We start from the raw sequence: 288358 nt of genomic DNA on the forward strand, positions 1-288358 counted from the left end.
ATGCTATGCGTGCATTTGTATTAGCTTTCAATGCATCCATATCTGCTTTCCAAGCATCCCTTTCCATGTTCAAGTTATCTATTATATCCATTTGCAAGTGAGCCTTGATTTCTTTATATTTTGCATCATCCCAACTATTAGAGCATGATTTCCCATTTGTTTCTATAGCAGCACTTATTTCTTTCCTGAATGTCTCTTGCAATTTTTCATACATATCTTTTTGCTTTGTATCCATGTCATTCATGACTTTTTGTTGCATGTTGTGACACACCCTCATGCATGCTTTTAGGTTTGCATTCATTTTAGCATTTAATTCCTTTCCCCATGTTTCGTGCATTGCATTCATGTCACTTGATACCTTGTCAATCATTGGCATACACATTGCTACAATCTCAGCTCTTATGAGGGCTTTCATGTCATCCAAACCATTTGTTGCAATCAGCCTTTGCATCTTTGTCCATCATTGGTGCTTGTGGGAGTGGAATTTTCATGGGTTTTCCTTCTGTTTTGTCTGTAGTAGAACTTTTTGTCCTTAGTGGGTGTCTTCTACTGCCTTTCTGATGCAGTGCCTCCTGTGGTTAGCCCAATTGGTTGTGTGTCAAGTTCGGTCTCATGTCCATTGGTTTCTTTATCATTAGTCTCTACCATCTCACAATCCAAGGCATCTACTCAGTGTTCTTGCATTTGTACCCTACACGTCCCCACGTTGACCCTACAGAGACACCTAAATGACTACTAATACATGTACAGCTTCCAGGATAGTATTTGTCTCCTTGTGTAGGGACTTGACCCTACAGGCACAACGACTATCCCTCTATGCACACACACACACACACACACACACACACACACACACACACACACACACACACACACACACACACACACACACACACACACACACACACACACACACACACACACATACACACACACACACACACACACACACACACATACATAAATACATATCCACCTGAAAGTGAGTTGATATATCATAATCATATCCACATGAAACTGAACATGAATACCTGGAATAGGATCATGTCCTCATTGCCAAATGACGTGTTACTTTTTTTTTTTTGCTTATATTGATGTGTTACTTTTTTTTGTTTTTGAAAATAGGCCGTCTACATATGTGGCTTCTTCCAAGAACTGTTTGTTGATCGCTTTGAGGACTATCTTATGGGTGAGAGACATCCCCAAAGAGTAGATAGTAGAGGATTGTGCACATTCTGAGTGCCTCCTCGCCATGGACCTAGAGGTGACGATAGTTCACCTCCAACAAATTTTGAGCCCAGTTTGCCTTGATGAGGGCTCTTCTCTCGAGAACCACATGCAAGACGAGGTGTAGGAGGAGAAAACACGTGTCGATCACCTCGTACATAGGGAATAAAGTGTTTTATATTTTATATAATAAGTTTAAGAGCCAAATTCTAACTTGTTTATGCTACTAGGACTCCCCTTCCAGACACTACATGGACTCTCCTTCCAGACACTACCTAGCCACTAGGTGATGGGGTTGTGACATAACAAGAGATTGAGACACAATTAGATAACTTGCCCCTCTGTTTTAGGTTAGCGTGTGGTCCTATGAACGTATGACTAATTGTCTTGTGTTGTTTCTTACTTGTAGCTAGCCACCACGATGATGACACTAGACTTTTGCCACCACATCTACGTTTTCAATGGCACCTTCTAGGGAGCACTCGGGCTCTCAAGTGTGTGCTACCCTGCCAGAGAGCCCTCCAGCACATCAGCCACCATTCACGACCTGCAGTGGAGAGTTAGAAGTCACTTGCAACATCAATGCCGAGGGATAGGTCGTACCCGTTGAAAGCGGACGTCTTTTCCATCGACTCATCGCATCGCTACTAGAGACCTACATGCCTAGAGTGCATGTTCTATGGGTGCATGTATCTTTGACTTGCTTTAATGATTTGCTTATATTAAGAGATTGGATGACAATCCAACAAGCAGTTTACTGTAAAAGCATTTAGGGTGTTGTTCGATCAACCAACAAAAACAATGGTATTCTTTTCCAAACATTACAAGAATAGTCATGATAACCTTTCCATTGCATATTTGCTCTCCCCCTTGGGATCAAAGAGCGATACTATGAAAAATTTTAACTTGACTTTATCTTCCTTTCCCCTAAGGAAAATAATGCAAGATGAATTTGTAACGATGCAAGACTATCTTCCAATGTAAAATAATTCTCAAACTATTGTGCAACTTGTAATCACTTCATGGTTTGGCAGCACAAGGAAAACTCTTTAACTGTTATTTAATGCGAAATCTTCATAGGATGGATGCAAGACTCTTAATGCAAAATCATTTCATGTACCATTGATGTATGTTTCACATAATCTTTCCCATGCATGTACCGTCTATGTGCATAATCCTTAAGGTAATCTTATATGCTTTCCATGCTATGTATGATTTTGTCATGTAGCACTAGGATGCAATGATTGTATTTGGTTACAAGGATTTGTGTGAACCTCAATGCGCCATATGCATAAATCTATGCAAGGTCATTTATGGTTATGGAGAACCTGATGCAGTAAGAACTATCCTATGATCCCCTATGAGTTCATTAACTATTGAGAAAATAAATTCAAGCTACTTGTTAAAAAAATTAATGCGCATGCCAAAGCGATATAACCTTTGTCTCAATGAATAGTGGAGATGGCAATTAATACATGGGTATTCAGAGATGAATTATCTGTGCCCAACATTTGTTAGATATGATCAATGCCCCACCCTCATTAGGTGCTACCAATGATCCATGGTGCTCAAAGTTGTAAGACCCCCATTATGAGGAGAAGCCAAATGTGAGCCCGGACATTGGTTGAGTCCTGACTTGTATATCAGATGAGGTTTATGTGACCGGATGACAAAAAGGTGACCGTTGTGGGTCTAATATTTGGGTTAGATGGAGTGGTTAAGTTGGTAGCAACTTGAGGCACATTGCATCGAGTTGCGGGGTAAGGGAGTTAAAAGGGGCCCGATGGTAAAGGGAATATTCCCTGGAATATTTCGTGGCTAACTAGTGGAGGCTCATATGGTAGGTCGGTCAGGCCAACCTAACACCCTTTGCATGCTATAAAAGCTAAACCCCTTCACAGCCATCTATGATTCATCTTTCACCCAGTCAAAGTTGTTGTTCCAGCTAGCCTGAAGCTCTTCACCTATCTTCTGTCTAGATCGCCATCTAAGCTTCACACAGTGGAAGCGCATGGGTGGACAGAGCCATCTTTGTATCAGTTGTTTGGAGTTAAAGAATTTACTGATTCTCCTCTTATCTATTGTGTACTCTCTATCTCTTTCTCAGATTCTGTTCGCTACACCATGTAATTTTTACATGGTATCAGAGCCCAGGGGGCTCTAGAGATTGGAGAGTGTGCAAGAGGCAAAGGCTTCAACAGCAAAGAGAAACTATGTCGACTTCTGGAAGCAGTCCTGGCGCATCTGGAAGCGGTGCAGAAGGTGGTGCTGCTGTACCGGCTATTCAAACACTGAGGATTCGTCCACCAACCTTCAGCGAAGGCAAGTTAGATGATACAAACTACACCTTGTGGAAATTCAAAATTTCAACTATCCTTGATTCTTATGAGCTTTTGGAGACTGTGTTGGGGACTGACGCAAAACCACAGCCTACCCCCGACCCATCAAATCCTAGTGTGATGATTCCTTCGAATGCAGATCTTCTACGAGCTTGGAAACGAAGGAATGCAAATGCATTGTGTGCCTTAGTTACAAGCTGTTTTGATAGTGTTCTGACTTTGATTCATCATACAACCAAAGTGTCAGAGGGTTGGAATGTACTAAGGAGTCAGTACGAAACATGAAACCAAACAAGGATTCAAAACTTGGAGAATCAACTAGCAATGGAGAAGTTTGCTGAAGGAGAGACGGTTGAAGCATTCATCACTCGGATTAAGAATCTGCACGACCAGATGGCTGGCGCTGGGATACAAAAGACTAGTGAAGAGCTAGCTCGGAGGTGTCTTCGGATTTGTCCACAAAAGTTTGATGGAGTAGTAACTGCCCTTAATACTCAGGTGAGACCTCAAGCTTTGACTTTTGAGGAGTTTTGTGCATTATTGATGGAGGAGGAGTTGAGGCTGAAAGCCCGAGAAGGAAGCAACAATGGAGATGTTGCATTCTCTGCCAATGCAAAAGGCAAAGGTGGTTCCTCCACCAAAAATGATGGTGACAAAAAGAAGAAGGGCGGCAAGAAGAAGTTTCAAGGAGAGTGCTTCTACTGCAAGAAGAAAGGACATGCAATTGCAGATTGTCGTGTCAAGAAGGCAGATGAGAAGAATGGTACCCTTAAAAGTAAAGGAAAAGAGACAGCCAATATGGTTGAAGCAGAGTTGGAATTATTCATGGCGACCATTGAGGAAGTGTGCTCCTCGGCGCAAGAAGAATCTACCACTGACTCATGGGTGTTGGATAGTGGCGCCTCCCGTCACATGACCAACAAGCAAGGTCTATACAGTTCTATGCAGCCTCTACAAGAATCCATCACTGTGACGGTTGGAAATGATGCTAAATGCCCTGCTGTGGGCACAGGTACTATTTCTTTTGTTGCTGCAAATGGTGAAGTCAAAAAGCTTTCAAATGTGTTGTATGTTCTCGAAATCAGGAGAAATCTGTTATCAATTGCTGCCATAACTGATCTTGGTCATGAAGTGAGGTTCAAGAAGACAGGTGCAGAAATTCTTGATAGTGCTGGCACAATTGTTGGCAAAGGAGAAAGAAGGAACAACCTGTATGAGCTAAGTGCTCTTATAGCCACCGCTGGAGTGGGCACAAGTAAGCTTTGGCATGAAAGGTTTGGACACATCGGATTTGCAGTGTTGAAGGAGATGCAAAAGCAAGGTATGGTTGCTCACCTACCTACAATAACTGAATTGAAGGAACCATGTGAAGCTTGTATGATGGGCATGCAACAGAGAAAGGCATTTCCACAAGAAAGCAAGAATAGAGCACAGGCTCCTCTAGAGTTGGTGCATGCTGACTTGTGTGGTAATATGCCTACACAGGCCTTGGGGGGATCTTCTTATTTTATTACAGTAGGAAGATGTGGGTGTACTTCCTTCGTGATAAGGGTCAAGCTTTTGGTAAATTTAAAGAATGGCTAAAACTTGTTGAGAATGAAACAGGGAAAAGTGTGAAGAAATTTAGAACAGATGGTGGTGGTGAGTTCAATTCAAAGGAGTTTGAAGGCTTTTGCAAGAGCAAAGGGATCAAGCGTCAATTGACAACACCTCACACACCTCAGTAGAATGGTGTTGTGGAACATAGGAATCGCACCATTGTGGAGATGGCAAGATGCATGCTAAAGGACAAGGGATTGCCTAACAATTTTTGGGCTGAAGCTGTTAATACTATAGTCTACATTCTAAATCGGAGCTACACAAAGGCTCTCAAGGGAAAAACACCTCATGAGGCTTACACTGGTAAGAAACCATTTGTCTCACATTTCAGAATTTTTGGATGTGAATGTTATGCACATGTTCTAGATGAGAAGAGAAACAAGTTAAAACCAAAAAGCAGAAAATGTATCTTCTTGGGTTATAGTGATGAGCAGAAGGCTTACAAATTATATGACCAAAAGGCAAAGAAGATCATCGCGAGCCGTGATTTGGTGTTCAAGGAGGAGCTGCATACAGTGGAGGAGGAGAAGGCAAGTTCTTCCACTTTATCATCAAGCAAAGAAGTAGCCCACTATGAACCTGTCCTGAGAGCTGTCCCTATCCTTAAGGAGGAGGAAGCATCATCTTCAGATGATGAGGAAAAAGTTCATCAACCTAACATCACCCCACCAGAAAAGCCATTGCCACGCTGGGTGAACTAGCTCTATGACCACAATAATTCTATGCTTGCATCTGTTGAGGAGAAGGCAGACGGACCAAGGAGGTCTCAGAGAATAGAGGAGCAAAGGAGGGCTTCTGCTCACATAGTCAATATGGCCTTGATGGTTGAGATTATGAGAGAAGTAAAGGAGCCAACTGACTTAGAAGAAGCACTTGCAGATCCATTATGGAAGGCTGCTATGCAAGCATAGTATGACAGCATAATGAAGAATGACATTTGGGAGCTAGTGGATCGACCAACAAAGTGGAAGGTTATTGGCACCAAGTGGATCTGGAAGGTAAAGTACAAGGCTGATGGTACCTTAGAAAAGTACAAAGCTAGACTGGTTGCCCAAGGATTTTCACAAGTTGAAGGGTTTGATTTTCAAGAGTCATTTGCCCCAACTGCCAGAATGACCACTATTCGCACGGTACTTGCAGTGGCTACCCATAAGAAGTAGCCAGTGTATCAAATGGATGTTAAGTCAGCGTTCTTAAATGGTGAGCTCAAGGAGGAGGTGTACGTGGCTCAGCCACCAGGGTTTGAGGCCCCCCATTCTGAGAACAAAGTGTGTAAGCTAAAGAAGGCATTGTATGGGCTGAAACAAGCCCCCAGAGCATGGTATCAGAGGATAGATAAGTTCTTTTTAAACCTAAACTTCAAAAGATGTGCCTCAGATGCTAACTTGTATGTTTACAGGGATGGTAAAAAGTCTGTAGTGATTGTCCTATATGTGGACAACCTTCTTATTACAGGTAACTATGAAGATATGATCAACCAAACTCAAAAGGCTTTGAGTTCTGAGTTTGAAATGACAGACTTGGGCTTACTGCACTATTGTTTGGGGATTGAAGTCTGCAAGAGCCAGGAAAGATCTTCATCTCTCAGAAGAAGTATGCATGGGAGATCTTGAAGGCATTTGGCATGACCGAGTGCAAGGAGATAGCTACACCTATGGAGGTGAATGCAAAGTTATTTGTCGAGGATACATCAGCACTAGTAGACATTGGGAGGTATAGGAGGTTGGTCGACAGTCTGATCTACTTGTGTAACACCAGACCAGATATTAGTTTTGCTGTTGGTGTTTTGAGCAGGTTCTCAAACAAAACTCATGAGAGTCATTGGAAGGCTGGGATGGAGGTGCTCAGATACTTGAAGGAAACTCTTGACTATGGTATCACATACAGTTTCGAAACTTCTCTTGTGGGAAACTATGACTTAGATTGGGCAGGAGACAGTGATTCCAGGAAGTTAGTTTTTGGTTATTGTTTCTCTTTGGGTTCAGGAATTTTCTCTTGGATTAGTAAGAAGCAGCCAACAGTGGCATTGTCTTCTACCGAAGCAGAGTACAAGGCAGCTTGTTTTGCTGCATGTGAAGCAGTATGGTTGAGAAGGATTCTATGGCATATGGGAGTGCAAGATGAAGAACCAACTGTACTGAGATGTGACAATCAAAGTTGCATTGCCATTGCCAAAAATCCAATGTTTCATGCACGCACCAAACATATAGAGATCCAGTATCACTATGTGCGTGATTTGATGGAGGATGGGATAGTGGAACTGGTCTACTGTCCAACAGAGGAGAATGGAGCAGATATCTTCACCAAAGCACTTACGAAGGATCTGCTTCAAGTTCATCTTCAGAGACTCGGCATTGGGCCGAGGAGATAGTTCACCTATGGGTGGACATTGAGGGGGGGTGTTAGATATGATCAATGCCCCACCCTCATTAGGTGCTACGAATGATCCATGGTGCTCAAAGTTGTAAGGCCCCCATTATGAGAAGAAGCCAAATGTGAGCCCGGACATTGGTTGAGTCCTGACTTGTATATCAGATGAGGTCTATGTGATCGGATGGCAAAAAGGTGACCGTTGTGGGTCTAATCTTTGGATTAGATAGAGTGGTTAAGTTGGTAGCAACTCGAGGCACATTGCATCGAGTTGCGGGGTAAGGGAGTTAAAAGGGGCCGACTAGTGGAGGCTCATATGGTAGGTTGGTCAGGCCGACCTAACAGCCTTCGCAGGCTATAAAAGCTAACACCCTTCACAGCCATCTATGATTCATCTTTCACCCAGTCAGAGTTGTTGTTCCAGCTAGCCTTAAGCTCTTCACCTATCTTCTGTCTAGATCGCCATCTAAGCTTCACACAGTGGAAGCGCACGGGTGGACAGAGCCATCTTTGTATCAGTTGTTTGCAGTTAAAGAATTTACTGATTCTCCTCCTGTCTGTTGTGTACTCTCTATCTCTTTCTCAGATTCTGTTCGCTGCACCGTGTGATTTTTACAACATTGTATTTGCATTAACGGTAACGCCCTGACCAGTGGCTCAATTGTTGCACGTGAGATTACCATTGGTGTGTGTCACCCTTCATTTTGGGGCCATACTTTTAGCTTATAAGTCTCTCTGTCTGTCTCTCTCTCTCTCATCGAAAAGATAGCATGCCATGGCGACTCTCTTCTATCACAATGGAGAGGGGGGTATAACTTCACGGAGAAGAGGGAAAGGGTACTTGCATGTGGTCACCCTCTAAGGAGGGGAAGAGAAGGAGAGCCCTCCAGAAGGTTCTCTCTCTCTCTCTCTCTCTCTCTCTCTCCCTCCTTGCAGCATGCTAGGGCATCAAGGCCTCTCCCTTCTCTTAGCCAACAGCAAGGAGAGGGGAGAAAGGAAGTAGCATATCCTCCCTTTCTTTACAGGGGGCGGGGGGGGGGGGGAGAGGGTTTATAGGCATAAGGATGGTATCATTGGTGGGGGCGTGATAGGGCCCCAATCATCCATCTAGGTAGACAAAGTTGGGCCATCGCCATGTAGTTTTCAGGGGGGGAAAGAGGTGGCACACGTGTGCCCCTCCCCCCATCAATTTCATCGTCATCTTGTGCTTCATCTCCCCCTTCCTCTGCAAACTAGCGGCGTTGCTAGGGGAGGAGTTAAAAAATTTCAACTAATTTTGATTATTAAAGGGTAGGGGTCCTATGGCTACGGGAATATTACATCCTCTCCCCCTTAGAGAACTCGAGATGTTCTCATCTCAGAAAAAACTAGGGAAGACAAGCATTAATGGGGCTTAAGGCATGTGAGTTAGGACCCACCATGTGTCCAATCCTCTTCTGTGATCACCATCTAATTATAGCCTGCAAAATAGTCCATGAATAAATATATCTCCCTACCCACCAATTGATCCAAAATCTGGTCAATAGAAGGTAGTGGGTAGTAATCCTTAATAGTTTGCTGGTTCAACTCTCGAAAGTCCACACACAGCCAGATTTGATTATTTTTCTTATTCCTAATCACAACTGGTGAACCATTCAATGTGCTGCATAGGGAAGATCAAACCCGCTTTCCATAAATTTTGCAACTCCTCGAATAGCCCATCCCGAAACTCAAATGGCATACAGGACGGCTTCTTTCCTTCAATGGAATTGTATGGATAGCGAGGTTAGGAGGAATACCCTTAAGTTCATCGTAACTCCAAGCGAAAATATCGCGGAACTCCTGGATCAAAGTGACATAATCCTCGCATTCCTCTGCACTAAGCATGGATCCTAGCTTTATTGGCTACTCATTGTCTGGCGTACCAAGGTCTAGCTCGATAACATCTGCATCCCTTATTCTATCTTGAGCTTCTAATGGCTCGTTTAGCATTACTTGATAGACGTCTTTTATGGTCGATCCCTCTTTAGATTCGTCATTTGACAACGTCTCACTTGCAGGCACATCTTCCATTGTCTCTAACTCTATAGAAGACAAGGGAGCTCACTCACTTTGAGATGATTCAGGATATGCATCGACTACCACACGTCTAGCACCTCTACCAAATATCAATCTACCAACGGGTATATCTACTTGACAGTCTGCTTGCAAAATCCAAGGTCAACCAAGCAATACTTGATAACTCGCACGCCTCGCATCGGATTACCCTAAAGTCCAACATGCATTCTACGTTGGCAACAATTGTCACATGGACTTTAGTAGTGCAGCCCTCCCGCTGTCTCAGACTATCGTCAGCCATTCTAAGGATTGTGGAGGCATCTTTTTGGAAAGCAAGACCCAACCTCTCCATCAATTGAGAACCCATAATATTAACTGAGGATCCTATGTCGACGATAGAATTATTCACTAGAATCCCATCAACATAGGTTGCAACCCTTGGGCAATGCTTTTCGGCATGTTCAAACCAGTTATCCCCTACCCGCGCTATTTCCAAGGGTTCTACAATATAGCCCATACACAAGATCTTTTTAAATTCTTTGCGTACTCCTGGCAATAGCTTGATTAGCTGCAAGAGATTCACGTCTGGTTTAACATTGCAAAGGGAGCTAGCTAAATCAAATTCATGATAATTCACTAAAGCTCGCTTCTCGTGCCAAACCATCCGCTCTTTAGGATGTTGCACTGGCTTTATTACCTCTTTTTTAACTCTCACTTTCTTTCTCGATATCTCTTTATCTCACTTGGCGTCAGCCTTACCCTGGGACCTCTGCAGGCTTACCCTGGGACCCCACTGCCGCCTGGTAGTTCCTTGACAGTAGCCTTACCCCTTTGGAGTATTTGTTTCGGCCCATCATCCTGCTGAAAATTATTTCCTTGCGCACAATGATTAACAGGCCCTACTTGCCGACTACCTTGCTAGAGGAAACTGATCTTGCTCCAACAGGTGGCTACTAAATGGCTAGACTTCTCGCAAATGTCGCACTTGACATTTGGGCAATTATGTAGATAATGTTGCCCACCACACCATTTGCAGCTCAATCTAGATGGTACACCCTCTTCGCGGCGTTGACTCCCTATCAAATTTTGTTGTTTCTTTAAGAAATTAACATCAACAGCTATTTGCCGATATTGTTCAAAGATCATATCCATATAGTTCTTCATCATGTCCTTGACTTTGCTACATTTGATGCACTCGACTCATAGCCTTGATCGTCTACCTGTCGGTCCCTTGGCTACACAATTTGATTAGGCATTGGTTGCATTGGTTGCTGACCCACAGGAACGACGTTAGGGTTCGCTGCTTGGCCTCCCAGATTTGGAGGCATCTAACTAGCGATAGGCATAGTCACACTAGGCAGAGCTTGCAATAAAGGCACATTCGGCACCATGTTCCCTCTCCCGTTAGGGATGGCCATCCCTATCCCTTGGCTTCCACTACCATTGATCAGTTGTGAATTATTTCCCAACGCTAGACCCATATTGGGATTGATTCAAGAAGCATAGACCGCTTGCAAACGGGATTCTATTTCTTGCGTTCATCTAATGGCAATGTCTATATCCACCAAGGTGACACTAATTAGCTGCATCTAGATGTTAAAATCAAGACCATGCAAAAAGTATTGCAACTCGGCAACATGTGGGATAGGGATAGAGGCATCCAATTTACGGAAAACCTCTTTGATCTTCTTGGCATATGCTCATATATCTTCATGCGGTTCTTGGTGTGTCAAATTCAACACGCACAGCCAATATTGGCCACCCCTCTCATCAAGGGCGAACTCCCTTCAGAAGGCTTCATAAAATAAGTACATGGTGGTTATGGTTCTGCCCTCAAGGCCATGATACCATATAGTTGCCCTTTCCTTCACGGTCATGTTGAAGAACATCATTAGAAGCCCTTCCTCTTGGATGCGGCAGTTAAACATCAGCTTTTGGAACTCCCTTATATGAAGCTCTGCATCCTCTTCCACTAACCCATTAAAAATGGGTAAGGGAAAACCTAAGGCTGGCAAATTCTTCATTCCCGCAGGAATTGCGATAGGTTGCGCCATGGCAATAATCGGATTTGCTAATGGAATCGGGATAGGAAAAGTTGCCACACCACTCGAAGTGGGTAGATTAATCGGGATGGAGGAAGTACTAGAAATTCCACATCTTCCTAATGGACTTTGATTCAGGCTAAGGTTAGTAAGACCCCACCCTTGAATAGGTTCAGGACTACTCCTTTTAGGAGAATAACGTCTATTACTTTCGGCCCTTCGTCTAGCCCTCTTGGCTCTCTCGTATTTTGGAGTTTAGCTTGACGGATCTCTTCAAAGGACATCAAATAACAAGTAGGTCCCAAAAGACCCTAGATTCGGAAACCACCACTTTGAGGCGACTCCCAGTAGATGTACCACTGATGGGACCAAAACTGGGCCGTCAGTGGCTATAGCACTAGTCGGAGCTCATGCACATGACAAGCAACCCCATCATCACACGGCCTCGCAGACCAAGAGCGTCTGTAATAACTAAATCCACACTAGATACATCTGATATTGCATTTGTAGCTCGATAAGAGTACAATGAAACCTTTCCCAAACTCCCTAAAAGGGGTTATCTCACACATATTGGCAATAAGTGCCACGTATCATGGACACATGAGGCACCCCATTGATTGATTGCTGTGGTCCCACTACAACTCTCCTACATCTTGGGGATTGGCCCCTAGATGCACTGCTTTTACATATAAACACATTCGCACAAGACTCCTCTCTTTGTAAGCGAGATCCAAGAGATACCATGTTTCCTCACTAATAACTTCCCCCAAGAAATGAACGAGTAACCTACGGCAAGGGGAATCTCACCCTCTTAAGCGTGGATCAACTATAATTCAAATAATTACTATACATTTCTAGGAGTTGATACCACATGTATGATCAATGCAATAGTGGATGTCTCATTGTGCACAAACAGTTATGTTTCGAAATCAGCCTATGTGCTAGTATGCCAATAGTCTTTCCGTGAATTCCAACTAATTCGTAAATGCTTCGTTGGAAGAATCTAGCATCAAGGCGAACCTTGTGCTACTAGATCCCTTATTTCCAAATAGGGCATTTCCTAAATGCTATGCATTAAAAAAAACCAATAGAAATTTGTATTATTTCAGCCCTCAAATCCTACTCCCCCTCACCATTTAAGTTTTGCTTCATTGCATAGGTGTATTGAGGTTGTTTTGTCATGGTTTAATATATAAAGAGAAAATAAATCACACATTGTGATAAAAAATAGAAAAAATTAAGGCCAAACCTCATGCTTTGCCCTACCATACATCCACATCCACTTATTATATTTTTTCATATTTTTCTAAGACATATTCCTAAATTTTCTCTTATTTTTTTCCATTTTTCTCTATTTTCCTCTATTTTTTCAATAAAATATTGATATATTTTCAGAGCTGTGGCTCTTGATTATTAGAACATCAGAAATATATATTTTATTGATATTTTATCCCATGTGTATTGGTTTATCCCACCCGAAAACACCAAGAACCCCATTTTTCTCATAAAAACTGTATTTTACGAGTTTCTAAAAATTATTTCCAGCATTTTGACTTTATGTTATCTTATTTTTTTCATCATGCAAGTATAGAACAAATAGTAAACAACATGTCTACCAACTTTCACTCCATAAGAATGACATTGGCTCAATCAAATGTAAAAAACAATCAATTTTCCTTTGTAAAATAGAATTACCGATTTTTTCCTTCTTTGCGGGTTTTAAAATCTGATGCGGGACTATAGATCAGCCCTCATTCAAGGCTCATCCCACCTCTAAATAGCCAAATATAGCCCTCCATTGATCCGGGAGTGATCCAGTGCCATGCTGAACAAACATCCTTTAACCAGTTCTCTTCTTGATTCTTCCCACATGAATTGCCTCTTGGAAGAGAGAGAGGGAGGTGAGAAAAAGACTGATTTTTGAACTTAGCAACCGGGGAGCCATTTCAGAGGCCGAAGGCGATGATAAAAAGTGTAGACAAGATCATTAGATAGGGCATCTAATCAGTTGGGGGGGTGTTTGCAACCACCATGCCCCCCCCCCCCCCCCCCCAATCCCTCAAAAATCAGCATGAAGAAGGTGCCATTCCTGATCAACGCCGCCAAAAACAACGCCCCCCCTCCCCCTCCCCACAAAAATTAAGAATTTAGGAGAGCCCCCAAAAGGCATACCCTTTGGACTTTCTAAAGTCCATTTCCACTTGGCCACTTTGACCCTTGGCCTCCCGTCCGGCCTATCTCCTGCGTTCGACATCCAACTCGACCTCCAAAAATTCATGGGCATCCGTCTCAAAGTCCCCACTGCTAGGCATCTTTAGAATCCCATCCAAGAGGCCAAAAATTTATGAAAATTCCCCAACCGCCGCTCAATGGGTCTTTAAAGCACTTTTAGGCATTGCCGCTTAAAATCGTACTGATTGCAGCTGCCGCCTTCGACGAAGTCTATTTTTCCCCCGAAATTAAATTTTTTTGGCTATTTTTAAGCACTTCTTAGCGTCAAAAATCATCTACGAGAATTCTAGTAAGTCTCATGTTGTGCTTGTGGAGGCAGTAACATTACACTTGTGGGGGTGAATAGTCGCTTTGTGGCTTTTAAGTGGCGATGATGATGACATCTATCTATATGATGGTGATGTGCTCGAGGATGATGATGGTGGCTTGATTGTTGACGGTAGCACAATTTATTTCATTTCTCATTTTTTCAAACCTTAAAATCCAATCCCCCCCCCAACACTAGCTCATGCAAAGGGGGGAAAGAACATTATATCCTCTTCTCCTTAGAGGAATCGAGATTTTCTCATCTCAAAGGAACTTAGAATTGTTGATTCTAACAAATGTGGAATCATAGCGCTTGTGACCACAACTAGGGGGGTCCACTATAGATGTTGTATGGTATCATGTGAGTTTAAGGGAGGGGGATTTTTGGAAGGGGACATGTAAGTGTATACATTAGAGGTAGACCCCTCTTAATTTCCTATATTGAAATTAAATTTAAGGAGGAGATAGAGGAAAAAAAGAAGGGGGGTGCATTTGATCACCTCTCTCCATAGATTGGTTTCACCATGGCATACAAGAGACCTTGACAAGTAAGGTTAAAACCCTAAACCCGCACATAGTAGGGTTATTGAATTAATCATAGTGTGAGAGCAGGGGCCGAGTTGGCACTCTCCCATGGTTTTGGTAGAGAGATTCAACTCCCTGTAATGAAGGAGATCTAACTATCCTAACTAAGGGGAAAGAGAGAGAGAAGGACTGCAGAAGAAGAGGGAGAGGAGAGAGAAAGGCAAGAAGAAGAGAGAGAAAGAGGGAGAGAGGAAGAAGAAGAGGAAGCCATGGGAGCTTGAGAAGGTGAAAAGAGAGTTTCTTGATAATTTCTGTGATGCCTCAAAATACCCTCTTACACCTTATATACCGTCAGTGTGACTGGTATATTCCCATGCCATATTCCCATGATCCCTGTTCATTACAAACCATCCCGTCTCATAAAGTTTTTGTCCTAAAAAACAAGGGATGTAGTCATGGACTGTAAGAGTGTGCTGTAGGAAATTAGCCATAACTTTGTGTGGGAAACTCCGAATGCGACAATTGAGGTGTCGTTACGGAGCCCATGCAATGTACTTTCAGCCATGTGGGTGAGACGGGCCTGCAATCAGGTCAGGACCAAAATTGGTACAAAATAAAGGGCTGTCCAAGAATTTCTAGTGTGCAGTCCCAGATGGTATGGTTGGAGAAAAATAGCCATAACTTCCACTAGGGAACTCCAATCGAGGCAAATAAGGTGTCAGCACGGAGCCCTCGAGGTATACTTTCAGCCCATGTATGGAGAATGGGGCTGAGAATGGACCAGGACCAAATCTGGTACAAAACAGGTGGCTGTCCAGATGCAGACTGCAGCCCAAAACACGGGTCATGGTGAAGTGCCAGCCAACTCAGCCTCCTTGAGGTATGGAAATTCATCCAATATAGATGCTGGGTGCCAAGAGGCTTCCTCTATTGGTAGGCCTTGCCATTTGATCAGGTATTCATGTATGGAACGGGTGTGGAGTTGCTTTTCACATTGCCCAATGACCGCTTCCGGAATGTACTGAATAGGGCCCTCCTCATCTATGGGTGGGAGCTCCTCCACATGATCTTTGGGAGTGCCAATGAAAGGTTTCAATTGGCTCACGTGGAAGACATCATGGATCTTAGTGGTGGGAGGGAGTTGGAGGCGGTAAGCCAAGTCCTCGACCTTCTTAATGATCTTGTAGGGCCCATAGTAACGGTGTGCCAACTTGTTGCAAGAGCCATCCTTTAGCGTGGCATAACGGGACTTGGGGACCTTGAAGAGTACCATTTCACCCTCTTGAAAGTCAAGGGGTCTTCTTATTGCATCAGCATGGAGCTTCATGTGCTCTTGAGCCCTTTTGAGGTTTACCTTGCATTGTTGAAGTAGAGCTTGCATGCGGTCCCAGCTCTTCTTTGCCCAAGGGGTTGAGCTTTTTATTGAAGATCACGGTAGGAAGGGGCACTCAATAACCATACAATGCTTCGAAGGGAGAGACTCCAATGCTTGAATGAGTGGAGTTGTTGTAAGAAAATTCAGCCAAGTGCAGCCATACGTCCCAAGAATTATGCACATCATGACAAAAATGTCGCAAATAAGTTTCAAGCCACTTATTGACTCTCTCGGTCTGCCCATCCATTTGGGGATGATAGGCTATAGACTGAGCCAATTTGGTCCCCATGGAGCTGAAAATGGTCTGCCAAAACTGACTCATAAATTTGGTGTCCCGGTCATGTACTATGACTTGGGGCAAGCCATGCAACTTAAAAACATGCTCCATAAACTGAGTGGCAACTTGGGATGCTGTAAACTGGGATTTTGTAGGGATGAAATGGGCTGCTTTAGTGAGTCGGTCAACTACCACGTAAATGCTATCCCAACCCTTCTTGGTTATAGGTAAACTAGTGATGAAATCCATGGTAATGTGGGTCCATTTTCCTTTGGGAATAGGTAAAGGCTGCAACAAGCCACCCGGTTTAAGAGAGCTATCTTTATTTTGTTGGCAAGGCACACATCTAGACACAAAGTCTTTTACATCCCGCCATAGGCCTTTCCAATGGAAGCTTTTTGAAACTTGATCATATGTTTTTAAGACCCCTAAGTGGCCAGCAATTGGTGAAGAATGCATCTCTTCAAGGATCCTTTGGGTGAAGGGAGAGGCATGGGGAATCACAATACGGCCATGGATCCAAATGAGGCCATTATGGAGCTAATATTGGGAATTGTCATCCATGACACCTTGCTGTAATCTCTGGAAAAGAGGGCTGAATTCAGCATCAAGCAAGTATGCCTCTTGGAGCTCTTCAATCCAATCATGGTGGAGTTCAGTGATGGATGAAACCTTGCATGACCACATGTGAGAGAGTGCATCAGCCACTACATTGTCCTTGCCACGGGTGTGGGTAATCTCAAAGTCATAGTTTTGTAGTGTCGCCACCCATCTATGTTGTTTGGGAGTGAGGTTGGGCTGAGTCAAGAAATATATGAGCACACAGTGGTCACTTTTCACCTTAAATCTATTGCCATACAAGTAGTGATGCCACTTTTTGATAGCATGAATGACTGCCAACAACTCCTGATCATAGACATGCGACTCTCTCTCTTTATCATTCAATTTTCGGCTCTCAAATGCTATTACCCCGTGTTCCTGCAGCAAAACTGCACCAATACCCTGTCCACTAGCATCACACTGGATGGTAAAATCCTTTGAAAAATCGAGGCATACGAGGATGGGGGCTGAAGTGAGCAAGTCTTTCAGCTGCTGCTAAAAACTGCGGGCAGCCAATTCATTCCATAGGAAAGCCTCTTTTTTCAGCTTGTCTGTTAATGGGGCTGCAATTGTGGCATAATGGCGAATAAATCTCCTATAAAAAGGAGGAGAGACCAAGAAAACCACGCAAGGAGGTAGTGCTAGTGGGGGTGCGCCACTCCCGGACACATTGCACTTTTTTAGGATCAGCTTGGATGCCTTTTTCACTAACGATGTATCCTTAGTACTCAACCTCTGTTTGCATAAAGACACACTTGCTTTCTTTGGCAAAGAGGCGGTGCTCTCTCAGTACATAAAAAATCTGCCTAACATGCTTCAAGTGCTCATGCATTGACTTGCTGTAAATGAGTATATCATCAAAGAATACCAACACAAACTGGAAAAGCCATGGCTGCAATATCTTGTTCATTAAGCTCTGAAATGTGGCGGGTGCATTTGTGAGCCCAAATGGCATGACAAGGAAATGGTACAAGCCACGATCAGTCCGAAAGGCTGTTTTGACTTCATCACCCACCCTCATTCTGATTTGGTGGTAATCGGATTGCAAATCAATCTTAGTGAAGTAGCGTGCACCCTTGAGTTCATCAAGCAAGTCATCAATTCGAGGGATGGGGTATCTATTTTTGACGGTGATCTTATTGAGATCACAGTAGTCAATGCACAACCGGAAAGATCCGTCCTTTTTCTTAACCAATAGGACCGAGGAGGCATAAGGGGAAGAGCTAGGCTCTATGAATCCCATCTCAGTGAGCTCCTTGACTTGCTTTGCTACTTCCTGTCTCTCACATTTAGAGAGTCTATATGGGGGTTTATTGATGGGCTTGGCATGGGGCTCCATGTCAATCGGGTGATCCACCAATCTTTGAGGGGAAAGGGTAGTGGGAGGCTGAAATAGGTCCTCATATTCAGCCAAAAGTGCTTTTAGTGCTGCATTTTGCTTCCCCAAGGTGTGTTGGTCATCATTATCCTTATGCAAATGCAAGACAAAGATTTGGGAGCGTTTCTTGAATTCATTTTTGAGTTGTCTTGCTGTTATAAGCTGAAAATCTTCATTTTCTTTGATTCCCTCCAAGTGTGCAAGCTGCCCATGCATTACAAACTCCATAGACAGCTAAGAGAAGTCCATAGAGAGTTTTCCCAACTGCTGAAGCCAATCACATCCCAATACAACATCCACGGGGCCCATATCAAGGGTAATCAAGTCCACCTTTGCTGTGAAATTTTCAACCAGCATAAGAGACACTTGTGTGCATACATGGGAGCTCACTTCCTCATTTCCATTGGCTACTTGAACCCGAAGGGGTTGCTGTAATTCAGTGGGAACACATGTCAAACGGCTAAGAGTTGATTTATTTACAAAGCTGTGTGTGCTGCCACTATCTATGAGGATGTATACGCTCTTGCCATCAATGTTACCATGCACCCGTAAGGTGTTCGGACTCCTAGAGCCGGTCCATGCATCCATGGAGATTGAGCAAGCTGATATAGCGGTGAATGAGGGGTGCCAAGGGTCATTCCCAAGGATGTCATCAATGGGGCAGCCACCAGGGTCAAAAGGGAACTCGTCCGGTGAGTCATAAAACTGATCAGGATCAATATCCTCCTCATATTTAGCATTTTCAGCAAGTGTCATTATTTGAGAGCTGTCATGCATGTCCTCTTGCAGCTTGTCACTATCTTCCAGCACATACATGCTATTAAACTTGACAGTAGCGTTCTTAAAGGGGCATTTGGATGCATGATCAGTCGTGTACTTATCCCCGCATTTGAAACACAAGCCTTTGGCTTTTCTATCCTTGACAACTTCAGGAGGAATGAATTTTTGAGCATTGGGACCGAAGCCATTCCTGGCCTTATTTTCAGCATACTTTGGGTCACTTTTGGAGGGTGGTGCTGTCCCAAAACTACCATATTTCCTTTCAGCATTAAAAGTGGGGTAAGTAGGAATTCCAGGGCTACCATTCTCTGCATTGTTGCTGCGATAATTATTAACATATGGGGGTTCTCTAATAGGGTATCTTGGTTGTCCTGCAATGGGCTGTGTGCTCTCATTGCGGCGGTACTTTCGACCATAGCGTTCGGCCAATTCTATGGCTGCAAACAGGGTGGTTGGCTTTTGAGCCATTACATCAGCTGAGAGATGCGCATCTAGCCCATAAATGTATTTATGCAATTTGGCCTCATCACTAGCTGCCTCAACATACATAGATAGAATCATAAACTAATTTGGTGTACTCCCTCACGGTGAGATTTCGCTGATCAAACTGATACCATTGCCTAGCCAAGCGTTCCTTTTCCACCGAGGAGACAAAAACTTGGATCATATGCATCTTGAACTCTTCCCAATCACGAAACTGCTAGTTTTCCCATTGAACAAATCTCCACCATGTGTGGGAAAAACCTTCTAAGTGAAGGGAGGCAAAAATAATCTTTGCTTCACCGGTACCGGGGTAGATGAGAAAATAGGCTTCCAATTTAGAGGTCCATTCCTCTAGTTCAGCTAGGGATGAGGATTGCCCATTGAATTTTGTAAACACAATCTTGTCACGTAGCTCATTTGGGCCTGGTTGCCCATGAATGCCATGTGCTACATGCTGCCAATACATGCCTTGATGTCCAAAATTCCCATGGGGGCCATGCTACCCGTGCATTACATGAGGAAAAAATTGCCCATTAGGACCTTGTTGTCCAAAATGTCCATGCTGCCCATTACCATATACATGCTGTCCATTGCCATACGCATGCTGCCCATTGCCATATGCATGCTACCCACTACCATGTGCATGATGCCCATTGCCATATGCATGCTGCCCATTGCCATATGCATGCTGCCCATGCACTCCGTGCATTCCATGCTACCCAAGATTTGCATTGGAGCCATTCCCTTGAGTGTGCAAGTAGCTGCCGTTACGGGGGAGTTGGGGTGCCAATGATGGGCTAGAAGGATTCGTAACGGGGGAGGGAAGGAGGGGCTCATCATGGCAAGTGGAGGGCTCACCCGTCTCATAAGTGCTATGGGGAATGCCATGGGTACCACCAAGACCTTGTGGGCTACACCTAGTCTCCAAGGGGGGAGGGCGGTTAGCCTCACGGGGAGGGACATACTCCTTGGGTCGATTCGAGGGGGGGGCAAGGGTGGGGATGAGGGCGCCTATGCACTCTATGAGTAAGTCCATCTTGGCCATCATCTCGGAATGATGATGATCTTGGCGGGTTTCCATCTCCCTGTGGCGTTGCTCCATCTCTTGATGTCACTCAACATGACGGGTCTCATGTTGGCATAGGGTTTGGTTGAGCAGAGACAAGCGATCTATCTCGGGGGGACCTTCTTCAAACAAGTCTTCATGATCCTCCTCCTAGGCTGAGCTAGGATCATTTATTGAGGCACGGGAGTCCCTTATTTCACGCTGAAATTCCTCCTGGGCCTTTGCTTTACCCTTGTGGCCTGCCATCCCAAGTGCAGTCTACCAGACCCCTTGTTACAGAAATGATGATAACTTGAGCTAGGGAACTTCGGTTGCCAAAATTTCTGATTTAAATGAAATCCCTTGATCCCCTCTACGAGGCTATGTAAAAATATCTCTGACAATAAATGATCAGGGCTTTGCTATAATCACTTTTTGTGGGCTGACTATGTAGGATTGCTACCTGTCCCACAGTACCTCTGAGCACAAAACTCAGTGTATCTCCCAAACCGTAGGGTGGAATGGGGAGGTTTTTAGCTTAGATCGAAGGGGAAGATGCCCTCTTCGAATCAAGCTATAGAGCTCACGCTCAACCACACAAGAAGGCTTTGCTGTAATCAATTCTTACGGGTTGACTGTGTAGGACTGGCTGTCTGCAATATCCTACAAAGGCTCCCTCAAGGAGCATACTTTATCCCAATGATGAGGGTCTTATCCCAGACATCTAGGCCTCAATGGTGGCTCTCAATGCCCCATAAAGCCATACATTCTTTGCATCCATAGCTCATTGCTGAGACCAATTCCACACTGCATACCCTGCCCTTCTTGCATTGCATCCACCATACATTACCAAGAGGTTCATGACATTACCAATGCATGTAGGGGTTTCTAGGCTCAAGTGATCAGGGTTCGGGCTATTCCATCAGATGTACCTACACCTACAATAATTCTTTGTGCTCCGGATCACCGGGAGGTGGGCAAAGTTCCCCCGGGCCGAGTTGTGCACCCCTTCAGGGTCTTTGATGGCAAGGGGGGGTCACCCCTCTTTTGTCTTGCCACCTCGCCTGGCATTGGGTTTTTCCTCACCCAGAATATACATGGCAGACATTTTTTAATTAAACAACCAGCATGAGATGCATTTCAGAAATCAAAATTTTGGGCTTTTCATGAAGTGCATGGAATTGGAATGGGGAGTAGGGATAGGGAGCTTACCAGTAGTGACTCACTGCCTACTCACCCTTATACAATGGATTTTTTTATTGCTTCTTGGCTCAGCCAATTCACAAGAAGCTAAACGGGTTATGGGTAAGCAAAATATAATCACAATGAAGCTTCAGCATGAGTAAAATCCATTTCAGTACTATAAGATCAAAGGGAAATGACTGGGACTAATAATCAACATGCATTCAAGGTCTGGGCCTCCTATTATCTACTTGGACTCATACATTCTCTCAAACAAATGGATGGGATTCAACAAGAGGCTTAAACGGAGAGAATGAGAGCCAAGAATCGGTTACCTTGAGTCTTTTGGAGAAGAAGGCAGCCACTAATGCCACCTCAGTCCGTCATGAGAGCTCCATTTGATCCTGAATGCTCCATGGCTCCAAAATGGGTGTGCTCTATCAAGAAAGGGTGAAGTCAAGCTTGGGGCAAGATGGTTCAGGACCTTCCCATGGAGAGTTCTTGCTGAAATTGAGGTCCTACTCCATAGCCATGGCTACCCACAAGTGCATGCCTTCAAATCTTGCTTGTAATATTCTTCCCGTTCTTCTTGATGGCTGAAATATTGAGCTATATTGAAGAGGGACTCCCGGGGACCAAGGAGAGACCAAAATATTCAAGATTTTTGAGCTTGATGCCAAGGTTCCATGGCTGCCATGGACTACACCAGACCAGGGTTTCTTGTGTGCAAAAGGGGAGTCCAAGGGCTAAGGAAGATGTCTCTGATGCTGCCCAAGAAAGTTGCCAAGGGCCAGGAGTGAAGCCAGGAAGGAGGGGAGGGCTGCCTTGCAGGCCAAGAAGCAGCTCGTTTTTTGCACCGCAAATTTCGGGCTACTCCTGGGGGGCCACAAGTAGGGGAAAGGCAAGGTTGCTGCTGCTCAATGTGCTGCTCCAACTGAGAGGAAGACCTTGGGACAAGCCAATCTTGCCAAGGAAGAGGAGGGGGAGCAAGATTTCTGAGTTTCTTGGGCTGGAGCTTCCATGGCAGCTTGGGGAAAAGAGGAGAGAGAAGGTCTTCTTGAAAAGTAACTGAGTTTTTGGCCTTCTCTAACTATGCTACCCTCCTTTTTGCCCGAAACCCTAAAAAACTTGCATGAAAATTAGTGGCGACCTGTCAAATTTGTCTGCCCGCCTCCAGATTTGTCCATGGTTCTTGGGAAATCTCCAAGAAAGGCTGCCACAGTCTTCAAGAGGGATGACAACCTGCCTGAGTACTCCTGTGTACCTGTGAAAGAGATATAACTGGAGCTTTCTAACTGTGGGAAACTATGAGAGCCCTAAATCTATGGGGAAAGAGAAGAATCAAGGACAAAGCTCTGATACCACTTGTAATGAAGGAGATCTAACTGTCCTAACTAAGGGGAAAGAGAGAGAGAAGGACTACAGAAGAAGAGGGAGAGAAGAGAGAAAGGCAAGAAGAAGAGAGAGAAAGAGGGAGAGAGGAAGAAGAAGAGGAAGCCATGGGAGCTTGAGAAGGTGAAAAGAGATTTTCTTGATAATTTCTGTGATGCCTCAAAATACCCTCTTACACCTTATATAGCATCAATGTGACTGGTATGTTCTCATGCCATATTCCCGTGATCCCCGTTCATTACACTCCCCTTCTTCCAAAGAGAGCTTGGTGTCTGCTTGGTGTAGACACTTTAAGTATAAAGGGGTTCGATTCCCCTACTCTCTCTCCTCATGTGGTGAGGGGGCATGGGCACTCAAAAACATTGCGACACATACTTCGATGGTATCCAAGTGCCACTACATAAATCACTTTGTGATATGACCATTTTGATACTTTTAATTGCTTAGGATAATTCCAACTTTTAAAAAGAAAGTTAGTATATGTTCTATGAAGACTTACATTTAAGAAAGGGGATACATAAAAAGGCACACATGTATATATCTTATAAGCTTAAATAGGGGGATATATTAGTCTTACAAGCTTCATAAATAGGGGTTTCTTTAGAAGTCCTTGCACGCAGATGACATGTCTTCTTTACTATGAGTGAACCCCCCATGGACCACAATGACTAGGATTGAGTTGTATCCTCCTTGAACACAGGGTAACCAACTACAAAATCCATGCTAATAAATTTCCACTTCATTTACGGGATGTCAAGAAATTGGAGCTTTTGTGGCATCTTGACGCATTCAACCTTTACCCATTGATAGCTCAAGCATTCAGTGACATATTTAAGAACACATCTCCTTTGAGCTTTTCCCATGAAAGCTTCTTCTTACAATGTTGAGAGTCTTTGCATAGCTCAGATGTCCTAAGAAAGGAGAATCATGGGCTTTCCAAAGTATCTTCTTCTTGAGGTCTTGGTGTCTTGGGATGCACAACCTCGTCTTGAAGTAGACAAGTCCTCCTTTTGTAGAGAAGTTCAAATACTTGAGCTTGGACTAAGGGTGCCTCCTTGGAAAGGACTTCTTTTATCATTTGATGGTACCTTGGGTCCTTAACTACTTCCTCCTTAGCTATTTCTATGATTGGATCACTAGGCATTGACCCCATTTCTATTAGAGATCTTGTAAAAATCCCTTCTTTTGAACCCATGTGATACACTCACATGTTTGTGACTGACCCCCCAAGACTTCAAGCTTTTACCCTTGTGGGTCAAGCCAAGTGTTTCTCTTATGAGATAGACCCAAAAGAAACCAAACTAGCTAAGTTCATGAATTCCATAGGATCCAGGTGGTGCCACATAAGATAAGCAATTGGGAAACTACTGAACGTTCCCTCTCTAGCCCCACTAGGATAGGGATGTTTTAAGATCAATGAACCTACACTCCACAGTGAGATGGTTGAGCATGTGAGGGGGTTTGGTGAGTGATTTTCAAGAAACCAATAGCTCTTGCATTCTCCATTCACAAACCATTGGGCCAAGAGTTTCTATCCTTTTCTTCCTAACTAAAGAGACCATTAATTTTTTGGTTGATTGAGGGTGGTTTGACTTTTACATGTGCAAATGTTTGGTCTAGTTTTATATACTCTCTATCCATTTGTAATATCCATGCCCCTTGCATAGGAACCCCCCCTATAATTTTTAAAATTAGTTGAACTTTTTTTAATCTCCCTCCCCTTGTTGTCGTCGAATAGGTGGCGGGGGGCAGAAGAAGTCGTTGATGACGAGGAAGATGCAGAAGATGACGATGAAGAAGACAAAGTTGGAGACGATGATGTTGATGGAGGGGGGAGGCCACATGGCCTACCACCCCCTCACTCTCGACTAGTCTGCTACCGCCATGCAGATGGCAACATGTGGCAGACACCACCACCACCACCACTCCACTTGTCCCCACCTCCTGCCATTATAAACCCCTCAAGGACTGCAATTTAGCACTTCCTTCTTCCCCCCCCCCCCCCATTGCAAGGGAACGACACGCTTTGGCACGGTAGAGAGAGAGAGAGAGAGAGAGAGAGAGAGAGAGAGAGAGAGAGAGAGAGAGAGAGAGAGAGAGAGAGAGAGAGAGAGAAACTTCTAGAAGGATCCTCGCTTTTTCCCTCCTTAGAGGGTGGCCACACACATTTACCCTTTCCCTCTTATCCGCAAGCTTACCCCCCCTCCCCCTTCACAATAGAAGAGAGTCACCCTGTCATGCTATCTCTCCTTTGACAAGTGACAGAGAGAGATATTCATAAGCTAGAAGCATGGCTCCAAAAACAAAGGGTGACATGCACCAATGGTAATCCTGCATCCAACAATGGAACTATCGGTCAGGGCATTACCGTTAATACGAATACAATATTGGGTATAGATAATTCATCTTGGAATGCCCAGGTACTAATTGCCACCTCCTCTATTCATAAGGCCTAGATGATATCATTTTCGCATGCGCATGAATTCATTTAAATGAGTAGCTTGAATTTATCCTATTGTTATGATTTGGCATTTGATTGTTCCTTTCAACCCAGCTTATTTGTTGATAGAGCAATTACAAGGAAGAATAACTCAAGGGTTATAAATGGCATAATTGTTAAAAGAATGACATTAAGAATTGTGCATACAAGTGCTAGGTTAAAGCATAGTCAAGGGTTACCGATAGCATAGTTTCTAAAAGAATATGACATTAAGAATCATAAATACAAGTCTGAGGCTAAAGCATAGATATATGCACTTAAAAGCATAGTTACTTCAGAGTGTTTAGAGTCCAAATACAATTGCTAAAAGAATCACATCAAGAATCAAGGGTAGAAAGTCCTAGTTTCAAGTTTAGATACTTCAAAAGTACTTAGCCTAAGAGCCCAAATAAGAAAAACTAGATTTTAGCTCAATGCAAGGCTTGTTGGAGTCTAGTTACATGAGATCACCTCACACTTACCTTATCAAGTATTTATAAAATATGCCTATAACATGTTTGATATATGAGAATAATTTCATGATTGCTTCATGGCTTTGACTAAGAGTTAGTACAAGAAATTAATCATAAGGATTAAAACTAAGATGACTTGCCATCTGATAACTATGACTTTCATCAATCCAATTCAAGGTTGGGCTAGATACAAACAACTCCAGGCCTCAAAGACAAGTAGAGAGCTCAAGGGATTAGGAAACCCTAAGACAAAGTAAACACCACTACTTTCATACTTGTTGGGAAGAAGGTTGGATTATCGATCAATGTAAGTAATCTATAGAACTTACGTCTTGTACAGTGTTTGAAACCTTAACCTATGCCCTAGCCAAAGGAAGGGAGTGTTAAGTAAAATTTTCCATAGTATCGCTCTTAGATCCCAAGGGGGAGAGCGAATATGCAGATGGAAATGTTATTGGGTCTATTCTTGCATTGTTTGGAAAAATACAATTGGTTTTGTTGGTTGATCAAACAACATCCTAAATGCTTTTACATTCAACTGGTTGTTGGAATGTCATTTAGATGATTATTCCAAGTGCTTGTGATTCATGGTAAATTTATAGCAGGGGTCTGTGATGACAAATTGCCATGTGGATAAAAGAATGTTTTATTGGAAAATGATATTAGGGCTGATAGGCTTGACTGTGCTTGATTCCTAAATGTTTTAATTAAGAAAAGGTTCTTTGCACAAGTGGATAACCTTCAAGATCGCACCTCTCAACTCAAAAAGGGCATTGCTCGATTCATGGGTTGAAGATCGAGTGGCGAAAAGGCTAACCATGGGAATAATGTTTCACTCCTAGGCAGCATGCAGGTCAGGTGGAGCTTTGAACACCCCTTGCCAAGTCCGAAATGGAGTTTAAGCCCTATCTCACCCCAACGTCTATGATGTTGGAAGATCCTATTCTAGATAAAGGATGGAAATTGTGGTGCCATGTGATTTGGACCGGTTACTTCTACGGGGAAGAAGAGACATATAATGTCTCATGTACAGGCAAGAGACAAAGATTAACTTGAAGATAAGTTAAGGAACTTGTTTGTCAAAAGGACTGCTTGCTTTGTTTTCAGGTCGGTGCTATCAATTACACGAACAAACCCTATTCCCTAAAAGGCTTAATTAATGAAGTTGGATTTAAATGTCGCACATAATTGTGATAGGACCTAATTAAATAACTAAAGAATTCCCATTGAGGGAAGCGGGTGGGCGAAACCTCTATTGGTTCTACCTTACGACAGAGTAGTCCCAAAGAACTAGAAGGCTTCTCACAAGGTTTTAGCAACATCCTACCCACAGAAATTGTTAAGTTAGAATCCCGATTCATGCCGTTTTAGGGGACCAGAATGGGACTATGCCCTATGGGGAAAAAGGTTGAGGTTGACATCCCTCTTGTTTCCCATTCTCTTTGAACTAATTGCGGCATGGATTTGCTTTGGATAGGGTAAGTAGGATGTCTAGGAACTAACGCTAGAATGCTATCAAGAGACCCTGACCATTAGGGACCCAGATTTTAGGTTGATCCCAGTAGGTTCGGTCACGAACGTTCCGTTGCGAGGCGGACTCGAGAAACCCTAGGTGAAAAACCCCATAACATTCCATGGGAGTGTCAGGTAGCATAGCTTAGAATTATCTCTCGATGGACTGCTAAAAATATGCCTAGACAGCCGATAAGCGAGCACGTTATAGTTGGTATCAGAGCAAAACTTCGTAATGATATGTGATTACTTAATGTATGGTTTGTAGACATATCCTAAATAGAATAACCTAAGCGGTATGGCTTGATTGTCATGAACCTTTTGCACCCACGAATACTGACATGCAAGAGAAGAAATTCCTTCTCTAGTAGATTAAGGCACCTAAGTTTGGTGGAAAAGGGATAGACATCGCAACAGAGGCGGAAATATGGATTGAGTCGATGAATGATTATTTCTCTGCTTCATGAACTGCTTCTACCAATCAAGCAATGATAGCCAAGTTGGCCAGGCTCGGATATGGTGGAAGTAATGGTGCAAAGATCAAGGTATTTTTGAAGCCATTGTCACTTGGGTTCAGCTGAAAGACATTGTACATGTGGACGATACATTCCGCCAACCTACTAGACTTTGAGGATGAATGAATTCTTTAAGTTAGAGTAGTTAGAATTAACCCTGGAAGCTTACTACTCAAATTTTCTAACCCTACCAAAATATGCACCACCTATGGATATGGTGGAGCAAGTATCCTAGTTTTGTCATGGCTTGAACAATCCTCTAAACCATCATCTTGAAGCAATGCGTCCAACAGACTTTGAAGATGCATTACTTTGAGCAAAGTCAATCATCCAAGAACTTAAATTGGGCAGTTGTGACAAAGATGATTCCGGAGATCAAGACAAGAGATGCCACACATGTGGAGAGATAGGGAACATCCATAGGAGATGTCCTAACCGTTGATGCTTCCATTGCAATGAGCTAGGATACGTCCAAGTAGACTGCCCTAACTTAAGTCCAAATGATATTGAGCCTCTTAGTAAACAAAGCTACACAAGTGCAATCTTTGGATACATAAAGGAATCAGATGAAGACGAAGACCTAGAACCCACTACACCTCTTCAAGATTATTAGAAATCCTAGAAATTTTATCGACATGTAATACAACTTGTATTGGAATAAACCTTACTCTTATAACTACAGTTAACCCAAGTAATATGATTTGCATCAAGTTTGAGCCTAGAACTTACAAGTGATCAAAGATACTTTAGCAAGGAATGATAGTTATAACTTGCAATGAATTTCTCTTAAGTTGTTTCTTGTCAACTAATATAGATTAGGTCTTACCAGAATGTCAAAGCTTGGGAGTATTCTTTAGTATTACAAGCAAAGCCAATTGTCCATGGATCTCAGTCCAAATCTAAAAAGAGGACAATTTGGAAACAGAGTTTCCGGGATAAATGACCACTTTGGTTCACTAAAAGGATCCTAGGGCAGTTTGGTCTAAAGAATAAAAGCTTGCTAAGGACAACCAAGAATCTTGTGCCCCAAGTGAAAAAGCTCCGCACTGTTTCGATTGCAAGGAGTTAGGTCATTTCAAAAGGGAATGTACAAAGCACCCTAAAAACCATTGCTCCTAGTGCCACAACGTTGGACATATAAATGCTAATTGTCCCAACAAGACTCAAAGAAAAATTGAACGTACAAAGAATGAAGTTGAACAAGCTTCAAAGATCCAGAATCTACTAGGAAATAATCAGATACTTAGGAAAAACCTAGAAGATATTCATGAGATGTAACTACAATAAACTTTTTTCTTGTAGTCCAGACTGGGATATATCAAATACAATAAGTTGTTTCAAAAGACCGCATGCTTATGAGTGGTTAGAGTGTTGCAACAAATATGTGATGGGTCCTACCCCATAGGTTCCTGAATGAAATCCCCAGTTCTTCTGAGATGAGGACATCTCGAGTTCCCTAAAGGGGAGATGATGTACTATCCCCACCCCTCGCATTGGAAACCCCCCCTATAATTTTTAAAATTAGTTGAATTTTTTTTGAATCTCCCTCCCCCCCGTCGTCATTGAATAGGTTAGCTACCACTTTGTCCCAAGAAAAGACAAATGAATCCAAGCATGAGTCTTGGCGGCCTCCACCCAATGGAGGCACTACATGGTCCACGCATTCTTGGATCCAAGGATATTCCCTCTTCTACCTAATGAAGTCAAGGAACCCTCTCATGCTCATGACAAGCCTATGTTGAGATCCCCCACCCACCATCACCCATGTAGCCAACCCTCTAGTGAGGCCCTCACCCACCAGGGGTAGAAGCTCCCCTTGTCAAGATTGTGGGAGAGAAGGAAGGAGTCTCGCTTGAAGCTTTCTTGCTTGCACAATGGGGGAAGACACACAAGGGTGGAGGCTGAAAAACAGTTTTCCTCTTCTTAGTTGTGTAAGCCAAAAGAACTCAAGTACAAAGAAATAGAAGAACCCTCTATATGGGTCTCAAAACCAAACTCAACTAACTAGGTGGCATACTAACTGAGCCACGAACTAGAGTAGATAATGATAGCTATCATGTAGCTATTATTCATGGGCGGTGTACCAACCGCGTCTGCAACTGACAAGTCGGTGACATAAATACACAACGGTCACCCTGGCGTATCACGAGTGGAGCTCGATATCTCAACACTCCCCCTCGAGCTCAATCCCAATTCCTGCACACCAAGCAGGTCTCTGAACTTGCGCAGCTTCTCTGTGCCCAATGCCTTCGTGAATATGTCAGCTACCTGATCCTCTGTGCTGACATAAACTAGATCAATAAGACCTAGTAAAACCCTCTCTCGCACATAGTGATAATGCACCTCAATGTGCTTTGTTCTAGCATGATAGACTGGGTTATTTGCCAAGTGTATACTACTCATGTTGTCACAATAAATGACAACTGGCCCATCTGTAGACTGATGCATATCATAAAGTAGCTTATGCAACCAAGCTACCTCACATGCAGCCATTGCTGCACCCCTGTACTTAGCCTCTGTGCTCGACAAGGCAACTGTAGGCTGTTTCTTGCTGCTCCAAGTGACTGCAGCACTCCCAAAAGAGAACACATATCCACTGGTAGATCGTCTATCAGAAATGCTACCAGCCCAATCAGCATCAGTGTATCCATGCAACTGTATCTGAACCCCAGTCTCATAAAATAGTCCATACTGCAATGTGGACTTCACATACCTGAGTATGCGTCTAGCCGCATCCAAAGGTGGTTTCCTTGGAGCCTGCATAAACTGACTTACCAATCCAACAGCATAGCTCAAATCTGGCCTGGTAATAGTCATATAAATCAAACTTCCTACTATGCGTCTGTACATAGTAGGGTCTTCTAGAAGCTCACCTGCATCTGTGCTCAGCTTCACATTTTGCTCCAAAGGAACTGAAATAGGCTTACAGCCTGTCATCCCATATTTGGATAGCATGTCCAATCCATACTGCCTCTGCAAGAGCTGTATCCCACTTGGTGATCTAATCACCTCAATGCCCAAGAAATAACGCAGCTCTCCCAAATCCTTCATCTCAAACTTCTGCTTCAATAGCATTTTCACATGAAGGATATCTTCATCACTGTCACCTGTCATAATCAAATCATCAACATAAATGACAAGTAGCATAATACCTTTCTCTGTTTTTCTCACATAAAGTGAGAAATCTGCCTTGGAAATCTGAAAGCCAATAGTGACAAGATACTGTCCTATCTTGTCAGACCATGCTCTAGGTACTTACTTCAAGCCATACAAGGCTTTCTTCAACCTGCAAACAAACTCAGGATGAACAGCATGCACATAACCTGGTGGCTGCTCCATATAGAGCTCTTCTTGCAAATCACCATGCAAGAAGGCATTCTTTACATCCATCTGATGTAAAGACCATCCCTTTGATGCAGCCATAGCAATGACTGCTCTTACAGTTGCCATCCTTGCAACTGGATTGAATGTTTCTTCATAGTCAATGCCATATGTTTGTGCATACCCCTTGACTACTAATCTTGCCTTGTATCTGTTCACAGAACCATCTGCATCGTGCTTCACCTTATAAACCCACTTACAGCCAATTGCATTCTTACCTTTAGGCAAAGGTACTAACTCCCATGTAGCATTTTCTTCCAAGGCATCCATTTCTTCATCCATGGCTTTCTCCCATTTTTCTTTTCCCATGGCTTGCTCAAAAGATGTGGGTTCTGGTTCCTGTATCACTTTGACCATATATGCATAGTGAATGGCTGTAAATCCATCATATTTCAGCCTATCCACAGGATACCTAGCTCTCGTAGACCTGCGCAAAGTAGGTTCACTCCCAGGTGCTCTCAAAACATCCCTGGTCTTCCTTACTCCAGGTGTAACAATAGAAGGAATACCCAACTCATCATCAATGCTCTGTTCTGAGCCACTGGATTCACCATCCACATAAGAGTGACCTGCATTCACATCAAACATGGGCTAATCAACATTCTCTTTTCCTTTTCGTGATACCTGCATACCACTATCTGCATTGCTTTGAGAAGATTCTCCTGATCTCAATCTGCCTGTCCATGGCGAAGAATGTGAACCACTGCTAGAGGACGCTTCAGGTCCACTAATATTTTGTGACTGTTGCTGTGAATTCTGTGCGGCATTACCATTTTGTGCATCTTCATCATCAATCACATTTACTGGTTTATACCAGCTACTCATCTCATCAAAAACAACATCTCTGCTCACTGTAAACTTACGAGTAGAAGGGTTATAGCATCTATACCCTTTTTGCTGCAGAGAGTAACCAATAAAGATGCACTTCTCAGCTTTTGGATCCAACTTGGATCTCAGCTCATCTGGTACATGTACATAGGCAATGCAACAAAAAATTTTCAAATGAGAAATATCTGGTTTCCTACCAGTATACCTCTCCTCTGGAGTCATTCCATGTATTGCTGCAGTGGGAGTCCTGTTCATTATGTAGACTGCTGTAGCAACTGCTTCAGCACAATAAAAATCTGGCAAGTCTTTTTCATTGAGCATGGCACGAGATACCTCTCCAATATGCCTGTTTTTCCTTTCTGCAATTCCATTTTGTTGTGGGGTATAACTGCATGAATATTGCTGCTTTATGCCATGCTCCTGCAAGAACTTTGCAAACTCATTTGAGAGGTACTCTCCCCCTCCATCTGACCTTAGGCATTTTATTTGCAGACCTGTTTCTTTTTCAGCCATAGCTTTAAGAGTTTTGAAATGCCCAAAAACTTCACTTTTCTTTTTCATAAAATACACCCAAACTTTTCTGCTATAGTCATCAATAAAAGTGACAAAATAATGACAGCCTCCAAGAGATGCAGCTTTAGTAGTCCACACATCAGAGTGGATTAATTCCAATGGCTTCTCACTCTCTTGAACATGTCTAGGAAATGGTTTCCTTGCCTGTTTTCCAAACTGACAGGCTTCACATACCTTATGCATTTCTGCAACCTTGAATTTCGGCAAACCTGCAACAATATTTTGGGCCTGCATTGATTTAAGTCGCTGTACATTAACATGACCAATGCGTTTATGCCAGATATCAATATCTGCAACTACACCGGTCCCATGTGCAAACATTGCTGCACTCAATTCAGACATGTCTGCATCCAACGTAAACATTCTGCCCTTCTTCTTTCCTTTTGCTATCAAGCGACCTTTATTTTTCATATCCTCAACAAAGCATCCATGAGGATTAAATCTGACCTGCAAGCCCTGTTCAACCATTTGACCAACAGAAACCAGATTCTTGGTGATATTCGGGACATGAAATACATCGGACAGGTATTTCTTTTTCCCATCCTGCATAGACAAGGGAATTTTTCCAATCTGCACAATAGGATGTGCAGTATCATCACCAGTCTCCACAAATCCTGGTTTTTCCATTTTCCTTGCATCCTCCATCCATTCTGCATGACCTGTCATGTAGTTTGATGCACCTGAGTCAACATACCATACATCATTGCTTTCTTCTGCACTTGTCACAGAATTGTTCATGTGCTGCACCATGAACAAATGCTCATTTCTGTCATCACCCTGTCTACTAGAAGATGCATAATTCCCTTGTTGCAGTTTTCCATTCATGATGTCATTCTACTTTTTATAGCAGTCTTTAGCCATATGACCCATTTTACCACAGTAGTAGCATTCAACATTACTGTTTGCATTTTGACCTCTTTGCCATCCACCACGACCTCTTTGGCTCCCCTTGCCTCTAGAGTTACCACGTCCTCCTCCATAGGACTGGTTTTCTTGAGTTTGCTGCATATTCTGATTTCTACCACGGCCTCCAAATCGGCCTCCTCTACCTCTGCCTCTACCTCTTCCAGCATTTGAGTAGAAGATATCTTCTTTTGAAGTTCCTCCTGAAGAAGATGCACCACCATTTCTCTGCTCCTCAGAAATTAGAAGAGCAATCAACTCCTCAAAATCAGGAAATCTTTCACGAACTGAAATGGATGTTCGAAACTGTGCATAATCCTTTCCTAGACCATTCAAGGTCACGGAAACTAAATCATCATCTTCCACTGGCGACCCAATGGAAGCAAGTGCATCTGCAATCTTCTTCACCTTCATGTGGTAGTCGTTGATGCTTATATTTTCTCTTTGCACATTGTGCAACTCTTGCTTGAGCTGCATTTTCCTGGCTTGCGTATTTGTGCTATACATTTTTGACAAAGTATCCCATGCCTCCTTTGGCGTACTTGCATCCTGAATATGCACAATCATAGAGTCTGAAATGCTGATAGACAGCCAGTACATAACTTTCCTGGCTCTCTCATGCCATGTTTTAAATGCCTGCATTTGCTGTTGATTGGGAACATCAGGAAGAACTGGTTCTTCTTCATTTCCTGCAACAAATTCCCAATATCCTTTTCCCATAAGGAAATTCGTCATTCTAAACTTCCATGCCTGGAAGTTGTTCTTGTCAAGCTTTTCAGTGACAATCTGTGAAAGAGAATCAGACGCCATTACAGAATACTGCAAGAAATTCTGTCACTGCAAAAAACACAGCTTCACCCTCACAAGGGCAAATCTGCAAAACTGGCGAAAGTGGTATTTGACCACACAGTCACTTCCTAGTGACGATTTTGCATAAACAGGAACCAAGGATGATTCTGAAACTCCCAATGTCTCTGCGCACAAGCATACGATACAATTTCTACAGTAACTTTTCACCGACCTGTAGAACAGTGGCTGCACAGCATAAAACTGAGCCTTTTCCTGAGTGCGTGCAAAAAACTTCCGCCTCCAAAACAGGCCCCGAAATGGCCTCAAATCAAAATAATAGGGTCGCCAAGAGCTAAAGCTTTTTCCCGCAGCATATATTGCCCTCTTGCTTCACCGCGAAGGGCGTCTCAACCTGAGACAATGCACTCCTGCAATTTTCGGCTGTGCTACCTGCAAAGATCTGCTCCCAAAACAGAAAATGAAAGCAACACTGCTCCTCTTACCAGAACACCGCGAGCTTGGCTTGCTTTCTTGAGCTCCTTACCACGAACAAGGCTCTGATACCATGTCAAGATTGTGGGAGAGAAGGAAGGAGTCTCGCTTGAAGCTTTCTTGCTTGCACAATGGGGGAAGACACACAAGGGTGGAGGCTGAAAAACAATTTTCCTCTTCTTAGTTGTGTAAGCCAAAAGAACTCAAGTACAAAGAAATAGAAGAACCCTCTATATGGGTCTCAAAACCAAACTCAACTAACTACGGTGGCATACTAACTGAGCCACGAACTAGAGTAGATAAGGATAGCTATCATGTAGCTATTATTCATGGGCGGTGTACCAACCGCGTCTGCAACTGACAAGTCGGTGACATAAATACACAACGGTCACCCTGGCGTATCACGAGTGGAGCTCGATATCTCAACACCCCTTCTCTCCCTCGAAGCCCCAATGGAGGTTATATAGCTCAACCCGATCATGGACAGTAAAAAGAAATGGGAAGCAAGGTCTCCCTCCCTCTCTTTATCTTGCTCTTTCCCTCCATCTCTCTTTCCCTCTCCCTCCCTTTGTCTCTCATTATTTTTCTTTTTTCTCTCCATCTCTCTTTATCTATCTCCTTTCATTTCTGTATAACTCTCCGGCTCTCTCTCGCTCTCTCTTTTTCTCTTTTCCTCCATCTCTCTATTTGTTTCTCCGTCCCTCTTCCTTCCTTTCTCTCCCCCTTCATTCTCATTCTCTTTCTTTCCCTCTCACTTCCTTTCCCTCTCTTTCCCTCTCTTTGTTTATCTCTCCTCCCACTCTTTCCCTCATTGTTTCTTTCCCTCACCCTCCCTCTCTCCTCTCACTTTCTCCCTCCCTCTATTTCCCACTTCCTCTTTCCTCCCTTCATTTTTATGTCTCCTCCCTCTCTACTCTCTCCCTCCATCTCTCTATTTCTTTCTCCCTCTCTGTCTCTCAATTTTTATGAAGCTCTCGTTCTCTCCCTTCCTTCTCTATTTTTATCTCTCCTTCCTCTCTACTCTCTTCCTCTGTCTCTTTGTTTCTCTCCCTTCCTTTTCTCTCCCCTTCTCTATTTTGATCTCCCCTCTCTCTCTACTCCCTTTCTCTATATCTCTATTTTTCTTCCTTCATTTTATCTCCCTATCTCTATTTTTATCTCTTCTCCATCTCTTTTCTCTTCCCATCCCTCTTTATCTCTCTCTTTCCATTTCTTTGTTTCTCTCCCTTTATCTCTGATTGTTTCTCTCTCTCCCTCCATCTCACTATTTCTCTCTTTCCATCCATCTCTCTCCATTTGTCCATTTTTTATGAAGCCTCTCTCTCCCCATTAAAAAGAAAATTAAAAAGAGAAAATAAGAAACTTAAAAAACAAAGAAATGGAAAGCAATACCTCCCTTCCTCTCTTTATCTCTCTCTTCCCCCTCCCCCTCTATTTTTCTATCTTTCCCCTCTCTCTAATTCTCTCATTGTTTCCCTATCTCTCTCTCTTTCTCTCTCTCTCTCTCTCTCTCTCTCTCTCTCTCTCTATTTTTATTTTCCCTTCCATCTCTCTTCTTCTCTTTGTTTCCATCTCTCTATATCTCTCTCTTTTTTCTCTCTCCATGTCTTTTTTGGTCTCTCCCTCTCCCTCTCTCTTCTTTTCACTCTCCTCCCTCTCTTTACCTTGCCCTTCTTTTCTACCTCCTCCCTCTCTCCTTCTTCCTTCTCTCTCCCCCTCTCTAGTTTTATCTCTCCTCTCTCTCTATTTATCCCTTCCCTCTCTCTCCATTCCTTATCTCTTTATTTCTCTCTTCCCTCTCTCTCCTTTCCTTTTCTCTCCCCCTCTATTTCTATCTCTCCTCCCTTTCTATTTCTCTCCCTCCCTCTCTATTTCTCTCCCCACCTCTCTTTCTCTCTCTCTTTCCCTTTCTTTGTTTCCTCTCTCTTTTTTTCTCCCTCTCCCCCTCTCTCCCTCAATGTTTCTCTCACTCACCCTCCTCTTTCCCTCCCTTCATATCTCTATTGCTCTCTTCCTCTCCCTCTTTGTTTCTTTTCTCCCCTTTATCTCCCTCTCTCTCTCTTCCTCTCCTTTCCTTCTTCTCCCTCTCTTCCTTCCTCCCTCCCTCTCTCTCAATGCATCTCAGCAAAAAAAACAAAACAAAGAAAGAAAAGAAGAAAACAAAACAATGCAAGAAGAGGCAATGTACCTACCTCAAAGGCTCGAAGATGAAATCGTATGCACCTTCCTTTCACGGCTTCCCTCCCTTCTCCTTTGCACCCTTCTCCTTCTTCTTCATGTACAACAGTGGCAGTGATAAGCTCTCCTTTGTCTATCTCCCTCCCCCTCTCAAAGCTTTGACCTCTCTCGCTCTCTATTTTATTTCCTTTTGCAAATGCTTTCTGTAAATGCCATGCTCGGGTTTTGGACACTTTTTTTTCTCAGAGTGATATCACTATTAGCATCGCTAATATTGTGATCGTAAATGATCAAACATTTATTATCACAAAAAATAATTGGTCAAATGACACTTCAAATGCACAACCAACTAATGACAGACCTCGCTGATGCATAGAGGAGATTTCTCTAGCTAATAAATACCTCACATGGACCAATGAGTATGCCTCACAGAGGCTGATAAATGTACCTCAAGAGGACTAATAAATATGTCTCACATAGGATGATAAATATGTCTCATGCAAGCCAATATGCATACCTCAAATAGGCTTAATATGCCTTATGGAAACATGAGCTAAATAAATTCCTCTTGGCAACAATTCGTCTATTAAATTTATCTCGAAGGTTTTATCTACTACACCAACATCACTTAATCCATCCCAAAGTATCTCATATTGCCTATTTTAATATTTTTCTCTCCATCATTTATTTATTTACTCTATATTATTCTAAAACCACACCAATTTATGGGACCTAAAATGGGCTGGCACTCGCTATGGCACTAGCTAGACCTCATGCACACAACAGACAACCCCACCACATGGGCTCCTGGGCCAGGAGCGTGTGTAATACACTGATGTACACTAGATAGACTTAATTATGCATTTGTAGCTGATATGTAGTTCAACGTTCATCATCCCTTCTCCTCAGAGGGAGATCCCATAACATATAGGCATAGTGCCTCGTAAGACCAACATAAGGAAGCACCTCTTGGCTGATTGCCGCAGCTCCACTGCGACTCTTCTACACCTCAGGGATTGGCTCCAAGATGCGTCACTTCAACAAAAAGTACACATGATACAAACTCCACTCTTTCATTTTAAACGTATTCTAGGAGATACCATGTGTCCTCACCAAATAATTCCCTTAGAAAACAAACGGCTAACCTATAGCTTAGGTTCCTTTCCACTCTTAAGCGTAAGTCATCATAACGAAAAACAGGTGCTATGCATCCAGTTCTTCATATTTCGATACCATGGTTGATATGCACATGCAAAAGTGGATGATCCTAATGTGCTCAAACATAATTTTCAATCAGAAACATGTCATGCAAAACCAAGCTTTCTAATGCTCATTCACTAAACCATTGTGGCGATGTATAGACACTAGCACCGATTTCTCATGCTACTAGCCCCTTCAACTGAAATATCGCAATTCTAAATGCAATGCACAATCAAATATTTCAAAGATTCAAATCCTCTCTGCCCTCTTAATCTCTTAAAATCACCCTTTCCCTCTAACGTTTAGGTTATGCTGCGTTGCATAAGTGCAGGGTTTTATTTTATATATATTTTTCACATAAAATGGAAAATCTATGAACTATAGCACATTAAAAAATCCAAACTAAAGCTAAACTTCATGCCTCAGCTTTGTTATACAGCCACAACCACAAATCATAGTTTTTTAGATTTTTATAATGAAAAAATATTATTTTTTCATTTTTAGCTATTTTTCTCTATTTATTGTACATAAAAATATATATTTTTTGATTTATGATTAGTGACTGATTATGACAGCTGAAATATATTTTGTCTCAGAATTTTATCCCATACACATCTCTTTTCCCCACCCGAAACCAATAAAACCTTCATTTTTACACTAAAAATGCACTTTTCGGGTTATAATTTAATTGTTGTGACTATTTATCATTACAGGTCTGCATTTCTTTTATGCATAGCCCTCAATCATAATGCAAACAAGCTTGAAATAAATTTTTGTTCCATATAAATTCCATTTCAACCATCAAACATAAAAAAAAAGAAAATTTCTTTGCAAAAATGACGCATACCGCTTACTTGCGTGTTGCGGGTTTTTTGATTATTTTTTCGGGTTTCCAATAGACCAACCAGTAGCAAATCTTCAATGCTTAGCATCTCCCCTCATCTTCCTCTTGATCTTGGAGCAATCTAGTTCATGTCGGACAAGCATTCTTCAATCGGTCTTCATTCTTCTTCATGTGCATGAACTACCCCCTTAAGGGGAGAGAGAAAGGCTGAAACTGTATCTCCTCATTTGAGCAGTCATTTTTGAAGTTGAGAGTGGCGATGGGGAGTGAAAACATCAAGAATCAGGCTGGTAAGATCGGTTAGTATGGGTATATTGAGGTGGGAGATGGCCTATGCCTCCCCTCCTCTCCATTTCACATTGTTTGCAAGGAGGGCGCCTTCTTTCTTCTTCATGTGGCTGCAAAATGGCACCCCCCCCCACGAAATCAAAATTTTAAGGGGTGGCCCCAAAGGTCACCCCCTTTCACTTCTCTTTTAGGCCCCTTCTCACCAAGTTTGGCCAATTGCCCCAATTGCTTGCCGTCCGGCATCATCCAATTCGAGGTCCAAAAAATCATGCACATCCATCTCGAAGTGCCCCACTCCCGAGCATCTTCCAGAGTCTCATAGGATAGTCGAAAAAATTATGAAATTTCCCAACCGTCCCTCGGTGGGTCTTTAAAGCAATTTTGGGCCTTGCCGCTTAAAATCATACTGATTGCAACTATCGCCTTCGCCGAAGTCTATTTTTCCCTTGAAATTCAGATTTTTTGGCTATTTTTAAGCACTTCTCGGCATCAAAAATCATCTCCCATTGGCGACTACGAGATAGGGTGACTCAGCCTAATGAATCCCATGAATAGATCTGCACATAAATACAACCACAAAGAGCATCAAGGTGATACAAAATAGTTACACAACAAAACACATCAGAGCTCTCACCCTACCCTCTGACAAAACCAAGGCATGAAATCCATGAGGAGTAGGCCTAGCACAATCTGACAGAAAGCCCAAAGCTAGTCACTAATCGATTTATCTAACACAACCAAGCCAAAAAGAACTATCAATGATGTCATCCTAAGTGGTGGTCCGAACTACCTACCTAACTAAGGACAACTCAACTAGGAGCTCCTAATAGGTGAGGACTCCTATAGCCTGATCAAGAAATATTCACTTTTAGTATATTTTTCCTTTTAGGCCTTTATTTTCCATATTCGAGCATGTAAAAAGGAGGAAGCTGAGCGTAGTGACCCAAGGAGAACAAGGCATCAGCTTGAGGTCCTATCTCAGTACCCAAGAACCTACCAAGCCCTCGTGAGGCGACACTTAATTCTTTTCTACCGCTCACTTTTATTTTCGCTCCAACTGTCATTTATTTTCTTTGCTTTTCAGCTAGTTGCCACCCCTAGGAAGACAAGGCATCCACCCTCGGGTCCTGTCTCGTCCCCAGGAACCTATTAGCCTTCGCAAGGCAATAAACAACTACTCAAAGATTTTTCCTTTCTTTTCTATTGATATAGGGATTAGAACCCCTTTTATGCACCTCTATATATTCATAGATTTTCTTTCAGATATTTAGGGTTTTTTCCTTTTGGCTATTTTTAGTAGGCTTTTCTAACTGCCCCACACTAGCAGGACCTCCTAGAACAACCTCCTAGCACGTTAACAGAACAGGGTCACTAGAACTCCCATCCAAAATAGGTCTTTCAGTGCCTGACAATGCCGGTACAGGAGGCAATGACTACTTAGACCTCCCCCATACATACACAACCTAAACCTGGGACTTCATGCCTTGATTGCAGATTCCCAACAAACAAAAAGAAAGTACCCCCTTACATACACATATATCATTAATTGCTTAAGGGAAAAAGACTCGAAAAGGGGATGAAACCACTCAAAATGGCCACAAGAAGCTCCTTCGTAGCCAAGGCTCCCTCTAGCGACTTCATCAACCTATATGATGCAATCACCAAAACAGTAAACTATTAAACGTACCTGCACCAAACAGACATAGGGACCTCTTGGCCTAAAGAGATAGCACATTTCACTACAAACTACCTGGCCCTCTTAGCCTAAGGGCAAGACACACTCCTCCCCATAAAACTAATTTGAATGGGGTGTGGCGAATGGCTCGTTTGAACGTCATGTTATATGCCCATACGGCCACATATAATTTTGTATCCCAGTCCCCGGAGACTATCTTGGATAGGATACCCACAAGCTGCTTATTGGTACTTTCAACTTGTCCATTGGCTTGCGAATTATAGGGTTTTATCTTATTGTGCTTGATTTTCTAAGTTTCAGTCAGACTTTTAATCACCTTGTTCAAAAAATGGGTTCCATGGTTCGATACTATTTCCTTTGGCGGATGGAAATGGCAGATGATCTGCTAAAGTAGGAAACTAGTAGTCTCATCACCCATGCTTCTCACCACTTTGTAAAGTTATTAGTGGCTACTATAATGCATCTCTTCTAAGTATTAGACGATGGGGTAATAGGACCCACAAAATCAATGCCCCACTTCTCAAATGGAAGGATAGCCATGATAGGTGTAAGTGGGCATTTCCTATTCTCTCAATTGTCATGTCTTTGACATGTACCACATCTCTTAACATACTCAAATGAATCCTGGAAGATGGAAAACCACCGATATCCAACTCTTAAAGCCATTTGTGCTGTCAATCGCCCAACAAAGTGCCCTCCACAAGGGGAGTCATGGCACTCTTCTAAGATAAAGGGAACCTCGTCACGCATCACACATCAACGATAAATATCATCAACACCCTGCCGATATAGTGACGATCAGCGCAAATTTTAAAGCCTGCTGTTTCATTTTCCTCTTCTAATAGAGTAGCTCCAGTCTCTCCCGTAGATAAATAGTGCGTTATAGCAGTGTACCAAGAGGAAATAGATGTCGTATCAATCTTAAACAATGCTTCCATGTCAGTTCCTTCAGCCAAGACCTCTTTTGGCTCTTTGAAATCCACAAGACACTCTACAATGCCTGAAGCTTTGGTGGCTTGCTCTTAATCTATTAATCAAACTCCTGTAAAGTGATTAACCACTTTGCTAAACGATCAGGCGGCTGTAACTTGTTCAGCAACAATCAAAGCCCTTCCACCTTCGTATAAAACACCACATTCTCATAAAGAATATAGTGCCTGAAATTTTGGGTTGCAAATACCATCGCAAGGCACAACATCTCCATATAGGTGTAGTTAATTTTTGATATGCCCAACTTCTGACTAGAAAAGGCTATCAGATGGTACCACTTTTCCTCCCAAAAAATTTGGGAGAAGCAGCAACTAATACTATACATAGTGGCTACTGAAAATATATAGAAAATTTTGCCACTTTTAGGTGCCTTTTAAATAGGTGCTTTGGCAAGCTCCTGCTTCACATCGTCAAATGATACTTTGCAAGTATCACTCTATGCAAACTAATAGTTAAAGGACAATAGGCTTGTCAGTGGCAACGTTCTTTCTACCAGGGCATTTATAAACCTCTGATAATACCCTACCAATGACAAAAAGCTATGCACTTCCTTTGGAGTACGCGGCAAACTCATGGCGACTATGACCTTGATCTTTTTAGGGTCAGTCGTGATCCCTACTGTACTCATCACATGACCTAACAAGAGCCCATAAGGCACTCCAAAGATGCACTTTCGTGGGTTGAGAGCTATGCAAAATTGCATGCAACGGTCAAAACACTTTATCAATTGTGTATCCCTTACGATGGCTGCCCCGAGGTCATCAATGAATACTTTTAACTCCTCTGGGGAGATGTCACCAAAGGTCTTATGAGTTGTTCTTTGCCACAAACTAGATGCATTACATAAACCAAATTCCATCACATGGTACTCAAAGGTACCAAAGACAGTAATAAATATCGTTTTTAGCTTGTCTTGCTTAGCAATCGCCATTTAGTTATACCTTGCAAAGCAATCCATAAACGAATAGATTTCCCTACTCGCTAGTTGATCTAGAATTTGGTCAATAAATGGCAATGGGTAGTAGTCTTTAACAGTTTGCTTATTCAACTCTCTAATGTCTACATGCTTATTCAACTCTCTAATGTCTACACAAAGACAAATTTGATTATTTTTCTTCTTTCTGATCACACCTAGTGAACACCATTCTGTATGTTGAACAAGGAAGATCAAACCCGCTTTTTGCAACTTCTGTAGCTCTTCAAACAACATGTCCCTTAATTCAAAAGGCATGCGCCTTACTTTCTAATGTACATGATGGGGTACCTCCTTTATAGGAATGGTATGCACAGCCAGGCTAGGGGGGAATACCCCTAAGTTCATCATAGCTCCAAGCAAAGATGTCGCAAAACTCTCGAATTAAGGACACATAGTCCTTTCTTTCTTCCGAACTGAGCATGGAACCTAATTTGATTGGCCGTGAATCATTAGGCATACGAAGGTCCAACTCAATAATGTCTACATCTCTTATTCGATCATGAGGCTCTATCGGCTCATTCAAAGTTATCTGATAAATATCCTCTGTAGTGGACCCTTCTTTAGATCCATCGCTCTATGATGTCTCACTACCAGATGGATCATCTACTGTTTCTAGTTCACTAGAGGATAAAGGAGCTCTCTCACTTTGAGGAGACTCAAGGTAAGCATCCACTATCACACAATTGGTACCTCTACCTAGAATCACTCGACCAATGGGTATATCAACTTGACAGTCTATCCATAAAATCCATGGCCTACCTAGCAAAACTCGATAGCTAGGACGTCTTGCAAACCTTATCACCCTAAAGTCAAGATAACATTCCACACTTGCAATTGTAACGTGGACTTTAGTGATGCAACCTTTTGGTTGTCTTAGACTGTCATCCGCCATCCTAAGAAGTGTGGAGTCATCTTTTTGAATTTTGAGACCTAGCCTCTCCATTAAGTCTGAACTCATGATATTGATGGAGGATCCATTATGAAAATTCCCCAACGGTCGCTCGATGGGTCTTTAAAGCACTTTTGGGCCTTACAGCTTAAAATCATACTAATTGCAGCTACCGCCTTTGACAAAGTCTATTTTTCCCTTGAAATTTGGATTTTTTGGCTATTTTTAAGCACTTCTCAGCATCAAAAATCATCTCTCACCAATCATCATAAATATATTATACTCATATCTCAACTCATGAGACTTTATAATGGATATGATTTATGTCTACATAAAAATATCACTAGCATCAAATATCTTATGACTATGTCAAATCCCTCATCTCTCTACTTTACCTCTATCACAGTGAAGAATACAAAAGTGTTTTTGAATATGCTCTATCGGACCATGCTCTTCAAGACACAAACCTAGTAATCCTACAAGTATGACAACAACAACTACATATTTCACTTCATGGAAACTTCTCTAGGTTTAGTTATTCAAGAATATTGGTCATAAAGTTATGTATGCTTGAGAAGATATATGCATTTCTCAAGTTGCCAAGCATTCCTCAAGTTGCCAAGCATGCAAATGTAGTATGTCAACCCTAAGATGACTATTATGATATCTCATTAATGCAACCCATTGACACATATAATGTATAAAATTTCTTTGATCATTATGGATTCCCTTTTACAAGGATCCTGTTATAGATTATGATAAGGATTTAGATAAGGATATAAAGATGTTTTCTAGAGAAAAGAGATGGTTGATCAACAATATTTGTATCTATTAGTGCTTCACTACTACAACTACACTCCATCATGTCTCCTTCTATATACATACATTTGTATCAATGCAATACAATCAAGAAAGTTCATTGTATTATTTCTCTTGCTCTCTTATACTCTCTATCACATATTCACAAGTTGTGTGTGTGTATGTGTGTGTATGCATGCATGTCCATGTGTGTGGCCCTTCCTCTATTGTGTGTCTATCTACAAGAGCATGCTATAAGTGATGCTAAGAATCTCTAAAAGAGCAACCATATTGGCCTTGTTCTCACATCAATCTATTAGATAGAATACAATGTATGCTTTCCTATTAGTTGGTAAGCCATCTCTAGCTTCAAGCCATGAGTGTCTCGTGTTGACACGATTGTACATCGAATGCAATCAAATAAATAAAATGCAACAATTAGAAATGTTATGTGTTTGATATTCACAAGACTATATTGTGGCTTCTATAAATGATCCATTAATCACGATATTTGTGCACTTCAACTCTAGGGTGTTGGTACTTTTTATTCATACAAATAAGGCCCATCAAACTTGAATAGCTCAAATATAGTCTTTCTATTTGAGGTATTTAAGCAAGCATTAACCACTTCTAAATATAAAACTATTACGGTTGGCTTGGACCCATTAATTGACAAAAATGTGCTTCTAATTATCAAAATAGTTGTGTCTTAAACCCTTTAATGATGAGTGATTCACAAACAACCTCTTAAAGTATAGACAATCCATCTTATGTAGTTATGATAATGAATCTTTAACTCTCCTCTAAGAATAGACAATCTACTCAAAATGTTGCTTGAGCCAAAATCATGCATGCTAGAGACCTTTATGAAGGTAACCCATAACATATTTTTTCAAAGAGAGACGTGAGAGGTGAGAGAGAGAAGATCAAAGGAGAGAGAAAGATTAGAAAGTTAGGAAAGAAGAGAGAGAAGCCATAGAAGCCGTGAATTAGAAGGTGAGATAAGAGACAGTAAACGTATTAATGTTCCAAAAGATGTGAAAATTTACATCTCACCCCTTTTATACCTATATCATTGTGACGAGGTATTATCAATAATTCCACACTAAAATATATCTTCTTTCTAGCTTCTTACAATCCATTCCTTCCCAAAGGTTTTTGCCCATACAAATAAACTTACAATGGTTGAAAATGATGGATGAAGTAGAGTACTACTCTGATTTTAATTATACAAAGGATGAAAATGAATGAAATATTAAAGATATATTGACTGAAATGAAGACATAAAGGTAAGCCTCAGCTATATACATGATATCGATGTCTTCAAAAGAGGTTGGAGCCTATAAGTCTTCAAACATGAGAAGATAGCTTGCCGTAAAAAATAGACCTTGCTGAATAAAATCTGCTATAACTTTTGTTAGAAGTATTCAAATGAAGCATGCCACATGTCAAAACCTAGCTGTTGAAGAGTACTTTGATCTTATGTAGGTGGCATATTTCTGAAAATTTGGTAGAATAAAAACTATTCTAAAAGAGACTATTGTCACTAGGATCCTATCTGCTCCATAACTAGCTTCACTATAGTTATGCTTTAGCTGCTGCCAATACATAACCCTTTTCTATTCAATCTATAAATAAACTCTTTATATTACACCCTTTTTCATGTAAAAAATGTATAGAAATGGTATTTTAAAAATACACTATTTTAAACCCACGTGTTGCACACATATATTCATGAGTAACTTACTAGAGCAAATGGGATTGAGTGTAATGCTGAAAACTCAAGCAAGGGCTTCTAATTCACTGTTTGAATCAAGTAAGCAATGTATGAGAATTTAGGTATTCGCACCTAGTGTAGTCTCTTTGTATGGAGAAATTGGGCTAAGGATATGCAGGTTTATTGAATCCCATAAGCACAGTGGTGGAAAGTGCTAGCTACCCAAAAGACTATAAAGCATTATACTTGCCTATCATTTGAATAAAATGTCATTGTACTTTGTCCTTTTAATCTCAGTGTCATTATCTATACACACAAGATTGTGTTTATGAGTCCAAGCTTCCATCTTGGAATCTAATTCACTTATGTGACAGTCATTGTCTCGAAGTCTATGTCACATAAGTCTTGTCTTCTCTTTCATCCTCCATATCCATGCTCTAGATCCATGCTTCTCAACACAATGCACTTCATGAATGGGCTGATTTAACCAATGATGGGTTGATATTTGATGGAAAGTTTTCAATTCTTTAATCTCTCAATCAAATGGATGAAGGTTAGCAATTGGATAAATGAGAGAGATTAAGAATTGAAGAGAAATACCTCTTGCATAGCTTGATGAAGGCTTGAATGATCCCCAAAAGCTTAAGGAAGTCTCTAGTTGCTCAATGTTACTGAAATAACCTTGAGTCCTTATTCATTGGATACTTGGAAGAAATCTTAAAATCTCAAAAGCTTAATATTGAAGCATTGGACCCATTTCCACCAAATCTTGACTCCATGGAAGCTCTTAACATTGAATATTCGGCAATCTTGCTCAATTCTTGCAATTTCTTCAAGAAATCTCTATTAGAATGAGTCCTAGGGTCAAAATGATGAAGAATATTGAATAAATTTGAGATAAGTTAAAGCTTGGACTAAAGCTTTCATGGTTGTCCATGGACTACACAGTTAGGGTTTCAAGAGAGCATGAGGATGAAGAATGGAGCACAAATCTTGTTGATTTTTGAGAGACTTTACTTACTTATGACCAATTGAAGCACCATGGCGGCCTATGAGCATCAAAAGCAAGGAGCAGTCAGCTGAAATCAGCCCAAAAAATGTGTCGCATTTTTTGGGCCTATTGTGAGGTGTCAACCAGGCTCAATCCAAGGCGCAACTTTTTGTAGTCCATCAGTGGGTTTTCCAAATGATGCCGCCTGGCACTCCCTTGCAGTATCATGGGGTTTGTCACTTAGGCCACCCTACTAAGTCTACATCGCTACAGAAAGAGTTCCAGCCAAACCTACTAGGATCAATGTGAAATTTTGGGTTCTAAAATCAAATAGGTCTCCTAATAGCCAGCTAGTGTTAATAATTTCGAGTTTTCACTTCCTATAGGATTACTCGAACTAAAGAGGACTTGCCATTGGAATTGGTCCAAAGAGAATGAGAGACAAAGGGGAGTGTGGTATGTCAACAATCCTGTCCATAAGGCAAAGTCACATTTCGGCCCCCTAAAACAATGCAAGTTGGTTCTACCTAGTGACTATCGTCTTCCTATTTCTATCACCAATTTAGAAAAGCTCCTAGCTAACTGGGACCACCCTACTATTGGACGAACCCATCAAGGGTCACGCCCACCCGCTTTCCTTTGATGACGGTATCATCTTTAGTTTTTTAATTACTTACAATACATTTATTGAGACATATACAACGAGCTTCCTTAATTAGTCTGTTAAATCACAAGTTCCTCACATAATTCATCTCATGGACATGCATATAATTCAAACAGCGTATGAATAAAAGCAAATTCCTTTACTATATTGGAAGTTTATTACAATTTCTATCTTTTTAATCATGCGAAAGATATACACAATTCCACAAGGGTATTCTTCCCACCAAGATTCCTTCCTTGTAACTAGTATTAGGGTTCCAGGATCCCATCCTAGACCATAAAGGGGTTCGTCAAATTCTAGGAGTAATGGGAGATTTATGACAAGAGTCCCCCCTCCCCCCCCTAGCATCCACATTTTCTACTACTCAAGTCTATCCCTATGGATAGACCTTTCTGCTTACGGAGCTAGTCTCAGCCTCTCGAAGAAATAACCATGACCCCCTTGGAGTAGGGTCTCGTAGCTAGCTTAGGGGTAGCTTAGTGTAATCTTTCCTTTTATCCTGTTTGTCAATGTTTTAAAATCAGAGATCTAGATTCTAGCAAATACAAACAATCCTTTCAAACATATAATGATTCAATGACAATCACACCATCATGTAGCTCACAGCTTCACATAGCCAAGGTAGATCCTTAACCTAAGGCAACCTTACAATCTAATGCATATCGTCCTCCCCATAAAGAAGTGATGAGTGCAATTGTTTCAACTTTGTTAAGCACGACATGAATTTCCCATTTAGGGCTAACTTACCCAACATAAGTGAATTTCCTTTAGTTGGTACTTAGAAAAATATTGCAACAATAACTTAATGAGATGATCTACAAGAACTTTAAATAGACTTTCACTTTTTAAGCGTTAATAAACTCTTAACCATTATCACATTTGATAATAAATGTATCGAGTTATTTTACTAATCTCAAGGGCACATAAAGTCATTTACTCATTTTGTGCAATAATCTATTGCAACTATTTCCATCATGATTCTACGAATTATAATCTCAATTAATCTAAGTACAAATCTTAGGTAGCTGTTAATCATTTATAAATGTATTAATACGCTCTCTAGAGATGAAACTATCATTTCGTGTAAGTGTAAATATATAAGCTAATATTTTATATACTTAATTTTTATATGGATGTTATCCATGTACTCCAACAAGTAGTTCTTGTACCATTTAATGAAAAAGCTAACATTTTATGTAAAATTTTGGCAAAAACCTTATTATTTTATGTGGCGATATAAAAATAATAGCCCATTTTTGAGTCGTGAATAACATGGTTTGGCACGACGACATTGGGAATTTTGTCTTTGCTTGCACTTGCATTCTCCATATCGATGTTTCGTTGGTAGTGGCAACTCCGTCAACCTTGAGTACTCCCGTATCTCTGGCAATATCTATTCTTTGACCGGTTGTCGTGGTTCTCATGGTCTTCGTGCCCCATTGCTTTGGAGCCATCGTTTGCAAGTGGGTTCGAGAGATAGAGAGAAGGTGGAATGAATTCGAGATGGGAGAGCATGAGAGAAGATTTTCGAGTTGAAGACTGAGACATGGGGAGGTCAAGTTAATTCTTTTTCTCTCTAACCCTGTCTCTAATTCCCTCTCTTGTAGCCTCTTGGGATCATCTTTCCTCTCTAATTTATATATATATATATATATATATATATATATCTCTCTCTCTCTCTCTCTCTCTCTCTTTCTCTCTAGCTCCCTCTCATAGCCACTCGGAGGGGGGTATCCTTCTACCTCTCTCTCTCTCTCTACCTGCCTCTCGCAGCCTCTCCGGATCTCCTTGCGCATCTCTCCAAACTAAGTAGAGGGCATGCCTTTATAAAGGTAGAAGGGAGTGCATGTTGCCTCTCCCTTCCCCTCTCTTTCTACTCTCTTTGTGTAAAGGCAACTCCTCCACTCAGAGTGGGGAGCTTTTTTTTTTCTTTAATTAAATTTTTAAAAAGGAGGGGTCATGAAGCTTTCGACACCATTTTTAGGTATAAAAAATATAATTATGGTAAAGAAGATGATTATGATGATGGTGATGATGATGTTGATAATGACGATGCTCATGATGACGACGAAGATAATGATGTTGAGGATGATGATGATGATGATGACAATGATGATAACAATGCTGAGGATGTAAATGATGATGATGACGACGATGATGAGGTGGCCTTTATACGGTGGTGATTAGTCGAGTCGTCTCTTTCTTTTTATAAATGTCAGTTATTTTTTAAAATGTTAGTTATTATTTATTAACCTTACTAATTATTAACTTACTACCTATTTGACCTTACTAACTAATGTACTAACTAACTAACTTATGAACTAACTCACTAACTTATATTTATGCAGGAATATTGCATCCTTCTCCCCTTAGAGGAATCAAGATATCCTCATCTCAAGAGAAATCGTGGGTATTGTTGATAAAGAACATTCTCATCTTTCTATATAGCATCTTCTTCATGATAATCCTTCCACTAGACAAGGTATTCTATAAGGGTTCTATTCCTCAATTTTTTCTCTCTTACATCAATTACTATGTCAGGTTGTGGCACAAGGACTCCTTGGCTAGGTATTACAACTTCTTGATCATCAAGGATATGGTTAGGGTTAGCCACGTATGCTTTCAATAAGCTAACATGAAATACATTGTGGATTTTTAATTTCTCAGGGAGTTGTATCTTGTAAGCGCTTGGTCCTAAGAACTTGAGAACCTTGTAGGGTCCATGATATCTTAGACTTAGCTTCTTAAATTTTCCTAAAGACAAGGAACTCTTCTTTGGATGGACATGGATGAAGACCATGTCTCCGTCTTTGAAGATTTATTATTGCCTTTTCAGATCAATACATACCTTTTGTCGGTCCTTGGCTACTTGAATATATTGTCTAATAATCTTGATTCGATCATCCATTTCTTCTAACATTTTTCTCAAAGCTTCTACCCTTAGAGTAGGATCGAAAAAATTAAGTGGCATACAGCAATCTTGATCATATAATGCCTAAAATGGAGTCATCAGAATACTTAAATGATAGGAGGCATTATAAGCAAATTCCACTAAGGATAGATACTGAATCCACCTTTTAGGTTCCTTGCTGTAATATGCACGCAAAATATCCTCAATTATCTAGTTAACTCATTCTGTCTGCCCATTAGTTTGTGGATGGTAAGCAGTGCTGATGAAATAAAGTTGGGTTCCAATGGCTTCAATAAAATTTTCTAGAAATGTGATGTGAAAAGAATCATGGTCACTGATGATCCTTTTAGGCAATCATGTAACCTAAAAATCTATTTTACAAAAATTCTTGCAATATCTAAAGCTTTGTAGTTTGTTTTTGTTGGAATAAGATTATCGATCTTTGTTAGCATGTCTACTATCACCATCATTGAGTTATATTCTCCTTGCATAGAAGGTAACCCAACTACAAAGTCCACGCTAATAAACTCCCATTTCATTTGGGGAATGTCAAGTGGCTAGAGTTTTCCCAGTAACTTGACATGTTCAGATTTTACCCTTTGGCAAGTTAGACATTCAATGATATACTTAAGTACATCACCCTTCAGTCTTTGCCAGAAATAACTTTTTTTGATATCATTAAGAGTTTTTGTATACCTTGGGTATCCTGAAAAAGGAAAGTCATGTGCTTCCCAAAGTATTCTTCTCTTGAGAGTTTGACTTGAAGGAATACATAGTCTCATTCTATGAAATAAACAAGTCCTTCGTCTTTATTTGCAGAGAATTCTTGATATTTAGTTTTGAATTTGGGATCTTCTTCCTTATTTTGAACTTCCCAAAATAATTGTTGATAATTTGGATCCTTATTTTCTTCATTCTTAGTCAACTTGATGATAGGATTAGTTGGCATTGATACCATTATAGCCATAGTTTCTGCCCTAGATGGTTCTTTGGTGATAAGAGCATTAAGGCTTTACAACTAAGGGCATCTACTACTACATTTTTTTAAACCAAGTTTGAACTTAATTTCAAAGTCATACTCCTGCAAAATTTTGATCCACCGTCATTGCCTCATATTAAGATCAGGCTAAGTAAAAATCCACTTAAAACTTTTATGATCTGTGACTAAGAAAAACTTATTTCCAACCAAGTAATATCTCTATAATTTGAGATCGTGAATCATAGCTACCAACTCCAGGTCGTGAGTAGGATATCTCTTTTCATGGGCTTTCAACTTTCTCGAAGTGTAAGCTACAAGATGACCTTCCTGCATTAGTACACATCCCAATGCGAGAGAGCTGGCATCTGTGTCAACTTCAAATTCCTTTCTTAAGTTAGGTAGCCTTAAGATAGGAACATTTATCAAAATATGCTTTAGTTGCTCAAAGCTCGATTGTTCAATTAGTGTCCAAATAATAGCAACTTGCTTTTTGAGTAGGTCTGTAAGAGGTACTGCAATTTGGGCATAGTTTCTGATGAATATTCTATATCATCCAATGGTTGGGGGTGGCCAATCTTGAACATCTTCGACCTTGGCAGGATCTACTAATATGCCTTCAGTAAACACTATTAATCTCAAGTATTCAATCTTCCTTTTGAAGTAGGCACACTTCTTCTTCTTGGAATACAACTTGTGTGTTCTCATCGTCTCTCAAACAATGTGAAGATGTGGTTCATGATCTTCTTTCTCCTTAGAATAAGTTAGGATGTCATCAAAGAATACAAGAACAAAATCATTGAGATGAGGTATGAAAATGTCTTGCATTAGCCTATTAAAGGTGGCTTGAGCATTTGTCAACCAAAATTACATCACAATGAAATTGAAATGACCGTATCTTGTGTTGAAGGTGGTTTTAGAAATATCTTCATTCTTGATTTTGATATGAAAATATATTGACCAAAGATCCATCTTAGAAAAGATCCTTGCTCCTTGTAGACGATCAAGAAGCTCGTCTATCCTCGGAATCAAGTACTTATTCTTCATTGTTACTTGGTTTAGCCCTCGGTAGTCGATACAAAGACGGAGAGTTCCATCTTTCTTCTTTTGGAATAATATTGGGGCTCCCCATGGTAAACTACTTGGCCAAATATACCCTTGTTCTAGTAGTTCTTTGAGTTGCTCTTTTAGTTTGATGGCTTCATGAATAGGGTCTTTTTGCAACTGGAGTGGCTCCTGGAACAAGTTTGATCTTATGATTGACTTCTCTTTTTGGAGTAACTCAGTTAGCTCTTCAAGAAATACGTCGGCATATTCTTTTAACCAATATGGTTCTTTTTCTGTTTGACCATCTTGATTTACCTTGTTAAGCTTGATTAGGTAAATAGGTAATCATTTCTTCAGGTCTTACACAATTTGAGAAGCTTTTGCTAATTGAACCTTAGGTTTCCCTGTTTCACCTTATGTAGTTGCTATTTCACCATTAAAATCCTAAAATGTGACTTGACCTTTTCCATAATGGATATGAGAATCATTGGGAATCAGCCAATCTATTCCTAGTAAACATTCATAAGCTCCTAAGTTTATTACTCTAAATCTCATACTTGAAAGGTTTCATCCTAGGTTAAACTCTACCTTAATAGTTTGCTATGTAGAAAGTACTTCCTTTCCATTTGCTAATTCCACAAGTAGTTTTGATGCATTTATTGTATCTATTCCTAACTTATTAGCACACTTGGGTGAAAAAAATGAGTGTGTACTTCCATAGACAATCAAAACTTTAAATGATTTACCTCGGTGACTAGCTAGTGTTTGTATTATCGAATATTGACAATTTGGACCCTTCTTGTGGAATGCAACATGAATAGTTGCTTTTTCAATATCTTCTTCCATAGTAGGGTCTTCCTCCTTATTAATATCTTTAAGGGTAATATTTGACATTATTCCTTTTTTCATAGCTATTTGACCATGGCCTTGGGCAGCTCTGCCTTGACCTTGATTGGCCTTAGCAATGGTTTCCACTAAGCTTCGGACATTCTCTCCTAAAATGTCCTGGCTCATTACAGTGAAAGCACCTAAGACCATCCTTGTTTCCCTAAGTAGGAACAAAATTTCCAATTGCATTGGATTTTTCCTTTTTCTTCTAACCTTGCTAAAATTGACTTTGGGTTCTTTTTGCTTGACCTTTGAATCCTCCTTTGTTCTGCTTATTGTAGCTCCATAACTTATTATTTTTAGGCTTTGATTGTACTTCCCGCACTATAGGAGCAGCTCAAATCAAAGCATCTTAGAGGTCTATTGGGCACATTGATTCCAAACGAGTGTTCAAAGGAGAATTTAGCCCATTACAGAACCTGGATACTTGTTGAGTAGTATCCATGGAGGGTGCATATTTAAGAAGTGAAACAAACTTGGAGTAATATGCCTCCATGGTTAGTTCCATTTACTTCAAATTAAAGAACTCATTCATTTTTTAGGTGCGATAAGATGGAGGTAAATATATTCATCTTACAACTTCTTTCAGCAAATTCCACAAGTAATAGTATTTTCAGGGACATCTTGATCTCGGCACCACTTCTTCCACCAGAGTCGAGCTTCACCAATTAATTTTAGCTTAGCTATAATGGCTTGGATGGTTAGGACAATTCCAATAGCAGTAAAATAATCTTCCATGGATTTGATCCAAATTTTTGCCTCAGCTTCCACATTCTCGCCTCTCTCGTCAAATTCTGGAGGTTTGACTTGCTTCAAAAGATTCCTTTTCCCTTGGGCTTTGTTGGAAATTATTGTGGGTGCAAGATTCTGGAAAAATCTTCCACAATTTCCAAGTTAAACTTTACAAAATTTATATATTATTAATATTAGAGTTGGATAATCAAATTATTTCTCGCTTAATTTATTGAAACAATTTAAAAAAAAAACACTTTTCCCATTGCTAAAGTTAAATTGCAATTTCAAAGATTTCAAGAAAAAATAAGGTTACATTATTTCTATGATTGATAAAGTATCAATCAATCTTTATTACAACAAATGCACAAGGTAATGTATGTTAATCACATCCAAGTAAACATGTATAGGTCTCATTTTCTCCAAAGTAATGAGGTTTACTTTTTCTTCATAGTTTTTAGCCAACTATAAGGAAAATTGTGGGGATACTTAAGTGTCGATTTTTTCCTCACCATTTGCTACTTGAACTCTTATGGGCTATTGTAAATTAGTGGAAATACAATTTAATTTGTCTACAACTAAATTATTCACAAAACTATATATACTACCACTATCTATCAGGATAAACACATCCTTTCAATAAATGGTACCCTTCATACAAAGTATATTAGGGCTCTTAGAACGTATTTAAGCATCCATAGAGATGGAACAATTAGTGGCAGCATGTGGTTCATCAAGAATTCCTCTTAGATCAAAAGGAATACTACCACTTGGATCAAAAGAAAAAGTGTCAGCATGATCATAAAGCTATTCTTACCCAAATTTCTCTTCAACATCCTCATTTTCAGTGGTAGTCACAAATGCATTTGCCTCATCATTATCATCCTCTGACTCTTCAAAGACTAGCATACTATGGACCTTGGCTTTTTCATTCTTCTATGTACACTTTGTTGCATGATTAGCCGTATACTTCTCTCTGCATTTAAAACATAATCCTTTTTCTTTCCTTTCTTTGTAGAGGTCCATAGGAATAGAATTTGGATTAACATTGGCCGAAGTAGATCTAAACTTGTTGTCCCTTTGCTTTAAATCCACTCTTGGACTATTTTCTATCGTGAAATTACCTTGAGGCCTTGAAGCATTGAATGATGGATAAGTTGACACTCTAAAGTTCCCACTTGGTGATGCTTATTGCCATAAACATTGCCAACTTGTTCTTCTTTTAAAATAGTCCTTGGCTATCCATATCTAGGCTGAAATGAGGACTCTCTTCTATACTTCCTTCCATAATGTTTCATAAGCTCAATGGCTTTGAAAAGAGTTGTGGGATTTTACACCATAACATTGACTATTTATAAAGAAGGTTCTAAAACATACATATATTTGTGGAGTTTAGCTTCATCACTTATACTCTCTACATATATGGTGGAGTTGAGAAATTGGTTTGTATAATCATGTACACTTAGGGCTCTTTGCTCTAATCCATACTATTTTCATGCCAATTTCTCTTTTTCAAGAGGAGAGACAAAGAACTTAGCCATACATGTCTCAATGTATCCCAACTCTCTACTAGTTTGTTCTCTTTCTTAATACATCTCCACCAATACATGTAAATCCTTCCAACTATAATGAGGCAAAATGAATATTCATATCAGTAGTTCTAGGAAATATATCAAAATAGGACTCCAATTTTGAAATCCATTTCTCCAAGTCAGATGATGAAGATGACTACCCATTGTACTTTGCTAAAATAATTTTTTCTTTTAATTCCCTTTCATGAAAATTTTATTGTCCCAAAATAGGATGATTCATGATTAATAGGCATCGAACCTCCAAATTGAGATGGTACTCTTCCAAAAGGTGGCTAAGAGTTAGTGTTGAACTTTCTCAATGGTAGAGGGCCTCTAGAAACCTAAGAATTCAAACTATAAGCTTTTATGTTACCCAAATAGTAATCATGCCTTTGTGAAGTCTCTCCTACTTCATATTGACTATTGGGAATGCCCCTTCATCCAATAATTCATTGAATTTGACCATTATTGATGGGTCACTATTTGATTGTGCTTTCTCCCTAGCATCTTTGGTTCCCATTTACATTTTCATCTATTGAGAGAATTGATCCATGATTTGTGCATTAGATTCTACTAATTTTTCAATTAAAGCCTTCATTTGGGTAGTGGAATCTATCAACTTCTCAATACAAGACTTTGTTTGATGACTAGATAACACCATTTGTTCAACTCTCGATAATAGCTCTGGATAGTAGCTCCATATTCCTTTGAGCATCTCTATTCTCATGTTCACACATGGTATAATTAAGAGTACGAAGTTCTCTTTGTCTTTGGGGCTCTTCAAGGCTCTCTTGAGGTGTATTTTCTAGCAAGGTATAGTGGTACTTGTGTGAGGGATCATATGGCAAGATCGGCTCTCTATATAGGCTCCAAATTATTGGAAGGTGGGAAAAGTTCACCTCGAGTCAGTTGGTTGCACACCTATGGGATCTTTAATAGTGGGGGAGGGTCACCTCTCTATTATCCCACTATCGTGCATCACTAAAATTTCCATTCATCTCATTCCATGAGATGCAATAGGATTGAAATTGACAAAATGAATAGGGCTTTAGAGGATCTTACCATGCATTGACTTACTATTGACTTATCCTTTACAATGCATTATGATATATTTTTGCATAAAATAAACAATCATCAGTAAATCATTGAATACTATATTAGGGAATTTGAAAAGTCTCATATAATTTGAGAATTTTTTATATAGTTAATATTTTGCCATATGATTGAATCTTGTTCCTTTGAAAGTGGAGTCTACCCTTATTACTATATAGGTTGTCTTTCCAAGTCCCACTTTGAAGCATGGGTTAAGATTTAGCCACATGACCAAATATTTACCCCTTATTTGAAAGTGGGACTTGGGAGGTTCCCAAATTCTCTAATGTGGTGTTATTGGATTAGAGTAATCAATTTAATCAATCAATTGGGATTTTAAAAATGGGATTGAATGTAATGCTGAAAACTCAAGCAAGGGCTTATAAATCCCTTACAGGTGAAAAGAGGGTATTTATAGGTTGAAACAAGGTGCATGCCTAGACAGTTCAGACACTCAGAGATTGAATTGCATAATTTTCTTTCCTAAATCTATTATGATATGCTATAACTCATCTTAAAGAGGGCATCATTGGCTGAAATTTGAATTAAAAAAAGTGGGAATCAAAGCTTCTAAGCTCAAGTTATAGCCAATTTTCTAACAAGGGATACTACAGGACTGCACTACTATGGCAGGCATAAAGGCAAGAATAAGGCCCAACATGAGTATGCACAGCAAGAATCAGAGATTCCATGCTGGATAATATACCTCAAGAGGGTCCTAAAGAGCCTCAAGTGCATGGAGAAATCAATGCACTCAACAATACCATGTGTGAACATGAGAATAGGCATGCTCAACATCATATGGAGCTATTATCAAGAGTGGAGCAGATGATATTGTCTACTAGTCAAACGAAGTCTTCCATTGAGAAGTTAATGGATTCCAATACCCAAACAAAGGCTTCAACTGACAAGTTAGTAGAATCTAATGCTCCAATAATGGCTCAATTCTCCCAATGGATGCAAATGCAAATGGGATCCAAAGAAGCTAAGGAGAAAGCTCATTCAAACAATGAATGCTTAGTCCCACTTCAGCCACCTTACCAAAAATGGTCAAGGTTATGGAATCATTGGATGAAGGGGTATTCCAAATAGCCAATATAAAGTAGCTCAGACTTCACAAAGACATAATGACTATTTGGAAAAATTGAATAGTGCCGATTCCCATGCTTTTGGGCTGAATATCCAACTTCCTAGAGGTCCTCTATCAATAGGAAGGTTTCATACTAGTTCTCAGCCACCTATTGGGATAGTTATATCTTCTTTGGGGGATTCCATGTCTAATACTCATGACCAACCAATTTTGGGTCACAAGCCTTTCAGGAAAGAGAGCTGAATGATAAGATCATATTGGCAAAGTAAAATGGTCAATCATCTTCAACATTTGATCTAGAGGAATGGATTTCCAAATTGGAATCTTACTTTGATATATTCCCTAGAATTGATGACATGAAGATTCATTTTTCCTCCTTGCATTTGGAGGGATTTGCACATACTTGGTGGAGATACATTAAGAAGGAGAATATACTTGTAGAGAATTGGGATGCATTCAAGACGCTTATGGCTGAGGTCTTCGTCTCTCCTCTTGAAAAAGAGAAATTAGCATAGAGGTGGTATGGATTAGAGCAAAGCGGCCTAAGTTTATGAGATTATACCAACCAATTTCTCAATTTTACCATGTATATAGAGAGCATTAGTGATGAAGATAAACTCCATAAGTACATGTATGGCTAAAAGCCATCCTTATTAGCTAATGTTATGGCACAAAACCCTACCACTCTTTTCAAAGATATTGAGCTTGCAGAGTGCTATGGAAGGAAATATAGAAGGAAGTCATCATTTCAACCTAGTTATGGATAGTCAAGGACTATTTTTAGACAGGGATAAGTTGGCAATGTTTATGGTAGTAATCATGCGCCAAATGGAAGCTTAAGAGTGTCGACTTATCCATCATTCAATGCTTCAATATCTCAAAGCAGTTTCAGGATAACAAATAGTCCAAGAGCAGATTTCAAATAAGGGGACATCAAGCCTAAATTTATTTCAGCCAATATGAATCCAAATTCTATTCTTATGGACCTCTACAAAGAAAGAAAGAAAAATGGCTTATGCTTCAAATGTGGAAAAATTATACATCTAATCATGCCACAAATTGTGTATACAAAAATGCAAAAGCCAAGGTTCATAATATGTTAGTTTTTAAGGATTTTGAAGACAACATTGATGAGGCCAATGTAATTTTACCTACTATTGAAAATGATGATCTTGAGGAAGAATTTGGGCAAGAATATTTTTATGATCTAGTTGACTCTTTTCCTTTTGATCCAGGTGGGAGTCTTTCTTTTGACCTAGGAGGGATTTATGATGAGCCACTTGTTGCCACTAGTTGTTCCATTTCCATGGATGCTTAGATAGGTTCTAAGAGCCCTAATGCACTTCGTATAAAGAGTAATATTCATGGGAAGGACGTGTTCATCCTAATAGATAGTGGCAACACACACAATTTTGTGAATAAGTCCATTATGGACAAGTTGAATTGTCTTCCCACTAACTTACAGCAACCCATAAGAGTTTAGGTGGCCAATGGTGAAGAAGAAATCAACACTCAAATATGCCCATATGTTTCTTTAGCTAGTTGAAAATTATGAAGAAAAAGTAAACATAATAACCTAACACTATATTAGGGAGTTTGGGAATTTTCATTTACTTTGGGAATTTATAGGATGGTCAATATTTGGTCACATGGTCAAATTGTTATCCCCTTCTTTGAGGATGAAACTTTTTCTACATACTACATAGATGATTGTACTAAGTCCCATCTTCAAAAAAGGGATTAAGATTTAGCCGCATGGTCAAATCTTTATCTCTAATTTGAGAGTGAAACTTGCAAAATTTTCAAATTCTCCAATATAGTGTTACCTTGGAAATGGGACCCATAAATATTGTACTCGATTGTGATTAGTTGATGACATTAGGCAAAATCACTATGGATTTCTCACAGTTGTATATAGAGTTTATCTTTGATGTGGACATCTCATCCATTTATACGGAATTCCTAGTAAATCATATTTTTAGCTTATCACCATTCAACAACTCAAAAAGGAGTACAAGAGGTGCTCACAAATATTTGTTTTACCCTTGAATAAAAAGGTTGAAGATTAGTCCACAAATTCAGCAAGTCATCTAGCCTTGAAAGCTTTTCTTTAGGAGTATAGGGATTTGTTTGAGGTGCCTACTTCATTGCCTCCCAAGAGAGTAGTAGATCATCCCATCGGTTTGGATCCCAACTGAAAGCCAACCAATAAGACACCCTACAGATTGTCCAAGTGTGAGTGGGAAGAAGTAGCCAAGCAAATCAAGGAGCTTCTTTAAATGGGATTCATTGAACTTAGTTCTTCACTCTATACATTACTAGTCTTATTAGTTAAAAAGAAAGATGGATCTTTCAGGATGTGCATTGATTACACGGATCTTAACAAAATCAAAGTAAAGAACAGATACCCCATTCCTAAAATTGATGATTTTCTTGATGAGCTCAAGGGGCTAGATTCTTTATGAAGATTGACTTGAGGTCAGGGTATCATTAGATCCATATGCGAGAGGGTGATGAAATCAAGACTGCTTTTAGGACTAACCGAGGGGCTCTATCATTTCTTAGTGATGCCATTTGGGCTTACAAATGCTCCAACTACATTCTAGAGTTAGATGAACAAGATTTTGCAGCCTTTCCTTTTTTAGTTTGTCTTGGTCTTCTTTGATGATAAGACCCTTCATGATAACCTATCACACATGAGGAAGGTTTTGAATGTATTGAGACATCAAAAACTGTTTGCTAAGGAGAAGAGATATTGGTAGGCGGTGTTCACATCCATGGACACTAAATTGGCTCCCTCTACGGTCTATCATCCATAAACTAAAGGATAGACAGAAAAGGTAAATAAGTGGTTAGAGACTTATCTTTGCCATTTCTGTTATGATATCCAGAATTCATGGGATTCTTGGTTACACTTGGCTAAGTTTGCCTACAATAACTCCACTCATGCTAGTATTGGAGTTTCACCCTTTGAGGCTATGTATGGTTATAAGGTGCCCTTATTTTCAGTCATCTTTAATGAAAGAATCAATCCTCATGGGAAAGAAGAGTTGGAAAGAATGCAGACCCTTCTTTAGTGGTGTAAGATGAATCTTAGGAAAGCGTAAGACCAAATGAAGATGTATGTGTTGAGATATCGAGCTCCACTCGTGATACGCCAGGGTGACTGTTGTGTATTTATGTCACCGACTTGTCAGTTGCAGACACGGTTGGTACACCGCCCATGAATAATAGCTACATGATAGCTATCCTTATCTACTCTAGTTCGTGGCTCAGTTAGTATGCCACCTTAGTTATTTGAGTTTGGTTTGAGACCCATATATAGGGTTCTTCTATTTCTTTGTAAGAGAGTTCTTTTGGCTTACACAACTAAGAAGAGGAAAACTGTTTTCAGCCTCCACCCTTGTGTGTCTTCCCCCATTGTGCAAGCAAGAAAGCTTCAAACGAGACTCCTTCCTTCTCTCCCACAATCTTGACATGGTATCAGAGCCTTGTTCGTGGTAAGGAGCTCAAGAAAGCAAGCCAAGCTCGCGGTGGTCTGGTAAGAGGAGCAGTGTTGCTTTCATTTTCTATTTTGGGAGCAGATCTCTGCAGGTAGCACAGCCGGAAATTGCAGGAGTGCATTGTCTCAGGTTGAGACCTTGTTTTTTTGATTTGAGGCCATTTCGGGGCCTGTTTTGCAGACGGAAGTTTTCTGCACGCACTCAGGAAAAGGCTCAGTTTTATGCTGTGCAGCCACTGTTCTACAGGTCGGTGAAAAGTTACTGTAGAAATTGCATCGTATGCTTGTGCGCAGAGACATTGGGAGTTTCAGAATCATCCTTGGTTCCTGTTTATGCAAAATCGTCACTAGGAAGTGACTGTGTGGTCAAATACCACTTTCGCCAGTTTTGCAGATTTGCCCTTGTGAGGGTGAAGCTGTGTTTTTTGCAGTGACAGAATTTCTTGCAGTATTCTGTAATGGCGTCTGATTCTCTTTCACAGATTGTCACTGAAAAGCTTGACAAGAATAACTTCCAGGCATGGAAGTTTAGAATGACGAATTTCCTTATGGGAAAAGGATATTGGGAATTTGTTGCAGGAAATGAAGAAGAACCAGTTCTTCCTGATGTTCCCAATCAACAGCAAATGCAGGCATTCAAAGCATGGCATGAGAGAGCCAGGAAAGTTATGTACTGGTTGTCTATCAGCATTTCAGACTCTATGATTGTGCATATTCAGGATGCAAGTACGCCAAAGGAGGCATGGGATACTCTATCAAAAATGTATAGCACAAATACACAAGCCAGGAAAATGCAGCTCAAGCAAGAGTTGCATAATGTGCAAAGAGAAAATATGAGCATCAATGACTACCACATGAAGGTGAAGAAGATTGCAGATGCACTTGCTTCCATTGGGTCGCCAGTGGAAGATGATGATTTAGTTTCCGTGACCTTGAATGGTCTAGGAAAGGATTATGCACAGTTTTGAACATCCATTTCCGTTCGTGAAAGATTTCCTGACTTTGAGGAGTTGATTGCTCTTCTAATTTCTGAGGAGCAGAGAAATGGTGGTGCATCTTCTTCAGGAGGAACTTCAAAAGAAGCTGTCTTCTACTCAAATGCTGGAAGAGGTAGAGGCAGAGGTAAAGGAGGCCGATTTGGAGGCCGTGGTAGAAATCAGAATATGCAGCAAACTCAAGAAAATCAGTCCTATGGAGGAGGACGTGGTAACTCTAGAGGTAGGGGGAGCCAAAGAGGTCGTGGTGGATGGCAAAGAGGCCAAAATGCAAACAGTAATGTTGAATGCTACTACTGTGGTAAAATGGGTCATATGGCTAAAGACTGCTATAAAAAGCAGAATGACATCATGAATGGAAAACTGCAACAAGGGAATTATGCATCTTCTAGTAGACAGAGTGATGACAGAAATGAGCATTTGTTTATGGTGCAGCACATGAACAATTCTGTGACAAGTGTAGAAGAAAGCAATGATGTATGGTATGTTGACTCAGGTGCATCAAACCACATGACAGGTCATGCAGAATGGATGGAGGATGCAAGGAAAATGGAAAAACCAGGATTTGTGGAGACTGGTGATGATACTGCATATCCTATTGTGCAGATTGGAAAAATTCCTTTGTCTATGCAGGATGGGAAAAAGAAATACCTGTCCGATGTATTTCATGTCCCGAATATCACCAAGAATCTGGTTTCTGTTGGTCAAATGGTTGAACAGGGCTTGCAGGTCAGATTTAATCCTCATGGATGCTTTGTTGAGGATATGAAAAATAAAGGTCGCTTGATAGCAAAAGGAAAGAAGAAGGGCAGAATGTTTACGTTGGATGCAGACATGTCTGAATTGAGTGCAGCAATGTTTGCACATGGGACCGGTGTAGTTGCAGATATTGATATCTGGCATAAACGCATTGGTCATGTTAATGTACAGCGACTTAAATCAATGCAGGCCCAAAATATTGTTGCAGGATTGCCCAAATTCAAGGTTGCAGAAATGCATAAGGTATGTGAAGCCTGTCAGTTTGGAAAACAGGCAAGGAAACCATTTCCTAGACATGTTCAAGAGAGTGAGAAGCCATTGGAATTAATCCACTCTGATGTGTGGACTACTAAAGCTGCATCTCTTGGAGGCTGTCATTATTTTGTCAGTTTTATTGATGACTATAGCAGAAAAGTTTGGGTGTATTTTATGAAAAAGAAAAGTGAAGTTTTTGGGCATTTCAAAACTCTTAAAGCGATGGTTGAAAAAGAAACAAGCCTGCAGATAAAATGCCTAAGGTCAGATGGAGGGGGAGAGTACCTCTCAAATGAGTTTGCAAGGTTCCTGCAGGAGCATGGCATAAAGCAACAATATTCATGCAGTCATACCCCACAACAAAATGGAATTGCAGAAAGAAAAAACAGGCATATTGGAGAGGTATCTCGTCCCATACTCAATGAGAAAGACTTGCCAGATTTTTATTGGGCTGAAGCAGTTGCTACAGCAGTCTACATAATGAACAGGACTCCTACTGCAGCAATACATGGAATGACTCCAGAGGAGAGGTATACTGGTAGGAAACCAGATATTTCTCATTTGAAAATTTTTTGTTACATTGCCTATGTACATGTGCCAGATGAGTTGAGATCCAAGTTGGATCCAAAAGCTGAGAAGTGCATCTTTATTGGTTATTCTCTGCAGCAAAAAGGGTATAGATGCTATAACCCTTCTACTCGTAAGTTTACAGTGAGCAGAGATGTTGTTTTTGATGAGATGAGTAGCTGGTATAAACCAGTAAATATGATTGATGATGTAGATGCACAAAATGGTAATGCTGCACAAAATTCACAGCAGCAGTCACAAAATATTAGTGGACCTAGAGCGTCCTCTAATAGTGGTTCACATTCTTCGCCATGGACAGGCAGATTGAGATCAGGAGAATCTTCTCAAAGTAATGCAGATAGTGGTATGCAGGTATCACGAAAAGGAAAAGAGAAGGTTGATCAGCCCATGTTTGATGTGAATGCAGGTCACTCTTATGTGGATGGTGAATCCAGTGGCTCAGAACAGAGCATTGATGATGAGTTGGGTATTCCTTCTATTGTAACACCTGGAGTAAGGAAGACCAGGGATGTTTTGAGAGCACCTGGGAGTGAACCTACTTTGCGCAGGTCTACGAGAGCTAGGTATCCTGTGGATAGGCTGAAATATGATGGATTTACAGCCATTCACTATGCATATATGGTTAAAGTGATACAGGAACGAGAACCCACATCTTTTGAGCAAGCCATGGGAAAAGAAAAATGGGAGAAAGCCATGGATGAAGAAATGGATGCCTTGGAAGCAAATGCTACATGGGAGTTAGTACCTTTGCCTAAAGGTAAGAATGCAATTGGCTGTAAGTGGGTTTATAAGGTGAAGCACAATGTAGATGGTTCTGTGAACAGATACAAGGCAAGATTAGTAGTCAAGGGGTATGCACAAACATATGGCATTGACTATGAAGAAACATTCAGTCCAGTTGCAAGGATGGCAACTGTAAGAGCAGTCATTGCTATGGCTGCATCAAAGGGATGGTCTTTATATCAGATGGATGTAAAGAATGCCTTCTTGCATGGTGATTTGCAAGAAGAGGTCTATATGGAGCAGCCACCAGGTTATGTGCATGCTGTTCATCCTGAGTTTGTTTGCAGGTTGAAGAAAGCCTTGTATGGCTTGAAGCAAGCACCTAGAGCATGGTCTGACAAGATAGGACAGTATCTTGTCACTATTGGCTTTCAGATTTCCAAGGCAGATTTCTCACTTTATGTGAGAAAAACAGAGAAAGGTATTATGCTACTTGTCATTTATGTTGATGATTTGATTATGACAGGTGACAGTGATGAAGATATCCTTCATGTGAAAATGCTATTGAAGCAGAAGTTTGAGATGAAGGATTTGGGAGAGCTGCGTTATTTCTTGGGCATTGAGGTGATTAGATCACCAAGTGGGATACAGCTCTTGCAGAGGCAGTATGGATTGGACATGCTGTCCAAATATGGAATGACAGGCTGTAAGCCTATTTCAGTTCCTTTGGAGCAGAATGTGAAGCTGAGCACAGATGCAGGTGAGCTTCTAGAAGACCCTACTATGTACAGACGCATAGTAGGAAGTTTGATTTATATGACTATTACCAGGCCAGATTTGAGCTATGCTGTTGGATTGGTAAGTCAGTTTATGCAGGCTCCAAGGAAACCACATTTGGATGCGGCTAGACGCATACTCAGGTATGTGAAGTCCACATTGCAATATGGATTATTTTATGAGACTGGGATTCAGATACAGTTGCATGGATACACTGATGCTGATTGGGCTGGTAGTATTTTTGATAGACGATCTACCAGTGGATATGTATTCTCTTTTGGGAGTGCTGCAGTCACTTGGAGGAGCAAGAAACAGCCTACAGTTGCCTTATCCAGCACAGAGGCTGAGTACAGGGGCGCAGCAATGGCTGCATGTGAGGTAGCTTGGTTGCATAAGCTACTTTATGATATGCATCAGTCTACAGATGGGCCAGTTTTCATTTATTGTGACAACATGAGTAGTATACACTTGGCAAATAACCCAGTCTATCATGCTAGAACAAAGCACATTGAGGTGCATTATCACTATGTGCGAGAGAGGGTTTTACTAGGTCTTATTGATCTAGTTTATGTCAGCACAGAGGATCAGGTAGCTGACATATTCACGAAGGCATTGGGCGCAGAGAAGCTGCGCAAGTTCAGAGACCTGCTTGGTGTGCAGGAATTGGGATTGAGCTCGAGGGGGAGTGTTGAGATATCGAGCTCCACTCGTGATACGCCAGGGTGACTGTTGTGTATTTATGTCACCGACTTGTCAGTTGCAGACGCGGTTGGTACACCGCCCATGAATAATAGCTACATGATAGCTATCCTTATCTACTCTAGTTCGTGGCTCAGTTAGTATGCCACCTTAGTTATTTGAGTTTGGTTTGAGACCCATATATAGGGTTCTTCTATTTCTTTGTAAGAGAGTTCTTTTGGCTTACACAACTAAGAAGATGAAAACTGTTTTCAGCCTCCACCCTTGTGTGTCTTCCCCCATTGTGCAAGCAAGAAAGCTTCAAACGAGACTCCTTCCTTCTCTCCCACAATCTTGACAGTATGAAGATGAGAAGAGGCGACCTTTAGAGTTCCAAGAAGGAGAATTGGTTTTGTTGAAGGTGCCCCAAGTCTTGGTATTCTACTTTGAAAGATGGATCCAATAACAAGCTTGCTCACAGATTTTATGGCCCCTACCAGATCCTGAAGCACATTAAAGACTTTACATATAGATTGGAGCTACCCTCTTCCACTAAGATTTATAATGTATTCCATGTTAGTTAGCTCAAGCCTTTCTATGGTGATCCAATTGATATAGTTGATGGGTTGCCACCTATTGATGAAAGAAGGTCTTATTCAATGCATCCCAGAGGCTATCATAGGTTAGCATGAGAAGAAGCTTTAATCTCATTCTATCATTGAATATTTGATCAAATGGAGAGGTTTACCACCTGAGGAAGCTTGTTGGAGGCCTGATTCTATATTAGATGAGTTGCCTTACCTACAGGACACATTGATGGCTAAAGCTTATTGACTATGGAGCTAGTTATGGTGCAGATAGGGACCTGATAACAGACTATTTTAGAACCATTTTTATTCTACCTAATTTTTAGAATTATGCCACCTATATAAGGTCAAATTACTCTTCAAGAGCTAAATTTTGACATGTGGCACACTTTGTTTGAATACTTTTACCAGAAGTTATGGAAGATTTATAAAAAACTTAGCTTCATAGCCCTCAAGCTCCAAAGAACACCATATTAGAGATTTTTGAAATTTTTGAAGTCCCACTTTTAATGAATGTCTTACTTTTATAAATGAAAGAGAGCACTATATTTATGTTTATTTTTAAAGGGCACTTTATATGTTACAAATATGAGATCACACATCTTGAGAGCTTAAGTGATGAAGTGTAAGCTATGTGGCTATTAGGAGATTTGGATTTCACCTCTATCTTTTCTAGCATACTAACAAAATGTGACGTTGTATGGTGGTGGAAACATCAATGAGGCTTAGCTACGATATACTTAAGAAATTTCCAAGTTTAATGCCTAAATTTCTTTGTCACAAAGATCATTCCAAGGCACAAATTCTCCATGTATGTATGATTAACTTCATATATCCCCAATTTCCTACTAGCAAAGGCAATTTGATGATACCATTTCTCCTTCCAAATTTGAGCTAAACAATAGCTAATACTATGAATTGTGGCTTCTAAAAATATATAGAAAACTTCACCTCTTTTGGGTATGTGCATTCGATCGTCTATGTGACATGTATGTATATATATACTTCATCATCCACCCAATGGAAAACCTCTCTAACGTGGTAGGTACTGGAAACTCCTCATGCAAAGATGCCACTATATAGTCCTTTCTACCCTCCGGTATATTCTTCAAATGGTCCAAAACATTGTGTCTAAATACTTGTTGGCACAACTCTCTCATGCAAGCCATCACCCTCCTCCCCTCATCATTCATGATCACATCACATGTCTTGTCATTCCTACAGGTATCCATACCCTGCTGGGGTATGTTTAAGGTGTGTCCTCTTTCACCTGCAACCATGCTCCTAGGCATAACTAGGATACCCTTGTATATCTGGCGTATCCACAGGGGTAGTATCTCTTGGAGTAGCATACATAGGAATGCCACCTACAGATGACTGAGTGAAACCTAGAGTCACTGGAGTAGATGTTCCTAAAGGTGTGACAAATCCTTAAGGTGACAAGTATCTAGTAGATCGACGAGACGAAGACACTACATATCGGTGTCTCCACAACTCGGGGGTTCACTATATATATATTCTCTATATCACATGCATTCATGGCCTATTTATAAATATCCTAATCTCTGAATTTTTGTGGAATAAAAAACAATTATTTTATATTCAATCTGTAAGTGACCCCTTTATATGGCACCCTTCTATATGTAGAAAATGTATAAAAAGGGTGTTTTAAAAACACCTTATTTTGAACTCACGTTATATATACATATATTCATGAGTTACCCCCCCGAGCTCCACAACACCCACCTAAGCCACCCTCTCTGGAACCTATAGTATGAGAGCAAGGAGTGGCACCCCTCTCTAGAACCAATCACGAGCTCACAACATCCACATCTCTACAACACCCTCCAAAATCACTCTCTCCATCTGTAGCCAGTCTAGAGTGTCAACCTCATCTACTAGAAACCGAAGCATCAAAGTGTGCCAAAGTAGATCTCACAGAATGGCCAATGATGTCCGAGACAAGTCCTAGTTTGCTATATCTCTAAATTGGGTCATTTGATCTGGAGACATACGTGTGAATATCTCCTACAACTCCTCATCACTCATCCCTTGACTCATCTTGATCTCCAAGTATCATCAAAGGTAACGTGCACATATAGAAAATGATGTTAATATAATCAATGTAAAGATTTGGATAAAGCATGATAATATAACTTTGAAAAAAATTATGCTAATTAAAATGCATATTCTAAAGTACCCTTAAAAATGAATCATCAATGAATTGAGCAAGCAGATGCAAATATGACTCAGCCTATGATCCCATGTCAATCTCTTGACACAACTCCGCGTACACTGAAAGGTCTATAGATAGGTCACCATAGAGGGAGTCCACTTCATTCTCAAAAACTTTTTGGCCTCTTATCTCTTCATCTATGTTACCCATGTATGCATCCTATACACCATAATCCATTGTGGAGTGCATTTTGTCGATGCACTGAACATGAAAATATCGTTGGCGCAATGACATCACACTGTAAATTTTGTACTATATAGTGAAACACTTAGATTAGTTATTGCATATAAAATCTAGATACAATAGCTTATAAAACATGCGGTCACCTTTTGACTACATCCCCTTGAGAATTCCCACTCCTTAGTAGAGACCTCTACCCCTTCATGAGAAGCTCCGATCAAAGCTCCATGTAACCATCGCATAGACATAAATCGTGGCATCTCCTCCATGCCCTCAGGATATTGAATCAGTTGATGGCATGTACTGCATCAAAATTCTGATTGTGCTTCTTCCCAATCTTTTCTCACCTGCTCATATCTAGCGAGCCACTTCTCCATGGATGCATGATGCAACATACAAAAACGATTCACTTTCTTCTTCATTGCAACATCCATCATTTTTTCTACTCCATTTTCAACCACCACATCTTTGGTCATTCTATCATTGTCCTTTAGAAACCATAGCATATTGTTGTTTGAATCTAGCATTGGTAGCCACTCTAAAATATGCAATGCCTCTGACACCAGACAACCTTCAAACATGCTACCTTTTGGCCGAGCGCATTATCGCACAAAGCCCTTTAGGGTTTTCATGAAGCACTCCAAGAAGAACATCCATTACGTATGGATGGGTCCCGCAATCTCCACTTCATCTACGAGATGCACCAGAAAGGTGTGTTTTTATCGTGAGCATGCTGGTGGGTAGGTACTTCTCAAAGAGACAGACCATTTTCATTGCTCCCCACCTTGTGGATTCAATAGAGGTTGTCTTGATCTCCTTCTATGAGATTCATTGCACTAAATTCAAAAATCTATAAATCACCTCGTATATTTCTAGAGTGAGACATCCCGTGATCGCGATCAGTAGTACAAATTGCTACAAATGAAGAAGCATTACGAACACCAAGTAGATACTAAATACCAAAATACATAGGCTACTTGCAACGAAGGTCAAGACAAACCTGACATATCTTATGCAAATCATGATATTTCAGCCTTGATAGCTAGTCAACTTTAGAGAAAGCATACCTGAGGGAATATATCATACCCGTTGGGGGCAAATAGAGCTGATAATTTGCTTCACAATGCACTCTTCTTTAGTGGACAGGACCCAAGAAGTGTGAGGTAGTTGCGAACAACCATTAGTGTGATTGTGGCCAAAGCATCTCCATCTTGCCTATCTCCTTCAAATCCATTCGTGCCCCTACAATGTCTCTCTTTCTTATGATTTTGTCTCATGATAAGATGCCCACATTCTTGAAAATGTGCATGGGATCCAACAAATGGTTGATCTGTAAGTGGATCCAATATACGAAAACACGTAGAAAATTGAGAACCATCACATTCTATTTGGATATAACTCATTCTGGACCATTTTCAACTTGTACGAAATTTGGGCATTCATTTGTGCAGGAGGTCGTCCAAGAAAACCTTCCCTCAGTTCATGACCCTCTGGCAAGAAAGCAACGTGCCCTATACCATCGTCTTCATGGTTTGTGACCTTCGGGAGTCTAATTATGGCCCACACAATGGACATACATGATAACCTAAGGTAACTAAACCTATCACAACACCCCTATTTAGTCAACACAAACTTGAACAAGCTATGTTAGATATCACCAATGAGAACAGAAGCCCACTTACCTGAGCACTCCCTGAATCCCAAAAAGTCATGCATGGTCCACATGAGAATGGCTCCTATATTGGCATACAATTGACCATCATGCTTGATCATGTCTTCCACAGTAACCCCCTCCTCCCATAAAATCTTGAGCTCATCAACTAATGGGAAGAGGTAGACATTCATGTTCTTGACTTTGTAGCACCCAAAAATGAGCAAGCTAAGGATTAGGTATCCTTTCTTCATAGAAAGCCATGGCAGGATGTAGTTAACAAAGGACTACAAGACACATATTGTAAGCAGTTGAGTAGAGACCAAACAAATTCATGCCATCCATAGCAAGACTGGGTCAAAGATTCCTTGGCTCTCGTGCAAAGCCTAGAAAGGTGGTCAATGTGGCTCCATGTGCATGAATCTATTGATATTCGTTGGACTCCATTTGTGGATCTATTTTTTGCATGCCACATTGTCAAGCTTGCCATGCTCGACATTTTTGCTTTAGTGCCAAAATTGTATTTAGCTATGCATTATAGAAACAATGTCTTCAAATAGTGAAATGGGATCAAGCAAGGATGATGCCTCTCAATCTGAAAATTCACAAAGTGTTGGGGAAAATGCAATGTGTGATCTTGGACAAGGCACAGAGCATGGACAACAAGTTGAGAATGAGGAAATTTGAAAATAGGTGAGTCCTTCTAGGTCTCTTGAAGCTGATGAACAACAAGAGGAAGAGGAATTTGATGACCAGTTTAAAGAGTAGTTGAGGACAACAGTCTCCCAAACCTCCCTTACAAGTTCTTTCACTACTTTATAGCCTAAAATATTCCTAATTTTTCATAACATACCCTTTCATTATTTCACAATCCCAGGTCTATATTTCTTAACATCTCCTTCCACTATTTCACAACCTAGGCCCATCCAATTCTATCTTTCTTAATGTGTCCTTTCACTCTTTCACAAACTAGACCCATCCTACATGAACTTAGTGAGACTTGCACATCCCAACAACTATAGTTTAGAATAACCAATCTTTCATTAACCAAGTAGCTAGAGAATGCCAAGCACATACCTAACTATCATAATTGTGCCATGGTATTACTTGTACACTCCCTATATTGTAAATTCATCTTTAAAATTGCAAGCAACTAATTTTTTAGCACAAGAATACCAAACCTAACCAATTCATTGCAAGGAACACTGGATTTACCTCTAGTTCAACTTTTCTCTTGGATGATAAGTTAACTTTGTTTCCTACAAGGGCCATCACAAGATTCACAATCTTTGCACTCAATTATAGCCGTTTGTTGGCACAATTCATTGTTGTTCACCAAAAATCACGGAACTAGGAACATTAAAAGACTCAAGACATGTAAATAATCATCTATTGGATGTTACAAAACCTTAAATGAAGATTGTCCAAACATCTACCTTGCCTTTGTAGCTCTTGGACCCATTTTTTTGCACATATGAATGAATCATGTAACAAAAACAATGTTTGGCTCAAGATGGCATAGATACTTCTCTTTTAATATATCCATATCATGCATTGTGGTATCTTTCTTGTCTTGGTGTATTCCATATTTGAAATTTTATTTTAGCCTCATTGACATCCAATATCTCAGAAGAAAAGGCTGCCCCAAATTGTGGATTCTTAGAACACAACACAAATGGTATTGATATTAGAAGCACTAGCTTTCTATCACGGCTAACTTAATTATGTGATATGATTATATTTTTTGCATGAAAGCTTTGTGTAACACTTGCATTTGCTTCTTACCTAATAATCATAAAACTGTCCTTTGGCAAATCACAAGACCAAGCTTGATTTTCTATCTGCCATGTCACCTAGAATCATGTGATCAACCCACATATCAATAATACAACAAGCTCTTGAATATCTTAGCCTTCTCTTCTAATAACTTGTTAGAAGGTGAATCTGTGGCATTTTTATCCCCCATTTGAATGTGCACTACATCTCTAAGCTTAGAGAGATTTTGACCATCAATAATACAATAAGGTCTCACATATCTTAGCCTTCCATTCTATTCTCTTCTTTTCTCAAGGGTCAATTTGTTTTGTGTAAATGAACTGGAATCTTCAAGATGCGGCATTTTAGATGGAACTCTTATGGTGGTTGATCATTTAATCTATAGGAACTTAATGGTGAATCTCATCCAAGATGACAACATAGTCCTTCCAGGTTTGGTGAATTGCATTTAGACACATCCTACATTTGATATAGGATACCATGATAGTCAATGGAGTCACTATCCTTCTCTCAAATAATACTATCTGTTATCATACCTAGCTGCTATTATTAACAATGTGGATCACTGCACTATCCTTCTCTCAAATAATACTATTTGTTATCATACCTAGCTGCTATTATTAACAATGTGGATCATGCTTATTGTTGATGCACTATGTAAAGAAAACCCTTGTGGAGAATGATTTTTCTTAGAAAATCAAATCTTCAACAAAAACATATTAGTTTGCCTACATGTTAGTATTGCCTATGGTTTCCATTGGCCGATTTGGGTTATATAGAGGCATAGAGAGACACTACGAGTAGGCAGGCAAGAAGGCACACAAAGAGAGAGAGAGAGAGAGGGAGAGAGAGAGAGAGGTCAAATATATAATAGCAAAGGTAAGCTTTCATCAAAAGGAAAAGCAATCTTGAGTTTCTTTTTTTTCCCCTTAGCTTATGCTCATGAGGAATAGAGAAAAAGCTTATGATATCGTTGTACTTCATAATGTGTGAATTATAGCAGGAATTTGTCTAAAACATCTAATAAATATGGAAAATAAAGTATTTTCTCATATTTTCTCCTTACCCCACTAAACATCCTAGATTCAAAGATTTAATAGGGTTACCATAGAAATAGCACTCCTCAACCAATAGGATCAAACAAAAGCATGAAACCTTCTCCCAAATTTTCATTATATTGTAATGTCCCCATTACTTAGTTTATTTTAATGCACATATACATTCCAAAGAAAATTGATTTATGTTGCACATTTTAAAAAAAAACTAGCTCTTATTATGAAACTGACTCTCATTATGAAGATAATTATTATTATTAATGATGTATTATATGCCAGTTGATCATGGAAGAAAGACTTGGGAGACCCTCCCAATACTAGCTTATTAAAACTATGTTTGTAGTATAGAACAATAAAAAGAAGTAGCCTACTAGATAGTCACTTGGCAATTAAGTGCACTTGGATAATGACACTACTGGGATGGGTGACCTCTCGGGAAGATTTTCCTAAGCCTTTGTAGTCTATTTCCAAGTATGCCAAAGGCAAAGATGCCAAGGTCTATGCCTTGGTCGTAAGCCTTGGGAGTGACGGCCACCCGATGATGCACCACACGGTGCTCACCCATATATTCGTAAATTTTTATCTTTACACTAAAAACCTGGAGCTCCCTCTCTGACGTCATCAATGATGTCATCGAAAAACGCTAAAAAGCAAGTGTCATTTCTTTTACCCCCTTACAAAAACTATAAATTGAGGGCTTGGGGATGACCGTGAAGGGGGAACAAGAGCAATCTTGATGAGGATGAGACGTTGATCGAGAAGAAGGAGACTCTATTCCGTGAGACAAAGAGACATCATTCCATTCAACCCAAGAAAGGAGATACCCTGAAGGTCTCTCATCCTCTTCTAATCTAATCCGAGAAGAGAAGACACTGAAGAACTCTATCATATTCTATCAATTGGGTTAGAAGTCATACCTTTACTCTTGTCCCTATTTTGTCTACTAGAGAGAGAGAATTATTGCTCTCCACGAGGCAAGAAGAACCATCCGCGAGGCTTACATCATTGAATCTCGGACAATAACCATCATCATCATCATTGAGAGTCTTACACCTTTGCCAACCGGTATTACTTCTGTATTCTTCTTCTTCTACAAATCATATTTCCGTCATGGCCCCGAAGAAAAAGAATTCAAAAGCAGAAATCGCAAATGACCCTACCAATGTGGAAGCAAAAATTGGAGTTGCGAGCACGTGACTAACAAAGTCACGGGTATGGATAACAACCCTTTACCAATCATGATACCACATGTTTTTTCTAAAATTTTCTATCCCAATTCAATAGAAATAAGATAAGTCTCTTAAGAAATACTGGGATCTTAGAGTATTTACTTGGTAAATTATTATAATATCTTATAGGCTAGAAACTATTAGGGAAACTACGAAATTCTAGAACTCAAGAGAAATCATGAGGAATTTTCCAAGATGGATTTATTAAGAACGAACCTCAAAGAAATTAGTCAATGATATAGTTTAATCTAGAAGCTTTGATAGAAGGTTTTAAGATCAGAAATATCTCTAAGTTGAAGATACCAACTTAAGGCCAAGAAACTTGGTTACAAGAATGTCATTATAAACCTTAAACTGAGAGGTTAGATACCCCAAAATCTAGATACCCTAGGGGAAGAGCTCATTGAATGAATTTCAAAGGTCGATTGCTACGAGATTAATCATCACTTGAAAGTTGCATGAGTGTTTGAAGTCATAATTGCTTGAAAACATCAATCTTGTTTGTGATTTTTTAGATTAGACCTTGATTGAATTAAGTATTAGAACAGATATAAATTGAGGAGCCCTATACCTCCCCCAAGGATAGATGTTGAATCCCCATACCAAGTGGGGATGTTTTCACTGCTATGGAAGCATGGACCGACTGCAATGGCGAGAGGTCTCCCAGTAGGGATTGTATTAAGTAGGAGGTGGTTAAGGTGCCAGGGGGGCTCTGGCTAATAAATCGTTTACGCACCTAGGAACTACTTGGTCCCCTATATGGCCCAAGTTCTACTTGGGATACCTAAAAATGCTAGCTATAGGTGGATTTGATCTTGGTAACGTGCAAATGCGTTGGATGAGGCAGCACGTAAAATTGTAATTTTTCTCTTGTATGGGAGGGAGAACACACATTATGGAACATAATCAATGAATTTATTTTATTCTGATTGTATATCCGTGAGTAAATTACACAAATGAACAACTGTGCATAAAAGGATTCTTTTAATCAATGAAGCTATTTTTATACGTTTAACGTAATGTGGTAGGTAATTAGATAACTAAGAACTTCCATAGAGGAAAGCAGGTGGATAGATTCCCGACGAATCTAGTCCTATGGTAGGGTGGTCTCGGTTAGCCGAGAAGTTTCTCCAAAAACAAACATTAGGAAGAAACTCTAGGAAGGGCCGATTCGCTGACTTATCTAGGGTTTGGTCTCAAAACCCGAACTGTAAATTATCTTAGGGGAAAGGTACAACGGCTATGCTAGAGCACTGTGAGAGATTTCATAAATCCTTAGTCTGCTACTAGAAAAAAGCACATGAACCAAAGGTGAACCAAGGGTAATGGTAGTCTATCCTTCTAGACAAGAAGCCTCTCAAAGGACACCTCCAGATGTGATTTAGTTATTGATAGATAATTGTCAGGTCAATTAGAAACCTTCAAGTCAGTCCTCCCTAGGTAACGACAGGACGCTTTCCTTGCGGGGTAGACTTAGAATTATGGATCCGGATAAAATTCGATCATTCTAGTTAGAGTACGGATGGCGACTGCTAGAAGATAAACTCTGGGTGACTACTAAAATGTTACTCGTCACGTAATAAAGGCAGGTACGTTACATATATCTTTGTATATCCCCCAACTTTACACAAATCCTCCTTTTCAATTTTGCTAGGCCTTTACTTTAGTCCTTATAGGGATCTAACAACTTTGGTTATTGGGCTATAGACATGAGTTTTTTAGCATGCCTCTAGTGCTACTTGTTCTCTTTTGCATGAATCCCATTAACATCTCCAAATAGCCAAATTGGCTTATGAGACCAAAATGTTGAAAGGTGAGAAGGATCGAAGAGATCATGGAGGTGAGAGCTATGGTGGATGGATCAAGAGAGCAAGAAAGAGAGAGACTCCAAATGTGGGAACTCCAATAGTCACACTGTGTGACTGGCCTTCCCTTTATTCAAATGTCACTAAAAGAATAAAGAATGAAGTGACATTGGTGGTGGGCGCCCACCTTCTGTAGTGTGCACGTGCAGGTATTGTCAATGTAGTAATACATAGGCAGCTAGGAAGAGGCGCCTTTACCCCCAACAACCTCCCACTTAAAGGCAACCACTTAAAGGAAAATCTGCCTTAGTGTGAGGAGTGAGAAGAAAAAGGAAAAAATACAATACAACATGTACATAGATACAAGAGGATGAGAAAACACGTCATCTCATCCAACACCCATCAACTTCCTAAGGAAGGCAAAGTGCTTTGTAGAGAGGCTATTCATGAGCAAGTCTGCACAATTTTGGTCATTTGAGATCATGACAAGGTCAATAGACTTTTCCTCAACGACCCCATGAATGAAGTGGTACCTCACATCAATGTTTTTTGTCTTTGTATGGAAGACCGGATTCTTAGCTGACTAGATAGCACTCATGGAATCAGAATGTAGTGTAGGGATAACATCTCCAATACCAAGGTTAGGAACAACCAAACGACCCAACCAAATGGCCTCCTTGCAAGCCTCAGTGGCTACAACAACATACTCGGCCTCTGAAGTAGAAAGGGCCATGTATTCCTACACCCTTGATATCCATGAACCAACACCTCAAGCAAAAGTGAACACATAGCCAGAGGTAGACTTCCAACTATCTGCATGTCCTGCATAGTTAGATTCAGTGTATCCCACGACACCTGTATTCTGGCTACCATAATATAAACACATATAAGCAGTGCCCTTTAGGTACCGCATGATAGCCTTCACGTCATCCCAATGCTGTTTGCTAGGTATAGCCATATAACGTGCCACAACACCAACTGCAAAATCAATATCTTGGAGGGTGGCTATCATGGCATACATAAGACTACCCACTGTGGATGCATAGAGAATCTTGGCCATCTCGGCCCTCTTCTCATCTGTCTATGGACAATTGGCATGTGATACCTTCACATGAGAAGGCAATGGATAGCCCAATAGGTTTTACATCCTATATACGGAAGTACTACTCTCTCTATGATAGATAGAGTAGTCCTTGATGCCTATTACACGTAATGTGCATACCAAGAATATAAGATGCCTGTCCCAGATCTTTCATCTCAAAGCTCTTCTTGAGCTGAGTCTTAAGAGCATCTAGCTCATCATGAGCTTTCCCTACCAAAAGCATGTCATCCACATAGAGTACCAAAATCAATAAAGGTTTATCACATACTTTCTTTGTGTACAAGAACGGATCCATAGCACTACGATTGTATCCTTGTGACTACATAAATGCATTGAACTTATGATACTATTCCCTAGGTTCTTACTTCAAGCCATAAAGACTTTTTCTCAATGTGCACATTAGGTGTTCCATGCCAGGCTCTGTAAATCTGTAAAGCCCATGGGCTACTCCATGTAAATCTCATCATGCAAGTCCCCATGTAAGAAATTCGTTGTAATATCTAATTGATACAAGTCCAAGTCAAGCTATGTAGCCAAAGCCAAGACTAAGCATAGGGTGGCCATCTGAACCATAATAGAGAAGACCTCATCAAAGTCAACACCATGCTCTTGCTTAAGATCCTTTTCTACCAATTTGGCCTTATATGACGGCCTGGGATGTCCAGGGATAATTTTCAACTTATACATCCACTTGCAAGGCAAAGCCCTCTTGAAACTAGGCAAGGAAACCAAATCCCACATACGATTCTTATGCAATGAGTAGATCTCAGACTGAATAGCCCTCTCGCAGGAGTGACTCTCACCCCTGCGCATAGCCTCATCATATGTGAGAGGCTCTCCTACATCTCTAACCAAGACATAATTTATGGAGGGCTCATAGCGGCCAGAAGGTCCTCTATCTCTAGTAGAATGCCTCAATGCAGGCTGTGCTACATGTCCAATATCCTGTCTAACATCTTGTCTAACATCCTGGCCATGATGATCAACTACTGGTGCAGGCTGTCTAGCTAGCTATGTGGGAGCAGGGGGCTCCTCTTGAAAGATAACCATGCGTATCTCAACAATTTTCTCAGGCTGCATATGCATTTTGTCCTCATGGAATACAACATCATGGTTATGGATCACTTTTTGTGCCTGCGGATCCCAAAGATGATATCCCATCTCACCTACATCTCCATAGCCAAGGAAAATGCATTTCACACTTTTAGGATCCAGCTTATTATGTTTATCCTTGGGCACATGGCAAAAGGTCTCATATCCAAAGACATGTGAATGAGCACATGAGGGAGGCTTTCTTGTCCATACCTCATCTACAAACTGGAAGTAAATACCATTGCAAGTGACCTGTTAATGAGATGCATGGTAGTAGAGACTACCTCAGCCCAAAAATGATGTGGTAAGCCTGCTTGGCTAAGCATATTGCGGACCCTCTCCTAGACAGTCCTATTCATATGCTCAGCCATACCATTCTAGGGAGGAGTATAAGGGGCAATCAACTGATGATTAATACCCCACTCATCACAAAACTAATCAAAGGCATGCGAGATGTACTCACACTCATTATTGATCCTTAGGCATTTTAGGCTATGCCCAGACTGATTCTCTACTAAGCAAGCCAACGCTGAAAGATGGCCAAGGCATAAAATTTATGCATTATGGGATAAGCCCAAACCTTACATGAATAATCGTCAATAAATGTGACAAAGTACTTCGCACCCGCTAATGACTGAGAGGGTATGGGTCCACATACATCTGAATGCACAAGAGCCAAAGGCTCATCCATGCGTGGAATAATAGACTTTTTATGAAAATTTCTAGTATGCCTACCATATAAACAATGATCACGCAACTCAAAATGCGAGTAGTCAAAAGGCGGAAGATACTACAAAGCACTAAGCATTTTCATTTCCTTAAGTGACATATACTCAATATGAGCATGCTAGAGAGATACATGTGGGATAGAACTCACTGACAAAACATGGTCAATAGTACTAGATACAACCAAGGGGTAGAGGCTACCAGACTTGGCACCTCTTGCAAGAACAAGCCTGCCACGAGTTATCTTCCATACAAAATCACCAAAGCATATATGATAACCTACATCATCAAGGTGCCCATTAGACATAAGGCTTTTAGTCAGTGTGGGTACATGATGTAGATTATGCAAAATAAAAGTATACAGTGACATCACCAATGCCAACAATAGCAAGAGACTGATCATCACCTAAGTGCACAGTACCAGATACACTACAATAGGTATAAAACCTCTCATGGTAGGGGATCACATGAAAAGATGCACCCGAATCCAAGATCCAACACAGTGCATGAATATATTGAGCCTTGGTCATCTGAGAGGCATCACATGAAGAGGCTGCTAAGATGTAGTCACCATCAGATGCCTTAGGCTACATGACATTTATCTCCTCAATCTTTACACTAAAATTTGTAGGTATAATGCTGCAATTATTGGATTTCTCCTACTTTTTTTCTTTCCCTTTTTCTTTGCACTTGTTATCGCACATCTTATGGCACTACGGCCATATGTGTCCTGCTTTTCCACAATAATGGCATGTAACATCAAACTTACGTCCATGGGACTTGCTGCATCCACGTGCCAACTTAGACCGGGACTTCTGAGAGTCCTTTCCATGATGATCATTATCTTTCTTGCCACTTCTGCCACCTCTAATGGATAAAGCATGTGAACTGCTAGAAGCATACTTGTTTTTCTTGTTAATTTCTTTAGTCAAAAGAGCACACTCTAGATCTTGCAATTTCAGCCCATCAAGTTTGTTGGTAGAGATCGCAGTGTGAAATACATCCCAAGACTCAGGTAGAGTGCCAAGCAAAAATAAAGGATGCAGATTATCTTGAAACTCAATACCCAGTTGAAGTAGATTCTTCATGACAAAATGAAACCGGTTAAAGTGAGCAGACAATGGGGTCCCCTCCTTCATGCAGAGATCCATCAACTGTTTAAGCCAATACATCTGTGAAGTAGGGCTCTACTTTGTATAAAGTTCTCAAATCTTTTCCCATAGATTCCATGCACTCTAATCTTCATCTTCAACAACATTATTATGGACCTCTTCATCAGAGTGATAAAATGAGAGTGGACTTGCATAGCGCATCTAAATTAGCCCAGTCATCATCATCCATATTCTCAAGTTTAATGCCTTTCTTTTTTAGTAGCTTAATTTGAAATTTATGTACCAAAACCTACCATATTTGAGATTTCTAGTAGCCATAGTTAGTGCCATACAACTTGGAAATATTAAACGAAGTCGTATTCTTTGAGATGACCAACCATAATGAGTCAAATAGAGGCAGACTATGTAGAAAACAACTTGTTGTAATTAATAGTAAATAGGCCAAAATCACTGCCAAAATAAGCTGAAAATAAGAGAAACTGCTAGAATGACCAGCTGTTCACTAAATAGTACCAAAATTACATCAAAAGGACATGATTAAGCTCAGTAAATACATCACAGTCCGCATAAAACAACTTGATGTAATAAATGACAGCAGTGAGTAAATGAGAGCAAACAATGAGCTAATAGAGATCCAATGACAACAGTGACTACCAAGTCCAATCCTTGCATCAAGCGGGCATAATAGAGGCACTATGACAGCCAATGAACATGAGCCAAACACCCAAATGTGTCAAGAGAGTCCATCAGTACAACTGATACATCCCCTAAGTAATAAGCAAGATGTACACCACTAGCAAGACTTGACAAAGGTTGGTGTTGCTCAATGAAGACCGATCAAATCAGCTCATAAGCATCCAAGAGCATACATGGAATCATCTACAAAGAAAATATCATACTCAAGGATATGTAAGACATCCCTGTCTCAAATCTCAAGTAAGAGCTCAAATGCATAACTTGCAAGCTCTAGGTAAATCCAAGACCATAAGCATAAAGCTCCCAGTGGCACAAATGTCGATGGCAAATGAGCAACCAAGTTCAAAGATAGCATGTAAATGTATAAGACATCTCATAGCCAAGACCATACATCATAAGAGCACCAAGAGCATGTAAGCAGTCAATCATCTGATTGTAACATGTCCACCTGTTCACTCATGGGACACATCTTCGCAGCCCATCGGGAAGAGAGTCCAGAAAGCGCTGCCTGACACTCCCACGGAATGTCACGGGATTTGTGATCTAGGTCTTCCCGAGTCTAAAGCATTCTGGCCGTTTCCACTTAGGATCGACCTGAATCAGGGTATTCCTAGTGGTCAAATTCCTAGAACAACAGAGCGTCGAACCCCAAGTGAACTACTTTACGCAAAAACGTTAGGGTTGAAGCGGATTCATGCTGCACTTGGTTCAAGGAGAATGGAAAATGAGAGGGATACAAAGCTCGACCTTTCTGCCCATAAGGCGTAGTCCCATTTCGTTCCCCTAAAATAGCATAAATCAGGACTCTAATATCCTAAATTCTAGGTCATCGTTCATTGCTGTCAATTTCCTTCAAGAAAAGTTCCTGGCCAACCGGGACCACTCATCCGTAGGACATACCCATGGCCACATCCATTGCACTTTCCTCAGGGTTGTTTTAGTTGTCTAATTACCTACCACATTTAGTTTGACATGCAAAAATAGCTTCCTTAATTAGCCAATTATTCACCAGTTCCTTCATGTAATCTTAGCACTGACATGGAAAAGCAATGTCAAACAAGTTCCTTTTCAATAATTGATCTTATTTATCAGTCTTTGGAATACATCATATAATCCAGCCCAAAGGCTAAATCCATAATCCGTTCGAAGGCAATTCCATAATCCGTCCGAAGGTAATCCAGCAATCCTCATGGATTACTAATCCAAGTTTTCGTCCGTAGACTAGTATGCGGGCCTCGAGATCCAATCCCAAGTCACGTCGGCCTCTTATGCAAGACCCGGAGGCAAGGGATTTACAACCAGAGCCCCCTGACACCCAAGCGTCCTCCTGCTTCAAGTAGCACCCACAGAGAGACCTCTCGCGACGGGTCCGGTCCACATATCCAAGGCGGCTAACAACCCCCTTGGATAGGGTCAAGCAGACAGTCAGGGGTAACTGATGTTGCCTCTCCCTCTAGGCCTTCAACGTAAAGCATTAATTATTTTTCCATCTTTAGTTCCTTGAGCAAAGCAATATAAACAGTGCTCCTAACTATATAAACACAATCAATCCAGTGGTCGTTTGTTTGGCCAACTGCTAAGGTGTGAATTCTTCTCTCCGAATGCGTCCAGCATTCGATCCGGGATCAATTGCGACTCGGCAAGATCCCAAGGGTTTTGTTGCTTGATTACCCTTTTATCCTTGGGTTAGGGTTTACACACTATTAACCCAAAATAACCAACACCTTAGGTTCTTCAAATTAAGACAGTAAATCCTGGGCAACCTCGTCGCCCTAACTTGATTGGTCAATTGCTCATTACCCTAACTTGGCAACTCAGTAGTAGGATGACTACTCATCCTCTTGCAAATTAAGCTTGTACTTGGAACCTGCCAACCTTGTTCCAAGGAGCGGCAAATCTATCTTGTGATTTAAACACAAAGCCATGCGACATTGCAACTTGTTGCACAAGTGTCACACCTAACTTGTGGGATCATTTCTCTCATCAAACGGCGTTTTTTGGTCAAGAAATACGCTTGATCAAGATGTATGGTTTGGGAGTCCTCTTGACCCAACCCAACCCTAACCTTACAAGGCCGACAATGTTTGGCCTTAGGTTTCTAAACTCAATTGGACGTTTAGTCTTTGGCTAATTGATCCTTAGGGTAAAAACCCTAGATCGTTATTGTATGGGCGTCCAATTAACCCTAACATTTCGTTAATGTGGTAGGATCTTGGGATCGAAAGTCTTGGCTTGGCATCCCAAGTGCAATACTAGGTAGAATTTTTAACGTAGCTAAACCCTACCTAGCACTTTAAGGTGTTCGTCGTACCAACTAGTTATGCTTTTACGAATCCCTTGTGGGTTATGTCATTACAAGTGATTTAGCTAAATTGGTCTACTTTTCTTGTGACAAGAAACGATCTTTTCTTAGAGATGTTAATATTTGTCCTAAAAGGTGTAAATAGTTTGCAAGACATCACATTACGTGCAAATATGTGATTCATTGAATTTTTCCTTCTATGCAACTATAAAACGTAAAATGACCATCTCTTTTCCTTGCCTAATCTATAATGATAGACAATTCATGGCTAACTCATATAAAAGCCTACGTTGAAAACAGAACGAGTCAGCCAAGTCATTGAAGATATGCTTAGGGCACACTGTTGTCGCAAACCCAAAAAGTGGATTCAATATTTGCCACTGGTTGAGTTTGCCTACAATGCTTCTTACCAACAAAGCATTCAGATGACCCCTTTTTAAGCATTGTATGGGCACAATTGTCATAGTCCTTTAAGCTTTTCAGATCCAACCTTGAGGGTTGAAGCTTCAAAGCAAATGCTAGAAGACATGGATAACCAAATCAAGTCAATAAGACAAGACATCCAAGCCGCCAAGGACAGACAGAAGGCTTACGCAGACCTGAAACGGTAAGACAGATCCTTCGCTAAAGGTGATATGGTCTTCATTCACGTATGCCCAAAGAAGAGTTCCCTATCCTTGGGTGAATGCAAAAAGCTAAGTCCAAGGTATTATGGTCCCTACAAGATTCTCAAGTGCCTAGGGCCTAATGCTTACAAAATACAACTCCCTGAAAACCTAAAAGTTCATAATGTATTCCATATCAGCCTACTGAAAAAGTATGTGCCTAACCCTAGTCACGTGCTTGATGATCAACAAGTTGTAATGCCTAGCCAAGGAGTCCTTGAGCTATGACCTGACAGGATCTTAGATGTTAGGGAGAGGCATTTGAGATCTAGGACCTTGAGGGAATACCTCATCCAGTGGAAAGATTATCCCGAAGAGGATGCCACCTGGATGGATGAAAGTACTCTCAACCAACAATACCCCCAGTTCTTCTCGAGATGAGGACATATTGATTCCTCTAAGGGGGAGAGAATGTAATATTTCCGCTACGAAATATTCAAGACCCAAAATCTCACGCAAAAGAGGTTTAAAGTTATCTCCCGCAACAATAAAAATTTTAGGCTAAGTACTCCCTCCGCGTGCACTAGCAAACTCCACCCCGCATCATGTGTAGAAAGCCGTGGCTTGAAACCGCAAGCCCACATGGGAACATCCTTCACGGGAAAAGCAAAAGGATAATGGATAATTTAGTGCAAAATTTTTTTAAACCCCCTCCCCTTTAGTCATTGCATGGTGGGGAGAGGGAGTATGAGAAGGAGTTGAGTGAGGAGGAGCATGGGGGAGGGAAGCATGCAAATCGCCATGTGTGTGGCTACCCTCCACCCCTTAGACCTATAAGACCACCCCCTCCCCAAGCTTGAGGGAGGGGAGAGAGACAAGGGAGTCGTGCTATCCGCCCTGCTGCTATGAGGAGCCGCCACGCTGCCATCACGCCGCCGCCTGGCCGGTGCCATTGTCCTCACCACCATCATCATCATAATCATCATCATCGTCAACATCGTCATCATCATCTTCACCTCCCTCATCATCATTCTCTCCAATCATTCTCTCTCCATGTCATCTGGAATAGAAGCTTGGAAGCTTCTTTTGGAAGCTTCCATTAAAGGCCTCCATAAGCCTTGTTTACATGTGCCTTCCCCGATTTTTTAAACCGTGTCTAGCAAGGCTAGTGTCCTGTGCGGAGGAGGAAATATCGGACAGAAGTAGCTTCGCAACGCGTAAGAGAGCCAAGCGGAAGATTTGCTGAGTCGTGATCTATGTCATCGATGGCTCCTAAGCAAAAGTTGCGAGGCGCACACGCAGGAGCTTCCACCCCGAGTACACGTGTAGACAATGCTCCGATCCTTAATGTCCAGGTTCTAAAAAAATTAATTCTACATGAAGGGATGCATTAAGCATGTTGGTTTTTAGGGAAATTTAAATGCATTTACTCATTCGATTTATAAAGCTTAGTGGCATGTCGAGCACTTGTATTTTGCTTGCACCTACGTGGTCAAGAGTAGCTGCAAATTTCAACACATGATGCATAAGTTATATGACGGAATTGTGCAAAGGTGTCCTTGTGGCATTTCGCAAGGATAGGACATATAACTCATAACGCATTTATGTAATTAAATTCTTTGTTGTGTCTTGCGATTAAGGTAATCATAGATGGGCATTAAATGATGTCCAAATAGTTGCAATGCATGAAAACGATTTATGTACCTTGCATATTGCATGCGATGATAATGGTCTCATGGCATTCGCTCATGCATGGAGTTCTTTTATCTTGTATTTAGGAAAGGATGCATCTTCATATTAACGCTTGAATTCAATGCATTAAATGTAGGGTTTATAAGCATAGTTCTGAATGTAAATCAATGTCACATAGGGTAAGGAAAAGAAAAGTTCGCTAAAGATCCTTTAGTTGCAAAAAGGTCTACGGACTTGAATTTGCATACTCGCATGGAATGATGCATCCCACTTCTCTTGTAGTTACTTACATCTTTTAGGGGGAAAGTACTTGCAAATTTAGGAGAAAGTATTTGCATTTTTAAAGTGGAGATTATTTTTACTCGCGGGTTAGTTAGATTAACTAAGTAATTCGAGTATAGTTGAATAGCTTACATGGGAATCATAAAGGTATGATTAGTCAGTGTATGACGATCACCTCAATGCGCTAGGTAGGATTAAGCCATGATAAAATTTTGCCTAATATCGCACTCTGGTTGTTGCTGACCTAATATTTCCGATCCCAAAGATCCTACCCACATTCACGAAATGTTAGGGTTAGCTAAATGCTCGTGTAAGATTGATCTAGGGTTCTTATCCTAATGATCGGATGACCCAATGCTAGATTTCTGCAAGGAAGTTAGGAACCCTAGGGCCAAACCATTATCGGCCTAGTAGGGTTAAGGTTGGATTGGGTCAATAGGACTCCCAAACCCTATATCTTGGTCAAAGGTATTCTTGGCCAAGGAATATCGTATGATGGGAGAAATAATCCCACAAGTTACATGCGATACCTATCTCGTGCAACAAGTTGCAATGTCGCATGGTTTTGTGCCTAAATCACAAAAATAGTATTGCCACTCCGTAGAACAAGTTTGGCAAGTTCTAAATACAAGTTTAATTTTCTAGAGGATGAGTAGTCATCCTACTACATCACCCTTTCTTAGGGCTAATTTGCAAAGTTAGGGTATTTATAAATTGCCTAGCAAGCAATTGACCAATCAAGTGAGGACAACAGGGTTGTCTAGGATTTATTGACCATAATATATGGAAGCCTAAAGTATTGACAATTTGGGTTAACAGGCACTACAAGGTATAGGCCTTATACCGACGTTTAAAGCGACGAAAATACAAACAACAAAATTTTCCCACGTCGTCGCAAAAAGCGTCGTTATTAACGACGCCATAGAAACGTCAGTATTGGCATCGCTATTAGCGTCGCTATTGGTGTCGCTATTAGCGTCGCAAATGTGATGCTAATAGTGACGCAAATAGCGACACTAATACCGACGACTTGTGATATGCATAGCGATGCCAATAGCAATGCGAGCAGTAAAATTTGCGACACTAATAGCGACGGTAACACGGATGAAAAAAATTTTGTGGCAGGGCAGATATAGCACTGTGTGCTTCATGAGAGCCATACAAAATAGTTTCTGCACTACTGTGTACAAAGCGCTTGCAAACAAAAAGAATGTATACTAAAATCATAAAATTGATACATGAAATAAATACATGATCTCATAAAAAGTGATTGTTACAGTCATGACAAGATATCACTAATACATAGTACATGTCTATATAGATCAGGCGACTCAAAAATAAAGGTGTTTGAGCTCCAGGGATCCAAGGGCAAGCTACGCATCCTCGTCCCCAGAAAGCTCGTCCCGCCACAAAGGAGCATCGAACGGACTCTGCAGAAAAAGAAACAACACATCAATCCACCATACAATAATGCATTCAAATATCTCATGGTAACTACGAACAAGAAAGATGAGCGACTTACAAGCCGCCACATCTATACAATCGGTCGATCAATGCATTGAGACCATGCCTCTCTACATATCGAGTCTTAAGGCCGGTCGGATCGCGATTTGTAATGGAGTGCTGCAAAGAAAACAAAATGCCAACTGCTAGAAACATAATTGTCAGTACAAAGAATATTTCAAAAAAACAAACAAGCAAAACAAAAGAAAAACTTACAAAGTCCTCCAAATATGTCCTGTGGCCGCCACTCCCAAGATGATGGACCACTCCGGCCTCGAGTCGTGCCCTTGCCGCCTCACGCTGCTGACTCCAATGTCCTAGAGAATCTATAGCCTCCTCCCTCAGTCAGCGCCAGTCATCTGCATCTAACCACTCGGGCTTTGCAGCCCCACTCTTGATTGCCTTGTGTGCGTCAAATCGTCTATGTGACATGTGTGCACGCATGCAATCCATCATCCAGCCCGTAGAGAATCTATCTACTGCGGCTGGCATCAGAAACTCCTCGTGCAAGGGTGCTACTATGTAGTCCTTGCTCCCCTCCAATATTTTTTTCCAATGATCCAAGATGTTGTGCCGAAAAACTTGTTGGCACAACTCTCTCATGCGAGCCATCACCCTCCTCCCCTCATTATTCATGATGATGGCTCCTAACCTACTATCGATCAGATATCCATAACCCCTAGGATTTTGCCTAAGATGGATCCTCTCCCATCTGCGTCCATGCTCCTGGGCATATCCAGGAGACCCCTCTACATCCGGTGTACTGACGGGGGTAATCTCTCTCGGAGTGGCACCCAAAGGGGTGCCACCTACTGTGACGGTTGCGCAAAAGTCGGAATAATTGGAGTAGACGTCCCCACAGGTGTGACAAATCCTGGAGGTGACGCAGCTCGAGCTGGAAGATAAGACGGCGAAACCACATCCGTGTCTCCACAGCAGCATCCCCCTGATCCCAATGCACTCCCTCCCTCTGGCCCAAGTCGTGAGCATCGAGACCGTCTGCTCGAAGCTGAAGCATCGAATCACGATGAAGCAGATCTAGTAGAGCTCCCTGATGAAGAACGAGACAGCTCCTGGTCTGCCATCTCTCTGAATCTGGCAAGCTAGTCTAGAGACATGTATGTGAAGATGTCTTGTAACTCCTCATCGCTCATCCCTCGACTCATCCTGAAAATGTCACCTGCACAGACAAAAAACGATGTTATAATAATCAATTTAAATCATACAAAGCACAGTAATATAAATCATTTTAAAAAAATCTCACTTAAAATGTATATCTTATGTACCTTTATAAGAGATTGGTTAACGAATTGAGTAAGTGGATGCTCCAAGTATGAAGTATCCTATGGTCCCATGTTAATCTCCTGACACAACTCTGCATACACTGGAAGGTCGATAGACATGTCACCACAAAAGAATGAGTCTGCCTCATTCTCAAAAAAAATTTGGACTCCTGTATTTCCATCATTATTAGCCGATGTTGGCTCCAAGCTTTCGAGGCCTCCACCCCTTGCAATATCGACCCCTCTATTTGCATATTATCTTCATATATGCTCGGAACATCGCTTTGATCATATACTCTCGCACTTCAGGGAGTTGAAGATATAACATACCACCATCGAGGTTGTCGAGGATTTGGATAGAAGATTACATGTTCACAAACATGTACAAGAGAGTTCAAACCATTCTGACATAAACCATGTCGTAATACAATTAGTAAGCAAATGACTCCATGCACCTGTTCACAATGGGCCGGCAACACAAAGGTGTCACGCAAATCCGTCCATTTTTTTTCAGAATCTATTTTGAGAAATCCAGATGGACCTCGTCGAACTGTTGCTCCAGCTCCTCCAAGTACCACTTTGAACCACTGCACATCGAATAGTATCATGGAGAAGCTACGGTAATCCATCGTAATAATACTTTGCAAGTTTCCAAAATACTCCATCTCATCCACAACCATATTTGGATCCGTTGCTCGTCGCTGACTCTCTTGCTCAAACCTTGCCATGACACCATAGTCCATTGTGGAGCGCATTTTGTCAATACGCTCCACGCGAAAATATCATCTGCATGACTAGGTTGCACTATATATTTTGTATTGTACATTGAAACACTCAAATTAGATGTCACATATGAAATTTAGATACGACAAATTCTAAACCCCTCATCACCTTTGGACTACATCCCCTCGAGAATTCCCACTCCTCCATTGAGACCTCTGTCCCTTCGTGAGATGCTGCGGTCAAGGCTCCACCTCCATGCCTTCGGGATATCGAATCGGTCGATGATGCGTACTACGTTAGAATTCAGCTCGTGCTTCCTCTCGATCTTGCCTTGCAATCTGGTACTTAGCGAGCCACGTCTCCATGGAGGCATGGTGCAATATACAAAAGCGATTCACCTTCTCTTCCATTGAGCCATCCATTCTTTTTTCTACCCCATTTCCAACCACCACATCTCCAGTCAGTCTATCATCATCCTTCAGCGCGACCATAGCATTTCATTGTCTGGTTCCACTGTCGGTAGCCATTGTGAAATATGCACTAGCGCCTCAGACACCAACCAACCTTCGGCCATGCTACCTTTTGGCCGAGCTCATTGTTGCACAAAGCCTTTCATGGTTTTCATGAAGCGCTCCAAGAAGAACATCCATCGCGTATAGACAGGTCTAGCAATCTCTACTTCGTCCACAAGATGCACAAGAATGTAGATTTGTATCGTGAGCATGCTAATGGGCAGGTATTTCTCAAAGAGACAGACCGTCTCCACTGCTCCCTGCCTCACGGATTCAATAGGGGACGTCTTAATCTCTTTCTGTGAGATCCATTGCACCAAAGTTGACAACTTGTAAATGGCCTCACGAATTTCTGGAGTAAGGCATCCTACGATCGCGATCGGTAGTACAAACTGCCACAAATGAGAAAGCATTATGAATAATGGCCACATTCTAAATAGCAAAATGCCCATGCTAATTACAATCCATTCGTAGCACAAACCTGACATATCTTATGCCAATCATGGGATTTTAGCCCCAATAATTGGTCGTCTTTAGAAAATGCGGACCTGAGAGAATACATCATACCCGTCGGAGTGCGGATAGACTTGATTACTTGCTTCACAATGCACTCTTCTTTAGTGGACAAAACCCAAGGAGCGCGAGGAAGCTGCACGCGACCATCAGCACTAGAATGTGGCCAAAGCGCCTCCATCTTATCTACCTCCTTCAAATCCATTCATGCCCCTATAGTGTCTCTCTTTCCTGTGATGTGGTCCCATATCAAGCTGCCCACATTCTTGAAAATATGCATGGGATCCAACAAGTGGTTGACCTGTAAGTGGGTCCAATATGGCAACTCGTAGAAAACTGAGAACTGCCGCATTCCATTTGGATGTGATTCCATGTGGACCATTTTCAACTCATACCAGCTTGCTTCATTCATATGTGTTGGAGGTCGTCCAAGGAAACCTTCCCTGAGTTCATGATCCTCCGGCAAGAAAGCAATGTGTCCTTGATATATCATCTTCTTCATGGTTCGTGACCTTCGGGAGTCTAACTGTGGCCCGCACAATGGATATGCATGATAACCTGAGGTAACCAGACCTGTTCCAACACCACGACCTAGTGAATACTTGATTGAATGAGATAAAATATAGATATTACCAGCGAGAACGGAGGCCTGCTCACCTGAGCACTCTCCCAATCCTGAAAAGTCATGCATCGTCCACATGAGAATGGCTCGAATATTGGCTGACCCCGCCGACCATCGCGCCTGCTCATATCTTGCACAGTGACCCCCTCCTCCCACAAAATCTTAAGCTCATCGACTAATGGACGAAGATACATGTCCATATTTTTTACTTTGTAGCGGCCTGGGACGAGCAAGCTAAGGATGAGATGTCCTTTCTTCGTAGAAAGCCATGGAGGGATGTTGTAGTTGACAAGGACTATAGGCCACACACTGTAAGAAATTGAGCGCAGACCGAATGGGTTCATGCCATCCATTGCGAGACCGAGCCGAAGATTCCTTGGCTCTCGCATAAAGCCTAGGAAGGTAGATTCAATGTGGCTCCATGTGCGCGAATCCGCTAATATTCGTTGAACTCCATCCGTGGACCTATTCTGCGCATGCCACATTGTCAAGCTCGCCATGCCGGATGTACGAAATATGTGGTTTATGCAGGGGATGAGCGGAAAGTGTCTGAGAATGTTTTGAGGGATGGCTTGCCCTTGCAAGTCCTGTCGATACCTGTGAGCACCACACTTTGGACATGTCTCCATAGTCTCATATTCTTCTCGAAACAGTATGCAATCGTTGATACATGCATGGATGTTATTGTAGTCCATGCCAAGCTTCTGTAAAACATGACGTGCATCATCACGAGACTCAGGCATGGTATTTGCAAGTGGTAATATATGATATTTCAATAACCTGAAAAAAATCATAAAACACCTTGAAAAAGCACAAATGTTTGTAATAATAGTGTCAAAAAAAAAATCAATGAAGCATATGTACAAGGTACCTGAACAACTCGATCACACTCGTATCGCTCCACCCGTATTTTGCTTGCACACTTAAGAGTGCAAGCAGTGTCTTCAACCGAGATACTCCGCACCCATCATATAATGGTATGGATGCTTTCTCTCTAAGCGGATCAGAAGTCTTGATGTCCATGGGAATCAATGCATCGATCATTGCCTCCATCTTAGGCTCCAGGATTGTAGGTAGGTCTGGAAGGTTGTGTGTCTCCTCTGGCATTGATGGTATAGATTGGCCTTGCAAGTGGTGGATTGGCTCCTGCACTCCATCCATCACACACCCACAAACTCTTCTAATTGGCTGCAGAGGGTGCACTCCCCCTTGGGATGAGACATCACCTCCCTGGATAGAAAATTTGCCAGCAAGACCCAATCTTATTGTATATGGTATTCAATTAGCTTGCGAGTACAATGCATGATTGATATTAACTTCAAATTACCGTTTGCTGAAAATTTGCAATCGCCTGATCAATGATCTCAAATTGAAACTCGCCAAATCATCGTACGTGTTCTATAGACAATCGGTGTTTTCGTCTAATTATCAACTTGCATTGAGAGCAAGGACATGGGACACGCTGATTAAGATACACCTCGCGATCTCGAACAACAAGACCTTCTTCGTTTTCCATCTTGTCTACGTTACAATAGACAATTTAATGACTTGTAATACAATTTGGGAAAATGAGGCTCAAATGGATAGCTTTATGGAGATGTATGTCAAGTTGCAAGTTGACCATAAGCTCTTGCTTGAGAGGTTTTAGCCTCTGCAAGAGGTTGAGAAGCAAATTTTGAAAAACATTGAGGTTGATATTGATGCATCCATGGTGTTAAAATCTAAACTTCAAGATATAAGAAATGCTTTACTAATTGATGTAAAAAATGCATGGGACATAGTAGTTGAGAGATTTATTGATGTTATATCTTGGCCATATACCATGCTCAAGGATTTGTTTGTCCCGGTAGATAATTATTCATTATTGTAGAAAAAAAAGGCATTGGTTCATAAGGTTCATGAGTTGAAGACTAAATGTTTGGACTTGACTAAAAGATTGGATAATGCCTTAGATGCTAAAAGGAAAAGTGATGAATATGTTACTTCATCATTGCAACAAAAACATTGGTGACAAGGATGCTATGATTAATGAAGTTCTTCATGAGGTGAATATAGAGTTGAAGGGGATGGAACACGATTCTTCTTTGGGATTTAGTGGTGATCAGTCAATTATTGAGGTGTCTTCTTGTATGGCCATTATACATTATATACCTAGCTACGGTCTCTAGGTTATGTACTTTGAGTATCTTAGAGGGGCTCTACTAGGATTACTTATACAACTTCACTAGAGGGCTTTGAGTATAAGTAATCCTAGTCAACAAAATTTATGAGTATCATTGAGGATCTCTTAGTCTAATAATAAATCAATCTCAACAAAAAGCATCTTAGTAATGTGGTTTTTTGTCCTAGATCCATGTATAAAAATTAATGCCATATATGAAATTTATCAACTTTTATTGTAATGATTGGAAGACATCAAATGCAACAATGTAATACAAGGTTACCATGTCAAAGACAATATCAAATAGTAAAAATGTTTGTGTCTGTGTGGGGGGGTGTGTGTGTACCATAGTTATAAAATTTGTTCCAATCAATTATACTCATAGTCATAACCTTTGAAGAAAATATCCTATGCTCAATTTAAGGGATTCTTCTTCTATGGCAATACTTTTGGGTTCATTTTGATGAAGTACCATAATGACCATTATCTAGGGGATCATTTTCTTTTAGTCCTTCCATTGACTAGTTGGCATGATTACTAAGTTGTTATGCCTATAAAGTTAATACAAAAACAAGGAATTATGCATATCACAATTAGATCCCCTACTTGGACATTATGAAGGATATGACCAATTTTAAGCCATCTTAAAGAGTCACCAATGTACGTGGCCCATGGTAAAGCACATTGTATACCATTATCGATAAGTCTATTATCGTGCATCTTAAATCTCCTAATTAGACTTTATAAAGCGTATGACCAATTTTTAGTCCTCTTAAGGAATCGATGTAATGGTACCCATAAAAAAGGCAAAGTGCATACCATTACCATAATCATGGATATGTTATCGTTCCAATATATACACACACACGTGGACTACATCTTGAGTAGACAAAAGCTATCCATTTGAGTATATATCTCTTTCTCTTTCTCTCCCTCTCTCATTTCCTCCCCCTCTCTCTCCCTCTCCCTCTCTTTCTCTCTCATTTCCTCTCCCTCTCACAATATATCCTAACACTCTCCAAAAGCAAAAGGGAGAGGCAGAGAGAGAATGCACTCTCCCTCCCTCTCCCTCTCCCTCTCTTTCTCTTTCTCTCCCTCTCTCATTTCCTCCCCCTCCCTCTCCCTCTCCCTCTCTTTCTCTTTCTCTTTATCTTTCTCTCCCCCTCTCTCTCTCTTTCTCTCCCTCCCTCTCCCTCTCCCTCTCTTTCTCTCTCATTTTCTCTCCCTCTCACAATATATCCTAACACTCTCCAAAAGCAAAAGGGAAAGGGAGAGAGAATGCACTCCCTCTCCTTCTCCCTCTCCCTCTCCCTCTCCTTCTCCTTCTCTTTCTCTCCCTCTCTCATTTCTTCCCCCTCCCTCTCCCTCTCCCTCTCTCATTTCTTCCCCCTCCCTCTCCCTCTCCCTCTCTTTCTCTTTCTCTTTCTCTTTCTCTTTCTCTTTCTCTCCCTCTCTCTCTCTCTCTCTCTTTCTCTCCCTCCCTCTCCCTCTCCCTCTCTTTCTCTCTCATTTCCTCTCCTAAACAAGCAAAAGAGAAAGTGATTTAAACCTTAAACAAGCAAAAGAAGGAGAGAGGGAGACTCACTGATGAGATATGGTGACTATGGGGCGGCTCCTCTTCGCGATGAAGGCTCCTCCTCTCCTTCGTGAACAACGGCGGCGGCAGCGGTGATGGCAAGTCTTCTTCCTCTCCTTCTCTCACGACGGTTGCTCTCTCTCTCGCTCTCTCTCTCAAAACACAAAACGCGAAAATGCGAAATAAAGTCGCGCTCGATTTCGACCTGTTTTTCTTCCATGTGGAGTGTCACTATTTGCGTCACACGATGCATATAGCGACGCAAACAGTGACGCCGCTACCCGTGTCGCTACCCGCCGTCGCTATAAGCTTAAATCCTTGTAGTGAGGATATAAACCCTAACCCAAGGATAAAGGGTAAACAAACAACTTAGTTTACGAAACCCTTGGGATCTTGCCAAGTTGCAATTGATCCCGGATCCAATGCTGGATGTATTCGGAGAGAAGGATTCACACCTTAGCAGTTGGCCTTATAAACTACCACTGAAGTGCTTGTGTTTGTACACTTAGGAGCACTGTTTGTTCTTCTTTGCTCAAGGAACTAATGCTGGAAAATAACTAATGCTTCAGGTTGAAAGCCTGGAGAGAGAGATAGCATCAGTTACCCCTGACTATCTGCATGACCCTATCCAAGGGGGTTGTTAGGCGCACCGGGTACGTGGACCGAACTCGCCGCGAGAGGTCTCTCGGTGGGTGCTACTTGGAGCAAGAGGACGCTTGGGTGCCAGGGGGCTCTGGCCATAAATCCCTTGCCTCTGAGTCCTGCACAAGGGACCGACGTGACTCGAGATTGGATCTCGAGGCCCGCATACTAGTCAATGGGTGGAAACTTGGAATAGCGATCCCTAAGGATTGCTAGAATTACCTTCAGGCGGATTATGGAATTTCCTTCGGGCGGATTATGGAATAGCCTTTGGGCGGATTATATGATGTATTCCAAAGACTGATAAATAAATGTCGAAAAGGAACTTGTTTGATATTATTTTTCTATGTCAGTGCCTAAGTTACCTGAAGGAACTAGTGATTAATTGGTTAATTAAAAAAGTTGTCTTTGCTTATCAAACTAAATGTGGTAGGTAATTAGATAACTAAAGCAACCTGAGGAAAGTGCGGTGGATGTGACCCTAGGTCCGTCCTATGGAAGGGTGGTCTCGGTTGGCCGAGAACTTTTCTCAAAGGAATTGACAGCAAAGTAACAATGACTTAGAATCTAGAAGGCTAGAGTCCCAATTTATATTGTTTTAGGGGAACGAAACGGGACTATGCCTTAGAGGCAAAGAGGTCGAGCTTCACATCCCTCTCGTTTCCCATTCTCCTTGAACCAAGTGTAGTATAAATCCGCTTCGACCCTGACATTTCTACACAAGTAGTTCGTCTGGGGCTTGATGCTAGTTACTTTCTAGGAACTTGACCATTAGGAAAACCCTGATTCAGGATAGTCCTAAGTGGGAACAGCCAGAATGCTTCGACTTCGTGGCAGACTCGGGAAGACCTAGATTGAAAACCCCGTGACATTCCATGGGAGTGCCGGGCGGCGCCTTCTAGACTCTCTTCCCGATGGGCTGCTAAGACATGTCCTACAAGTAGACAGGGGGACACGTTACACAAACATTGCAAGAATAGCCGTGATAGCCTTTCCATTGTATATTTGCTCTCCTCCTTGGGATCAAAGAGCAATACTATGCAAAATTTTAACTTGACATTATCTTCCTTTCCCCTAAGGCAAAGAATGCAAGACAAATTTGTAACGCTGCAAGACTATCTTCCAATGTAAAATAATTATTGTGCAACTTCTAATCACTTCATGGTTTGGCAGCACAAGGCAAACTCTTTAACTCTTATTTAATGCGAAATCTTCATATGATGGATGCAAGACTCTTAATGCAAAATCATTTCATGTACCATTGATGTATGTTTCACATAATCTTTCCCATGCATGTACCGTCTATGTGCATAATCCTCAAGGTAACCTTATATGCTTTCCATGCTACGTATGATTTTGTCATGTAGCACCGGGTGCAATGATTGCATTTGGTTACAAGGATTTGTGCGAACCTCAATGCACCATATGCATAAATCTATGCAAGGTCATATATGGTTATGGAGAACCTGATGCGGTAAGAACTATCCTATGATCCCCTATGAGTTCATTAACTATTGAGAAAATAAATTCAAGCTACTTGTTAAAAAAATTAATGCGCATGCCAAAGCGATATAACCTGTGTCTCAATGAATAGCGGAGATGGCAATTAATACATGGGTATTCAGAGATGAATTATATGTACCCAACATTGTATTTGCATTAATGGTAACGCCCTGACTGGTGGCTCCATTGTTGGATGTGAGATTACCATTGGTGTGTGTCACCCTTCATTTTTGGGCCATACTTTTAGCTTATAATCTCTCTCTCTCTCTCTCTCTCTCTCTCTCTCTCTCTCTCTCTCTCATATCGAAAAGATAGCATGCCATGGCGACTCTCTTCTATCACAATGGGGAGGGGGGGAATAATTTCACGAAGAAGAGGGAAAGGGTACTTGCATGTGGTCACCCTCTAAGGAGGGGAAGAGAAGGAGAGCCTTCTAGAAGGTTCTCTCTCTCTCTCTCTCTCTCTCTCTCTCTCTCTCTCTCTCTCTCTCTCTCTCTCTCTCTCTCTCTCTCTCTCTCTCCCCCTGCAGCATGCTAGGGCATTAAGGCCTCTCCCTTCTCTTAGCCGACAACAAGGGGAGGGGAGAAAGGAAGTAGTATATCCTCCCTTTCTTTACGAGGGGGAGAGGGTTTATAGGCATGAGGATGGTATTATTGATGGGGGCGTGATAGGGCCCCAATCATCCATCTAGGTAGCCAAATTTGGGCCGTCGCCATGTAGTTTTCGTGGGGGGGGGGGGGAGAGGTGGCACACGTGTGCCCTCCCCCCATCAATTTCATTGTCATCTTTGTCTTGATCGTCATTCACAATGCCATCTACATCAGCAGCTCCACTGTCCTCATCTCGTGCTTCATCTCGCCCTCCCTCTACCAACTAGTGGCGTCGATAGGGGAGGAGTAAAAAAATTTCGACTAATTTTGATTATTAAAGGATAGGGGTCCTATGGGCTACGGGAATGATACATCCTCTCCCCCTTAGAGAACTCGATACGTTCTCATCTCAGAAAAAATTGGGGAAGACAAGCATTAATGGGGCTTAAGGCATGTGGGTTAGGACCCACCATGTGTCCAATCCTCTTGTGCAATCACCATCTGGTTATAGCCTGCAAATAGTCCATGAATAAATATATCTCCCTACCTGCCAATTGATCCAAAATCTGGTCAATAAAAGGCAGTGGGTGGTAATCCTTAACAGTTTGCTTGTTCAACTCTCGAAAGTCCACACACAGCCAGATTTGATTATTTTTCTTATTCCTAATCACAACTAGTGAACACCATTCAGTGTGCTACACAGGGAAGATCAAACCCACTTTCCATCATTTTTGTAACTCCTCGAATAGCCCATCCTACAACTCAAATGGCATATGCCTAACTTTCTGTCGCATAGGATGGCTTCTCTCCTTCAATGGAATTGTGTGGATAGCAAGGCTAGGAGGAATGCCCTTAAGTTCATCGTAACTCCATGCGAAAATATTGCGGAACTCCTGGATCAAAGTGACATAATCCTTGCATTCCTCCACACTGAGCATGGATCCTAGATTTATTGGCTACTCATCGTCTGGTGTACCAAGGTCTAGCTCGATAACATATGCATCCCTTATTCTATCTTGAGCTTCTAATGGCTCCTTTAGCATTACTTGATAGACGTCTTCTGTGGTCGATCCCTCTTTAGATTCGTCAGTCGACAATGTCTCACTTGCAGGCACATCTTCCATTGTCTCTAACTCTATAGAAGACAAGGGAGCTCGCTCACTTTGAGATGATTCAAGATATACATCGACTACCACACGTCTAGCACCTCTACCAAATATCAATCTACCAACGGGTATATCTACTTGACAGTCTACTTGCAAAATCCAAGGTCGACCAAGCAATACTTGGTAACTTGCACGCCCTACATCGGATTACCCTAAAGTCCAATAGGCATTCTATGTTGGCAACAACTGTCACATGGACTTTAGTAGTGCATCCCTCCGGCTGTCTCAGACTATCGTCAGCCATTCTAAGGATTGTGGAGGCATCTTTTTGAATCACAAGACCCAACCTCTCTATCAATTCAGAACCCATAATATTAACTGAGGATCCTATGTTAACAATAGCATTATCCACTAGAATCCCATCAACATAGGATGCAACCCTTGGGCAATTCTTTTCGGCATGTTCAAACCAGTTATCCCCTACCCGCGCTATTCCCAAAGGTTTTATGATATAGCCCATACACAAGATCTTTTTAAATTCTTTGCGTACTCCTGGCAATAGCTTGATTAGCTGCAAGAGATTCACGTCTGGATTAACATTGCAAAGGAAGCTAGCTAAATCAAATTCATGATAATTCGTTAAAGCTCGCTTCTCGTGCCAAACCATCTGCTCTTTAGGATGCTGCATTGGCTTTATTACCTCTTTTTTAACTCTCACCTTCTTTCTCGATATCTCTTTATCTCTCTTGGCATCAGCCTTACCCTGGGACCTCTGCGGGCTTCACAGACCCCCCTTCCTTGTCAGGATCTAGAACTTGTGTTCCTTTATCATTCTGCCTAGGGTTTTCGTCGACACGTTTTACATTATCTTTGTCGCCTTCTCCATGTTTCTGGCCTCTTATTATGGCACATAGGCTAGAAGCTTCAGTGCCATTAACCTGCATAGCCTCGATGAGGCTTACCCCACTGCCACCTAGTAGTTCCTTGACAGTAGCCTTACCCCTTTGGAGTATTTGTTTCGGCCCATCATCCTGCTGAAAATTATTTCCTTACACATGATGATTAATAGGCCTTGGTTGCCAACTGCCTTACTGGAAGGAACTGATATTGCTCCAATAGGTGGCTGCTAAATGGCTAGACTTCTCACAAATGTCGCACTTGACACTTGGGCAATTACATGGATAATGTTTTCCACCACACCATTTGCAGCTCAATCTAGAGGGTACACCCTCTTGGTGGCATTGACTCCCTATCAAATTCTATTGTTTCTTTAAGAAATTATTGTCAATGGCTATTTGCCGATATTGTTCAAAGATCATATCCATATAGTGCTTCATCATGTCCTTGACTTTGCTACATTTGACGCACTTGACTCATAGCCTTGATCGTCTACCCGTCAATCCCTTGGCCGCACAATTTGATTAGGCATTGGTTGCATTGGTTACTGACCCATAGGAACGACATTAGGGTTCGCTGCTTGGCCTCCCAGATTTGGAGGCATCTGACTAGCCATAGGCATAGTCACACTAAGCAGAGCTTGTAATAAAGACACATTTGGCACCATGTTCCCTCTCTCGTTAGGGTTGGCCATCCCTATCTCTTGGCTTCCACTGCCATTGATCAATTGCGAATTATTTCCCAACGCTAGACCCATATTGGGATTGATTTGAGAAGCATAGACCGCTTGCAAACGGGATTCTATTTATTGCGTTCGTCTAATGGCAGTGTCTATATCCACCAAGGTGACTCTATTCAGCTGCACCTGGATGTTAAAATCAAGACCATGCAAAAATTATTACAACTCGGGAACATGTGGGATAGGGATAGAGGCATCCAATTTATGGAAAACCTCTTTGATCTTCTTGGCATATGCTCATATATCTTCATGCGGTTCTTGGTGTGTCAAATTCAACACGCGCAGCCAATATTGGCCACCCCTCTCAGGGGTGAACTCCCTTCGAAAGGCTTCGTAAAATAAGTACATGGTGGTTATGGTTCTGACCTCAAGGCCGTGATACCATATAGCTGCCCTTTCCTTCAGGGTCATGTTGAAGAACATCATTAGATGCCCTTCCTCTTGGATGCGACAATTAAACATCAGCTTTTGGAACTCCCTTATATGAAGCTCCGCATCCTCTTCCACTAACCCATTAAAAATGGGTATGGGGAAACCTAAGGATGGTAAATCCATCTTTCTCGTAGGAATTACCATAGGTTGCGCCATGGCAATAATCAGATTTGCTAATGGAATCGGGATAGGCAAAGTTGTCACACCACTCGAAGTGGGCAGATTAATCAGGAGAGGGAAAGTACTAGAAATTCCACCTCTTCCTGATGGACTTTGATTCAGGCTAAGGTTAGTAAGACCCCGCCCTTGAATAAGTTTAGGACTACTCCTTTTAGGAGAATAACGTCTATTAATTTCGGTCCTTCGTCTAGCCCTCTCGGCTCTCTCATGTTTTTGGAGTTCAGCTTGACGGATCTCTTCAAAGGAAATCAAATAACAAGTAGGTCCCAAAAGACCCTAGATTCAAAAACTACCACTTTGAGATGACTCCCGGTAGATGTACCACTGATGGGATCCAAAACCGGGCCGTCACTGGCTATAGCACTAGCTGGACCTCATGCACACGACAGACAACTCCACCATCACATGGCCTCGCAGACCAAGAGCATCAATGGGAATAATGTTTCACTCCTAGGTAGCATCCTAGGCAGCATGTGGGTCAGGCAGAGCTCTGGACACCCCTTGCCAAGTCTCAAACGGAGTTGAAGCTATGGGAGCTTTTGCTCAACCGCCAAGACCCACGGAGTGCTTATTGTTTCAAGCATTCCAAGCCAAGAACTAATGGCTACCTCTCACATAGTCGACATGCCATCCATATCTACGGGTGTAGTGAGCTTACCTCCATGCCGATCGAGTTGCCTCCTCTCCCACACACTTCAGTAGCTCCACGACCCAACTGCAAGCTTCAAGCAAGCTCCATCCTCAAGCTCCACGCTCCAAGCTCCATTGTTGTGAGCAAGAGAAGAGAAGAGAAGAGAAGAGAAGAGAAGAGAAGAGAAGAAGAGAGAAAAAGATGGAGAGCTTCTCCTCCTCGGTCTCTCACCCTCACACACTCACTCCCTCACACTCTCACATTCCCTCTCTCAAGCACAAGCTCAAGCAAGCAAGAACAAGAAGAAGAAGAAGAAGAAGAGGAGAACCACTTTTAGCCACACACAAGAATGAGCTTCTCATTCACTTTTCAACTTTATATACAAAACCCTAAATCCCTTTTGGGTAGTCATCCCCCTATCCCCTTTTTTACATGACCGGCAGTGGCCTAGGCCCTTTTTCCCATTGTCCTTCTATCTTTCTAGCTTCCTTCCTACTGCCCATCTACCTTTATGAATTGCATGGGTGGGAGCATTGCGCTCTTTAAATTAAACCATGACACACTTGTGCTTTTTCTTGTGTACATTTTTCCTTTATTTAGGACTTTTCTACACTTCTTGTGCTTCAATATTTTTCTTGGCGCGCCTTTATCTTCTGTTTCACTTTTGCCTTGGCCTTTGTCTTCTGCTTTAGATTTTCCAAATTTTCCACCTTGTTCGTCTAACGGTTAACATTACCCCCCTCCTAGATGAGTGCCAGTCCCATGGCACTCACCATCATGGGTAGTAGGCTTTGGCATGCACTGAAGACGTGGGTGGAAGGGACATGGGTGGTTGCCGTGGAGGAGTGTTGGTGGTGGTGTGGAGAAAGGTTGTTGGGGGCATGTTGGTGGCCTAGGTGGCTGGTGGTAGGGTTGTTGGAGTTGGTGGTAGGGTTGTTCTTTGTTGGGGATTGCACTGATGGCCAGCACAAGTGTTGGTTTGTTGGGGATTTTGCACATGACGATTCTTGGCAGGCTTGCAGGATGATAAAGTATAAGAATTTAGAGTTGAGTGTCGATGAAGAGTGTACAACACTTTTATTGAAGTCTTGAATACCTACAATTGAAAACCTCCCATATGTGGTCTCTCCCTAGGCATAGCGCTACTCTTCTTTATCGTGGACAAGATGTAGTTTCATTAGTTTGGGAGACAGGCCAAACTCTAAGCAAGCTGAGAGTATTGTCCTACACTTGAGGACCCAAACTGTGTATATATTTTGGTGCAGATATTATGTGAGTGCTCGTGCATACTTAGATATTATGTAGTTAGAAGACCACGGGCTGGTTTCTTGTAACAACATGTCGATGAAGCAAAGTTGTCCATGTTGAGAAGAAATACATGTGAAGGTGTATGAGACATCCTTTGCGTTGTGACTGCATGACATAGCATAATTGAACACAGGGACACCGCACTTTCGGTATAGCTGGTAGCTATTGGACTTGCGTGATGAGGATGGTGTACTTTTCATGGCCACTCGTATGGTGCTTACCATGATTGATTGCAATGGTATTAAGGCAGAGTGCAAGAGGAAATCGTGCGAATGGGTCAGGGTGACAAGTCTAACCTTAGGCGAGACAAGCTCCCTAGGTATGTCCTGCCCTTGATGTACCCTAAACAATTATGGGTGATGTAAAAGGGTGAGGGAACTAGGGATGGAGCTAGCCGACCAAAGTCACTGGACATACCTAATTTGAGGACCCTTAGGTGATGTGCTGTGATCGTGGGTGCTTCTTATCTTGTCGTTTATTTTCTTTCCTTTTCTTTTCTTTTCTTTTCTTTTCTTTTTTTCCTTTGTCTTTTTCTTTTCTTTTCTTGTTCTTTTTTTCTTTGGGACTTGTCTGAGTACAACCATTACAATATGTTGAGGTTGTCAGCCTTTCAATGGGTTGGGAAATGTAGAGCTTCAAAGGCTTAGGAAATGGATATTACAGCGATGATTGCGCCCTAGTCTCGTTGTTAGAGAAGCAGTTGTTGAGATGGAGAGATACACTTGAGATTTTGCAACCCTCTTTCAAATGTGCGATATTGGTACAATTGAGATAACAGCTGCCGTGAGTGCCCAGTGTAGAGTGTAACCCAGAAAGAGAAAGTGGTTATATGATCATGCTTTGGGCCATGCAATGTGGGCAATCAGCAAGGGTGATTTTCACTTTTGGCAACGCAACTCTGTGGTGGCTCTTTGTGAGGTTGGTGGTCTCACGGTGACTTGGGCATTGAACACTTTTGCACAAAGACATGTGTCGTCCTGTATCCACTTGCCACTTCATGAGAGTATATGCAAGTTGCATGCATCAAGTACTACGAACAGATGCAATCATGTCAAGATATTACTTTATCAAAATCCTATGATGCTGACTGCGATGCATATTCTAGTGCTTGTTAAAGACGTAGCATATATTAGCAGTAGGTAAGGAAAGTGTATACATGAGGGGAGCTTGTCCCTTTAACCATTTAAAGACAAAAAGTTATGGCAGGATGGCCTTTGTTAAGCACCTTATATATCATAGGGGCTACTCTATTTCTATGAGACAGGGTGAGTCTGGGTGGTTGGGCGACTGGGGTTGTGCCGGTGAGGGGCTCCTATGAGGCTGGCAGGGAAGATATCAGCCGAGGCCTGAATGGTGTAGTCGCTGGCTGCAACTATTTCCAGAATGCTTTTGAACAATGCATCAAATTTCTGCTTGTCTAGAGCTTCCCTCTCCTCTTTCGAGCACTTGGTGCCCGAGCATCTGGTGGGGGCCTGCATGGCCGGTGTTGCTACGTCCTGTGTGCTCCCTTGAGCCCTTGTCCTCTTGGCTTGGGGAGTTTTCAGCTTGTATCCTGGGCAGTGTCGTTTGGGGTCTCTTTTCGGCACATACCTCTTAAGGTAGGCACGTAGCGTTCTAGTGGGGGCGCTAGTGCCTTATGCTCCCTCCAACAGCAGAGAGCTTCCTTGTAAGCCAGCTGCACTATATGGTCCATGATTGCTACTATAGGGGAACCTGCAAAATGCGAACCAAGGGTTGGGCCTTGAGGCACGATAAAACTATTCGCATGGGAGGGATTACACAGTGGGTTATTAAGCACATATGATGAGGAGGGGAGAGGTGAGGCATGCAATGTTTGTTGTAGAGGGACGGCCCTCATGATGATGTTGATTTTGTCTCCATCCATCAGCAAATCTTGGCTTATGCTAAGTTGCATGGACTGGTTGTCATGGAGTGGGGCATGGCTCATCCCTAGAAGGCTAGAAGGATAGACTGGAAAGGGGAAAGGTGTATAGAAAGAGACGATGCCCCATCTACACCATCAGAGATGTTGGTCAAGGCTTCCTATGGTGGTAATGAGGGTTCCATGCCCTCCACCTGGAGGTGAGAATGGTCACATGACTTCTAAATGTGCAGTGAGAGGAGGACCTAAGGAGCTCAGACTGTCAAACCCAACTCTTCTCCCTGCGCTTGACTATCTTTGCTTGTGTGTGTTGATATTATCTATACAGGTCACAAAATTCATTGTTTATTTATGTACGTATTTATGAATCCATGTCACTTCACGAGGATAAAAACCAATTGTAGAACTCCGAGAGTGTGGCATATGCATCCAGTACTCGTGGTAGCTTACTCAATAACAATAGATATTTTGTACCATCGAGTAGCATGGCACCTTGTTCGAGTCTACTGGCAACATGTAACTCCTCCTTAGTGAGAACCTTATCAGCCAGAGAGTTCTCTTGGCTAGTTCCAGTTAAGTCCGTACCTCGAATGGCAGTCAACACTCGAAAGGAAGTTGGTGCCACATAGTTTGGGTCTCTTTGAGACTACCATTTGGCCAATCACTCCTCTGAGACTGTCATAATTTGGGCTCCTAGTTCAGCCATTGCAACATGATTTTCAAACCAACGTTTTCCAATTTGACTTTGACCCTCTAATTGTCACTTTAGTTGCTCTATCCTTTGGTTGGCAAAGCACATTATTGAATGTTACAGTTAAGCGTAGTTCATCGGCTTCCTCGTCAGAGGTGAGTCACATGCGTTCATGCAAGAGCCTGTCATAGTGCTCGTCAAGATGTTCTTTCTCTTCCCAAGATAGGGGAAATGGCAAGTATTCTTCAAGCTGCTCCTTAGGGAATGTGCCCATGTTTGCAAGGACATAGACATGTGTGAACACTTTGAGCTTAGCATCCAACTCAGTTAAGAATTCGGTGACACTTCTATGTTCAACGAGGGCTTGCTCAGTTGCTATCTCATGCAAAATTCTAGGAGTTTCCCTAAGCTTTAGCATAGCTGGGGGCTCAGGCCTAGATGAGTAGGATTGGTCAACGCTAGGATTGCTTATGCTTTCACGGTTTCCATGTTTCTCTTGAGGATTTGTTATTGCATCATGGTTCTCCTTGGATTTTTCACCCTATTGTGACAGTGTTGTATCCACTCTTGATTGGTCAATGCAAGTTTTGTTGTCAGTGGATTGAGTGTTGCCAGCAACCGTTGATGGTAACGGCTGCTTTGATTTTTCAGAACACATGGATGTGTCTGAGATTTCACCACTATTAGGAGGGACATCAATGGGTCCATTGGTGGATGGACTCGATGCTTTATTCCTCAACTCTTCCGCACTCTTGGTCTCAATCTTCTTGGGGTCTACAACCCCTTGCAACTACCGTTGTTGTTTTCATTCTTTTCTCTTCTTTTTCTTAGGAAATTGAGGTGTATCCCTTGAAGACTTGGGACCTTGAACTAGGTCAATTGTTGATGTGCTTGGCTGGGCCTCAGCATTCTCTTTCTCTAGTATGTCCTCATGGGACACAACTACAGCTTGCTAAACCGCTTCGCTAGGTTGTGAGGGTGCAATTGCCTCTCTTTTTGGAGAGTCTAGATCTTCAACTAATTTCCCTCTGTTTAGCTCCTCAAGCCTAGGCCTTAGGTGCTTTGGAGGTGCTAGGGTTGTCAAGGATGTTGATTGCGACACCTCCTTCATAGGTGAATAGCTAAGGACACTTTCTGCAAGGGGCATTGTTACGACCGAGGGCTGTGACTACTGTGATCCCTAATTGGGAGTAGTAGCAGCTAGTTCAGTGGACTGGCTACTATTGGTGGATTGTGGTGTCAAGTCCTTAGGCTGATCGGAAGTGGTCGTGTCTTTTGTTGCCTTTTGAGCATTCACTTGTGTAGATCGAGCATCAATTGATCTAGTCACCTTAGGTTGCACAGACACATTCTTGGGCCGAGAGCTGTGGGGGGTGTCATGTCCCACTTCTTAGACATTTGGAAGCTTAGATGGAGATAGAGATTAGGATTGAGAAGCTGCCCTTGATGTCTACTGTTGTGCTTCCTGTGTCCGTTTAGGAGAAGAGGGTGTAGGAGATTTGGGAATCTTGGGTGGACTTGGCACTGGCTGAAAGTTTTTCTCGTGGCTGTTAGATGGTTCTTCCATTTGCTTTGTTGAGCATTTAGCCTTGCCGTGAGCAATGTTGTGCCTATGATGCTTGTTACTGTAATATTTTCGCACGAAATATTTATGATCCTAGAACCCACACACCCCGTGCAAAAAATAAATTCAAAATAATCTCCCACATCGATAAATGTTGGTGGCTAAGTGCTCCGTTTGTGCGCATTAATAAACTCCAGCTCCGTGTCGTGTATGGAAGACTATGGCTAAAAACCTATAGTTCCATGCGGGAACACCCTTCACGGGAAAAGGCAAATGGATAATGGATAAAATTTTGTAATTTTTTTTACTATTAATCCTCTCCCCTTCAGTCATTGCATGGTGGGGAGAGGGAGTATGAGTAGATGTGTGGGGGGCATGGGGGAGGGGATCATGCACCGCCACTTGTGTGGCTACCCCCCCTTACAAGCCTATAAGACCCCCCCTTGAAGCTTGAGGAGGGAGAGAGAAGAGGGAGCTATCGTGCTGCCTGTGGATCATGCTGCCACCATGCCACGCTGCCTCCCCTCCACTTGCCATCGTCATCATCATCATCATTACCACCATCATCATCGTCGTCTTCTTTGTCGTCATCTTCCTCCTTTCCAATCATTCTCCCCCCCCCCACGTCATTTTGTCCTGGACAGGAGCATAGAAGCTTCTAAACAAGGCTTCCATAAGCCTTATTCATCTACACCATCTCGGATTTCCTAAAATCGTATCTGCAAGGGCTGTGTCCTGCGCAGGAGAGAAGATCCCAAGAAGAGAGGATTCTATACGCGAAAGTAATCCAAGGGAGAGTTGCTAAAACAAAATATCTACGTCATCAATGGCCCCCAAGAAAATGGCGAGAGATGCACACATGGGAGCATCCACCCCGAGTACTCGTGTGGACAACACCCCGAACCTCAGTGCCAAGGTTCTTAAAAAGTAATTTTGCATGAAAGGATGCATTAGGCAAGTTTAAATTTTTGTAAGGAAGTCATAAATGCATTTATTCGTTCGATTTATAAAGTTTAGTACATGTCGAATATTTGAAATTGTTTGCACTTCCATGGTCAAGTTGCAATCTTTTTGAACGTATAATGCATAACTTAGAAGATGATATCGTGCTAAGAAGTATAGAGCTTATGTCGCATGATGCACTTATGAAGTAAATTCATGGTCATGGTTCATATAGAGGATAATCTTAGACGCCCATTGAATGTTGTCCAAATCATCGCAATGCATGGAAAGGAATTAGGAACTTGCAAATTGCATGCGAGGATGGTCACATTTTAGGTTGGTTAAGTGCTAAAGGATGGGTTAGATCATAAATGGTCTCATGGCATTCGCTCATGCATGGAGTTCTTTTATTGAAGTTTGTATTTAGGAAAGGATGCATTTTCATGTTAAAGCTTGAATTTCAATGCATTAAAAGAAGGGTTTATAGGCATAGTTCTTGATGTAAATCAACGTAGGGTTTATAGAGCTAGCTCTAAATTGTCAATCATTATAGTTTAGGCAAGGAAAAGTAATGATCATTGTAGAAATTATAGCTTCATAGAAGGAAAATGTCTATGAATCCCATATTATGGAATGTTATATGTTGAAATTATTTACATCTTTTAGGAAAAGTATTTGCATCTCTAAGAAAAGGTCACCTCTTGTCACAAGACAATTAGATCAATTAGCTAAATTGCTTGTAATGGTGTAACTCAAATGATAATCACCTCAATGCGCTAGGTAGAGCTAAGCCGTGTTAAAATTCTGCCCAGTATCGCACTCGGGAAACCGACTTAATATTTGCGACCTCAAAGGTCCTATCCACATTCACGGAATGTTAGGGTTAGTTAAATGCCCATGCAAGAACGATCTAGGGTTCTTACCCTAAGGATCAATTGGCCAAATACTAGACTTCCGTATGAATTTAGAAACCCTAAGGCCAAAATGACTATCGGCCTAGCAGGGTTAAGGTTTGGATTGGGTCAAGAGGACTCCCAAACCCTACATCTTGACCAAAGTATTCTTGACCCAAGAATATCGTTAGATGGGAGAACTAATCCCACAAGTCAGGTGTGACACCTATGCAACAAGTTGCAACATCGCATGGTTTTCTAAATCACAAAATGGTATTGCTACTCCTTAGAAGAAGTTTGGCGAGTTCTAAGGGCAAGTCTAATTTGCAAGAGGATGAGTGGCCATCCTGCTACATCATCTCTCCTTAGGGCTGATTTGCCAAGTTAGGGTAGTTATGAATTGCCTGGCAAGCAATTGACCATCAAGTTAGGGCGACAAGGTTACCCAGGATTTATTGTCTTTAATTTAAGGAAACGTAAGGTGGAAACAATTTGGGTTAACTGGGTATAAACCTAACCCAAGGATAAAAGGGTAAACAAGCAACTTAGCTTACGAAACCCTTGGGATCTTGCCAAGTTGCAATTGATCCCGGATCGAATGTTGGGTGCATTAGGAGAGAAGGATTCACACCTTAGCAGTTGGTCATACAAACGACCACTGGAATGCTTGTGTTTGTACACTTAGGAGCACTGTTTGTACTTCTTCGCTCAAGGAACTAATGCTAAAAAATAACTAATGCTTCAGGTTGAAAGCTTGGAGGGAGAGGCAGCATCAGTTACCCCCAACTGTCTGCCTGAACCTATCCAAGGGGGTTGTTAGCTGCGCCAGGTACGTGGACCAAACCCGCCGTGAGAGGTCTCTCCGTGGGTGCTACTTGGAGCAGGAGGACGCTTGGGTGCCAGGGGGGGCTCTGGCGGTAAATCCGTTGCCTCCGAACCCTGCACAAGAGGCCGACGTGACTCGTGATGGGATCTTGAGGCCCACATACTAGTCTACAGGCGAAAACTTGGAATATCAATCCTTGAGGATTTCTGGAATTGCCTTCGGGTGGATTATGGAATTTCCTTCGGGCGGATTATGGAGTTGCCTTCAGGCGGATTATGGAATAACCTTTGGGCTGGATTATATGATGTATTCCAAAGACTGATAAATAAAGATCAAATGTTGAAAAGGAACTTGTTTGACATTGTTTTTCTATGTTAGTGCCTAAGTTATGTGAAGGAACCAGTGTTAAATTGGTTAATTAAGGAATCTTTTTTTTACTTGTCAAACTAAATGTGGTAGGTAATTAGATAACTAAAGCACCCTGAGGAAAGTGCGGTGGATGTGACCATGGGTCCGTCCTACGGAAGGGTGGTCCCAGTTGGCCAGGAACATTTCTCAATGGAATTGAGACCAAGGTAATGATGACCTAGAATCTAGAAAGCTAGAGTCTTAATTTATACTGTTTTAGGGGAACGGAATGGGACTATGCCTTATGGGTAGAGAGGTCGAGCTTCGCATCCCTCTCATTTCCCATTCTCCTTGAACCAAGTGCAGTATAAATCCGCTTTGACCCTGATGTTTCTGCATAAAGTAGTTCATCCGAGGCTCGACGCTAGCTACCTTCTAGGAACTTGGTCATTACGAAACCCGGATTCAGGTCGATCCTAAGTGGGAATGGCTGGAATGCTTCCGCTTCGTGGCAGACTTGGGAAGACCTAGATTGCAAACCCCATGACATTCTGTGGGAATACCGAGCGACGCTTTCTAGACTCTCTTCCCGATGGGCTACTAAGACGTGTCCCACAGGCGGACAGGTGGACACATTACAGTTGGTATCAGAGTGAACCAACGAGGAATCTAATATTTACAAGGAAACTTAATGAGGAGAAATATAGCAAATGTTGCTATTAAGAAAATTTCCTTGCTTACTTATCGATGCTAGCCTGTAGAATCACGAAGCATGGAACAAATTCTTGGTGTTCCAGGTTATGTTTAGGTCTGCGATACATGCTTCAAATTATCAACGAAGGCTAGGTATGATGAATATCCTAGACCGCATCTACAATCCTTCACCCCTGTATGTGGAACGAAGATGGACAGGTGATTCAAGAATTTATTACATAGTTTCCCACCGACTTGCGTACCTTCGGATCAACTTGAAGAGAATCAAGTGGATGGAGGACTTAAATATCGTGAAGCTGTTCATCTTTGTTGAAGCTCACGCAAACGTAACCCTACACATCGACGGACAAAGGTCAAGCAGAACAAGTATGTGTATGAGGAAGTGACTGAGTAATCCCTCTGCCCTGACAGAATCAAGGTGTTGGAATGTTATGAGAAGAAAGGGTATCAAAGAAAAGAATACCCCAAGCTTCCTATGACCTATCGATTCCTAAAAATCCATGACCCCAATCCATACTACTACTTAGTTCCCATAGCTGAATGTAACACATTCTTATTCTCTCCAAACTGATGTGCCAATCGGCTTGCTCTACCTTCCCAAATAATTGTACTCAAAAGGGCTATGCCCACATGAATGAAATAGACTTTTTTATCAGTCTTTCATGGCTGTGAGCGTTGGTAAAGGAATTAAGTGATTAGGTCACTTGGCTAAAAGCTGAACTGGGCATGTTAATGTAATGTGAGAAATGCTTAGCAAGTTTTTAACGTAAAGAATCTTATTGCCCAGGCACAACCTCAAGTGCAGATTCCTAGTCCAATCCCTACACGAAGTACGGCTGTAATTCAGGAGAAGAAGTTTCTTCTCAAGCAAATCAAGCCACCAAAATTCGATGGCAAGGGAAGGACCGTCCAAACTGATGCCAAGGTCTGGATTGAATTCATGGAGGATTACTTCGAAGCAGCAGGTATTGCACCTGCTAACCAAGCAATGCTCGCCAAACTAAAGCTTACCGGGGTGAAGCAAGACTTTGGTGGAAGAAATGGTGTAGAGACCAAGGGATCTCGGAAGGGTCAGTTACTTGGGAGAAGCTTAAAAGAGCTGTGTGAGGGAGATATCTACCACCTGCCTACCGCACACAGAAGATGAACGAATTCTATGAACTGAAGCAGCTTGGTCTATCTCTTGATGCATACTATTCAAAGTTCATTTCTCTTTTGAAGTATGCGCCACAAATGGACATGACACTATAGGTGTCAAAGTTTTGTGCTGGATTAAATCCGCCTATAAACACCCACCTCGAATCAATGCACCCAACAGACCTACAGGACGCACTCATTCGAGCTGCACCCATAATACAGGAGGTGTAGGCCAAGCCAATAAATAACAAGACTTGGTCTTGCAAGGATCAGAACAAGGGAGTGTATAGGTCTCAGGCTAAGAGAACGCAGGGCCAGAATCAGGCACAAAGGAAGAAAGCCAGGGCCAACACTGTCAATAATTTTGTTCCTTCCCAAGGCAAAGGCCGCAATCTCCGTTGCTTCCATTGCAATGAGCTCGGTCACTTTAAAAGGCAGTGTCCCAAGCTTAGCGGAGGACAACGTCAAGGGCCATCCCAAGGAATCGTCCATGGACAAGGAGCCACCGTCATGGCCAGAGGGAGAACCTCCAGTGTTGCCAACAACGATCTATGTGATGAAGAAGATCCAACCCTAGAAGCTGACATTGAGAGGGCAACGCTTCATGCCGCTCTTCACAAGAAAGGCCCGAATCGCCAATTCTCAGTAATTCAAACTCCATCAGATTATCAAGGTAAAGGCTTCAGAACCTTGATTGATTGTGGTAGTACGCATTCCTTCATTTCACCGGTCTGTGCAAGAAGATTAGGAATAGCCACAAAAGATACACCTACCTTACTTGTGGAATTAGCAAATGGTCGTGAGGTCACATGTACCAGGTAAACTACTAAGGTGAAATTACTACTGGGTGGAAAGTCGACTTCGGTCAGATTCAGGGTTATGAACCTAGGTTTCCATGAGTGTTTACTCGGAATGGATTGGCTTAAACCTAATGATGCCCACATTCACTATGGAAAGGGCCAAGTCTCATTTCAAAATTATGAAGGGGAATTGGTCACAACTCAAGGAGAGGCTAGGAAGCCAAAAATCAACTGGCCAAAGCATCTCGGATAATAAAAGGAGTTAGAAAGGGGCTACCTATCTATTTGATTAAGCTAAATAAGCTAGATCAGAATCAAGAGTCTAGGGAAGAACCTTCATAGCTAAAGGAGTACGTAGACATATTTTCTGAAGAGCTGACAGAACTTCCTCCTCAAAGGGAAGTCAATCACGAAATCAAGCTAGCACCAGGAGCTGCACCAATTGCAAAGAGACCATATAGAATGTCCATCCCGAAAGCGATTGGTTGAAGGAGCAACTCAAGCAACAGTTAGACCAAGGCTACATCCGTCCTAGTAGTTCACCATGGGGAGCTCTAGTGCTGTTCCAGAAGAAGAAAGATGGAACGCTTTTGTTATGCATTGACTACAAAGGGTTGAATCAATCAACCATTAAGAACAAATACCCCATTCCAAACTTCTTGACCGTCTTCAAGGTGCGAAGATCTTCTCCAAGATTGATCTCAGGTCTGGATATTATCATATAAGGATCAAGGAAGAAGATATCCCAAAGATGGCATTCAGCACAAGGTATGGGCACTTTGAGTTCCTAGTCATGTCATTCAGGCTGACAAATGCTCCTGCTACCTTCAACAGGTTAATGCAGGATATCTTTAGACCCTATCTTGATGAATTTGTACTCGTCTTCTTTGACGATATCCTAGTCTACTCCAAATAGGAAAAAGATCATGAATCCCAGCTTTGCATTGTTCTTGAAACAATGAGAACACACAAGCTTTATGCCAAGAAGAAGAAGTGTGCATTCTTCAAGCGACAGATTGAATATCTGGGATTCATTGTATCAACTGAAGGAATTTCAGTAGATCCGGCCAAGGTCAGAGATGTTCTGGAGTAGCCAACACCAACAACTGTCAAAGAAATACGTAGTTTTCTTGGATTGACAAGATGGTACAGGGTCTTTATCAAAAACTATGCTTTGATTGTAGCGTCGTTGACTGATCTACTAAAGAAGCAAGTATCAATTGTATGGTCACCTGCTGAATAGTCCAGCTTTGATAAACTAAAGCAAAGCTTAGTATCAGCACCCATCCTGAAACTTCCGGACCTTAGTAAGGAGTTTGAAGTGATAACTGATGCTAGCACACTTGCCTTAGGATGTGTGCTTATGCAAGAGGGTCATCCTGTAGCATACTCTACAAGGAAACTGAAGAGCCATGAAAGGAGCTATGCTACCCACGATCTAGAGCTGTTGGATGTCATCCATGCTCTCAAGCTTTGGAGACACTACTTGCTGGGTAATAAGTTTACCCTAGTGACGGATCATAAAAGTCTTAAATGGATTTTTACCCAAAATGAGCTCAATATGAGGCAACGTCGATGGATTGAAGTGCTGGAGGAATATGATTTTGAAATCAAATACCGGCCTGGAAAGGAGAGTGTAGTTTCCGATGCACTCAATCGCAAGTCATTTCTGAATTCTTTGATTTTGCAAGATCCATCAATAGCTAGATCTCTAGCCACAAAGGTACCCATGCCAGAAAACCCAATTCTTGAGCTAGCTAGAGAAGAGGCATGCCATGACCCAACCTATCAAAAATTGCTAAGGGAGATCCCCATCAAGGATCAAGACCCGAAACTACAAACAAAGTATCAAGAATTCTCTATCAATAGTGGACTTGTCCTATACTATAGGACAAGATTATGTATACTGGCAAGCCAATCACTCAAGCAGAAGATACTTTGGGAAGCCCATGACTCCCCTTTCTCAGGACATCCTGGCTATGCCAAGACCCTTAATGCAGTTAGAAAGAGCTATTACTGGGATAGGCTTAAAGGTGACATTCTCAAATATGTCATGGAATGTTTGTCTTATCAACGCATTAAGGCCGAACATGTCAAAATGCCAAGGAAATTGCAACCACTTGACATTCCCCAAATGAAATGGGAATTCATTAGTATGGATTTTGTTGTTGGGCTACCCCAAGTTCAGGGAGGATACAAGTCCATTATGGTTGTAGTGGATATGCTCACCAAGGTTACACATCTTATCCGTGTTAAGACAAACTATAAAGCCTCAAACATCGCAAGGTTATTCATCAAGGAAATATTCAAACTACATGGGTTACCCGGAAGAATCATTAGTGATCGTGACTCTCTCTTCACATCACACTTCTGGAGGGCAATCTTCGAGGCCATTGGGACTCAACTCTATTTTAGTACAGCTTACCAACCCCAAATTGATGGTCAAATAGAATGAGTCAACCAATTCATTGAAGATATGCTTAGGGCATACTATTGTCGCGAACCCAAAAAGTGGATTCAATATTTGCCACTGATTGAGTTTGCCTACAATGCTTTCTACCAACAAAGCAAACAGATGACCCCTTTCCAAGCATTGTATGGGCACGATTGTCGTAGCCCTTTGAGCTTTTCGGATCCAACCTTGAGTGTTGAAGCTTCAAAGCAGATGCTGGAAGACATAGATGACCAAATCAAGTCAATAAGACAGGACATCCAAGCCGCCAAGAACAGATAGAAGGCTTACGTGGACTTGAAACGTCAAGATAGATCCTTCGTTGAAGGAGATATGGTCTTCATTTGTGGACATCCAAAGAAGAGTTCCCTATACTTGGGTGAATGCAAAAAGCTAAGTCTAAGGTATTTTGGACCATACAAGGTTCTCAAGTGCCTAGGGCCTAATGCTTACAAAGTTCAACTCCCTGAGAACCTAAAAGTTCATAATGTATTCCATATCAGCCTACTGAAAAAGTATGTGCCTAATCCTAGCCACGTATTTGATTATCAACAAGTTGTAATGCCTAGCCAAGGAGTCCTTGAGCTATGCCCTGACAAGATCTTAGATGTTAGGGAGAGCCATTTGAGATCCAGGACCTTCAGAGAATACCTCGTCTAGTAGAAAGATTATCCCGAACTTGGATGGATGAAAGTACTCTCAACCAACAATACCCCCAGTTCTTCTCGAGATGAGGACATCTCAATTCCTCTAAGGGGGAGAGAATATAATATTTTCGCACGAAATATTAATGATCCTAGAACCCACACACCCCGCACAAAAAAGCAGTTCAAAATAATCTCCCACATCGATAAATGTTGGTGGCTAAGTGCTCCCTCCGTGCACATTAATAAACTCCAGCTCCGTGTCGTGTATGGAAGACCGTGGCTAAAAACCCGTAGTTCCACGCGGGAACACCCTTCATGGGAAAAGGCAAATGGATAATGGATAAAATTTTGCAAATTTTTTAACTATTAATCCTCTCCCCTTCAGCCGTTGCATGGTGGGGAGAGGGAGTATGAGTAGATGTGTGGTGGGGGAGGCATGGGGGAGGGGATCATGCACCGCCACTTGTGTGGCTATCCCCCCCCCCCCTTACAAGCCTATAAGACCCCTCCCCTTGAAGCTTGAGGAGGGAGAGAAAAGAAGGAGTTGACGTGCTGCTTGTGGATCACGCTGCCGCCACGCCATGCTGCCATGCCACCTCGCCTCCACCTGCCATCGTCATCATCATCATCATTACCACCATCATCATTGTCGTCTTTTTCATTGTCATCTTCCTCCTTTCCAATCATTCTCCCCCCCCCCCCACATCATTCTATCCTGGGCAGGAGCATAGAAGCTTCTAATTAGAAGCTTCTAAACAAGGCTTCCATAAGCCTTATTCATCAACACCATCTCGGATTTCCTAAAACCATATCTACAAGGGCCGTGTCCTGCGCAGAAGAGAAGATCCCGGGCAGAGAGGATTCGATACGCGAAAGTAACCCAAGGGAGAGTTGTTGAAACAAAATATCTACGTCGTCAATGGCTCCCAAGAAAATGGCGAGAGCCGCACATGCGGGAGCTTCCACCTCGAGTACTCGTGTGGACAACACCCTGAACCTTAGTGCCCAGGTTCTTAAAAATTAATTTCGTATGAAAGGATGCATTAGCCAGGTTTAAATTTTCGTAGGGAAGTTATAAATGCATTTATTCATTCGATTTATAAAGTTTAGTGCATGTCGAATATTTCAAATTTTTTGCACTTCCATGGTCAAGTTGCAATCTTCTTGAGCGTATAATGTATAATTTAGAAGATGATATCGTACTAAGAAGGATAGAGCTTATGTCGCATGATGCACTTATGAAGTAAATTCACGGTCATGGTTCATATAGAGGATAATCTTAGACACCCATTGAATGTTGTCCAAATCATCGCAATGCATGGAAAGGAATTACGAACTTGCAAATTGCATTCGAGGATGGTTACATTTTAGGTCGGTTAAGTGCTAAAGGATGGGTTAGATCATAAATGGTCTCATGGCGTTCACTCATGCATGGAGTTCTTTTATGGAAGTTTGTATTTAGGAAAGGATGCATTTTCATGTTAAAGCTTGAATTTCAATGCATTAAAAGAAGGCTTTATAGGCATAGTTCTTGATGTAAATCAACGTAGGGTTTATACAAGTTAGCTCTAAATTGTCAATCATTATAGTTTAGGCAAGGAAAAATAACGATCATTGTAGAACTTATAGCTACATAGAAGGAAAAAGTCTATGAATCGCATATTTGCATGGAATGTTATATCTTGAAATTATTTACATATTTTAGGAAAAGTATTTGCATCTCTAAGGAAAGGTCACCTCTTGTCGCAAGATAATTAGATCAATTAGGTAAATTTCTTGTAATGGTGTAACTCAAATGATGATCACCTCAATGCGCTAGGTAGAGCTAAGCCGCGTTAAAATTCTGTCTAGTATCGCACTCGGGAAACTGACTTAATATTTGCGACCTCAAAGGTCCTACCTACATTCATGGAATGTTAGGGTTAGTTAAACGCCCATGCAAGAACGATCTTGGGTTCCTACCCTAAGGATCAATTGGCCAAATACTAGACTTACGTATGAATTTAGAAACCCTAAGGCCAAAACGACTATCGACCTAGCAGGGTTAAGGTTTGTATTGGGTTAAGAGGACTCCCAAACCCTACATCTTGACCAAAGTATTCTTGACCCAAGAATACCGTTAGATGGGACAACTAATCCCACAAGTCAGGTGCGACACCTATGCAACAAGTTGCAACATCGCATGGTTTTGTGTCTAAATCACAAAATGGTATTGCTACTCCTTAGAAGAAGCCTAGCGAGTTTTAAGCGCAAGTCTAATTTGCAAGAGGATGAGTGGTTATCCTGCTACATCACCCCTCCTTAGGGCTAATTTTCCAAGTTAGGGTAATTATGAATTGCCTGGCAAGTAATTGATCAATCAAGTTAGGGCGACGAGGTTGCCCATGATTTATTGTCTTTAATTTAAGGAAATGTAAGGTGGAAACAATTTGGGTTAACTGGGTATAAACCCTAACCCAAGGATAAAAGGGTAAACAAGCAACTTAGCTTATGAAACCCTTGGGATCTTGCCAAGTCACAATTGATCCCGGATCGAATGCTGGGTGCATTCGGAGAGAAGGATTCACACCTTAGCAGTTGGCCATACAAACGACCACTGGAATGCTTGTGTTTGTACACTTAGGAGCACTATTTGTACTTCTTTGCTCAAGGAACTAATGCTAGAAAATAACTAATGCTTCAAGTTGAAATCCTTGAGGGAGAGGCAACATCAATTACCCCCAACTGTTTGTCTGACCCTATCTATGCGGGTTGTTAGCCATGCCGGGTATGTGGACCGAACCCGCCGCGAGAGGTCTCTCCATGGGTGCTACTTGGAGCAGGAGAATGCTTGGGTGCCTGGGGGGCTCTGGTCGTAAATCCCTTGTCTCTGGACCCTACACAAGAGGCCGGCGTGACTCGAGATGGGATCTCGAGGCCCACATACTACTCTACAGGCGAAAACTTGGAATAGCGATCCCTGAGGATTGCTGGAATTGCCTTTGGGCAGATCATGGAATTGCCTTCGGGCGGATCATGGAATTGCCTTCGGGCGGATTATGGAATTTCCTTTGGGTGGATTATGGAATTGCCTTCGGGCGGATTATGGAATAGCCTTCATGCTGGATTTTATGATGTATTCCAAAGACTGATAAATAAAGATCAAATGTTGAAAAGGAACTTGTTTGACATTTTTTTTCTATGTCAATGCCTAAGTTACATGAAGGAACCAATGTTAAATTGGTTAAATAAGGAAGCTGTTTTTTTACTTGTCAAACTAAATGTGGTAGGTAATTAGATAACTAAAGCACCCTGAGGAAAGTGCGGTGGATGTGACCATGGGTCTGTCCTACGGAACGGTGGTCCCGGTTGGCCGGGAACTTTTCTCAACAAAATTGAGAGCAAGGTAACAATGAACTAGAATCCAGAAAGCTAGAGTCCCGATTTATATTGTTTTAGGGGAACGAAATGGGACTATGCCTTATGGGCAGAGAGGTCGAGCTTTCCATCCCTCTCGTTTCCCATTGTCCTTGGACCAAGTGCAGTATAAATTCGCTTCGATCCTGATGTTTCTGCGTAAAGTAGTTCATCCAGGGCTTGACGCTAGCTACCTTCTAGGAACTTGACCATTAGGAAACCCGGATTCAAGTCAAACCTAAGTGGGAACGGTCGGAATGCTTCCGCTTCGTGGCAGACTCGGGAAGCCCTAGATCGCAAACCTTGTGACATTCCGTGGGAATGCCGAGCGGCGCTTTCTGGACTCTCCTCCTGATGGGCTACTAAGAGTGTCCCACAAGCAGACAGGTGGACACATTACAGTTATCCACTTGGGAAGTCAAAGGCTTCTTGGGTACTAGTGGCTTTTGTGTATCCTCAACCATTACATTTTATATCTTCTTGTCAAGCACGCTAGGCTGAGGATCTACCCTTTGATTAGTCCCATTTGGTTTCTTGATTTCAATCGTGAGGGGCTCAGTCACTCCAATGTTTTTGACTTGAGACTTGGTTTTTCATTTAGACTTCCTCCTACTCTTCTTTGCTCTTGATACAATCTGACCTTCAGCTGATAGAGGTGGTTTAGCAAGGGTTTTTGGTACCCAAATCCATCAGTTACCTGCATAATACCCTTGAGCACGTAGTGATGCTTTGGATATCCATTGCTATGTTGTGCTAGCTCTCCATCGGTGCCTTTGTCTATAAGGCTTGGGATTTTTTCGTGGTCTCCTATGATGTTTGTGAATCCCAAGCCTACCCTTGGCATTGTCTCCTGACCTTATTGTTTCAAGCATGGCCTCACTCACCGGTTCTCGTTGTTCAACCTATGTGATGGGACCTAAAACAGGCCAACACTGGCTCATGCACTAGCCAGACCTCTATCATGTGCTCAACAACCCCACGACCTCGTGGCCAGGAGCGTCGATGACACATACATCATATACTGCCTTCCTAAACATCTTGCGTTTGCATCACGTCTCGTAGTCCAACTCTAACCTAATTAACACTCCTCAGAGGGAGTCCCAACACATTGCCAAATGGCACGAAGTACAAACATAGGAGGTCCTCCCACGGCTGACTGCCGCTACCTCACTACGACTCTCCTACATCTTGGGGATTGGCCCCTCGATGCATCGCTAAACATATATAACACAATATCGCACATATTTCTCTCAAGGTACCAATTGATCATATCCAGGAATGTACCATTTTCCTCACTTTCTTTCCCCTTAGACCCACCGCCTAACCTGCAGCTTGGGACAACCTTACTCACTCAACGTTGGTCACGATCTAGAGAATACAGGTGCTATGCATCCAGGAGGTATTGTCTGATACCTTTTATCATTTTTTGCTTCATGCAAATTTTGAATGCCCATGTTCTCAAACAAAGAAAAATCTACATTTGTGCACATGTGGAAAACATTTCTTTCATTGATTTTGACTATCGCTCGTATGCAGCGTTGCATGAACCTAGCACTGAGGAGACCTCGTGCTATTGGGTTCTTAATTTTTAATTAACGACCAACCTAAATGGTATGCATAAAAACCAGCAAGCTTTTCATCATTTCATTCAGCATTTAAACACTTTTTATACACTCTACCCCCTCTCCCGTTTAAGTTGTGCATTATTGATTGTATGAAAAGTAATAAAAACTCACTAAAACATAAAGGTAGGGTTGAATTGAGGCTAAACCTCATACTTCAGACCCCCCATACATACACAAACATGAATCTTATTTTTCCTTAATTTTCGACACTCAAAATCTAATTTTCCCTAATTTTCTTGTATTTTTTCGCAATATTAAATGATTGAAAATACAAAATGAGTTGTGGGCTGTGCCCCTTAGGTTCATTTGCAAAAAAAAACACAAATTTAGTTGGTGTGTCTTATTATATTTTCCACTTATATATCAAAAACACCCAATTTTCCCCTATTTCGTGTGTTTTACGGGTTTTACCTCATTAATTTCAGTCACAACACTTATGATTTTTTGATTTTCTGAGCATAAACTGATCAAAATCATAGCAAGCAACATCATAATTCATAATCATCCCTTGGGAACAAGTATTCATGAAACAAATTACATAAAACATCAATTTTCTTTGTAAAAATGAAATTACCGTTCTTTGCGGGTTGCGGGTTTTTTATTTGCAATGTCTCGAGACTGATTTTCAGCAGCCATTAATGCTCATGACAGTCCACAATCAGCAATCTTCATTCCTCTTGAACCACGGAGCAATCCGGTCTCCATTGGACAAGCATTCGTCATCCATTCTTCTTCTTCTTCTTCACCACATGAATCTGCCCTTAGAAGAGAGAGAGGGAGGAGAGAGAAAAACTGATTCTCTCTCTCTCTCTCTCTCTCTCTCTCTCTCTCTCTCTCTCTCTCTCTCTCTCTCTCTCTCTCTCTCTCTCTCTCTCTCTCTCTCTCTCTCTCTATAGTCCACCATTTGACGCACGAGAGGAGGCGATGCGGAGCGGAGAAGGAGTGGATCAGCCCTGCCTTGCCATTGATATGGCTTGCTCTCAGCAAAAAATTCCATCCATGGGGGGGGGGCCGTTTTTTCCTCGCACACTGCTGCACGCCGCCCTCCTCCCATTGTGTTTGATTTTTGAGGGGTGGGGGGTACCAAGAGGCACCCCCTTTGGTCCCCCTACTTGGCCACCCTTTCATTCTTGGCCCTTTTTTGGGCACCCTCCCTAGTCTTCCATATCTCCAGTGTCTGGTGTCCGATTCGAGCCCGAAAAAATCGTGCGTGACCGTCTTGAGACCACGAACTGACCGGCAACTTTCGTCACTTGCACAGACGCACAAAAAAATTACTAAAAATCTGCAATTATTGCATGGGCGCCCGTCAAGCACTTGATGCTTAAAATTGACCTAGATCGAGCCGCTGCCTTCGACATTGAATATTTTTCCCTTGATATTTGTAATTTTTAGCTATTTTTAAGCATTTCTCGACATCAAAATTCCGCTCTCACTATGCTTGTATCAACTCTTTCAATAGGTCCTTGCTCTCATTACTAGGCTTACCTGTTATATCAGCACCTTCCTTGCCTTTCCCTTGAGGTTCGATAAGGTCACCCTTACTAAAGGTTGTGACTATCCTCACACCCAGTAGTGTCAAGTGTATCCTCTGTGCTACATAGTCGGCCTCACACTTGGTCGCCCTTTTGAAGGGTCTTCCTAGGAGGGTTTCCTTCCCGCAATTAGCACTATTTGGAGGAACATGAAATAGGATAGGCAAGCTTTCAATTTCAATTGTCACAAGGATTTAGCACTTTCCTATGAGTGCTTGTGGGTGTCCCCTGTAAGGACTAAGAGTTGTATTAGTCAATGTGAGCTCTAGTTGGCCTAGTAGGGTCCATGCTTCATAGTTCAAGATACTAAAATCTACTCCTTCATCGATCAGAGCATCGATAGTGTGCTCTCTTTTTGCGGTGAGTTTGACCCTAAGATAAGCAGGTGGTACTATGTCTTCGTCTTCCGAGTCTTGGCTTGTAAATTTAAGCCTTCTGACAAATGCCCTTGAGTCCCCAACTGCACGACCAGATGTGGATTCTCCACTGATGTCTTGGATTGTTTGTGTAGTGCTATTCAAGGTGCATCTATCATTAGGACTGCCATATTTAGACATCCTCGCAATTATAGCTTGATGTTGTTGCTTTTCGCCTTGACTAGATGCAATCCGAATGCAACACATACGTGTTTTTGTAGTGTGGCCTTTTTTCCCTTGTTGGCTAGATTGGCCCATTGAGGTTATAGGGTCTCTATTTGTGTCTTTGTTCGGATATGGGCTTTTGGTTTCTCTTTTGCAAGTGAGAATCCATGCTCGTGTAGAGCCATTACTACACTAGGGTATAATTTGGAGGACCTCTCACAGCACGCATTTTCTCTCCAACCTGTTTGGGGGAGGTGCGGAGGGGGCAGAACCAAGTTTTGAACTACTTGCTCTAGATTTCAGCCCAGTGATAGATCTATGATGTGGTTTCGGCTCTATATGGTCTCTCGGTCAGTTTCACGGTCTACAGGTTAAAATTTGAGAAAATCCAAATTTGGCCCAACAGATCCAAATTGCAAGGGTTGAATGCCCGATTCGGCCCATTCGAGGGCCGAGAGCCAAATGAGAAAGGGCCAAATGTAACTGGTCTGAATGTCAAATTCGGCTAGTCCGAGTGTGGTTGTCCGAGGGACGAGTGGTCAAGTGGGCCGAGGGTCGAGTTAGGTAGGCTGAGTCAAGTGGGCTAAGGGCCGAATGGTAAATTTGGCTAGGCCGAATGTCAACTCGTCCGTGTGGGGTTAGGTCTAGTCGACAGGGCCGAGGGCCAAATTTCAAAGTTAGTCTGAATGTTTCACTCGGACGGGCCGAGTGAGAGGCATCCGAGTGTTAGTAGACCGAATGGCCGAATGGTCCGAGGGTCGATTGGCCGAGTAATCCGAGGGCTGATTCTGGGACTTGGCCCAAAATCGTCGTCACTTGGACACGCCAAGTGCGATGCGATTTTTTCCAAGCTTCAAGGAATTCATCATGCGGAGTGATCGAGGGCTTTCTACCTATTGAGCACCTCCAAATCCAAGCTACTCATGTAGGGGAAGGTGTGGAATTACCTGGGCTGGGCGAATAACTCCTAGATGACCAGATCGAAGCAGGTCCACGCGATGAAGCTTTCTCCCTCTCTCCTACTCTCCTGAAAACATGCAATGCAAAATGTGACCTTTCTTGCCACTCCTGGCTCCTTATTACCTCGCCCAGGCCTGCACTCACCTCATTCTTGCTCCCTTCACCAAGATTTAACCCAAATTTTTATTTTTTGCCCTTCTTTTCCATGTTTCAACCTGTTATAAAGCAACAGAAAACCCTACTGTTTGCTCCTATCCTTCCTAAATGCAAGAAAAAATCATACGAAAAATACCTACACTACTCCATCATGCTTTTCCAAGTCCAAAAATCAAAAACCTACTTGCCAAGGAGATTTAATACCTCTTCAAACTCCCTCGCTTCCTACCTATCTACCTCAAGCACTAAATTTGGGGAAAACCCTACACCGATGCTCGATTCGAAGCACGCAAGTGCTCAAGGCTTGAATCCGTTGGTCCCGACAACAGAACCAAAATGTGGGAGCTTTCGCTCAACCACCAAGACCCACGAAGTGCTTATTGTTTCAAGCGTTCCAAGCCGAGCGCTAATGGCTACCTCTCACATAGCTGACACGCCATCCATATCTATGGGTTTAGTGAGCTTACCTCCATGCCGATCAAGTTACCTCCTCTCCCACGCACTCTGATAGCTCCACGATCCAAGTGCAAGCTTCAAGCAAGCTCCATCCTCAAGCTCCATGCTCCAAGCTCCATTATTGCGAGCAAGACAAGAGAAGAGAAGAAGAGAGGAGAAGATGGAGAGCTTCTCCTCCGCAGTCTCTCACCCTCACACTCTCACACTCCCTCTCTCAAGAAAAACCTCAAGCAAGCAAGAACAAGAAGAAGAAAAAGAAGAGGAGAACCACTTTTGGCCACACACAAGAATGAGCTTCTCATTCACTTTTTAACTTTATATACAAAACCCTAAATCCCTTTTGGGCGGTCATCCCCTTATCCCATTTTTTACATGGCCAGTCGTAGCCTAGGCCCTTTTTCCCATTGTCCTTCTATCTTCCTAGCTTCCTTCCTACCACCCATCTACCTTTACAAATTGCACGGGTGAGCCGGCGCTCTTTAAATTAAACCATGATGCACTTGCGCTCTTTTACAAAAGTATTGACTTGTGCTTTTTCTTGTGCTTCTTTTTCCTTTATTTAGGACTTTTGTGCACTTCTTATGCTTCCATATTTTTCTTGGCGCGTCTTCGTCTACCGTTTCACTTTTGCCTTGGCCTTTGTCTTTTGCTTTAGATTTTCCAAATTTTTCACCTTGTTCATCTGATAGTTAACATAAGCCCTCTATGGCCCCAATGTATGTGGCGTTGGAAGATCCTATTCTAGATAAAGGATGGAAATTGTGGTGCCATGTGATTTGAACCGGTTACTTCTATACGGTAGAAGGGAATATAATTTCTCATGTATGGGTACGAGAAAAAGATTAACTTGAAGATAAGTTAAGGAACTCATTTGTCCAAAGGTTTGCTTGCTCTATTTTCATGTCGATGCTATAAATTACATGAATGAACCCTGTTCCCTAAAAAACCTAATTAAGGAAGCCGATTTTAAATGTCGCACATAATTATGGTAGGACCTAATTAAATAACTAAAGAACGCCTATTGAGGAAAGTGGGTGGATGAAACCCCCGATGCGTCTATCTTACAGCAGGGTGGTCCCAAAGAACTGGGAGGATTCTCACAAGGCCCTTAGAAATTGTTAAGTTAGAAACCCGATTCATGCCATTTTAGGGGACTATAATGGGACTATGCCCTATAGGTAGAGAGGTTGAGTGGCGCACCCCTCTCATTTCCCATTCTCTTTAAAACAAGTGCAGCATGGATCTGCTTCATATTGGGTATCTCTGCATAAAGAAGGATGTCCAAGAACCGACACTAGAATGCTGTCAGGAGACCTTGACCACTAGGGACCCAGATTTTAGGTCGATCTTAGTGGGTTCGGCCACGAACGTTCTGTTGCGAGGAGACTCAAGAAACCCTAGGCGGCAAACCCCGTAACATTCCATGGGAGTTCTCAATAGCATCGCTTAGATTTTTCTCTCTATGGACCGCTAAAAATGTGCCTCGACGACAGCCAATAGTAGGCGGGTACGTTACAGTTGGTATCAAAGCGAAACTTCATAATGATATGTGATTGCTTAATGTATGGTTTGTAGTCATATCCTAAATAGAATAGCCTAAGTGGTATGGCTTGATTGTCATGCACCTTTTGCACCCAAAAATATTGACATGCAAGAGAAGAAATTCCTTCTCAAGCAAATTAAGACACCCGAGTTTGGTAGAAAAGAAATAGACATCGCAGCAGAGGTGGAAATATGGATTGATTCAATGAATGATTATTTCTCTGTTTCAGGAGTTGCTTCTACCAATCAAGCAATGATAGCCAAGTTGGCCAAAATCTTGGATATGGTGGAAGCAATGGTGCAAAGATCAAGGTATTTCTAAAGCCGGAGTCACTTGGGTTCCGTTGAAAGATGTTGTACATAGACGATACCTTCCGTCAACCTATCAGACTTTGAGGATGAATTATTTCTTCAAGTTAAAGTAGCTAGAATTACCCCTGGAAGCTTACAAATCAAAGTTTGTAACCCTACTAAAATACACACCACCTATGGATATTATGTAGCAAGTATCCAAATTTTTCAATGGCCTGAACACTCCTCTGAACCACCTTCTTGAAGCAATGCATCCAACAGACTTGCAAGATGCATTAGTTCGAGCAAAGCCAATCATCTAAGAACTTAAATCGGGCAATTGTGACAAAGATGATTCACGAGATCACGACAAGAGATGCCACATGTGCAGAGAGATAGGGAACATCCATAGGAGATGTCCCAACCATCAATGCTTTCACGGCAATGAGCTAGGGCATGTCCAAGCAGACTGCTCTCTAACTTAAGTCCAGAAGATATTAAGCCTCTTAGTAAACAAAGCTACACAAGTGCATTCTTTGGATACATAAATGAATCATATGAAAACGAAGACCTAGAACCCACTATACCTCTTCAAGATGATAAAATATCCTAGAAATTTTATCGACATGTAATACAACTTGTATTGGAATAAACCTTACTCTCGTAACAATAGTTAACCCGAGTAATGCGATTTGCATCAGTTTTGAGCCTAGAACCTACAAGTGATCAAAGATACTTTAGCAAGGAATGATAGTTATAACTTGCAATGAATTTCTCTTAAGTTGTTTCTTCTCAACTAATATAGATTGGGTCTTACCAGAATGTCAAAGCTTGGGAGTATTCTTTAGTATTACAAGCAAAGCCAATTGTCCATGGATCTTAGTCCAGATCTAAAAAGAGGACAATTTGGAAATAGAGTTTCTGAAATAAAGGACCACTTCGGTCCACTAAAAGGATCCTAGGGCAGTTTGGTCTAAAGAAGAAAATCCTACCAAGGACAACTAAGAATCTTGTGACCCCAAGTGAAAAAGCTCCACACTGTTTCTATTGCAAAGAGTTAGGTCATTTCAAAAGGGAATGTCCAAGCACCCTAAAAATCGATGGTCCTAGTGCCACAATGTTGGACATATCTACTCTAATTGTCCCAACAAGACTCAAAGAGAACTTGAATGTACAAGGAATGAAGTTGAACAAGCTTCAGAGATCCACAATCTACCAGGAAATTATCAAATATTTACGAAAAACCTAGAAGATATTCATGAGATAAAACTACAATAAAATTTTCTCTTGTAATTCAAACTCGGATATATCAAATACAATAAGTTATTATTTCAAAAGACCACATGCTTATGAGTGGTTAGATTGTCGCAACAAATACGTGATGGGTCCTACCCCACAGGTTCCAGAATGAAATCCGTAGTTCTTCCGAGATGAGGACATCTTGAGTTCTTTAAGGGGGAGAGGATGTAATAACCCCGCCCCTCGCATAGGAAACCCCCCCTATAATTTTTAAAATTAGTTGAATTTTTTTAAAATCTTCCTCCCCCTTGTCATTGCTGAACAGGTGCCGAGGGGAGGAAGAAGTTGTTGATGATAGGGAAGATGCGAAAGACGACGATGACGAAGACGAAGTTGGAGATGATGATGTTGATGAAGGGGGGGAGGCCACGTGGCCTACCACCCACTAGCTCTTGACCAATCCACCGCCACCATGCACACAGCAACAAGTGGTGGACATCACCACCACCACTCCACTTGTCCCCAGCTCCCGCCATTATAAAACCCCCCGAGGACTGCGATTCAGCACTTCCTTCTCTTCCCCCCCATCACAAGGGAATGACATGTTTTGGCATGGCAGAGAGAGAGAGAGAGAGAGAGAGAGAGAGAGAGAGAGAGAGAGAGAGAGAGAGAGAGAGACAGACAGACAGAGACAGAGACAGAGACAGAGACAAAGAGAGAGAGAGATGATACATGCACTTAAAAGCATAGTTACTTCAGAGTATTTAGAGTCCAGATACAGTTGCTAAAAGAATCCCATCAAGAATTAAGGGTAGGAAGTCCTAATTTAAAGTTTAGATACTTGAAAAGTACTTAGCCTAAGAGCCCAAATATTAAGAAAAACTAGATTCTAGCTCAATGCAAGGCTTGTTGGAGTCTAGTTACTTGAGATCATCTCACACTTACCTTATCAAGTATTTATACAATATGCCTATAACATATTTGGTATATGAGAATAATTTCATGATTGCTTCATGGCTTTGACTAAGAGTTAGTACAAGAAATTAATCACAAGGATTAAAACTAAGATGTCTTGAGATCCATCTGATAACTACGACTTTCATCAATCCAATTCGGGGTTAGGCTAGATACAAACAACAACTCTAGGCCTCAAAGAAAAGTAGAGAGCTCAAGGGATTAGAAAACCCTAAGACAAAGTAAAGACCACTACTTTTATACTTGTTGGGAAGAAGGTTGGATTATCGATCAATGTAAGTGATCTACAAAACTTATGTCTTGTACATCCCTTGCCAGGTCTCGAACAGAGTTGAAGCTCTGTGTGGCCCCAACATCTATAGCATTGGAAGATCCTATTCTAGATAAATGATGAAAATTGTGGTGCCATGTGTTTTGGACCGGTTACTTTTTCATGGTAGAAGGGAATATAATTTCTCATGTATGGGCAAGATACAAAGATTAACTTGAAGATAAGTTAAGGAACTCGTTTGTCAAAAGGACTACTTGCTCTGTTTTTGTGTCGGTGCTATAAATTACGTGAATGAACCCTGTTCCCTAAAGGCTTAATTAAGTAAGCTGATTTTAAATGTTGCACATAATTGTGGTAGGACCTAATCAAATAACTAAAGAATGCCTATTGAGGGAAGCGGGTGGGAAGAACCCTCGATAGGTCTACCTTACGGTGGCAGGGTGGTCCCAAAGAATTGGGAGGCTTCTCACAAGGCCCTTAGAAATTGTTAAGTTAAAACCCCGATTCATGTCATTTTAGGGGACTGCAATGGGACTATGCCCTATGGGTAGACAGATTGATGGTGCATCCCTCTCGTTTCCCATTCTCTTTGAACCAAGTGTAGCATGGATCTGCTTCAGATTGGGTTTTTCTCTGTAAAGTAGGATGTCCAAGAACCAATACTAGAATGCTGTCAAGGGACCTTGACCTCTAGGGACCCAAATTTTAGGTCAATCCTAGTGGATTCGACCACGAAAGTTCCATTGCGAGGCGAAATCTAGAAACCCTAGGAGGCAACAAACCCCGTAACATTCCATGGGTGTGCTGGGCAGCCTCACTTAGATTTGTCTCTCGATGGACCGCTAAAAATGTGCCTGGACAGTCATTAGGCAGGCATGTTACAATTGGTATCATAGCAAAACTTTGTAAAGATATGTGATTGCTTAATGTATCATTCGTAGACATATCCTAAATAGAATAACCTAAGTGGTATGGCCTGATTGTCATGCACCTTTTGCACCCACGAATACTGACATCCAAGAGAAGAAATTCCATCTCAAGCATATTAAGGCACCCGAGTTTGGTGGAAAAGGAATAGAAGTTGCAGCAGAGGTGGAAATATGGATTGAGTCGAAGAATGATTATTTCTCTGCTTCAGAACTTCTTCTACCAATCAAGAAATGATAGCCAAATTGGCCAAGCTCGGATATGGTGGAAGCAATGGTGCAAAGATCAATGTATTTTTTAAGCCATTGTCACTTGGAATTAGCTGAAAGACATTGTACAAAAACGATACCTTCCGCCAACCTATCACAATTTGAGGATGAATTAATTCTTTAAATTAAAGCAGCTAGAATTAACCCTGGAATCTTACAACTCAAAGTTTGTAACCCTACTAAAATACAACACCACCTATGGATACTGCATAGCAAGTATCCAATTTTTGCCATGGCCTGAACACTCCTTTGAACCACCTTCTTGAAGCAATGCATCCAACAGACTTGCAAGATGCATTAGTTTGAGCAAAGCCAATCATCTAAGAACTTGAATCGGGCAATTGTGACAGATGATTCACGAGATCACGACAAGAGATGCCACACATGCAGAGAGATAGGGAACATCCATAGGAGATGTCCCAACCATCAATGCTTCCACGGCAACGAGCTAGGGCACATCCAAGAAGACTGCCCTAACTTAATTCCAAAAGATATGAGCCTCTTAGTAAACGAAGCTACACAAGTGCATTCTTTGGATACATAAACGAATCAGATGAAAATGAAGACCTAGAACCCATTACACCTCTTCCAGATGATAAAATATCCTAGAAATTTTATCAACATGTAATACAACTTGTATTGGAATAAACCTTACTCTTGTAACAATAGTTAATCTGAGTGATAGGATTTGCATCAATTTTGAGCCTAGAACTTACAAGTGATCATAGATGCTTTAGCAAGGAATGACAGTTATAACTTGCAATGAATTTCTCTTAAGTTTTTTCTTCTCAACTAATATAGATTGTGTCTTATCAGAATGTCAAAGCTTGGGATTATTCTTTATTATTACAAGCAAAGCTGATTGTCCATCAATCTCAATCCAGATCTAAAAAGAGGAGAATTTGGAAATAGAGTTTCTAGGATAAAGGACCACTTCAGTCCACTAAAAGGATCCTAGGGAAATTTGGTCTAAAGAAGAAAATCCAGTCACAAGGACAACCAAGAATCTTGTGATCCCAAGTGAAAAAGCTTCGCACTGTTTCTATTGGAAGAAGTTAGGTCATTTCAAAAGGGAATGTCCAAAAGTACCCTGAAAATTGATGCTCCTCATGCCACAACATTGGACATGTCCACGATAGTTGTCCCAACAAGACTCAAAAAGGACTTGAACATACAAGGAATGAAGTTGTACAAGCTTCAGAGATCCAGAATATACCAACAAATTATTAGATACTTAGGAAAAACCTAGAAGATATTCAGTAGATGTAACTACAATATACTTTTCTCTTGTTATCGAGACTCAGATATATCAAATACAATAAGTTGTTGTTTCAAAAGACCGCATGCTTATGAGTGGTCAGAGTGTCGCAACGAATACGTGATGGTTCCTACACCAGAATGAAATCCCCAGTTCTTTCGAGATGAGGACATCTCAAGTTCTCTAAGGGGGAGATGATGTAATATCCTTGCCCCTTGCATAGGAACACAGCTATAATTTTTAAAATTAGTTTTAAAAAAATTTAATCTCCCTTCCCCCCTCTCATCGCGTCGAACAGGTGGCGGGGGGAGGAAGAAGTCATTGATGACGAGGAAGATGCGGAAGATGAAGACAAGGAAGAAGTTGGAGATGATGATGTTGTTGAAGGGGGGAGGCCACGCAGCCTACCAGCCCATGGCTCTCGACTAGTCTGCCACCATCATGCAAATGGCAACAGGTGGCGGACACCACCACCACCACTCCACTTGTCCCCACCTCTTGCCACCATTATAAACCCCCCCCCCCCCCCCATGACTATGATTCGACACTTCCTTCTCATCCCTCCCATAGCAAGGGAACGGCACGCTTTGGCATGGCACAGAGAGAGAGAGAGAGAGAGAGAGAGAGAGAGAGAGAGAGAGAGAGAGAGAGAGAGAGAGAGAGAGAGAGAGAGAGAGAGAGAGAGAGAGAGAGAGAGAAATGATACATGCACTTAAAAGTATAGTTACTTTAGAGTGTTTAGAATCCAAATACAATTGCTAAAAGAATCACATCAAGAATCAAGGGTAGGAAGTCCCAATTTAAAGTTTAGATACTTTAAAAGTACTTAGCCTAAGAGCCCAAATATTAAGAAAAACTAGATTCTAGCTCAATGTAAGGCTTGTTGGAGTCTAGTTACTTGAAATAATCTCACACTTACCTTATCAAGTATTTATACAATATATGTCTATAACATGATTGATATATGAGAATAATTTCATGATTTCTTGATGGCTTTGACTAATATTTAGTACAAGAAATTGATCATAAGGATTAAAACTAAGATGTCTTGAGATCCATCTTATAACTACGACTTTCATCAATCCAATTCGGGGTTGGGCAGGAAGTGGGTGGGTGGAACCCCCGATGGGTCTGCCTTATGACAAGGTGGTCCCAAAGAACTTGGAGGCTTCTTACAAGGTCCTTAGAAATTGTTAAGTTAGAACCCCAATTCATGCCATTTTAGGGGAGTACAATAGGACTATGCCCTATGGGTAGAGAGGTTGAGCAGCGCATCCCTCTCATTTTCCATTGTCTTTGAACCAACTCCAGCATGGATCTGTTTCGGATTGGGTATATCTACGTAAAGTGGGATATCCAAGAATCGACGTTAGAATGTTGTCAGCAGATCTTGACCACCACTAGGGACTTAGATTTCAAGTTGATCCCAGTGGGTTTGTCGACCACGAACATTCCATTGTGAGGTGGACTCGAGAAACACTAGGCGACCAACCCCATAACATTCCATGGGAGTTCCGGGCAGTGTTACTGAGATTTATCTCTCGATGGACTGCTAAAAATGTGCCTGGACAGCCAATAGTAGGCGGGCACGGATCAGAGTGAAACTTCATAATGATATGTGATTGCTTAATGTATTGTTCATAGGTATATCCTAAATAGAATAATCTAAGTGGTATGGCTTGATTGTCATGCACCTCTTGTACCCACGAATACTAACATGCAAGATCAGAAATTCCTTCTCAAGTAGATTAAGACACTCGATTTTGGTGCAAAAGGAATAGACGTCGTAGCAGAGGCGGAAAAATTTATTGAGTCGATGAATGATTATTTCTCTGCTTCACAAACTGCTTCTACCAATCAAGCAATGATAGAAAAATTGGCCAAGCTCGAATACGGTGGAAGCAATGGTGCAAAGATGAATCCACTATCACTTGGGTTCAGTTGAAAGAGTCAAAATGTAGACGATACCTTCCGCCAACCTACTAGACTTTGAGGATGAATGATTTCTTATGGTTAAAGCAGATAGAATTAACCCTGGAAGCTTACAACTCAAAGTTTGTAACCCTACTAAAATACGCACCACCTATGGATATTTCATAGCAAGTATCAAAGTTTTGCCATGGCCTGAACACTCCTCTGAACCACTTTCTTGAAGCAATGCATCCAACAGACTTGCAAGATGCATTAGTTCGAGCAAAGCCAATCATCGAAGAACTTAAATTGGGTAATTGTGACAAAGATGATTCACGAGATCACGACAAGAAATGCCACACATGCAGAGAGATAGGGAACATCCATAGGAGATGTCCCAACTGTCAATGCTTCCACTACAATGAGCTAGAGCACGTCCAAGAAGATTTCCCTAACTTAAGTCGAGAAGATATTGAGCCTCTTAGTAAATGAAGCTACACAAGTGCAGTCTTTGGATACATAGAGGAATCAGATGAAGACGAAGACCTAGAATCCACTACACCTCTTCAGGATGATTAGAAATCCTAGAAATTTTATCGACATGTAATATAACTTGTATTGGAATAAACCTTACTCTTGTAACTATAGTTAACCCGAGTAATATGATTTGCATCAATTTTGATCAGAGGTACTTTAACAAGGAATGACAATTATAACTTTCAATGAATTTTTCTTAAGTTGTTTCTTCACAACTAATATAGATTGGGTCTTACCAGAATGTCAAAGCTTGGGAGTATTCTTTAGTATTACAAGCAAAGTAGATTGTCCATCGATCTCAGTCCAGATCTAAAAAGAGGACAATTTGGAAACAAAGTTTTCGGGATAAAGGACCACTTTGGTTCACTAAAAGGATCCTAGGGCAATTTGGTCTAAAGAAGAAAATCATGCCAAGGACAACCAAGAATCTTGTGACCCCAAGTGAAAAAGTTCCGTGCTACTTCTATTGCAAGGAGTTAGGTCATTTCAAAAGGGAATGTCCAAAGCACCCTAAAAATCAATGCTCCTAGTGCCACAACATTGGACATATCTATGCTAATTGTCCCAACAAGACTCAAAGAGAATTTGAACGTACAAGGAATGAAGTTGAACAAGCTTCAAAGATCAAGAATCTACCAGGAAATTATTAGATACTTATGAAAAACCTAGAAGATATTCATGAGATAAAACTACAATAAACTTTTCTCTTGTAATCGAGACTCGAATATATCAAATACAATAAGTTGTTGTTTCAAAAGACTGCATGCTTATGAGCGGTCAAAGTGTTGCAATGAATACGTGATGGGTCCTACCCCACAGGTTCCAGAATGAAATCCCCAAGTTCTTCCGAGATGAGGATATCTCGAGTTCTCTAAAGGGGAGAGGATATAATATCCATGCCCCTCGCATAGGAACCCCCCTATAATTTTTAAAATTAGTTGATTTTTCTTTAAATCTCCCTCCCCCCCTCTCGTTGCCAAATAAGTGGCGAGGGAGAAAGAAGTTGTTGATGACGAGGAAGATGCGGAAGACGATGAGCAAGATGATGATGTGAAAGACGACGATGAGGAAGACGATGCTCTTGACCAGTCTACTGCTGCCATGCAGATGGAAACAGGTGGTGGACACCACCACCACCACTCCACTTGTCCCCACCTCCCGCCATTATAAATCGCCCCGCCCCCCAGGATTGCCATTCGACACTTCCTTCTTTCCCCCCTGCCCATTGCAAGGGAATGGCATGCTTTGGCACAGCACACAGAGAGAGAGAGAGAGAGAGAGAGAATCTTCTAGAAGGTTCCTCCCTTTTCCCCTCCTTAGATGGTGGCCACACACTTTTACCCTTTCCCTCTTATCCAAGCTTCTCCCCCCCCTTCGCAATAGAAGACAGTCGCCTCGGCACGCTATCTATGTGACAAGTGAGAGAGATAGAGATTCATAAGCTAGAAGTATGGCTCCAAAAACGGAGGGTGACATGCACCAATGGTGATCCCGCATCCAACGATGGAGCCATCGGTGAGGGCATTACCATTAATACGAATAAAATGTTGGGTATGGATAATTTATCTCCCAATACACAAGTACTAATTGCCACCTCCTCTATTCATAAGGCCTAGATGGTATCGCTTTGGCATGTGCATGAATTCATTTAAATGAGTAGCTTGAGTTTATCCTATTGTTATGATTTGGCATTTGATTGTTCCTTTTTAACCCAGCTTAGTTGCATATGGCTTATTTGTTGATAGAGCAATTACAAGGAAGAATCACTCAAGGGTTATGAATGGCATAATTGTTAAAAGAATGACATTAAGAATTGTGCATACAAGTGCTAGGTTAAAGCATAGTCAAGGGTTACCAATAGCATAGTTGCTAAAATAATATGACATTAAGAATCATAAATACAAGTGTGAGGTTAAAGCATAGATACATGCACTTAAAAGCATAGTTACTTTAGAGTGTTTAGAGTCCAAATACAATTGCTAAAAGAATCACATCAAGAATCAAGAGTAGGAAGTCCTAGTTTCAAGTTTAGATACTTCAAAAGTACTTAGCCTAAGAGCCCAAATATTAAGAAAAACTAGATTCTAGCTCAATGCAAGGCTTGTTGGAGTCTAGTTACTTGAGATCATCTTGCTTTTACCTTATCAAGTATTTATAAAATATGCCTATAACATGTTTGATATATGAGAATAATTTCATGATTGCTTCATGGCTTTGACTAAGAGTTAGTACAAGAAATTAATCATAAGGATTAAAACTAAGATGTCTTGAGATCCATATGATAACTATAACTTTTATAAATCCAATTAGGGATTGGACTATATACAAATGACAATTCCAGGCCTCAAAGGCAAGTAGAGAGCTCAAGGGATTAGAAACCTTGAGACAAAGTAAAGACCACTACTTTTATACTTTTTGGAAAGAAGGTTGGGTTATTGATCAATGTAAGTGATCTATAGAGCTTACATCTTGTATAGTGTTTGAAACCTTAACATATGCCCTAGCAGAAGAAAGGGAGTGTTAAGTAAAATTTTTCTTAGTATCACTCTTAGATCCCAAGGGGGAGAGGGAATATGCAGATGGAAATGTTATCGTGTCTATTTTTGCATTGTTTGGAAAAATACAATTGGTTTTGTTGGTTGATCAAACAACATCCTAAATGCTTTTACATTCAACTGATTGTTGGAATGTCATTTGGATTATTATTTCAAGTGCTTGTGATTGATGTTAAATTCATGGTAGGGGTCTGTGATGACAAATTGCCGTGGGGATAAAATAATTTTTTCTTGGAAAATGATATTAGGGCTGACTGCCTTGACTGCGCTTGATCCCTAAATGGTTTAATTGAGAAAATCTTCTTTGCATGGGTGGATCACCTCCAAGATCACACTACAGATCGACCCGAAAAGGAATCTGCTCGATTCATGGGCCGAAGATGCCAACCACGAGAATAATGTTTCACTCCTAGGCAGCATGTGGGTCAGGTGGAGCTCTAGACACCCCTTTCCAAGTCTGGAAGGGTGTTGAAGCCCTTCGTGGCCCCAATGTCTGTGGCATTGGAAGATCCTATTCTAGATAAAGAATGGAAATTGCGGTGCCATGTGATTTGGACCAGTTACTTTTGCAAAGCAGAAGGGACATATAATTTCTCATATATAGGCAGGAGACAATGATTGACTTGAAGATAAGTTAACGAACTTGTTTGTCAAAAGGACTGCTTTCTATGTTTTCGTGTTGGTACTATAAGTTACGTGAACGAACCCTATTCCCTAAAAGGCTTAATTAAAGAAGCTGATTTTAAATGTTGCACATAATTGTGGTAGGACCTAATTAAATAACTAAAGAATGCCTATTGAGGGAAGCGGGTGGGTGAAACCCCCGACAGGTTTGCCTTACGGCAGGGTGGTCCCAGAGAACTGGGAGGCTTCTCACAAGGTTTTACCAATGACCCTTAGAAATTGTTAAGTTAGAACCCCGATTCATACTATTTTAGGGGACCGAAATGGGACTATGCCCTACAGGTAGAGAGGTTGAGCAGTGCATCCCTTTCGTTTTTCATTCTCTTTGAACCAAGTGCAGCATGGATCTACTTCAGATTGGGTATCTCTGCATAAAGTAGGATGTCCAGGAATTGATGCTAGAATGTTATCAGGAGACCTTGACCACTAGGGACCCAGATTTCAAGTCAATCCCAATGGGTTTGGCCGCGAACATTCCATTGCGAGGTGGACTCGAGAAACTAATGTGACAAATCCCGTAACATTCCATGGGAGTGCCAGGCTGCATCGCTTAGATTCTCGATGGACTACTAAAAACGTGCCTAGACACATTACACCATTCCTAGTTGTGTTCCCCCTTCTTGGATAGTTCATGTCTTTCAGTGTGGGGATGAATCCGTTACCCTACATGTGTTCTTGGTTTATGCATGTTTAGAGTGTTTTTTTGGAAATCAATGATTCAATTAATATGAGTGCCCTAATATTGTGTCTTTCTAACCCATGTTAGCCAATAGAATCATGGTTCCTCTTGACATTTTTTTGAAGGCACTACCACCGTTCCAATTGATTGGCAGATAGTTAACCATATATTAAATGAAATTCCATATGAACACCCCTTTTGGATTTGTGATACCCCTCCCATGCTACCACCTCATCTATTGTACTTCTCAAAAAAAAAATCCTTTTTACGTCACCCCTAACCAAGTTTCCAATTATCTAATATTTTAAATCTGTCTTCTTTTTCTTTTTTTCATGTGAACATCCTATTTTCACTTCGGGTTTGAGGTTTGAGCCCATTGTCTTACTCATCCCTTTGAATTGGACCCTTTTTCTTTTTACATTGTGTAGATTACAGTTTCAAATTTGTATAGTAAGTTTTGAATATTTTTTAGTAATAATATCATTTTTTCCCCATTATGGTTTGATTTTTTCACTTTCCAAGTCCTTCATAACTACGACTCTTTTTACAAGTTCATATGTCTTGATGACTAACACATATTTCCTATTTTTTGCTCCTTAATATGATCAATAGTTTGCAGGATATAGTTAATTGAAAGATGTGGCACCCAAGAGGAGAATCCAATTGAGCTTCAGAGGCCGACATCCATCTCTTCTTTGCATATGACTATGATGGAGCTTGCCTTAAGCCCCTAGACCTCTAGGTGTTGTCAATTCGCTTAATACCTCTATCTTGCTAAAAGAAAAATCCCTAGGAATCATAGATGAGCTTAGTTTAGACTTGAGTTTTTAAAGTTATTCTTTCTTGTATCCATAAAAATATATTTTTTGAACCCATGGAATAAGGCCTAGGGCTTACTTGGAGTAATCCACAAGAATATTAGGATCTATGGGGTTATCTAGGATCTTAAACCATGATCTTTGCCCATTTTGATCCTCGTATTGGGGAAGATTATAACCAAACCAACTTAAAAATTAAACCCTCTTAATCCTAGGGAATAGAAACTATGTGAGCCTAAGACATCATTGTTAGAATTACTAGAAGCATGAGTTAAACTACCCCCATATATGTGCCCTCAAGGGCAAGACCCTAAGGATTCAAAGTATTGATTCTAATCATTGGGTCTCATAGGATTGATGCACTCTTGAGAAGAGGGATATGATGTGACATACCTCTTGTAAAATCATGATTGGATTATTTGGCAAGGGGATGATTAAACCATACTTGAATTTATTGTTAGAAATACATGTAAAGGACTAGAGATAAAACCTAAAACTCTAAAGCCATTGAAAGTATGTCCTAAAACATAAGATGAGTCTATTAGGGACTTGGTGATCCCTAGATAAAATTAGATGTAAATATGGATGCCTTCTAAAGCCATAAGAAAGTGACTATGCATGGTTAAGAGTTGCACCTTTTGGAAGGGGAGATTTATATTATATGAAAAAACTTGAAACACACTATATTAACTTGCAACCTAAGTATAAATGCGGTTGTTATATATTTCATTCTCAAGTAGTTGCACTCTTTGGAGGATTATATTGTTGAGTTTATTGATCCTTGTGGGACAATCAAGGGCATTTTTTCAATCCTATTTTGTCTTCAAGAGATATCCTTCTCATGGGAAAAGATTTATTTTCTTAGTTTAAAGATAGGTTGTTTGCCCTGCTTCTATTTGAACCTTGAGGATCCTCAAAAGAGGAGAGTTGTACTCATTCTAAGGGATTATAAGATGATGATTTGATACACAAGTGGATCACCTCCATGATTGCACGGTAAAAAAGGATAGAGGAAAAGACAAGAGACCTAGATAGGCATTGCTTGATACAATGGCCGAAGGTCGAGTGGTGAGAAGGCCACCACAGAACATTGGTTCGCTCCTACAGTGGCATGTAGGTTAGGGAGGCTTTGGACACCCCACACTAGGCCTAGGATGGAGATGGAAAAACTTGAGTGGCCTAGTTTATCTTCAGACATTGAAATAACCTATTCTAGTTAAAGGGTGGATTATGGATTGTGTATATGGAAATTGGGCATGGGTATTTGGGTGGTTTGGATATGGGACTTGGTATAAGCAATTGAACATTGGATTGGCATCTCACCTTAGAGAAGGTGTGAAAATAATATATTGCTTGTAACTGATTTCTAATGATTCTTTAATCTTGTCTTTGTGTTTGTGAAAACATTACATGAATGAACCTCATATTAATGTGTTAATTAAAGAAGTGTTTTTATATGTTAAATGAATTGTTCTATTAGGTAGTAAGATAATTAAGCAATTTCATCTTAAAAGGGAACCAGGATGGACGAATCCCCAAAACCTCCATGTCCTATGGTTGGGTGGTCTTGGTGAGCCAAAAGTTTCCTTTAAAAGAATTAGATTTAGGAGATTGTAGGAAAGTTCCTATCCTAGAAAATATTATAGAGCCCAATCTCATGTTGTTTTAGGGGGCTAGGGTGAGACTTTGCCTCATGGATAGAGGGTTTGATGAATTAGCTCCCCCTCCTTTCTTACTATAATCCTCTTTGAACTAAGTGCAACATGAGTCTGCTTCAGTTGTTCGAGCCAATTTGCACAAGAAGCTACTCGAAGATTGACGCTAGATAAACTTTTAGGTGACTTTAACATTATCTAGAAACCTTGTTTTAGGTCAATGCCTATGGGTATGGAGCAAGCTTCCCCTACTGCAAAGTAGACTCAAGCAAACCTAGGCAACAATGTTCCCGATGTTCCAAGGAAGTCCCATACATTATTGCCTAGGACTATGAGCTACCCAAAACATTCCATCAAGGGAGCATTTGATAGATAGATTACATCTTATATCTCCAATGCTTGTCTTATCTTGTATCAAGATCTTACATTGGCTTGTATCATGAACCTGGTCTTGTTGCAAACATCATGGTGTCAAATCTTGTATTGGGAAACATATAGTTGCACTCTATCTTCTTACAATAATCAATTTCATTTTGTTCTCCTTCAAGTTGATTCCTTGTCAATTATGAGTTAACAATTCTTGTCCTTGCCAAGTTCTTATCTCACTCATAACAGTTTAGCAAGGTTGCATACTTTGATATTTCCTAGTTGTAATGGATATAATGGTGGAAAAGGTCTCATCATCACCTTACAAAATATTTAAGAACAAATTTAAGAACTTCATGAGAGTAATGCACAATTAAAGAAGAGAAATCCTAAGCTTTAGGGTTTAGCCATCCAACACCTTCAAAATCAACTCCAAGATAAAAAACCAAATTAAGAAGGCCTTTTGACATCTTATAACCTCTCTCCTAGCTCCAAAAAGGAGTTAAATGTTAGTATTACATAATATCTAAGGTATCAAGTTGGGTACATTACATCTACTCCTCCTTGAAAACTAAGATGTCCTCATCTTTGCAAAAACTAAGGGTACGTCCTCAAAATTGATTCACTATATTGGTAGCTTTGTTACTAGGGTATTTAAAAGATGATATCCCCATACACATCAGTTGGGTAATACAATGGATCCATTATTAAGGGTATACCTAGAATTCAAAATTTGTGCTTCTTCTTCAAGGTCTAGTAAGTATCCCTGGCTTCCTAATGGTGGGGTGACATTCAAATGAGAAGTGACTGAGCTCATTGTAGTTATAGCACTTTTTTTTGGGCATTCTACCTTGAAGTGACCCACTTCATTCACAAATGGAGCATTGATTATTCCCTTGAGCTTTTATTACCATGCAAAGATGGCCATATTGTGAGGTAGACCTTGCATCACAAGCATTTTTATTCCCTCTTGGAACATCAGTATTCCCATGATTTTTACTAAAATCTTTGACCAAGGTCATAGCTCACATTAGGGCATCTTCTAAAGTGGTTGGCCTCAGTGATTCAAGATGATGATAAAGAGAAAAATTCAAGCCTTGGAAAAACCTTGCACTCTGTTGGGGGTAATAAACATTTGTGGAGTATACAAGGGTAACAAATTTTGATTAATATTTCTCTAGGTTTAGTCAAGTTGTTGAAGGCCAAAGAATTCATTCATTTTCAAGGTTTCAAAAGGTGATGGAAGGTATCTTCCTCATACCATAGTTTTTATCTCATCCCAAGTTCTTGACCCTTTTGAGACTACATTATCAAGGCACTACCATTTCCACCACAATTTGGCTTCTTTAATAAGGTGTAAATGTGCTATTATGGATATATGTGCTTTATTGGTTCCATAGCTAAGAAATAATCATCTATACTATCAATCCAAACCTCTACATCTACCTCAACTTTTCTTTGGTACCCTCACCATAGAAGTTTCAAGTTTTTATTCTTGAGAATGAATTTCTTCTCTTGAAGTTCAAAGCTATAGTTATATCTTGATATTTTTGAGATCCAAAAAATCTTTTGTCTTAGATTCTTAAGACAACATGCCATGAAACTCAATAACCAATATCGTGACCTACAATCCTCTCAATCCAAACACTTGGATTTATTCTATCAACTCATTTACAATTAGTTGCTCACTTTTCTCCCTTAATCTAGAGAAATCCCTTCCTCACACGAAGTCTTATCAATATCACCTTCTCAATCAAACCCTCTTGAAAATGACTTGGACTAAGTTTTTCCAAACAATTTGAATGCATATTTAAATACCTTAATAAGTTAAGAACAAGACAATTATCTCTCATCTTTCCACACTTTTATTTTTCCAAAATCTTGCACTTTGATAAAATTTTGCTCTAATACCTCATGTGACATACCTCCCTCTAGCTAGGCTATGGGAGGCACATTTAGTAATCACTCGGATACCTGTACACAAACAATACCATCCGGACCCAATTTGGATGCATGAACTTAGCTGGTTGGCTAGTCTCCAAGTCCACCTAGTAGCCGAACGTCAAGGCCTCAACCCAAAAGATTGACTTGAGGTTCCTAAATTACGAAGCTATCCTAAACAATAGTCTAACATCCACTTAAGAAGGGTCACTTTGTAACCAATCAAAGGTGAGAGTGGGCTAACACCTTGGCTCAAAGAGAATGGAGTTGTCTTTTAGACTTCCATGGCCATTAGGACCTATACTCAACTGCATTCTAGTCTCCTAAAATGGTGTTAAGTCAATTAACTATCCTACCAAATTGGGGGTCTAGGAAAGTTTCCAAACTAATTAGGTCCACCCAACCATAGACTCTTAGTTGTCAGGACTGAGGCCTCCCATAATCCTCAATAGGTTTGTTTCAGTTATCTATTAATGAAATGCATCTTCCTTGGTTATGGGGATGCAAGTGAGATGGCCTATCACCTATGGGATCCGTAGAATCAAAAGGTTATCCCCATAACCATGATGTTGTTTTCCATGAAGAGAAAATGCATAAGCAACCTGAGCAAATAGTTGAGGTATGCATGGTGATATTTTAGAAGGAGTCTCTAGCCTCCATATAGCCAGCTAGACAACTTACAGTTGATGCTCTAGTGGCCCATAACCATTATGTTAGATAAGATGTACAAGCTCCATAGCCTTCTTTGAGACATTCTACTAGAGATAGATGTCCTCTTGAGAATTTTAAGTCCTCCGTGGACTATGTTATATTGGTGATAGATATTGGTGATGAGCCTCTTATGATGAGGCCATGCACTCAGTTAATAGTTTCTCTTGGGAGAGGGCCATGTGGTCAGAGTATGAATCATTGCAAAAATAAATTATACATGGGATTTTGGTTCATTTTCCTAGTGAAAATTGTGCTTTGTCATGCAAGTGAATGTACAATTACAAAAATACCTTTGGACGCCCCAAGTTGGTATATAAGGCTAGATTGGTTGCTAAGGGTGTTTAAGTAGGAGCATAGCATTGACTTTGATGATGCCTTTTCTCCTGTAGTCAAGATGACTATTCTATGCTTGGTACTAGCTTTGGTTGCTCAGTTATTAAGACCTTTATCAAGTGGATGTAAAGACAAAATTTTTACATGGGGACTTGCATGATGAGATTTATATGTAGCAGCCTAAGGGCTTTGAGGAAAAAGGGAGGGTGTACAAGTTGAGAAAGAGTCTTTATGGCCTTAAGTAAGGAAAACCTAGTGTTCAATTTGAGAAAGAGCCTTTACGGCCTTAAGCAGACACCTAGGGAATGGTACCACAAATTGGATGCTTTCATTCATTCACAAGGATATACTCGCAGTGATATGGATCCATGTTTATACATGAAGAAGACATTGATGACAGCCTTACGATTTTGCTACTCTATGTGGATGATATATTGATTGTTGGAGTACTCATGATGAACGATTCAAAAAAGACACTTGTAAGAAAATGATTAAGTTGCTAATTAGTTGAGATTTTGGAAGAACGAAACTGCCAAATTTGGTTGCTCAGATGTGATTAATGAGAGAATATTTGGTTCATTGAAGGGGTCAGCCATTAATTACTCTCATCTTTTAATTTTTATCAAGATCACCTTTTTTATCATTTTTGTCTTGAAACTTGGGAGATTTTGTATTTTTGAGATATTTACACCAAAATCGAGTTAGTTGCTCCCGTGTATTCTTTTTTCACACCATTCTCTTTCACCTCTTTTGCCATTCTCTTTCACCATTCTCTTCTTTGTGCTTACATTCTTATCACTGTGAGATTCATTTGTGGTTGATTTGCTAAATGTTTAGCAATAGCTCTTCAAGTAATACACATGCAAACACATGCAAGTACAAACTTACCATTCAACTAGATTTGATTTATACATCTTGGAGAAGTGTACATCATCAAGTACTAATAGATGAGATGGAGGCTAATAGATTGCGAATACAAGGAAAGAAGCATATAGATTTGTGGGTGGATGGAAATATGTATCCTAAGGACCCTTCTACAAGTAAGCCTCCTCCTTTTTTAAATATTCATGACTACATAAGATATGTTGGATAAGGTTATAACGGGATGGGTCTACGGACTACAAGCCCTTATGCAGTTGATGCAAAGGAAAAGGCCACACTACAAAATATTGTCCAAGCCCAGCTCCTGTGAAAGCTAATCCTGATACCCAATAGAAGACCCAAGAACTTGCTTCCAATTTGGTGAATTGGAAGTTGCCGCAACAATGCGTGCAAAGAAAGGAGAACATGTAGTTCCAAAAGGTAATGTTCCCTCTACCAAGACAGTGAAATTCAACCTTCCCAGGGAGAAACAGAAGAGGACAACACTAAACAATGTAGTATAGAGCACTATAGAGCCACAGAGAGCTACACAGATAGTTGCAGAAAAAGGACCAGAGGTCCAGGAGATAGAGGATGCTGAAGTACCTCCTCAAGAAGGAGAAGCACAGATATTGCTACTCCTAGAAGAAAAAGAAAATATAAAAGTGGGTGTGGGCCCATTCCCTAGCCAATTGGAGAAGCCTGTGGATCCTATCAAAGAATATGACTTAGTCAAAGACCTAGACACTTTTAAACCTAACCTAACATTCTGACAATTGATGATGTTGTCTCCTAGCTGTCGAAAGAAATTCAAAAGCATACTGACAAGAAGAAGAGGCCTAAGGATTGCTCCCTCGATAGCAACCAAGTCTAATAAAGCCCCAGAGCCTATGAAGAAAGTGGATGTGCCTAACGCCTTCCTGGATTTGGGAACCCTAAAGATTGGCGTATAGATTAAAGGATGCTTTATAGCAGATACATTGATTAATGGAGGTTCATCTTCAGTAAACATAATGATGGATGTGACAATGAAGGATCTAGGTTTACAAGGAATGTAGCCCATGTAGTGGCTTATCATATTGATAGACCAAAGTAGAATCAAGCCTTTGGGCATTCTCCCATATTATGTAAAAGAGCAAGGATGGATTGGTTCAAAGGAACCCTAACCCTAGGTAGCAAAGGACCCAATAAGGTGGTACTAAAGTTGTATGGATCCCAAAAAGGAAATGGATCCATGTCCATCAAAGTCGTAACAAACTCCTCCAATGAAGTAGCAGATGGTACATCAAGAGAGGAAGAGGCTGTCAAGCATATCTTCCCTAAGAAAACAGAGGTACACTCCCTGACAGTGAGCATCGTAAGCCAACTACTGAAGGAAGAAAAGTATTTGTCAACGGGTGAATACCTCTTGCATGAACTCGAATTGACTTTTGAAATTACCTCTGACAGCGAGATAGAAGCATGGATGTACTTTTCTCCCTGTTACATGGCAGTAGCAAAGACAGAGACAGAGACAAAAGCAGAAGCAAAAGTAGAGAACATAATAGAGAGTTTGTTCTTCTCTTATAGAGCCCCCACAGAGGTAGAAACAGAATCTGAAGAGGAAAAAAATGATAATACAGAGGAAGATTATGAGGGTGAGCTAGAATAATCTATCCTACTCACAGAAGGCAAAGAGGAGGAAGAAGTTTAATAAGCCTCAAATGCAGAAGAGCCCTTTCTGCTTGACAGAATGAGTATGGTATCCTTTGGACTGATTAATGAGTCACGTCATAAGCGAATTCTCTATAAGAAATGGATTAAGAAGAATAAGCCTTCCTTGAGCAGTGGCTTTTGTCACCCAAAGTTACCCCTAAATTTACCCTTCATAAGAGAAGATGATGACGATGCACCTTGCCAACAACTCCTAGCCCTACAACTTAAACATAACTCAGAAGGTTCCTATTATGTGACGTTCTTGGATTCATCCTTGAGCTTACGCTTTCCACATGTTGCCATTTAGTACTTGTTGAGAGAAATATATCTACAACCAAGAATTCATTATTAGTATTTGCTTAAATAAAAAAATTATTACATACGTTATCAACCAAAGACTTACAATGTGTTTGCTATGAAACACATTCATTTGGAGGCAAGTGCATATCCTTGGCCATGTAAATATGTTGCACTTTTACAAACCGCCCTTCAAGCATAATTTTAAAAGCAATGATATGTCCCTTCCAGTGATGTTTTATATCCTCTCATTTATGGATATTAAGCCTATTAGCTATCCTTTACCTTCTCATATGAAGGTTAATCAGGCCGATTGTCCATAGTTTGATGAGTAGAAGGCCAAAATGGCCAAGATCCCTTATGCATCCATAGTGTAAAATTTTATGTATGCCATGATAGCCACTCATCCTAACATAGTATTTGAAGTAGGAGTTGTGGCATGCTATATGACTACACTTGGCAGGTGACATTGGGATGTTGTGAAGGGTATCATGAGGTGTTGAGGGCTGAAATGACTTGTTTTTTTTGCCCGATTTTTATTTTTTTGTGAGATGAATGGTTGATTTTGAGGGTTTACTGATTGATTTTGGATGTGTTGGAAGTGTTTTGAAATATTTGGGATAGGTTAAGTATGTTTGAGAAGCTTATGATGATTTTTGATTGAGATATGATGTTTCGATAGGTTCTGTAATGTGTTTGTTTGGTTCTGATAAGTTCTATTTTGCCTTTGTTTTAATCTTGTTTCTTTCTGTTTATGAGATTGAGATTCTAAATGAGTATTTTGAGAAGTGATTGAGAGCGTGTTGAATGGTTTTAAATTATTTGAAGTGATTTTGGTTTGATCTGTATGGTTTTTATGCCTTCTGTTGACCTTTTATAGTATTCCATAGAGCTTTGTATATGTTATGTAAGCCTCTGTTTGCTTCTATATGTGTTCTAATGGATGGATATTTAGCTTGGGTAATGTTTTGCAATCTTGGAAGAGGAAGAATGCAAGATCAAAATAGCTTGAAGAGGTAGAAGAAGTAGCTGATGAAGACTTGAAGTGAAGATCAAAGTGATAATGATAGTAGTGAGCTTCCAAGTGACACTGTAGTGGCTCTGGTGACTCTTCATATCAGATATACCTCTTGAGAGGGGTATCCATGACCAAGAGAGGATTATTGAGATTTATTCATTGTTATTTTCATGTACTATTGAGAGACAGCATATATGAGAGAGAGAGAGAGAGTATGAGGGATAGCCAATTTTTACCAAAAAACATTGTATCTACATGAGAGAGAACGAAAAAGAGATTATGAAGATTATGAAAGATGAATACTATGTGATGCATTCCATAAAAGTATAGAGAGAATCACCATCCATGGGAGATTTGGCCTTCATTGAATAATTTTCAGACATCATCAAGTGGAAGATTGTGAAGAAGCTTCAAGAGTTGTGGTCAATAGAGGTTCACAAGAATAAGAAGAAAAAGAGTTGAAATTTATTCATGGATGCTCAATAACAAGATATGTGGAATGCTTGGTGCACTGACAACCTTGTGTTTATCCAATTGGCAAATCACTGGAAGCTAGTAGATAGAGTGTTCTTTACAATCTATGCTATTGAAACCATTTGAAGTTGGTATTATCAAGACAATGGCACTATGGTGATCCTCAGAAGAATGAATTTTGATACCTTTAGAACTGAATATCTTCCCCTTTGGGCACTGGAATGAAAGCTAAATTCAAAGATGTTGAAAAGAAGGAAGTAGAAGAAATGTTGGCAAGAGAGTCCTCCAGATACTCAAGCCCTTCTAATTATGTTCTGTTGAGTACATACAAATTAGGTGGAGCTAACTTCCTAAGGAATGACGCAATTAAGATGCAAGCACTAGAACAAATCCAGAGGTACATGAGAAAAGATAAGGCAAAAATCAAATCCGAGAACAAGCTAGCACAACAGAAGCCTCCTTTGATGCCCTTGCAACACTCTTTAAAGAAGTTCCCATAGATAATCAAGGTTCTCTTCCTAGCCAGATCCATCCTAGGAATATTGATGATAGGCCAAAAAATATAGTCCCGTTGCCAATCTTTAAGGGAGTGTACAATGAAGACCCTGATCTTCATGTAGCTGAGTTCATGGTAGCATGTGTAGGGAACAATGCCAAAACCCTAGAGCATTGGTTGGTAATATTCTTTGCCACTTTCAAAGGCACAGCATTTCAATTGTATGAGAGACAAGCAATAGGAACTTTTGGCACATGGGATGACCTGAAGGTGGCCTTTCTCACTAAATTTAGGCGTGAAGGTTTTGAGGAGTGGATGTGAGAGGAGTTCATGAATCTAAGCCAGTCCTCTAATGAACAGGTGGAAATATATGTCTCTAGAATGGAATCCATATTGAAGAGATGGACCAACCATCACTTGGATGAAGGCATCCAAAAGGGAATTTTCCTTAGAGGCCTACAACCAAAAGTTTGTAAGTTTGTGGAGCTAAGAATACCAGTCAACCTACAAGCTATAATGGAAGGTGCGAGACTGTATGATAAAGTTGAAGCAAGGTTGTCGATGACCTAAGGAAGAGGAGTCTTACCTCCTCCCATACTAGGATGGCATACCAACAAAATGCAATCCCAGTAGGGACGCTTCCCTACCCCTATCAGTACTGTAGTACAGTGCACCAAATCCATAGTGGTTGCAAACAGCAGTACCTCAAATGATGGTTCAACCACAACAATAGTGGCCTCAAATAGTTCTTTAAATGGGTAACTCAAAAACAATATTGGAACCCTACCAACTTGAACCAACAACCACCAGTCTCAACAGGAGCTCTGAATCAAAATCAGAACAAAGGACTCTCTGGAGGACCAACCCAACTAGTCTATGCAGTGATTATAGAGACTTCCCAAAACTCTACTGCAATTACTCTAGGAGGAGAAATTTTGAAGGACTATTTGTATGATTCTGTTGTAAGCATCAAGAAAGACTTGATGGATGTGATTACAAAATAGCCATAGACACTGAAGGCGAATATCGCCAGCATATCTAGTACTACAGGAGGTGAAAGAGATGTCATGCGATCTAATACATGGTGTAGAAAGTGTTAGGCAAGATATTTAGCCATTGAATGTACCCAAAAAACAACTCTCCCTAGAGCCTTCTACTCTATTGTTTAAGAAAGAACCATACATAGGATATATATTTAAGAAAGAACCATACATAGGATATCAACTATCCCTAGATGCATGAAAGAAGGAAGAAAGATGAGGAAGTAAGATTCAACTTTTTGGAATCCAAGATGACAACCTAGGATATCGGACCAAAGCCTAGAGAGTTTGGCCGTAATTTTGGCCCAAGGAGGTTTCCCTCTCAAAGTTACAAAGGACGACAATCTGGGCAGTGGCCAAAGATCAAAAGTGGAGTATTACATATGCAAATAAAAGGGACATATCTCACCAAATTGTCCAAACCCTAGAAGGTCCATGGACTACAAGCCCTTATGTAGTCGATGTAAGGGAGAATGACACATTGCAAAAGACTGACCTAGTCCAGCGCGGCCGAGGAAAGCCAACACCACTGAGAATCAACAAAAGACCCAAGAACCTACCTCCAACTTGGTGGAATTGAAAGTTACCGCAATAACACATACCAAGAAAAGAGAACATTCCCTCTACCAAAATGGTAATGTTCAATCTTCCAAAAGAGAAATAGAATAGTACAGAATAGAAAAATGCACTACATAGTAGTCCAATGCCACAGAAGAATATAGAGATAGTCATAGAGACAAGACCTAATGTCCAAGAGATAGAGGATGCAGAAGTACCCCTAGTAATAGAATAAGTTCCAATGTTTTCACTGCTAAAAGAAAGAGAAAAGATGAAAGTGGGTGTTGTCCCATTCCCTAGCCGATTGGAGAATCCTATGGATTCTATCAAAGAGTATGACTCGGTCAAAGACCTAGATACCTTGAAACCAAACCTAACATTCCAATAGTTGGCTTATGGTGTTGCCCAACTGTCAAAAGACATTTAAAAGTAGAATGACAAGAAGATGTGGCCTCAAGATTGCCCCCACAACTACCACTAAGTCTAATAAAGCCCCAGAACCTGTGAAAGAAGTGGATGTGGCTAATGCCTTCCTAGATCTCAATACCCCAAAGATTGGTATTTGGATTGAGGGATGCCTTATTGCACATGCATTGATTGATAGAGGCTCATCAGCGAATATAATGACGGATGTGACAATGAAGGATCTAGGTATGCAAGGCATGCAGCCTACACAATGGCTTATTATACTAGCAAACCAATGCAAAATTAAGCCTTTGGGCGCTCTCCCATATGTGAAAATAACCCTGGCAGGAAGAGACTATTGGCTAACTTATGTGGTGGTGAAACCAAATTCCTATGGGACCTCATATCCTCTACTGCTGGAAAGACCATGACTTTTTGAAGCAAGAGCACGAATGGATTGGTTCAAGGGAACCCTGACCTTATGTAGAGGACCCAACAAGGTGGTAGTAAAGTTGTATGGCTCACAAAAAGGTAATGGATCCACCTCTATCGAAGTCTTAATAGACTCATCCAACAAAGTTATAGATGGTACACCATCAGGGGAAGAAGTTGTCAAGCAGATCTTTCCCAAAAAAACAGAGGCACAGTCCTTAATAGTGGGCACTGTAAGCCAACTTCCAAAAGAAGCAAAGTCTTTGTCAATGGGTGAATACATTTTGTGGGTTTCAGAAATGAATTCTGAAATTACTTCTAACAGTGAGATAGAGGCATGGATATATTGTTCTTCATGTTACATGGCCATAGTAGAGCCAAAGACAGAAGCAAAGACAAAGATAAAAATAAAAGCACAGATAGAAGCAGAGCTAGAGGTAGAAGAAAAAGTAGAAGATACAACAGAGAGTCTATTATTTTCCTATGGAGCCCCTACAAAGGAAGAGATAGAGTCTGAAGAAGACAATGATGAAAGTCAAGGTGAAGATAACAAAGGCGATATGGAAGAAGATATACAACCAGAAGAGGATAGAAATGAGGATAACAAAGGAGATATGGAAGCTTGAATCCATTGGTCTCAGCAATGGATTCAAGCTTGAGTGCTTGCATGCTCCAAATAGAGTGACGGAGTAGAAGTTCATCTCCAAAATGGTGCTTGGTTTAGGTAGGAAGCGAGGGAGTCGGAGGGTGTTCGATCTGCTTTGTTTGATAGTTTAGATGTGGGAAGATTTAGGAGCATTAGTTAGATCAATGGGATGTTTTTTTCATTAGTAGGATGCATTAAAGTTGGAGGAGAAGGAAAAGATAAGTCTCTATAATAACCAGGAAACAGAGAAGGAAAGGAAAAAAGATTTTTAATGCTTGGGAAGGAAAATAGATAGTAAGGGAAGAAAGAGAGAAACAAAAGGTGAGAAAGGGAAAAGAGAGAGCTTATTTGCACATTGAGAGATTGAGAGAGAGAGCTATTGAGAGAGAGATAGAGAGCTATAGGTCAAGAGGTAGTAGCAACAGCAATCCTTGGTATCATCGCATTCATGTGCTCTAGGTATGCTCTGAGTCTCCCCTGATGTTTGTTGCATGAAGGCGGAACCCTAGGTGTATCAATAACTGCTGCATATAGTTGGTTTTATCCATTTCTTAACATTTTGTATTTTTCTTGCACCACTTGGATGGCGACCCACAGGCCTCAGACAACCGAATTCTCATCAAACTCGGATGTCCGAGTAGATTTAGTCCACTCGTACATGGATCATTTTTCACGCCTCAGACGGTCGACTCAAACACTCAGACGGGCACTCCTTGTTTGACCACTTCCATAAGCACAAAGCCCACTCATATGGCTAAGTCTAGGACTCGGACGGGTTGTCCAGAACACCATTTTGGCCCATTCTGACCACTCTATGACCTATTAAGGCCAACTTCTAACTGGCCAGCACTCAAGGTTGGAACTAGACCCTACAGATGAGACCATAGAGCCAATTTTCCTCTCTAAAAATTTAATCTAACAGCCCAAGAGTGGCTAAAATTACCAACCACCAATCTCTTACCCCTCGTAGAGACTCAATTTTACTGCCTAGGCTAATCATCCACATCAGACTATCACAACCCATGACAGACCCAAAATCGACTATTAGGAGTGCTTACGATTCATAAGAAAGAGCTGCAACTGTATGAAACTGATTGGTAAATGGGTGGATGTGATTGATTTCATCAAAGACTTCACCCTGCATCATAGACATTTAAGTGCATGTGAACACTAGGAAGCCTAATTTTGCATAGCTCACATTGAGTCGCATTGCTCAAGCATATAGGTGTGTGTACATTTGCAGATTGATTGGATTAACAAGGAACACACTAAAGGGGATTAAGATAAGAAACAAACCCACCAGTAGGAGTGCTGTCAAGATTGTGGGAGAGAAGGAAGGAGTCTCACTTGTAGCTTTCTTGCTTGCACAATGGGGGAATACACACACAGGTGGAGGCTGAAAACAGTTTTCCTCTTCTTAGTTGTGTAAGCCAAAAGAACTCTCGTACATAGAAATAGAAGAACCCTATATATGGGTCTCAAACCAAACTCAACTAACTAAGGTGGCATACTAACTGAGCCACAAACTAGAGTAGATAAGGATAGCTGTCATCTAGCTATTATTCATGGGCGGTGTACCAACCGCATCTGCAACTGACAAGTCGGTGACATAAATGCACAACGGTCACCCTGGCATATCACGAGTGAAGCTCGATATCTCAACACTCCCCCTCGAGCTCAATCCCAATTCCTTCACACCAAGCAAGTCTCTGAACTTGCGCAACTTCTCTGCGCCCAATGCCTTCGTAAATATGTCAGCTACCTAATCCTCTGTGCTGACATAAACTAGATCAATAAGACGTAGTAAAACCCTCTCATGCACATAGTGATAATGCACCTCAATGTGCTTTGTTCTAGCATGATAGACTGGGTTATTTGCCAAGTGTATACTGCTCATGTTGTCACAATAAATGACAACTGGCCCATCTGTAGGTTGATGCATATCATAAAGTAGCTTATGCAACCAAGCTACCTCACATGCAGCCATTGCAACACCTCTGTACTCAGTCTCTGTGCTCGCCAAGGCAACTGTAGGTTGTTTCTTGCTGCTCCAAGTGACTGCAGCACTCCCAAAAGAGAACACATATCCACTGGTAGATCGTCTATCAGAAATACTACCAGCCCAATCAACATCAGTGTATCCATGCAACTGTATCTGAACCCCAATCTCATAAAATAATCCATACTGCAATGTGGACTTCACATACCTGAGTATGCGTCTAGCCGCATCCAAATGCGATTTCCTTAGAGCCTGCATAAATTGACTTACCAATCCAACAGCATAGCTCAAATCTGGCCTGGTAATAGTCATATAAATCAAACTTCCTACTATGCGTTTATACATAGTAGGGTCTTTGAGAAGCTCACCTGCATCTGCGCTCAGCTTCACATTCTGCTCCAAAGGAACTGAAATAGGCTTACAGCCTGTCATCCCATATTTGGACAGCATGTCCAATCCATACTGCCTCTGTAAGAGCCGTATCCCACTTGGTGATCTAATCACCTCAATGCCCAAGAAATAATGCAGCTCTCCCAAATCCTTCATCTCAAACTTCTGCTTCAATAGCATTTTCACATGAATGATATCTTCATCACTATCACCTATGATAATCAAATCATCAACATAAATGACAAGCAGCATAATACCTTTCTCTATTTTTCTCACATAAAGTGAGAAATCTGCCTTGGAAATCTGAAAGCCAATAGTGACAAGATACTGTCCTATCTTGTCAGACCATGCTCTAGGTGCTTGCTTCAAGCCATACAATGCTTTCTTCAACCTGCAAACAAACTCAGGATGAACAGTATGCACATAACCTAGTGGCTGCTCCATATATACCTCTTCTTGCAAATCACCATGCAAGAAGGCATTCTTTACATCCATCTGATGTAAAGACCATTCCTTTGATGCAGCCATAGCAATGACTGCTCTTACGGTTGCCATCCTTGCAACCGGATTGAATGTTTCTTCATAATCAATGCCATATGTTTGTGCATACCCCTTGACTACTAATCTTGCCTTGTATCTGTTCACAGAACCATCTGCATTGTGCTTCACCTTATAAACCCACTTACAGCCAATTACATTCTTACCTTTAGGCAAAGGTACCAATTCCCATGTAGCATTTGCTTCCAAGGCATCCATTTCTTCATCCATGGCTTTCTCCCATTTTTCTTTTCCCATGGCTTGCTCAAAAGAAGTGGGTTCTGGTTCTTGTATCACTTTGACCATATATGCATAGTGAATGGCTGTAAATTCATCATATTTTAGCCTATCCATAGGATACCTAGCTCTGGTAGACCTGCGCAAAGTAGGTTCACTCCCAGGTACTCTCAAAACATCCCTGGTCTTCCTTACTCCAGGTGTAACAATAGAAGGAATACCCAACTCATCATCAATACTTGTTCTGAGCCACTGGATTCACCATCCACATAAGAGTGACCTGCATTCACATCAAACATGGGCTGATCTACCTTCTCTTTTCCTTTTCGTGATACCTGCATACCACTATCTGCATTGCTTTGAGAAGATTCTCATGATCTCAATCTGCCTGTCCATGGCAAAGAATGTGAACCACTGCTAGAGGACACTCCAGGTCCACTAATATCTTGTGACTGCTGCTGTGAATTCTGTGCAGCATTACCATTTTGTGCATCTACATTATCAATCACATTTACTGGTTTATACCAGCTACTCATCTCATCAAAAACAACATCTCTGCTCACTATAAACTTACGAGTAGAAGGGTTATAGCATATATCCTTTTTTGCTACAGAGAATAACCAATAAAGATGCACTTTTTAGCTTTTGGATCCAACTTGGATCTCAACTCATCTGGCACATGAACATAGGCAATGCAACCAAAAATTTTCAAATGAGAAATATCTGGTTTCCTACCAGTATACCTCTCCTCTGGAGTCATGCCATGTATTGCTGCAGTGGGAGTCATGTTCATTATGTAGACTGTTGTAGCAACTACCTCAGCCCACCAGTAAAAGTCTGGCAGGTCTTTTTCATTGAGCATGGCACGAGATACCTCTCCAATATGCTTGTTTTTTCTTTTTGCAATTCCATTTTGCTGTGGGATATGACTGCATGAATATTGCTGCTTTATGTCATGCTCCTGCAAGAACCTTGCAAACTCATTTGAGAGGTACTCTCCCCCTCCATCTGACCTTAGGCATTTTATTTGCACTCCTGTTTCTTTTTCAACCACAGCTTTAAGAGTTTTGAAATGCCCAAAAACTTCACTTTTCTTTTTCATAAAATACACCCAAACTTTTCTACTATAGCCATCAATAAAAGTGACAAAATAATGACAGCCTCCAAGAGATGCAGCTTTAGTAGTCCACACATCAGAGTGGATTAATTCCAATGGCTTCTTACTCTCTTGAACATGTCTAGGAAATGGTTTCCTTGCATGTTTTCCAAACTGACAAGCTTCACATACCTTATGCATTTCTGCAACCTTGAATTTTGGCAATCCTGCAACAATATTTTGGGCCTGCATTGATTTAAGTCACTGTACATTAACATGACCAATGCGTTTATGCCAGATATCAATATCTGCAACTACACCGGTCCCATGTGCAAACATTGCTGCACTCAATTCAGGCATGTCTACATCCAATGTAAACATTCTGCCCTTCTTCTTTCCTTTTGCTATCAAGCGACCTTTATTTTTCATATCCTCAACAAAGCATCCATGGGAATTAAATCTGACCTGCAAGCCCTGCTCAACCATTTGACCAACAGAAACTAGGTTCTTGGTGATATTCGGAACATGAAATACATCCGACAGGTATTTCTTTCTCCCATCTTGCATAGACAAAGGAATATTTCCAATCTGCACAATAGGATGTGCAGTATCATCACCAGTCTCCACAAATACTGGTTTTTCCATTTTCCTTGCATCGTACATCCATTCTGCATGACCTCTCATGTGGTTTGATGCACCTGAGTCAACATACCACACATCGTTACTTTCTTCTGCACTTGTCACAGAATTGTTCATGTGCTGCACCATAAACAAATGCTCATTTCTGTCATCACCCTGTCTACTAGAAGATGCATAATTCCCTTGTTGCAGTTTTTCATTCATGATGTCATTCTGCTTTTTATAGCAGTCTTTAGCCATATGACCCATTTTACCACAGTAGCAGCATTTAATATTACTATTTGCATTTTGGCCTCTTTGCCATCCACCACGACCTCTTTGGCTCCCCCTGCCTCTAGAGTTACCACATCCTCCTCCATAAGACTAGTTTTCTTGAGTTTGCTGCATATTCTGATTTCTACCACGGCCTCCAGATCGGCCTCCTCTACCTCTGCCTCTACCTCTTCCAGCATTTGAGTAGAAGACAGCTTCTTTTAAAGTTCCTCCTGAAGAAGATGCACCACCATTTCTCTGCTCCTCAGAAATTAGAAGAGCAATCAACTCCTCAAAATCAGGAAATCTTTCACGGACAGAAATGGATGCTTGAAACTGTGCATAATCCTTTTCTAGACCATTCAAGGTCACAGAAACTAAATCATCATCTTCCACTGGTGATCCAATGGAAGCAAGTGCATCTGCAATCTTCTTCACCTTCATGTGGTAGTCATTGATGCTCATATTTTCTCTTTGCACACTGTGCAACTCTTGCTTGAGCTGCATTTTCCTGACTTGCGTATTTGTGCTATACATTTTTAACAAAGTATCCCATGCCTCCTTTGGCGTACTTGCATCTTCAATATGCACAATCATAGAGTCTGAAATGCTAATAGACAGCCAGTACATCACTTTCCTGGCTCTCTCATGCCATGCTTTAAATGCCTGCATTTGCTGTTGATTGGGAACATCAGGAAGAACTAGTTCTTCTTCATTTCCTGCAACAAATTCCCAATATCCTTTTCCCATAAGGAAATTCGTCATTCTAAACTTCCATGCTTGGAAGTTGTTCTTGTCAAGCTTTTCAATGACAAACTGTGAAAGAGAATCAGACGCCATTACAAAACACTGCAAAAAATTATGTCACTGCAAAGAACACAGCTTCAGCCTCACAAGGGCAAATCTGCAAAACTGACGAAAGTGGTATTTGACCACAAGTCACTTTCTAGTGACAATTTTACATCAACAGGCAACAAGGATGATTCTGTAACTCCCAATGTCTCTGCGCACAGGCATACGATGCAATTTCTACAGTAACTTTTCAACGACATGTAGAACAGTGGTCGCACAGCATAAAACTGGGCCTTTTCTTGAGTGCGTGCAGAAAACTTCCGCCTCCAAAACAGGCCCCGAAATGGCCTCAAATCAAAAAAATAGGGTCACCAAGGGCTAAAGGCCTTTCCCGCAGCATATACTGCCCTCTTGCTTCACCGCGAAGGGCGTCTCAACCTGAGACAATGCACTCTTGCACTTTCTGGCTGTGCTACCTGCAGAGACTTGCTCCCAAAACAGAATAATGAAAGCAACACTGGTCCTCTTACCAGAACACCGCGAACTTGGCTTGCTTTCTTGAGCTCCTTACCACGAACAAGGCTCTAATACCATGTCAAGATTGTGGGAGAGAAGGAAGGAGTCTCACTTGTAGCTTTCTTGCTTGCACAATGGGGGAATACACACACAGGTGGAGGCTGAAAACAGTTTTTCTCTTCTTAGTTGTGTAAGCCAAAAGAACTCTCATACATAGAAATAGAAGAACCCTATATATGGGTCTCAAACCAAACTCAACTAACTAAGATGGCATACTAACTGAGCCACGAACTAGAGTAGATAAGGATAGCTATCATCTAGCTATTATTCATGGGCGGTGTACCAACCGCATCTGCAAACTGACAAGTCGGTGACATAAATGCACAACGGTCACCCTGGCATATCACGAGTGGAGCTCGATATCTCAACAAGTGCAACCCCCGAAAATTGAACGAGTGACCCAAGTCACCAGAGACAAAGACCTAGGGAAGACAAAACCATTAGACCACTGAGGGAAGGAAGGACTATCCAAGATTAGAGACACAACTCTAGTAGCGGCCTAGTCGACCTCATTGAAATACTAGTGGGTCAGGAGACAACCACCATGATAGGTGCTAGTTCGAACAAGAATGACCTCAACCTTGATCTTGACCTCAACATGGCAGGGTACCCGAATGGCATCTGGTGACTTATCACACAATATGAACAACAAACAAGGATAACACATCATGGAAGACCGGAAATAGCTAATATCATAGCCGATCTTGAGGAGGAGAGGAGGCTAGGAAGGATCGCACTGCACTGCATAGCAAGATATAACCAGGAGCAATGTACTCACAAGTCACGCTAAAAGAGAGAGCTCAATGAGATTCACAGGATCCTAGCCATCTCAAGAAGAAATAGAATGAGAGAAAATTCCAATAGGGAGAGAGTCTTAGAAGAAGACCTTACAATGAGCGAGCTACTCACGAAGAAATTGCTAGATAACACTAGCACCGAGCAAAGTGGGGCAGCCTTGGCAACATCATTGCTAGCCAGGTTGGGAGTGAAGTATCTACTATTTCGGTGCCCTTAGTAATGTGCAATAAAAAAAAGTACAACAAGTTGGTAAAAGAACTTCAATGCCAACTTGACAAGATGACTGAAGAAAAAAAGGTCGTACTTGCCGAGTTGGACAAAGAAAGGAATGCCTTTGCAACCTACCATCTAGGAAAAACAAGACTGATGACTATAATAAATAGGAAAGTGATTAAATTAAAAGAGGCCTTAAAGTCAAGGCACGGTGAAGAAATTTTAAAAGACCTGTATGATGAAGAAAGGGAGAGCTGCATGGCTCTAGAGAAAATGTGTGCCTTGAACTCCAGGGAAAATAGACGCCTGGAATTGGAAATGAGGAGTTGAAGAGTCAAAGAGAGGAAGCAAGAAAAGAGCTACATGGGGTAAAAACTCAAAAAGATGAAGAGGCCATGAAGAAGTTGGTGGAGCTACATAACCAACTTCATGTAGCACTCCATGAGCACTGTGGAGCCCCAAGAGGAACACCAAGGAAAAGGGAATTCTCTTGCAAGAAAATCTATCTTGTAATATCAACAAGCTTGTTTATCATGTTTCATATGATCACAATGAAGAAAAGAACACCAAGCACAACAAATCTTCATGCAGCATCATGTAGATCTCCCACGGTTTTGAATAGAATCAACCATATTCTTCAACATCTTCACAAAATCCATCAATAGAACAAAGAAAGCAAAGGAATACACCATCTTTGAATGGAAATACATCACATAGTATTCATCTTCAATATCTTCATAGTCTTCTCTCTCAATCTCTCATATCCAATCACTCTGTTTGAGTAGAATTGGCTATCTCTGACTCTCTCTATCTCACTCCATCAATAATACATCATATCCTCACTACAATCTCTCAAAATTACTCTCAATAATCCTTCTTAGGTCGTGGATACCCCTCCCAAGAGTTATGTCTGATATGAAGAGTCACCAGAGCCACTACAGTGTCCTTTCATAGCTCACTACTGTCACTTCGCTCTAGTCTTCTCTTGAGTCTTCAGCAGCTACTTCTTCCACTTCTTTCAGCTCTTTTGCACTTGTATTCACCTCTTTCCAAGGCTAGAAAAATTTCCCAAAGTCACACATACATTCCACAGAACACTTAGAGAAGCATACAGAACAGTCTACAGAACAGTACCAGAACAGCTATAGTACAGAACAGAACAGAAACAGAACAGAAGCAGAAGCTCTACAGAAGACCTACAGAAGATTACAGAAGGTCATCAAAACCACATAACTTACTCTCAAATCATTCCAAACTCTCACAAACCATTCAATCAACTTTCTCAATATCTCATTCTTCATCAATCAATACTTCATCCCTCCTTACAGAAGACAATCAGAACAAAACAGACCAAAACAGAAGGTATACAGAACCATTCAGAACCTATCAGAACATCACAGAACCACCAACAAACATCACGAACTTCCAAAACACAATCAATATCATCTAAAACACTCTCAAACCACTTCCAAATCAATCAATCATCCCATAAAATCAACCATTCAGCTCTCAAAAACAACAAAAATTAGCCAAAAAACAAGTCATTTCAACACTCAACATATCCCCACACTTAATAAGGAAGCGTCCTCGCGACCCAGGAAAAAGGGAATACAAGTTCATTGAAAAGCTCAACTTTGATCTTCAATATCTCCCTAAAAAGAATGCATCCACCACGACCCCAACGTATAACCTATTTCTGATATAAAAAATATAAAGAAAGGAAAACTCTTTATACATTAACACCTCTTATCAAACTAAAAATCACAACAAATTTGTAAAGGATATAAGAGTTTGCTTCTTCTTCTTCAGCATCAGCTTCAACTCTCCAACCACGACCCCATCTCTACAAATCTCCAAAACGTAGCTCGTACACGAAATCCCATAGGAAACCACCATGTTCGTTTGACATAAATGAACTCACAACACAAACAGTAATACACAACACAACCATCTGAATGACTTCTTCAAAAAGAGAGGTGTTCATTAAAAGCTTCCACCATACATTGGAAAGGTATCAATGAAGATGATCCCTCTTAAAAGATTGATGTTGTCGGAATCGATCCATAGATAAGGATTCATCTACAAAGTTTTTAGGAGGATTTTGAAAAAATTGGAGACAGCACATCCTTTCCAACAGGACCAAGTATCTGCTAGGCAAACAAAGGGCATGAAAATACAATATCTCCAGCTGCTGGGAATCAATGCTAACATTGACATTCATGCACAACTTTGGAATAGGCTTTGAATCACTATGAGAGTGCCTATGCATATACGCCAGGTACCAAGCAAAGTGAGCAGTTAATCTCACTGAGGAATCTGCAGACTGTGAATATTGTTGGGCAAAATGAACATAGTTTTGATAAGCTTGACTAGAAGCTGTCCATTCTCCTGGAATTACTGGCCAATTGATCTGGGATCCTGTAAGGCAATCATCCGAACTCCAACCCCTTCTTCTGGAAATCTGATTATCAAACCCGTCACAGTCACTAACCAACTGAGGTGGTTGAGATATGGAAGTGTTAGGAGAGGGTAATGGAATAAGGAAAAGTGGATGAAGTGAAGGATAGGAAAAATCATAAAAGGAAGAAAAGGTTAAAGAAGGAGTGGCAGAAATTTGTAAGGAATCACTAAGGAACGGTGTTAACTGATAAATAGGAAATGTGGAGGGTACATTAATGGATGGAGAAGGACAAGGTGGAGAAGGGAAAAATACCCGATCCTCAATAAAGGAACAATAAGTAAAAATAGGAATTTGAGGGAAAGATGAAGGTTGGAAAAGAAGGGGTAAAATAATGGTGGAATTAGATTGACAAAGGGAAAGATATATAGCATAGCGGTGAGCCATTTGTTGGTAATATAGGAGGGTAGGAACAGAAGGTCCTAAGAGAGATCGTCTATGATAGGCATCAAAGAAGGTAGCATCAAATGGATTATGTTTGGAAAGATAGGTTAAGAGATCCATCCTCAGTTGATTAGCACTCTGGGCAAAGGTAGGAGCTGTGTTTTGTCTTTGATTGAGAACCATCGAATCAATCATGGGATGCCACGAATTATCATGACAATCAGCTACTTTGGAGGAATAACTCTGAAACATGTCAGCTATGCGCAACTCCAAATGATTGACATACAAAACAGCATGTAAGACCACATCCCCCACATACCATGCCATATCTACCTCATCTGAAATTAACAAATCTCCTCGGAGATACATGTATGACATCAACATGGTATCTGGTGTGACAGAATCTTCAAAGACCATTCTTACTACCTCTGTCAACAACTCAGCAGACCAAGCCCCACGCCAGCCATCCTCTGGAAAAGGTAAATCCATCGTGGAAAGCTTCATGTAGAAGACCAACTTCTGTAAGTGGTAGTGGACAAAGAAAGAGTGGTCTGGTAAGACATATCCCTGAAACTGCTCAAAGGTAGACCATAACAAGTCCATTCTGGACTGCAATCTTTCCACTTTATCTTGAAATAGAGGGCACAAAGTAGCCTGTCTCTAAAGAGCAGCCAAGTCCTGCTGTGAAAGAGAAGGAATCAATGGAACATTAGAGCTTGTAGGAACAGAGCGGGACTTTGCAAGCTGATCTTGCAACTGCTGAATTTGGGAGGCTTGGTCTGCCACTGTGTCATTAGCAGTCTGTAAAGCTAAAAGCTTGTCATCTAAGATAGCTTGGAACTCCTGTGCTTCTCTGGACATCCGCTCCTTCTCTGCTGAAAGGCTAGTAACCTGTGATTGAGCCTCTAGTAACTAGGTCTTCAAAGAAGAAATCTCATCGCTTTGGGTGGCAACCAGTTGGGTTTGCTGTTCCATTTGCTTAAATAAATCTGCTAGGGTATCCTTAGCAAAAGCTAACTTAGATGTTGCCTTATGCAATTGGTCCTTAGACTGCATGAGCTCTTCATAAAAAGATGCGTACAGCTGTTGAACACAGGCTGTCACTTACAACTCAATGGAACTTTGAATATCCTTGCAGAGGAAAGGAATGGCATCTCCTGAGACGAGACTGTTCAGGGAAGGAACTGAGATCTCCAATGATCTTTCTCGATGTGCTCGGAACAGGTTATTGCAAGTGAGATACCCAGGGAGTTCACTGCTAGAGGTAGCAGGGATAGGTACGGAGGGAAGTACAGCAGGGGCTTTATCCGCTACCCGCTTCAAGCGTTTGCGCTGGATGACCAGGGGAGGCGGAGAATCAGCATCCTCTATGTCAATGGGTTCTGACTCTTCTGAAGGTGGAGGAGGAGGTACTGGATCTGATGGAGGAGGTGGAGGCAGAGTCTTCTGTAAACCTGAATAAGTCAAGAAGGCAGACAAATATGATCCATATGTGACATTGGTAACATTACCCCTGGTGACTTTAACAAAATGCTGATCCATTTTAGTGAGGAGGTAAGTGCTCCAATCAATAGCAACTCCTTTCAACACCATCCTGGAAGCTGTGAAAAGCTCTTTGGACAAATAGTGGGATGGCGTTTTGGCAGGCATAACCTGTCCTGAAGAAACTGACAGATCGTCTTCCATACGGGATCAGTGATCATAGAAAAAGAAACTCCTGAAGAGTTGATCACCTTCTTAACATCGAGGATTTCCCTTGTCTGCTTTTGCAACAGCTTCAGAATCTCTTCATTAGAGAAAAGCTGACGAGTGGTCACAAAAGGTTCACCTTTGAAGGATAGAGACAGAGCCTTCCCTAAACCTCGAGGCGTCAAAGTCATAGACATGCCGTGGACTACGCCTGTCTTCTTGCTGTAAGAGGCCAGGAACTCATCATATAACGACGGATCCTCTGGAAGTAATGGAAAAGGAGTGGCCACAAAAGCAGCAAGTCCCACCTTCGTGAGAGGCTCAAAAGTAAGTAGGGAAGAGTAATCCCTACTAACTAGTGGGACGTACTGGATAGGGGGAGGAGCATGAGAAGGCGCCATTCAGATGGTTACACACACACCACAAACACAGACAATCAAGGAGAATGCCTGCAAAGCAATAAACAAAAAACCAAGGATAAGAGAATAACCAAATAAGAAAACATGACTCGACCAACTAACCCCAAGCAAACCACATCCTAGAAAAAATTTGACATGACCTTAAGACAAATGCGACCGAAAGCTTCATGCGATGCATCAGACAAACACCCTGAACCCCGTATCAGGCAATAAAAGAAAAAAAAACTGCATACCGTACCCTGAACTGTAACTAAGACATGAAACCAAAACCATACCATATCCGACACATATCAAAACTACATCTGTGATAAACCAAGACTGGACCATGGAAAATAACTCTAATGACAGCGCATACCCATCCCACGAAACTCTTCATTAAAAAGGAGAATTAAGTGCAGTGAGGGGGGAATTAATTTAATGAATGGTTGATTTTAATCAATTATTAAAAATGGATGAATTTTTATTAGGTGATAAACCTTAGCAAGAAAACGGCGGTTCCCTATTAGAAATTAAATTACCAATTATTAGGTTAAAACGATGCTTTTGTTCGAATCCCGGACTTCGATACCCGACTGGGTCTCTAAATGCAAGTTCATTGATTACAAATTAAGGTGATGTGGAGCGCTTTTTTGCCAGCGCGTGCTCATGTGACGGCTGGTTTATTTTAATTCAAAAAATTAAAGTGCCTCTGTAGCGCACGTAGCACGTGCTAAGTGAACGGCGGGTTTATTTTAATTAAAAAGTATGTGTGTTTAGCGCGAATGCGCGTGGAAACTGTGGGTGAATAAAAGAGTTCATTTTAACAATTAATTTGTGATTAAGGGAGAAATGAAAATAAATAAAACACATAAAATAAATACCTGGAAGGGGTGTGTATGTAATGCAGAAATGCGCACGGAAGAGTCCCCCAAAAGAAGTGAATCCAGTAAAGGAAAAGTAAAGATCACTGATGAAACAACAAACACAATACCTTAGCGGATGGGTTAATGTGGTTTGTGTGGGTTTTTTATTTTGATTTTTATTTTTATGTTGTTTTTTTTTGTGTTAAGTTGGGATTATTTATGGTGAAATAAATGGAAAATGATCAACGGAGGTGAGGGGAATTTTTTTAGAATTTGTTACTATTTTTAAATGAATTTTCTACATTTATTGGCAATTTGGGGGATTAATTAGGAAATATTTAATTTTCAAAAATTGTAGGGTAGGTAATTGCCAACGGACAAACTCCCAAAAATTGGCAAAAAGCAAAGGAAATTTTTAGAAATTTTTCTGAATTTTTTAAATGGAAAAATTAATATAGAAATTAATGAAATCACATAAAGCATGTTAATCAAATAAGTCAGTTAGAAATAAGTCAGTTAAGTCTGGTTAGTGTGGGTAAGTCATGGCAGTCACAGGAAGTCAAGTTAGGTTAGGTTAGTCAGGTTGGATAAGTCAGTTAAGTCCAGTTAGGAGAAACTAACGTAAAAAGGGTTAAGTAACCTAAGGTGGGTTAGGGTTAGGGTTAGAGTTAGGGTTAGGGTTCCTAGTTAGGGTTAGGGTTAGGGTTAGTTAACTAGGGTTAGTAAACTAACCTAACTATGGTTAGTTAGAACTAACCTAGCTAGGGTTAGGGTAGGGTTAGCTAACTAGGGTTAGGTTAGGGTTAGTGGGGTCCTAGTTAATCCTAGTTAGTCCTAGGTAATCCTAGTTAATCCTAGTTAGTCCTAGTTAATCCTAGTTAGGGTTAGGTTGAACTAACTAGGGTTAGTAAATTAGGGGGTGGGATTAAGGTTAACTAACTAGGGTAGTGTTAACCTTAGTTAGGTTAGTGTCAAACCAGGGGAAGAGGAGGGAGGAGGAGAAGAGTGAGGGGAGAGGAGATGGAGACGGAGCGCTGGAGAAGAAGGGAGGGAGGAGAAAGGAAAGGAGGATGGGGAGGGAGAGGAGAGGAGGGATGCAGGAAGAAGAGGGGGGAGGTGGTTGGGGGGAAGGGGTGGGCGGGCAGGGTGGGGTGGGCAGGGGCCCAAGGGGAGTGGGAAAGGGTGGGGTGGGCAAGGTGGGGTGGGCAGGGGCCCAAGGGGGGTGGGAAAGGGTGGGGTGGGCAGGGGCCCAAGGGGGGTAGGAAAGGGTGGGGTGGGCAGGGGCCCAAGGGGGGTAGGAAAGGGTGGGGTGGACAAGGGCCCAAGGGGGGTGGTAGGGGAAATGGACGCGTACCCCCGTCCCGCGCACATGCGCGGGGCCGTGACCGGGACGCGTGGAGACGCGTAAAATCGAAAAAGGGCGCGTTCACGCGCAAAACGGGCGCGCGAATATACGTAAAAATAAAGAAAAATTAATAACACCAAATCCGGACGTCAAAACGAAATAGCGTAAAAACAAAAAGTGGGCAAGACGACAGGGAGAAAACAAGAAAAAATATATGACGGAGATTCCGGGAGGGGTAAAGGGCGGTCACATGCAAAAAACACAAAAAACGAACAAAAAACGCAATTTAAATATTAATATCGAAAAATCCCTGCATCGGAATGAGGTGCAGAAAAAAGGAAAACTGTGCAAAAAGATGTGCCTGGCAATCCTATCTCATCAAACATAATTCCGACAGAGATAAGACGCGTTCACATGGGAAAAACCCAAAAAACAAACCCGAAAATGGGATTGGAAATTAATATCGGACAAACCGTTCACCGGAATGACATGCAGTAAGCAGGAAAAATGTCCGCAGGAAGGAGTGGCACAGGGTTATCATGTTAAAGCGCAGTTCCGGTGGAAGTAGGAAGGGTTCACATGCGAAAAACACCAAAAACACTCCCGAAAACATATTTAAAAATTAATAAGTAAAAATCCGGAAGTCGAAAAAGGGTGGAGGAAAAAGGAAAAAGGAAGGGGAAGGCATAGGGGACACGGCTGTCAAATCAAATTGGAATTCTGATGCAAACAGGGCAGGTTCACATGGAAAAATAGCAAAAATACACACGAAAAAGTCGTGAAAACCCGGAAAATTAATAACGGACAAACCGTGTATCGGAATGATGCGGAATAAAAAGTAAAAATGTCAAGGGAAAAGCGCTGATCAGGGCTATAATGTCAGAGCATGATTCCGAAGCAAGAAAAGCGCGTTCACATGGAAAACTGGCTAAATTGCGCAAAATACTTCAAAAATTAATAACTCAAAAACCGTGCACCGGAACAGGGGTAGGTAAAAAGGAAAAATGATCAGTTCAAAGGGAGAAACAGGGCTATAAGGTTGGATTTGGACTTTGGTGAACGTAGGGTGCATTCACATGGAAGGACCTCAAAATCAGGGAATGAAGGAAAACTGCAAGGGAAGATCCCCAAGGGTGGGTGGAACATAACCGAGTGGGTGGGAAGGGACCCCAGCAGGGTAAAAGTAAGGCATGGCCTACATGCATGAACAGGGTAAGGCATATGCAAAAGGGTATGCAATGTAGACGCGCAGGAACGCATCCCCACACTTAAGACCTTAACGGATAGGGTTAACCGAGCAATAGGGACCTAGGACCACGCCACAGACCATCCACTAACGTCCCCACACTTATAACATGACCGTCACTAAGAAACCAAAGTGGGAGGGTTAGAAAAACTTGGCCCATTTCGTCAAAAATCAAGGTTGAGTGTCGATGGCACGTCTAGTGTGGTTGTCGGTGCTGGAGGGACCAAGGCATCTTCTCGGCATACGTTCGTCATGGCAGGGACCACGTGGCAGCACCCAGGGAGGTAGCTGGTTAAAGGAATCGCAGGAAATTCGTCGATGATGAGGGATACTACACTCAACTCACAATCACTCAATTGAAATGAAAGAATAGTCACTCGCCCCATGACTAATATCACTTGAGGAAAAAGGATTGAAACCCATATCTCATACCCGGTTGAGGAATCGACAAGGGGGGAATGGTGCAGAAGGAGTATGCCAGGGTGCACAGTTGATGATGCATTAGTGCGTCAACCCGTCTGGCATAGGTACAAGGAGGAAGGCAAGGGAGCCTTACAGTGCAGTGTACAGAACAGGGTGACGTATCTGGTGTTGACAGTAAAGACCCATCCCGTGGGTGCATAGGGAAATGGGAACATACCTGACTCCAAGTGTCGTAACATCCCTCAATCTCACCTCTCGGTAATTGATTGAAGAAACTCCAGTCACACTCAGCCCACCCTGTCTCACGCTCTGTTGATGGTTACAGAAGGGCAGCCTTTTCCTGAAACCCATTGATGTAATCCTCACAGTCACTTGTGCAAAGGTTGTATGCCTTGTGCGCATTTGATGGTGCAACTGTGCATCCTGCCCTGTGCCGGCATACGTGCAAAAAGGAAGGCCAGGGAGACTTATAGTGCAGTGCACAGAACAAATTGTTCTTTGTGCATTGAGAGGCCCATCCTGTCCGTGCAACACTTCATTCACACTACTCACCTCTCATTTGATTTGAAGGGAAAAGACTGGTCTCTCGCCCCACCCTCTGTCTTACTCTCTGTTGATAATTATAGAGGGCAACCCATACTCACTTCCCCATCCGGTTAGGATGAAAACTCACATCACTCAATTGTTTGTCGATGAAGATCGCGTCATCAGGTGTTGAAGAGGCGTACCCAGGGAGGTAGCCATAAAATTGAACGTTGTATTGGACAGGAACATGTCGTCTGCTAGAGGACAGTTAGACGCTCTGCAGAGAGACCCAGGACACAGCGTACCAAGGGAGGCAGCTTCGGAATTGGATCCTGGGAATATCAATTAATGAATCCATTTTCTGGACTGTTGGGTGTTGCCACCTTTTCCACAGCCAGCTTCTCGCCCAAGGGTGTTTACCACCTTTTCTTGGAACGAGGCCTGCTATGACAGGGAATTGCTTCCTTTTCTCTCATAACAGATTTGTTTTTTTTTTCTTTCTTTTCTTTTTTTTTCTTTTTCTCCTACTCCCGACGGTGTTTCCACCTTTTCTCGAAGAATAGGTCGGCATGACAAGGACCTAAGTTCTTTTCTCCCATGACCGATATGTATATTTTTTTTTCTTCTCTTCTTTTTTTTTCAATGGAGCAAGGGAATGGTAGAACTACCATTTGTCAGAACCAACCTCGCCACTGCCGCTGGTGGAAAATAGAGGATAAGAGATCAAGGCTGGAGGGTGGAGTTGAGGGGACAGAGGGTTGCGTCCACTTCATCAGGAGTGATTGAAGAACGGCTATCAAAAGTAGCATCATAAGAAGTACAGTGCCGTGCCAACGAGGGAAAGGATCAAGTGTCTGTAATTGTCAAGATCCCCAAGGAGGGAAGTACTTCTTCAGGCAATATCCATTGATCAGAAAGGGATCATCAGAGGCATCAACGGTCTGTACTTGGACAGAGCCATTCGGGTTGACAACAAGTACCTTATAGGGGCCCATCCACCGCTGTTGGAGCTTGCTAGGAAACTTGCCAAATCGTGAATCATAGGCTAGGACCAAATCACCTTCTTTGAACTCCTTGTGCTTGATGAAGCTATCATGGTAAGCCTTACGTCGAGCTTGTGTGGCTTCCACGCACTGTAGAGCCATCCTACGAATTTCGTCCAAACATTCCAAGTGCAGGAGACGGCATTGCAGTGAATCATTGTCCCCCAAACGCTCTTTGATAGCCACTCTCAAAGAGGGTAGTTCCAATTCAACAGGAAAAACAGCTTCTGTTCCATACACCAGCTGGAAGGGTGTCTGTCCTGTTGCGGCTTTATGGGAGGTTCTGTATGCTCAGAGGGCCTCGGTAAGTCGATCATCCCAATCACGACGATGTGCGGCAATTGTTCTTGTCAGAATCTAGCAGAGGATGCGATTGGTGACTTCGACTTGGTCGTTGGCTCTGGGGTAATAAGGAGTGGACTTGCGATGGCGGATCTTATACAACTCTGTCAACTCTTCCATGACTTTGTTGAGGAAATGCGTGCCTCTATCACTTACCAACTCTAAGGGACTGCCAAAACGGGTGATGATATTCTCATACATGAACAGGGCCACGCTGTTACCATCGTCTCGCTTTAGGGCTTTAGCTTCACACCACTTTGTAACATAATCCGTACATACGAGGATGTATCTGTTCTGTTTCCTTCTGGTAGGAGGATCGATTGGACCTACGAAGTCAATGCCCCACTTCTCAAACGGCTTTAAGGGAAGGATAGGTTGCAGTGGCATGGCACTTGTCTTCGTGGGTTTCCCCATTCTTTGACAAGCATCACATCTTTTATAGTAATCATAGGCATCCTTATGAATTGTAGGCCACCAATAACCTGCTAGCAGAGCCTTCCTAGCTGTAGCTTCTCCTGCAAAGTGACCTCCACATGGCTCGTCATGGCAAGCCTTCAGAACAATCCCAATCTCTTCTCCTGCAACACATCTTCTGAGCACTTCATCTTTGCCTTTCTTGTACAGGGCACCGCCTAGCAGGGTGTATGGGGCTGATTCTAGCATGAGCTTCTTCCTTTCCCGACTAGAAATACCAGGAGGGTACTGTTGGGTTGCTAACAGATTGGCAATGTCTGCATACCATGGAGTGACAGTTTCTACCAAAAACAGGGAAGCATCAGGGAGGTTTGGATCATCCTGCTCCTCGTCTACAGTTTGTGGGATACGCGACAGATGATCAGCCAGAACATGGGAACGGCCAGGCTTAGTAATCACCTCAAAGTCGAACTCCTGGAATAAAAGGAGCCATCTCATCAATCGTCCTTTCACATCTGCTTTGTTCATCAAGAAGGACAGGGCCTCATGATCCACATAAAATTTAAAGTGGGTAGATAGGAGGTAATGGCGAAACTTCTCCAGGGCAAACACCATTGCCAAGCACTCCAGCTCGGTCACTGTATAGTTCCGTTCCCTATCAGTGACTTTTCGGCTTGCATAATAGATCGGTTGATCCAACTTCGAGGAGCCCTTTTGGCAGAGGATAGCACCTAAGCCTTCAATTGATGCATCAGTGTGTACATGGAACTCTTTCGTCCAATCAGGAGGTTGCAGAATGGGTGCCTCTATCAGACACTGCTTCAGAGTGTGGAAGGCTTTGTCACATTCTTCTGTCCAAGTAAACTCTGCATCTTTCCTCAGGAGCTTGTACAAGGAAGTTGCCTTTGTCGCAAAATGGGCTATGAACCTTCTATAGTAACCCACATGGCCTAGGAATCCCCTCAACTGTTTGAGGTTGGTGGGTGCTGCCAGAGCGGCAATCTTTTCAATCTTTGCAGGGTCTGTTGATATCCCTTGTGCAGAGACAATGTGGCCCAACAGAACTCCAGAAGAGACCCCAAAGATGCATTTGTCGGGGTTGAGGGAAATCCCATACTCCCGGCATCGGTCAAAACATTGTTCCAGGTGTTCCCAGTGTTCACTGATCAAACTATAGACACAGAAGTCATCCAAATATACCTCAATAAAGTCGTGCAGATGATTTTGAAATGCAGCCATCATGACTCGTTGGAAAGTAGCAGGGGCATTGTAGAGCCCAAATGGCATCACTCGGTAAGCGTAGGTCCCCCATTCTGTGGTGAAGGTTGTTTTGGATTGGTCTTCTTCTGCGATTTGGACTTGGTTGTATCCGCTGAATCCATCCAAAAGAGAATAAAGTTCATGTCCTGCCACTGTGTCCAATAGTTGGTCTGTGAAAGGGATTGGAAAGTGATCCTTCTTTGTCTTGGAATTAAGCTTTCGGAAATCCACACATATTCGCAATTTGCCATTCTTCTTGGGTACAACCACGATGGATGAAACCCATTCACTATTTGCCACTGGATAGATGAACTCGGCTTCCAGAAGCTTGAGCAGCTCCGCTTTCACCAATGTGGAATAATTCGGGTTCATTCGCCTCTGTCGTTGCCGTACTGGCTTGGCATCAGGCTCCAAGTCAATATGATGTTGACATATTGTGGGATCAATCCCTTTTAGGTCTTTGTAGGACCACGCAAACACGTCCAAATTCTCTTTCAACAAGTTGTACAAGGTTGACAACTCCTCTTCTGGGAGACTGCTACCCACCTTCAAGTGGCGTTCAGTGTCATCTACATCCACAAAGGTTAACTGCCTTTCACCTTCTACTTCACGGATGAAGGTCCCACGGACTGCTTCTGGATACAGATCCGACTCCTTCAAGGGAGTGGTGTCCTCTTCTGATGTCCCACTAGAACCAATTTCTTCTTTTGGTGGAGACTTAGGTTGCTCTTTAAGACGTTGGAATGGGATCAGAGCTATTTCGGGTTTGGTTTCAAAACTAATTACCTCTTGGCTTGAAGACTCATCTTCTGATGATACATCCAGGAACGTCACATAACAGGGACCCTCTGATGCCGGTTGGGTTTGTCGGACTGGTGCTTGTTGGCACGGTGCATCATCATCATCTTTCTTTGGCAAGGATGGGTGAGGATGGCATGAGCCACTGCTAAAAGACGGCTTGTTCTCCTTAATCCATTTCTTATAAAGGTTTTGCATATAAGAAGATCCATTTACTAGACCAAATGGTACCATCACCATGCTGTCCCATAGCATGAGCTCGTCGGCTTCTGATGCTTCTGGAACTTCTCCCTCAAATGTATCCTCTTCAGGTGGGATAGACTCTTCCGTTTCACTTTCATAATCTTCTTCGTCCATATCATATCCATCCTCTTCTGTCTCTGTCTCTGCTTCTGCTTCTGCTTCTGCTTCTGCTTCTGTCTCTGTCTCTGCTTCTGCTTCTGTCTCTGTAGGAGCTCTGTAACAGAAGAATAGATTCTCTGTTTCCTCTTCTGCCTCTGTCTCTGCTTCTGCTTCTGCTGTGGCCATGTAACAGGGAGAGCAGTACATCAATGCTTCTATCTCACTGTCAGAAGTGATTTCAGAAGTCATGCCTGATTCAGGCAGGAAGTATTCACCCATTGATAATGGCTTTGCATCTTTTGGAAGTCGGCTTACAGTATCCACTGTTAAGGAATGTGCCACTGTTTTCTTGGGAAGAATCTGTTTGACAGCATCTTCGTCTGCTGACGTTCCATCTGTAGCCTCATTAGGGGAGTCAGAAGATAATTCCAAGGAGGTGGATCCATATCCTTTTTGAGAACCATACAGTTTCAGCACCACTTTATTGGGTCCTCTGCCCAAGGTCAAGGTTCCTTTGAACCAATCCGTCCTTGCTCGGGCTTCAAAAAGCCATGGTCTGCCAAGTAACAGAGGATAGAATATACCATAAAAGTTTGGCTTCACCACCAGATAGGTTAGCCAATAATCTTTTCCAGCCACTGTAGTCTTCACATATGGGAGAATGCCCAAAGGCTTGATTCTACTTTGATCCGCCAGTCTGATGAGCCATTGGGTGGGTTGCACACCTTGTAGGCCTAGATCCTCCATTGTGACATCCGTCATAATGTTTACTGATGAACCACCATCAATCAGTGCATTTGCGATGAAGCAGCCTTCTATCCACACACCAGTCTCTGGAGTACCCGGATCTAGAAAAGCGTTAGCCACATCCACTTCTTTTACAGGCTCTGGAGCCTTGTTGGACTTTGTTGCTATTGAGGGAGCAATCCTTAAACCACGTCGTCTTGTCAGTAAACTTTTGAACCTTTTCCGGCAACTGGGAGACAACATCAATAATTGTCGGAATGTAAGGTTTGGTTTAAAGGTATCTAGATCTCTGACCAGATCGTATTCCTTAATAGGATCCACTGGCTTCTCTAACCGGTTAGGGAATGGGGCAATACCCATTTTCATTTTCCCTCTTTCTTCCAACAGAGGAATTACAGGAACTTCTTCTGCCACTTGTGGCACTTCCTCCTCTTTTATCTCCTGGACCTCTGGTCCTATCTCTGTAACTGTCTCTGTAACTCTCTGTGGCACTGTAGGGCTCTGTACGACACTGTTAGGCTCTGTTCTGTTTTGTTCTTCTGGTGGAAGATTGAACTTCACTGTTCTGGCAGGAGGGTTATTTTCTTTCTGGATAGGTGGTTCCTTCTGCTTTGCACGCGTGATGGCAGCAACTTCCAATTCCACTAAATTGGAGGTAGGCTCTTGGGCCTTGGACGGACTATCAGTAGCATTGTTTTTCACTGGGGCTGGGCTTGGACAGTCTTTTGCAGTGTGGCCTTCTCCTTTGCATCGACTGCATAAGGGCTTGTAATCCACTGACCTTCGAGGATTTGGACAATTTGGTGAAATGTGTCCCTTTTCTCCGCATCTGTAACACTCCACTTCTGATCTCTGACCACCGCCAGACTGTCTTCCTCTGTAACTTTGAGAGGGAAATCTTCTGGGTCCGAAATTAGGACCAAACTCTCTAGGCTTGGGTCCAATATCTTGTGTTGTCATTTTGGATTCCAGCAAGTTGAATCTTGCGTCTTCTTCCTTCCTTCTCCTATCATACATCTCCTTCAGAGAGCAAATGTCCTCTGTATGGTTCTTCCGCAAACAGTAGGAACAGAAGGCCCCAGGAATAGTTGGTTTTCGTGTACATTCAGTGGCTAAATGGCCTGCTTGATGACACTTACCACACCAAGTGTTTGACCGCATCACGTCTCTTCCTGCTCCTGCAACGTTGGATATGCTAGCGGTATTCACTTTCAGCGTCTGTAGTTGTTCTGTAATCACATCCATCAACTCCTTTTTTATGTTTGCAACTGAGTTGGATAAATAATCCTTCAAGCTTTCTCCTCCTAGCGTACTAGCAGGAGGGTTTTGAGGAGTCTCTGTAATCACTGCATAAACGGGTTGGGCTGGTGCAGAGGGGTCTCTGTTCTGGTTCTGATTCAGGGCCCCTGTTTGAACTGTTGGCTGTTGACTCCAGTTGGTAGGATTCCACTGTTGTTGCTGATTTGTCATTGAGGAAATTAGTTGGGACCATTGTTGTTGTGGTTGAGCCATCATTTGAGGCATGGATTGTGGCCACTGTGGATTTGGTGCACTGTACTGTGATACCAAGGGCATCTGTTAGTAGGGGTAGGAAACAGTCGCTGGGACTGCATTTGGTGGGTACATCATTCCTGGCATCAGAGGAGGTAAGACTCCTCTTCCTGTATTCATTGCTAATCAAGCTTCCACTTCATCGTACAGTCTTGCACCTTCTGTTGCAGCTTGCAGGGTGGCTGGTCTTTGCAGCTCCACAAACTTACGGACTTCTGGTTGTAATCCTCTGAGAAACACCCCCTTCTGAATGCCATCATCTAGATTATGGTTAGTCCATCTCTTCAGGATGGATTCCATTCGTGAGACATAAGCTTCTACTCTTTCTCCAGAGGATTGACTTAGGTTCATAAATTCCTCTCGCATCCGCTCTTCAAAACCTTCACGCCTAAATTTAGTGAGGAAGGCCAACTTCAGGTCGTCCCATGTGCCAAAAGTTCCTGCTGCTTATCTCTCATACCACTGAAATGCCGCGCCCTTGAAAGTGGCAGGGAATATCGCTAACCAATGCTCAGGGGTTCTGGCATTGTTAGCCACACACGCTACCATAAACTCTGCTACATGAAGATCGGGGTCTTCATTGTACTCTCCCTCAAAAACTGGCAATGGAACTACATTCGCTGGCCTGTCATCAATATTTCCAGGACGGATCTGGCTTGGAAGGGACCTCCTGCAGGAGGAGGAAGGGCTTGATGTGCCATTGGGACTTCTGTAAAGAGTTCCGCAAGGGCGTCAAAGGCGACTTCTGCTGCGAGCTCGCTCTCGGCTCTGATTCTTGCTTTCTCTCTTCTCACGTACCTCTGGACTCGTTCTAACGCTTGCCTTTTTATTGCGTCATTCATCAGGGGGTTGACTCCACTATGTTGTTAGTGCTCCACAGAGGGTTAACAGAAGGCTTCAGTCTCTGGAGGACTCTCTTGCCAACATTTCTTCTACTTCTTTCTTTTCAACGTCCCTAAATTCTGCTTTCATGCCACTGCACAGAGGAAGGTATTCGGTTCTGAAGGTGTCAAAATGCATACGTCTGAGCATTGTGGTGGTGCCATCATCATAATAATGCCAGCTTCTGATGGTTTCAATAGTGTATGTTGTGAAAAACACTCTGTCTACCAACTTCCAGTGGGTTGCTAATTGAACAAATAGAAGATTATCAGTACACCAAGCATCCCATGTATCTTGCTGTTGAGTATCCACGAACAAATTCCAACTCTTTTCCTTCTTATCTTTGTGAACCTCTACAGACCAAGACTCCTGAAGCTTCTTCACAATCTCCCACTTGATGTTGTCTGGAAACTTTTCAATGAATGCCAAATCTTCCATGGATGGTCATTCTCTCTGTTTCTGCTCTTCAATTTGTTCCCAAACAATTTGCCACCAAGATGCAAGTTTCTGCTGCTTCAACAGGAAGAGGAAACTGTCCACCATATAGAGCATGCATCATGATGGTGATGTGTTTCCGCCATTGTGGGATGAACTTCTTGTGCAAAGTGACTTTGATTATGAGAAATTCCAACTCTTCAGTGGAAGAAGGAACTTTACAAACATCCATTGAATTCTTCTCTTCTTGGCAATGCCCTTTCCTTCATTTTCAGCCTCTTTTGGTGCTTGTTGATGGCAAGTTTTCCCCGGCTGCGCACCAAAAACATGGAGCCCCAAGAGGAACACCAAGGAAAAAGGAATTCTCTTGCAAGAAAATCTATCTTGTAACATCAACAAGCTTGTTCATCATGTTTCATATGATCACAATGAAGAAAAGAACACCAGGCACAACAAATCTTCATGCAGCATCATGTAGATCTCCCACGGTTTTGAATAGAATCAACCATATTCTTCAGCATCTTCACAAAATCCATCAATAAAACAAAGAAAGCAAAGGAATACACCATCTTTGAATGGAAATACATCACATAGTATTCATCTTCAATATCTTCATAGTCTTCTCTCTCAATCTCTCATATCCAATCACTCTGTTTGAGTAGAATTGGCTATCTCTGACTCTCTCTATCTCACTCCATCAATAATACATCATATCCTCACTACAATCTCTCAAAATTACTCTCAATAATCCTTCTTAGGTCGTGGATACCCCTCCCAAGAGGTATGTCTGATATGAAGAGTCACCAGAGCCACTACAGTGTCCTTTCATAGCTCACTACTGTCACTTCACTCTAGTCTTCTCTTGAGTCTTCAGCAGCTACTTCTTCCACTTCTTTCAGCTCTTTTGCACTTGTATTCACCTCTTTCCAAGGCTAGAAAACTTTTCCAAAGTCACACATACATTCCACAGAACACTTACAGAAGCATACAGAACAGTCTACAGAACAGTACCAGAACAGCTACAGTACAGAACAGAACAGAAGCAGAACAGAAGCAGAAGCTCTACAGAAGACCTACAGAAGGTTACAGAAGGTCATCAAAACCACATAACTTACTCTCAAATCATTCCAAACTCTCACAAACCATTCAATAAACTTTCTCAATATCTCATTCTTCATCAATCAATACTTCATCCCTCCTTACAGAAGACAATCAGAACAAAACAGACCAAAACAGAACAAAACAGAAGGTATACAGAACCATTCAGAAACTATCAGAACATCACAGAACCACCAACAAACATCACGAACTTCCAAAACACAATCAATATCATCTAAAACACTCTCAAACCACTTCCAAATCAATCAATCATCCCATAAAATCAACCATTCAGCTCTCAAAAACAACAAAAATCAGCCAAAAAACAAGTCATTTCAACACTCAACACACTGGAACCAAGAAAAGGAACAAATGAATATATTATGACAAGCGAGAGCAAGATTAGGTAATCGCCACCCTAGCCCAATACTAGAACCAAGGATTGAAGCAAATGAAAGGAAAGCTGGAAGAATGGGCAGCCAGGAATGAGGACGAGATTAAAGACTTAGCTTACTGACTGGCCCATTCGGAGAATGAACACATTATGGTAGAAAGCAAAGCTGAAGCCATGGAGATAGGGATGCTAGAGCAGCAAAAATCCTTCTTAAACACAGTACTAAATGTGTCACCCAGTCAAGAGAGGAAGAGACAATTGAGGAACTCAAAAGGAAAATAGAGTTGGCAAGGAGAGCACTTAAACATAGACTCCATGCCAAGGCACCCACAGCTTAGGAGTGGAGGAATAAAGAGCCCATTTGATCACAGTTGGATTAACCATGCAAGAACTTGAATTGCTAGGGTTTGGGGAGCCAGAGCAACAAGCGGAGCCTCCTCCTAAAGAGCCAAGAGAGCCAATACTGCCTGAAGAGGGGCCAGACTTTGAGCATGACCATGTTGAGGAAGAGCAACCGCACGAACTTAGTCCCCCACTGCAAACACAAGCACAAACAAAAGAGCAAGGAAGGAAGCCATACCCCCCGAGAGAATGGTGGAATTGAGGCACAAGTGGAGAGAGCAAGTAGAGCTAGCACAAAGAAAACACCAAGCCACAAGCTATTACAAGTTTCTAACATGGCCATCCCTCAAGGAGAAGAGTGAGATCCTGTGAATTGGAGCCAGGAACTTACAGTATGGAAGTGATAAAAGCTCTTAGAAAGGCTAGGGAAGAGATGGTTGGAGGAGATAATTAGACACCCCACAAGGTGACAACAGGAGCCTGCACATTATTGGGAGGACAAGGTGGTGGAGTGCTCGGGAAAGTGGAGGGGTATGAAGCACAAGCCAAGTGGCGCAAAAACATTTGGGACTCTAACTTAGATGCCTAGATGGCATTTTGTAGTACACTACCACATGAGAGGAATGATCCTACCTACATGCTCTACCCGTAAAGAATTGGAGTTGATTTCAATGAGGAGGTGCATGGTAGGTATGATTTCCCTAAGATCTACAATCTGAATATCGCATCTTTGGAGGAATGCTTAACCTTCATAGAGAGGGACCTCTACCCATCCATAGCAAGTGCTTCCTCAGGAAATTCTCCTCTTTCCCAAATTCTGCCTTCATCACCACCTGTAATTATCTTCACCTCTTGCGAATACCACTAAAACAAAAGCCTACTGTAGAGGAAGAGAGGTTACCACCCCTCTTTTTTGGCATTAATGTAGATAGCTCCGCAATGGCTCGCCTCATGATGAGAATCACTCTCTTGCCAGTATTTTGTACGAGCTTATTAGAAGATATGAGTGATAGTAGGTTCACTAGGTGCAATCACCCGTTTTTGTCCACCACACCCCTCAATGTAAGAATCAACTTGAAGAGCTATATGCAAAGCAGATCTTTCCTAAGCAAAACCCTCAAGCCCCCCCATAGCTTGGCCCCTGCCCATGAAAGAGATGCTACTTAGCGTGCTTCCTTGTAATTTTTTATTTTTTAAAGAAAAGAAAAGAAAATAAGAGAAAAGAAAAAATGTCCATTCGCACTTGACATAAAGAGACATTTGCCCTTATGCTGAGCATCATTAAGAGCTCGTCCTCCAACCAAACCTCTAACATCATCACAGGATTATCAGCATCATCTAGTAAGCCTTGATCAATTGCCACCATCTTTCCATTCACATAATGCCATCTCATGTAATATAAAGTTAGAATAAAATTTTGTGATGCAATCATATCAATACCTCTTGTTTCTTGTGCCTCCATGAATTTATGTTTCAAAAATACCTAAAAATGCTTCTTTTCAAAAATCTATAAAAAAACAAGATAAAAGACTTCAAATTTGGAAAAACCCAATTTTAGCATAATGGTAGCTCTCCTCCTATTGGTTGAGAGGCTTTCTATCTCTAAAACTAAAAGGCCCAAACTTGAGTCCAAATCTCCCATAATGTGGTCAAAGAAGGCCTACAGAATACCTTGGTGCCACATCCACAGCTACCAGAATATACGAGCCGAAGTGGTTCATCAACTTAACATGAAAGCCTCACAAGGGAGCGAACCAGAGCCTTGGGATGCACCGATGACCTACATCTTCAACAGCACAGTCAAGCTCAAGCAAGCAATGCCAATGAATGTCATGAGGCAAGTGATTGAGATTGGGGCTATACTAGGTTGGATCAAAAGTTGCAAGTCCCAAACTATCTTAGAGGAGAAGAAGTAGGATATTGGTAGAACTTGGTATTTGAAAAACATAGACAAGTGCTTGGTTTTGATTCATAGCTAGCTTGGAGATAGGCTATATTGGAGGAAAGTGATGAGGCTTGGATGGCCTTCTGTGGAGCATTGCCTAAAGAACCCTACCCATGAAGGCATGGAGTTTACTACAACCCTAAACAACATGGAAAATATTACTTTCCCTTGATATTCAATGTAAAAGCTAGAAACCCTAAGGACAACCTTAGGTTCCAAGAGCAGGATTTGGCTCCCTCCTTTAAAAAGTTTGTAGACACATTCCAAAATTGCCCAGTTCCAACTTTTGTGGCAACTTGTAATTTTTTGAAGTTCCTAATGATGTTGCTGAGTTAAAAGAGAGCAGCAAAGGAAGAGGGTCTACATACCATTTTTTTAAATATAAATGCAAGGATAGATGGGTAGGCTCATACTCAGAACTACTATGCTACCTGCCTTCTGCCTGAATGTTTTGGAGGATATGAACAAGAGCTAGTTCACCAGTTGCAATCACCCCTTCTTGTCGTCAACAATGGTGACTACTTGCCAATTTGTTAAGGGATACATGATGAGTAAAGATTTCTTGGAAAAATCCATGAGACCCCTACTCCCATCAGCTCAAGATCAAAGGAGAGGCAAGGAACAATTATGTATTATTACCAAAAAAAGAAAAGAAAAGAGAACCTTCACCTTCCCCCTTCCCCCACTTTCCCTCACATTCATCTAGGGTCCTCAAGGGCAAGACATTCCAAGAAATTGGTAGACCTGTCTCCCTGAATATCACCTCATTACACTAAAACTTCTCACTGATTGAGTTCTCAAGTGTGGGACGACCCTGGAAATCTTGGTTCTCCTAGTGCAAACCCATCTCCCAATCGACATCCACCCACTAATGCCCTACCATTGCACAACATTTTCTTGCAATGTATCTTGAAGACCTAGAAGCGCAATCAACAACCACCATTTCCTTCAACAGCAAGTAACCTCATACCTCCCCCTGCAGGTCCCAAGCACCTTCACCAGTGCCAAGGGACTGCAAGAACTTGTCTAGCAGGGGGGTAATGTTAACCTTTTTGCAAAGAAGCCACAAGAAGTGAAAAACAACAATCTATTGGAGTACACCGAGGGAAGCCAAATATTAAAAAAGCAAGAAGGCACAAAACGCAAGGAGCATTCAAGCATGATGGCTTGAAGGAATAATGATTGCATCTAGTTGGCAAAAATTCAAAGTATAGAAGAAGAGCCTTCATTAAGCTGAAAAATAAAAGACAAAAATAACATAAAAGCATCAGGCGCTCTAGAAAAAATAGGAATTAAGAAAGAGGAAGTTTTTTGCCTTCAACTTAAATGAATTATTTTTATTTACATCAATACTCTTATTATAAGGCTTAAACCTTTTGATTTTAAAGATACTCCACATGATCACTCACCCAACCCCTTCTTTAACCACTAAGTGATTAAATATTCAATTTTCTTAACCCATATAGCTGGTTGCACATGCAATATTGAATTTGATAATTCTTGAAGATGCAAGTGGGGTATTTAATTCATTAATCTCATTTGAGGGTAGAAATATCTATAATTAGAAATATCATCGGTGGAAGAAAAATGGGAGCATTATAAATATTAAGCTCGTAACACCACAAGAAGTCTTGATGTGAAAAGTATTCACGAAAAATGGTTGTTTACAAGTGCAATTGTGTGATGCTTTGTAATTATCTTTTTTGTTATTTTTTTGGGTTAAAGAATGAGAAAAAAGGTGTACACCCAAAATTGAAGAAAATCTTAAACGTTTGAAAGCTAGGCTAGTTTTGTGGACAGAGAGTGAAGGATTCAAGTCTCAAAGGAGAGAGAAAGAGAGAGTGAGTGAGTGAGAGAGCTCTAAAGCCATCAATCTTGTCCAGAAGAAAAAGGACGTAGCTATGGCGGATCCTCAGCACATGTGCTGGTTACTCTGCTTCATTTTTCTCTTTCTTACCTCGTATTAGCCTTTTATATGCCTAGCTAAGCCTACTCTCCTTTCTCCGTCTCTTTCTCTTCCCCTTGCAGCCTACATCTAGTTCGGTCATCACAAGGAACTTTCAATTGATCCCCATATAGGAAAAAAAGACAATTCCCCATGGAATTCCCTAGTTGAAAATACATATAAGTGGGGAAAGTAAAAACTAGGGAAAATGGGACATTTCCTAGTGAGAATAAGTAGGGAATCACGTAAGACATTTCCTATGTAGGAAATATTTCCTACATAGGAAAATACAAAATTTTCTATGTAGGGAATAATTCCTATATAGGAAATATTTCATATATAGGAAAAAATTTCTAGAGGTGATTCCCTAGGTACTCTCACTAGGAAATCTCTCGTTTTTCCTATTTTTTACATTCCCTACTTATATGTACTTTCAACTAGGGAATTCCGTGGAAATTCTCTTTTTTCCTTATCACTTTATCTACTTTGCCCTTCCTTTTAGACATGCTAATATCTAACAAGAAATTGCACAATAAATTTTTAACTAGAAAATTTTATAGAGAATGTCATCATTTCTAAGTAAGGATCAATAATATACATCTAATGATCAAAATAGATTAAATAAATTAAGACATCAACATCTACTTCTAGCAACCAAAAGAAAAATGAAAATAATTTTAAAGGAGCATAGAACTAAAAACTAATTAAGCAACATGTGTGTCTTGATTGTTTTATCCCTTAAATCTCCAATATGTTGCAAAGTAATAAATGTTTGTCTACCCTCTTCTCTAAATTTCAACATGGGTGGCTAATAGATATCATCACATGATGGTATGCGTATCACTCCTATTGATACTCAAGTGATCAAATATCATTAGTTAGTATAACCATTTCAAAAAATGACTCATTATCAACATAAGAAAGTCGGTAATACCTGATTCTTGGCTTGAAGAAGTGTTAAGGCAAGCAATCTCAATGTCTTCCTTTCTTGCATTGTCTCTTGTGTCTCTTTAGTAACTTGTTTACCTATATATACATAGAGTTAACCAAAGCTCACAATAATACAAGGTTATGAAAAATTTCAATAACACAAAAGAAAGTAATTAGATATTTTGTATCAATTTGGGTCACCAAATTTGTACAAGTTTTTGATCCTTAAAGTTGATACCTGCATCTTGACTTGAAGAAACATTATTGCAAGTAACATCCTGGTCTCCCTTTCTTACATTACCTCTTTTCCCACCTTTTGTTGTTCTTTAATCTATATTTATATATATACACACAATTACTCAAAGTTTAAAAATACGAATAACTATGAACACTTTAAATTAGACAAAGAGACTAATTAAAGCTAGTTAATCTCAAAATGAATCACCTAATAAAGCAAGATGTAAAATATGTACAAATTTTTAATTTTCAAAGTTTAGTAGAAATAAAGACATATACCTGTATCGTGATTTGAAGAGACATTAGGGCCAATGACCTCCTTAGCTTTCATTGTTCCATTATCTCTTGTACCATCATTTGTGATTTTGTTACCTTTATGTACACATAATAAACCAAAGTTTAGAAACATAAGAGACATTTGTAAAACATCAAAACACGCATTTGTAAAACATCAAAACATCAAAACACGCATACCTTTTTTGCCCTGTTCTTTACACCATCTGATAGTAAATTGAGCAGGTGAAAACAAGAATTCATTGTTCATACTTTTATGGGCTCACCAACTTCTCCTTCTGGTTTGAAGCATCTTACAAACTTCCTGTTGAACAGTGCGCGAGGGAGACGAGGAATGGAGGAAGAGAGAAGAGAAGAGAGACACGAGACACTGGAAGTGGAATCCCAAAAGTGCCATCAATTTTCTTACTGCTGCTCAGAGCCCAAGCAAATATCTCAGCAATCTGCTTCTGGGACTCTAGGAACATCTTTGTACGCCTGGCCTCCAGATCATCACGAAATCGCTCAGACTCTCTCTGCATCTGCAATTTCATCTCTTCTAATCTGAGAAAGTGCTCCCCCAAAGTGCGGATCACGAAGACCAATTCAGAGAGCGGAGTGTTGTCAATTGGGGGCTGTTGATGCCACAAGCTGGACTTTGAAGAAGTCCTATGGTTGAGGAATCTGTCCATCTTGAAAGCCTTCGCGGCCTCATAGTCTATATTGCAGCTGCGCTTCTTGTGGAGAGATGTGTAAGAAGTATCATGGTCATCCAAAGACCGGTTGCGATACCAGCATTATCACTTATGGGACCATATGCATCTATGGCTATACAGGTGGCAATGGTACAAAGCATTCCAAGAGCTGCAACTGCGATCCTGTACATGGCTGCTAGGGTATGGCTGACATAGATGGCAACAGCAATAGCAAATATTGGAACAATTACAGACTTGTAGCCAAGTGCCAAACCAAAGATGACATTGGTAGCAGCTCCTGTCCTGCAAGAATCAGCAACATCCTGGACTGGTCTGTATGTATTGCTGGTGAAATACTCTGTAACGTAGCCAATTACCAACCCTACCCAAATCCCTACTCTGGGATATTCCTTTCTACTTTTCCAAGTCTGGGATATTCCTTTCTACTTTTCCAAAAAGATCTGCTCCAACATCCGCAGTTTTGGTATAGATTCCACCTCCAACCCTTTCAAATAGAGCCAAGGATGAGCATCCAAGCCCATAGCCAGTGATGGCCTCAAAAAGGCCCTCCCAATCATCCTTGTAATAAAGCTGGAATAGTTTTATAGTGATGTATAAAACTATGAGGCCATTAGCAGCGAGTAAGAAACCCATCACCGAACCTGATTGGAAGGCGATTTTGAATACTTTGCCTATCCCTTTTCTGGCTTCCAAAGTTGTGCGAGCATTCGCATATGTTGCGATCATCATGCCCAAAAATCCCGACACTATGGACGTCAAAGCTCCCAATATAAATGCAGCTGTAGTGAAAATCGCTGTAAAGAGAGCTGGGGCACATTCTTGCTTTGGATCGTATCTGCAAGGCTGGGGCTTAGTACTGAACCCCTTCACAGATCCTAGGAACAAGAAAATGACAGCAACAAATATGTCCATGAGATAAACCAAATACTTGTACCCTGTCAGAAAAAACGATGTGGCTCCTATGGATATGGCTTGCTGAATTTCAGCGCATTTCCTAATAGTTGCTGCATCTGATTCCTCATCCAATCTATCCTCCTCGTCACAGTCTGATGATCCATTGACGATGTTGTGACTGTGGGTCCATTGCACTTGTCCAATTCACAAGTGCATCTCCATTCTGAAGTTTCAGGCACCCACGATTCGCTGTGCCTCCCCATATTATTCCCACAGGGCTAGGCTTTTTCTTGCCTTCCTCAAGCATCAGTACCAGGCTGCCACTGTCTCCCTGCATGTCAAATGCCTACTGGTTCTCGCCCACAATCAGGAAATCGGTGAAAAAGCAATTGCCCTTCTCGTCATTGTACTCAAAAGCATATGCCATGATGCTTCCTTCTGTTAGCCCTGAGCTTCTGCCAACTTTTATTACCCTTCTCCCCACGATGCTGTTGATGCTTGCTTGCAAGTCAATAGTTATAACATCTCTCATCTCACCTACCCCTTTGATAGTAGTTGTGACTTTGGAGACATCAAAATTGTCCCCGAATGGAATGAAAGCACCATCAGCTCGCACAAATGTCTCTGCCCCATGAGCAAACATCATCAAGTATCAATATTGTCATATCAAGAAATGGAAACCAAAATTCTTCTTTCAACTCACAGAGAAGTTTATAAAATGGACAATAAAGAATGCCTTAACAGCAAAGAGGGAAACATGGATTCACACTTGTAAAAATGCCATACCATCGCTCATCTGTAATAAAAGATGTTGCCCTTTCCACTGCACCCAAATAAACACCAGGTCCAACATTTGGAGGTAGTGGTGGATGGAACATCTTCTGGTTGGGGTAGTCCAAATCAACCGCAACATGTCAATTTGTTAGAAACCCAACCTGACGAGTCCCTGTCCTACTCTGTACTATGGCTCCAAGTGTACCAAATGTCTCCTGACCTGCAACCTGTGAAATTCACCAGAGAGAGAAACGTATCAGAATTGTCAAACTAGTAATGATGCAACAATTATTTACATATATTGCAACTAAAAAGCTGCCAATCTTCACCTCTACAGTGTAAAAAACACCATCAATTGTTTAATTGATATATGATGAAGCATGTACACACTCTCAGCATTTCTCAAAGTTTATGGAAAGGAGGGGGAAAATGTGCGAAAAACATCTAATGACACCAAAAACACAGAAACACAGAAACACATGAGATGGTCATTTCTATTTTCTATACACAAATATGGACATCATCATGCTGCAATTGAGTATATCGATAAACAAAATGATGATAGATTCGAGAGTGATGCCCCTCGAATATCAATGTAGACATATCAATCTGCCACTAAACTATACACTATCATAATGCATCAAATGCCCTCATTTGATATGCTAGTTTATACAACTCAATTAAATAAAAAATACTAAACAGTTTGTTAGATCAATATAAGACATCAATCTTGATTACATAAAAGGGCCTACAGTTGATCCGAAAATTGAACTAAGACCACAAGCATGACATCAAAAGAGTAGACACATCCAGATTATGACCATGCTCTAAGGCTATGCAACTGATCCTCGAGATAATTTAGAAACTTGGTTGTAAGATGCACACCTCCAAAACAAACGTAAAATTATAGAATGACTAAATTTTAAGATGAGCAGTTTGTATTCAAACTTTGAAGTTTTTCACTGGCTTTTTACCTGAGATCCTAGACCGATGGATGGGTCATTGCCCCTTAAACCTTCAGCCAGCTCTGTGTATACCTCTTGCTTAGGGATTGCAGCTAGAATACCAAAATAAGAGAACTCTACCACATCAACATCACACCATATGCCTCTAGCTGGTCCCTGAAATCATCCAAATGGGTATAACTATAATATTTCTGTGTCAGCTTGCCAACTTAGATAATGATTCGGCACTTTTACAAAACTGGACTTTTCTCCTACACATTACTCATGGAAAACCAGGCAAGGAAACTTCTCTGAAAAAGGGACCATGAAGTTAAGCAAGAAGTCCACTACATTGAAACTAGTATTACCTGTGGATCTTTAGTTGACATCATAATGCTTCTCATGTACAGGCAATCACCATCCATGAACAACAAATAGAACTGTATTGCATCATTAATATAAGACTCCACAAATTGAATATGTAATATCCACTTTCCCGAAAAACAGATTTGACTGTTCATTTGAAGACTTCCAAGAGCTCTACAAAAGCAGCTCCAAAAGAAACTTCTTGTATCACAGGACTCAACAACTTGGTTTTTGAAATATTAACTTTGTCATCTTCATCCTGAACAATCAGGATAAGCATCAAAGCCTTCTTTCTCAACTTTTGAACTGTGTCCCATCAATGCAGTTTGCTTACAGCCACTGTGAACACCACAAACATCTTGAAGGATTACTTTCCTGGGCTGCTGAATACTTTGGAGAAAGATGTCTCTGGAATACTAGCAAAGCTGCTTAATCTCTCCCTCAGAAAGCTGAACCTGTTTTCCAAACCTGGTAAACCTGACCTCATTAAAAGATACCAGCAATTACCTCAGGGATGTGTTGCCACACACTACAGAAAATGAAAAGATGACACTAAGAGCAATAATCTTCAAAAGTTGCTACTTTGACAAGATGTACTGCATTGGCACAATCTCTAGCCATGCTATTGCAACATAACTGTAGACAGCACATACGCACATGTGAAGCATGGTAAAAAATATGGGGTACTTGTAGCCATAGATGCTCAACAGGTACTTGTTAAGGAGCAAAACCCCAATGTTCAAGAAGGGGAAGGAAGCATACTTTCTCTCACCATGAGTCGGAGTTGGAGGAATGTCAATCATTTCTACTTCAAACTTTGTGGTGCTTCCTCAGCGGATCCATGTCTGAGTCTGAGTTTCCCCCATCTTACAGTGTGCCCATACTGGGCTGTTTTTGTGCAGTCGGGCTAGTTTTCTGGGCAGGTCGGCCAGATCTGAGTTGGCCAGATCTGGCTGGTCGGCCAAATCTGGCCAGGTCGGCCAGATTTGGCAGGTCGGCCAGTATACTGGCCTGGGGCTATATATACCAGCCCCCATGTCATTCCCAACATTGTATTCTGCAAGTTCAGCACTATCTCCGTCGTCTCCCGCTCCGGCATTGGTGCTACCATTGCTTTCAATCTGTTCTGGTGCCCTCACTAACGCTCCAGGCTGCGTGCAGGGACTGCTCTGTCCATTTCAGTGTATTCAACATTCATTTCAGTCAGTGCAGACTTTCTTCCTTCATTCCCTGCTTCGTCTCTCCTCTCCTCTGTGTTCGTGTTCTTCTTCCGTTGCGCACTCTCACAGGTTCTCGCCCACAATGCATGCATGTCAAATCCCTATTGGTTCTCGCCCACAATCAGGAAATCAGTGAAAAAGTAATTGCCCTTCTCGTCATTGTACTCAAAGGCATATGCCATGATGCTTCATTCTGTTAGTCCTGAGCTTCTGCCAACTTTTATTACCCTCCTCCCCACGATGCTGTTGATGCTTGCTTGCAAGTCAATAGTTATAACATCTCCCATCTTACCTACCCCATTGATAGTAGTTGTGACTTTGGAGACATCAAAATTGTCCCCGAATGGAATGAAAGCACCATCAGCTCGCACAAATGTCTCTGCCCCATGAGCAAACATCATCAAGTATCAATATTGTCATATCAAGTTGGCAAGACCAATACAACTGAATGCAAGGCATTGACAAACAAGAACCATCAACAGTATACAAGGGCAAGAACCACCAACAAGATAAACATACATCATGATCAACAGAGATGAACATGGTTGCACAATGATCTACACGACAGTAAGTATATGGGACAGACTAGATACTGATTCCCAGGAAACTGCATTAGCATTTGAATCTTTGTCCTTTAACTAAAGACAGTAACTAAAGACAGTAAGTATATGGGACAGACTAGATACTGATTCCCAGGAAACTGCATTAGCATTTGAATCTTTGTCCTTTAACTAAATTGAGGAGACCATACAATGATAGAAGACACAAACCTCTTTTTGTAGAGAAGCTCTACAACACCGTCCTGCAAAGGCTCAGCAGAAAGAAGCCAGGACCTGGTTGCCTTGTAAGCTTCTTTATAAAACTTCTCCCACTTAGACTCTTCATGTGTGCGTGTTCTTCTCTCTTTCTGACATTTTCTGAACCATATTTGAAGGACCTTTGCTGTTGTTCTTCTCTCTTTCTGACATTTTCTGAACCAGATTTGAAGGACCTTGGCTGCCTTTTCCTGCTCAAACAAGATATTCTCCAAATCCCTATGGATCCCCACATCTTCCACTTCCACTTCTGAGTTCACACTGTTCAAATGGGCATCCTCCCAAGCTTCAAAATCAACTACATTCTCCAGCTGAATCTGATCATTTACTGGGGACTCATTGATTTTGATTAGAGCACCATTTCTATCAACTTCAAACTTGGATTTCACAGGATCAGAAAACCAAGATGTGGATTGCTTTCCAGCTAATTTTACTGCAACAATAGGATCTAATTTCTGCTGCCCCACCTCTAGAAAAGGTCCATAGAACTATGTAAAACTGGATATCTGAAGTAAATTTGAGAAGTTCGAAACTTGCAGTCTCTGGCTTAGCCACAATAGTTGTGGAAACATTCTCTGATACATCATATTTTGTTCCTTTCTGGGAAGATGAGAGCAAGATAAAACAATGATAGTTTGAATTCGCAATACTGCTGCTATTTTCTGGTCAATGTAATACCAAAATGACGATCTGTTTTCCCAAAAATAAAATGCCAATTCGCATATCGGTGGGGACGCGCACAAAGTGGAAGTCATGTGCCCTGATCTTGGAGTTGAAACAGGAGCCCGAGATGTTCGAAGTGGAGAGGCTGAGGGTGCCATTGACATGGACCCAAGTTGGAGGATCTAGACAACACATACAGTGCCTCTTTGAGCAGAAAAACCGAGTAGAAAAAAAAAACATCTCCTAATTCTTACCAGCCCCTTTTCTTCTGGCTCTACATTTCTTACTACTGTGAACTGAAGAGCCTAGGGAACGTGGTGTAGATGCATTTGCATCCTTGTCTAACAATCCACTGCTAGCTGAAGAGGCCTGAGATTGAAGGCATGCACTCACATCTCTTTCAAGGACAGTGGAAGGGGAACTGCTCTGTTCAGGATTGGGAATGATCTCCTACGTGCAGGGAAGTATCCTTCTCTACCGTTAGGCAGTGTCACAAAGTACCCCACGGGGATGACATCCTTGATGGGAAACTGCTCTGTTCAGGATTGGGAATGATCTCCCACGCAAGGAAGTATCCTTCTCTTCTCCCTGCAGTAGAATCTCATCGGGAAAGTTCATCTACAAATTTGATGTCAATTGACCCTGGCCCTGCGCCATGGCAACTTCCACCGCAGCTTGGCGAGACTCCACAGATCCACGGAAGGGCACTGAGTGAGGGGGATCTCTTGTCCCCTGTGAAGCAGTCTTGCGCACAGGAGAGAGGCTCCGATCCTTACCTGGAGAGCAACAAGCTATGGTCTTTAGGAGATCGACTACCCCTGTCAGCATATGGCGATTCCTTTATGTCATAAGACGACAAGCTACGGTCTTTAGGAGATCGACTACCCCTGTCAGCATAAGGTGATTCCTTTCTGTCATAGGATTGGTGCTTGGGACGATCATCAGTACCCCTGCTAGGGCTTCTACTACGGCTCCGGCTTGGACTTCGAGCAGGGCTTCGGCTCCTACTACGACTAGGACTTCGAGTCAGACTGCGGCTGCGGCTCCTGCTGCGTCTGCGGTAGGAATCCATGTCCTGATCATGATATCGATCACGATCATACTTGTCCCGACTACATCCATGTCTGGCAGCAACGGTCAGGTCACTACGGGGAGGCAGAGGCAAGATACATTATACTCCTGGATTGCCGTGTTGTATTGAAACAATTTTTACCGAAGACTTCCTCGGTGAAATATACTCCTCCTGGATCGCCGTGGTCAGCAAGAAGTGTATCATCGGAGTTCCACAAAACATTATCTTCCTGGACCAAGTGCTCCAAAACTCTCAAGTCCACCTTCAACAAGAAGTTCCACCACTTGCACTTGATCTCATGGGAGTTTCGCAGGATCAGGAAACTAGCCTCATCCCACTTTTGAAACAAAATCGATTATCTGAATCAGAACAGAGAAGTGAACCACCTTTAGCGTACATATCCACCAGACTGTTACCAATGTATTGGTCATTTTCCAGTCCATTTTTAACAATATCAACATGTATGCCTTTGTTTCGTTCCATGTCTTGTAGCTTAGTACGAGCTTTGAGTAGGGCAAGAAACTTATAATTGTTAGGTTGTATGCAAGCCTCTTGCATTTTCTGGTACAGATGGAAAGCATACTTTGTTTCCTCATAATTGATATAGCAGAAAATAAGGGAAGTCCAGGAGTACACATTGTGACAGGCATTTTCTGGTACAGATGGAAAGCATACTCTGTTTCCTCATAATTGATATAGCAAAAAATAAGGGAAGTCCAGGAGTACACATTGTGACATGGCGCTTCTCCACATTCTGCAGCGGCAGAGATGAGGGATGTCCACGAATAGACATCGTGATGGGCAGTTTGCCAAAGATCTACAGGGCATCGCACAGGGCACCACACTCGACAAGGAGCGGCACAAGGTAGTTGCCCATGAATCGATGAGTATCGAGGCCACGTGCAAGCACACAGGCTGGTAAGTGTCGAGCCATACACAGGTTCTTCTGCTGCCTGCATTTCTGTAACAAGGAGAGGCTCGAGGCGATGGAGCTGAAGATCATGAGCATGGCCGTGATGCCGTAGACCCTCTTGCGGCCTAGCTTGTCGCCCAACCAGTCGAAGAAAAGCTTCCCGATGAAGGCCCCCAAGAGGGAGATCCCGTTCACGACTGCATTCAAGCCTGGCGGCAGTGTGCCAACCATGGCTTTCTTGTCAAAGCCATCTTCTCCCATCAAGCCAAAACTGGGGAGAAGCAATGCGATAAAAAATGCATATTTAATCCCCTCAGATTTGTCCCCCTCATCTCATGGAACGCCAGATTCTACGCGTTTCTGCGTATTGAATCATGCCTACTCGCGGAGCTTCAGAGTTGATGGACAGGACAGCAAGGAGGAACTCAATCAGCTTTTGAACATCCTAGGGCTTTTAGAGGGGCCTGATGCATTTGGCATCTCTCTTGAGGCTTGGGAGGCTCGAAAACTGCAGTCTGGATCGTTGGAGCGGTTTACCGGAGCACAGCACACTCGATCCAGGTAGGTTGAGGAGCAGCATCAGGTAGGGTTTTCTGGTCGGACATCTGGCGCAGAGAGAGGAAGCTCGCTTAGCTCTCAATTGTGACCAATTGGCCCTATTGTCCAGTCCAGCTCCTCGTCATTAGACGATTCTTTCTCATCGGATGCAAGCAGCTCTGATACCATGTTGGAAACTGCGAGGAAGACAAGAGATGAAAGGAAGAGAGGAGAGAAGAGAGATATGAGACACTAGAAGTGGAACCCCAGAAGTGTGTAAATTGAGCACACATGACATATATAGCGCCCCAGGTCCCCTCTATATATTCCTATCATGTGTGCTCAGTTTACACACTTCTGAGGTTCCACTTCTAGTGTCTCATATCTCTCTTCTCTCCTCTCTTCCTTTCGTGTCTATATATAGCGCCCCAGGTCCCCTCTATATATTCATATCATGTGTGCTCAATTTACACACTTCTGGGGTTCCACTTCTAGTGTCTCATATCTCTCTTCTCTCCTCTCTTCCTTTCGTCTCTTGTCTTCCTCGCAGTTTCCAACAGGCACTTAGTTCAAAGAGAGTGAGAAGTGGAAGAGAATAAAATGTTGATCCCCTTGCGGATAAGACATCATCTCACATTAGCCCCCCAAAAATGAAGTTGAGCCTCATATATGTCCTACTAAATTTGGAGGATCATGTATTAATAACTCCATCTAATGTTTAGAAAAGCTACCCAAATTATTAGGTCCATCTAGCCATAGATGATTGGTCATCAAGATTGAGGTATTCTCACATTCCTTCATGGGATTTATTTTACTTATCTAATTAGCAAAGGTACCATACTATTACAACATAAAAAAGCAGCTTCCTTTTATTATCATGTTACATAGGGTCCATAAACACAACATCTAGCACATGACAAACACTTTGGAAAACAACATTCTATTGCACAAAAGATAATATATAAAAACACCATTCCATGAAGTAGTATAAAATCCATATCCCTACAGAGAAAACAATTGTCTAGCCTAGGATGTGAGCTTCCAACCCCATAAGATTGGGTTGCATGTGATTACACTACTTCTGTCAACAACACACAGTAGGGAACTTATTAACTTAGAGCCATGATAAGCTTCCCTCAGCATTAAAGGTATCCTATATAATAGGGCCACTTGGCCTTTTGCCTTCTCAAGCACTCATGTAATCAAAAACACCTATCTCCTAAAAGATCATGGGATCCCAACCCACTAGTGAGTATTTTGGCATCTTATAGGATGCTAAGGCATATTGGGATGGAAATGCCAATGGCTTGAACTACAATGATAAAAATTTTGTCAGATTGTTCCATGAAAAATAATAATTTTAGAGAATAATTTCAAAATATTTGTTATAATTAGACAAAATGATAATTTCATAGAGTAATTTTAAAATATTCGTAATAATGTTTTTTGGGGCCATAAATATAGTCGTTGGGATATGATCTTCACAAGTATATATGAATGGTCTTGCTAAAAATTCATGTATCTATTATTTCTAACGGTAGAGAAGGGATATGATAGTACTCATGAATTTTCTTGAGTTGTTCCAAGATTTTTGGGAGCTTTGAATTACCTCTAAGGCTTAACTTATAGGAATAAGGGCTAGAGCAAGTTAGGAGGGATTAGAGGGTAGCATAAATAGACTTGTCATGGATGTTACACTTGATGTTTGTTATGACCACAAGATGATACTAGCCAAATAGGTGCCTATAGGAGAAGTTGCTACACAAGATTGCACACATCATAATTTTTGAATTGCCAAATGCATAGCATGATTGAAATCCTCACGAAGAGTACATTAAGATCCTCTAGGGGTTCAGCCTCTCTTGTAGAGATTCAAACCTATGTTTTTTTACCCAACATGGAAGGTTTAAGATGTATAGGAGAGAATAGCCCAACATGCTTTCCTCCCCTCCTTGCTTTTTATAGTACTCTATTTTAATATTGGCCTTGTTGAGCATGTTCTTAGCACAAAAAGCATGCCTTTCTTTTAGCTCTCTTATTTTTTCTCAAAATATAAATTCAAAAATTTTCCAATCTTAATTTGATCTTCTTTTCCTCTTGTGTTTTCCTTTTATTATGATGCACTTTCAATGTTCCATTGAGAATTTGCAAGAGTTTCTACATTGTTTGAATTATTTCACCTACCTTTGAGATTGGTGAGAATTTGATATGCTCCCATCGATACTTTTCTATGGAATTTCTCAACTTCAAACCCTAATAAAATGAGAATATCCAATGAGGATTTCTTTGTTTTGGAGCACTAGTTCTTTGTAAAGGTAATATACTTCCACCCTTGTAAGGCTATTTAGGTGTAGCCTTCTTGTTATTCAAGTCACCTCATAGTGAACCTTAAAGTAGCTTCCCATCTATCATGTTGCAAGCTTCCACATAGAGCTAGCTACAATAGTTGGCAATCATTAGAATCCTTGGTACTTATATTTTTGTGTTAAGACATGAAGTTTATAAGTTTAGTGCTAGTTTGAAAGGTGATAATATAGCAATGTAGTTTGCTTTATTTTCTATAGCCACATGTTTTGGGCAATGCAATTTAGCTTTTTCTCAATATGGCTACGCGCTTTACCTTGGTGGTTCTTTTTTTCCATGTTAACTTCCATGACCAATATGGTCATGCACTTGGTAATGTGCTTTCCTTTTTAATATGGCTATCTAATTTTCATGATAGGGTATATATGATTGTGTGGTTTTCTTGCCATGCACTTTGAATGTTTGCTCTTGTTGCTCATTTGGACAGTAGGGAATATGATGTTAGTGCGTGGAGTTTCTATTTAATCCATTGGTGCAATATGCTTTTTTCTCACTAATATAATCATGAGCTTTGCAATAAGATGGATGTCATGGCCATGATATATGCTTGGTCAATGTGGCCATGTACTTTGCTCAATTTTGTAAGTGTTATTGTTGCTAAATGCAATGACTCTGTTGTTGGGGCCACACAGTTTGTGTTATTCATGTGTACTAAACATCTTTCTTTTAATTTTCTTTTTTGTTATTGTGATTACCTTTCAACAATTGTGGTCTTGCTTTTGTGTCAATGTGAAAAGCTTAGCTATGAGTAAGTATTATACAAATGTAAATGTCTAATCAATGAATATTTATTTACTAATTATACCTAGAAAAATCATGAGTTCCAAGTTAACTTGATAGAATATCTATAATTCCCTAGTTAGAGGATAGTACTTGCTAGTTATGACTAGTAAAAAGTAAAATTTTCTAATTAGGTTGATATTATTACTAGTTATACAATAACTTGCTAGATAATGTTGCTAGATAGGGCTTCAATTTTCTAGATACTATCTAGGAAAATGATTTTACTAGTTAGAAGAGACTAGTGATGGAAAAATTATCTAGTTATAACTAGAAAATTCTACATTCTTCCTAGTTTGGTTAGTAATCTTCCTAGTTATAATGTGAACTTTCTATATAGTAAGTGGTTTGGAGTTTCTTGTGACCTTTGTCCTTACCTTCTCGAAACCATCATTATCAACTTGAATTGAGAAATAGAGAATTGTGATAAACATCATCTTTATCTTATCCTCATTGTACCTTTAATTCCCTATTACATAAAAGTAAGGAATCACATCCTTATAATTCTTTATATAGGGATTTTCAAAGGAATGTGGGGAATGCTCTATATTCCCTATTATAAGATGTAGGGAACGTAGGGACTTTCAAAGGAATGTAGGGAATGTTCTATATTCCCTATTATAAGATGTAGGGAATGCAATTTCCTAGTTATAGATGGGGAATATGTACTTGTCTACATAGGAAATATTGGAGAATTTCCTATATTTCACCAAATTGCCTATGTGGGCCTTGTCTACATCATTGCTAGCCAGGTTGGGAGTGAAGTATCTACTATTTCGGTGCCCTTAGTAATGTGCAATAAAAAAAAGTACAACAAGTTGGTAAAAGAACTTCAATGCCAACTTGACAAGATGACTAAAGAAACAAAGGTCGTACTTGCCGAGCTGGACAAAGAAAGGAATGCCTTTGCAACCTACCATCTAGGAAAAACAAGACTGATGACTATAAAAAATAGGAAAGTGATTAAATTAAAAGAGGCCTTAAAGTCAAGGCAAGGTGAAGAAATTTTAAAATACCTGTATGATGAAGAAAGGGAGAGCTAGATGGCTCTAGAGAAAATGTGTGCCTTGAACTCCAGGGAAAATAGACGCCTGGAATTGGAAATGAGGAGTTGAAGAGTCAAAGAGAGGAAGCAAGAAAAGAGCTACATGGGGTAAAAACTCAAAAAGATGAAGAGGCCATGAAGAAGTTGGTGGAGCTACATAACCAACTTCATGTAGCACTCCATGAGCAAGCCATCCTCAAGGAAGAGGTAGAGCACTGGAACCAAGAAAAGGAACAAATGAATATATTATGACAAGCGAGAGCAAGATTAGGTAATCGCCACCCTAGCCCAATACTAGAACCAAGGATTGAAGCAAATGAAAGGAAAGCTAGAAGAATGGGCAGCCAGGAATGAGGACAAGATTAAAGACTTAGCTTACTGACTGGCCCATTCAGAGAATGAACACATTATGGTAGAAAGCAAAGCTGAAGCCATGGAGATAGGGATGCTAGAGCAGCAAAAATCCTTCTTAAACACAGTACTAAATGTGTCACCCAGTCAAGAGAGGAAGAGACAATTGAGGAACTCAAAAGGAAAATAGAGTTGGCAAGGAGAGCACTTAAACATAGACTCCATGCCAAGGCACCCACAACTTAGGAGTGGAGGAATAAAGAGCCCATTTGATCACAGTCGGATTAACCATGCAAGAACTTGAATTGCTAGGGTTTGGGGAGCCAGAGCAACAAGCGGAGCCTCCTCCTAAAGAGCCAAGAGAGCCAATACTACCTGAAGAGGGGCCAGACTTTGAGGATGACCATGTTGAGGAAGAGCAACCGCACGAACTTAGTCCCCCACTGCAAACACAAGCACAAACAAAAGAGCAAGGAAGGAAGCCATACCCCCCGAGAGAATGGTGGAATTGAGGCACAAGTGGAGAGAGCAAGTAGAGCTAGCACGAAGAAAACACCAAGCCACAAGCTATTACAAGTTCCTAACATGGCCATCCCTCAAGGAGAAGAGTGAGATCCTGTGAATTGGAGCCAGGAACTTACAGTATGGAAGTGATAAAAGCTCTTAGCAAGGCTAGGGAAGAGATGGTTGGAGGAGATAATTAGACACCCCACAAGGTGACGATAGGAGCCTGCACATTATTGGGAGGACAAGGTGGTGGAGTGCTCGGGAAAGTGGAGGGGTATGAAGCACAAGCCAAGTGGCGCAAAAACATTTGGGACTCTAACTTAGATGCCTAGATGGCATTTTGTAGTACACTACCACATGAGAGGAATGATCCTACCTACATGCCTTACCCGCAAAGAATTGGAGTTGATTTCAATGAGGAGGTGCATGGTAGGTATGATTTCCCTAAGATCTACAATCTGAATATCGCATCTTTGGAGGAATGCTTAACCTTCATAGAGAGGGACCTCTGCCCATCCATAGCAAGTGCTTCCTCAGGAAATTCTCCTCTTTCCCAAATTCTCCTTCATCACCACCTGTAATTATCTTCACCCCTTGTGAATACCACTAAAACAAAAGCCTACTGTAGAGAAGAGAGGTTACCACCCCTCTTTTTTGGCTTTAATGTAGATAGCTCCGCAATGGCTCGCCTCATGATGAGAATCACTCTCTTGCCAGTATTTTGTACAAGCTTATTAGAATATATGAGTGATAGTAGGTTCACTGGGTGCAATCACCCGTTTTTGTCCACCACACCCCTCAATGTAAGAATCAACTTGAAGGGCTATATGCAAAGCAGATCTTTCCTAAGCAAAACCCTCAAGCCCCCCCATAGCTTGGCCCCTGCCCATGAAAGAGATGCCACTTAACGTGCTTCCTTGTAATTTTTTATTTTTTAAAGAAAAGAAAAGAAAATAAGAGAAAAGAAAAAATGTCCATTCGCACTTGACATAAAGAGACATTTGCCCTTATGCTGAGCATCATTAAGAGCTCGTCCTCCAACCAAACCTCTAACATCATCACAGGATTATCAGCATCATCTAGTAAGTCTTGATCAATTGCCACCATCTTTCCATTCACATAATGCCATCTCATGTAATATAAAGTTAGAATAAAATTTTGTGATGCAATCATATCAATACCTCTTGTTTCTTGTGCCTCCATGAATTTATGTTTCAAAAATCTATAAAAAAACAAGATAAAAGACTTCAAATTTGGAAAAACCCAATTTTAGCATAATGGTAGCTCTCCTCCTAGTGGTTGAGAGGCTTTCTATCTCTAAAACTGAAAGGCCCAAACTTGAGTCCAAATCTCCCATAATGTGGTCAAAGAAGGCCTACAGAATACCTTGGTGCCACATCCACAGCTACCAGAATATACGAGCCGAAGTGGTTCATCAACTTAACATGAAAGCCTCACAAGGGAGCGAACCAGAGCCTTGGGATGCACCGATGACCTACATCTTCAACAGCACAGTCAAGCTCAAGCAAGCAATGCCTATGAATGTCATGAGGCAAGTGATTGAGATTGGGGCTATACTAGGTTGGATCAAAAGTTGCAAGTCCCAAACTATCTTAGAGGAGAAGAAGTAGGATATTGGTAGAACTTGGTATTTGAAAAACATAGACAAGTGCTTGGTTTTGATTCATAGCTAGCTTGGAGATAGGCTATATTGGAGGAAAGTGATGAGGCTTGGATGGCCTTCTGTGGAGCATTGCCTAAAGAACCCTACCCATGAAGGCATGGAGTTGACTACAACCCTAAACAACATGGAAAATATTACTTTCCCTTGATATTCAATGTAAAAGCTAAAAACCCTAAGGACAACCTTAGGTTCCAAGAGCAGGATTTGGCTCCCTCCTTTAAAAAGTTTGTAGACACATTCCAAAATTGCCCAGTTCCAACTTTTGTGGCAACTTGTAATTTTTTGAAGTTCCTAATGATGTTGCTGAGTTAAAAGAGAGCAGCAAAGGAAGAGGGTCTACATACCATTTTTTTAAATATAAATGCAAGGATAGATGGGTAGGCTCATACTCAGAACTACTATGCTACCTGCCTTCTGCCTGAATGTTTTGGAGGATATGAACAAGAGCTAGTTCACCAGTTGCAATCACCCCTTCTTGTCGTCAACAATGGTGACTACTTGCCAATTTGTTAAGGGATACATGATGAGTAAAGATTTCTTGGAAAAATCCATGAGACCCCTACTCCCATCAGCTCAAGATCAAAGGAGAGGCAAGGAACAATTATGTATTATTACCAAAAAAAGAAAAGAAAAGAGAACCTTCACCTTCCCCCTTCCCCCACTTTCCCTCACATTCATCTAGGGTCCTCAAGGGCAAGACATTCCAAGAAATTGGTAGACCTGTCTCCCTGAATATCACCTCATTACACTAAAACTTCTCACTGATTGAGTTCTCAAGTGTGGGACGGACCCTGGAAATCTTGGTTCTCCTAGTGCAAACCCATCTCCCAATCGACATCCACCCACTAATGCCCTACCATTGCACAACATTTTCTTGCAATGTATCTTGAAGACCTAGAAGTGCAATCAACAACCACCATTTCCTTCAACAGCAAGTAACCTCATACCTCCCCCTGCAGGTCCCAAGCACCTTCACCAGTGCCAAGGGACTGCAAGAACTTGTCTAGCAGGGGGGTAATGTTAACCTTTTTGCAAAGAAGCCACAAGAAGTGAAAAACAACAATCTATTGGAGTACACTGAGGGAAGCCAAATATTAAAAAAGCAAGAAGGCACAAAACGCAAGGAGCATTCAAGCATGATGGCTTGAAGGAATAATGATTGCATCTAGTTGGCAAAAATTCAAAGTGTAGAAGAAGAGCCTTCATTAAGCTGAAAAATAAAAGACAAAAATAACATAAAAGCATCAGGCGCTCTAGAAAAAATAGGAATTAAGAAAGAGGAAGTTTTTTGCCTTCAACTTAAATGAATTATTTTTATTTACATCAATACTCTTATTATAAGGCTTAAACCTTTTGATTTTAAAGATACTCCACATGATCACTCACCCAACCCCTTCTTTAACCACTAAGTGATTAAATATTCAATTTTCTTAACCCATATAGCTGGTTGCACATGCAATATTGAATTTGATAATTCTTGAAGATGCAAGTGGGGTATTTAATTCATTAATCTCGTTTGAGGGTAGAAATATCTATAATTAGAAATATCATCGGTGGAAGAAAAATGGGAGCATTATAAATATTAAGCTCGTAACACCACAAGAAGTCTTGATGTGAAAAGTATTCACGAAAAATGGTTGTTTACAAGTGCAATTGTGTGATGCTTTGTAATTATCTTTTTTGTTATTTTTTTGGGTTAAAGAATGAGAAAAAAGGTGTACACCCAAAATTGAAGAAAATCTTAAACGTTTGAAAGCTTTTAGGCTAGTTTTGTGGACAGAGAGTGAAGGATTCAAGCCTCAAAGGAGAGAGAAAGAGAGAGTGAGTGAGTGAGAGAGCTCTAAAGCCATCAATCTTGTCCAGAAGAAAAAGGACGTAGCTATGGCGGATCCTCAGCACATGTGCTGGTTACTCTGCTTCGTTTTTCTCTTTCTTACCTCGTATTAGCCTTTTATACGCCTAGCTAAGCCTACTCTCCTTTCTCCATCTCTTTCTCTTCCCCTTGGCGCAGCCTACATCTAGTTCGGTCATGTCCCTTGCAGACACCTCTTTCTGCCATTCTTCTTCCTTGTCTTACTTTCCTGGCTTCATCACTTCACCTTTAGGACCTCTTGCCCCTTCCCAACCTCAACAGTACCTTGCTTCTTCTTCTTCTTCTTCTTCATCCATTACTTCTTCTTTGACTTCCGCCAGTAGCTCCACCAATGTCGAGCCTACGGTTGTATCCATCATTGATCCTCGCATCTGTCATTGATCCCTGCAATGCCATGGACTTGACTGGTGTTGCAGGTAGTGATACCAGAGGTAAGATCACTCTTTCCAGTATTGTAATGCCGCTTATTCGATACGTATATTCGCATGGAAGGATGTCATGATGATCGCTTGAAGAGAAGGACCTGTTATAAGTAGGAATTTTTTGGTTCCTTCTAACTGTGCTCTCAGGTGATTATTACGACGAGCTATGGCAAGCCTGCGTAGGACCCTTGGTGTCATTTGGCTGAAGCAATTGGTGATGTATTGTTCCCAGGGACACATCGAGCAGGTAGGAGATATTAGTTTGCGCCATTGCTGCATATTGTTCGAGGCAAGAGGATATTTATTTTGCAGGAGCTCTTAGAAAGGAGAAGGGGAGCTTCTGTTAAATGCATATATTGTGTTTGACCTTTGCAGATTATTGCGCCTATGGGCAAGCAAGGAGGAACAGATGATGGCAGAGGGCAAGAGCTGCCCAAGCGTGGCTTGGAACCACACATTTTGTGCCGTGTTGTAGGCCTACAACCAAGTTGTTTGACACATCACCTGCCGCTTAAAAAAAGTATTGACTCTATTCGTAGACTTGCTCAAGGTAAAGTAAGATGTCTTTCGAGACTCTAATCAGCTGAAAAATGCATGTTTGCATTTTCAGGTAAAAGCAAAAACAGGTGAGGTGAATGGCCAGCTGTCCTTCCTTTCAAAACCTCAGATGCGGCGTGTGATTGGAAGGCACAAAAACTGGTGTAGCTTGTAATTCGAGAGACAAGCCTTTTGATTATCACTCTAGGCATTTTGATGCAAACTTTTGAACATATTGAAAAAAACGAAAACATAAAACTTTAACAAATCAGATATTTTGAATGGACATGGGAATGACACCTTCTCCCATAATTATTTAATTATGAAGAGATTTGTGCCAACTCTTCGGCATGCTATATACCATGTTTTTTCATTTCATTTAGTTTTCTTTTAGTTTTTGAAGTACTGTTATTGTTAACGATCTTTTGAACGTATGGCGAAAACGAAAGCATAATGACCTTTCGAACGTATTGAAAAAAGTGAAAACGTAATACTTCAAGAAACCGGATACTTTGAATGGACGGAGGAATGGCACCTTATCCTATAATAATTTAATTATGAAGAGATTTGTGCAAACTCTTTGGCATGTTATATAGCATGTTTTCTCATTTCATTTAGTTTTTTTAAGTTTTTGAAGTATTGTTATTGTTTATTGATTTTATTTATTTATTTATTTAAAATTACTATTTAAAAAATCATCATCCTTGCACGTCAAAAAAATAAACTATCCTTTTTTTAAAATGAAATTATGAAGTATAGCATATTTTTTTGTAAGTGCAAACAAGCACAGTTCCAATGAAGAGGTCGTCAAGCACATCCTCCGATACAGTGTTCCTGCCTCAATAGCGGGATCCCATCTTGGCACCGGTGTAACTTGAAGGACCTTATCACAATGGTTGACACATGGGGAATGCCTCATTTCTTCCTCACATTCACTGCAAATGAGGTCACTAGTACAAGGTGGGTCGAGATCAACAAGTTGAAATGCATCACAAAGAGTTCAATCCTGAATTCTCATGGAAAGGCTGTCCCATCGAGTGCACCATCCTCTTCCACACCAGGTTTCATATTTTCTTCAACTAGTATATCCTTGGCAGACCTGCCTACGTAGGGCACATCCAGCATCATGTCGTTAGGTATGAGATTCAACATAGGGGCTCCTTACATGCACACGTAATCCTGTGGTTACATGAGGCAGACGTTGCAAATACAACTAATGAGATATATGCGTACATTCCATCCAACGATGATTGGTGTAGTTCGACAAGAAAACTAAGAGCCCTCGTCATGGCAAAGTAACATGCAAGTTCTCAAACATGACTTATTCTAAATTTTTTTAAAAAAAACTAACAATATCAACTTCTCTCGCAGAAATGCAGATAGAAGCAAACCAAGAAGAAACCAAACTTTTGCCAACGCCAAACTTCCAGCCTCAACCATTGCAAGTCCTGCCACAAGCTCAAGTACTTCCATATTGTCCGGCATCGTCTACAACCAAGACCCATGAGCTAGTCTAGAAATGCCAACACAAAGATACAAAAGCAAGTACTTCATATATAGCATAAGATGTAAAAAAAACGGAAAGAAGTACGTTAGACAGACGATGAACATCAAGAAAAGAATCCAACAACACCAAAGAAATCCCATCAAGAAAAGGAAAAAAGACATAAAAACATTTCAATCGTTCAAGGATAACTTTGAGGTTAACATAGAAGCAACCGTTGATAGCATAAACAAAGCTAGGAATTTTGAGCAGGTCACCATCTGTAAGAAAAATGCAACTGTGACAGACCTATACAGACACCTAGCAAGATGTAAAAAGTATTACTTTTTGAAGAGAAGAAACCTCATTTAACATACCAAAAGAAATGTAAACATTCAAAGTCACGATCAGTGACTCGAACTACATATGCATACACATTCTCCTTTCGACATCCTCCATTTATTTAAATAACGTAAAAACTTATCTGCAAATGTACTTCACTTCGAAACATGACACATGTCTAAACACCATCAGTAAAACCGTTACATAACAAACATGCAAGAGGTGCATATAGAACTTCATACTCTTTAACTGGGCTGCACTTGTCAACCTAGTTAGTGCCAAGCAAATTCTTAACTTGAAAGAAGAACTTAAAGTTTTGGGACAATAGGTAATTTAATATTAAAATCTAAAGCCATTTTACTATAACATAACAAAAGGATTTACAAAATCTTTTTCAAAAAAAAGAAAGTAAAGGCTGTCTGTATCGCCTCCAAATTTGGAGCTGAGAAGGTTTTAATTGGGGGGAGGGGTGTGGGGGCGGGGGAGACAAAAGGCGGTTTTATCTAAAGTTCTGACTCAGCATATCGTTTTCTGAAAGGGCCTTGCAACTTGCAAGTTGCCAGAGGCCGCCACTGGCAACTTGCTCGGGTCGTTGTGTCTGTCGTGAGTTGACCAAACACCTGGAGTGACGAGGTCACGACTCAGGAGTCGACGTGTGGCAATTTGCAGGGCGGTAAGTGTGCCAGAACCACGACTGGGTCGACGACTGTCCTCCCTCAAATTTCTCGGATTTTCCGGGGTTGGGGATTGCACGACGACTCTCTAGTCTCTGCATAATCTAATTGGGAGTGTGCTTTACCGGCGTCTGAGATTTTCGCCTCGTGCGCCCTCCACGGAACTTTGGCTTCCAAGCGAGCAAAGGCAAAGGGGGAATCACAGAAGAAGGAAGGAGAAGAGGAAGCCGGGGATTCGGAATAAGGGACGGATGGCGAGGCATGATGCGGCGCTGGTGGTGGTGGGGCCTGAGTTCTGCAGCGGGAGGGAGGAGGTGCTGGAGGTTTTCGACGAGCTGGGCTGCTGCGGACACCCTGACATGTCGGTGCGCAACGCCTCCACCACGGCCCTCCTCTTTACCAGCGAGACGCGCGTCGCCTTCTGCTCGCCCAGCACCTGCCTCCTCCGAGACAACCACGGCAACGTGCTCCTCTCCGCCAAGCCCACCAAGGTACAAATTAACGGCCTTTTACCTACAGCTTCTATTCTTTTGCTTTTGTTCCTCTCGAGGAGAATCAATTTCCCCCATAGCTCTCCCAATCAAATCAACTTCCTCCATAGCTCTCCCAATCATAGATAGCTCTAGGGCTCAGATCGGGCTTGTGTAGACGATTATATGTATGATACAATGGCATGGAAACCATAGCATGGCAAAATTTGTGGTCATTGTGGTCATGGAGTTGATAAGAGTGATTCGCCAAAGTGAAGTGGCCGAGTGCACAATCAATGATGGGTCTATGAGTATGTCACAATGACAAGAAACAAGAGAAAAGGGTCCCTTATCATTGAATGAAGTTGGGTGGGTGCGAATAGATTAGTTATGATTATCTTGAAGCTGTTGAGAAATACGAGCATGAGTATGACACTAGAACGTGAGGCCAAAGAAGACCATGGATTGAGAGACACTACTCATTGAAGAGTGCTTGGAGAGAGAGAGAGAGAGAGAGAGAGAGAGAGAGAGAGAGAGAGAGAAGAATGTGGAACCAAAGAAGACCATGGACTAAGAGACACTACTAATTGAAGAGTGGGGGGTATAGAGAGAGAGAGAGAGAGATGCGATCTTTAAATGGATGGATGAATTGAGGGATATGCATACGTATACCATAGTAATTACCTAGGAGAAAGGGGGCATGGGGGGATTCTAGAGAGAGGATCATACATAAATGGGCCCCTTAAGATTTTATTGGGTATTGGTAAGGTAAATTAGAGGGCACCCCATATGGGGCCAAAAGGTCCACTCTAAGGGCCATAATAGAGTACTAGCTCAAGGCTAAGGTCAGATGACATATAAGAGGCCCAAGCAATGGTCTTACCAAAATTGCAATGGAGAAGATGATGCCAATAAGTAATGATGCTATTCCAAGTTGTGTGATGCCATGTGTATTGTCTCCAACAAGTGTCTACTATAATGGTGGCTAGAAAATATTTAACATACTCAATATCCAACTAAAGAGCTTCATGGATAAGGTTAGACCAACTAAGCATCTCATTACATAAGTAAAAAATCTATTGTGGTGGCACCAAGCCTCATTCACTTTTTCATTAAATGTTTTTAAGCACCTTACACTTTGAATGTTGCCATCAAATGCAATGAAGCACCTTGTACTTTAGCTAACCTCTAGCCACATCAAACACTATTGTGTTCTATCACAAACGCTCTTATTATCTCATCATATTGAGCATTATTTCCACTTTGAAATAGGTATGATTACCTAAACATGGAATAAAGAGAGTTTTGTTTTGCCACTGGGTTTGAAACTTGAGCTTGCTTCTTGCCTCTCTTCTTTGTGGATAAAAAATTAGTAATGTGTACCTTTGACTTCATTGAGCAGGCATCTTCATTTCGAGATCATTTCGATGTTTATCATGGGGAAAGTGAACAATTTTTGTTCCATGTGAAGCAAGTGGGATGGAGTGGCAACAAACTCAATGCATACTTCGCAAACAAGAACCCTAACCAAGACATTCCAGACTATCAACTCAAAATCGATGGATTTACTGGGTCAATGACAATCTATAAGGAAGAACAAGTTGTTGCCAAGGTAATGCTAGTTTTTTCACCAAGTGTTCATGTGCAGCTTTTTACACATGTAGGCATGCGCTTTCACTATGCAGGTATGTCCATCCTTTACACATGTTCTATGCACACAAAGACTCACTCATGCATATGCGTGTCATCTTTTTTCTTTTGGACAAATGCTTTCTCTCTGTGTCAAGGTGAAATTCTTGTTTATTTAAATGTTTTCAAGGAATATGAGGTGAAGAGTGATACTATATGTTTATTTATATGTTTGGAGGTTAGATCACATAGAATGTTCAAGATGGAAATTAAAGAGCAACATTTTAACTCTTGCTAATTCTAAAAAAGGTAACTACTAAATCGATACATTCTTATACTTGCATGACTAATTTCACTTTCATGCATAGGTAAAATCGAATTGCACACTTGTTTGCTGCGCTTGGAGACCTCAATACACTATTATAATTCAACCAAGTATTGACCAAGCATTCATTGTAATGCTTGTTTCTATACAACTTTGGATAACTAAATCCCAATCTAGTAGTTGAGTTTGAGCTTATAAAACTTTTTGTAAGATATTGCTTAACAATGTGCATATACTATTCATGAGAGAGCATTTCCTAAACATTGATATCATGTTCCTAAATTTTCTTTGACGACATGCATAAACTATTCTTCCTATCCCATAAAATACAATTGATTAATTAGAGTGAGAGAATTTTATTTACTTCAAATGAATAGCTAGTAGATTATGATGTGTATGCACATATTTGTATATTAGACCATGTTATTAGGGAATGTGTGTTAAGATACAACAATGATATATTAATATGGCATATTAGTTTTTAAATAGCTAGGTAAAGCTTGCCATACAACAAGCAAGCAAGTCTACATAATTAAAAGCTAAATAGATTCAGGCATTGAAAGTTGAACCTTTGTTGGGAGGCTTTGAATTCTTTTGAGAACTATTGTTTTCAACACAAAGGGGAGAGAGAGAGAGAGAGAGAGAGAGAGAGAGAGAGAGAGAGAGAGAGAGAGAGAGAGAGAGAGAGAGAGAGAGAGAGAGAGAGAGAGAGAGAGAGAGAGAGAGAGAGAGAGAGAGAGAGAGAGAGAGTGTGTGTGTGTGTGTGTGTGAAATAAGCATCTATCTATCTACCTATCTTCCCAACGTAGCCCCCTAAAGCATAAAAATGGAGGCAACCCTACATCATTATCGAAAAATTTGAGGTGAAATGGGCCTTGGATTAGTTTCTTAATCATATCTCAACTAGAATAAAATGGAGGATGAAATATACATTATCGATTCCTTGAGTTCCTTTAACTTTGAGGTTGAATTTGGATTAAATAATGGTGGCGTTTTTTTTTTCTCTCTATTTTTTTAACTTTTTTGCGTAATGAGTCCACTTTTGAATATTTTGTTTAAGATCTTGAAAATAGCATTCTATTTCTAAAGAAATCTTGCTACTAAAAACAATACCTTAGTGAGCTTCTTGTCTCTTGCAATAAAAATGCAGCTTCTTCCAATGGCGTAATAATAATATAAAGAAAGAAAAATATTGAGAAGGCTTCTTCCAAAGCTAATGTGTAGATGGAATGCAAAGAAAGAGAACTTTTGAGATGGAAATAAAAGAAATAAGGAAAAGGCATACAAAAAAAAAAACACACAAGAAGTCAAAAAGAGAATGATTTGAAAATGTTAAGTCAAAAAATGAAATGTGACTAGAATTGAAGTCATCATAGAGGACACACATTTTGATTGTATTTACATTTGAAAAGATGTAAGGAATATTTTTCCATTGCTAGAAGCCTCTCCATTTGTCTTTCTTTATTTTGATTCATTACTCTTATTCTTTTTATGTATTTGTATAATGTACTCTAGAAGAAGCTTGCGTTTCAGCTAGATTAAAGTAAGCAAATATCTTGTCAAGGTAACTAGAGTGCTAATATTAAAAAAATTCAATGTGTTTTTACTTGCATTAGTTTGGGAATTTATAAACATACTTTGAATACTTTGCCTTTATAAACATACTTTGAATGCTTTGCCTTCTTTCTTTCTATCACAATTTTTCCTTTTATATATTGAAAGAGGCTTGGCCATGTTAGTTGGCTTGCGAGAGGCAAGAAAATTTGTTCCTCATGCATCTATTGCCATTGAATGAAGCATGATGTATCATTTTTCTTTCTCTTTCTATGAGGTGTATCAGTTCTCTTTTTTTTCTCACCATTCTTCTTTCTCTTGTATTTATATGTGCTACAAGGAGAATTACAATGTATCATTGGGACTTCAAGAAGCAAGACACTCATTAAGCTATGGTTTGAAATATTAGGAATATGCTTTTTCTAAATGTTTATACTTGCATTATTTTTAGAAGTCTTAATAAAATAAATTTTGATTTTTTCAAGCCTTGAGTTTTTCTTTTTCTTCACTTAATATTCCACTTTCTCTTTGATACACCATTGGAAGAATCTTTGAAAGAAATCAATTTAGATGTGCAACAAGGGAGATGGCACAATATATGGATGCTCAATCTATCTTCTTCTTCTGAATCTTTATTCTTCATGCACACAATGGGTATCTCAAAAAGTGGATAGATACTTTGACTTTGGGACACTTTACATATAGCCTCTTTTTCATATCACACAAGCATAGTATATGACTTAACCTATGTCTTATTCATCAACACTTTCCCTCAAGCTCAGAATGAGCTTGCAGACATAATATCCCAAGTGCACTTCTAAAATAAAACTTATATTTGTTTTTGCATGATAGACTAGGCTCTTTGCAAGTATAATGCTATCGATGTTATCACAGTGAATGATAACTCTGCCATATATCTCAATTCCCATATAACATAAAATTAGTCTCTACCATGTTTGCTCACATACAGTCAATGCTATTGCTCTATACTTTGTTTTCATGCTTAGTAAAGCTAATGTGGGTTTCTTCTTGCTGCTCCAACTTGGATGAACCGAATGATAAAGCATAACCACTGGTGGATCTTCTATCCATAAGACTTATTTCCTAGTCAATATTTATGCACCCAAACAATGTAGGCTTGATCCCTTTCTCATAGAACAAGCTTTACCTAACTATTTTCTTTATATATCTCAACACACTCCTCACTATATCCAAGTGTGTCTTGCATGGACTTTGCATGAATTGGCTTATCACTTCTATTAAATAGCTCAAGTCTAGTCTTGTTATGGTTAAGTAGATCAAGCTACCAACCATCTTCCTGAATATGGTAATATTCTCAGCATACTGTCCATCATAAAATATATTTATATTTTGATCCAATGGTGTATCAAATGGTTTACATATTGCCATTCAATACTTCTCCAACATTTGGCAAGGAATATTGCCTTTAACCAATTTCATATAGAGTATCAATTACTTAAATGCCCAGAAAATACCTCAAAAATTTTTTTGATATCAAACTTCTTGTGTAGCCCATGATTTATTTTAGAAATTTTTTTTTTCAGAGTACTTGTTATGATAAGATCATCAATATAAATAAAAACCACTACCATTCCATCCTCTATGTGTTTAACACAGAGTGAGTAATCAACCATGCTTTGCTGAAATCCCATGTTGCATAAAAATCTATTGATTCTTTCACATCAAGCTCTAGGTGCTTGATTTAACCCAAATAATGCCTTTCTTAGCTTGCATACATAATGCATATACTTATGGTGTATATACCCTTTAGACTATTCCATAGATTCCTTCTCTTTTAAGGTGTGTCCAAGCACGTTTTTAGCCATCATGAATCTAAGCAACGCCGCCTGGCACTCCCATAGAATGTTATGGGGTTTGTCACATAGGCTTTTCCGAGTCCGCCTCTCAATGGAACGTTCACAGTCGAACCCACTAGGATCGACCTGAATTTGGGGTTCCTAGTAGTCAAGGTCTCCTGACAAGATTCAAGTGTCGGGTCATGGATATCCTACTTTACACAGAGATACCCAAGTCGAAGTAGATCCATGCTGCACTTGGTTCAAAGAGAATGGGAAACGAGAGGGATGTGTTGCTCAACCTCTTTTCCCGTAGGGCATAGTCCCATTATAGTCCCCTAAAATGGCATGATTCGGGTCCTAACCTAACAATACCTAAAGGTTGAACGACGGTAAGACCTTGTGAGAAGTCTCCCAGTTCTCTAGGATCACCCTACTGTAGGACGAGGACCAGTTAGGGGATTTCACTCACCTGCTTCCCTCCATAGACATTCTTTAGTTATCTAATTAGGTCCCATCACATTTATGTGTGATATTTAAATTCATCTTTCTTAATTAAAACTCCTAGGGAACATGGTTCATTTGCGTAACTTATGGCACTGACACAAAAACAGAGCAAGCAGTTCTTTTGACAAACAAGTTCCCTAACTTATCTTCGGATTAATCTTTGTCTCCTGCCCACATACGAGAAATTATATATCCCTTTTGCCTAGCAGAAGTAGATGGTCCAAATCACATAGCACCACATTTTCCATCCTTTATCTAGGATAGGATCTTCCAATGCCACAGATGTTGGGCCCACGACCATCTTCAACTTCGTTCCGAGCTGGCAAGGGGTGTCCAGAGCTCCACCTGACCCACAAGCGTCCTAGGAGTGAAACATCATTTTCGTGGTCGGGCTTTTGACAGATGATTTTTAATGTCGAGAAGTGCTTAAAACTAGCCAAAATTTTCAAATTTTAGGTAAAAAATAGACTCTGTCGAAGGCGGCAGCTGCAATCAGTACGATTTTAAGCAGCAAGTCCCTAAAGCGCTAGTGCTTATTATCATGGAAAATCAAACGGTGGTGGATGGCGGAGATGGAGTTTTCCGAGATGCAAAACAACGTCATGAATCCAACGCAAGTTTCAGATCTCCATTCCAAGGTCGTTTGATCACCCATTTAATCCCCGCAAGGTTCGGGGTTGTGAAGCAGCTACTGGATCTGGAAGCCGGGAAGAGTGGGAGGGGGCCCAACTTTGTAGATTTCAACGTCATGGAACCACCCGTCTAGACGGATCTCGATTTCGATGTTGTTTGCCCTCTCAAAACTGAAAAACCCACTTGCCGGAAGTGTGAAAGCAAAAGTCATGAATTAGATACTTTGGGTTTAAAAGCTTAAGCTTGCTTAAGCTTGGGAAAAAAATCAAGAAATGAAACGCCATGGTGGGGGGGCGTCAGTTTTTTGGCGCCTCACAAATCCCCGTTTTTTTGTGATTTCTGATTAGTTTGAGGCATGAGGAATCCTCTTGGGCCTGAGATGCCTCTATTCTTCGCCCTCCATCGCCATAAATGGATCAAGAATTGATGCACTGAGCAAAGAGATAAAAAACCAATATTTCTCTCTCCTCTTTCTTTCTCCTTCATAGAGGCACTTCATGTGGCAAGAATCAAGAAGAGAATCGGGAGATGGATGCTTATCCGGGAGGCACCGGATTGTTCCAAGAGACTAAGGAGGCTGAAGGCTAAAGATCTATGCTAAAATCCATGGCTGGTTGGTCGATACACAGTCCCAATTAAATATTCAAAAAACTTGAAACACGCAAAAAGGCGGTATGCTCTATTTTATGAAAGAATTTTGCTTGTTTTTTATCATTCATGGTCTAAATGGTGTGCACATGAGCTGAAATTTTATTTGAAAGTTCCTTTTATTATGTTTGAGGGCTGCAATCACCGTTATGCAGAACTCGTATTGATTTATAACAATTATAAATTTTCAAAACCCAAAAAAACACTAATTTTGATGGAAATTGATAGTTTCTTTGATTTTGAGCGGGAAAAATGAGTGGACATGGGGTAAAATAAGAAAAAATACTGGGTTTCAATTCCAATGATTAGTCATTAGAAAAAAACTAGAAAATATCTATTTTCTATTAAAAATAAATAGAGAAAAATAAAAAAAAATGGGTTTCTTATGTTTGAAAAAAATGGAAAAATTAGATCTATGTATATGAATGTCTGATGGGGCTGAAGCATGACATAAAAGAACCTCTACACCTATGCAACACATCAAAATTTAAACGATGAGGGGGAGGATGATATTATACAACAGTTTAAGCACTGAAATAATACAAAGTCTGATTGTTCTATTTATGCATAACATTTAGGATGCGGTTTATTTGGAAATAATGGATATAGAATCACGAGGTTCGCCTTAGTGCTAGGTCCCTGCAACGAAGCATTGCGTATTAGTGGAAATTCATTAAAAGGGTTGTTTTTGCACGACACAGGCTGATTTCAAACCATAATTGTTTGTGCACAATAAGGCATCCACTATTGCATGAATCATACACATGGTATCTATTCCTGGCATGCATAGCAATTGCTTGAATTATAAATGACCTATTGGTACCAAGAGCGGAGTTTGTTTCATATGTGTTATATGTGTTAGCGACGCATCGAGGGGCCAATCACCAAGGTGTAGGAGGGTCGCAGTGGGGCCGCAGCAAATCAGCTGAGAGATACCTCCTATGTTATTCTATGTAGTGAATTACACCAAAATGTGTAGGGTCTCCCTCTGAGGAGTCTGAGAAGGTTAAGGGTTGGACTACAAACACAATATAAATGCAAAATGTACCTACGATGGCAGGGCAATGTGTCCTATAGACGCTCCTGGCCACGAGGTCGTGGGGTTGTCTTGTGCATGTCAAAGGTCCGGCTAGTGCTATAGCTAGTGCCGATGCATTTTAGGTCCCATCAGTGGTGCGTTTTCCGGGAGCCACCAACAAGTGGTGGTTCTCAAATCTAGGGTTTTTAGGTACCAAATATTCAGTTTATGTCCTCTTACAAGAACCGTCAAGCCGAAATACAAAAATAGGAACATGCTGAGAGGGCTAGATGGCGGTTGGAGATTGTAAGACGATATTCTCCTCAAAGAAGCAGCCCACTACGAATAAGTTGCAGTGGTTCTAGTAACCTAAGTGTTACGAGTAGCTCTTTGAGTGCAAGTGGAAGTCTTAGTACTTTCCTACTTTCAGTTAATGAACCCACAACAAGTGGGGGTCTAGTAGCCTTTGCTGCGAAGGAGCTTCTTGTGGCCATTCCAGGTGGTTTCATCCCCTTTTCGAGTCTTTTCCCTTAAGCAATTAATGATATATGTGTGTGTAAGGGTTATTTTCTTTTGTTTGGACCAACACTTGAGGCATGAAGTCCCATGTTTAGGCTCTGTATGTCTGGGGGAGGTCTGAGTAGTCATTGCCTCCTGGGACCCTCTTTTGCTGACCTTCTAGGCAGCCGTTCTAGGAGTTCCTGTTAGTTGTGAGGCAGTTAGAGAAGACTACGAAAATAATGATGGAAAGAGGTAAAACCCTAAATCTCTGAAAGACAATATATGAATATACGGAGGTGTGTAAAAAGGGGTTCTAACCCCTATAAAAATAGAAAAGGAAAGAAGGAAAAATCATTGAGCTGTTATTTATCGCCTTGCGAAGGCCTGGTAGGTTCCTGGGGATGAGGACAAGACTCGGGGCCCCGATGCCTTGTCTTGCGAGGGGTGGCATCTAGCTGAAAAACAAAGAATACAAGAAGGTTGGATCGAAAATAAAAGTGAGCGTTGGAAAAGGATTTAGTGACGCCTTGCGACAGCTTGGTAGGTTCTTGGATACCGAGACAGGACCTGAGGCTAATGCCCTATTCTCCTTGGGTCACTACGCTCAGCTCCCTCATTTTTACACGCCCGAGTATGGAAAGTAAGAGGCTAAAGACCCAATGTGCTAAATGATAATATTTGTTGATAAAGCTATAGGAGTCCTCACCTGGTAGTAGGAGCTCCTAGTTGAGTTGTCCTTAGTTAGGTAGGTAGTTCAGACCACCACTTAGGATGACCTCTTTGCTTGTTCTTTTTAGCTTGGCCGAGTTGGAGCAGTTGATTAATGACTAGCGTTGGGCTTTCTGCCAGATTATGCTAGGCCTACTCCTCATATATTTCATGCCTTAGTTTTGATAGGGGATAGGGTGAGAGCTATGTTGTACTTTGATGTGTGTCTTTTTTGTATCAACATGATGCTTTCTTTGGTTGTTTTTGTGTAGATCTGTTCGTGGGATTTGACGGGCTGAGTCGCCCTATCCCGTGGTCGCTACTGGAGGACAGATGATTTTTTATGCCAAGAAGTGCTTAAAAATAGCCAAAATTTTCGAATATCAGAGAAAATTTTAACTTCGTCGAAGGCGACAGCTACAATCAGTACGATTTTAAGCGGCAAGTCCCTAAAGCGATAGTGCTTATTTTCATGGAAAATCAAACAGTGGCGGATGGCCGAGCTGGAGTTTTCCTAGATGCAAAACAACATCAGGAATCCAACGCAAGTCTCGAATCTCCATTCCTAGGTCGTTTAATTCCCCATTTCATCCCTGCAAGGTTCGGGGTTGTGAAGTGGCTATTGAATTTGGAAGCTGGGAAGAGTGGGATGGGGCCCAGCTTTGTAGATTTCAACATCAAGGAACCACCCATCTAGACGAATCTCGATTCCGATGTCGTTTGCCCCCTCAAAACTGAAAAGCCTACTTGCCGGAAGTGTAAAAGCAAAAGTCATGAACTAGATACTTTGGGTTTGAAAGCTTAAGCTTGCTTAAGCTTAGGAAAAAACTCAAGAAATGAAACGCCATGGAGGGGGGGCGTCAGTTTTCGGCGCCTCACAAATCTCCATTTTTTTGTGTTTTCTGATTAGTTTGAGGCATGAGGAATCCTCTTGAGCCTGAGATGCCTCTATTCTTTGCTCTCCATCACCATAAATGGATCAAGAATTGATGCACTGAGCAAAGAGATAAAAAATCAGTCTTTTTCTCTCCTCTTTCTCTCTCCTTCATAGAGACACTTCATGTAGCAAGAATCAAGAAGAGAATTGAGAGATGGATGCTTGTTTGGGAGTCACCGGATTGTTCCAAGAGACTAAGGAGGCTTAAGGCTGAAGATCTATGCTGAAATCCATGGTTGGTTGGTTGATACACAGTTCCAATTAAATATTCAAAAAACCCGAAACACGCAAAAAGGCGGTATGCTCTATTTTATGAAAGAATTTTACTTGTTTTTTATTGTTCATGGTCTAAATGGTGTGCACATGAGGAGCTGAAATTTGATTTGAATGTTCCTTGCATTATGTTTGAGGGCTGCAATCACTATTATGTAAAACTCGTATTGATTTACAGTAATTATAAATTTTCAAAACCCGAAAAAACACTAATTTTGATGGAAATTGATAGTTTCTTTGATTTTGAGTAGGAGAAATGAGTGGACATGGGGTAAAATAAGGAAAAATGCTGAGTTTTAGTTTTAATGATCAGTCATTAAAAAAAAACCAGAATATATATATATTTTTATTAAAAATAAATAGAAAAAATAGAGAATAATTTTAAAAAAAGGTTTTTTTTGTGTTAAAAAAAAACAAAAAAATGAGATCTATGTATGTGAATGTTTGATGGGGCTGAAGCATGAGGTTAACCTTTAGTTTGGCCCATTTCCTTTGTGTTAAAGTGCGTATTTATTGCTTTTACATACAAAAAATGACATAAAAGAACCTCTACACTTATGCAACGTAGCAAAATTTAAACGGTGAGGGGGAGGATGAATGTTATACAACAATTTAAGCGTTGAAATAATACAAAGTCTGATTGTTCTCTTTATGCATAACATTTAGGATGCGGTTTATTTGGCAATAATGGATCTAGCAGCACGAGGTTCGCCTTGGTGCTAGGTCCCTGCAATGAAGCATTGCATATTAGTGGAAATTTATTAAAGGGGTTGTTTTTGCACGACACATAAGCCGATTTCAAACCATAATTGTTTGTGCACAATAAGACATCCAATCATACACATGGTATCTATTCCTGGCATGCATAGCAATTGGTTGAATTATAAATGACCCACGTTGGAGAGAGTAAGGTACCCAAGTTGTAGGTCTAGACGGTGGATCCAAGGGGACAAGTAACTGAGGATTGGTACATTCCTTGAACGATATAATATTGATATCAAGAGCAGTGTCTATTTCGTATGTGTTATATGTGTTAGCAACGCATCGAGGGGCCAATCTCCAAGGTGTAGAAGGGTCACAGTGGGGCTGCGGCAATCAGCCGAGGGGTGCCTCCTATGTTGTTCTATGTGGTGAATTACACCAAAATGTGAAGGGTCTCTCTCTGAGGAGGCTGCTGAGAAGGTTAAGGGTTGAACTACAAACACAATACAAACGTAAAATGTACGTATGATGGTAGGGCAATGTGTCCTGTAGACACTCCTGGCCGTGAGATCATGGGGTTGTCTTGTACATGTTAGAGGTCCGGCTTGTGCTATAGCTAGTGCTTGCCCATTTTAGGTCCCATCACCTTTTCACCACACTCGACCTTCGGCCCATGAATCGAGTAGTTCCCTTCTCGGGTTGAAGCGCAATGTGACATTGGCAATGATCCACCCACACAAAATATCCTTTTCTTAATTAATCCGGTTAAGAATCAAGCACAAACAAGGCATTCATCCCTAATATCATTCTCCAAGAAAACATTCCTTTACCCTCATGGCAATTTGTCATCATAGACCTCCGCCATGAATTTATCATCAAACACAAGAACTTGGAATAATTATCCAAACCCTAATCCAATAACGAGTTGAATGTAAAAGCATTCAGGGTGTTGTTCGATTAACCAACAACCAATTCTATCTCTTTCAAACAATGCAATAAAAGTTGCGATAACATTTCCATCACATATCCACTCTCCCCCTTGGGTCAAGAGCGACACTATGCAAAATATTACTTAACACTCCCTTTCTTTGGCTAAGGCATATGTTAAGGGTTCAAATGTTGTACACGACGTAGGTCCGATCATTTCAATGCGAAATAATCAATCTGGCAAGAGCATTTATGCCTCTTCTCTTAGTGACATTTATCTTTTAGCCTTTCCCTAGAGCAATACTATGCAGAACTTTTAACTTGGCCTTACCTTCATTTCTCCTAGGGCAACGAATGCGAGACAATTTTGAAACAATGCAAGACTATATTTCAATGTAAAATAATCCCTGATTTATTGTGCAAGTTGTAATCAACTCATGGTTTGGCGGCACAAGATAACACCTTGGTTGTTTTTATGCGAAACCTTCATAGGATGGATGTAAGACTTTAATGCAAGATCAATTCGTGTACCATCAATATTTATTTCATATAATCTTTTCCATGCAAGTATCGTCTATGCGCATGCCAAAGTGATATAACCTATGTCTCAATGAATAGCGGAGATGGCAATTAGTACCTGGATATTCAGATATAAATTACCCATACTCGACGTTGTATTCGTATTAGTAGTGACGCCTTGGCCGGTGGCTCCACTGTTGGATGCAGGATTACCGTTGGTGCATGTCTCCCTCCATTCGGGGGCCATACTTTTAGCTTATAAATCTCTCTCTCTCTCTCTCTCTCTCTCTCTCTCTCTCTCTCTCTCTCTCTCTCTCTCTCTCTCTCGTCAAAGAGATGGCGTGCTGGGGTGACTTTCCTTGATTGCGATGGGGGTTTAACTCGTGGGAAAAAGTGAATAAGTTTTTTCCAGAAGGGAAGGAGTGTGAGGTCACCCTCTAAGGAGGGGAAGAGAAGGAGACCCTTTTCAAAAGGCTCTCTCTCTCTCTCTCTCTCTCTCTCTCTCTCTCTCTCTCTCTCTCTCTCTTTGTGCCTGTACCACGACATCAAGGTCTTACTTTCCTTACGAGGGGGAGGGGGGGGTGTTATAAAAGGGAGGGGGTTTATTATTGGGGAGGGGACGTGGGGAGGAGGTGGAGTGGTGGTGGTCTCCCCCACCCACCACTTGTCCCCGACTGCATGGTGCTGCGGAGGGGTAGTAGTCCCATGGCCTCTCCCTCATCAATGTTGTCGTTCTCTTCCTCTGCCACTTCATCATCATTGACTTTGCCTTCTTTTGACATGTCATCATCTGCGTCATCTTCCTTCCCTCTCTTGTCATCCCCACCGTTTCCTTCTTCCTTTCTTTTTCCCCCCCCGCCACTTGTTGCTGATGACAAGGGGGGGAGAGGATTAAAAATTTTCCATTATTTAAAAAAAAGGGGGGGGGGGTTCCTATGCCCCACGGGCAGGGACTATTACATAAGGTTCCATTCAAGAAAGAATTCTTGATATCCACTTGATATAAGTTTGAGACATCATAAAGCAAAGATAAGGCAATCTAGATCTAACTATAATTATCTTTGCAACTAGACTAAATGTCTCCTCATAATCCAATCCATATGTTTGTGCATAACCTTTCGTAACCAATCTTGCTTTGTATCTTTTCATTGAACCTTCCTACTTGCATTTGACCTTAAAAACCTCGGGGGGGTCGGGGGGGTGCGGGGTCACCTTATAGAAGCCCTCTATATAGCGTGCGTTCAAAGGATACTTTAAAAACCCCTTTTTAAAAAAATTTCACCATTTTATATACCCCTTTTGTGAATTTCGAAGGCAATAGTTATACCCCCTCTATAAATCTAAAATTTGAATCGAATGTGCATTTTCATGGCCCCTTCTATATAATTCAAATTACAACATGATACTACAATATTTCAGCCATGGAATTCTCACAATGATCTAAGATGGATATCCAAACACGATGTTAATATTATGAAACTTTTACAATAGCACTGTTGTTGAGAATCAGCAATCACACTCACTAAACAGCCTCTTTGTATGGAGCTTCAGGGTCAAGGATATGCAGGCTAACCTATCCCATATGCACAATGGTGCCTACTGCAGTTTCCTACTTTCCTATAAAGCATTGTACTTGCTTCCTTTTCTTAATGCAATGATAGTACTCTTTTCTTTTCAGTGAAGTATCAATGTCATTGTCCACATACACAAGATTGTGTTTATGAGTCCAAGTCTCAATCTTGGAACCTAATTCACTTGTGTAACAAATAGTGTCTTTGTCTTCTCCATCATGAGTCCACACTTCTCCTTCCATCCACCATAAATCACTACCATGCTCTAGATCCCGCATTTCTCACATGGTATTAGAGCCCAGTCGGGCATGGTTCAGCTCTCCTCTGCTCTCTCTCAGCTCATGTTAATCTCTGGTCAGCTTAGTTCCATCTCATGACTTCATCTCCCATCTCTATCCTCACTGAAGCTTCCATGGCAGCCATAGCCAGCAGCACCCTGTCAGATTGAGCTGCTTATATCTCACGCCACAGGTCAAATCTCTTGGAGCTTCCTTCTGGAAAATTATTCTCCAACTCACAAAGCTTCCCTGTATCACATCAATCCAGGACATTTGACCATCTGAAGCTCAGCATTGTGAAAATTCCCAGTCACTGCCATAGTCTTCCACTGTGACCTGCAGGACATACCCTCCATGGAGCCTTCATATCTCTCTCTATAGAACATATCTTTAGAAACTTCCTTCTAGACATATCTTCCTTCACTCAGGGCGCTCCCTCCTGGCACAACAAACAACCACATTGGTGATCTACAGCCCTGGCATTGCACAAATTCATCATCGCTGTCCTGAACTGCGCCGAATCTGATCGAGCTGCCTGCGCGCGCCATACTGCCTGCAATCTAATCGATTATCATGGGGTTTTGATAGCCCATGAAGTAAGCTTCCTAGGCATGTAAATTTTTTTGAAAATGATCAAGTATAGCTCTTGCAATCTGAGAAAAACCAGGCCCCTGTCTCAGAAACCCTAATTCCACCATAGCCAAATTTTCTCAAGCTTTTTTTTCCTCAGTTTTTCTCACTCCTGACACTAAACCAAGCTAAAGCCCACTCTAATCCATTAACGCAGCATCAAATCAAGGAGGGGAAGGACCTGAGAAGATTGAAGAATGATCGAACGATCCCGAACAAGAAGAATCAAGCTCAACATCAACACTGACATAGTGTGTTTTCACACTGTCACTAACTGTGTCTCTTGACACACTGCATTCTGCTCTTCTACTGATAAAATCTCAGAATTCTGGTGTTGATTTGCTGCTGATCTTGCAACCTCAACATGGGAAAAGACTCTCCAAAGCTCGATTCAAAGGAGTCGGGTTTCACACCTGGCAAACCCGCATCAAGCTCATCTTGATGAAAAAGGGTCTTTGGGCCATCACAAATGACAAAGAGAAGAAACCTCGGGACACGGACCTTGCAACTACTTGGCAAAAGAATGATGACAGAGCCCAGGCCATTATCAAACTGGAGCTAGACGACAGTTATATCCACCATGTGGATAACTGTGAGACCTCACATGATACATGGAAAAGACTTGACATCCTATTCGGTGCACAATCTAAATCATCAAAGTATGGTCTCCTGATTGAGTTCTTCAGGCTTGAAATGAAGTCCAGCACATCACTTGCCACACATCTCAATTACATGGAAGGACTCCTAACCCAACTTGCAAGAATCAACATTAAAATGGATGAAGATGTTTGCATCGGTGTTCTACTTAAGAGTTTGCCTCCTGAATATAATAATGTATCAACAACTTTAATCAACATGCCAAATCCTGAACTTGTTGATATCCAGGCATCACTGTTAGAAGAGGAAAAGAAGCTAAAAACTAAGGAAGAACCAAGTACCTCTAGAGATGAGCATGCATTATATGTTGGCAACAGGTACAAAGGCAAGAAGGATCAGCTCTTCTGTGACTTCTGCAAAAGGACCAGACACACCAAGAAGTTCTGCCACGCAAGAAAGAGATCCCAAAAGGCCTATCTAGTCGCAGTCAAAGAAGAAGAAGAAAATGGAGCAAAGGAAGAAGAAGATGAAGATGAAGACCACCAGGATCGGAAGGACAAGACTCATCAGTCCTTCTACTCTCATAACTCTGATAGACTGTTTTAAAAGCCTTGTACTTCCTTGCCCTAATGCTTCCTACCATAAGCTTTGTAAACTCCTTATGTAACTTGGCATTACAATCCCTGTACACTTTGTGAGGCCCCTGATACAGCCTTTGGATGTCCATCATGTTTTGGTGCCCACACTTAACCTTTTCTGCAACAGCCTCTGGTGTCTACCATGTTTGTGGTGTGCCCACACTTTGCAGGTGGTTCTCATTACAGCCTCTACACACTTTATGCCTTTCTAGTTGTGATTGAGGAGGGGTGTTGAGAATCAGCAATCACACTCACTAAACAGCCTCTTTGTATGGAGCTTCAGGGTCAAGGATATGCAGGCTAACCTATCCCATATGCACAATGGTGCCTATTGCAGTTTCCTACTTTCCTATAAAGCATTGTACTTGCTTCCTTTTCTTAATGCAATGATAGTACTCTTTTCTTTTCAGTGAAGTATCAATGTCATTGTCCACATACACAAGATTGTGTTTATGAGTCCAAGTCTCAATCTTGGAACCTAATTCACTTGTGTAACAAACAGTGTCTTTGTCTTCTCCATCATGAGTCCACACTTCCACCATAAATCACTACCATGCTCTAGATCCCGCATTTCTCACAACTGCAACATAGAGCTATACACAAAAGACTCCAAGATCCACATGTCCAAAGCATGTCTTATACATTTGGATTTGTGTAGTATGATAAAGGTTGTATATTATAAAAAAGAATAATACATAAGTATGTTGACTTCATTGCTTCCATGGCTAGCCATCTCCATGCAATATGATGCTTGAGAATCCCAAAAGATCAAAACGCCACAAAATTGGTCTGAAATTAAAACAAAAACAAATTTCCTCTCATCAAGCACTCACACATCAATAGTGCATGCAAAGTATATAGTATAACTAAAATCAAAAGAAAAAGATTATATATTAATTACAATATATGCACCATATTTCAACCATGATGCAATAGTGATACATCACCTTAATACTTCAACTACAAACTTCCATCAATGTAGCACATTGCCATATGACTAGTTTGAAGATATCTCAAAAGAACTCTTCGGTTGCAATACTTCAGCTGCAAAGAGTATACCCTAACGTTGCCAAGTTCTAGCTTGAACGTCCATTACCTACAAGAAAGAAGACACTACAATAAAGGTAATGACCTTATTTAGAAAGGCAATACAAAGCTTATCATAGATTAAAATCACTTACTTTGAGCATGAAAACGATTACTCAGCGTGCTTGGAACGGGAATGGGAATGGGCTAGAGGTTCCAAGGCACATGTGGGACCGTAAAAATGACCATAGGAGCCACAATATTTGGATCCACACAGCCTATTTCACTTGGTTGAAATGTAAAAGCTTTTCCACGTTTCATTAGCATTTGCATAAAAGAGTGTTTTTCAGATGGCGAAAGGAAATAATTTTCACCTACTTTGAGCTCTTTTATACTTTCAGATGTGAACTTGTGATCAATGTTGGAAGGATCACATAGACTTGGCTGATTTGCTACCCTATAAGTGAGCCCTTCACTTTGAGGAGGTAGTGAGACTGCCAGAGGTTTGACTTTCTTATCCACTGTCTTGTATTTTGTCTCCACTTGTGCTTCAGCCTTGTTGAGTAAACCATTGTCTTCCTATTCAACAAATTCTTGAATTGTTTGATAAAAATCCAATGTACATACTTCTATGGACTGATTTTTTGCCTGATTTTCTACATGAGCAGCTACATATATTTCAGCCAATGTGTCAGTAGTAATCAGTCCAAAAAAAATACTCAAAATATCTTCATTTTCAGCCCCATCATGTCATAAGTTTTCAGCTTCCTTTTTACATGACATAAATATTTTCTTTCAGCCTTAGTCATGGTCGGAAGAGACTTAAAACAGCCCATACTATTGGTTGTACATACATATAAATTTGTTAGAGACACAGTTTCTATTGCATGAGGAGGTTCAATCTTTTTACATGACGCACTACCATAGCCTCCCTTTATAGTAGTGCAGCCCGAAAACCCTTGAATTCTCGGGCATTAGGAGGCATAGGATAATCATGCAGTTGATCTCTGTTTCGATGATGGGTAACACACACAATAAGAAATTGGACAGCTCGTTCATTATCCTTGCTTCGGATTCGAGCATAGGAAGAAGCATCATCAAGAGCTTTTATTTCCAAGCGGGCTTCAGAAATGTAAGGTTGCCCAAGAATGATAGGGTAACTTCAAGAGTCTTGAATAAAGAAGTGAAAATTGTCTTTTATGTATCCAATACTTACCTGCACATTAGGACATGCAGCATATAACTCTCCAGAAGAGTTGTTTGCAGCTCTCATTCGCCAACCTAGATTAACATCTATGGGCCATTCGACACTTTCATAGAGACTCCTTGCCATGACGTTTATCTCTAAGCCATGGTCTAAGAGTGCAATACATGGTGTTTCTTTTTCTCCAATTTTGACGACTGTCTCCATTGTTGCTCTTGCCCAATGCATACGGGAGTAATGACTGCTTGGAATGAACCGAGCCTCTTCTTCCTCATGCATATGCTGTAGACGGCCTTCTTTTTAAGAGGATCAAAATGAAGATTTTAGAACCTTCTTCAGCACCTTCTTCAGCACCTTACTCAAACTAAATGAAGATTAAAATGAAGATTTTAGAACCTTCTTCAGCACCTTACTCAAACTAATGGTTTACTGTGCCTAAGAAAATGGATCTTTATGATTCATTCAAGATCTATAGCCTGTCAATCGTGTCACAATCCAAAATGTTGGTTCGGGTCCAATTGTTGATGAGTTTGCTGAAGCTTTTGCAGGTAGAGCAATTTATTCTATGGGCAACCTATATTCAGGATATGATCAATTTCAGCTTTCATTAGAAAGCCGAGACATTACCACAATGAAGACACCACTTGGATTGGTCCTCATGTGCACTCTACTACAAGGTGCAACAAACTTCGTAACCCATATGATGAATGCCATGCACAAAGTCTTAAGGGACTTTATTCCAAAACTTACTCTTCCATTTCTTGATGATGTACCTATCAAGGGATATGAAGTTAATGAAAATAATGAGGAGCTTGACAAAGATGGTTGTAGGAAATTTGTAGTTAACCATATTCATGATTGTGATAGGATTTTGACAAGGCTAGAAGAGGTACATCTTACCCTTTCTGGAGCTAAGTCGATTTTGGAAGTAGAAGAAGTCCTAGTGGTCAGTCATCTATGTGGCCCCTATGGACGCAAACCTTCTCCAATCAAGATAGATGCCATCAGCAAAATGCAAGAAAAATGCACAAATGTTTCAGAGGTGATAAGATTTATTGGCGCATGTGTATTCTATCTCATATGGATACCACATTTTGCTCATGTAGCCAAAAATCTTTATCAATTATTAAGAAAATACCAAAGATTCTCTTGGAATAAAGAGCATACTCTCACTATGCGTAAATTAAAGAAGCTATTAATTTCAGCCCCCACTCTCAAAAGGGCTGACTATTCAAATGGTCAACCTATCATCCTTACTGTGGATACAAGTCCCATTGGGATAGGATGGGCTGTTGGCCAAGAGGATCTTGAAGGTAACAGGTATGCAATTCGTTTTGAAGCAAAAGTTCTCAATGAACGTCAAAGAAAGTATGCACAAGTAAAAAGGGAATTGTGGGGAGTTGTAACAACATTAAAGTGCAATCGTGAATACTTTATTTTCTTCAAGAACTTGGCTTGAAACCTTCAACCATTCTCTTATCTCTACCATCTTCGAAGTCAAAGCTCTTGAACCCCCATACATTCTTCTCTTACCAAACCCTTGTGGTGATCTTCAACCCTACACGCTGCGACAACGGGAATTTTCTTGAAATTCGATTTCTCCTGGGATTTATTGAAAGTATAAAAAAATACTTCCAAAAGATGCTTTGACTTTTATACATATATGCATGTGATAGAGGGGGTCCATGCTTGTAAGCTTTTGTATAAGATCCAAATGATAGTATGATGTGGATATTAACTTGTGTACAAGGGTGAGGTGTCCTCTAATGATGGTGATAGATTCCAAATCTTGGTGATGTAGGTGGAGCCCAAGTGTGGTTGGAGGCTAATCCTTTGAAAAAATCTATGTACTCGCTCAATCCCTAGGTGTAATTCATTTTCATCTTCACTAAGATAACCCATCCCTTTTACCCTTTACATTGACATCCCTCCTAAGAACTTTTTTTTCCACTTACTAGAGTTATCATAACCAAGAAGCAATGTAGTATACCTAGTGCTTGAAGAGTAAACCCAAAGTGATAAGATGTAGGGTTTAAGCTATGGGTAAGGCTCTTGATAGGGGTTTTGGCCAAATTTTGTGGTAGAAATTTGATTTGTAAAAAACCTGAATTAGTAGTTTATAATTTAGGGCACATGGACTAAAGGGACAAAGAATAGGTGATCAATGTGAATGGATTTACTAATGTTCTATGTAAAATGGTCCATGGACCTACCTATAGATACCAATGTGGTCCTAAAAGAGGTTATCAATGGTTGGGAGGTGAATCAAGTTTTTTGTAACTTCTATGTTCACTAAAGGCAAGGGACCTACGCATGCATAGTACTGGATTGAGATTAAGGCTGCAAGTAAAAGATCATGGAAAGAATAAAATTAAGGTAGTGATTAAGGCATAGACCTTGGCATACTTGGCAACAAGGCTACAAAGGCTTCGTTGGTGCCAATTTTCTAGGTGCAAGGCGGAAGCATTTGCTTGAAGACAATACTTCCCAGGAGGTTGTTAGATATGGTCAATGGCCCACCCTCATTGAGTGCTACCAATGATCCATGGTGCTCAAAGTTGTAAGGCCCCCATTATGAGGAGAAGCCAAATGTGAGCCCAGACATTGGTTGAGTCCTGACTTGTATATCAGATGAGGTCTATGTGACCGGATGGCAAAAATGTGACTGTTGTGGGGGGTCTAATCTTTGGGTTAGACGGAGTGGTTAAGCTGGTAGCAACTCGAGGCGCATTGCATCGAGTTGGGGTGTAAGGGAGTTAAAAGGGGCCCCTATTGTAGGGTCTGGGGGCTGCGGAAGCGGCCCCTGGCTGGGGGGGTCCCAGGGGGGGCCGATGGTAAAGGGAATATTCCCTGGCCGACTAGTGGAGGCTCATATGGTAGATCGGTCAGCAAGCTGACCTAACGACATTCATGGGCTATAAAAGCTAAACCCCTTCGCAGCCATCTCTCACTCATCTTTCACGCAGTCAGAGTTGTTGTTCCATCTAGCCTTAAGCTCTTCACCTATCTTCTGTCTAGATCGCCATCTAAGCTTCACATAGTGGAAGCACACGGGTGGGCAGAGCCATCTTTGTATCAGTTGTTTGGAGTTAAAGAATTTACTAATTCTCCTCTTATCTATTGTGTACTCTCTATCTCTTTCTGAGACTCTGTTCGCTGCGCCGTGTAATATTTTACATGGTATCAGAGCCCAGGGGGCTCTAGAGATCGGAGAGCGCGCAAGAGGCAAAGGCTTCAACAGCAAAGAGAACTTATGTCGACTCCGGGAAGCGGTTCTGGTGCATTAGGAAGCGGTGCAGGAGGTGGTGCTGTTGTACCGGCTATTCAAACACTGAGGATTCGTCCACCAACCTTCAACGAAGGCAAGTTAGATGGTACAAACTACACCTTGTGGAAGTTCAAAATTACAACTATCCTTGATTCTTATGAGCTTCTGGAGACTGTGCTGGGGACTGACGCAGAACCACAGCCTACCCCCGACCCATCAAATCCTAGTGTGATGATTCCTCCGAATGCAGATCTTCTACGAGCTTGGAAACGAAGGAATGCAGATGCATTGTGTGCCTTAGTTACAAGCTGTTCTGACAGTGTTTTGACTTTGATTCAGCATACAACCAAAGCGTCAGAGGCTTGGAATGTACTAAGGAGTCAGTATGAAACACGAAACCAAACAAGGATTCAAAACTTGGAGAATCAACTATAGCAGTGGAGAAGTTTGCTGAAGGAGAGATGGTTGAAGCATTCATCACTCGGATTAAAAATCTGCGCGACCAGATGGCTGGTACTGGGATACAAAAGACTAGCAAAGAGCTAGCTCGGAGGTGTCTTCGGATGTGTCCACAAAAGTTTGATGGACTAGTAACTGCCCTTAATACTCAGGTGAGACCTCAAGCTTTGACTTTTGAGGAGTTTTGTGCATTATTAATGGAGGAGGAGTTGAGGCTGAAAGCCCGAGAAGGAAGCAACAATGGAGATGCTGCATTCTCTGCCAATGCAAAAGGCAAAGGTGTTTCCTCCACCAAAAATGATGGTGACAAAAAGAAGAAGGGCGGCAAGAAGAAGTTTCAAGGAGAGTGCTTCTACTGCAAGAAGAAAGGACATGCAATTGCAGATTGTCGTGTCAAGAAGGCAGATGAAAAGAATTGTACCCTTAAAAGTAAAGGGAAAGAGACAGCCAATACGGCTGAAGCAGAGTTGGAATTATTCATGGCGACCATTGAGGAAGTGTGCTCCTCGGCGCAAGAAGAATCTACCACTGACTCATGGGTGTTGGATAGTGGGGCCTCCCGTCACATGACCAACAAGAAAGGTCTACACAGTTCTATGCAGCCTCTACAAGAATCCATCACTGTGATGGTTGGAAATGATGCTAAATGCCCTGCTGCGGGCACAGGTACTATTTCTTTTGTTGCTGCAAATGGTGAAGTCAAAAAGCTTTCAAATGTGTTGTATGTTTCCGAAATCAGGAGAAATCTCTTATCAGTTATTTGCTGCCATAACTGATCTTGGTCATGAAGTGAGGTTCAAGAAGACAGGTGCAGAAATTATTGATAGTGATGGTACAATTGTTGGCAAAGGAGAAAGAAGGAACAACCTGTATGAGCTAAGTGCTCTTAGAGCCACCGCTGGAGTGGACACAAGTAAGCTTTGGCATGAAAGGTTTGGACACATCGGATTTGCAGTATTGAAGGAGATGCAAAAGCAAGGTATGGTTGCTCACCTACCTACAATAATTGAATTGAAGGAACCATGTGAAGCTTGTATGATGGGCAAGCAACAGAGAAAGGCATTTCCACAAGAAAGCAAGAATAGAGCACAGGCTCCTCTAGAGTTGGTGCATGCTGACTTGTGTGGTAAGATGCCTACACAGGCCTTTGGGGGGATCTTCTTATTTTATGTTGATTGTCGACGACTACAGTAGGAAGATGTGGGTGTACTTCCTTCGTGATAAGGCTCAAGCTTTTGGTAAGTTTAAAGAATGGCTAATACTTGTTGAGAATGAAACAAGGAAAAGTGTGAAGAAATTTAGCACAGATGGTGGTGTGAGTTCAACTCAAAGGAGTTTGAAGGCTTTTGCAAGAGCAAAGGGATCAAGCGTCAATTGACGATGCCTCACACACCTCAGCAGAACGGTGTTGTGGAACGCAGGAATTGCACCATTGTGGAGATGGCAAGATGCATGCTAAAGGGCAAGGGATTGCCTAACCATTTTTGGGATGAAGCTGTTAACTACAGTCTACATTCTAAATCGGAGCTATACAAAGGCTCTCAAGGGAAAAACACCTCATGAGGCTTACACTGGTAAGAAACCATCTGTCTCACATTTCAGAATTTTTGGATGTGAATGTTATGCACATGTTCCAGATGAGAAGAGAAACAAGTTACAACAAAAAAGCAGAAAATGTATCTTGGGTTATAGTGATGAGCAGAAGGCTTACAAATTATATGACCAAGAGGCAAAGAAGATCATCGCGAGCCGTGATGTGGTGTTCAAGGAGGAGTCGCATACAGTGGAGGAGGAGAAGGCAAGTTCTTCCACTTTATCATCAAGCGAAGAAGTAGTCCACTATGAACCTGTCCCGAGAGCTATCCCTATCCTTAAGGAGGAGGAAGCATCATCTTCAGATGATGAGGAAAAAGTTCACCAACCTGACATCACCCCATTGGAAAAGCCATTTCCGCACTATGTGAAGCAGCTCTATGACCACAATAATCCTATGTCTGCATCTGTTGAGGAGAAGGCCGACGGACCAAGGAGGTCTCAGAGAATAGAGGAGCAAAGGAGGGCTTCTGCTCACATAGTCAATATGGCCTCGATGATTGAGATTATGAGAGAAGTAAAGAAGCCAACTGACTTAGAAGAAGCACTTTGCAGATCCATCATGGAAGGATGCTATGCAGGCGAAGTATGACATCATAATGAAGAATGACACTTGGGAGGTAGTGGATCGACCAGCAAAGCGGAAGGTTATTGGCACCAAGTGGATCTAGAAGGTAAAGTACAAGGCTGATGGTACCTTAGAAAAGTACAAAGCTAGACTGGTTGCCCAAGGATTTTCACAAGTTGAAGGGTTTGATTTTCAAGAGTCATTTGCCCCAACTGCCAAAATGACCACTATTTGCACGGTACTTGCAGTGGCTGCCCATAAGAAGTGGCCAGTGTACCAAATGGATGTTAAGTCATCGTTCTTAAATGGTGACCTCAAGGAGGAGGTGTACATGGCTCAGCCACCAGGGTTTGAGGCCCCCCATTCTGAGAACAAAGTGTGTAAACTGAAGAAGGCATTGTATGGGCTAAAACAAGCCCCCAGAGCATGGTACCAGCGAATAGATAGGTTCTTTTTAAACCTAAACTTCAAAAGATGTGCCTCAGATGCTAACTTGTATGTTTACAGGGATGGTAAAAAGTCTGTAGTGATTGTCCTATATGTGGACGACCTTCTTATTATAGGTGACTATGAAGATATGATCAACCAAACTCGAAAGGCTTTGAGTTCTGAGTTTGAAATGACAGACTGGGCTTGCTGCACTATTGTTTGGGGATTGAAGTCTGGCAAGAGCCAGGAAAGATCTTCATCTCTCATAAGAAGTATGCATGGGAGATCTTGAAGGCATTTGGCATGACCGAGTGCAAGGAGATAGCTACACCTATGGAGGTGAATGCAAAGTTATCCATTGAGGATACATCAGCACTAGCAGACATTGGGAGGTATAGGAGGTTGGTCGGCAGTCTGATCTACTTGTGTAACACCAGACCAGATATCAGTTTTGCTGTTGGTGTTTTGAGCAGTTCTCAAACAAACCTCATGAGAGTCATTGGAAGGCTGGGATGCGGATGCTCAGATACTTAAAGAAAACTCTTGACTATGGTATCACATACAGTTTCAGAACCTCTCTTGTGGGGAACTGTGACTCAGATTGGGCAGGAGACATTGATTTCAGGAAGTCAGTTTCTGGTTATTGTTTCTCTTTGGGTTCAGGAATTTTCTCTTGGATTAGTAAGAAGCAACCAACAGTGGCATTGTCTTCTACCAAAGCAGAGTACAAGGCAGCTTGTTTTGCTGCATGTGAGGTCGTATGGTTGAGAAGGATTCTATGGCATAGGGGAGTGCAGGATGAAGAACCAACTGTGCTGAGATGTGACAATCAGAGTTGCATCGCCATTGCCAAAAATCCAGTGTTTCATGCATGCACCAAACATAAAGAGATCCAGTATCACAATGTGCGTGATTTGATGGAGGATGGGATAGTGGAATTGGTCTACTGTCCAACAGAGGAGAATGGAGTAGATATCTTCACCAAAGCACTTACGAAGGATCTGCTTCAAGTTCATCTTCAGAGACTCGGCATTGGGCCGAGGAGATAGTTCACCTATGGGTGGACATTCAGGGGGGGTGTTAGATATGATCAATGCCCCACCCTCATTAGGTGCTACCAATGATCCATGGTGCTCAAAGTTGTAAGGCCCCCATTATGAGGAGAAGCTAAATGTGAGCCCGGACATTGGTTGAGTCCTGACTGTTGTGGGTCTAATCTTTAGGTTAGACGGAGTGGTTAAGCTGGTAGCAACTCGAGGCGCAATGCATCGAGTTGCAGTGTAAGGAAGTTAAAAGGGGCCCCTATTGTGGGGTCCGAGGGCCGCGGAAGCGGCCCCTGGCTGGGGCGATGGTAAAGGGAATATTCCCTGGCCGACTAGTGGAGGCTCATATGGTAGGTCGGTCAGCAAGCCGACCTAACGACCTTCACGCGGGCGCTATAAAAGCTAAACCCCTTCGCGGCCATCTCTCACTCATCTTTCACCCAGTCAGAGTTGTTGTTCCAGCTAGCCTTAAGCTCTTCACCTATCTTCTGTCTAGATCGCCATCTAAGCTTCACACAGTGGAAGCGCACGGGTGGACAGAGCCATCTTTGTATCAGTTGTTTGGAGTTAAAGAATTTACTGATTCTCCTCTTATCTGTTGTGTACTCTCTATCTCTTTCTCAGATTTTGTTCACTGCGCCGTGTAATATTTTACAGAGGTTACCGATCCCACTATTGTTTACACCCAAGCACACTTAACTACAAGGTAACTAACAATTGGTTAAGCCTTACAGTTACTCCAAATTAATAACAAAAGTTTTCAAAAGCCTATGTGGGAAGAAATAAAGATGTGAATTCCACAAAGGGCTCCTCTTTAACAAGTGATGAGATCAATCGATTAAGGAATTTTACCATCGATGATGAGTACTTACTTCACAAAGGTCAAACATGAGTACCCTTGGACCTAGACATGTGGGGTGAAGTTCTTTATGAGTATCTTGATAGCAATAGTATAGGTCATCCAGGGATAAGAAAGATCTATGCACATGTACATAGACACTTTTATTGGTCTAGAATGCATAAGTATATAGAGAAATATATTATCCAATGCAAAAAGTGTCAAGTGAACAAAGCCAAGCACTTTAAGGTAGGTGGATTTTACATCCTAGAGATCCCTAATGGCAATTAGAGAAGTCTCTCTTTGGACTTTATTGTTGGACTTCTTACTACCAATTGTGGTCATGATGCCATTTGGATAGTAGTGGATAGACTCACTAAGATGTGTAGATTTATTCTAACAAAGATAATTGTTACGACTTTTGAATTAGCTTGGCCGTTTGTGGAGAGTATTTTTTAGCTCTATGGATTGCTACCCAATATCATAAGTGATGTTGATAAAAAATAGCTATTTTTTAGAGAGTCATATTGAAACAGTTAGATGTAATGCTTAATCTAAGTACCACAAATCACCCTCAAATGGATTGGCAAATTGATTGGATAAATTAGGGTTCTAAAAGATATGCTATGAGCATATGCAAGTAAAAATTTATCTAATTGAGAAGATTTTTTTTCCCATGTTAGAGTTTTCTTACAATAGTGCTAAGCTTGTGACTATAAGGTTTAGTTTGTTCATGCTTATGTATGGATTTCAACCTTGCTAAAAGTAGCATGCTTGAATGTTAAGTAAGCTCATGACCATCATAAGAAATATGATAATGAGCATAGATGTATTTTCACTTTTGAAAAATATGATAAGGTCTACTTACAAGTTCCAGAGCATTAAAAAAGCTTTAAGTCTAGACTAGTGCCTATCTCCATGGTACTATGGCCCATTTACAATCCTTAAATGTGATGATAAAGTTGCATACAAAATTGATCTACCATCCTCTAATAGAGTCCATATCTCGCCCATATAGTCTTTCATGTTAGCCAATTAAAAATGCAACTTGGTAATGATGATAGTTTAGTGGGTTGTGTTAGTAGAAATGATTAAACCATCAGTTCACAACCTCATGAACAAGAATAGATCCTGGATTTCCATGAGGATCATACATATAATCATAATCAAGAAAAAAAAATTGATCAAGTGGAAGATAGATATGAAGAAGCTTATACTTGGGAGAACATTATTGTACTCAAGAAGCAATTTTCCACTTTTGTTTTTGAGGATGGAAACTCTTCCAAAAGGGGGGGAGTAATATCACGATAAGGGTCCTAGGTGGACATGATCCATAGGAATAGCTCAATTGTACCGATAATAACAAGTAATTGACCATTATGCTGAAGATGTGATGGGCTTAAGGGTTCAAGAGATAGTCTACGTTAGGGCATAAGAATATATGGACCAAAGGGACAAAGGATAGGCAATTAGTATGAATGGAATCACTAAAAATTGATTAAAAATAGTCATGTTAACCCCAGCTTGAGAAGAAAGAAAAAGAAGTCAAATACAGATGCAATAGAAGAAGTAGGATAGAGAACAAGCAAGGCACAAGGGCAGCCTAAAAAATCAAGTCAAATGCAAAAAAGAGCATTTTTAAATGCAAGGCACCCTACAAACTATTGTAAAAGAGCGCCAGGCTCCCTCCTATGCAAAATGTAAAAGGTAGGCAGGCATAGGCTAAAGGATAGAGCAAGTAGAATGGAAATAGAAAAGAGGACCTTGCCACAATGGCCGGCCATGTAAAAAAGGAATGGGTGCCAAGGGATTTTAGGGCATGTATAGAAACTCCAAAAAGTGAATGAGAGCTCATTCTTTGGTGTTGCAAAAGTGGAGTCATCTTCTTCTCTCATTCTCTTCTCTTTTCTTGCTTGTGAAGTGCTTGAGGGAGGGAGTGTGAGTGAGTGATGGAGTGAGTGTGTGAGGGTGAGGGATCTTGGAGGTGAAGCTCTCCATCATCTCCTCTTCTTCTTCTCTTCTCTTGAGTCTTCTCTCATCTCGCATGTGGCTATGGAGGATGGAGCTTGGAGGAGGAGACTTGAGGATGCTTGAGCTTGCATTAGAAATCGTGGAGCTACTGGAGTGCTTGAGGGAGGAGGCAACTCATTTGGGCATCAAGGTAAACTCTGTAAAAAATTACACGGTACAGCAAACAGAATCTGAGAAAGAGATAGAGAGTACACAACAGATAAGAGGAGAATCAATAAATTCTTTAGCTCCAAACAACCGATACAAAGATGTCTACCCATGCGCTTCCACTACGTGAAGCTTAGATGGCGATCTAGACAGAAGATAGGTGAAGAGCTTAAGGCTAGCTGGAACAACAACTCTGACTGGGTGAAAGATGAATGATCGATGGTTGTGAAGGGGTTTAGCTTTTATAGCCCACAAAGGCCGTTAGGTCGGCCTGACCAACCTACCATATAAGCCTCCACTAGTCAGCTAGGGAATATTCCCTTTACCATAACCCAAAGATTAGACCCACAACGGTCACCTTTTCGCCATCCGGTCACATAGACCTCATTTGATATACAAGTTAGGACTCAACCAATTTCCGGGCTTACATTTGGCTTCTCCTCATAAGGGGGCCCTTACAACTTTGAGCACCATGGATCATTGGTGGCACCTAATGAGGGTGGGGCATTGATCATATCTAACACCCCCCCTCAATGTCCACCCATAGGTGAACTATCTCCTCGGCCCAATGCCGAGTCTTTGAAGATGAACTTGAAGCAGATCCTTCGTAAGTGCTTTGGTGAAGATATCTGCTCCATTCTCCTCTGTTGGACAGTAGACCAGTTCCACTATCCCATCCTCTCTCAAATCACGCACATAGTGATACTGGATCTCTATATGTTTGGTGCGTGCATGAAACACAGGATTTTTGGCAATGGCGATGCAACTCTGATTGTCACATCTCAGCACAGTTGGTTCTTCATCCTGCACTCCCATATGCCATAGAATCCTTCTTAACCATACTGCTTCACATGCAGCAAAACAAGCTGCCTTGTACTCTGCTTTGGTAGAAGACAATGCCACTGTTGGCTGCTTCTTACTAATCCAAGAGAAAATTCTTGAACCCAAAGAGAAACAATAACCATAAACTAACTTCCTGGAATCACTGTCTCCTGCCCAATCTGAGTCACAGTTCCCCACAAGAGAAGTTCCGAAACTGTATGTGATACCATAGTCAAGAGTTTCCTTCAAGTATTTGAGCGCCCACATCCCAGCCTTCCAATGACTCTCATGAGGTTTGTTTGAGAACCTGCTCAAAACACCAACAGCAAAACTGATATCTGGTCTGGTGTTACACAAGTAGATCAGACTACCGACCAACCTCCTATACCTCCCAATGTCTGCTAGTGCTGATGTATCCTCGACGGATAACTTTGCATTCACCTCCATAGGTGTAGCTATCTCCTTGCACTCGGTCATGCCAAATGCCTTCAAGATCTCCCATGCATACTTCTTCTGAGAAATGAAGATCTTTCCTGGCTCTTGCCACACTTCAATCCCCAAACAATAGTGCAGCAAGCCCAAGTCTGTCATTTCAAACTCAAAACTCAAAGCCTTTCGAGTTTGGTTGATCATATCTTCATAGTCACCTGTAATAAGAAGGTCGTCCACATATAGGACAATCACTACAGACTTTTTACCATCCCTGTAAACATACAAGTTAGCATTTGAGGCACACCTTTTGAAGTTTAGGTTTAAAAAGAACTTATCTATCCGCTGGTACCATGCTCTGGGGGCTTGTTTCAGCCCATACAATGCCTTCTTCAGCTTACACACTTTGTTCTCTGAATGGGGGGCCTCAAACCCTGGTGGCTGAGCCATGTACACCTCCTCCTTGAGGTCACCATTTAAGAACGCTGACTTAACATCCATTTGGTACACTGGCCACTTCTTGTGGGAAGCCACTGCAAGTACCGTGCGAATAGTGGTCATTTTGGCAGTTGGGGCAAATGACTCTTGAAAATAAAACCCTTCAACTTGTGAAAATTCTTGGACAACCAGTCTAGCTTTGTACTTTTCTAAGGTATCATCAGCCTTGTACTTTACCTTCTAGATCCACTTGGTGCCAATAACCTTCCGCTTTGCTGTGGTCGATCCACTAGCTCCCAAGTTTCATACTTCATTATGTTGTCATACTCCGCTTGCATAGCAACCTTCCATGATGGATCTGCAAGTGCTTCTTCTAAGTCAGTTGGCTTCTTTACTTCTCTCATAATCTCAACCATCAAGGCCATATTGACTATGTGAGCAGAAGCCTGCATTTGCTCCTCTATTCTCTGAAACCTCCTTGGTCCATCTGCCTTCTCCTCAATAGATGCAGGCATAAGATTATTGTGGTCATAGAGCTGCTTCACCTAGCGTAGAAATGGTTTTTCCGGTGGGGTGATGTCAGGTTGGTGAACTTTTTCCTCATCATCTGAAGATGATGCTTCCTCCTCCTTAAGGATAGGGACAGCTCTCGGGATAGATTCATAGTGGACTACTTCTTCGCTTGATGATAAAGTGGAAGAACTTGCCTTCTTCTCCTCCACTGTATACGGCTCCTCCTTGAACACCACATCACGGCTCACGATGATCTTCTTTGCCTCTTGGTCATATAATTTGTAAGCCTTCTGCTCATCACTATAACCCAAGAAGATACATTTTTTGCTTTTTGGTTTTAGCTTGTTTCTCTTCTCATCTGGAATATGTGCATAACATTCACATCCAAAAATTCTGAAATGTGAGACAGATGGTTTCTTACCAGTGTAAGCCTCATGAGGTGTTTTTCCCTTGAGAGCCTTTGTGTAGCTCCGATTTAAAATGTAGACTATAGTATTAACAGCTTCAGCCCAAAAATGGTTAGGCAATCCCTTGCCCTTTAGCATGCATATTGCCATCTCCACAATGGTGCGATTCATGCATTCCACAACATCGTTCTGCTGAGGTGTGTGAGGCGTCATCAATTGACGCTTGATCCCTTTGCTCTTGCAAAAGCCTTCAAACTCCTTTGAGGTGAACTCACCACCACCATCTATTCTGAATTTCTTCACACTTTTCCCTATTTCATTCTCAACAAGTTTTAGCCATTCTTTAAACTTACCAAAAGCTTGAGCCTTATCATGAAGGAAGTACACCCACATCTTCCTACTGTAGTCGTCGACAATTAACATAAAATAAGAAGATCCCCCCAAGGCCTGTGTAAGTCAGCATGCACCAACTCTAGAGGATCCTGTGCTCTATTCTTGCTTTCTTGTGGAAATGCCTTTCTCTGTTGCTTGCCCATCATACAAGCTTCACATGGTTCCTTCAATTCAGTTATTGTAGGCAGGTGAGCAACCATACCTTGCTTTTGCATCTCCTTCAACACTGCAAATCCGATGTGTCCAAACCTTTCATGCCAAAGCTTACTTGTACCCACTCCAACGGTGGCTCTAAGAGCACTTAGCTCATATAGGTTGTTCCTTATTTCTCCTTTGCCAACAATTGTGCCAGCACTATCAAGAATTTCTGCACCTGTGTTCTTGAACCTAACTTCATGACCAAGATCAGTTATGGCAGCAACTGATAATAGATTTCTCCTGATTTCAGGAACATACAACACATTTGAAAGCTTTTTGACTTCACCATTTGCAGCAACAAAAGAAATAGTATCTATGCCCGCAACAGGGCATTTAGCATCATTTCCAACTGTCACAGTGATGGATTCTTGTAGAGGCGGCATAGAACTGTATAGACCTTTCTTGTTGGTCATGTGACAGGAGACCCACTATCTAACACCCATGAGTCAGTGGTAGATTCTTCTTGCACCGAGGAGCACACTTCCTCAATGGTCGCCATGAATAATTCCAACTCTACTTCAGCCGTATTGGCTGTCTCTTTCCCTTTACTTTTAAGGGTACCATTCTTTTCATCTGCCTTCTTGACATGACAATCTGCAATTGCATGTCCTCTCTTCTTGCAGTAGAAGCACTCTCCTTGAAACTTCTTCTTGCCGCCCTTCTTCTTTTTGTCACCACCATTTTTGGTGGAGGAACCACCTTTGCCTTTTGCATTGGCAGAGAATGCAGCATCTGCATTGTTGCTTCCTTCTCGGCCTTTCAGCCTCAACTCCTCCTCCATCAATAATGCACAAAAATCCTCAAAAGTCAAAGCTTGAGGTCTCACCTGAGTATTAAGGGCAATTACTAGTCCATCAAACTTTTGTGGACAAATCCGAAGACACCTCCGAGCTAGCTCTTCGCTAGTCTTTTGTATCCCAGCACCAGCCATCTGGTCGCGCAGATTCTTAATCCGAGTGATGAATGCTTCAACCGTCTCTCCTTCAGCAAACTTCTCCGCTGCTAGTTGATTCTCCAAGTTTTGAATCCTTGTTTGGTTTCGTGTTTCATACTGACTCCTTAGTACATTCCAAGGCTCTGACGCTTTGGTTGTATGCTGAATCAAAGTCAAAACACTGTCAGAACAGCTTGTAACTAAGGCACACAATGCATCTGCATTCCTTCGTTTCCAAGCTCGTAGAAGATCTGCATTCGGAGGAATCATCACACTAGGATTTGATGGGTCGGGGGTAGGCTGTGGTTCTGCATCAGTCCCCAGCACAGTCTCCAGAAGCTCATAAGAATCAAGAATAGTTGTAATTTTGAACTTCCACAAGGTGTAGTTTGTACCATCTAACTTGCCTTCACTGAAGGTTGGTGGACGAATCCTCAGTGTTTGAATAGACGGTACAGCAGCACCACCTCCTGCACCGCTTCCTGATGTGCCAGAACCGCTTCCCAGAGTCGACATAGTTTCTCTTTGCTATTGAAGCCTTTGCCTCTTGCACGCTCTCCGATCTCTAGAGCCCCCTAGGCTCTTATACCATGTAAAATATTACACGGCGCAGCGAACAGAATCTGAGAAAGAGATAGAGAGTACACAACAGATAAGAGGAGAATCAGTAAATTCTTTAGCTCCAAACAACTGATACAAAGATGGCTCTGTCCACCCATGCACTTCCACTGTGTGAAGCTTAGATAGCGATCTAGATAGAAGATAGGTAAAGAGCTTAAGGCTAGATGGAACAACAACTCTGACTGGGTGAAAGATGAATGATTGATGGCTGTGAAGGGGTTTAGCTTTTATAGCCCACGAAGGCCGTTAGGTCGGCCTGACCGACCTACCATATAAGCCTTCACTAGTCGGCCAGGGAATATTCCCTTTACCATCGGGCCGGGGGCGTTGCCCCAGACCCCAAAATAGGGGCCCCTTTTAACTCCCTTACCCCGCAACTCGATGCAATGCGCCTCGAGCTCCGTCTAACCCAAAGATTAGACCCACAACGGTCACCTTTTTGCCATCCGGTCACATAGACCTCATCTGATATACAAGTCAGGAATCAACCAATGTCCGGGCTCACATTTGGCTTCTCATAATGGGGGCCTTACAACTTTGAGCACCATGGATCATTGGTGGCACCTAATGAGGGTGGGGCATTGATCATATCTAACAAACTCACTACACCCTGGTAGGATCAAAGGCGTGTTATCTAGGTGAGAGATAGCCATAGGTGCTTGCTTGAAATGCTTGAATGAATAAGTGGTCCATGGGTCTTGGAGATTGAGCATGAGCTCCCTCTACATTTTGGTTCTATTTTGCCAAGACTAACGAATTCAAGCTTTAGCGCTTGTGCACCTCAAATCAAGCATCAAAGTAAGGGTTCCATCCCTGAATCGGAGCTTGAGTTAGATAGGAGGATTTGGGTTTTTAATCCATCCTACAAGTAAGTGTTTTTGGTTTTTGATGATAAGTTCAGTGGGAGAAATCATTTCAATACATTGCTTTTGATTTTTGTTGCATTTAGAGTAGGTTAAGATTAAGAAATTGGAGTGGAAAGCTTAGGGTTTGCTGCTATAAAACAAGTTTAAACAAGGCATAAACAATGAAAATTTTGGAAAAGATGAGTGCTTAGATGTGTTGGAATGGCAAGGGGAGTGATCAAGAAGATTAAGGTTGTGCCCAGCAAGGGTTTAAGACCCCAAGAGGCAAGGGAAAGCCTCATTTGCAATCTTAGCTTTGAGAGAGAGAGAGAGAGAGAGAGAGAGAGAGAGAGAGAGAGAGAGAGCTTGGAGGCCACGAGCTTACGTTGGATCAATCGGAGAGTGCTTGGGTTTTTTACAAGATTCAGGTATATGAGCCCCTTGCCCTACACCCATAATTGATTTTTGAAAAGTATTGCTAGCTATCATAGCTCGAGTCACTTGATTTGGATCAAATCGTCGTCGAAAGTGCATTTTGGCCTCGTCAGAATCGTACAAGTTTACCAGTTTTCGATTCCCAAAATCAGACACTCGGACCAAATGCCTTGTTTGATTTTGAAAATCGGACTACTAGAATTAGGCTCTGCCAGATCACCACTCGCACCATCTTATCCTGTCCGATTTCGAAAATCAGATAGGTGAGAATCGGACCCACTGCTTGGCTGATCAAACACTCATCTCTTCTAAGCTATCACATGCCTACTTAACAATTCCCTGGCAGCACATTTTAGTGGTCCATTGGGGAACTATCCTAGATGGCTTCACCCGGTACTCGTGAGAATGCATGGGGTCTATTGTCTAGGTTTCCCAGAGTCCACCCCGTAACCAAAGAAACCGGTCATCCCCACAAGGATCAACCTGTAAGCTCGCGGTCCTAATTTGATAACTAAGGTCTCTATGCATCAAGTAGCTTCATCAAAGGTATCCCACAAGGGCTTCTCATTCGACTGGAGCAATCGTAGTTACCCTTAGTTCATGGAATGCAACGTTTTTTTCCAGCAACAACTGGTTAGGATTCAGGGAACCTTAATGAAGTTCTAGCACAACCATTGCACCTTTCCCCTAAGATATTTTCTAATCAGGGCTTTAATACTTGACCCTAGGTAATTCAACGCTCGGCTCTACCTACTTTCTCCTAATTACCATTTCATTCAATCTCTTGAGAAAAGCTCCGAGCTTACTAGATTCACCCATCCCCATAGGATGGATTTGTCACGAATCTCGCCCACCTGCTTACACAAATGGTTTTCTTTAGTTTTCTAATTAGCTATTATATTAAGTTATGACATATGAAAGCAACTTCATTAATTAACATGTTATCACAGGTTCCTTCACATAATTTTACGGCATAACACAAAGATAGAGAAAACAATCTTTTGGCAAAACAGTCTTTTGGCAAAACATATTTTGCAAAGTTATTTACAATGCTTTTCCCCTTCTGCCTACACAGAAGATAAACCTCCATTCACCTAAAAATCCCTTTTGTCTATGCATAAGAAAACAAACCCTCCAATATTTCTGTCCCTTCACTAGTACCGGGGACTCCTGGATCTCATCCTGATTCATGTGAGGGTTAGGCAGTTCCTAGGAGCGAACGAGAGATTTATAGCGAGAGCCCCCCTAGCACTCCCGCCTCCTTTTGCCTAACAGATTCCTCACTGAGTGACCTCTCACCATTGGGGCCGGTCCAAAGCTCCTCGTGGCGGTACAAAACAATCCCTCTTGGAGTAGGATTCTGCATCTAGCCGTGGGGGAGGCATAGCTCGATCTTTCCTCATATTATCCTAATTATATATTTATAATCACATCTAACTACTGCAAGCACAATCAATCTTCCTATGCAACCATCAATGCATGCACAAATAAAAAAGAAATAGCAGCAAGTGTTTTTAGCATAGGAAGTAGCCCCACCCAAATTTAGGGTTTCTCTTTTAAGATCCCACCTTATTCTTAGGGTTTCACTTCCTACTTGCAACTCTTTTTCGGGATCCACAGTTTATTTTGTGAATCTGAAGTCTATTTTATCCTTATGAAAAATTTAGTATTTCCATCCTAAAAGAAAATATGGGCATTTATACCTATGGTAGGCAATTCATGCAATGTCCTACCCTAAGTCACACTTAGCAGGATTTCAAATGCTTTTCCAAGTTTGTTTAGACTTTAGAATTTGTATTGACAAATTCTTATCAATTTCCAACAAGTTCTACAAACTTCAAAAAAAAAATTCAAGGTTGTCGAGTATTTCATAATTGTTTTTGCTTCAACATTCTGGATATTTTAGGTTAGGTGTTCTCGCTGATTCATACGTGGATCAACGCATGATATTGATGCTCTTGCTAATACAATCATTAATATTAACATTGCGTGTGTTTTCAGCAAGAAAATAATTTTATTTTATTCTACTCATATTCTATGGCTTAATTGATGATGTTCGAGGACCTTTCAATGTTATCTAGAAACATCAATTTTCATTTAGTTATGTCCTAAATGCAATGCTGATTGTTTTTTTTTGAAAACTTTATTCTAGGCAATGCAAAAATCATAATTATGATTTTTCTTTCATCTTTCATGATATTATCTAAATGATTTCTATAAATTATTATAAAATTCACATGTATCTATTTATTTATCATTAGCAAAATGAAATAGAGATATTCACTTTTAGAAAAAATTTATAAAATATTTCCTTCCCTAACATTGTTTACCTTTTTCCTGATATTATGATAATATCATCTACAAGGAGCAAGGATCTTTTCTAAGATTGATCTTCGATCAGGATATTATCATATCAAAATCAAGGATGATGATATTCCTAAAACCGCCTTTAATACAAGATATGGTCAGTTTGAATTCATTGTGATGTCATTTGGGTTGACAAATGCTGCAGCCACCTTTAACAGGTTAATGCATGACATTTTCAAGCCTCATCTGGATGATTTTGTTCTTGTATTCTTTGATGGCATCCTAACTTATTCTAAGGAGGAAGAAGATCATGAACCGCATCTTCACATTTTCCTAGAGACAATGAGAACACATAAGTTGTATGCCAATGGTGCGCAGATCGGACGCAGGTAGCTCACGTAGTGAATTCCCAAAGGTCCCCAAGAACAAAGTACTCTACTTTTTAGCACAAAAACCAATGTAAAAGCAAGCACGACATGAGACAAGAGACAAATTGGGTTCAATCTCCCCCATGCCTTGTGTGAGCGCTTCACAAAGCATGTATTTAATATATATTTCCAATCTTTATGCTCAAAAATAGCCCAATTACAAAAATATGACAAGCTTTTAGCTTTTGAGTTTGCTTTCTACCAAAAATAGGAAAATAAAGCTAATGGACGGTGCCCATAGTGTCTGGCACGCCCAATCTCAATATCCAAATAGAAATAATATATCCAGGCGCATAAGCGCATACAAAATAATAATAAATAATCGATGTCTCTATAGACATAACAAAATATAGGCGTGGCGCCTATCAAAATATAGTCGAAAGGTCGAAAATCCGCTAGACTCCAATGCTTTCCTCTGCCACTGCTGCTATCTCTACACATCAACTGAAGCATTCACAATCGTTAGTAAAATAACACAATTAAATCGACAAAAGTGAATACCTAGCAGTCTTCAGCTACATAAATAAATCAACTGGTTAGAAATAAATCCTAACCTTAATTTATTACGAGTGCGCACTCTAAACTCATAAACGTTTATTAATTTAATATGCATTTTGCGGAATCACCCGCTATGGAATCACCCATGTACACATTAAATTAATGAAACGCCCGAAAAGGACAGGCGTCCCCATCAACTTTTCGCACAAAGAATCCTCTTTGCGTATGAGCCCCGGTCATCTAAGTTTACGGAATCCACCGTAAAACCTCACGGAATCCACCGTGGAATATGCCTCCTGGCATCATACCCCCGGGGTGGGATAGCAATTGACCTCAATTGCTATTAGCTCAATGTGGAGCTAACAGAGTGGGGAAAGCATTTAGGTCTCTAGCGTGCATCCATTGTGCTTCCTCTACAGGATGGTTCTTAAATTTTACTAAATATCTAGAATACCTTCGGCCAATTCTAGTGGTCATGTAGTCAGTGTCTATGATGGCTTCTGGTTCAAGTATTTCAGTCTCTTCTTCTAGTAAAGGTGGGTTTTCATAGACAGGGTGGATAGGTAATTGGCCTCTAAATGGTCTCAATAAACTAATATGAAATGTATTATGAATTTTCCAATGGGATGGCAGTTCTAACTTGAATGCATTGTCATTAATCTTGTGAATGATTCTAAATGGTCCGTAGAATCTAGGGGCTAATTTGACAACTGGATGTCTATCTACACTTTGCAGTCTACGCTTTTCTATTCTAAGCCAAACATAATTATCAACCTTGAAATTCATGGCTTGTCTTTTCTTGTTGGCTTGTTTGGTATATGATTGTTGGGCTTTAGCAATCATATCCTTTACTTCATCAAAAATAGTGTTATGCATAACAGCAATATCATCGGCACTTTGTATTCTATTAGACAAAGATGCAACAGGTGTAGATAATCTATATCCATAAATAACTTCAAAAGGTGCTTTCTTTGTAGATGTGTGCGGTGTATTGTTATATGCAAACTGTAATAAATGTAAATGAGTATCCCATGTCTGAGGTTTAGAGATAGTGTATGCACGTAAAAGATCTAAAATAGTGCTATTTGTGGCTTCTGTTTGTCCATTTGTTTCTGGATGAAATGCAGATGAAAAATCAATCTTTGTGCCTAGATTTGCAAACAGTGTAATCCAAAAATTATTACAAAATCTAGAATCTCTATCTGAAATAATCACTTTCGGCAATCCATGGTTAGTAAAAACAGTTTTCAAAAATAACTGTGCTGCTTGTGATGCTGTTAAAGTTTTCTTACATGCAATGAAATATGCTTGCTTACTAAATCTATCTACAATTGTCCAAATCATGTCATGATTAGATTTAGTATTTGGTAAGCCAGTAATGAAATCCATAGATATATGTTCCCAAGGTTTAGATGGAATAGATAAAGGCATTAATAATCCATACTGTTTACCATGATGTCTTTTTATTCTTTGACAAATCAGACATTCAGAAACAAAATTAGACACATCTGCATCCATATGCGGCCAATAAAAATCTTCAGTTAACATGCGTAATGTAGAAATGATACCTCTATGACCTTGATATGGGGGACAATGAATTTCATTCAAAACAAAAGATCGAAATGGAATAGTAACACACAGTCTCTTTTCAAAGAACATGAATCCATCATTATATGACAATGAATCAACAGGAATGAAATTATTTTGAACTAATTTTTGCCAATCAGAATGAAAAGTAATATCCTGGTGATATGTGTCTTTCATAACAATTAAAGAATCAAAAGATATGATAGAAATGTTATGAATTGCAGGTCTTCTACTCAATGCATCAGCAACTACATTTTCTTTTCCAGGTTGGTATTGAATGATAGGATGGAAACTTTGAATGAATGAAGCCCATTTGATATGACGGTCAGAAATTTGGGGCTGGCTAAGTAGATGTCTAATGCTTTGCTGGTCGGTCTTTATCATGAATTCTGAACCCATTAAATAATGCTTCCATTGTTTTAATGCTTGGACAACTGCTAAGAGTTCCTTGTCATAAGTGGAATATTTAAGCTCAGAGGGTTTCAGCTTAGAACTAGAATATGCTATTGGATGGTTGTCTTGCATTAGCACGGCTCCTATTCCTGATCCGCTAGCATCGGTCACAACTAAAAAGAATGGTCTGTTAAAGTCAGGCAATTGTAGGACAGGGGCATTGGTCAATGCACGTTTAAGTAAATCAAAGGATTTCTGCTGGTTTTCAGTCCATTGATAAACAATACCTTTCTTAAGAAGTTTGGTCAGTGGTAAAGCAAGTAATGAGAAATTACGTACAAACTTCCTATAGAAACTAGCAAGACCAAGGAATGAGCGTAATTCATGTACATTTTTAGGAATAGGCCAATGCAATATTGCGTCAATTTTCTTAGGATCAACTTTTATTCCTTCTTCTGATACAATATGACCTAGATATTCTATTTCTGTCTTAAAGAATTCACTCTTGTCAGGATTTGCAAACAATTGATTTTCTTTTAGTAATTGAAAAACTAATGATAAATGCTCATAATGCTCTTTTTCACTTTGACTGAATACTAAAATATCATCAAAGAAAACAATCACACAATACTGATATTTCAAAAAAATGCGGTTTATCATTCTACTGAAAGTAGCAGGTGCATTAGTTAATCCGAATGGCATGACTAAGAATTCGTAATGGCCAAACTGTGTTCTGAATGCAGTCTTAAATATGTCGGATCTATCTAACCTCACCTGATGATATCCAGATTTAAGGTCAATTTTACTAAATATAGAAGATCCTTGCAGTTTGTCCATAAGGTCATCAACTCTAGGTATAGGATACCTATTCTTAACAGTGATCTTATTTAATGCTCGGTAGTCAATACACATACGATAGGTATTATTCTTTTTCTTGACTAAGAGCACAGGTGCACCGAATGGGGAACTGCTAGGTCTAATTAAACCTCTATTTAGTAATTCTTCTACTTGACTCTGGATTTCTTTTTGCTCTATTTGATTGTGCCTATATGGGGCTTTGCAAGGTGGTTGTGTGCCAGGTATTAGGTCAATCTTATGATCTTCTGGACGTGATGGGGGTAAACCTGGTGGTAGGTCTTCTGCAAAACAATCCTTAAAATATGCAAGAAATTCCTTATGCCTAGGGTGCATATGAGTTTCTTTTGCGTGCAATTCATTCACCCAAATGAGATATGATTTAGTGTTCTTGCGTAGTGCACGTTTTGCTTGAGTATGCGAAAGCAGTGGAAACATATGAGATGCATGCATACCAAATAATGTAATAGATTTTCCTTGAAAATTTATATTCATTGTGTGTGTGGAATAATCTATATTGGGATTATGTTGGTGTCTCCATGGCATTCCTAGAATAATGTCGCTAGACTGTAATGGGACAACTAAGAAATTTCTTCTTTCAATATATGGACCAATTTGAATTTCTAAATCTTGAACTTCTTGTGTGCCATTGTACCTAGTGCCTAAAAATGCAGTTTTTATGCGATAGTGCGTAGGTACTGTATGCAATTTCAATTCCTTTACCAATTTTGCTGAAATAAAGTCATGCGTACTACCGTCATCATGTAATATAATTCTTTCTTTTCCATGAACCATACATTTCATAGTCAATAATGAATGTAAAGTAGGCATACCTGGTAAAGTGTCGGAAGTAGTAGTAGGATCATCTTCTTCTTCAGTGAAATCCGGCATATCCTCATGCTCGTCTTCGTCCATAGCTCCAAGGTAGTTGATATGTGCTGATGGCTTCTTTGAATGACAATTTGCTGCGAGATGGCCTGGCTGGTGACACTTGTAGCATACGATAGGCTTGGCTTTGGTCACATTATTTGCAATGGCTGGGAGTCTGGGTATATTTGGATTTGCTTGTTGGATAGGCTTAGGGTTTGGATTGACAGTGGATGGTAATGCAGGTGGTTTAGGCCAATTCTTGCGGAAAGATGGTGATGAGAAACGTCCTGGATTAAACCTTCTGAAATTTGAATTGAATTGTTTAGATCCATAATTACCGTTTGCTTGGAATGGCTGTGGTCGTCGATCTCTTCCGCGTAACTTATCTTCAGTGTCGTGAGCTAAAGAGATGGCATCTTCAAGGGTAGCAGGCTTGAACATATTCACCTCAGCGTAGTAATGTCCAAGAAGTCCAGACATATACTTCCGCTTATGTGTCGTCTCTGGTACGTCTTCAAGCATGCGTAGCTGTAGGAGTGCATTCCAAAAACGCTCTGTATACTGTGGAATAGGCTCACAATCGCGCTGTTGAAGTAAATCCCATTGCTTGATTGCCTTCTCATGAAATTGCGGTGGAAGGAAATTTTGCATGAACTTCTTCTTGAAATCTTCCCATGTAGCAGGACATTCTATACTCTTGCGGACTACAGTCCACCAAAGTGATACTCTATCTATCAGATGATTAGTAACACACTTGATTTTATCTTTTTCGGGATAAGTTTCCTCATGGAAATAGTCATCAAACTGGCTAATGAATGATAAAACAGTCTTTCCTTCTCTTATGCCATTGAAAGTGCGGAACTTGAAACTTCGTTTACTTATCTTGGATTCCTTGCGAATGGTTTGTGCTTCAAGAGTGGCGTCGATGGTACGGCGAATCAAATCTTCAGCTTGTGGTTCTTCTTTATCAGTGGACGCTCCTTGTAGCTTTGTCAATTGCGCTTGCAAGGCTTGCCTAGCTCTTCGCTCTTCGTCCAATTGTAGCATGATAAGATCCAGCTTTTGTTCCATGGTAGGCTCGGGTAGATCGTCTTCAGCCATAGGATCATCTATATGTGGGGTAGTCATCATGTAAAACTCAACAAACCTTTCTCACTCAAAATCAGTTAGCGGGATGAGCGTAGCTCAAATTTGGGGTTACAAGGCTATGTATTTTTGGGTATTTTCTTCTTCAATTTTTCAGAAATTCTGAAATATTTCTGTCTCCGTTTGCTGAAAGTACTTCAACGAACTTGCAGATAGGTAAAACAGCTTGCTGCGAACAACTTTCCAGTTCAGAGTTTTTGCAAACGAACAAGTCTTCTATGAGTTTTAAGCACTAGTCAGTTCTGATTTAGTCTGACTTGCAGAGTTGCAGACTTAACAGACTTGCAGGGTTGTTGACTTGCTGGACTTAGCCGATTTGCAGGACTTGCAGTACTTGATTCCAAGTGACTTACTGAACTTGTCTTCTGTAGTGCGAGACCCGGAGTATTTTGACTTCTCTGCCTTGTGTAACTTGCAGAGTATAGTGTGTCTTAAGCTTAATTAGTTAAGCTTAAGCTTAATAAGCTTAAGTAAAGAAGAAACAGGCCGCCGTTTTTCAATCGTGGGGGGGGGGGGGCGTTTTGACTGCGCGAAAATTTCGGAGGCTCTCTTGTTGATCGATTTGATTATTAGAAGCTTTTTAAGCTTCTCAAGCTTTGTATTAAGCTTTTAAACTAAGCTTTTTTTGAAGAAATAGATATGGCTTCTTACTGGTTTATCACGACTTGTTCATGGAGATGAGGGAGTGGTCCTTCGCCGACAGTGAATGGTCCTTCGCGATCTGACAGTGGAAATAGGGGTTCTTGATCGCCAGAAGTCTGCCTGTATCGACGGTTCGCGACGAGGTTGATTGTAGAGGCCGTTTGTTCCTGGAGCTCCGCCTTCGCCCGAGATTAGTAGCGATTGGAAGCCCTTGATCTCTGCTCCGCTCTGATACCACTGGTGCGCAGATCGGACGCAGGTAGCTCACGTAGTGAATTCCCAAAGGTCCCCAAGAACAAAGTACTCTACTTTTTAGCACAAAAACCAATGTAAAAGCAAGCACGACATGAGACAAGAGACAAATTGGGTTCAATCTCCCCCATGCCTTGTGTGAGCGCTTCACAAAGCATGTATTTAATATATATTTCCAATCTTTATGCTCAAAAATAGCCCAATTACAAAAATATGACAAGCTTTTAGCTTTTGAGTTTGCTTTCTACCAAAAATAGGAAAATAAAGCTAATGGACGGTGCCCATAGTGTCTGGCACGCCCAATCTCAATATCCAAATAGAAATAATATATCCAGGCGCATAAGCGCATACAAAATAATAATAAATAATCGATGTCTCTATAGACATAACAAAATATAGGCGTGGCGCCTATCAAAATATAGTCGAAAGGTCGAAAACCCGCTAGACTCCAATGCTTTCCTCCGCCACTGCTGCTATCTCTACACATCAACTGAAGCATTCACAATCGTTAGTAAAATAACACAATTAAACCGACAAAAGTGAATACCTAGCAGTCTTCAGCTACATAAATAAATCAACTGGTTAGAAATAAATCCTAACCTTAATTTATTACGAGTGCGCACTCTAAACTCATAAACGTTTATTAATTTAATATGCATTTTGCGGAATCACCCGCTATGGAATCACCCATGTACACACTAAATTAATGAAATGCCCAAAAAGGACAGGCGTCCCCATCAACTTTTCGCACAAAGAATCCTCTTTGCGTATGAGCCCCGATCATCTAAGTTTACGGAATCCACCGTAAAACCTCACGGAATCCACCGTGGAATATGCCTCCTGGCATCAGCCAAGAAGAAGAAGTGTGCCTTCTTCAAAAGGAAGATTGAATACTTGGGATTCATAGTGTCTACTGAAGGTATATCAGTAGATCCTGCCAAGGTCAAGGATGTTTAAGATTGGCCACCCCCAACCACTATCAAGGAAGTGAGAAGTTTTCTAGGTCTAACTAGATTGTATAGGATATTCATCAAGAACCATGCCTTAATTGCAACACCTCTTAGAGATCTACCCAAAAAGCAAGTTGCTATTACCTGGATGCCTATTGAGCAATCTAGCTTCGAGCAACTAAAGCATAGTTTGATAACTGCTCCTATCTTAAGGCTGTAACATGACTTAATCAAGGAATTTGAGGTTGTCACATATGCTAGCTTGGGGCTTTCTTATGAAGGTCACCTCAAGCACTTGTTGTGGTTTGGCCCTTAGCTTTAGTTCTACATCACTCAATTATTTTTGTCTTTGCTGCTTTGGGTCTATGTGAACACCTGAAGAGGATGATACCTTGGGTGAGTGCTCGGGGGGTTGTTGCTACGTTTGGGATGGTTTAGGAATATCCTCCACATCCCAATCTAGTGGTCACAATATGGAGAACTCTTTTTACGTATAATGAGAAAAACTAAGGTGAGATCTTTGATGACTTTATTGACAAAGTGTGTACCTCTATGACTAACCTGGGCATCACCATGCATAGTTGGGCACCACAAGCCAGCTTGTTGGATTTTTTGAATGGTTACTTCAACAGTGAAGTGATTGCCGACAATTTCTTAATGAGTTTCCTCCAAGACAATAGGCTGCTCCATTGGGAGTACCACTTTTTGTAACACTCTAGAGAGAGTGCGATAAATACAACTTGCCCATAATAACCTCAAAACATCGGCTCTAGAGAGCCAATTGCTTTTGTTTTTCCTTCTAGAGGTAGGGTGGAGGTACATCAATTTCCAAGAGAGTCATCATTTCTAATGGCTTAGGTTCTAGTACATCCATTTTTGTTGCAAATAATTATGCATCCGAGAAGTCAGCTTTGACACCAGGTAGAGGTTGTCCCAAATCAATGTGGGATAAAAGGTTGATAATGGCATGTTGGGTTCTGAGGCAATGTATTATTGTGTAATCAAACTCTTATAGTATCAGAATCCATCTAGCAAGTTGCCCAATTATATTTTACTACTTCACTAATAAGTAGACTAAAGCTGAATGATCCACATGAAAAACAAAAGCATACCCAAGCAAAAAATACCGAAACTTCTTGATTGAGTAGATCATGCCAAGATATTTCCATTTGGTTGACTGAATATTTTTTCTTTGCATGGGACAATCATTGCTTGCATAAAACACTAGTCAAAACCATCCATTGGCATCTTCCTACATAAGCACACTACCAATAGCCATGCATAGGCATCAAGAAATATATGAAAAGTTTTCACCAAATTTGGTGGGATCATGATTGGGGCTCTAGAGAGTAATAGTTGGAGGTGATGAAATGCTAAGTTGGCCTCTTCATTCCACTAACAGACAAGTTTGGCCACATGCACCAGTTTATTCAAGGGGACAGCCAAGTATGCCAAAAATCACAGATGGCGGCCACCATGCCACCAAATTTGGCCCAAGAATTTGAGTACTATGGATGGGAAATCCAGTACTGCAGCTCACATGATTGCTACCACCTTGGTGTGGTCAGCAACAATGCCGTCTTGAGAAATGATGTGGCCCAATAAAATACTACCTCGAACAACAAACACATATTTTAGAGGACTTAAACTTAAACTTAAACACATCTCATGGAAATATGTGAGACAGAGTCAGAAATGTATTAGGTGGAGCATGGCTTTTCTAAATATACTAAAATCCTCCAAAAAAACTCTCATAAAATCACTTAGATAAGGCCTAAATATCTCCTACATGTCTCTCTGAAAAGAGGCATGAGCATTCTTGAGACTGAACCACATCACCATATAGATATACACTCCCCATATTGTGATGAAGGTTGTTTTAGATTGATCTTCTAGAGCAAGTCAAACTTGGTTGTATCCACTAAAACCATCAAGAAAAGAGTACATCTCATGGCCATCCACTTCATCCAATATAGTATATCCAGATAGGGGATCGAGAAGGGATCCGTGATTGTGGATGCATTAAACTTTCTCTAGTCCACATATATTCGCAACTTTTTGTTCTTTTTAGGAATTGTGACAATCAAAGAAATCCAATTTTCTCAATCTACTAGAGCAATGAACCCAACACAAGTAGTCAATCTAACTCCTCCCTGACATGTTTGACCATATGAGGGTTCATTCTATACTACTGCATCTAGACTAGGACAACATCTGGTTTCAAAGGAATCTAGCACTAATAGAAGCTAGGATCATCTCAAAGTATTCCCACGCGAAAGCATCTTTAAACTCAGTAAATAGATTGATGAGTTGCTAAGAGGGAAGTTGGGCACTAATCTCGATTGGTTTGGTCTTTTCTTTAGACCAATATATAATGTGTCCAATTCATCTTTCTTGACCCTTGTGACCTTTTTCATTTGTGCCTCAAACTCATGCTCTTGATTTAGAATTTTTGTTATGTCATCATCAGCAAGCTGAGCTACATTAGTATATTATCTTTTTCATAGTCCAGGTTTTGAGTTCCCCAAAATTGTCTGGACTGTTGTCCTTCTCCTACTTCTCTTGGGTTTTGGGCTATAGACTTTGTGGTTGCATTTATTGTTTACTAATCTGTAACACGTTAATGAGATACTAGGGGTGTAATTTAGAATTAGCCTTCAATAATTCCTCTTCTTCATCATCACTTAAGCTGTCTACCATATTGACTGTTTGAGAGACAATCGATGTGCAATGTGGGGCAGTTGTGGGGCAACATTGTTCAAGAAGACAATTACTATATATTGGTTCATGTGGATTGTAAGTTTGTCTTTATCCCAATTATAGTTGACTCTTGCTTGGAGTATCCAAGGTCTTCCCAATAGTAGGTGGTAATCTTTGCTAGCATGCTCCATATTCAACACAACTAAGGAAACCAAAAAATTAAATTGTGGCAATTTCTAAAAGTATAGAGTGGATAATACCCAAAGGTCTTATCCATTTTTGATCGGCCATCCTTACTAGGAAGGGGACTGGTTCCCAATTCTTGACAAGTGACCAATGTGATGATATTAGCACCGGATTCACTGTTGAGCAAGATGTTTTGGATGATATGGTCTTTGACTGGGGTGATCTTCCATATTCATCTTATGATCTTTACTGGGGTTATCATTTGGTAATTGTATTTTTTGCTTGCCATGATAAACTTTTGGTTGCTTCCCTTTGTGAATCCTAAGGTGACTACCTAGATTCTTCACTCCATCGGGTTGCGAATCCTCTCTCGCAACTTGCTTATTTTTCTCATATTTTGGATTTGCTGCTCCTTGTGCAAATATATGATGCGGTTTAAACCTCATAGACTTTGGACCTATGGCCAATTTAGGATTTAAGTGACTCCGTGTTGGGTGTGGTTGTGTCTTCACACTATGTTGCATTCCTTGAGCGGGTGAGGTATTGGGTGCTTCCTTGTGCATGAGTTGTCGAACCAATTTCTAGGTTTGAGCTCTAGATTAGAGCTCAAAGCTGAAAATTGCATCACCACCCGCATCCTACCACCTAATGGTAGACTTTCTCTTGCTCGGCCCACAAAATTCCTGTCACAATGCAATATTTTTGTAGGTTTTTCTTAACCCAGTAATCACATGCGCATCGAATTCTAGCAATTCCTTGATTTCCATAGTGTTAATGCCAAACATTTGTGCCAAGCCTTGTCCTTATCTTTTCTTAGCATCATAGGCTTGAGCATCTGGATACTCTGATCTCCAATGTCCTTTCTGCATACAAAAGAAACAATGTTTAAAGAAGGGCCCACTACAGCCACCACCAGGTTACTGGTACTCTTGATTTGTATAAGCAATAGCTAATGTAGGAACTAGATTGGCTTGGAGCGTTAGCCATTGGTCAAAGGTGTTTGCTCCAATACCTTGCCATCCTTCGACAAATGAGCCATCTAGTACATACCTTTAGTACTGGTAGTAGTATACTCAGTATTATGAGTAGCCATATTGCAAATATTGTACCTTTTTTGGTTTAGGCCACATTCAACCTAAACGTGCTTGAGATTATTGCATTGTATACGCCAAAGATATTTTACCTCATTTTTCTTGGTGTTTTTCAATGTTTTATTGCCTTTTTCCTTCTTCTTACTCTTGGTTGTCTTTTTCTCCTCGTCCTCTTCAGAGTCAACTTCTTCACTGATGGATTATGCCTTAAGGTCAAAATCAGAAGTGGAATTACTACCATCATCATTTGGGTTCTTTGAAGTGGACTTATTAGATTTCTTTCCTTTCCTAATGTTTCTTTGCACAAATTTTTCTCTAACCTAAGAGCTTTCTTATAGAATGGGTCTATGCTATTACCCAATAAATCATCAGAATCAAATGCTTTCCGAATAAGTTTATTGAAACCTTGAATATAGAGTGTATTCAACATTTCATCTTTTGGTTGAGAATTGGGTTCCAAATATTAAGAATAGTGAACTTGGTGGTAAATGCCTTGAAGGATTGATCTCCTTGCTTGAGGTGACAGAGTCTTTCAAGTTTGTGTGCCTCCGTTTGGTCAAGTTGGAACTGAATACAAAATGTGATGAGTGCATCATTCCATGTTGGCTAACCACGTTCTATTGCTAGCAAGGTTGTAGTCTTTTTGTGCATCAAAGTTTCAAATATGGCAAACTTATGAGGCTCATTGACTTGGCCAAGAATCTTGACCATGTATGCCACATCAAATTGATAGATAAGGGCATCTAGATCCTCATTGGAAGATCTAGAGAACCTTGAAAAAGGAGATATTGGGTGGGTGAATCATTGGAATCAAAAGTGAGATTGGAGTTTTGGGTATTGTGGGGATACCAACCGGATTTAGTGAAGCCAAGAAACGACTTGTGATGTTTAGTGGGGTGGTTGGAGCAATTAGGGAAAGAGCAGATTTGCTACCAATCAAGGGAGTGGAATGCAAATGGTGCCTTCAAAACTACGGAGAAGATTTTTGTGCTTTCGGATACATCATCAATGGGGATTGAAGAAGCCTCAAGAGATGGTATCATTTGGTGCTTTTTAGATCTAAACCATTATGCTTGACCTAGAGTTGGAACTGCATCAAGAAAACTATGTGAATGCATATGCATTCACCTTAGCATGCGGAGGAACGATGATCGTGGTAGCCATCTGTGTTTCGGTTGAGTACTACCACCATAGAATGGAGTGTAGTCATACTCAAAGTCGACATAGGTGGACATCGACATCCTAATCTATAGTCAGTGTTTGGGGCTCAAAGCTCAACATAGTCACAACAATGAAATCAAATACTAAAGTGTACTCAACCAATCAAATGCAAATTTATATTGCTATATGAAAGAACAATACAACTATCTCAGCAAAGGTGAAAAGTGATACCGAGAGAGAGTACTCAGGAATAACTAGTGTGGAATCATACTACCTTCATGAATTCAAGACAAGTGATTAGCTTGCTTAGAATTGCAGAGATGCAGTTGAACTTTAGGGGGAGTATTGAGATGGCAAGCTCAACATGAGTGAACATTGATGATGGGCCACCTAGTTAGATAGGCTTGCAAATCTACACTACGCACATCAGTGTGTCAAGATTGTGGGAGAGAAGGAAGGAGTCTCACTTGTAGCTTTCTTGCTTGCACAATGGGGGAATACACACAAGGGTGGAGGCTGAAAACAGTTTTCCTCTTCTTAGTTGTGTAAGCCAAAAGAACTCTAGTACAAAGAAATAGAAGAACCCTATATATGGGTCTCAAACCAAACTCAACTAACTAAGGTGGCATACTAACTAAGCCACAGACTAGAGTAGATAAGGATAGCTATCATGTAGCTATTATTCATGGGCAGTGTACCAACAGCATCTGCAACTGACAAGTCGGTGACATAAATACACAACGGTCACCCTGGCGTATCACGAGTGGAGCTCGATATCTCAACACTCCCCCTCGAGCTCAATCCCAATTCCTGCACACCAAGCAGGTCTCTGAACTTGCGCAGCTTCTCTGCGCCCAATGCCTTCGTGAATATGTCAGCTACCTGATCCTCTGTGCTGACATAAACTAGATCAATAAGACCTAGTAAAACCCTCTCTCGCACATAGTGATAATGCACCTCAATGTGCTTTGTTCTAGCATGATAGACTGGGTTATTTGCCAAGTGTATACTACTCATGTTGTCACAATAAATGACAACTGGCCCATCTGTAGACTGATGCATATCATAAAGTAGCTTATGCAACCAAGCTACCTCACATGCAGCCATTGCTGCACCCCTGTACTCAGCCTCTGTGCTCGACAAGGCAACTGTAGGCTGTTTCTTGCTGCTCCAAGTGACTGCAGCACTCCCAAAAGAGAACACATATCCACTGGTAGATCATCTATCAGAAATACTACCAACCCAATCAGCATCAGTGTATCCATGCAACTGTATCTGAACCCCAGTCTCATAAAATAGTCCATACTACAATGTGGACTTCACATACCTGAGTATGCGTCTAGCTGCATCCAAATGTGGTTTCCTTGGAGCCTGCATAAACTGACTTACCAATCCAACAGCATAGCTCAAATTTGGCCTGGTAATAGTCATATAAATCAAACTTCCTACTATGCGTCTGTACATAGTAGGGTCTTCTAGAAGCTCACCTGCATCTGTGCTCAGCTTCACATTCTACTCCAAAGGAACTGAAATAGGCTTACAGCCTGTCATCCCATATTTGGATAGCATGTCCAATTTATACTGCCTCTGCAAGAGCCGTATCCCACTTGGTGATCTAATCACCTCAATGCCCAAGAAATAACGCAGCTCTCCCAAATCCTTCATCTCAAACTTCTGCGTCAATAGCATTTTCACATGAAGGATATCTTCATCACTGTCACCTGTCATAATCAAATCATCAACATAAATGACAAGTAGCATAATACATTTCTCTGTTTTTCTCACATAAAGTGAGAAATCTGCCTTGGAAATCTGAAAGCCAATAGTGACAAGACACTGTCCTATCTTGTCAGACCATGCTCTAGGTGCTTGCTTCAAGCCATACAAGGCTTTCTTCAACCTGCAAACAAACTCAGGATAAGTAGCATGCACATAACCTGGTGGCTACTCCATATAGACCTCTTCTTGCAAATCACCATGCAAGAAGGCATTCTTTACATCCATCTGATGTAAAGACCATCCCTTTGATGTAGCCATAGCAATGACTGCTCTTACGGTTGCCATCCTTGCAACTGGACTGAATGTTTCTTCATAGTCAATGCCATATGTTTGTGCATACCCCTTGACTACTAATCTTGCCTTGTATCTATTCACAGAACCATCTGCATTGTGCTTCACCTTATAAACCCACTTACAGCCAATTGCATTTTTACCTTTAGGCAAAGGTACCAATTCCCATGTAGCATTTGCTTCCAAGGCATCCATTTCTTCATCCATGGCTTTCTCCCATTTTTCTTTTCCCATGGCTTGCTCAAAAGAAGTGGGTTCTGGTTCCTGTATCACTTTAACCATATATGCATAGTGAATGGCTGTAAATCCATCATATTTTAGCCTATCCACGGGATACCTAGCTCTCGTAGACCTGCGCAAAGTAGGTTCACTCCCAGGTGCTCTCAAAACATCCCTGGTCTTCCTTACTCCAGGTGTAACAATAGAAGGAATACCCAACTCATCATCAATGCTCTGTTCTGAGCCACTGGACTCACCATCCACATAAGAGTGACCTGCATTCACATCAAGCATGGGCTGGTCAACCTTCTCTTTTCCTTTTCGTGATACCTGCATACCACTATCTGCATTGCTTTGGGAAGATTCTCCTGATCTCAATCTGCCTGTCCATGGCGAAGAATGTGAACCACTGCTAGAGGACGCTCCAGGTCCACTAATATTTTGTGACTGCTGCTGTGAATTCTGTGCAGCATTACCATTTTGTGCATCTACATCATCAATGACATTTACTGGTTTATACCAGCTACTCATCTCATCAAAAACAACATCTCTGCTCACTGTAAACTTACGAGTAGAAGGGTTATAGCATCTATACCCTTTTTGCTGCAGAGAGTAACCAATAAAGATGCACTTCTCAGCTTTTGGATCCAACTTGGATCTCAACTCATCTGGCACATGTACATAGGCAATGCAACCAAAAATTTTCAAATGAGAAATATCTAGTTTCCTACCAGTATACCTCTCCTCTAGAGTCATTCCATGTATTGCTGCAGTGGGAGTCCTGTTCATTATGTAGACTGCTGTAGCAACTGCTTCAGCCCAATAAAAATCTGGCAAGTCTTTTTCATTGAGCATGGCACGAGATACCTCTCCGATATGCCTGTTTTTCCTTTCTGCAATTCCATTTTGTTGTGGGGTATGACTGCATGAATATTGCTGCTTTATGCCATGCTCCTGTAGGAACCTTGCAAACTCATTTGAGAGGTACTCTCCCCCTCCATCTGACCTTAGGCATTTTATCTGCAGGCTTGTTTCTTTTTCAACCATAGCTTTAAGGGTTTTAAAATGCCCAAAAACTTGACTTTTCTTTTTCATAAAATACACCCAAACTTTTCTGCTATAGTCATCAATAAAGGTGACAAAATAATGACAGCCTCCAAGAGATGCAGCTTTAGTAGTCCACACATCAGAGTGGATTAATTCCAATGGCTTCTCACTCTCTTGAACATGTCTAGGAAATGGTTTCCTTGCCTGTTTTCCAAACTGACAGGCTTCACATACCTTATGCATTTCTGCAACCTTGAATTTTGGCAATCCTGCAACAATATTTTGGGCCTGCATTGATTTAAGTCGCTGTACATTAACATGACCAATGCGTTTATGCCAGATATCAATATCTGCAACTACACCAGTCCCATGTGCAAACATTGCTGCACTCAATTCAGGCATGTCTGCATCCAATGTAAACATTCTGCCCTTCTTCTTTCCTTTTGCTATCAAGCGACCTTTATTTTTCATATCCTCAACAAAGCATCCATGAGGATTAAATCTGACCTGCAAGCCCTGCTCAACCATTTGACCAACAGAAACCAGATTCTTGGTGATATTCGGGACATGAAATACATCGGACGTGTATTTCTTTTTCGCATCCTGCATAGACAAAGGAATTTTTTCAATCTGCATTATAGGATGTGCAGTATCATCACCAGTCTCCACAAATCCTGGTTTTTCCATTTTCCTTGCATCCTCCATCCATTCTGCATGACCTATCATGTGGTTTGATGCACCTGAGTCAACATACCACACATCGTTGCTTTCTTTTGCACTTGTCATAGAATTGTTCATGTGCTGCACCATAAACAAATGCTCATTTATGTCATCACCCTGTCTACTAGAAGATGCATAATTTCCTTGTTGCAGTTTTCCATTCATGATGTCATTCTGCTTTTTATAGCAGTCTTTAGCCATATGACCCATTTTACCACAGTAGTAGCATTCAACATTACTGTTTGCATTTTGGCCTCTTTGCCATCCACCACGACCTCTTTGGCTCCCCCTGCCTCTAGAGTTACCACGTCCTCCTCCATAGGACTGGTTTTCTTGAGTTTGCTGCATATTCTGATTTCTACCACGGCCTCCAAATCGGCCTCCTCTACCTCTGCCTCTACCTCTTCCAGCATTTGAGTAGAAGACAGCTTCTTTTGAAGTTCCTCCTGAAGAAGATGCACCACCATTTCTCTGCTCCTCAGAAATTAGAAGAGCAATCAACTCCTCAAAATCAGGAAATCTTTCACGGGCGGAAATGGATGTTCGGAACTGTGCATAATCCTTTCCTAGACCATTCAAGGTCACATAAACTAAATCATCATCTTCCACTGGCGACCCAATGGAAGCAAGTGCATCTGCAACCTTCTTCACCTTCATGTGGTAGTCATTGATGCTCATATTTTCTCTTTGCACATTATGCAACTCTTGCTTGAGCTGCATTTTCCTGGCTTGCGTATTTGTGCTATACATTTTTGACAAAGTATCCCATGCCTCCTTTGGCGTACTTGCATCCTGAATATGCACAATCATAGAGTCTGAAATGCTGATAGACAGCCAATACATGACTTTTCTGGCTCTCTCATGCCATGCTTTAAATGCCTGCATTTGCTGTTGATTGGGAACATCAGGAAGAACTGGTTCTTCTTCATTTCCTGCAACAAATTCCCAATATCCTTTTCCCATAAGGAAATTCGTCATTCTAAACTTCCATGCTTGGAAGTTGTTCTTGTCAAGCTTTTCAGTGATAATCTGTGAGAGAGAATCAGATGCCATTACAGAACACTGCAAAAAATTCTGTCACTGCAAACAACACAGCTTCAGCCTCACAAAGGCAAATCTGCAAAACTGACGAAAGTGGTATTTGACCACACAGTCACTTCCTAGTGACGATTTTGCATCAACAAGCAACAGGGATGATTCTGTAACTCCCAATGTCTCTGCGCACAAGCATACGATGCAATTTCTACAGTAACTTTTCACCGACCTGTAGAACAGTGGCTGCACAGCATAAAACTGGGCCTTTTCCTGAGTGCATGCAGAAAACTTCCGCCTCCAAAACAAGCCCCGAAATGGCCTCAAATAAAAAAAACAAGGTCGCCAAGGGCTTCACCGCGTAGGGCATCTCAACCTGAGACAATGCACTCCTGCACTTTCTGGCTATGCTACCTGCAGAGATCTGCTCCCAAAACAGAAAATGAAAGCAACACTGCTCCTCTTACCAGAACACCGCGAGCTTGGCTTGCTTTCTTGAGCTCCTTACCACGAACAAGGCTCTGATACCATGTCAAGATTGTGGGAGAGAAGGAAGGAGTCTCACTTGTAGCTTTCTTGCTTGCACAATGGGGGAATACACACAAGGGTGGAGGCTGAAAACAGTTTTCCTCTTCTTAGTTGTGGAAGCCAAAAGAACTCTAGTACAAAGAAATAGAAGAACCCTATATATGGGTCTCAAACCAAACTCAACTAACTAAGGTGGCATACTAACTGAGCCACAGACTAGAGTAGATAAGGATAGCTATCATGTAGCTATTATTCATGGGCGGTGTACCAACCGCGTCTGCAAAACTGACAAGTCGGTGACATAAATACACAACGGTCACCCTGGCGTATCACAAGTGGAGCTCGATATCTCAACACAGTGGTCATTAGGATCCTCACATGGCCACTAATTTATCACTTATTAATTTTTCTTAGTTATGCCTACCTATAGCTAGCATAGATATAGCACAAATTGATTAGTATAGTCAATTATGCACTATTTAACCTAGTAGACTACCTTTGTTTATGTTGTATCTTATCTATACTTTGTGTATATTGTATAATGTGAGGAATAAGGAAGAAAGATGAGCAAGAAAGCATTTTGTGTTCCATCTTTCTTCTTGTGTTCTTGAGTGAGCTTCCTCTTGTGTGTATTGTGTGTGTTTGGTGCAATAGCTCAAGTAAGTCCCCCCACCACGCAATTAATTTGTGACAATACATAGCCATGTCATATTGTTATACACATGCAATCCTATATGGGTATGATAATAAGGCACAACTACATGTCATTATAGCATAGATGGACAAGGATACACTTTGTAATTCCTAATGTAATACACATGTAACCCTATATGGGTACATGCCAATATAGCATTAGATAAACAAGGATACACTTTGTAATTTCTAGTGAAATAGCATAGACGAACAAGGATATACTTTAAAATTTCTAATGTAATAGCATAGACAAGACCCATATACATATAATAAAACTAACAAGTTGAATTTCAATGCAACCTCTCTTCAGCAAGAACTAAAAAACACTAGTATTATCCATATAAAAAGAGCATTGTATACATTATGGTTGATGTGGCGTAGCTTGATGTTGGCTCAAATGAGTTGAAACTTCACAAAGATTTGAGAGCTCATAATAAGTGCATCTAGAGAATTGAGGGATCCAACCATTAAAAATAGCTTGTCCCACATTAGAATGACAATTATACCATAAAGAATAAACTAAAAAGATTAACAAATTGTTGTCTTTTTTATTCACATCTACAAATTAGAAATAATTATGTAGAATTTCTACACTAGAGATTGAAATGAGGAGATTCCACAATCCCAATAGTTATGTATGGTTTCTTAGAGCAATCATAAAGATTGATAATTTATTAATCATTTTAGATCCATCAAAATAATTCATATAGTAGATGAAATAAAGAAAGTATTTGATAGTGTTTTCTCAGTACAAGCTTAAGAATTAAGATTACAATTATTTTATTACATGATAATCAAAGGGTTAAATATAATATTTCAAAGAGCAAGACCTCATTCTAAAAGGACAACCATTGTAAGAAAAAAATGTATGGGTTGTCACTTAAGTGATGCAATTAAAAAATATCGCATAAGTGATACTTTGGGTGTTGCATAAATAAAGGCTTCATAGCATAATGACCATCTCATAGGTAAGACCTTCTAGCAATTCTTCTAGGAATGTTGCATTTTCATCACATAAACAATGAAAATGGGTGTTTATATGGCTTCTAGTTTCTACTAATGTGCTTTGATTGGCATCCCAATGCCCAAAGCATAGATGTGTTTACATGAGTAGCTTAAGGATAATTTTTCTTTATCTTTTTTAAAATTTATCATTTTTTCCCTTTTTAACTTTTTTAATTTTATCAACTTTTTTCTAGAATACTTTTTTAACAAGTAGCTTTTGCTACCGTGCTCGTTTATTAGCCACCACTACATGCCTGGTGCTATATTCATTTATTGTTCTTTTGTTGCCATGGTATGGTGCTATGCTCCTTTATTGTTCTTTTGTTGTCATGGTATGTTCATTATGGTCATTGATTTTTTTTGTTATTTTTATGATAGTCATAGTATATTAGATTTGTAATTAATAATCTAGTGTTGTCATTTGGTGTTGTGTTGTGTCATGTCATACTATGTTCTTAATCCATGTACTATGCTTGTTAAGTTTGTCATACTAAATTGTGTTGTTTATTGTGTTTTTTCAAACTCTCCTCAATGCTATGTAATACTTCGTGTTGTATTGTGTTCTTTAAGCATTGCTATTGTTTTTAATTACTTTTTAAAAAGATATATATATATATATATACCCACAAGAAGATCAACATGTCAAGGAGAGTGGGACAAGCTGGTGTGGGGATACCTCTAGGGTAGCAATAGATAGTGACAATCACTAATGATATAGGTGGCTGCATATTTTACTTAGATATGGCTTTTAAAAAAAGTCAATTTAACAAGATTTGTATCATATATACAAATGGACACATTCAGTCTCAAGGAGGGGTGCCCACTGTATACTGAAAAAATGATAAACCGTTTGGGCCACTCACTAGTTGAAAGAGAAGCTATCAGGAAGAGGCAACAATGAGAGGAGGAAGCCTTTTTTGCATGAGTTAGGACCATTCACTAAGCCTATATAGTTCCATAGTCTTATTAGCAAGATTATAGATGTATCTCTAGTTATCGTTATCATAGGAGGTACCACCATGAATCGGTTTAAAAAAAGCATATCTTTAGTATGTTTACAAGGCATGGGTAGTCTTTGCTCTAGGCACTCTTCCCAATATCTTCAAGAAGTGGTGGGAAAATGTAAAGGCTTGTGGGTGGGGCAATCCAAAGTTATATGGATCCACCCAAGCAAGTCTCTTAGGAGCTAGAGGTCACATTGCTACGCAACTATTCTCCACCCAAGTAGCAAGGTATACTTGCCTTTTCCTTGTGGTGTGTATCATCATCTACTTATCGATAGATAGATGAAGAAGAGGCCTACATGTCATCAAGGATACCCATAAGGAGAATTCATAGAAGAACTAGATAGTGACCTCTATACCAATGAAAAATATTTGTAGGAGTTTACTAAATATAGTTGTGACCTTGTCATTTGGGAGCCCCCAATTGCCTTGTCTAATTGCTTCCCCTTTGGTGAGTACCCTCAAAAAGGAAGTCCAAATTATCAATGCCCGTTTCAAATTGTCTAAAAAACCAAATCCCAAAACCTAAACCTGGTTGCATGTGCTAACCTAGTTTGAATCATCTGCAACGTTTTTGTGGCAACATTATTATTTTTCCTTCAACTTAAATGAATTATTTTTATTTGCATTAATACTCTTATTATAAGGTTTAAACCTTTTGATTTTAAAGGTACTCCACATGATCACTCACCCAACCCCTTCTTCAACCACTAAGTTATTAAATATTCAATTTGCTTAACCCATATAGTTGGTTGCACATGCAATATTGAATTTGATAATTATTGAAGATGCAAGTGGGATATTTAATTCATTAATCTCATTTGAGGGTAGAAATATCTATAATTAGAATTATCATCGGTGGAAGAAAAATGGGAGCATTATAAATGCTAACCTCCTAATACCACAAAAAGTCTTGATGCAAAAAGTGTTCACGAAAAATGGATGTTTACAAGTGCAGTTCTATGACGTTTTGTAATTATCTTTTTTGTTATTTTTTTGGGTTAAAGAAGGAAAAAATAAGTGTACACCCAAAATTCAAGAAAAGCTTAAATGTTTGAAAGCTTTTAGGCTAGTTTCGTGGACAGAGAGTGAAGGATTCAAGACTCAAAGGAGAAGAAAGAGTGAGTGAGTGAGTGAGTGAGCTCTAAGGCCATCAATCTTGTCTAGAAGAAAAAGGACATAGCTATGGCGGATCCTCAGCATAGGTGCTGATTATGGTATTAACCTACATCAATGGCCTAGTCCTACTCTACTTCATTTTTCTCTTTCTTACCTCGTATTAGCCTTTCATACGCCTAGCTAAGCCTACTCTCTTGTCTCTGTCTCTTTCTCTTCCCCTTGCAACCTACATCTAGTTCAGTCATGTCCCTTTCAAACACCTCTTTCTACCATTCTTCTTCCTTGTCTTACTTCCATGGCTTCATCACTTCACCTTTGGGACCTCCTGCCCCTTCCCAACCTCAATGGTACCTTGCTTCTTCTTCTTCTTCTTCTTCTTTTGCATCCATTACTTCTTCTTTGACTTCCACCAACGTCTAGCCTCCTACAGTTTCATCCATCATTGATCCTTGCATCCGTCATTGATCTTTGCAATGCCATAGTCTTGGCCGGTGGTGAAGGTAGTGATACCAGAGGTAAGATTGCTCTTTTCAATATTGTAATGCCGCTTATTCGATATGTATACTTCACATGGAAGGATGTCATGATGATCACTTGAAGAAAATGACATGTTATAAGTAGGGATTTTTTTGTTCCTTCTGATTGTGCTCTCAAGGGATTATTACAACAAGCTATGCCAAGCCTGCAAAGGTCCCTTGGTGTCATTGCCTCAGTTAAAGCAATTGGTGATGTATTGTCCCGAGGGACACATTAAGCAGGTAGGAGATAATAGTTTGTGCCATTGCTACATATTGTTCGAGGCAAGAGGATATTTATTTTGTTGGAGCTCGTAGAAAGGAGAAGTGGAGCTCGCATAAATGGAGGTAAAGCTTCTGTTAAATGCATATAGTGTGTTTGACCTTTATAGATTATTGTGTCTACAAGCAAGCAAGGAGGAATAGATTATGGTGGAGGGCAAGAGCTACCCAAGCATGGCTTGGAACCACACATTTTGTGCCATGTTGTAGGCCTACAACTAAGTTGTTTGACGCATCACTTGTGGCTTAAAAAAAGTCTTGACTCTATTCAAAGCTCCATAGTACTTGTAAACTTGCTCAAGGTAGAGTAAGATGTCTTTCGAGACTCTAATCGGCTGAAAAATGCATGTTTGGAGTTTCAGGTAGAAGCAAAAACAGAGGAGGTGAAAGGTCAATTATCCCTCCTTCCAGAACCTCAGGTGCGGTGCGTGATTGGAGGGCACAGAAATCGGCGTAACTTGTAATTTGAGACAAGTCTTTTGATTATCACTCTAGGCATTTTGATGCGAACTTTCGAACATACTGAAAAAAATGAAAACATAAAACTTCAATAAACCCAATATTTTGAATGGATGGGGGAATTACACCTTCTTCCATAATTATTTAATAACAAAGAGATTTGTGCTGACTCTTCAACATGCTATATAGTATGTTTTCTCATTTCATTTAGTTTTTTTTAGTTTTTGAAGTATTGTTAATGTTAACGATCTTTTGAATGTATGGCTAAAACGAAAGCGTAATGAACTTTCGAACATACTAAAAAACAAAAATGTAAAACTTCAACAAACCGGATATTTTGAATGGATGGGGGAATGGCTCCTTCTCCCATAATTATTTAATTACAAAGAGATTTGTGCCAACTCTTCGGCATGCTATGTAGCATGTTTTCTCATTTCATTTATTTTTTTATTTTTTGAAGTATTGTTATTGTTTATTGATTTTATTTATTTATTTCATTAGAATTATTATTAAGAAGAAATAAAATCATCATCCTTGCACGTCAAAAAAATAAACTATTATGTTTTTAAATGAAATTACAAAGTACAACATGTTTTTCTGTGAACAAGTATATTGCAGTTTTATGATAAAAACATATTATTCTTATCAGCACCAATGGATGCTATGAAGAAACAAAGTCACAAGGCATCTTTCAGGAATTCTAAAAAAAGGAAAACTATGGCTTCTAGAAAAGCATCACTAAAATCGTTTGCTACAACTTGGTACGATATAGAAAAATTTGAATCATCTTGGGCAATGGAATTTGAAAGCATCATTAGAAGACTAACAATGAGTGCATCATGTGGTATAGTTACAATGCAACATCATGCTGTCAACTCGCAAAAGAATGATCCATCTACAAAAGAAATACAAGTTACAACGGCTTTGTTAAGCACTATTCTCATCCTTGCATGCCAACAATACGAAGTCAACATGATGATAACTAAATGCCAACCATGTCTTGCAAAGAAAGAGAGAAACAAATACATGGTATCACTTTTACCAGACTACACAAAACGAATTCTCAATGCAAATCCATTACAACTTCAACTATTGAGCATCATTCATACATCCATCTCGGTCTACAAAACGACGAGAGTGATTGTGAACGGAACCTTGGACCATCGATCTGTTCTCGATAACCCTCTAGTCTCTTGGAATGATGGATTGTTTCCACAGCCATCTACTAGAATTAACTTAACTACATCCAATATTGTAGATGTGTTTGCTTTCAACATGCTACATAATCCACTGATCTAGAAGTACATTGCTATAGCAGAACATCCACATCCAAAAACAGGGCTTTGCATTCTCAAGAGGCAATCCATCGAAAGAATTATTGAGCTCCATCATGCAAGCTCTCCATTTGACCCAATGCTCCAAGAAAATCACGAGAATGAAAGATATTATAGTTTTCTTGAAAATGTAGTTGAGCCAAGCCGTCGACAAGCATTCTAAAGAGATGATCAGCACAAGTTTGCATGCATCATATTACATAATTATAATTGTCTCATTGTGAAAGAACAGCAACATTCAGGATGGATGGCTTGCCTACAAGAACCTCACCCTACCTAGATATCACCTTGGAAAATGCAATATTTCCGTTCTTATTCCCACTTGTCCATGGCACCGTAGTGAATACATCATGATGCGGGCTTCAACCCTGTTCTCTGTGTACACCTTAAATAAGCCTTACATTGTGATTATATACTAGCTAAAATAGGCTCTCTTGATCGCGAACAACACAAGCATGACTATTGATGCCTATAAAGGGACATCGACAACTACAAGTGCAAACAAGCACAGTTCCAATGAACAGGTCATCAAGCATATCCTCCAATACAGTGTTCCTACATCAATACTAGGATCCCCATCTTGGCACTGATGTAACTTGAAGGACCTTATCACAATGGTCGATGCATTAGGAATGCCTCATTTCTTCCTTACATTCACTACAAACGAGGTCACTAGTCCAAGGTCGGCCGAGATCAACAAGTTGAAATGCATCGCAAAGGAGTTCAATCCTGAAGTCTCATGGAAAGACTGTCTTTTCAAATGCACCATCCTGTTCCACACCAAGTTTCATCTTTTCTTCAACCGATACATCCTTGGCAAACCTGCCTACGTAGGGTGCATCCAGCACCATGCCATTAGGTATGAGATCCAACATAGGGGCTCCTTACATGCACACATAATCCTATGGTTATTTGATATAGATGTTGCAAATATGACTAACGAGATATGCATGTACATTCCATCCAACAATGATCAGTGCAGTTCGATAAGAAAACTAAGAGCCTTCGTCATGGCAAAGCAAATTCATAGGTGTCCCGGCATGCGTGCTACATAAGCAAAAGTAACAGTCACGATAAATGCAAGTATGGATTTCCGTATGCCTCTGACAACAATCCAGAACCAACAATAGACCCTGAAACTCAAACATACATCTACTACCGTCTTGGAGATGAGCATCGAAATGTTGTGCCTTATCACCCAAGGTTACTCGTGGTCCTATGGGGAGAGTACATGAATATTCAATGAGTAACAAACTCATCCATCTCTTACTACCTACTCAAGTACGCAATGAAGGCGAAGCCGATCGGGAAGATAAAATATGCTAACAGAAGATGCCAATAGAGACTTGGATGGCAGGACTTGGACTCCAACAAGCATAAATTAATTTTCACAGCAACATTGTGCAAGCCAATGTCACCTATCGAAGCAGTATTGAATTGCTTATAGATCCCGATAGTGAAGCGAGTCCATCGAGTACATCAACAGATTCTCTACACAAATATGATAGCAGAAGCTCACAAGGATAGGGAATATCATCATGTACCTTGTAGATCTTTACTATGCCCGGCCATCAAGCTTAGATCATTTAACATTCTACCACTACCACAAAAACTACATCATCACCAAAACCACCACTGCATTTGATCACAAACCCATTCTCCGTGACATTTATAGCAATACGGTGCAGGAGCATATGAGATTGGTAAGTTTCATCAATTTTCATCCAAGGCACTAAAATGAAGGTTTCTTCTTCAACACATTACTACAACAAAAACCTTCATGTCAGAGAGTGAACTAATAAGCGCCAAGAACATGGCACAATCATACTACATCGATTGCCAACTCTGTGGTCTCATGTCCAACAAGGAAGACATTGAAATGTTCATCGCAACGGACAACACGCAAAGAAACTTGCTTGCCTCGAACCAAATCCACCAACTAATGAACATGATCATCCAAAAGATCCCTTTCATCAAAGACAACCTAGCAACATTCACAATACCTCCAGTTGCTTCTGCCTGCAAAAGTGCCATCTCATCAATATGAATAAATATGTTACGAATGATGAAAGAGTTCCAAAAAATTCCTAAAAAGTAATCTAACAACAAAACAACAAACTATCTACAACCACCTCACCAATGCAACATACAGCCTACACATCATTAACGACACACAGGTAGTGGAAAAATCTTCCTCATACATTACTACGGTTACAACCTCATCGCCAATAATAAGAGCGTAATGTTGATAGCAAGCACAGGAGTAGCTGCAACTAGACTTTGCAACCTATCCACCACGGTCCACTATCAGTTCAAGATACCAGTACGTGCACAGTACTAACCAAAACCATCTCTTGCTATTGTTTTGGTTAGTACTGTGCACAGTTCAAGATATCAGTTCTTGTAATTTTTTTCACTGCAATTGTTTTGGTTAGCAAGAACTATCATTCAAATGAGTTTTCACTGTAAGAAAATCTATATTGTAACATCAACAAGATTGTATTTCATTCTTTAGAGAACCATAACAAGGAAAAGAACAAATCTTCATGCAACATCATAGTAGATATCTCCCACGGATTTGATAGAATCAACCATAATCTTCAACATCTTCATAAAATCCATCATAACAAACAAGAACACAAAGGAATACACCACTTTTGAATGAAAATCAATCACATAGTATTCATCTTCAATGTCTTCATAGTTCTCTCTCTATCTCTCATAGTAAATACATTGTTTTTAGGCATAGAACCGAGTTTCTCTCACTTCTCTCTCTCACATACTCTTGCTCTCTCAATAATACATCATATCCTCACTACAATACTCAATAATGGCACTCAATTCTCCTCTCTTGGTCATGGATACACCTCCCAAAAGGTATGTCAGATGCGAAGGAGCACCAGAGACATCATAATGTCCCGTGAGATCTGGCTTCTGTCACTATTCTTCTGTAACCTTTTGTGAATCTTGAGTAGCTACTTCTTCACTTCAATTAGCTTGAATAGAGCTTCCATTCGTCCTTTCATAAAACAAAAACGCTTCCCAAAACATCCATACATCCAACATAACACTCAACAGAAATGAACAAAACAGACCACAGAGCAATAGAAATACAGAACAACAGAACCACAGAACCTTGCAGAAGATCAACAGAGACCATAAAAACCATAAAAACCAATTTAATATTTCATAAACCTTTTAATAAAACCTCAACCATCTCTCAAAACATTTATTCAACTATCTCAACTACCAAAACATAAACAAAATAGAAGAAAATCAAACTTTACAAAACTAAATATAAAAATTTACAGAACCCTACAAAACAACATATCCTCATAAAAAACCATCATAAATCCTTCAAACATACTCAAACCATTCCAAACACTTCAAAACATCTTCAAATTCAAACAATCCATCACAAAAAACAACCATTCAGCAACAAAAACAATAAAAAATCAGCCCAAAAAACATATCATTTTAGCACTCAACATATCCCCACACTTAGAAAGGAAGCGTCCTCGTGACCTCAAAAAAAAAAAAGCTCTAATATCTGCTAAAAAGAATCTTCAATCCAACTCAAATCACTAGCTACTATCAGGACCCCAACATATCAGCTTCATAGAACCTGTATCTAAAACACATATGAAAGGAAAACCAATAACACCCAAAAACCATTCCAATACCATAAAACCAAAATAACTCAAACTATTAAAGGATATAAGAGTTCAGCATCCAAATTCTCACTGCAACCATGTTATAACCATCATCAGCAATCTTCATAGCTCCATCTTCATCAGCTCCTCATAATATAAAAAACAAACAAAACCCAACACAAAAAATACCCATATACAAATATAGTTTGAATGGCACAAATCCCGAAAAATTTGGAGAGAAAGAAGTTTCCATTAAGAAAGAGATGATACAATCATGAAAGCCTCCTACTAAGTAGGATGAATGTATTTCTTCTTAAATTGCATACTAAATTTAAAATTGTCCAAGGCTTTGTTCTCATCTACAAAGTACTAAGGTACATTTTGGAGGAACTGTAGACAACACATCCTTTCCATTAAAATTATGAACTTGGTAGAGAAGGCCTGTGCAAAGTAATACAGAACATCCATTTAAGCAACAGCTACATCCTCATTTGGATTAATCAGCAAAAACTGTGGGATACTCTTTTGAGTATGCAGGGTGGACTGTTGATGCATGAAAGCAAGATACCAACAAAAATGAGCTGCAATGCGAACAGTGGTATCCCCAAAAGTAACATGTACTCTAGCAAAATGGAGGTAAGAGTTTGAACATGTTGCAGAGGTATCCCAAGACCCTAGAATAAAAGGCCAGTTAAACATCGGTCCTGTCACAAAATCATGTAGTGTCCATTGTCGTCGATGAAGTATGTCACTATCATACCCTTGTGTATCTAACATTGTCTAAGGAGGAAGGTTAATGTAATCGAATAGAAAGGGCAATGGAATAAAAGGAAAACATTGTAATGGAGGTTAGGATAGATCATAAAAGGAAGGTAAATGAAGGGATAAAGAAGGTGGAAAAGATGAAGAATACATCAAAAAGGTATGAAGGGATTCTGTTAGAAAAACAGAAGGAATAAGAGGAATGGTAGATGGAGGTTTAGAAGGAGTAGGAGATAATGTAGGATCAGCAAATGAAAGGACATGTAGTAAAAATAGGAATATGAGAAAATCCTGAAGGGGTAAAGGATAAGAGAGGAATGGTGTCAAGACTAGATGAAAGAAGAGAAACATAAAGAGGGAAACGATAATACATGAGGGAATAAGAAAGAAGATCTGCATTATCTAAGGGATAAATAGAATAACAAAAATTAAGGTCTTAATAAAAGGACTCAGTAAATAACAAGTGATCAGCAATAAAGCTCAATAACTGAGATTTTAGAGGCTGAATATCAGATTTATGAAAAACATTTCTGAGTCAACGAGGCTCCAAAGCAACATCCTCTAAAGGTGGATGCCAAGCATGTCCCTTACGTCAAAATGTATGCTCATGATAGGTTCACAAACTCTCTGCTAGCAGAAGCTCAACTGAGTGCACATACATCACTGCTTGTAAGATGACATCTCCCACATAAACATTCAAATCTTCTTCATCAAAGATCTGCAAATGGCCTATAAGATACATGAAAGATAGTAATTGGACCTCATGGGAAATCAACTCATCCACAAAGTGATCAAAAACAACTCTCAAGAGATCTGGAGGCCAAAGATTTGACCATCCATTCTTTGGAGGCTCCAAATCCACATTGCTTCAGGATATATATAAAGCAAATCTCTGCTGGTTATACTTCACCCAAAAGGAAGGAGGAGGTGACACCAATGTCAAGATTGTGGGAGAGAAGGAAGGAGTCTCACTTGTAGCTTTCTTGCTTGCACAATGGGGGAATACACACAAAGGTGGAGGCTGAAAACAGTTTTCCTCTTCTTAGTTGTGTAAGCCAAAAAGAACTCTCTTACAAAGAAATAGAAGAACCCTATATATGGGTCTCAAACCAAACTCAACTAACTAAGGTGGCATACTAACTGAGCCACGAACTAGAGTAGATAAGGATAGCTGTCATCTAGCTATTATTCATGGGTGGTGTACCAATCACATCTACAGCTAACAAGTCGGTGACATAAATGCACAACGGTCACCCTGGCATATCACAAGTGGAGCTCGATATCTCAACACTCCCCCTCGAGCTCAATCCCAATTCCTGCACACCAAGCAGGTCTCTGAACATGTGCAGCTTCTCTGCACCCAATGCCTTCGTAAATATGTCAGCTACCCGATCCTCTATGTTGACATAAACTAGATCAATAAGACCTAGTAAAACCCTCTCTCGCACATAGTGATAATGCACCTCAATGTGCTTTGTTCTAGCATGATAGACTGGGTTATTTGCCAAGTGTATACTACTCATGTTGTCACAATAAATAACAACTGGCCCATCTGAAGGTGGATGCATATCATAAAGGAGCTTATGCAACCAAGCTACCTCACATGCAGCCATTGCTGCACCCCTGTACTCAACCTCTGTGCTCGAAAGGCAACTGTAGGCTGTTTCTTGCTGCTCCAAGTGACTACAGCACTCCCAAAAGAGAACGCATATCCACTGGTAGATCGTCTATCAGAAATACTACCAGCCCAATCAGCACCAGTGTATCCATGCAACTGTATCTGAACCCCAGTCTCATAAAATAGTCCATACTGCAATGTGGACTTCACACATCTGAGTATGCGTCTAGCCGCATCCAAATGTGGTTTCCTTGGAGCCTGCATAAACTGACTTACCAATCCAACAGCATAGCTCAAATCTGGCCTGGTAATAGTCATATAAATCAAACTTCCTACTATGCGTCTGTACATAGTAGGGTCTTCTAGAAGCTCACCTGCATCTGCGCTCAGCTTCACATTCTGCTCCAAAGGAACTGAAATAGGCTTACAGCCTGTCATCCCATATTTGGACAGCATGTCCAATTTATACTGCCTCTGCAAGAGCCGTATCCCACTTGGTGATCTAATCACCTCAATGCCCAAGAAATAATGCAGCTCTCCCAAATCCTTCATCTCAAACTTCTGATTCAATAGCATTTTCACATGAAGGATATCTTCATCACTGTCACCTGTCATAATCAAATCATCAACATAAATGACAAGTAGCATAATACATTTCTCTGTTTTTCTCACATAAAGTGAGAAATCTGCCTTGGAAATCTGAAAGCCAATAGTGACAAGATACTGTCCTATCTTGTCAGACCATGCTCTAGGTGCTTGCTTCAAGCCGTACAAGGCTTTCTTCAACCTGCAAACAAACTCAGGATAAGTAGCATGCACATAACCTGGTGGCTTCTCCATATAGACCTCTTCTTGCAAATCACCATGCAAGAAGGCATTCTTTACATCCATCTGATGTAAAGACCATCCCTTTGATGCAGCCATAGCAATGACTGCTCTTACGGTTGCCATCCTTGCAACCGGACTGAATGTTTCTTCATAGTCAATGCCATATGTTTGTGCATATCCCTTGACTACTAATCTTGCCTTGTATCTGTTCACAGAACCATCTGCATTGTGTTTCACCTTATAAACCCACTTACAACCAATTGCATTCTTACCTTTAGGCAAAGGTACCAATTCCCATGTAGCATTTGCTTCCAAGGCATCCATTTCTTCATCCATGGCTTTCTCCCATTTTTCTTTTCCCATAGCTTGTCAAAAGAAGTGGGTTCTGGTTCCTGTATCACTTTGACCATATAAGCATAGTGAATGGCTGTAAATCCATCATATTTTAGCCTATCCACAGGATACCTAGCTCTGGTAGACCTGCGCAAAGTAGGTTCACTCCCAGGTACTCTCAAAATATCCCTGGTCTTCCTTACTCCAGGTGTAACAATAGAAGGAATACCCAACTCATCATCAATGCTCTGTTCTGAGCCACTGGATTCACCATCTACATAAGAGTGGCCTGCATTCACATCAAACATGGGCTGATCTACCTTCTCTTTTCCTTTTCGTGATACCTGCATACCACTATCTGCATTGCTTTGAGAAGATTCTCCTAATCTCAATCTGCATGTCCATGGTGAAGAATGTGAACCACTGCTAGAGGACGCTCCAGGTCCACTAATATCTTGTGACTGCTGCTATGAATTCTGTGCAGCATTACCATTTTGTGCATCTACATTATCAATCACATTTACTGGTTTATACCAGCTACTCATCTCATCAAAAACAACATCTCTGCTCACTGTAAACTTACGAGTAGAAGGGTTATAGCATCTATATCCTTTCTGCTGCAAAGAGTAACCAATAAAGATACACTTCTCAGCTTTTGGATCCAACTTGGATCTCAACTCATCTGGCACATGAACATAGGCAATGCAACCAAAAATCTTCAAATGAGAAATATCTGGTTTTCTACCAGTATACCTCTCCTCTGGAGTCATCCCATGTATTGCTGCAGTGGGAGTCATGTTCATTATGTAGACTGCTGTAGCAACTGCTTCAGCCCAGTAAAAATCTGGCAAGTTTTTTTCATTGAGCATGGCACGAGATACCTCTCCAATATGCATGTTTTTCCTTTCTGCAATTCCATTTTGTTGTGGGGTATGACTGCATGAATATTGTTGCTTTATGCCATACTCCTGCAGGAACCTTGCAAACTCATTTGAGAGGTACTCTTCCCCTCCATCTAACCTTTAGGCATTTTATTTGCAGGCCTATTTCTTTTTCAACCATAGCTTTAAGAGTTTTGAAATGCCCAAAAACTTCAATTTTCTTTTTCATAAAATACACCCAAACTTTTCTGCTATAGTCATCAATAAAGGTGACAAAACAATGACAGCCTCCAAGAGATGCAGCTTTAGTAGTCCACACATCAGAGTGGATTAATTCCAATGGCTTCTTACTCTCTTGAACATGTCTAGGAAATGGTTTCCTTGCCTGTTTTCCAAATTGATAGGCTTCACATACCTTATGCATTTTTGCAACCTTGAATTTAGGCAATCCTGCAACAATATTTTGGGCTTGCATTGATTTAAGTCGCTGTATATTAACATGACCAATGTGTTTATGCCAGATATCAATATCTGCAACTACACCAGTCCCATGTGCAAACATTGCTGCACTCAATTCAGGCATGTCTGTATCCAACGTAAACATTCTGCCCTTCTTCTTTCCTTTTGCTATCAAGCGACCTTTATTTTTCATATCCTCAACAAAGCATCCATGAGAGTTAAATCTGACCTGCAAGCCCTGCTCAACCATTTGACCAACAGAAAGTAGGTTCTTGGTGATATTCGGGACATGAAATACATCCGATAGGTATTTCTTTTTCCCATCCTGCATAGACAAAGGAATTTTTCCAATCTGCACAATAGGATGTGCAGTATCATCACCAGTCTCCACAAATCCTGGTTTTTCAATTTTCCTTGCATCCTGCATCCATTCTGCATGATCTGTCTGTGGTTTGATGCACCTGAGTCAACATACCACACATCGTTTTTTTCTTCTGCACTTGTCACAGAATTGGTCATGTGCTACACCATAAACAAATGCTCATTTCTGTCATCACCCTGTCTACTAGAAGATGTATAATTCCCTTGTTGCAATTTTTCATTCATGATGTCATTCTGCTTTTTATAGCATTCCTTAGCCATATGACCCATTTTACCATAGTAGTAGCATTCAACATTGTTGTTTGCATTTTGGCCTCTTTGCCATCCACCACGACCTCTTTGGCTCTCCCTGCCTCTAGAGTTACCACGTCCTCCTCCATAGGACTGGTTTTCTTGAGTTTGCTGCATATTCTGATTTCTACCATGGCCTCCAGATCGGCCTCCTCTACCTCTGCCTCTACCTCTTCCAGCATTTGAGTAGAAGACAGCTTCTTTTGAAGTTCCTCCTGAAGAAGATGCACCACCATTTCTCTGCTCCTCAGAAATTAGAATAGCAATCAACTCCTCAAAATCAGGAAATCTTTCACGGACGGAAATGGATGTTTGGAACTGTGCATAATCCTTTCCTAGACCATTCAAGGTCACAGAAACTAAATCATCATCTTCCACTGGCGACCCAATGGAAGCAAGTGCATCTGCAACCTTCTTCACCTTCATGTGGTAGTCATTGATGCTCATATTTTCTCTTTGCACATTATGCAACTCTTGCTTGAGCTGCATTTTCTTGGCTTGCGTATTTGTGCTATACATTTTTTACAATGTATCCCATGCCTCCTTTGGCGTACTTGCATCTTGAATATGCACAATCATAGAGTCTGAAATGTTGATAGACATCCAGTACATAACTTTCCTGGCTCTCTCATGCCATGCTTTAAATGCCTGCATTTGCTGTTGATTGGGAACATCAGGAAGAACTGGTTCTTCTTCATTTCCTGCAACAAATTTCCAATATCCTTTTCCCATAAGGAAATTCGTCATTCTAAACTTCCATGCTTGGAAGTTGTTTTTGTCAAGCTTTTCAGTGACAATCTGTGAAAGAGAATCAGACGCCATTACAGAACACTGCAAAAAATTATGTCACTGCAAAGAACACAGCTTCAACCTCACAAGGGCAAATCTGCAAAACTGACGAAAGTGGTATTTGACCACACAGTCACTTCCTAGTGACAATTTTGCATCAACAGGAAACAAGGATGATTCTGTAAGTCCCAATGTCACTGGGCACAGGCATACGATGCAATTTCTACAGTAACTTTTCACCGACCTGTAGAACAGTGGTCGCATAGCATAAAACTGGGCCTTTTCCTGAGTGCGTGCAAAAAACTTCCGCCTCCAAAACAGGCCCCGAAATGGCCTCAAATCAAAAAAACAGGGTCACTGAGGGCTAAATCCATTGCCCGCAATATATACTGCCCTCTTGCTTCATCGCGAAGGGTGTCTCAACCTGAGACAATGCACTCTTGCCCTTTCCGGCTGTGCTACCTGTAGAGACTTGCTCCCAAAACAGAAGAATGAAAGCAACACTGGTCCTCTTACCAGAACACCGCGAACTTGGCTTGCTTTCTTAAGCTCCTTACCACGAACAAGGCTCTGATACCATGTCAAGATTGTGGGAGAGAAGGAAGGAGTCTCACTTGTAGCTTTCTTGCTTGCACAATGGGGGAATACACACAAAGGTGGAGGCTGAAAACAGTTTTCCTCTTCTTAGTTGTGTAAGCCAAAAAGAACTCTCTTACAAAGAAATAGAAGAACCCTATATATGGGTCTCAAACCAAACTCAACTAACTAAGGTGGCATACTAACTGATCCACGAACTAGAGTAGATAAGGATAGTTGTCATCTAGCTATTATTCATGGGCGGTGTACCAACCGCATCTACATCTAACAAGTCGGTGACATAAATGCACAACGATCACCCTGGCATATCATGAGTGGAGCTCGACATCTCGACAACCAATTCAATATAACGGACAAAATCATTCTGCATGCAATCCATATGCTACTGAAGGCATTCAACCTTAGCTAAAAATCCATCACATAGTTTAGCTTTTTGTTGCAACTAATCAAGCTCCTCTTTGGAAGACAATGTAGAAGATAGAGGAGCGGGAGGAGAAACAGAAAAAACAACCACTCTTTGGTTAAGTTCTTCAATAAGTTTCTTTTGGGACTCTACAGTTTCCTGAGAGTGATGCAATTGTTCCTCACTATAGTAGCAAGTTTACTAGCCAAAGTAACCATTTCCTCAAAGGCAGAATTTTTATTAATCATCAGAGATGCATTCTCCTCCTCCAATTTGGCAATCTTAGATTCCAGCTCTTGAATAGTTACCTTTTATGAATCCATTAAGGCTATGGCAGTAGTCCTTTGGTTATGGATATCATTGAGTATAGCCCTTTCGGAAGACAGATCCTCCAGTGCCTTACTCAATTGACTGGTTAAGGAACCCACATTGTCTTGCATGGAAGTGTAAACACTTGTGTACAGTGTCTGAAGACAAGAAGTGAGGGAGGTTTTCAGAGTAGACTTGACATTTGAAACCATCTGTGGAAGCATGGGTCCAGATAATATGGTTTGTAAAGATGAAGGAATCTGAAAATCTAACTGTCCTTCCTTTTATTAGGCTGCAAATAGATTGGTACATGAGAGGAATGAAGGAAGGGCACTGCCAGAAATAACAAGAGTGGATATTTGTACCAGGGAATCTAGTACAGGAGGATTGGAAGGACCCTTCCTGCGAAGGCGTTTCTTGTGAGAAAACACAACAGGGGACTCTTCATCTTCTGAATTAGGTTGCATAGGCCGAGGAGAAGGAATTGAAGATGTAGACTGCACTGGTAAAGAAGCATGATTGGGCACTGGAACACCACCAAGAGAAGGTGCTAAAGTGAGGATTCTCTGTAATAATGCACAATAGGAGACATTACTGTTTTGACCCTTCCATACTCACTAGAAATGTTGATCCATCTTAGATAATAGGAAGCCTGCCCAATTGAACTTAGCACCCTCTAGAATCTTCACAGAAGTTGTGAACAGTTCTTTGGACAGATACTTGGATACAGACTTGCTCGACATAAACTGGTCCTAGAGGAACTGACATAGCTGCTTCCATATGGGAGAAGATATATGAGCAACAGATACCCCTGAACTATTAATGAGTTGGTTAAGGAGCAAGTGGGTAGAAGTTTCCTTCTTGATCAACGTAACAATCTCTTCAGCAGTGAGTAATTGGTTACCGCTAGGCACAAATGAAGCAGAAATGGGCAAGCATAGTGCTTCACTGAAATTAGCTACAGATAAACAGAAGGTGCAGTTATAAACCAAACCAAACTGGTTTTTGTAAGAAGCCAAGAAGGAGTAACAAAGTTTCTCATCCACAAACGGCAATGTGAGGGCAACAAGTGGGCGGAGGCCTGCACATCGAATGCAATCCACCTCTAAAAGGAGGGAATAATTATGGACTACGAGGGGAACATACTGTACCACAATTGGAGGGTTAGAAGTAGGTGCCATTCAGACTATAGCCAAAAACCCACACACACAAAACCAAGAAGACAAAGAGAAAACTTGCAAAAACCCACAAACAAAACGTCCACTGAGACCATCGATAGGAAATAGACTGAGGACAACACTGAACTAAACCACCCCAAACAAACCACATCCTGCGAAAAATTTGACATGACCTACGCACATATGCGACCGAAAGCTTCATGTGATGCAAACACTAAAAATAGAATAAACACTATATGAATCAAGGTCAGATTAATAATCCCAAATCCCACGTAACGTTCAGCATTCTAATAGTGCAGTGCAATGGGCAAGTGAAACTAACGACTCATTTTTTATTAGATAATCCATTAAACACAATTCATTGTTAACTTAATCCATTCCATGGTGAGTCGAAAATGTAGCCCAGCCCCTCTCTGATTTGACATGACTTGACTTGACTTGGTCTCTACTGATGCAGTTCATTATTACAATTACATGATGTGTGACACGAGTGCATGCATGTGGCGTGACTTCAGGGGGTTTATTTTAATTACAATTTAATGTGTGTAACACGTGCACGTGTGCACTTGTGAATGGTTTTTAATTTACAAAAATTAAGTGGGTTACAGTGCAAAGATGTGCATGCAACAGCAGGATTCCTTTTATAATTAACGTCCAATTCGTTTTAATTATAATTTTATGATGTGTATTCTGTTAATTGGGTGTGTGCAACGGTCAATGGATTTTATTTACAATTAATAGTGTGTTATGGTGCAAATGAGAGGTGGAAAAAAGAAAGGAACCTGGCAATGTGTGGGTGGACACTCGCAAGGTCTGAAACCATGTCCTCCAAAATGGAATGCACAATCCACACAAATCCTCAAAAACGTCGGCTGACAATAGTCGTCCTATTGGATATTTTGATACACATGACCAAAATAAAGGAAAAGGTGTGGATTTGAAATTTAGTGGGATATTTCGATTTGTGTAGTTTTCTTGTTTTTATTTTGTGTTTTTTTAATATTTTAATATTTTATTTTTTAAAACAATAAATGAAAATGAGGATTTGTTTCTGTTTGTTTCGTTGGTTTGGTTTGGGTTGTTTTTGTTTTTTTTTAATAACTAAGAAACCAATTTGTCCCACTATGAGGGCTGAAAACCATTCTGTTTCAATGTGATGGAAATGTTTTTATCATATTTGGGAGTTTCAAATGATGTGTTTATGATAATTACATGGTCATAAGATTTTTTCCAAAAAAAGTATTTTTCAAAAAAACATTTTAATAATTTTTCATTTCAAAAAAATATAAAAAATGAAAAAGAAAGTGAATGTGATTTTTTGAAATTTTTTTATTTTTATGTTTTTTTTTGAAATTTTATTAATTTCCATCATTTTGTGAATAATTTTAGGCAATTTGGAATTTTCTGTAATTAATTAATGGTATTTTTCATGAAGAAAAATTTTTAAACTGTGGAAAAAAGTTTCAAATGATTTTTTGTAAATTTTTGAATTTTTTTAATGTTTTTTCTATTGTAATTAAAAATTTACTATTATTTTAAATGGATGGTCTGATTTAAAATTTATTTTCGGGATTTAAAAAATGAATACCCAAACATGCGTATGAACAGTCGCATGTGAACAGCAGCAACTACGAATGCCCACAAACGAGTTCTCGCGTATGAAGGCCCGCAAAGACTACGGACTCAACAACCACGCACAGTTGCGTGTAAACAACCACTACAAAGACACATAAATTTCTACATCATGGAAACAACTGTTAAACGGGCCCGTGCAACAACACCACAGCGCTAGCCATCCCGCAACCACAAAAAGTTGCTACGACGCACGAAGGGGGGCTTAACAAGGGGTGGGAGAAGGGGGGCTTAACGGGGGGGGAGAGGGGGGCTTGGGAGGGGGTGGTGGGGTAGGAGGAGGGGCTGATGGGGTAGGAGGAGGAGGTGGTGGGGGAAGAAGGAGGAGGTGGTGGGGAAGGAGGAGGAGGAGGAGCGCGGGCGGGCGGGCAGGGGAGCGGAAGGGGTAGGGATAGAGGAGGCGAGAGGAACAGATGAGGAGGCAGCGGAGGGAGGAGTAGGGAAGCGGCGTGGGGGAGGAGAAGCGCGTCGCAGGGGGAGAAGGAGGAGGATGTCACAGGGGGAGGAGGAGAAGGGCGTCGCGGGGGGAGAAGGAAGAGGACGTCGCAGGGGGGGAGGAGAAGGGCGTCACGGGGGGAGACAAAAAAAATGGTGGGGGGCAAGGAAGAGTAACCGCCGAGGGGGGGCAAGAAATGGGCGGGGCGGGAAAGGTGGTTGGGGGGGCAATTTTGGGGGGGGGGGGGGGGCGGGGGCGCAAGAATTTGTGTGGGAGAGGGAGGGCACAAAATTGGAGGGGCGGGGGGGAGAAGGGGGAATTTGGGAAGGGAGAAAATAGGGGGGTATTTTTAATGGGTTTGTTTGTGTGCTTTAAATAAGTAAAAACAAAAACTCCCGAGAGAGAGAAGAGAAGGGAGAGGGGGGAACCGTCGAGGGGTAGTTTGAATTATTTTTTAAAAAATAAAATAAATAAGAAATAATTAAAAAATAAGGATAAAAATGAAAAAAAAAACCCTCGTCCTGCGCTTATATACGGGGCGAGGTAAAAAATTTTACAATGACGGGAACCAACAGGGGCCGGGACGGCGATGGGGAAGGCACGGACTCCACAAGGGCATCATGAGGCGTGTAAAAGCAAAAACATGCACGTTCATGCGCGAGGCGAGGCACGCGGGGATACGACAAAACAAAGACAATTTAATAACATGCAAATCGTGAGCCGAAACGCAATGCAGTAAAAAAGGAAACTGAGCTGAAAGGTGAGGGGGAGACTGCAGAAAAGTATAACGGGGTGTTCAGGATCAAATCAGGGCGTTCACATGGAAAAAATGCAAAAAATCAGGCCTAAAAATGCATACGACAATTAATATCAAAAAGTCCATTCGTCGAAATGAAACACAAGAAAAAGAAAAATTGTGAGAGAAGTCATATCCGGCAAGTCTATCATGTAAGAACACAATTCTGACATAGATAAGACCCGTTCACATGGAAAAAACCAAAAAATCAACCCCAAAACGAAATACATAAATTAATATAAAAAGATCTAATAACCGAAATGAAGGGTAGTAAAAAGGAAAAATGTCAGTGGGAAGCGGATTCACAGGATGAGCACAATAAAATGTATATCTAGAGGAAGAAGGAGGGGTTCACATGCAAAAAAGGTGAAAATCGACCTCGAAAACGCATACAGGAATTAATATCGAAAAATCCATTAGTTGGAACGAAGTAAGGAAAGAAGGAAAAATGTGCAAAAAATTGTGTCCAACAATCCTATCACATCAGAACATAGTACCGAGCAAAAGAAACCATATTCGCATGGAAGAAACCCAAAAATCGTATCCGAAACGGGATTCAAAAATTAATAGCGAATGATTCGTGCACCGAAAGGGAGGGCCAAAAAAAGAAAAAATGTCAGGACATATAGAATCTTCAAGGTTATCACATCAAATTGCAGTTGGGATGGGTTTAGGAGGCGTTCACATGGAAAAACCAAAAAATAGAGCTCGAAAACACCAATAAAAATTAATAACAAAAAAATCTAGAGGGAAAAACATGGCGGAGGAAAAAGGAGAATTGTGTAGAAAGGGTGGCTGGACAAGGCTATCCAGTCAAAATGGAATTCGAAGGAGAATAGGGTAGGTTCACATGGAAAATGACAAAAATGTACGTGAATAAGGCACGAAACCACACAAAATTTAATTATGGAAAAACCGTACGTCAGAATGACAGGTCATTAAAAGAAAAAATATCCAAGGGAAAGTATAGGACATGTCTTGTATGTTAGATCATTGTTCCGAAGCGATAAGGGTGTGCTCGCATGAAAAACCGTTTAATTTACGCGAAATGTGTCAAAAATTAATATCTCAAGAACCATGTGTCGAAACAGGGGTTGGTAAAAAGAAAAAATGGGCAGTTTGAAGGGATGAATAGGGCTATAAGGTTGGAGTTGGATTCCGGTGAACGTAGGATGTGTTCACATGCAAAACGTCAAAACAAGGGATAAAGAAAAATAGGGAAGGAACATCCCCAAGGGTGGGGTAAATTTAGATGGGTGGGTGGAAAAGGGACCCCATGAAGGTAAAAATAGATCATGGCATACATACATAATCAACTTGAAGCATATGCAGGGGCGTACATCATAAACGTGCATGGATGCGTCCCCACACTTGAAACCTTAACGGACATAGTAAAATGCATCAAGACAACCTAAGACTCGTCAATCGACTGGACTCTAACGTCCCCACACTTAAAACATTACATACACTTGCAATCATAAAGATAGGGTTAGAAAAACTTGGCATGTTTCGTCGAGCATTGCAGTTGATGGTTGATGTTACGTCATGTGTCGCAGTTGGATTTGCAAGAGGTACCAAGGTGTCTTCATAGCATACATCCAACATGGCAGGGACCACGCAACAACACCCAAGGAGGCCGTCTAATAGGTGTCGTGGATGAAGGATAGTCTCTCAGCTCACAACACTCAAATGGGAATGAACGAATAGTCACTCACCCCATTACTGACATCACTCGAGGTAGTATTGATGGTAACCCAGATCTCACACCCGGTTTAGAAATCAACAAGGGGAATGGTGTAGAGGGAGTATGCCAGGGTGCACAGTTGATAGTGCATTAGTGCGTCCAACCCTGTCTGGCATAGGTGCAAGTAGGAAGGCCAGGAGCCTTGTAGTGCAGTGTACAGTTATAGGGTGATATGTCCTGTGATGGCAGCAGAGACCCATCCCGTGTGTGCATAGGGAAATGGAAATGTACCTAAATCCAGGCGTCGTAACGTCCCTCAATCTCATCTCTCAGAATTGATTGAGGAGAAACACCAATCACACTCAGTCCATCCTGTGTCTCACACTTTGTTGAAAGATACGAAGGGTAGCCCATTCCTGAAACCCATTGATGTAATCCTCACATTCACTTGTGCAGAGGTTGTATGCCTTGTGCGCATTTGATTGTCAGAGAGAGAACTAGGGAGAGAGAAAGAGGAGAGAGAAGATTGCAGAAGAGAGAGAAAGACTGTAGGAAGAGAGAGAAGAAGAGTGACGAGGAGAGAGAAAGACTAGATTTAGAGAGAGAAAGACAGAAAAGAAGGGGAAGCCATAGAAGCTGTGAGCAAGAAGGGAGAGAAAGACTGTAATTGTATTAATGTGTCAAAAAGATGTGTAAAATTACATGTCCTCTCCTTTTATACCAATGTCAATGTGACATGGCATAATATCAATATTATTTACACTAATTCCTTATTCTCAGCTTCTTACAATCCATCCCCACTCAAAAATGAAGTTTTTGTCCTCAAAAACAAATATCGGAATTATTGGTATAGCCAAGTAGTGGCTGTAGAGTACTACTCTGTACAGCATTACAAGTGGTAAAAGAAAAGATTACCTAATATTCAATAGTAGTACTAATCTATGCAGAGGGTCAAAATCAGCCTGTAGCCACCCGGATCAAAAGGGAAAGTGGTATCGTTGTCATGCATTGGATCAACTTTCATAAGGTCATAGTCAAGTACAACTGGAAGCTTGATCATCATGATGGTATTCACTAACTCTTCCATAAGTTTCTCAGGCATCACCATGCTCTGTATGACTGAAGCATATGAGGCTGAAGTCACCATTACATGATGATCATCCAAATCCACATGCTGTCCATGATCTGCTTTCTTGAACTGAGCTTCTTGTTGTGGACTCATACCAAAATGGTCTTCAACAAGGTCTTCTCCATCCTTTGCATCATAATATTCAAATACCAAGAATATTTTGGCAGTCTTTGCCCTGCATGTGGCTTGGTGATTACAAGATAGTGGCTTAGCACATCGATAGCATAAGCCCGCAGCATGTAGTTCCCGTATCGTATCACTAGTAAGGTGTCTAACGCGTTTAGCCTTAGATAGCAATTTACACACCTGCTCATCACCATTGGTCAGCTCAATAATAGTTCTGACATGCTGCTCATAGTCATCTTGATGCTCATGTACAACAGATGGCTGTCCATGCTCATGACCATAATGCTCATGCTGTCCATACTGCATATGGTGATAATAGCCTTGCTCCGCATCAGAGGGACAGTTTGGTTGAGCATATGCATTTGCTTCCACTAATGTTTGCTGCTCACATACATAAGCATGTTGCCTTTGATCATTGATCCCACAGCATTGGTCATGCTATCCATAATCTCCATGAGAATACATGTCACAAAAATGTTCATGCTGCTGTCCAAATACATCTATTTGCTGTTGCCTATTACCAAAACTTTGGTCATATTGTTGCCCATAAACATGCTGTCCAAGATTGCATGATGACTGTCCAACATGATTACGATGATGTCCTTGCATCCTAGGATGTCCATAAGTATGACGATTGGCAAATCCATGAGCATAAGTATTGGCATGAATCACTAACCATTTCTGTCACATCCATAAGAACTGGGCTCGTCAACCAAGAGAGCTTCACAAGTATAATCATAACTATGTTGCTGAAGAGGTGGATGCTCATAAGCATAAGCATGTTGACCATAATAGACATTCTGCTGCCAAGGCTCAATGGAATGATACTCATCAGCATATACATGTTGGCCATAAGCAGAAGCATTTGATTTAGGTCTTGTTGTTTTTTCCATTACCGCCTTCATAAGAGCAATACACTGATCAGTTAAACTCCAAGTTTGTCAATTTTAGCCTGTGTTTGAAGCCAACCTTGTTCACTAGAGCTGGAGCTATTGATCTCAGCTTCTGCTATTGCAGTCAAGTTGAAGAGATATGTTGTTCTTGTCCTTGCCTTAAAATTCTGGTTTCATTCATATGACATGCATACTCCCAAAATACACAGTCCTCAAATCAGGACTAGCAGATATGTTCAACTGTACCCTGCCCTGAGATTCAACACATGCAGACCAAAAGAAAAGTCACCAAGTCCATACAATCCTTGCAATCTTGTTGGCTTGCCATCTTCAGCCCTACCTTGAAAAACATAAGTCCAAATAAGGTGTATGATAGCTTGACTCAAAAGTTAAGATGTCTAGTATCAAGTAGAAATCCTGGTTTGAATTTAGGAGTAGCAATACCCCTCTCTGTTTAAAAATTTCCAGAACTGTCCACAGTGAACTGCCGGTACTAAATAGGCTCTAGCTTGAGAAATATGTGTCCAAATGAGGCGTTTGATGGCTCCACTCGAAGCTTGTGATGTCTAGTATCAATTCCAGTTGTTCTTTTGTCGTTAGAATGATGCTACTAATTTCTGTAGCAACTTTCCCAAATCTGTCCCTGTTTGGACTGCACCCTGTTTAGCACTGTAATGACCCTATTTTGCCTCATAATCATTACCTTTCATCTAGGGAAAGTTGTAAGGCACTTAAGATCAGTAAGAACACTGATTAGACATGCACAAACCCTGCAATTACATCCTTGATACATCCAAGAATTGCTCTACAAATAGCCCAATTGATCCTTACTACATACTCTCAACCACTTGATCAAGCAAAACCCATAAGCATTGAGAACTCCAATAGTTGCTTCAAAATGGAGCTAACCAAGAAACAAACTCCAAAATAGCTTGAGTTGGTTGCAAGCTTCAGAGTACCCAATGAATTGAATCATACCAAGTAGATTCAAAGGTAAGAAGATACCCAATTACTTGAGCTTGCTTGATGAACTCCTCAAAGCCAATCTTGTAGTAAAACGCTTGAACCAAAATAGTAGTATATCCCAGCATCATACTCTACTCAATAATGCTCCAATGGTTCTCAATGAGCCATAGCTTGTTGAAGAAGAACCAAATGGCACAAGACTTTGTTGAATCTTCAAGAGAAGTGTTGATGAGCCTTACAAGAAATGGTCTAATACCTTCAATGTTGATGAAGATCCTTCAAATATTGGTGACTCTT

At 41.0% G+C, this 288358-nt stretch overlaps 2 protein-coding genes and 1 long non-coding RNA gene across 24 annotated transcripts; 2 read left to right on the forward strand and 1 right to left on the reverse strand.

Moving 5' to 3' along the window:
* Window positions 1-37324: 37324 nt before the first annotated feature.
* Window positions 37325-192050, reverse strand: LOC148038429 (uncharacterized). Of its 22 annotated transcripts, none has more exons than XR_015689554.1 (10): window positions 190010-192050; window positions 188022-189618; window positions 187684-187830; window positions 186722-186936; window positions 184332-184424; window positions 184054-184146; window positions 183820-183911; window positions 165827-165912; window positions 88600-89760; window positions 88344-88507 (listed from the first exon to the last, which is right to left on the reverse strand). XR_015689554.1 is itself a non-coding variant. In XM_087671862.1 (9 exons), exon 9 carries the CDS (start codon window positions 164542-164544, stop codon window positions 163963-163965), a length of 582 nt encoding a protein of 193 aa, XP_087527988.1. In that variant the 5' UTR covers window positions 164545-164996; window positions 165827-165912; window positions 183820-183911; window positions 184054-184146; window positions 184332-184424; window positions 186722-186936; window positions 187684-187830; window positions 188022-189618; window positions 190010-192046; the 3' UTR covers window positions 160664-163962. The 22 variants fall into 21 exon arrangements, 6 of the variants coding, with proteins under 6 accessions (XP_087528031.1, XP_087527988.1, XP_087528021.1 ...); XR_015689540.1 differs by lacking the exon at window positions 184054-184146 and having other exon boundaries at window positions 88600-88723; window positions 88797-89760; window positions 190010-192049; XR_015689549.1 differs by lacking the exons at window positions 88344-88507; window positions 88600-89760 and adding an exon at window positions 160664-164996 and having other exon boundaries at window positions 188022-188487; window positions 188782-189618; window positions 190010-192049.
* Window positions 192051-201761: 9711 nt separating this feature from the next.
* LOC148038430 (uncharacterized) lies at window positions 201762-203144 on the forward strand. The gene is made up of 4 exons (XR_015690432.1): window positions 201762-202274; window positions 202413-202512; window positions 202641-202785; window positions 202876-203144. It is a non-coding gene; the product is annotated as an uncharacterized LOC148038430 (long non-coding RNA).
* A 2180-nt stretch (window positions 203145-205324) lies between these two features.
* On the forward strand, window positions 205325-208290 carry LOC148038431 (uncharacterized). The gene is made up of 3 exons (XM_087671975.1): window positions 205325-205792; window positions 207174-207383; window positions 207769-208290. The coding sequence occupies exons 1-3, from the start codon at window positions 205553-205555 to the stop codon at window positions 207907-207909; spliced, it is 591 nt and encodes a 196-aa protein (XP_087528101.1). The 5' UTR covers window positions 205325-205552; the 3' UTR covers window positions 207910-208290.
* The last annotated feature ends 80068 nt before the right edge of the window (window positions 208291-288358 follow it).

The sequence above is a fragment of the Lygodium microphyllum genome, chromosome 3, assembly GCF_053477565.2.
Source record: "Lygodium microphyllum isolate KBCC chromosome 3, Lygodium_microphyllum_v1.1.10, whole genome shotgun sequence".
Taxonomy (NCBI): Eukaryota; Viridiplantae; Streptophyta; class Polypodiopsida; order Schizaeales; family Lygodiaceae; genus Lygodium; species Lygodium microphyllum.

Bases quoted from the DNA above. Each gene is read 5' to 3' on its own strand.
- LOC148038431 (XM_087671975.1), top strand. From the start codon at position 205,553: ATGGCGAGGCATGATGCGGCGCTGGTGGTGGTGGGGCCTGAGTTCTGC. The intron at 205,793-207,173 runs GTACAAATTAAC...TTCATTGAGCAG, and splicing joins TCTCCGCCAAGCCCACCAAG to GCATCTTCATTTCGAGATCA. The intron at 207,384-207,768 runs GTAATGCTAGTT...TTTCATGCATAG, and splicing joins AAGAACAAGTTGTTGCCAAG to GTAAAATCGAATTGCACACT.
- LOC148038429 (XM_087671862.1), bottom strand. From the start codon at position 164,544: ATGGAAGACGATCTGTCAGTTTCTTCAGGACAGGTTATGCCTGCCAAA.